Below are 287,485 nucleotides of genomic sequence, written 5' to 3' on the forward strand. Positions count from 1 at the left end.
TGACCCACCCTGGATTATGTTCATGGTGCAGAGATCCCACAGCTAACACCACATGTGACAAGATGGCCTATGTAGACTAGTGGGTCCTGCACTTTTCTTGGTGGGGGGCTAACATACCACCCCTTGCCCCTGCTCTTGGGGCACCAAGGGCCCCACTAGTGGCCCAGAAAGGTGGTAAAAGAGGGAAACGGGTTTGCTCCTTACTCTGAGCCCCAGCCCCTCTCAACCCCTGCAGGTTCTTACCCTCTTCCCCCTTAGGTGGGGTACCTTCAGTCCTTAAACACTGGGGCATGGTCTCCCTTATTCCAGTTTTCTGATCTTCCAAGTCTCACAACACACCTCCAAACTCCAGTCCTCTTTCCTTCCTCCTTCTCCCCTGACTGCCTGAAGCAGGGGGGTTTTATTAGGTTGCTAACAGGGCCTTAATTGACTACAAGTGCTCCAATTAGCCTGTAGCAACTCTCCCTAGTCTACAGGGAACCACACCTTAATTAGCCTAGGGCTTATATACTTCCCCTCTACCACTCTCCCACTGCTTCCTGGCCCTCCTGTATCACAGGGGTGAGAGGCCAGCACTGGGGTACAGGAGTGAGATGCCAGTTTTCCCTTTTAAATTTTCCTTTCACCTAAGAGATCTGGGGAAAAGAGAATAGGTAACTCAGGGGGCTGGGGCTAAGATGTGAAGCCCTTTGTGGCCATGTCAGCAGATCCAACCTAGGCCCAGGTCCTGGGGGTTGGATGGCATCTGTGGGCACACACAGAGCCCCACATTCTTTACACACATTCCTCTGACTCAATATCACTTCCCTCCCTTTCACACTTTTCTTTCTGACACACAGTCATACGTTCTCTAGGACACACGCACAATCTCTTGAACACATCCACACAGAATTGATGTGGAGAGAACGAGGAGTTCTCTGCTTGCTCATGTCCCATAGAGCAATGGTTGCCTAGTAACTGTCTCCAGCTGACACTTTCGCCCCAGATTCTGACAATGCTATATTTCATTCCTTGCGCTGCAGTAATAGTAAATTCACAGGTCTTATTTCCCCCTTTAGTCTGTGCTAAAGACATTAACTCTTAAGTGCATCCGTGTTCTGGGCTCATATGAGCAGAGCTTTCCAGCTAAATGTCTGACTTCAAAGTCCTGCTTATCTAGCCAGGCAGCAGGGAATGGATAATGCTGAGGGACTGGGGAAGGGCTACAGAGCCTTTCACAGGGCGATCACTGGTTCCAAGCTGGCCCTGGCCTGGGGGAACAAATATGCTCAAAGGGATTGTCAATGGAATACAGACCATTAGGTCCCTGCTTCCCAAAAGTTTTTACCATCTGGTTGCTATTCAGTGGCTTATGTCAAATGAGTTGGTCCCTGCTCTGTGCATGGGGACCCCCACAATTGAGCAGTGGAGTTATCATCTCCTATGTCATAGGGCCAAATCTGAGCTGGGTCGGTGTGTAGGGTCCCCACACCTCCCCAGGTCACAGAGGTGGGTTTGAGGTCAGTCTGTGTGTGGGGATCCCATACCCAACTTGTGGGCTCATCATCATCACTGTATGTGTGGGAGCCTGCCCGTTAACAGAGATCCCAGGCTTACATTAGAAGTGTTCAAAATCCTCATCCCTTGTGACAGCAGTGAGTTAGTGTCACAGTGGACGCGACGCTTGCAACCCTCAGGCTCTGCATCACTTCAATGCCAGCATTAAATATTAACCGAAAGATTTTTCATGGAGTCAGGTCTGAGCCTGCAGCGAAACGAGAGCTGGAGAGCTTCAAAGCCAACACTTCTCATCTGGCTATGTAGCAGTGCATCTTGTTGCCATGACATCATTGCAGGAAAGTGTTCAGATTCCTGCCTCCCATCTCCTGCCTGCTAGAGTTGAGTCTCCCTTTGGGCAAGGAGTCCATGATGGCCACTCTCTCTGCGACCTTTCCAGTGCTTTCATGGACTCAGGACTCCCCACCATGCAGTCCAATAGCAGAATGTTATGGAGCCCTGCTCCCCTCCGCAGTAAAGTACATCACAAATGAGGCACTGCTTATAATTGGATTTTGGAGGATCATGGCCCTTCCCAGCTGGCAGATAGGAAGGGTCATGCTGGTTGGTGCTGACACATGCCACCCTGCAGTTTTCCACCTCCCTCCCCACCTGTGACTCAAGCACTCTACGATGGTAGGATGATGGTAACAGCACATGGACTGGGTGCAAGAAAAGTCACACTAGGACAAACCTCTCTTCTCCTCTCCCCACCCCTTAGCACAGAGAAACACACTTGCTGCCAGCCCAGTAGGCTTCTCCTTGAAACTCCACTGCTGATGCACTCATGGAACAAGTTGGTAAGGTGTGCACTCCAGCCAATAGGGAAAATGACTGTGGCTACTCCCATTCCAGAACGGCCAAGATTGCTGGCTGCAGAGGGAAATGCTTGTCAGGAAAGGCTTAGGAGAACATGGGAACCTGCCAGATGCCCCAGTTGCACTTGCTTTAGGAAACTGAGGAGTTTTATCTTCCAGACGTGGGGTCTTAATTTCTGGGGACCAGCCAACTTCAGCAGAATGTGCTTGTTTTGTGCAGGTCACAGAGACATGGCTGCAGCCACATGACCAGATAACAGGTGGCTGTGGGGCCAAGAGATTGTTTGCTGAGGTAACCCCCCTCCCTCTCTCTGATCTCTGCAGGTCAGCCTGACCCTAGCATGGGCACCCATGACCAGGAGGCATGCACGTGTGTGCGCATGCACGGCTATTAACTATTCATTAGCATGAAAGAATATTAACTACTATCTGTTCATTAGACAAGAACTGGCATGGACTGTAGCACTGCTTGGGCTCTCTTCTGAGAATGCCAACAATCCAATGAGCCACGGAGACTCAAATCCTCTTTAGAGGTTGCCCCTTTAGATCAGGGCCGAGGCAGATTGGCAGAAGGTGGGGAGTGTGAGTAGCCTGCTCTGCTGCTGCTCATGTTGAATCTGCTCCAGAGATAAACAGAAGACTTTGCTCTCCAGCATTGTTGATCTGGCAACCTTCCCTCAGCACTGAATCCTTCCACCAGCACAAAACCCAAATTAAAGAGGATAGACCTCCTTCTTCCCACTGGTACAAGTCACCCAGCCAACAGGAGAGTGAGTGAAGACATGTCCCAAGCACGATGCCTGAACCGAGTCACAGTTGGCTGCCTTCCCTTTGTGCCCCCACCTCGATGGGTTCTAAAGAGAAAACCTCAAACACAAAAGCCACCGTTGTAATAAACTTTTTATTGTTAAAAAAATCCCCATATTCATATAAATAAGCCATATATGTAAAATACAAGTAGGCTCATTCTCTCTCTTAACACCTTCCCACAGCTTTAAAAAGATAAAACAGACTAAAGAACAAATGTATATTAATCTCTGATGACTAACAAACTGGCAGCTCACATGGAGCTCCCCCATTACCACCAGCCTCTAAGCAAGATGTGGAGTGTGCACAATCCTGGCACCCATGGTGTGCAGAGAGCTTTTGCCTCCCCTAAGGATGCATTCAAATGCTGTATTGAGTTTTCACCCACTCCCTCATGTGCCAGAAACTGCAAACATTTTAGAGCTATGCCACTGCTCAGTGGGTGTGAAAAGGAGGGGTCAGTTTGCATAGCAACCACCCACTGGGTTTGGATTTCTAAGTTGTCACTTTCTTCTCACACCCAGGCAGCTCAGCTGTCATGTTCTTGTCCCAGAGAGTGGGAGAGAGGTGCAGGAAAGCAGACTTAGCCCCTAGTACTGTTTGGGACAGTGGGGGAAGATCCTTCACATGACCTGTTCCAAAAGGTCATCCTAGATGGGGACAGAAAGAAAATGAGAGGGGAGAAATACTGTCAACATTGATCGTTGGGGCGGGGCAGACATTGGTCACCAGAACCTTTCCATGGTGTAGGAGGGACTTCAGAGAAGAGAGAAAATAGTGTGGAAAGATAGGAGAAGATGGCATGGCTGGGTTAGCACCCTTTTCCCTTTCACACACACTCCTAGATCTGATGTATGGCTTCATAAACAGCATCCCACAGGATTACCTACCCACCAGATCCCTTCCTGCCTAATCTTATCATTTAAGCAAAGAGAGACACAAGATCAAAGTGAGCTACCCCTTGAACTTGGATTAGATAACTCAGCAGATTTACACACGCACACACACACACAGCGTATCCCAGGGAACTAGTACATAAGTATGAAAAAAAATCTCCACATTTTCCTATTAAAAATAAAGCCCTGCCTCAAGATTTTACAAAAACCTGTGAAAGGAATGAAGAAATCCCTTGTATGTGGTGAGCCTTGGACATAAGGAGATGTGTCAGGAGCACTTCCAGACACAAACAGCCAGGCTGCCGCCAAAGAACATGTACAGCAGGTTCTTCACCTCATGGGTGATCTCAAAGCCAAAGCCCTCACCAATCACTACATGCCACGAGGAGCCAAACTTCTTGTCCATTGTCTCTTTGATCATCTTAGCGGCACTCTGAGGAATAAAGAGAGAGAGTCCAGGAGTATGCAGAGGGAGCAGCAGGTCAGAGAGATAGGAGGGGTGTATTTGTGCATACAAATTCCCCACGGTTGCCCTCCCTTTAACATGACTCTCAGGAGGAGGGTGAGAACTAGGATGAGGTTACAGTACAGCAGAGCTCCACTGATGAGCACCCAGACTCCTTTGCTGCAGACTTCTGAAAACCCAGTAGGAGATATTAGAGGTCTGTATCTAGAGCCTGATTCTCCTCTCACTCACACTGGTCTGAATCAGGATTTAAGTCACACAAGAATGAGTTTGACAGGAGAATCAGAACACTATTCTTTATTGTTTTTTTAGGGAATCCCTTTTTCCTTGCAGCGAAATCAGCAAGACAACTTTTGGGACTGGGGCACGGGAGCAAATGGAAGGTATGAAAAACGCCCCCACTCTCCCTTCTAGTTCTTACTCATTCCTAGCACTGAACATCCATTGTAACAAGCAGACTGTCTCGTTGCTCAGCCAGAAAGCATCTTGAGAACCAGGGATAAAGAGATGTACTAGGCCAAGTATGTTAATTCAGGAAGGAGCATAACCCCTTTGCCTGTGCAGTGCCCCTAAGTGATCCTTGGATCAGAAACCTCCTCCCACTTCACTCAGAATACAGAAAGCTCGCTTACAAGAGGCCATGGGAAGCAGACTAAGTTAGAACAGGCCTGAGGCTTCTCTGATCAATGCTGAGAGCCTAGTCTGGGATTCCAGTCACCTTTCCTCCCTCTTCCCTTTTCTCCTTGTGCTCAATGCAGGAACAAAGCAACAGAAAATTGGGACCAGAGTGTCTGACCTCCCTTCTGCCACCCCCTCTACTCTTGCTCCAGAAGATTCCCCAGGTATGGAGACAGAGTGACTGCAACCAGCATGTCCAGACAAAATAACCTTCTTAGCACTGACTGTTACCTCATTGTTGGTGGCGTATTTCTCACAGGCGGTGACACACAGCTCCATGGCCTCCACTCGCATCTCCTCTGGCATGTCTGTGTGCTGGGAAAAACAAGCAAACAAGGGAGCTCAGCAACCCAAAGAGCTGGGCACAAGACAGAAGAGCAGATAAGCTGGTGTCACCTGCTCCCTCTATCATGGCACGGCTGTGCCCTACATTCTTGGATACAAGCAGAAAAAAAATAATCACACATGCTAGCTCCTCTGATCTGTACCGCAGAGGACGCAAGAGCATCACCCATAGGAGAGCTCAAATGCCAAGGGCTTGAGATCAGAAATAGCTCTGCCTTTGGAGAAATGTAAATGCTCAAGATGGAAGAGGCTTATGATGTCACCTCTTGTTCCTCCCTCCCTCCCAGTCAATGCAGAATTGTTCCCTGCTTATATTCCAGCGATTCAGTGATTTAAGTTACAAGTGATGAAGTTTCTGCTTTTTCCATTAGGAGAGTATTCCACAGCCTAACAGACTGAGGCTTTCCCTTTGCTCAGTTTCATCTTTCACTCCTAGCTGTACCTCTGGGATCCCCCTAAACCATTCCCCTTTCCCTTCCTGGTGTGCTTCGTTGCCACATAGCCAAGTTAGACTATTTAGGGCCGAATTCAGGAGTGTTGTGAGCAGTGGGGAGAGCTGGAGAAGAAAATGGGTGTAAGTGACACAGCAACAAGACTTGTCCCAATTTGGCATTCCTTGTGTTTCCAAGACAAGCATGACACATGCAGCGAGTCAAGGTCTGCTCTCAATTGCATCAGTGTAGTCAATGGGAGACCAGAGTGAGGGCAGAATAAAGGGGTGAGAAGAGGGAGGTACAAGAGAAAAAATTAACTAATGGGGGAGTTAAGATAAAGGGAAGGTGTGTTAGTTGCTCTCCTCATTTCTTTTTCCTATACATCCCACCCTCTCCTGTACAGCCTCAACATGTCAGCTGCACTCATTCCTGCACAACCACTCAATGCCAAGTAGGTAAAAGTTATGCTCCGTTACTACCTTCTGAACAATTTATACCACTATTTACAACACTGCTGATTATAGTCCTGACACGCCCATGGAACTGCAACTGCTTATTCCAAGCTGAATTTAAGATTTATTTAACTTTTCCTCATAGATCATATATTTTGTGCTAATATTGTGGTAAGAGTAGGTAGGCAGCCCTTAGATATTATTGCAATAAGCCCTACAGGGAAATCTAAGTTACGCATCATTCTCCCCTGTTCTATTATCTCATTGACTAGAGAAGTCTCTTATCCAAACTCCTCTAAAAAAAACAACAACAAAAAAAACCAAAACCCCCAAGCTGCACAGAGTACCCTGAATGTGGTGGGAGTGCTGTAAAGGCAGCATGCTCAGCGCTGAAGGAGTAGGGTCAGAAAGGGATTGCCTGAGCTCGCTGTGGCTGACTGAGTGGCAACATTAATAAATTTTGGAGCAGGCTGCCTCTAAGTTGCCTCACAGTAGAGTGGAACATGGGGAAATGGTAGGAGGGTGCAGCCCTCAGATAGAATTGGTATGATATGATCATATTCTTGTAGCTACTCAGAAGTTGAGGACAAACTGGTTTGGAGGGTAAGTACGAATGAAATACATTTATCTCCCATCCTTGTACCTTGAAATTCTCATGATCATACATGCCCACCCTTGTTCTTACCCTGATCAGCGGGAAGCTGTGAAGTCTTTTATAATCTGCTTCCTCCTTTTTCCCCTCCCCGGTGTCTGCCATGGTCCTTCCACTGTGACCTTGAAAGGGGGCAGAGGTGCCTACTTAGGACCAGCCAGATGCTGCAGTGCAGGTGGGCCAGAGGGATGGAACTCTTGAGAATCAGGCAGAACAGTTTCAGCAGAAGCAGGAGGTTCTCTGCCCAAAGAACCCTGCTAAAAAGAGGGGGAGGGGGGATAAGAAAGTTGAATTTAAAAAAGGTCCAGTTTGATCACTATGAGGAGCAAGATGTGACTCCTGCCATCTCCTCCATTGCTTACTGCTTCTCCACAGTATATAATTAACCTGGAGAGCTCTGTTACAATTTATTACAGAGATAAAGTGCTTACAAAAAGTTGTCACTTTCTATAGTCAAGATTTCAAATGTGCTGCACGTCTCAGGGGCACAACTCCATAAAGAGACATAGGGCTCTGACTTGATGGCAGCTTGGTTACTAGTGAGGGGTCAGGACACAGTGAAATTACAGCACTGCTTTCCAATAGCCAGAGAGCATGGCATCAACCATCTTCTGCCTTAGGCTGTTGTCCTGTTCTTTTCAGGACACAATACTGTTCACAATGGGGCCAAAGTGTGCGTGCAACAGGAACAGATTCTGTGTGCGTTTCAGGATGAAAATAGTTAATGGGCTGTTTTGGTTTGTTTTTCAACTGCTGTTTTCAACTCCAGCGTTTGCCAATCACAGGAGTGCCACAACAGACTCTGCTGCACCACTTCTCTGGGCCTATGCCTGGCCAGTCGCTCAGAAGGTGACGCGGTCCTACAGCACTCTCTGATGGGCAAATTCAGAACATTTCACCTTGGTCTCTTCTTTGGTTCTCCTGTCTGGCATAAGACACTCCCCTACTGCCTCAAAGAAAGCAGAAGCATCATAAATGTATTTTGAAAAGAGGTCCTGACAAGCTAATGTTCCATCACTGGGCAATAAAACACCCAATACCTCTCTGAGGCCATAGTAAGTCCAGTCTGCAGACATACTAACTAAAGTAACAAGTACTAGGGCTATGGGTTCTCCCAGAAGGGATTGTGGGAGTTTTACACATCCCTCTGAAGTACTCAGCAGTAATCACAGATGGTGGAAGACAGGATAGCAAACTAGATGGTTGGAATGAGGCAATTCCTTTGAGTTGTTGTGGTGTTTCAGGTTTATCTCCCAAACGTCTCACCCACAACTCCAGGCCCCATGACACATACAATCCATCTCAGACTCCTTCATATACAGCAGACAGTTTAAACACACAACCAGGTTGGGAAGAAATGCTGTTGAGAGACATTTCATCCATAAAAGTCTTTTAATTTTAAACAGAGCTGGTTTATAACAACCCCACAGAAACTTCCTTGGAGACCCATTCCTGTTTGGCGGCATCAGACCCACTTCTGAGCATTGTGCCTCCTTCACAGGCCCCCTGCTCCAGGCATCAGACCCACCTGACATGGGGACGGAGGGGGGGATATGGCCTGGAGGGAGCAAAAATAATCTCTCTCTCTCTCTCTCTCTCTCTCTCTCTCACTCACACACACACACACATATAGAGCACAGTGGAGACTCCACTGGGGTGGCTGCGGCCATCAAGCCATATGAGGACAGGAGCCCCCCCTCCCCCATCATGGAGGGGCCCTGCAGATCGCACAGGCCGGGGGAGGGAGGGGCTATAACCAGAACCTAGAAGGGACTGGGGGGGGGGGGGGACGGCGCTATCCCGGGCGGGAGCTGGACCCTGGCTGCGGCGGGAGCCCCGGCTGGGTGGGGTCCCTGGCTGGGGGGCGGGGGCCTGTCCGCTGGCAGGAGAGGGGGCGGGCCCGGGAGGGAGAAGGCGGGGGAAGGACTCGGTCTCACCTGCGCCTCCTCGGCTCTGAACCCAAAATATCAGCTTCGCTTGGTTGTTAAGGAGAGAAACGCGCTTGTCTTAGCAACCAGCGCCGGAAGTCCCGCCTCCCCTTTCTCATTGGTTGGTTTGCAAAGTTCGAAACATCTTACTGGTTCCAAAGTTGGTCGATGTCGTGAAAGGGTCCTTCCTCCTCCTCGGGGCTGGGGTGGTAGGTGTCTGTTAGCTGCCTGATCACATGTGAGCCCAATTATTGGGAGGGAGACCTTGGGTCAGTGGTTCAGGTTCTTGAGGTGTTGTGCTCAGAGGTTACAGCAGGTACTAGCCCCTCGGCATCACGGGATATAGATCTCATGGCACCCTGACAGCACAGTGACACCTACATAGCATAACGCTGCCCGTGACAGCATGGCACTAAGGCTGCATGCCATGCTACTGGTGTGCACAGCACCACCCACACTGCGATACCAGGGTGCTGTGAGACTGCCACACCATGCACTTCCACACCATGGCACCAGGGTGCTGTGAGACTGCCGCACCATGCACTTCCATGCCACGGCACCATGCACTTCCACACCATGGTAGCAGGGTGCTGCGAGACCGCCACACCATGCACTTCCATGCCACGGCACCAGGGTGCTGCGAGACCACCACACTATGCACTTCCATTGCACAGCACCAGGGTGCTGCGAGACCGCCGCACCATGCACTTCCACGGCACGGCACCGCACCAGGGTGCTGCGAGATCGCCACTCCATGCACTTCCACGCCACGGCACCAGGGTGCTGCGAGACCGCCGCTCCATGCACTTCCATGCCACGGCACCAGGGTGCTGCGAGACCGCCGCTCCATACACTTCCACGCCATGGCACCAGGGTGCTGCGAGACCGCTGCTCCATGCACTTCCATGCCACGGCACCAGGGTGCAGTGAAACTGCTGCACCATGCTCTTCCATGCCATGGCACCACCCATGCCATGACAGTATGGCACCAGAGGCCGCTCAACAAAATCTACAGCCCTAGGCAACACTTCCATGTGCCACCAGCCCATACCACTCAAATTGGCCCGGCTGCTGATCTGTCATGACAAGGGGGTGGCCAGGTCAAATGTGATGTGCTAGGCAGTTGCGAGTGGCATTGCAACCTGGAGTGCAGCGTTGCAGTATCACTCAAATTGTCCCAGCTGCCTCTCTGTCATGATGGAGGGGCCAGCTGGATCAAATCTTCCACCCTTGGTAGCTGCCCAGGAATCTGCTACCCTAGGCAAATGCCTAGCTGGTATATAGCTAGAGCAGCCTCTGCATGGCACTTTGAGACCTGCACACCATCACATTGCCATGCCATGGCATAATCCATGCTGTGACACTATGGCACTATTGTTGCCGGCACAGATAGTACCTGAGGCCAAGCAACAGCGGAGGGGTCTGTCGCCCGGTGTGCCGCGCCAATAAACACACCAGGGTGGAGAAGCAAACAAAACTTATTTGAGATTTTAAAGCGGTGCAAGGAGACGAATGCCTCAAATCATGCACACCTAACACAAGCAGTTTCCTCCTTTTATATCCCAGTTGCTTTCTGAGAACTTTTTCTTGCTGACTAGCTGATCTCTCACTCCCCCCTCCCTTCCCATCCAACTGCAGTATTTTTTCTCACTCAATCTTTTGTCTTCCTCCTTCCTCCCCCCTCTCCGCTTCTGAGACATGTATACTGTATCTTGAAATGGCCTTGAGCGTGCTTTAGGCTAGCTTCAGTGTATTACAGCAGAGAACTGGCTGTTACAACTGAAAACTAACTGCTAACACTACATTTTTGCAGCTATTAGTACATTAGGTTACACTAGGTTACACAAAGTGTTTAACATGGAGGAACATTGGTTCATTGAGGCCTGAGCAGGAGGGCTTCATCGGCACTCATGATCTTCCACCCTCCTGAGTTACCTAGGGTTATGCCTAGTGACACCAACACTATGACACCTCTATGCCACAATGCTATCCATGCCCCGGTGCCACTGAGACTGGCAATTCATAAAACTGCCATACTGCCACAACACTGTGAGGACATCACGCCAGGGCACCACTATGCTGCAGCACTACCCACTCCACAATGCCTTCATGCTGTCATAATATGCAGACCTGCCATGCTGTGATGTCATGACTCTTCTATGTCACCCTGACACCTTGTCTTCTCATGCTGACATTACCTCGAGGTTCCCTGTTCATTAATCCTTTGCAACAAGATAATTGCATTAGCAGCAGTGCTGCAATGCCACCTCCTTCCCCTTTGGAGGTGGGGAAAGTAATATTTTCAAGAGACAATTCTTCAAATAGACCAGGGCAGTTCTGGGGCCACTTGAGGGCTTTATGAACTATTTACAGCATTGCCACAGGCCATCAAGGTTTACAAATGGATCCTTAGCCCAAAAAGGTTTTAAACCAGTACTTTATGGCTTGTCTACACTTGAAAGTTAATTAAGATGAAGGCAAGATGTGAATTTAAAGACCAATAGCTGTTCCTGAATAACTCTCTTAGGCCTGGTCTACACTTCGAGTTTATACCGAATTTAGCAGCATTAAACCGATTTAACCCTGCACCCATCCACATAACGAAGCCATTTATATCGATATAAAGGTCTCTTAATACCGGTATCTGTAATCCTCCCAGAAGAGGAGAATAGCGCTGAAATCTGTATTGCCATGTCGGATTAGGGTTAGTGTGGCTACAATTTGACGTTATTGGCCTCCGGGCGCTATCCCACAGTGCACCATTGTGACCATTCTGGACAGCACGGATGCACTGGCCAGGTAGACAGGAAAAGCTCCGTGAACTTTTGAATTTCATTTCCTGTTTGCCCAGCCTGAGAGCTGATGAGCACAGGTGACCATGCAGAGCTCACCAGCACAGGTAAGCATGCAGTCTGAGAATCGAAAAAGAGCTCCAGCATGGACCGTATGGGAGGTACTGGATCTGATTGCTATATGGGGTGAGGATTCCATGCTAACAGAACTCCGTTCCAAAAGATAAAATGAAAAAACATTTGAAAAAATCTCCAAGGCCATGATGGAGACAGGCCACACCAGGAACTCAGTACAATGCCGTGTGAAAGTTAAAGAGCTCAGACAAGTCTACCAGAAAACCAAAGAAGCAAACGGAAGGTCTGGGGCAGGGCCGCAAACATGCCGCTTCTACGCTAAGCTGCATGCAGTTCTAGGGGGGTCCGGCACCACTACCCCACCCCTGACCGTGGATTCCGAGGCAGAGGTAATCTCAGCAATGCCTGAGGATTCTGTGGACAGGGAAGATGAGGAGGGGGAAGATGAGAACGAACTTGCAGAGAACACACAGCACACCGTTCTCCCCAACAGTCAGGATCTTTTTCTGAGCCTGACAGAATTACCCTCACAGCCCTCCCAAGCTAGTATCCCAGACAATGAAGCCATGGAAGGGACTTCTGGTGAGTGTACCTTTGTAAATATAAAACATGGTTTAAAATCAAATGTTTTTTAAAGATTAATTTGCCCTGAGGACTTGGGATGCATTCACAGCCAGTACAGTTACTGGAAAAGTCTGTTAACATGTCTGGGGATGGAGCAGAAATCCTCCAAGAACATCTCCATGAAGCTCTCCTGGAGGTACTCCAAAAGCCTTTGCAGAAGGTTTCTGGGCAGCACAGCCTTATTCCGTCCTCCATGGTAGGACACTTGACCACGCCATGCATGTAGCAAGTAATCTGGTATCATTGCATGACAAAGCCAAGCAGCATGTGGTCCCGGTGTTTGCTGGCATTCAGGCAACATCCTTCTTTATCTTGCTGTGTTATCCTCAGGAAAGTGATATCGTTCATGGTAACCTGGTTGAAATACAGGAATTTAATTAAGGGGACAGAGGTGGACATTCCTACTGGGCTGTTTGCCTGTGGCTGACAAAAAATCCTTCCCTGCAATTAGCCAAGCAGGGGGACAAGGGAGGGGTGATTGGCGCTGAGCATTTTCGTGTTTGGCTAGCAGGGTTCTTCCCTGATACCAGCCACGTGGTGGAGGGAAGGGTAAAGCGACCATCCCGAAGAATTGGATGTGGGGGGAGTTTGATTTCTGCTGCTGCACGTTTACAGGAAAGATGCAGCACTCAACGGGCTTTGCTTGATATTTGGGAAAGGAGGGTGCTGGTTATATGAAGGCTGCAGAAACTGAAAGACAATGGCTTACCATGGCCGCATGCAAGCTGAATTCTGTTGCCCGGACCTGCGTCTGTGATCTCTAACACCAAAGCTGCAGGCACTCAATATTAAGGCCTGGTCTACACTACGTGTTTAAACCGATTTTAGCAGCATTAAACCGATATAACGCTGCACCCGTCCACACAATGAGGCCCTTTATATCGATATAAAGGGCTCTTTAAACCGGTTTCTATAATCCTCCCCGACGAGAGGAGTAGCGCTGAAATCGGTATTAGGGTTAGTGTGGCCGCAAATCAACGGTATTGGCCTCCGGGTGGTATCCCACAGTGCACCGTTGTAACCGCTCTGGACAGCAATGCACTGGATGCACTGGCCAGGTAGACAGGAAAAGCCCCTCAAACTTTTGAATTTCATTTCCTGTTTGCCCAGAATGGAGCTCTGATCAGCACGGGTGGCGATGCAGTCCCAAATTCAAAAGGAGCTCCAGCATGGACCGTATGGGAGATACTGGATCTGACCGCTGTATGGGGAGACAAATCTGTTCTATCAGAGCTCCATTACAGAAGATGAAATGCCAAAGCATTTGAAAAAAATCTCCAGGCTATGGTACAGAGTCCACAGCACAGTGCTGCGTGACAAGTGTAACGGAAAGCCAGGCTGAGCTCCCAATGCCTGTAGGGTCATACACATTGTCCGGGGTGGTTCAGGGTATAGCTCGTTAATTTATCCCCCTCCCTCCCTCGTGAAAGAAAAGGGGAAAAAATTGTTTCTTGACTTTTTTCAATGTCACCCTATGTCTACTGCATGCTGCTGGTAGATGCGACGCTGTGGCAATGAACAGAAGTATCTTCTCCCCTCCCCTTCTCAGTGGCAGATGGTACAATATGACTGCTATGTGTCATCATCATCAGCCCGTGAGTGCTCTTGGCTGGCCTCAGGTGAGGTTGGCTGGGGGCGCCTGGGTAAAAATAGGAATGACTCCTGGTCATTCCCATTAGATGGTACAGAATGGCTGTTAACTGTCTTCATCATAGCAACTGGGGGTTGATCTCCATCAGCCCCCTCCCTTTCATGTCTCAAGAAAAGATTCTGTACTGCCTGCACTATCATAGCAGCGGGATGCTGCCTCCCCCTCATTTTATCTCACTAACAAGTCAGTGTTTCTTATTCCTGCATTCTTTATTACTTCATCACACAAATGGGGAGACACTGCCACCGTAGCCCAGGAGGGGTGTGGGAGGAGGGAAGCAACAAGTGGGGTTGTTGCAGTGGCACCCCCTAGAATAGCATGTAGCTCATCATTTCTGCGGGATCTGACACAGCAGCTGTGCTCTCTGGTACAGGGGTTCTCTAGTACACTTGCACCATATTCTAGGCAGGACTGACTCTATTTACAGATACCATAAAGAAGGGATTGACCTGGGGAGTCATTCCCATTTTTGTCTTTGCGCCCCTAGCTGACCTCAGCTACGAGCACCCATGACAGCAGCAGATGGTACAGAACAACTGATAACCATCATCTCATCACCAATTTATAATAGCATGGCAGACAGTACAGAATGACTGGTAACCATCTCTGCTATCTTGCAAAGGAAAATGAATGCTGCTATGTAGCGCTGCAGTACTGAATCTGTTAGCAACATCCAGTAGACATACGGTGACAGTAAAAAAAAGCTGAACAGGCTCAATGGTTGCCATGCTATGGCATCTGTCAGGGCAATCCAGAGAAAAAGGGGCTTGAAATGATTGTTTGCAGTTGCTTTCATGGAGGAAGGAATGAGTGATGACATTTACCCAGAATCACCCGCGACACTGTTTTTGACCATCATGCATTGGGGTCTCAACCCAGATTTCCAGTGGGCAGGGGAGACTGCGGGAACTATGGGATAGCTATGGGATAGCTACCCACAGTGCAATGCTCCGGAAATCAATGCTAACCTCGGACCATGGACGCACACCACCGAATTAATGTGCTTAGTGTGGCCGCATGCACTCAACTTTATACAATCTGTTTTAGAAAACCAGTTTATGTAAAATAGGAATAATCCCATAGTGTAGACATACCCTAAGATGCAAAATGCGACCTTGTAGTGAAATCACATGTGCTATGTAAGGTGAATAGTGTTGTTCACTGTGAAAGACTATAACCATTGTTCTGTAAAATGTATCTTTTAAAATACTTCTCTCCCTTTTTTCCCTCCCTCCTGCAGCTGCAAATTTTTCAAGCCTCCCTCCTCCGTCCTGAAGGCTATCTCAGAAAAAAAAGGACGTGAGACAAAATGTTCTCGGAAATCATAGAAGTGACCCGCAATGAAAGAGCTCATCTGAATGAGTGGAAGGACATGGTATCAAAGTACAGGAAAGATGCCAGTGACTGTGAGAACAGGGGGGACAAACGTGAGAAGAGGAGAGACGCTGGAGATGAGAGGTGGCTGCAGGAAGATCAAAGGAGGCATGATGCAATGCTGGGGCTGCTGCTTGATCAAACTGACATGCTCCAGTGTCTGGTGGAGCTTCAGGAACGGCAGCAGGATCTTAGGGTATGTCTACACTACGGGATTATTCCAATTTTACATAAACTGGTTTTCTAAAACAGATTGTATAAAGTTGAGTGCACGCGGCCACACTAAGCACATTAATTCGGTGGTGTGCGTCCATGTACCGAGGCTAACGTTGATTTCCGGAGCGTTGCATTGTGGGTAGCTATCCCATAGCTATCCCATAGTTCCTGCAGTCTCCCCCGCCCATTGGAATTCTGGGTTGAGATCACAATGCATGATGGAGCAAAAACAGTGTCGCGAGTGATTCTGGGTAAATGTCGTCACTCAATCCTTCCTCCATGAAAGCAACGGCAGACAATCATTTTGCGCCCTTTTTCTCTGGATTGCCCTGGCAGACGCCATAGCATGGCAGCCATGGAGCCCGTTTAGCCTTTTGTCACTGTCACCGTATGTGTACTGGATGCTGATGACAGACGTGGTACTGCAGTGCTACACAGCAGCATTCATTTGCCTTTCCAAGGTAGCAGAGACAGTTACCAGCGCTATTGCACCGTCTGCTGCTTTGGAAATTGGTGATGACAGTTGTCAGTCATATTGTGCCATCTGCTGCTGTCATGGGTGCTCCTGGCTGGCCTCACTGAGGTCAGCCAGGGGCACATGGACAAAAATGGGAATGACTTCCCAGGTCATTCCCTTCTTTATGTTTTGTCTAAAAATAGAGTCAGTCCTGCCTAGAATATGGGGCAAGTCTACTAGAGAACCAGAGAGAACATCCCTCAGAAATGATGAGCTGCAGGCCATTCTAGGGGGTGCCCCTGCAACAACCCCACTTGTTGCTTCCCTCCTCCCACACCCCTCCTGGGCTACGGTGGCAATGTCTCCCCATTTGTGTGATGAAGTAATAAAGAATACAGGAATAAGAAACACTGACTTTTTAGTGAGATAAAATGAGAGGGAGGCAGCCTCTAGCTGCTATGATATTCCAGGCAGGACATATCCATTACTCATTAAAGGGTGGTGGGGGAGAGGAGCACAGCCTCCCGCTGCTATGATAGTCCAGAATCTCCATTAGACATGAAAGTGGTGGGGGAGAGGAGCTCAGGCTCCAGCTGCTATGATGAGGACGGTTACCAGCCCTATTGCACCATCTGCCAGGACTGAATCTCCAGGACACAAAGCTTAAAGAAGGGAATGACCGGGAGTCATTCTCATTTTTGCCCAGGCGCCCCCGGCCGACATCACCAAGACCAGCCAGGAGCACTCACAAGATGATGACAAGGACAGCTATCGGTCATTTTGTACCATACCATCTGCCACTGGGGAGGGGAGGAGAGAGGATGCTGCTGTTTAGCGCTGCCGCACCCCGTCTAACAGCAGCATCCAGTAGACATATGGTGACATTGAAAAGAGGTGAGAAATTATTTTTTTCCCATTTCTTTGAGGGAGGGGAGGGGAGTAAATTGACGACATATTCCCTGAACCACTGGCGACAATGTTTTTGACCCTTCAGGCATTGGGAGCTCAGCCAAGAATGCAAATGCTTTTCGGAGACTGCTGGGGACCGTGGGAGAGCTCGAGTCCTCAGTCCCACCTCCCTACCTCCATGAGCGTCCATTTGATTCTTTGGCTTTCTGTTACGCTTGTCACACAGCACTGTGTTGAGTCCCTGCTGTGGCCTCTGTCTATCATAGCCTGGAGATTTTTTTCAAGTGCTTTGGCATTTCGTCTTCTGTAATGGAGCTCTGATAGAACAGATTTGTCTCCCCATACAGCGATCTGATCTAGTATCTCCCGTACGGTCCATGCTGGAGCTCTTTTTGGATTTGGGACTGCATCGCCACCCGTGCTGATCAGCGCTCCAAGCTGAGCAAGCAGGAAATGAAATTCAAAAGTTTGCGAGGCTTTTCCTGTCTACCTGCCCAGTGCATCCAAGTTCAGATTGCTTTCCAGAGCGGTCACATTGGTGCACTGTGGGATACCGCCCGGAGGCCAATACCGTCGAATTGCGGCCACACTAACCCTAATCTGACATGGCAATGCTGATTTCAGCTCTACTCCCCTTGTCGGGGAGGAGCAAAGAAATCGGTTTTAAGAGCCCTTTATATCGATATAAAGGGCTTCGTTGTGTGGACGGGTGCAGGGTTAAATCGGTTTAACTCTGCTAAATTCAGTATAAATGTGTAGTGTAGACCAGGCCACAGAGTGCCGCTGTAGCCCCTGTATAACCACCCTCCCCCCTCGCCATGTTCCTTAGCCTCCTCACCCACCAGACGTGTAAGAATGCGTGGGGCAAGGCTCCGTGCACCCGCCCACTCCACCCCAGTGGACAGCCCAACCAAAAGGCTGTAATTATTTTGAAAAATTTTTAGTGGCCTTTTCCTTCCCTCCTATCCTCCTCCCAAACCTCACCTGGGCTACCTTGTCAGTTCTTTCCCTCTTTTTATAATCAATTAATAAAGAATACATGATTTTTAAACAATAATGACTTTATTTCCTTAGAAAGCAAGCTGTAATCGAAGGGGGAGGGTGGGTTGCTTACAGGGAATTAGTCAATCAAGGGGGCGGGGTTTCATCAAGGAGAAACAAACTCAACAGTCACACCGTACCCTGGTCACTGATGAAACTGGTTTTCAAAGCTTCTCTGATGCGTACCACTTCCTGATGTGCTCTTCTAATCGTCCTGGTGTCTGGCTGAATGTAATCAGCAGCCAGGTGATTTGCCTCAGTCTCCCACCCTGCCATAAAGGTGTCCCCTTACTCTCACAGAGATTGTGGAGCACACAGAAGCAGCAATAACAATGGGGATACTGGTTTGGCTGAGGTCTGAGCGAGTCAGTAATGTGCGCCAGCATCCCTTTAAACGTCCAAATGCACATTTTACCACCATTCTGCACTTGCTCAGCCTGTAGTTGAACAGCTCCTGCCTAATGTCCAGGCTGCCTGTGTATGGCTTCATGAGCCATGGCATCAAGGGGTAGGCTGAGTCCCCCAGGATAACTACAGGCATTTCAACATCCCCAACTGTTATTTTCTGGTCTGGGAAGTAATTCCCTTGCTGCAGCCATTTAAACAGAGTCGTGTTCCTGAAGACACAAGCATCATGAAAGTTCCCGGCCATCCCATGTGGGTGTTGGTGAAATGTCCCTTGTGATCCACCAGTGCTTGCAGCACCATGGAAAAGTACCCCTTGCGGTTTATGTACTGGGTGCCCTGGTACTCTCGTGCCAAGATAGGGATATGGGTTCCATCTATCGCCCCCCCCCACAGTTAGGGAATCCCAGTGCAGCAAAGCCATCCACTATGACCTGCACATTTCCCAGAGTCACAACCTGTCGTAGCAGCAGCTTAGTGATTGCTTTGGCTACTTGCATCATAGCAGTCCCCACAGTAGATTTGCCCACTCCAAATTGATTCCCGACTGACTGGTAGCTGTCTGGCATTGCAAACTTCCAGAGGGCTATTGCCCCTGGCTTTTCAACTGTGAGGGCTGCTCTCATCTTGGTATTCTGGTGTTTCAGGGCAGGGTAAAACAAGTCACAAAGTTCCATGAAAGTGCCCTTAGCATGCGAAAGTTTCGCAGCCACTGGGAATCATCCTACACCTGCAACACTGTGCTGTCCCTCCAATCTGTGCTTGTTTCCCGGGCCCAAAATTGGTGTTAAATGGTTAGAACCTGCCCCATTACCAGCATGATCTCCAATGTGCCGGGGCCCATGGTTTGAGAGAATTCTGTGTCCATGTCCTCATCACTCTCGTCACCGCTCTGCCGTAGCCTCCTCCTCCTCACCTGTTTTTTCAGGTCTTGCTTCAGCATAGACGGCACAAGAATGCGTGAGGTGTTTACAACGTCCATGATTGCTGTCTTGATCTGAGCAGGGTCCATGCTTGCCATGGTATGGTGTCTGCACAGTTCACCCAGGAAAAAAGGCGTGAAACAGTTGTCTTCTGCTGCTTTCACAGAGGGAGGGGGTGAGACTGTACCCAGAACCAGCCACGACTTTTTTTTTTCCCCATCAGGCACTGGGATCTCAACCCAGAATTCCAATGGGCGGGGGAGACTGCGGGAACTATGGGATAGCTATGGCACAGCTACCCACAGTGCAACGCTCTGGAAATCGACGCTAGCCTCAGTACATGAACAAACACCACCAAATTAATGTGCTTAGTGTGGCTGCATGCACTCGACTTTATAGAATCAGTTTTAAAAAAACAGTTTCTGTAAAATCGGAATAATCTCGTAGTGTAGACACACCCTTAGTCTGGAATAAGAGTGCTCCTTTGTTCCTGTTTAGCTTTAACCCACTTTCACCCATGGCTATGCCACTTCCTTAGCATGATTAAAGACAGTTGTGGCTGGGAGAGAGATGACCCTGTAGGGGATGGGCCATTGCTACCTAACCTCAGGCTTTTGGCTTGAGAAGGAGACTTTTCTAATCAGTCATCAAAACCTAAAGACCCTCAACTGTGCATTCTGATCAGACAGACTGCAAAGACAATAGACCTTGAGCTCTACCATTATCTGAAACCCCTTAAACTTTGGAGCTAATGTATTTTGGGTTTAAAAACATTTTTTATATTAATTCCCCTCCCCCCCCCCCATCCCCACACACACTTTTAAATAGCAGAGAGTGAGGCTAGGAAGGGTCTGGAAAATCACAAGCTTTTGAGTTTCTCATTGTAAACTCATTTGGGAGAAGCTTAAGTCTTTCATGTTGATGCCTTGGGAGGGGAGGAGAAAAATGCCTGCATGAACCTAGGGTGTGAGGAGGGGCAGGGGAAGGGTGTTATGTTTCAATAAGAAGATGGTGACACTAAGCACTTCCCCCTCACCCCAGGAAAGACTTCTATAAATTTAATTTTTGCTTGCTTTGAGGGTTTTCTATACCTGTAGTTGGCTATGAAATCCTCTGCGTCACCAAAGTGATGCATCTCTCACTATAGAGTAGGTCTGGTAAAAAAAAAAATAACCCAGAATTTCTGTCCTGTTGGAAATTCTGAGATTTTGAAATTTCATTTAGTCCTGAATTGGGATGAATAGTTGAAAGCTCAGCATTTTTTTTGCAAAATGAAATAGTCTGAAAATATTTTGTTGCCACCTTATGAAAATGTTTCATTTCAATAAAGTTGAAACATTTCATTTTTACTAAAATATAATATAATCAAACAGGTTTAATGCTTTCCCATTGAAAATTTGGACAAAATCAATATGTTTCTGTGAAATGTTTCGATTATGTGGAATCAGCATTTTCAGATGGAAAACTATTCCTTCAGAAAATCATGGAATATTAGGGTTGGAAGGGACCTCAAGAGATCATCTAGTCCAGCCCCCTGCTCAAAGCAGGACCAATCCCCAAATGGCCCACTTGAGGATTGAACTCACAACTTTGGGTTTAGTAAGCTAATCCTCAAACCACTGAGCTCTCTCTCCTCCCCATCTTGATCATCTCTACTGTCCAGTTAGCCAAGCACTGACTCCCTTCTAAACTAGAGGTTGAACAATTTAATGGGGCCTTTGGGCTAGATTAGCCTAAAGTCAATACATGAATGGTGTCCCCACCAGCAAGCTCCAACAGCAACACCCTGGGGAGAAATTTAGCTCCCCAGGTCCAACTGCTAGGCAGGGTACAGGCCTTTCTATTGGGATGCTGTCCTTGCACTCTGCTTGCAGGCTCCATCTTTCATATCAGCTTTTGACTAGCATGCATTTGAAGGTTCCCCCACCCCTGTCTAGCAGCTCTCTCCCCACAGAGATAAGTGGAAAGGTGTAGTCAGATGCCCCTATCCCTAGCCGCCACATGGGTCTTCTTCCCCTCTGAATAACTTCAGTGCTCATCTAGGCTGCTGCTTATGCCTTTCCCAAGCAATAGTAGAGTGCCCTGATTCTTGACAATTTAACTGCTGGCCACAGGTTTCTAAATAGCAGCAATGAAACTGATCAAAGCTTTGTTAATATCATTTTCCTCTTTCCTGACAAAGCAGCAGAGGCACTGGAGCTGTCTGTCTGCAGACTCGGGAAGATGAAACTGCATTGGGCTCATTTGATTCACATTAGGAAACATTTTCTGCCACCATAAAGGATAGAAACTTAATGCTGCCTCTAGTCCTTCACTCGTTTACAATCACTTCAGTTGCTTTCGCCACTTGATGTTTTACTCATCTCTTCCCCTTTTTTAAAGTCACTGTTCTCTTGGAATGAGGCAGTAGCAGCACCCAGGCCTTCCAGAGATGGATAAAAGCTGGAGATCATCTCTTTTGCAATGGATAGATAATTAGGAGCAGGATCTCTGGGAGGAAGAAGATCTTTCTATTGCGATTTTGTTTCTAGGCAGCTGCTGTAAACTCTCCAGAGATGCAACAAACTCTAGAGTCAAATTGTTGTTTTTTAAATGCTCTAATCCCTGTGTAGTTCACCCACCCCTGTCATTAAGCAGCAAGTTAGAGAGGATTTTTTCTTTTTTTTTTCTCAATCTTTGATGCTGCTAAGTGACTAGATCCCACTGTATGAAGGTTCAGGATATGACAGATGGGACTAGGCTTCTTCGGACATTCAAAGAAAGTGGCCAGAGAGAATGCTTTTCAGGGTATCCGTTCCTGAGACCTACTTGCAAGGGTTAGTCATTGACAGCCACAAAATGTAGGTGCTTCTTTGAGAACATGTCTACTCAAATGTGTATGTTTCCTAGTGGAGTGGGTGGAGTGGCCACATATGGAGGGAGACTCCTTTTCTGAAATGTTATTTTTTTGGGGGGGAAGTTGGGGTCTTTCTGGAGCTCAGGGCCTAGCTCAGCTGCTTCGTTCCAACCAGTCTTCGTTCAGACCAAAGTCTTTTACCTCCTTGTTTTGGCTGTATAGTGATGTTCAATAAAGAAAAAAAATATTCTGCAGCATGGGAAGTGACTGTACCATGGTGTTTGTGGCATTTTTTTTCTTGAATGGGAAATTTAACCATTAATTGCAGTAAATGTCGATTTTTTAAAAAAAGGCCCCTGTTGAAAAATAGTCACTGCCTTTTGGCACTGCCTACTTGTCAGCTCCTAAATTATTAAGCCCACAGAGGATGAGTTCTGGATCCTCCAGCTAATGGGAGTTTTCTTTAAACGTTCATGATATCCTCCTGATTAATGGCCGTAAGCAAAGGATAGATTTCTGTGGGTGTTTCTGCTCCAGTGTGGAGGGAAATCCTAAAGTTCTCTCCTCTTCCTGAACTTGGCCTCTACTATAGCCTGTGCTGTGCAGGAGGCCAGATTAGATGATTGCAGAGGTCCCTTCTGAGCTTATAATCTTTGACTCTATAAACTCCACAAGAGCTTCTCTAACTGTGTTAACTGGGGGCAATGGAAACCCTGGCTGGCTCTCTTCTCACTTAGGGTGCCTCAGCTCTTAGAGGTGTACTCTCTGTGCTAGAAACACATTTTGCATGGAGCAGTGGGAGCTCTCGAGCCAGTCAGGATAGGGCACCGTGATCTAGTGTTTCCCACGCCACGCGCTCTCTGCTTGGCAGGAGGTGATGTGATTCAGTCATGCATAGGGCAGCAAGATCTCTCCAGCCAGTTCATAGCAGGAGCTGTGATCTCAGTTCACTTGGGGCAGCAGGAATTCTTTGGCTAGCTGACAAGAATGCCATAGTTGAGTTTCACTTGGAGCAGAGGCAGCTCTGAAGTGGGTGGATAGGGAAGTACTGTGTGAGTCCTCCAGAGCAGGACACTGGGAGCTCCCTGCCTAGATAAATTGGCTGGTGGGATCTTGTCTCACAGAAGGCCTGGGAACACAGCGTAAGGCTTGCCCTACTCTGCTCCCAAGTGGAAAGTTGTCTGCTCCCGGTGCTGAGTGCTCCTGCTCTGCCTCTAACAAGCGCCACAGAGATAAAACTGACATCACACCAGAGCAGAGAGGCTACTGGAACCTCAATTCATATCAGATGACTGGTTATCTAGTCCTGTATCCTGTCAACAGTAGCGGTAAGTAGCAGGTGCTCCCCAGGAAAGTCCAAGAAAGTCTATAATGAATAGCCAGCCCATCAGTTCTTCAGGGCACGGGCAGCCTACTACATGCATGTGCAGAGCCTAGCACAATGGGCTCCTAGGCACAGCTGGGGGCCTCTATGGGCTGCTGCAATACGAATAATAAATAGGAGATGTTTCTTCTACCCCCCTGCCAGTTAGTGGTTGGCTTATGCCCTGCAGCATGAGGGTTTATAGCCCTTGTATTTGTAAATGTAGAGCAGCATTGGGCAAACTTTTTGTCCCAAGGGCCACATCGGGGTTGTGAAACTATATGGAGGGCTGGGTAGGGAAGGCTGTGCCTCCCCAAACACCCTGGTCCCCACCCCCTATCTGACTGCCCCCTCAGAACCCCTGACTCATCCAACCCCCCCCTGCTTCTTGTTCTCTAACTGCCCCTAACTGCCCCCCTGGAACTCCACCCCTTATTCAAGCCCCCCTGCTCCCTGTCCCCTGACTGTCCCAACCCCTATCCACACCCCCAACCCCAACAGGCCCTCTGGGACTCCCATGCCTAGCCAACCCCCCTATTCCCTGTCCCCTGACCTCCTTCCCCAAACCTTCACCCCATCCAACCCCCCCCTGCTTCCTGTCCCCTGACTGCCTCAATCCCTATCTACACCCCCGACTCCCGACAGCCCCCCTGGGATTCCCATGCCTATCCAACCCCCCATTCCCCATCCCCTGACCGCCCCCTCAAACCTCCACCCCATCCATCACCACCCCGCTCCTTATCCCCAGATTGCCCCAACCCCTATCCATACTCCCGCCCCCTGACAGGCCCCCTGGGACCTCCTGCCCCTTATCCAATCCCCCTGCTCCCGCCCCCTTACCGGCCAGAGCCAGGCATGCCACCACACTGCTTGGCAGGAGCTCGCAGCTCCACCGCCTAGAGCACTGGTGGCGCGGTGAGCTGAGGCAGTGGGGGGACAGCAGGGGAGGGGCCACGGTCTACCCTCCCCAGCCAGGAGCTTAGGGGCCGGGCAGGACGGTCCTGCGAGTCGTAGTTTGCCCACATCTGATGTAGTCTCTTTATCAGAGCTTATAAAGTCAACAAGGATGATTGTCATCATCTAATTTGTCCTCCTGTATAACACAGGGCCACAGAACTTCCCAAAATTAAATCCTCTTTGAACTAGAGCAGATCTTTTAGAAAAACATCCAGTCTTGATTGAAAAATTGCCGATGACAGAGAATCCACCATGACCTTCCGTAAATTGTCCCAGTGGTTCATTTCCCTCACTTAAACATGTTAGTCTGAAATCGTCTAGCTTCAACTTCCAGCCATTGGCTTTTGTTGTACCTTGTGTGCTAGACTGGAGAGCCCATTATCAAATTTTTGTTCCTCCTGTAGGTCCCCATATGGACTGTGATCAAGTCTAATTCTTTGTTTGATCTAATCCTTCTAAGCTCTTGGCTTCAGTGATATTTGTGGTGATGAGTTAGCTATGTGCCAGTGTACAAAAATATTTCTTTTGATCACTTTTAATGGTGTTGCCTCTCATGTTCATTGAATGACTCTTGCTGAGAGAGGGTAAAAAAGAGAGTTCACTTTATCTTCTCGACACCATTCCTTGTTCTCTCTTTCTCTGTCATGTCCTCTTTTAATCACCTCTTCTCTAAGTTAAACAGCACCAATCTTTTCAACTCTCTTCATATACAAGTCTTTCCGCCAGCTCTCTGAGCATTCTCTCTCTCTCTCTCTCTCTCTCTCTCTCTCTCTCTCTCTCTATATAGGCCACATTTAATTTAGAACACAGCAATGTGTATAAGTAGCTCGAGTTATGCCTTCCAGTATGTGTTAACTCGCACTTGTTATCTGTCACCATGCTGCCCAATCAACTAACTTTTTTGGTCCCTCTGGAATTTCTGTTTTCAATAACCAGCAAAATGTTGTATCATCTGCACATTTTGCCACTTCACCCTTCATCTCCTTTCTTGATCACTCATAAATAAACTAACAACACTGATTCTAGCACAGCACTTTGGGGCACCTCATATTAACATTTTGCCATGTTGAAAATTGACCATTTGTCCCTACTGTTTATTTTCTGTCTCTCAACCAGTTTCTAATCCATTGTAGTATTTTATCTCTCATGCCATGACTATTTATTTCCCTCATTAGCTGCATATAGAGGACTTTGACAAAGGCTTTTTGAATAGCTAGATAAATTATATCAACCAGGTTGTCTTTATTCACCATTTTGTTGACATCCCTAAAGAATTCTAAAAAATTAGAGCCATGCGGCTTTCCTTTACACAATCTGTGCTGGTTTGTCCCTAGCATAGCATGCTCATCTAAGTTATATTAAAACTCTACCTGGTAGCGATGTGAGTGTAATTTTCCCAGGATCACTCATAGCACCTTTTTCAAGAGAAGTACATGTGCAAACCCCCAGTCCTCTTGTACAAAAGTTGATTTTAATGAGATGACATATTTTTGTTAGCAGCTCAACTTCACTCCTCCATTCCTTCAGAATTCCTTGATGAAATATCATTGGGTGTTAGTGACTTGCTCTTTTTTGGTGGATCAGTTTGCTCCAGCATGTCCTTTTTTGACACCTCAGTCTGATTGCATCTCATCTTGGTTACCTGAATAAAGAAGGTCTGGGTGAAATCTCTCTCCAGCACTGTATGCAGTGAAGGATGATGGCAAAGAAATCAAGGCTGCTCTGTCTTATCCTCCTTAATTGCTTTCCTTACTCTCTGGTAATACAACAGATGCTCCTGATCTTTTGCAGGTTTCTTGTTCCTAATATTCTTAAGGAATTTCTTATTGATTTCTATGTCTTTGGCTATTTTGCTGTTCCATCTGGTTCTAACCCTTCTAATTTCCACCTCACATTTTATTTGTGGCAGTCTGTGTTCCTTTCTATGGTTGTCCCTTAGGTTGGATTTCCAGGTCTGAAGGGATAACTATTTGGCTCCAATAACCCCTACAACCTTGCCAGTTAACCAGACTGCTTTGCTCCTTGCTTTCCACCATCCTTTTTTTGTCTAGGAGCTGTGAAGGGGTCCACTCATTACAGGGGCAACTCCTTGTGACTGGGTCTAGGAATTAGCTCTCTCCCTGTCTGGTGCCCCCATTTGTCAATTGCTTATGCTGTGGCCCCTCTCCATGACTTGGGGTGCTCCAGATGCTGCCTCAGCCAGTCTTCCAGTTCACATCTCCTGGCCCTAGATCCCTTTGCCAGTGGCTGGTAGGGGAACCTGGGGCTGCCTGCTATTCCGGTTCCAACCCAGAGACCCTATGACTAGCAGACTCAAACCCTATTGCTGTTTGCTGGGCATCTCCCTACCCCACTTCTCTATCTCCTAGCCTATCCTTGGTTTATCACCAGAGATGTCTTTGTTCTCCATGGCTACTCCGCCCTTCTCAGCCCCTTGCCAGACTTTCCAGTCCAGGGCAGGACTCTGGGTCTTACTCTCCTGATGGATCTCCTTCTTGTCCCTGATTAACACCTTTTCCCCACCAGGGAGTGACTGCAGTTCTCCTCCTTGCAGCCTCTTCCTGCGCTCACTTCCAGGCTTATCCTGCTAGCCCAGCTCCTCCCCCAGCTGGGCTTCTTCAGCCATTAGGCCCAGTCAGTCTCTGGTTCCCCTCCAGTTGCAGCATCTAAGGTTAATTGACCTCTCCTTGCCCACATTAACCTGCTCAGGGCTTGTGTGGGGCAGATATCCCAGCACAAGGGCATGCATGCCTTCTGTAACTTTGATGAGCAGCTTGCCATTGACTTCAGTGGAGCCAGGATATCACCCCAGAAGCCTCCAGGATGAGTCTAAGGATTGTAGTATCCTGGATTTTGACTTTAGTGTCTTTTTGACTGTTTTCCTCTTTATTTCTTTAAATCCCTTTTTCTAACGTTTAGGACCACAGTGGTCACTTTTGGATGATGTCTCCTCAGAAGATGTTGGAGATCCCTATTTCTTAGTGGCTCCATTATGGCTATGTCTTGAACCAGCTCCTGTGGATTGCTGAGGAGTAAGACTCCAATTCAGCAAAGCACCTAAGCACATGCTTACAGGCCAGATCCTCAAAGGCATTTAGGCACCTAGCGCCCATTGATTTCAATGGGAATTAGGTGCCTAAATCCCTTTGAGCATCTGGGCTTAAGTGCTTCGCTGACTCAGGGCATAAGCTCAGAATAGCCTCTTCTTGGCTGTGGCTGCCACAGACATAACCTTAAAATTTCCCACCCGAGTTAGCACCAGACACAGCTCCACTAGCAGAAGCAGCAGTGGGAGAACTTGTGCAGACTGGCTGCCAGTATTTGAACCACCATCTCATCTAGCCCTGCTCAGAGCAGGTTTGGATGATACTATGGGTAAAACTCTAGCAGATGCCAGTGCCTCGTCTCTGCTAGCACCCTCACTATAGCTACCCCTGGAGGAGCTGTGTCAGTGACAGCAATGGTGAGAAATATTAAGGAAAAAAGTTTTGCGTAGGCCCAGCCAACATTTGCTTTCGAACTAGCTGTTCTAAGAAGTTTCCCCTGTAAACCATGTCCCAGTATGACCAGTTTATGTGTGGGTAGCTAAAAACACCCGTTATCACTGTTGTATTAGATTTCTTGCTCAGCTTATCTCCCTCAGCATGGGCGCACATGAGCACAACACATACACACGTACTCAATGCTATTTTCTGATCGAGAGGCTGGTAGCACCACCCTCGTCACAGATTTGTGTTCTAGCATTTGTATTCCTACTGCTTTCATCGGATAGCCCTCTCTGTGCAGAAGGGTTCTCTTTAGAGTCTATAGAATTTTCTAATCTTCCACTTGGGCCCCTAGTTGGTTCTTCCTGTATAGTTCATACCAAAGCACGACAGTATCCCATTTGATTTTGTGTGTTTCAGAAATGTCTGTTATAACAAGCGCCTGTCCCATGGCCAGGCATTCTAGTTCACGTCTGTTTGTCTTTATGCTTCCCACATTGGTCTATGAATAGTTATAGCTGTTATTTATGACAGGGCACCTATTTTAATTAGCCTCTTTATCTGACACCCCTGTTACTTTTCTAGAAAGTCCCTCCTTGATCCAGCTCTGCCCTTCCTCCGTGGCAGCTGAAATTTCTGTCCTATTATCAAATAGAGAGTCAACTTTGTAGGCCTGACATCCCCATCAGACACCGTGCTCCAACCTGAATGTGCCTTGACAACTGTCAGCTTTCTCTCTGCTTGTAGGCTAAATAAATCTTTGCACTTTGCTGCACCAGCAGCCTGGTTCCACTTTAGTTAAGGTGGGGCCCGTTACTTCTATAGCAGCTCTCTCCTTTCTCAAAAGTGCCTTGGTGTCTTGCATTTAGACTGTGAGCTCTTTGGGCAGGGATCCTCTCTTTGTGCTGTGTTTGTACAGTATCTAGCACAACAGGTCCTGGTCCAGGCCTAGGGCTCCTAGGTGCTACCCCAATACAAATAATAGATACATACTACAAACAATGTACATTAGCTCCTGCTTCTTTATGTTTTCTCATCCATGTGCTGAGCCGCCCGGATGGTCCTTCTGTCTAGCTTGCCCTTTGTGAGGAACTGGAAGCATTACAGAGAAAGCAACCATAAAAGCCCTAGATTTAAGCCTTCATCCCAATAATCTAAGTTTAGCTTCCAGGAACTCTCTCTCATACCAGGAACGCAGCACTCACTAGCCATGGTCTAGGTGTCTTGGCGGCTCCATCACCTTTGCCCCAAGTTGGCAAGTCAGTGGATGATTCTTAAGCCCCCAGAAGGAATGAAACATAAACATCACATTTATTGTTCACAATCAGCTTTACAAAAGAAAAATATATATGATACATATACACACGCGCGCACGTGGAATCTCATGCCACGGATGTACAAAAGAGAGCGAGAGAGAGCGAACGGCTTGGTTTTTTCCCCCTCAGTCATGGTGCACTAAGGTCACGGTGTTTTACAATTTGAACATGATTGTGTCTGAGCCCCTCCCCCCCAATACATCCCTCCCTCCAGCAGGGGCTAGCTGCATCTTAGTGTGAGCATAGGGCAGCTAGAGGAGAGGCAGGGGATCCAGTAAGAACAGATACTAGAATAATCCAGGAAACAACAATGCATTTGTCTGTCTCCCCTGCACCCCTACTTCCCCATGCTGTATAGTTGAGAGAGAACAGGGAAGAGATCCAGCAGGTTCAACCACCAGACAAGGAAAGTGGAAGGTTTTGAGGAGGGGGAAGAAAAACACGACACGAGCAATCACAAAACCCCAAAATACCACTTCCCCCCGCCACACACAATTGTGTATGCAGACATCAGTGGCTTCATGCACTTTGGAAACACTGAATGATCAGGCACTCCAAAGGAAAATGAACTCTCCCGCCCGCAGCTTCAAGTTCAGCACCTTTCCATCCCATCCCCACCCCCAAGCCTCTTCCCCTCTAAGGCTGCTGGCTCTTTCCCTGTGCTCTGGTGAAAGTCCATCACCAACTCCCCTTTCCACCCACACCTGCTGTGGTATGCTGAGCACCTAAGAAGCACAGGCAGGCTACCTCCACATGTGATTAGCAGGTAAAGGGGCTATGGAGCAGGTATAACTACTCAGGACTGGACTATCTATCCCTTGGGCTATTGTTTTCCCTTCATTACTGTACTGTGGCCCCAGGGAATTCATCTTGGATTCCACCTACTCTCCTTCTTGCTCTCTAATGTTGTCTCCCCACAAGCTGTTGACCATGATCTGGGAAACATGCCCAAGGGAGCACCTCTTCCCCCTTTCCTTTGGTTTGCTCACTACAGAGGTGGCACCCACTTGGTGGCAGGAGCGGCTCTAGACATTTCGCCGCCCCAAGCACGGAGTCATGCCGCGGGGGGCGCTCTGCCACTCGCCAGTCCCAGTGGACCTTCCGCAGGCATGCTGCCGAAGGCACCCTGCCTGCTGCCCTCTCAGCGACCGGCAGAGCACCCCCCCGCGGCATAACGCCCAAAGCACACGCTTGGCGTGCTGGGGCCTGGAGCCGCCCCTGCTTGGTGAGCAGCACGGGAAAGCAGTGCCCTCGCTAATACAGCCTTGCTAGCCCTTGCCCTAGTTCCAACTGCCTTTGAACTTGATATGCAGACCCTTCTCTGTCTCGAAGATCCTCCACCAGAGGTCAGCACAGAGTCTAGCAAAGCTGGTGCAACAGCCAACCATGAGCACTCCCACCAAGGAAAATACCCTCTGCCCCCAGCCTGCCAAGGGGAGTCAGTGAAGAGGGGAAATGCAGGTTGTCGGCCAAATGGAAAGAGGAACCATATTGGCTCGATTTCAGAAGAGACTCCAGTTGCAACCCTGAGACCAGGGTGTAATGGCTTGCTTCGCTTTTTCCCACCGAGGGCTGTAACTGAGGCCTTTCCAGCAGCAGAGAGGGGAACAGCTGGTTACTGACTCAGCATCTAAGTGTTCAGGGTCAGATAAAATACAAGAAGAAGCCTTCACACCCCAAAGGGTCTGATTCATCTCTCACTATACCAGTGACAATCTAAAGCAACTTCAGTCAAGTCAGTGGAGTTACATCAGGCTGGTGCCAGAGAGAGAAGAATCAGGCCCTGAACTTGTTTTAGGGGGAAAGATTTGTGATCATTGTTTGTTTTTTGTCTGCATGCTTTCCAGTCCTGGCTGCAAGTGAGACATGCCCACCCCAAATCCCTGCATGGGGAAAGAAGGCTGAGCAAAGGAACACACCACCTAGTGGCAATCCCAGCTTTGAAAAACTGCATTCTGATTGGCTCAGAGAGAACACACCAGTTTCTATGCTACAGCCAATCAGATTTGGACCTGGTGCAAATGAAACTCAGTTGACTACAATGGAGCTGCTTTAACATAAACCAGTTTAATCTGGCTCAATCTCTCCATACACACAGTAGATGAAATATATAGCACAGAAAGAGAATGCATGCTGGTGTGGTAGAAAGGCTGGAGCAGCATGGGATGACCATATTATTCCTGGGTGGCATGGCTCTGAGCGAGTTATTCAGGTCATCCTAATTCAGTACCAACAGAACACTCAGATCACCCCACCTCATCAGAGAGTCTGTTTAGGCCACAGAAAAATGCTTTAAGAAATGGTGGAGAGGTTTTAACAACATTATTGGAACTACTTTGTGTCCCTCTTCCCTGCATACCAGGAGTCTAACTGTACACGTCTCAAAGGCGGGGTGAAAGTAAAGGACAGAGCACAGTTCCATCCCCCCTGCTAAAAGCAGAGGGAGCACTCCCCTTCCTCTCCCTGCTTTGAGCAAACGGTGCAGCCTCCCAGCTCCCCTGTCCCTCTACCCCAATGCAGAGAAAGCTCCTATGCTGTTTCTATCTCCTTTTTTACCGCCCAGAGGGAAAGGTCAACTTGTGCTTTTTTAAAACCTCTAAAAGGCCTTTCTAATCCACCGTCACATCATGATTTTGAGGCCAAGCTACCTCCTGATCTATTAGAGCTGGAAACAAACACTCCTTGTCAGTGGTAAAAGCATCTGATTTTAACTTTGGTGTGTCCCAAGATATTGGCCCTTGTCCATGGGTGGGCATCCTGAGCCTCCAGCTTTGTAATTTTGGTGAGGGGAACATTCTAGAGCAGGGAGACTTAGGAAACATTTCTTGGCAGGTTGGCTGTTTTTTAAAGGCAGCTGTTTAAATCACTTCAGAGGTATGGAATGTTAGAAGTATTTCTAATGGAGATGGCTTATTGGACAGAGTGCAGGGGGGAAACCCAACAGTGCCTGATAAATGCATCTTTCATGTTGCTATCACCACTCCCTATATAGTATAAATGTGTGTATGTGTTTGCATTTACTGTATTCTTTGGAATAAAAAGGGTTTGCTGATGAGAGTTTGGGTCATATTATATAAATATAGCTATACATAAAAAAAGTATCAGTAAAGTTGGCATTAGCTTTGCCACCCATCCAATTGGTTGTAACTACCTGCTTTCCGAGAGGATGTAAGACATATTTGATTATCTGGGATTGGAGGGGGTTGATGGGTAGGGACAGAAATAGGGTGAAGGCAATGCTTTCAAGTAGCTTTAGGCCCTGCATTTAAGTGTGGTAAAAGCATGGCCTAACAAAATCTACTATGACAAATGTCAGGGCATTGGGGGAAAAAACAATGCTTTTCAAGGAGAATTGGCCTATTGAAAATCCAAACACAACAGCATCAGGCTAGGGTGTGGGAATTAGGAAGTGAAACTAACTAAAGCAGAAAGTGAAACTGACTAGGTTTGTTTTGTGGTCCCAGCTCAGTGACATGCAAAAAGCAAACAAATTGCATCAATAAGGATAAGGCAATCAGGCTGGGATTTGCAGAAGAGCCTAAAGGAGTTATGTGCCCAAATCCCATTGAATTTCAAGGAGAGCTGAGTGTCTGGCTCCCTTAGGCTCCTTTGGAAATCCCAGTCAAAGGCCTGGTCTACATTTAAAAGTTTTACAGGATATCAATGTTGCATGGGGATGTGTGTGATTTCTTTTAACTAAAATAGTTATATTTGTACCAGTATAAAGTGCCTTATATAAGCATAACTTATTCTGCTTCCTGAACCAGAATAAGCCAAACCAGTATAAGTATTTTGATACCAGTATAACTGCATCCACACTACAGTCGGGGTTAGTTTGTTTTGTTTGCTGCTTTAACTATACCAGTACAGTTAAACCAGCAAAACTTTCTGGAGTATGCAAGCCCTTCGCAAGTTCTAACTCTGTAGGCTTCAGTACTAGGAGGGGCTAGCAGGCTTAACACAGTCAGGGCTTTTGTTTTAAGTTTGTGGGACAGATTTACCCCTTGCTTCCGCCGGCAGTTGCAAATTGTTCCAGGCTGAGGGGAGAGCGCACCTCCAGGAGAAGGCAATTAGTGCCCCCACTGCGTGCTCCATGGCGGGGTGTGGGTGCAGGGGTCCACACAGTCTGCCCGCAGCTCCTACACACTGAGGCTGCACCAGCTGTTACCCAGTCTTGCTTTCACCCTTCCCCTATACAGCATCATTGACTTCTGAGACTGGATTGATCCCAGGCAAGGAGTTCCTTGCATCACCCTCCCCCCTGTTTTAGGCTGACTTCCTCCCACTGTGAGCTCTCCACCAGGGCCTGGGACAGTGGAATGAATCTGGCCCTGTGAGTTTTGCATTGACAGTCTCCCTTTCAGGTGATTTAAAGGGAACGTGGGAGGAGTGGAGGGAATGAACAATCCTATTTTAAGAAAGGAAACAGAAATGGGACAGCTTTTGAGAATCAATCAGGGGCTTGTTCTTGTCCCCCATTGTTCAGAGGCTACAAGACTTTTTCATGTAGTGAATATTAAGTCTGAGTTTCTCAAATCTGTCTACAGGATGTCGAAGCTCAAACTAAATGGGATTTGAGCAGGGGTTCTCAAACTGGGGGTCGGGACCCTTCAGGGGGTCGTGAGGTTATTACGGGGGGCGGGGGCTGCGAGCTGTCAGCCTCCACCCTAAACCCTGCTTTGCCTCCAGAATTTATAATGGTGTTAAATATATAAAAAAGTGTTTTTAATTTATAAGGGGGGGTTGCACTCAGATGCTTGCTGTATGAAAGGGGTCACCAGTACAAAAGTTTGAGAACCACTGGATTTGAGCATCCAAATGCCCCTAGGCAGCTGTGGGAAACTCAGCCTTAAAGCATTAAGTTCTACCCAGGATGAGTTTGGCCCACTTGTGGCAAGAGGAAATGAACAAAACCTGTTAAGTCCTCTGTGGAACTCAGGTGTTGGTAGCTATAGGAGACGGGGGGAATCCAAGGGGAATCCCAGCTGGCAGGACCATGGAGCTAATATTTGGAGGAGGGTTTATCACTGTGACACTCCCAGTGGAACATGGAGTGACTAGAGAAATATTAGCTTGGGTATTCCCAATCAGCCAATGGTTTTCCCAGGACCAGTGCCCCCCAAGCTAGGCTCTACGGCCTTTGCAGTTCCACCCAGTACCCACGCCAGACTGGCGATGCTAGCAACAGGATGTGAGGAGAGGAGAAATGTTGGCTCGGTAGTTCCCAGTGTACCTGTGGCTCCCCCATCCCCACACCAGAGTGGCCCCCTGGTGGTGCCATTGTATGGATGGTTGGTGGAGAACCTTGCCACTCACTTGTTACCCCTCAAATAGGCCTTAACTGGCACAATAAAACAAACAGCGTCAAATTTCTTTGAGTTCAGATGGTTTTCTTGCCCCTCTCACCTCCCTCCCCGAGTGGATTCAGAACTCAAGATGTTTCTATCTGGGAAAAAGGGGATCCCTGACGCCTCGTTCCTTAGGTGGCGTGGAGGCAGGGGAAGTTGCTGTCAAGCTCCTTTCTATGGGTGGGGGTGGGGGGGCTTCTCATGCCTTCATCCTCTCCTCACATATCTCGAAGCTCCACTTGGTGGCGCCCCCAAGGACCTCCACTAGTTCGTCGTCCCACTGGATCACGTTGCCTTGCAGGTGGAAGGTGCAGTTGGCCAGGCCCAGGATCTCGGTGGGTGTCAGGATATGGTCCCACATGTTGAACTGAGCTATCTCGCCGACGAAGGCCTGGGTTGCGTCAAATCGCCCGCCCAGCGTATCCTGCACCAGCACATTGAGGGGAGGGGTATCAGCCCATTAACAGGGAAAAGGTAGAAAGTGAGAGGGAGAGACAGTGAATGAGAGACAGACAAAGTAAACGCGGGGGAGGGATAGAGAGAAGAAGAGAAAGGAAAAGTGAGAGGAGAGAAAAGGTGAAATAGAGAGGGAAAAAGAAGAAACAGACAGAAACGGAGAAAAAACAAAGGAGATTAAATGGCAAGAGTGCACAAATGAAAGAGAGAAACATGGAGAGAAAGTGAGAGAGAGATAGACAAGGGTAGAACGAATACAATGAATGAATATGGCCACTGCACTATTCCTGACTACCTCAGATTTCTCTTCTGGGGGATCCCTTTTCCCAGGCTGTGTGTGTGATCCGTAGAGGTGCTGTTACTGTAAAACACACCCAGCCGACAATGGCTGCAGGCTGAATACGGCATTGCCAAGCGAACTCCCACCGAAACTCCCAGATGCTCTACAACCATCTGGGGGCTATAACTGAGTTTTGGCCTGGAAGCAATCAGGGAGGGGATTCCAAAGAGAACCCAGGCTCTTGCTGTGTAGGGCTGACACAGGCAGTATGCTCATCCATCACCCCACCACCATCCCTGAGGAGAGCCTGTGGGAGGCAGACACTGTATCAGTCAACAATGGTCCCTCTGATCAGCTGAGGAGCTGTTCTGACCAGCTCCAGACAGGGTAGTAGCTGCAGTCCAGGGAGAGTGCTAGAGGAGAAACTAGTTTTCTGCTTTTGAGGCTTACAAATACCCCAATTGTTAATTGTTCCCAAGAAGATGCAGCAACTGCAACCCACCTGCTCCTGGCCCAGGATTATCACCCCGTGGGGTTTGATGGGATGCCAGGCGGCCAGGTTCTCACTGGACCCACGCTGCTCACCGTCCTCATACGCCCACCATACGCCATCCCGGGTGGTCCAAGCGATGCAGATGTGGTGCCATGTCCCATCCTTCAGATTCAGGGGCAGCTGGGCAACCTTAAAAAAAAAACCCAAAACCAAACCAGGCATGTCATGGGGCTGCCTTAAAACCCACAGTGCACCCTTGGGATGTTGTGGGACAATCTCTCCGAGCAGACACGTGCAGCAGCAGGTCAGGAGTCCTGCACAGACCTTCTCCCACTGGCTCTGACATGCAGCAGCCTGACGTTCAGGGATAGTGCAGAGGGGAATGGGAGATGTTAGGTGGAGGGGATAGATCCTCAGGACTGTGCCTGGAAAGATGAGGATCCCCTCAGGAGGAAGGAGGTGGAGAGAGGAGAAAAAGAAAGGAGGCAAATAAGAGAGGAAGGGAGAGGTAGGAAAGGGGAGGGGGAGGGAGCAGGGAGAAGGGAAGAGCAGGGGTAGGTAGATAAGGTGTCTGAGTTAGAAACAACAGGGTCTGGTAGACTCGCCTCTCCCCTCTCCAGGACAAAGGGAAGCATGGAGGTAATCCCCATCACTGGGAGGAGGGTGGGAGGCTGCTCCCAACACACACACACAGGAAAGAGTGGCATACATGCCTATGCTCCCAGCTCAGAGGCTCTAACCCCTCCTGACCTTATCATTGATGAGCAGCTCCATGGGGCTGTGTCCCCACTCCATCAGCACAATCTCATTGGCTTGCCCGGGGGCAGAATAGGAGAAAGGAGTGCCCAGCCCTGAGGAGGCCTTGGACTTCAGCCACATACAGACTGTGAAGGCGAAAAGCTCCGGCAGGCTCTTCTTCATGCGCGCGTACATGTAGTTGGTCCGTACGGGGATGGTCACCTTGTAGGCATTTGGAGGGTTAAAGTGTGGTGCTCCTGGGTGCTCTTGAGTGAACAAAGGAGAGGGGGGAAAGAAACAGGGCTACAGGTGAGTAACAGTGGGAGCTGCAGAGGGATTGTCCCACATAGAAACACTAAGAATTAAACCAATGCAACACTAAAATCAACCCTACAGCATAGAATCCTTGCTGACAAGGGCCACTGGCAGCACCTGCAGCTCAGCACTTGTCATAGTATCTTTCCCCAATCTGAACCTTAGAGTCCAAAAGTTGGGGTACTAGCATGAATTCCTCTAAGCTTAATTACCTGCTTAGATCTGATAAGCTGCCACCAATCAGGAATTCCAGTGCCTGATACACCCTGGTCCCCCCAAAACCTTCCCTGGGGACCTCCAAGACCCAGACCCCTTGGATCTTAACACAAGGAAAGTAAACTCTTTCCCTCACCCGTGCCTCTCCGAGGATTTCCCTCCCCGGGTACCCTGGAAGATTACCGTGATTCAAACTCCTTGAATCTTAAAACAGGGAGGAATGTCCCTTCCCCCCCTCCTCTTTCTCCCTCACCCAAAGGCAATACAGATTCAAGCTCCGGGAATCTAAAACAAAGGGATTCCCCCTTCTCCCCTCCCTTCCCTTTCCCTGTTAAGTACAGACTCAATTCCCTTGAGCCTCAACAAGGGGAAAAATCAAACAGGTCTTAAAAACAAAACTTTTAATAAAAAAAGAAAGAAAAAGGTAAAAGTTATTTCTGTAATTTAGATGGTAAAAGTTACAGGGTCTGTCAGCTTATAGAAACTGGAAAAAAAGCCTCCTCCACCAGAAATACAATTTAAAATACTTCCAGCCAAATACACATTAGACCTCTACCAGCCAGATACACATTTGCAAATAAAGAAAACCAATTAAAAAGACTAAACCGCCTTTCTACTTGCACTTACTACTTGAATAGAAAATTAGAGCCTGTAGTACGTCCAGTCACTCTCAGATCCCAGAGAGAACTAAGCCAAACCCAAAAAACACAAACAAAGGCTTCCCTCCACCGAGATTTGAAAGTATCTTGTCTCCTGATTGGTCCCCTGGTCAGGTGTTTGATTCTCTGTTTGTTAACCTTTTACAGGTAAAAGAGACATTAACCCTTAACTATCTGTTTATGACACGCCCCCCAAATCGCAGACAGTGGGGAACCTCACTGGCGGTGATTTCTTCCTAGAACTTTAGAATAAACAGATTAAGACAACACCTGCACTTTACATATACTACTAAGTATGTAAACTACAAGACTTTCTACATTTGAAGGACCTATTTTAACCAGTGGATTCTGGGAAACTTTCACGAGAGAGTGCATCAGCTACTTTGTTAGAAGCTCCTGAAATGTGTTGAATTTCAAAATCAAAATCTTGGAGAGCTAAACTCCATCAAAGCAGTTTTTTGTTGTTCCCCTTGGCAGTATGAAGCCACTTTAGCGCAGCATGGTCGGTTGTAGCTGGAACCACCATCCCCAAATGTATGGGCGTAGCTTTTCCAGGGCGTACACAATGGCGTAGCATTCCTTTTCACTGACTGACCAGTGACTTTCCCTCTTACACAGTTTCTTGCTGAGAAACATGACAGGATGGAAGTTGTGATCTGGTCCTTCCTGCATGAGAACTGCTCCTATACCGCACTCAGATGCATCTGTGGTTACTAGGAATGGTTTGTCAAAGTCTGGGGCCCTTAGCACAGGGTGAGACATGAGCGCCACCTTAAGCTGGGTAAAGGCCTTTTGACACTCATCAGTCCACTTAACTGCATTTGGCTGGGTCTTTTTGGTCAGGTCGGTCAGTGGGGCAGCAATTTGGCTATAGTGTGGTACAAATCGCCTGTAATACCCGGCTAAGCCTAAGAAGGATTGGACCTGTTTCTTTGACTTTGGGACAGGCCACTTTTGGATAGCATCCACCTTGGCCTGTAGGGGGTTTATGGTTCCTCGACCCACCTGGTGCCCCAGGTAAGTCACTCTGTTTTGGCCTATTTGACACTTCTTGGCCTTAACAGTTAGTCCTGCCTGCCTGATGCACTCAAAGACTTTTACAGGTGTTCTAGGTGTTGGGGCCATGAATCAGAAAAAATGGCCACATCATCGAGGTAGGCAGCTGCATATTCGTCCAGTCCTGCTAGTAGACCATCTAGCAGCCTTTGGAAGGTGGTGGGTGCATTTCGCAGCCCGAACGGAAGCACACTAAATACATACACCCCCGCATGGGTGATGAATGCTGACCTCTCTTTGGCAGATTCATCTAGCGGTACTTGCCAGTACCCCTTGGTTAAGTCTATTGAAGACATGAACTGGGCACCTCCCAACTTTTCCAATAGCTCATTGGCACATGGCATTAGATAGTTGTCTGGATGAGTTACTGCATTTAGCTTAAGGTAGTCCACGCAAAAGCGTATATCCCCATATCCCCATCTGGTTTGGGTACCAGAACCACTGGAGATGCCCGTGCACTGGTAGATGAGCGGATTATACCCATCTGTAGCATGTTCTGGATCTCCCGTTCTATAGCAGCTTGGGCATGAGGAGACACCCGGTAAGGTGGGGTTCTAATTGGGTGAGCATTACCTGTGTCAAGGGAGTGGTATGCCCGTTCAGTCTGTCCTGGGGTGGCTGAGAACAATGGGGTGAAGCTAGTGCACAGCTCCTTGATTTGTTGCCGCTGCAGACGTTCCAGGGTGGTGGAGAGGTTCACCTCTTCCACGCAACCATCACTTTTTCCTTCGTAGTAGACACCTTCAGGCCACTCAGCGTCATCTCCTCCATGGACTGTAAACTGACAAACCTGTAAGTCTCTGGAATAAAAGGGCTTGAGAGAATTAACATGGTACACTCTGGGCTTTAGGGAGGAATTGGGAAATGCTATGAGGTAGTTAACAGCTTCCAGGCGCTCTTGGACCGTGAATGGCCCTTCCCATGATGCTTCCATCTTATGGGCCTATTGCGCCTTCAAGATCATAACCTGGTCTCCTACCTTGAAGGAACGTTCTCTGGTATGTCTGTCACACCAGGCCTTTTGCACTTTTTGAGCATCCTTTAGGTTTTCTTTAGCAAGGGCTAAAGAGTGTCGGAGGGTGCTTTGTAGGTTGCTTACAAAGTCCAGAATGTGAGTTCCTGGAGAGGGTGTAAACCCCTCCCATTGCTGCTTCACCAACTGTAATGGCCCCTTAACCTCGTGGCCATACACAAGCTCAAACGGTGAAAACTCTAAACTGCGATGTGGTACAGTCCTGTAGGCAAAGAGCAACTGCTGCAACACTAGGTCCCAGTCATTGGAGTGTTCATTCACGAATGTACATATCATGGCCTCCAAAGTTACATTAAACCTTTCGACCAGGCCATTGGTTTGATGGTGGCAAGGGGTGGCAACCAAGTGATTCACCCCATGAGTTTCCCACAGTTCTTTCATGGTCCCTGCCAGGAAATTAGATCCTGAATCTGTAAGGATGTCAGAGGGCCAACCTACCCTGGCAAAAATGTCTGTTAGGGCCTGGCACACAGCTTTAGCCCTAGTGTTGCCTAGCTCTACTGCTTCCGGCCATCGGGTAGCAAAGTCCATGAAAGTCAGTATGTACTGCTTTCCTCTGGGTGTCTTTTTGGGAAAGGACCCAGAATATCCACAGCTACTCGCTGAAATGGGACCTCAATTATGCGGAGTGGCTAGAGAGGGGCCTTGACCTGGTCTTGGGGCTTTCCTACTCTTTGGGACACCTCACAAGACCGGACATACTTGGCAACGTCCTTGCCCATCCCCTCCCAGTGGAAGGACTTCTCCAACCTGTCTTTGGTTCTGTTCACCCCAGCATGGCTACTGGGATGATCATGGGCTAAGCTTAAGAGCTTTTCCCGGTACTTAGTTGGAACCACCAACTGTTTTTGCAGATGCCAGTCTTCCTGGTGTCCACCAGAAAGAGTTTCCTTGTATAAAAGTCCTTGTTCTACAACAAACCAGGATTGATAAGAAGAGCTGAGAGGCGGTGGGGTGCTCCGTGCCGCCGCCCAAGCTTTCTGAAGGCTGTCATCTGCTTCCTGCTCAGTCTGGAACTGATCCCTTGAAGCTGGGGACACCAGTTCTTCCTTAGACTGTGGACTTGGGCTTGATCCCTCTGGAAGCGATGTAGGTGATGGGGTTGTTCTCGTAGCTGGTGAACCGCTCCCCGCTGGTGCACCAGGTGGTATTTCAGGCTCTGGCTGAGCCTCTTGGGTGTGGTTGTCTGCTGCTTTTGCCAATTCAGGCTCGCTGGCGCCCTCCAGAGTTGGGGTTGAAAATGGGTTCGCAAGCGCTGGCGTCAGTGCTGCCAACGGTTCTGGTGCTGGCTGCTTTTCCAGTTCCTGGTCTGGGACTGGAGGCACTGTGGCTGTTTCAGTCATTGGTAGGGGATCCGAGTTCCCTACTTCTGTCTGGGTCTCTGGTAACACAGACGGGGCCTCTGTGGACGGCTCAGGAACAGGAATGGGTCTGGAATCTTGCCTGGTTTGTCTACGTGTAACCATTCCCACTCTCTTGGCCCGCTTCACCTGGTTGGCCAAGTCTTCCCCCAATAGCATGGGGATGGGATAATTGTCATAGACTGCAAAAGTCCACATTCCTGACCAGCCTTTGTACTGGACAGGCAGTTTAGCTGTAGGCAAGTCTACAGCTTGTGACATGAAGGGGTAAATTGTCACTTGGGCCTTTGGGTTTATGAATTTGGGGTCCACCAAGGATTGGTGGACAGCTGACACTTGTGCCTCCATGTCTCTCCATGCGGTAACCTTCTTTCCGCCCACTCTCAAAATTTCCCTTCGCTCCGAGGGTATTTGAGAGGTATCTGGGCCTAGGGATCGTTGGTGTGATGGTGGTGTAATGAACTGCACTCGGTTGGGGTTCTTGGGGCAGTTGGCCTTTATATGTCCCAGTTCATTACATTTAAAGCATCGTCCAGCTGACTGGACACTGGGCCGAGGTGTGTTACTGGAGACTGATGAGGTGGGAGAATAGGGCATCTGTGGCTTTCCTTGGGTTGTAGGTGGGGTCTTGGGCTGCCCTCGGCTATACGGTTTATTGTCGGTGTGCCCCCTGGGGTATTCGCTCCCCTTGACAGTAGCTTTTTTCTTTTCTGCCACTTCCATCCATTTGGCTCCAGTCTCCCCTGCCTCGGTTATCGTTTGGGTTTCCCATCTAGGAAGTACCTCTCTATTTCCTACAACCCAAGGAAAGCCACAGATGCCCTATTCTCCCACCTCACCAGTCTCCAGTAACCCACCTCGGCCCAGTGTCCAGTCAGCTGGACGATGCTTTAAGAACTGCTCCATTTGTATCAGGAGGTGCAGCTCGTCCATATCGTTAACCTTTGTTCCTGATATCCAGGCTTCATAATTCTTTGCAATGTGGTAGGCGTGTTGGGGGAATGACACATCTGGGTTCCATTTTAGGGTTCTGAACCGCCAACAGGCATGTTCAGGTGTTATCCCCATTCTGTATCTGGCCTTGGTTTGAAAAAGTTTATAATCATTCATGTTCTCCTTAGGCATTTCAGCCCCCACCTCTGCTAAGGGTCCACTGAGCAGTGGCCTCAGCTCTATCATGTACTGGTTTTCAGACATGCTGTATCCATGGCAGGTCCTTTCAACATTTTCTAAGAAGGCTTCTGTGTCATCACCTGCCTTGTAGGTGGGAAATTTTTTGGGATGTGGAACAACAACTTGTGAAGGATTGGCTGTGTTCTGTTGCTTAGCCTGTTCTAATGCCAGGGCCTGCTGGTGGGCCTCCCTCTGGAGTTCCATCTGTCTTCGGTGGTCTGCCTCTTTTGCTGCTTGTTCTCTTTTGCAGACTACCTCTTCCTTGGCTATTTCTGCATTAATTAGTTCTATCCGTCTCCTATGTTCATTTTCTTTTTCTATGGCTTGTTGCCTTGCCCATTCCTGTTTCAGGGTGTCCTTGGTACTCATGGTTTCTGGTGTCTTGCGTTGGGGCGCCCTCTGGTGTTTATTACCCGAAATGCTGTTCCTCTGCTACCTTCTCTGTTGCTAAGCAACAGTCTTTTTTAACTTTTTCCACTAGCTACTCACGGTAAAGTAAAAAGAATAAAAAAACCCTTTTCATTTGCAAATATGTTCTGCTGGAGTCTGCTGCTGACCACTTAAGCCTGCTTTGTTTAACAAAAGACCCTTGTCAAACCTTAATGTGTGTGCCCTGAGGCAATCTCTCTGCATAACCAGAAGGGAACAAGGAAAAAAATTTCTCTGGCTGTAGTTTTAAAACCTTCTCTTCTCTGCTTACAAGCAGCTAGCAGATAAAAAGAAAAATAATATTCCTACTGACTTTTGGATTCCATCTTTCCCACACACTGCCACCATATCATAGTATCTTTCCCCAATCTGAACTTTAGAGTCCAAAAGTTGGGGTACTAGCATGAATTCCTCTAAGCTTAATTACCTGCTTAGATCTGATAAGCTGCCACCAATCAGGAATTCCAGTGCCTGATACACCCTGGTCCCCCCAAAACCTTCCCTGGGGACCTCCAAGACCCAGACCCCTTGGATCTTAACACAAGGAAAGTAAACTCTTTCCCTCACCTGTGCCTCTCCTAGGATTTCCCTCCCTGGGTACCCTGGAAGATTACCGTGATTCAAACTCCTCGAATCTTAAAACAGGGAGGAATGTCCCTTCCCCCCCTCCTCTTTCTCCCTCACCCAGAGGCAATACAGATTCAAGCTCCGGGAAACTAAAACAAAGGGATACTCCCCTCCCTTCCCTTTCCCTGTTAAGTACAGACTCAATTCCTTGAGCCTCAACAAGGGGAAAAAATCAAACCGGTCTTAAAAACAAAACTTTTAATAAAAAAAGAAAGAAAAAGGTAAAAGTTATTTCTGTAATTTAGATGGTAAAAGTTACAGGGTCTGTCAGCTTACAGAAACTGGAGAAAAAGCCTCCTCCACCAGAAATACAATTTAAAATACTTCCAGCCAAATACACATTAGACCTCTACCAGCCAGATACACATTTGCAAATAAAGAAAACCAATTAAAAAGACTAAACCGCCTTTCTACTTGCACTTACTACCTGAATAGAAAATTAGAGCCTGTAGTACGTCCAGTCACTCTCAGATCCCAGAGAGAACTAAGCCAAACCCAAAAAACACAAACAAAGGCTTCCCTCCACCGAGATTTGAAAGTATCTTGTCTCCTGAGTGGTCCCCTAGTCAGGTGTTTGGTTCCCTGTTTGTTAACCCTTTACAGGTAAAAGAGACATTAACCATTAACTATCTGTTTATGACAGCACTATCCTGTCTCCATATACAGCACCAACTCGGTTGCAACTCTTAACAACCACTGCCAGCGGCAGTTCTGTTTCGTGGGATAGACAAGGCAGCGTTGAAAGGGACTGGTGCAATCAGACAGGCCCAGCAGCAATAGCCCAGTGAGCACCGTGCATAGGAGAGATTTGAAAGAACACCCTCAGGGCTCCATGTCTGGCTCTTCAGACTCTGTGCCCTACATTTGAACCTGGCCCGAGTCCAGGTTAGATTGTAATCTCCTTAGGCCACAGGCTGTGTTTCCACTTATTTGTACACTGATAAATAATCATTAGAGTGACACAGTACTTCATCTCTAGCCCAAAGCGTCTACCCTTCCTCCTGATTAAGAACAGTGAGGCACCCACATGTGCATAGATGGCAGATGTGGGGGGTAGAATTTTTTGAATCATCCAGGAGCAGATCATGGTTTAATCAGACTCTCCCCTACCAGTACTGACCCTGTTCCAACTCAGAAACCCGGCTCTGGAGAACACTCAGCTCCTTCTCCACCTCTTGTTGCTGCTGGTCATTGTTGCTGGTAACGGAGGAGCGTTCTTTCTCCAGAGATAGTATCTTGGAGAGAAGCTGCTCCTCTAGCTCCTCCATCTTGGTGTGGAGCACATCTCGGGTCAGCACAGGGGAGGAGGAGGTGGAGATGTTGGCTCGTGGTGGGAGCTCCTGCTGCACTCAGGAAGAGAGGTGGAGAACGGGGAGGGGAGAGGGAAAGGAAGAGAGACAAAAATCAGGGATAAACATAACCACAAGGATGAAAGCAAATTACCCTGCACCATCACTTCAGAGACACCTGGGGATAAAGCATTGGACTTCCAAGTCAAAGTGGTTGGTCTTTAACGCCCTCAGTCTTCATGTGAGCCTCCACCTAAATTTGAACCTCACCTTTAAGAGACTCCATTAGTTTCATTACAAACATCTCCGACATTAAGCATGTCAACTGGTTACACTTTATGATCCTTCCCTGTTACTTTGGGGTTGAATAGAGAAAGGGACTTCCATGGACATCCGTTCTCTCCCTGGACAAACTTTCTCAGGAGACCATGGGGCTGTGACTGGAAATTTTGTGAGCATTTTCCCAATGGCCAGTCATTGGACACTAGATGGGAAGGGCTCTGAATTACTTCAGAGAATTCTTTCCTAGGTCTCTGGCTGATGGGTCTTGCCCACATGCTCAGGGTCCAACAAATCACCATATTTGGGGTCAGGAAGGAATTTTCTCCGGGGTCAGATTGGCAGAGGCTCTGGGGGGTTTTTCACCTTCCTCTTCAGTGTGGGGCATGGGTCACTTGCTGGTTTAAACTGGTATAATCGGTGAATTCGCTGTAACTTTAAGTCTTTAAATCATGATTTGAGGACTCCAGTAACTCAGCCAGAGGTTAGGGGGTCTATCACAGGAGTGAGTCGGCGATATTCTGTGGCCTGCGATGTGCAGGTGGTCTGACTAGCAGTGGTCCCTTCTGACCTTGAAGGCTCTGAGTCTATAACGATGGCTGGGGCTGAGCAACAAACAGACGTCCCCTCCCTGCCGCTCTCATCTCCGACTTTCAGGCGACTGTCATTGTAACATCACAAAGTGGTGCTGTAATCCTCTTAGCTCAGCTCAGTCGCTGCTCTCTCTCTGTGTTTGTGTGTGAGGTCACAGCAGGTAGTACATGGCAAAGTGGGGGGAGGACCTGTGACAGGAGAAAAGGCCCCAGCTGGTAAAGCTCCCCACCAGGGTGTGTATTAACTTGTATAACAGAAACTTGGGGTGTAATGGCCACACCTACAGTGTCTCTCTGGTTACTGGGAGTTTAAATCCCAGCACTGAGATTTACAGATTATGCCTGTGCTGCACAGGTGTCCACACTCCAAACTCCCAAAGTCCTACCTCCCCACGGACCATGCGCAGAGTATAACCTGCACAGGACTCATTGAGGCAGGCTCTGCTTTGGCTATTGCAAAATCCTGGTCAGGAACACTGAGTGGTATTCCAAGACATTACAGCACTTTCAAAAGACCCAACCATCATCCTGAAGGCTCCTTGAAGACACCAGGCCAGCTGGGAGAAGGGTATGGTATTACCCAGTGGTGGTGGAAGCTGGGGTGAGAGGGGAGAGCTGAATGAAAAGGTGTTGCCCTTTGGAGGCCCTGCTGCACAGCATTTGTCTATGACCCTGCCCATTCTGGCAGAAGGGGTCAGCTACACCAGAGAAACCCTCCTATTCAAACCCATCTCCAGGTGATGTTGTTTGCGAAGGAAGGGTATTTGTCTTAGCCTAAAATGTGCTGCCTCCTCTATGTAATCAGTTTGGTGATGGCAGATGGTGCTGTGGGAGTCAGTGCTCGACACCATCCCACACGTCTCCTGCTCTTAACACCAGTGTGGGGAAGGTGAGGTGGCTGCTGCCAGGATGTGTTCCTCCTCAAATATCAGCTCTTTCCTGGACTAGCTTACACTCTCTGCCTCCCTTTGTGCTGGGCTTCACAAATCCTCTCAAGGCTACTTATTCCAGGACCGGGGCGTCTGTATGTGTGTGTGGCTAACTGTGGGTCACCTTCCACCCTCTTTCCGTTCCAGTCCTCCTCCTGCCCATGTGGAATTGAGGAGCTGCCTCATGCTATCTCCATTTCTCTTCCCCCAGAGAAACAACCTTCTTTCATTTCCCCCATGTACCCCTCCTGCTATGTTAAGCTTAGGCTCTCCTAAGATGCGGGGTCGGGTGGGAAAGAACAGCTGTGATGCTCAGGCTTTGCCCCCCAGAGCTGGCCTGAGATGAGGTCATGGCACTCAAGGCTTCTGGATAATCACTGCTTAGTTAATGACTTGGGGAGAGGGCATTTGGGAGCACAACCAGCTCAGGTGAGCGCGGATATCGGCTCAAAGTGGCAGGCGAGGAAAGAAAACGTGCCAGGGGAACTGACCTGAAAGATCAAACACTGTCTCTCTCTCCTGCTCTCTTTCCAGGTGTCTGGAGCACAGTTTCCTCACCCACCTAGTTTGTCTGTTTACATGTAACCATCTCCATCTCGGCCTGCCTGCCCTGCCCCTGCCTATGGCGTATTGGTCTGTTTTTATACACATGTACCTCTGTCCTGCTTTTCTATCAAAGCCTCCTGCCTCTTTTAGAGTTGGATTTGCAAGAAGTATTGATGGTTGGGAAAACCTTCCTTACTGAGACATCCCTCAATTGATAATTCCTGATACAGACCTGGGCTAGAGAGAGGAAGGACACAAAACACCATTAACTGACCAGCTGGAATATTAACTTGAGTGCTTTCCACCCACCTCCAATGAAGCATTACATGAAAGTCCCTTCCACCTGTCTCTAGTGAGATGTTACAGCAATGTCGCTTCTGCCCCTCTCCAGTGGCTTGTCCAGCTGAGGATTCTTTGGCACTTTTGGAAAAACTTGGGGGATAATTCTAATGCCCAAGCAAATCTTTTCCTCACAATAAAACAGGCTCCATTATCCCAGGCCATGTGCTAGCTCTTGTTGCGGTGCTCAGAGGTCTGACCGGGGATAGGTTACGGCAGAGGGAGTGGTGAAGCCCTTACCCATGCCCCACCAAAAATCCCCAACTCCACCCACAATCTCAGAGTAGCTAGAGGTCTGATAAAAGGACCAGATATGACAGAGTTCATAACTGAAACTGACATCTTAAGGGTTAGAATTAACCCTGCAGTGACCGGAACAGGAGCTCTTAATGCCACTCTCAAGACCAAAAGTCTGCTTTGTGTATTGGATCAATGAGCAGAAGGGAATGGAAAAGGAATCTCTGTACACACTATGTGGTGGGTTGGGCCAAAGCTGCTCCTCTGCAGGGCTGTGATAGAGGATGAGACCCCTGGGCATGCAGTGGTGAATCTATGGGGTTCCTGCACCTTCCTCTGAAGCATCTGCTGCTGCTGGTGGTCAGAGATAAGATGCTGGGGTAGATGGTCTGACACTTCCTATGCATCTGCAGGCCACTTCACTGCACCTCTATCTTGACATAGGGTCACGATACATGCCTGCCTTCCACCCACCTGACACACAGCATGACAGCAGAACCCACAGCAATTAGTTCCAATGTACTTAAGACCATCAATGTCGACAGGATTGGGGCAGCATTTGCAACATAGCAGCAGCAATGTCTAACACTCTTCATCAGTAGATCTCAAAGCACTTTACATAACTGTCTCCATTTTACAGATGGGGAAATGGAGGCACAGAGACTTACCCAAGTCACCGAGCAGACCAACAGCAGAGCTGGGAATAGAACCCAGATCTCCTGAGTACCTGTCCAGTGCTCTAACCACTAGTCCACACCACCTCCCTATACATAGTATTATTATTATTTCACTCCAGACTGCACTGGGTCTGTGTTCTGAAGGTCTCTTCCACAGCCCTGAAGTCTAGAAGTTGAATGTTAATGTTCAGTGGGAGTTTCAGTGTAGAGCTGGTTGAAAAAAAAGGGATTTATTTTCCATACATATTTTAAATGAAATGAATTTGTTTTAATTTGTGTGCGTGTGCGGAATTTTCAACTTCATCAACCAAATGACTCAGAATGATTTTTTTCCTTTAAATTCTTTAGTGGGAAAACTGGAACCATTTCAAACACATTTTTCACACTGTTCAAAAATCCATTTGCCATCAACAGAAAAAAACTTTTAAACAAGCTATTTTCCTTCCACCCTGCTTAGATGTTAAGGAAACTGATGAGCCTTCAGGCTGTTCTACTGCAAACTGGCTTGATCTGAGCCCAGACTGCACTGCCAACAGGCACCGGTCCTCACTACTATGTGGGCTAAGAAAGGGATCCAGAGAAAATTCTCCATTTCCTGCTTTGCTTCATTAGAAACTATGACAGGGTGGTGACTTCCTGTATTTTCACAGCCTAGAAGCATCTGCAAAGGCCAGCAAAAGTAGATTTCTGACTTATTCCTATTATTACTGCCAGCAGCACTTCCTGTTTGCTAGCTGGGAACAACTGGTATTGTCTGTTTTGTAACTGGAAAGCAGAATCTGAGGGAATCCTCTGGGTTCTAAATCTTTTTATTTACCCTGTAAAGTTATCTTCCATCCTGATTTTGCAGGTGTGATGCTTTTACTTTTTTTTTCTAAATAAAATTCTTCTTTTAAGAACCTGATTGATTTTCAGTGTCCTAAACACCAGGGATTTGGTCTGTGCTCACTTGTTAATCTAACTGTTTGTATATTATTCTCAAGCCTTCCCAGGAAAGGTAGTGAAGGGGGTATATTTTGGGGGGGATAGGGCTTCAAGTCGCCCCTCCCTGAACGTTTATTTAAATCATTTGGTGGTGGCAGCAATACTGTCCAAGGACAAGGAAAGGAATTTGTGCCTTAGGGAAGTTTTAACCTAAGCTGGTGGAATATAAGGTTAGGGGGCTTTCATGTGGGTCCCCACATCTGTACCCCAGAGTTCAGAGTGGGGAGGGAACCCTGAGAGGCCCCCTGTCTGGGAGTCTAACTAGAAGGTTTAAACTGGTAGGAGACCCTATCTGGGAATGTCTTGCATGCAGCCTTCCCACTGCTGGCAACAAAAGTAACTACCAAGGGAATCACAGACTTGGAATAGGAGCTATTCAAGCTAAGCAGCAACAAAAGAACTCTTTAGCACGCCCAGAAATTTAAAACAAAGCAGCTCTGTGTAATTTGATTGAAATGAGCAAACAGGCTGTAGGGTTAAAGTGGACCCCATTCAAGCAAACCTATACAAATGGAACAGCGCCTCCACCTCCTTCTCCTCCTACCAGCTCTTCCCTGAGCTCTCACTAGTGTTCTCAGGTACATATTACATTTCCTCACTCCTGTTCTCTTCAGTTTAGTGGTGCCTAGAACAGTCCCTTCCTGTAGTTAATCCACACAGGGGCATTTTCCCCCTCAAAGGGAGATCAGTGTTTGGCATTCTCTGCCCCCCTTCCAGGCTTTGGTGCAGGAGCTCTTGCGGGTCTCAGATCATGTATGTTGTGAGCTCTCAGACCTTGACTGAAGTGTTGGGTGGTGTTGAAGCTTTAACAAGGATTTTCCTTCCTCAAAATCTTCATTAGTCATAGGAGTGATGTAGGTGTCCAGATAAACTAAAATTATAGAGCCAGCTCTTCAGCTGATGGTCTGGTCTAAAGGATTTTTAAACAGTCTTACTAAAATCTCCTTCTCCTCTCTGTGGGCTATGTGAAGTCACTAGTTCAAGAGTTTTCCAGGGCAGACAAGACCTGAATTTTTGATGTAAACAAACAAGCAGAAACCTCTCTCACACACACTTTCAGGCCTTCTTTATTCATTATCAACAGAGCTGGGTGAAGAAAGGGAATCTCCTTTCACACAGGATTTCGATACTTTGAAAACTGGTTTCATTCCAATTAGGAATGAAAAGCCAACATTTTGAAATTCTTTGCAAATGAAGCCTCTACCCCGGGGCAGTCTGCCTTGTGTAATGCCATGGAGCCATGGGCCCTGGAAGCCCCGGCCTTCCCAGCCTCAAGGCAGTCTGGTGATGTCAAGGTATGAACCCCCACTCTGAACCTTAGCGTCCAAAAGACGGGGTACCTGCATGAACTTCTCTAAGCTTAATTACTAGCTTAGAAATGACAGAGCTGCCAACACCCAAAAATATCGTGTTTCTGTAAAATCAAGATGGAAAATGTTACAGGGTCTTTCCGCTTATAGACACTAGTGAGAATCCTCCCCCCAGCACAAATACAGGTTGCAGAAAACAGAGATACAATCCTTCCAGCAAAATACACATTTGCAAATAAAGAAAACAATCAAAAGACTAAACCGTCTTTCTAATTGGTACTTACTAAATTGAACAGAAGAGGCTGTTTCAGAAAATTAGAGAGTCGATATACATGTCTGGTCCCTCTCAGAACCAAGAGAGAACAAAGAAAAACCCAAAAAGCACAAACAAATGCTTCCTTCCACTGAAATTTGAAAGTATCTTGTCTCCTGATTGGTCCTCTGGTCAGGTGTTCCAGGTTTACTGAGCTAGTTAACCCTTTACAGGTAAAAAGACATGAACCCTTAACCATCTGTTTATGACATGCCCCCCATATCGCAGACAGTGGGGAACCTCACTGGCGGTGATTTCTTCCTAGAACTTTAGAATAAACAGATTAAGACAACACATGTACCTTTACATATACTACTAAGTATGTAAACTACAAGACTTTCTACATTTGAAGGACCTATTTTAACCAGTGGATTCTGGGAAACTTTCACGAGAGAGTGCATCAGCTACTTTGTTAGAAGCTCCGGAAATGTGTTGAATTTCAAAATCAAAATCTTGGAGAGCTAAACTCCATCGAAGCAGTTTTTTGTTGTTTGCCTTGGCAGTATGAAGCCATTTTAGCGCAGCATGGTCGGTTTGTAGCTGGAACCGGCGTCCCCAAACGTATGGGCGTAGCTTTTCCAGGGCGTACACAATGGCATAGCATTCCTTTTCACTGATTGACCAGTGACTTTCCCTCTCAGACAGTTTTTTGCTGAGAAACATGACAGGATGGAAGTTGTGATCTGGTCCTTCCTGCATTAGAACTGCTCCTACACCACGCTCAGATGCATCTGTGGTTACTAGGAATGGTTTGTTAAAATCCGGGGCCCTTAGCACAGGGTCAGACATGAGCGTCGCCTTAAGCTGGGTAAAGGCCTTTTGACACTCATCAGTCCACTTAACTGCATTTGGCTGGGTCTTTTTGGTCAGGTCGGTCAGTGGGGCAGCAATTTGGCTGTAGTGTGGTACAAATTGCCTGTAATACCCGGCCAAGCCTAAGAAGGATTGGACCTGTTTCTTTGACTTTGGGACAGGCCACTTTTGGATAGCATCCACCTTGGCCTGTAGGGGGTTTACGGTTCCTCGACCCACCTGGTGTCCCAGGTAAGTCACTCTGTTTTGGCCTATTTGACACTTCTTGGCCTTAATAGGTTAGTCCTGCCTGCCTGATGCACTCAAAGACTTCTTGCAGGTGTTCTAGTTGTTGGGGCCATGAATCAGAAAAAAAGGCCACATCATCAAGGTAGGCGACTGCATATTCGCCCAGTCCTGCTAGTAGACCATCTACCAGGCTTTGGAAGGTGGTGGGTGCATTTCGCAACCCGAACGGAAGCACACTAAATACATACACCCCCGCATGGGTGACGAATGCTGACCTCTCCTTGGCAGGTTCATCTAGCGGTACCTGCCAGTACCCCTTGGTTAAATCTATTGTAGAGATGAACTGGGTACGTGCCAACTTCTACAATAGCTCATCAGTGCGTAGCATTGGATAGTTGTCTGGACGAGTTACCGCATTTAGCTTATGGTAGTCGACGCAAAAGCGTATTTCCCCATCTGGTTTGGGTACCAGAACCACTGGAGGTGCCCATGCACTGGTAGATGAGCGGATTATACCCATCTGTAGCATGTTCTGGATCTCCCGTTCTATAGCAGCTTGGGCATGAGGAGACACCCGGTAGGGTGGGGTTCTAATTGGGTGAGCATTACCTGTGTCATGGGAGTGGTATGCCCGTTCAGTCTGTCCTGGGGTGGCTGAGAACAATGGGGCGAATATGTGCACAGCTCCTTGATCTGTTGCTGCTGCAGACGTTCCCGGGTTGTGGAGAGGTTCACCTCTTCCACGCCACCGTCACTTATTCCTTTGTAGTAGACACCATCAGGCCACTCAGTGTCATCTCCTCCATGGAATGTAAACTGACAAACCTGTAAGTCTCTGGAATAAAAGGGCTTGAGAGAATTAACATGGTACACTCTGGGCTTTAGGGAGGAATTGGGAAATGCTATGAGGTAGTTAACAGCTTCCAGGCGCTCTTGGACCGTGAATGGCCCTTTCCATGATGCTTCCATCTTATGGGCCTGTTGCGCCTTCAAGACCATAACCTGGTCTCCTACCTTGAAGGAACGCTCTCTGGTACGTCTATTATACCAGGCCTTTTGCTCTTTCTGAGCATACTTCAGGTTTTCTTTAGCAAGGGCTAAAGAGTATCGGAGAGTGCTTTGTAGGTTGCTTACAAGGTTTAGAATGTTAGTTCCTGGAGAAGGCGTAAACCCCTCCCATTGCTGCTTCATCAACTGTAATGGCCCCTTAAGCTCGTGGCCATACACAAGTTCAAACGGTGAAAACCCTAAACTGGGATGTGGTACAGCCCTGTAGGCAAAGAGCAACTGCTGCAACACTAGGTCCCAGTTATTGGAGTGTTCATTCATGAATCTACGTATCATGGCCCCCAAAGTTACATTAAACCTTTCGACCAGGCCATTGGTTTCATGGTGGTAAGGGGTGGCAACCAAGTGATTCACCCCATGAGTTTACCACAGATCGTTCATGGTTCCTGCCAGGAAATTAGATCCTGAATCTGTAAGGATGTCGGAGGACCAAACTACCCTGGCAAAAATGTCTGTTAGGGCCCGGGACACAGTATTAGCGCTGGTGTTGCGTAGAGCTACTGCTTCTGGCCATCGGGTAGCAAAGTCCATGAAAGTCAGTATGTACTGCTTTCCTTTGGGGGTCTTTTTCGGGAAAGGACCCAGAATATCCACAGCTACTCGCTGAAATGGGACCTCCATTATGGGGAGTGGCTGGAGAGGGGCCTTGACCTGGTCTTGGGGCTTTCCTACTCTTTGGGACACCTCACAAGACCGGACATACTTGGCAACGTCCTTGCCCATCCCCTCCCAGTGGAAGGACTTCTCCAACCTGTCTTTGGTTCTGTTCACCCCAGCATGGCCACTGGGGTGATCATGGCCTAAGTTTAAGAGCTTCCCCCGGTACTTAGTTGGAACCACCAAGTATTTTTGCGGATGCCAGTCTTCCTGGTGTCCACCAGAAAGAGTCTCCTTGTATAAAAGTCCTTGTTCTACAACAAACTGGCATCGATTAGAAGAGCTGAGAGGTGGTGGGTGGGGTGCTCTGTGCAGCCGCCCAAGCTTTCTGAAGGCTGTCATCTGCTTCCTGCTCAGTCTGGAACTGTTCCCTTGAGGCTGGAGATACCAGGTCCTCCTTAGACTGTGGACTTGGGCTTGGTCCCTCTGGAAGCGATGTAGGTGACGGGGTTGTTTTCGTTGCTGGTGAACCGCTCTCCGCTTGTGCACCAGGTGGTATTTCAGGCTCTGCCTGAGCCTCTTGGGTATGGTTGTTGGCTGCTTTTGCGAGTTCAGGCCTGCTGGCGCCCTCTGGCGTTGGGGTTGAAGATGGGTTTGCAAGTGCTGGCGTCAGTGCTGGCAATGGTTCTGGTGCTGGTTGCTTTTCCAGTTCCAGGTCTGGGACTGGAGGCATTGTGGCTGTTGCCATCATTGGCAGGGGATTCGGGTCCACCACCTCTGTCTGGGTCTTTGGTAACACAGACAGCGCCCTTGTGGACGGTTCAGGAACAGGAATGGGTTTGGAAGCTTGCCTGGCTTGGCTGCGTGTAACCATTCCCACTCTCTTGGCCCGCTTTACCTGGCTGGCCAAGTCTTCCCCCAGTAGCATGGGGATGGGATAATTGTCATAGACTGCAAAAGTCCACATTCCTGACCAGTCTTTGTACTGGACAGGCAGTTCAGCTGTAGGCAAGTCTACAGCTTGTGTCATGAAGGGGTAAATTGTCACTTGGGCCTTTGGGTTGATGAATTTGGGGTCCACTAAGGATTGGTGGATAGCTGACACGTGTGCCTCCGTGTCTTTTCACGCGATAACCTTTTTTTCGCCCACTTTTAAAATTTCCCTTCGCTCCGAGGGTATTTGAGAGGTATCTGGGCCTGGGGATTTTTGGTGTGATAGTGGTGTAATAAACTGCACTTGGATGGGGTTCTTGGGGCGGTTGGCCTTTATATGTCCCAGTTCATTACATTTAAAGCATCACCCAGCTGACTGGTCACTGGGCCAAGGTGCGTTACCGGAGACTGGTGAGGTGGGAGAATAGTGAGTCTGGGGCTTTCCTTGGGTTGTAGGTGGGGTCTTGGGTTGCCCTCGGGTATAGGGTTTATTGTCGATGTGCTCCCTGTGATATTCGCTCCCCTTGACAGTAGCTTTTTTCTTCTCTGCCACTTCCACCCATCTGGCTCCGATCTCCCCTGCCTCAGTTACCGTTTTGGGCTTCCCATCTAGGATGTACCTTTCTATTTTCTCAGGAACACCCTCTAAGAACTGCTCCAATTGTATTAGGAGGTGCATCTCGTCCAGAGATTTAACATTGGCTCCTGATATCCAGGCATCATAATTCTTTCCAATGTGGTAGGCGTGTCGGGTGAATGACACAACTGGTTTCCGCCTTAGGGCTCTGAACCACCGACGGGCATGCTCAGATGTTAGCCCCATTCTGATTCTGGCCTTGGTTTGAAAAAGTTTATAATTGTTCATGTGTTCCTTAGGCATTTCAGCCGCCACCTCTGCTAAGGGTCCAATGAGCAGTGGCCTCAGCTCTATCATGTACTGGTCTTCAGAGATGCTGTACCCATGGCAGGTCCTTTCAAAATTATCTAAGAATGCCTCAGTGTCATCACCTGCCTTGTAGGTGGGAAACTTCTTGGGATGGGGAACAATAACTGGAGAAGGGTTGTTAGGGTTGCCTGTGTTCTTCTCCTTAGCCTGTTCTAATTCCAGGGTCTGCCAGTGGGCTTCCCTCTGGAGTTCTAATGTCCTCTAGTGGTCAGCCTGTTTTTCTCTTTCTCTCAGCTCCATCTCTTTTTCTCTCAGTTCTATATCTTTTTGTTTCCTCTCCATGTCTTGCTTGTGATCTGCTTCTTTGATTTGTTCCTCTGCACCCAGTTTTGCCCGTTCCTGTTTCAGGGTGTCCTTGGAACTCATGGTTCCTGCTTTCTTATGCTGGTTGCCCCCTCTGCTGTTCACTGCCTGAAATGCTGCTTTTCTGCTGCCTCCTTCGGGTTGCTTAGCAACAGAGTTCCTCTAACCCCTTTTAACTAGCCTTTGCCCGACGAGTTAAAAAAAAACAAAAAAACTTTCATTTGCAAATGTGTTTCGTTGGTGTTTGCTGACTCACAGCTGGAGTCCCTTTGTTTAACAAAAGACCCTCATTAAACCTAATGCTTCTGCCTTCAGAGTACTCAGAAGGAAGAGAGAAAAGGGGGAAAAAAACTGCAGATTTTTGCTTTTAAACTCTATCCCACCGCTCCCACCATGTCAAGGTATGAACCCCCACTCTGAACCTTAGCATCCAAAAGATGGGGTACCTGCATGAACTTCTCTAAGCTTAATTACTAGCTTAGAAATGATAGAGCTGCCAACACCCAAAAATATTGTGTTTCTGTAAAATCAAGATGGAAAATGTTACAGGGTCTTTCCGCTTATAGACACTAGCGAGAATCCTTCCCCCAGCACAAATACAAGTTGCAGCAAACAGAGATACAATCCTTCCAGCAAAATACACATTTGCAAATAAAGAAAACAATCAAAAGACTAAACCACCTTTCTAACTGGCACTTACTAAATTGAACAGAAGAGGCTGTTTCAGAAAATTGGAGAGCCTGTATACATGTCTAGTTCCTCAGAACCCAGAGAGAACAAAGAAAAAACCCAAAAAGCACAAACAAAGGCTTCCCTCCACCGAGATTTGAAAGTATCTTGTCTCCTGATTGGTCCTCTGGTCAGGTGTTCCAGGTTTACTGAGCTAGTTAACCCTTTACAGGTAAAAGAGACATGATCCCTTAACCATCTGTTTATGACAGGTGGACTACCCTGAAACTGCAGACCCAGGAAGTACTGGGGTCTCCAGCCCTGGGCAATCCAGCAGGCAGGCTGCTGAGGAGCCAGGAGGGGGCAATCTGACGGTAAACGAAGCAGTTTTGAAACCTACCTGGCAAAACATTTTGACTCAGTGAATCAGCAAATTCTGATGAAAAAATGTTTGGTCAGAAATTTGCCAACCAGCTTTGATCCAAAAGAAGCAAAAAGAGGGCACACACTCTTTTTAATATTAAGTTTTCCAGGTCACCTTAGTCAATCATTAGATTCATTGAGTTTAAGGCCAGGAGGAACCTTCATGGTCAAATAGCATGACCTCCTGCAAAACACAAGCCAGAGAACCTCACCCAGTAATTCCTGAATCAAGCTCATAACTTCCGTTTGAGAGAGATATCCAGTGTTGATTTAAAGACTTCAAGTGATGGAGAATCCATCACATTCTTCGGTAATTTATTCACTGGTTAATTATCCTCACTGTTAAAAATGTGGACCTTATTTCTAGTCTAAATTTGTCTGACTTCATTCTCCAACCACTGGGTCTTTGCTATGCCTTGTCCTGCTCGGTCAAAGATCTGTCTCCTCTCAGATCAGAAATCAGGATGGAATCCTGCCCTTCAGTGTGTTGGGTGTGTCTCCTTTCTTTGGAATGGTGAACTGGGATGGTCTAGGATCAGGAAGACATATTCCACACAATCTATTTCCTGAGAAAAAGCAGTGAGGGCTACTGGTGAACATGTCTTTCTCATCTTCTTTGCATTAATAATAAAAATAGAATTAATAACAGAGCAACAATTCCAGGACTGTCAGGCAAAGACTCATGCAGAGAGATGGACTTCCTAGCAACCTGGTAGGTGGGAGAAGATCAGCTGCTTCTGCTAGGCTTTTTTAGCTAAGCCAGTGATAATGGAACCTCTTTTTGAATAATAATCATTTTAAAAAACATCACAAACTACATCACTTCTCGTGTTATTCTATCAAGGGAAAAAACATCCCCACTGTGAGTAAAATGAGGCATAGAACATACTTTTAGAATACAGATGAATTAACAAGAAAATGCTCCATCAGCAAAGAGGTGATGGTTAGAGGGGGGTAAATTCTCTCTTTAGTCAACTGCCTGCTGAGTACTTCTCTATCCTGGCCTCCTTCAGGGCAAAAGACGCTTTAATTGCAATTACAGTCATAGAATTGTAAGCATTAAAGATGAAAGAGATCTATTATGCTATCTAGTTCCACCCCCTGCCACCAGCCAATGCAGGATTGTCTTCTAAAATCTATTCCCTGGTGGTATTTCCATTCTAGCTTTAATTGTCCCAAACAACAGGGCTCCCACCACTTTCCTTGGGAGATTATTCTACAGGCTTTGAAGTTCTCACTGTTAGGAACACATTTCCTGATCTCCATTCACATTTTCCCTTTGCTCAATTTTGTGCCATTACTTCTAGATACTCCCTATTGGGCACATGGTGCTTTTTGTGGGGGCAAAATAACACATTGATAAAGACACAGAAAGGAGAAGAGAAAGCTGAGGAAAGGAACAGCAGGGAAGGGGGATGGATGGAAAGGAGGGAAAGCTGAATGAGTCATTTACATGTCCATGAGAGCAATAATTTATGATCAAGTGGGTGTGTGGGGTGCCCTACTTTGTTTGGTGGGGTTATTTACTTGTGCTCCCTGTTGGTTTTAGCTCTTATTTATTTATTTATTTATTTACTATTACTATTGCTGTGGATTTTGAGGGCTTTTCTAATCCATTTAGGATGCTTGGATATTACAAAGGCTGCAGAGATACTGTCTGCTACACCCTTTGATTGTTCTAGCTCTGGATTTAAATGCCATGTCCCTGTTTTCATGTTCAGCTCCATCTGTTAATAGAAAAGAGAACTAGCTCTTATCACTGTTATTATCATGACAATCTGCCCTACACTGATCAATAAAGATCTCTTTTTTTTTCCTCGTTCCCTCTGACTGCCTTTTTTTCCTTTTCCTTCTTTCTCTGTAACACCTTTTCTTTCTTCTGGCAGCTTCCTCCATTTCTCTCTGAAACTTTTCTCTCTTTCCCTAGCTCCCTTCATACCACATTCTCTAATTATTTTTGTCTCTCTCCCCTACCTTTTCTCTCTCTTTCTGTATTGATCTCTCTGTCTCAGTTTATCTGTTCCTCTCCCTCCCTCCCCTAACTCCACTGATTCCTGGATGGGCCACAAAGATGCTCTTGTATTCGCTATGAGGAGAACAAGATTGCAGTGTTGGCTCTGGCACTGTCAGCATATGGGACGATGAGCCAGCATAACCTGCGTGCACACAGAGCATTCACTTGTCATCACTTTCCCTGTGTGCTGACTGAAAGGGACAGTAGGAATGTCATCCCATTTCCCTAGCAGAGAACATCAACCAACCTAGCAGGGGCCGGTGCAAAATTAGACCTGCGGAGCCCCAGACAATTTCAGAAAGCAACAGAAATCGGGGTGGGTGGGAAGGGCATGGCAACTGGGCAGGAGACAGTGGAAACTGTCACTGTGGAGCAGAGAGTAAGGTTTTGGGCAGCTGGGAGAGGGTTTGTCTCTGGAGGATGGGGAGGGAAGATTTCAGAAGCTGTGAGAGGGTCAGTTTGGCACTGCAAGGAGAGAGGGCTTCAGAAGCTGGTCGGGGTTTTGGATGAAAGTGCTTGTCCCTGGGAGTGTTAGAGAGGGTTCTGCTCTAGATCACCTTTCATGTAGAGTTGGTGGGGTCAGGCAGATGGGAAGGTTTGTGCTAGGTTGGAAGGTGCCAGCAAGGGCCCCTGCACCTCAAAACTTGGCTTATGCCTGGGGTTGTCAGCAAGGAGCATGATTTTTGGACAGGCTCCTCAGGATTAGCTCATCTCCTAGAAGAGAGTAAGGAGCAGCTGGGATTGACTAGTGGGATCTGTCTGGCCATTCCTATAAGGACTCTGCTTGACCCAGGTGGGATGTAAGTCAGGACGTTTCTGGAGTACGAGGACATAATTTACAGCTCCCCCTGGAATGATCATATTAGCCTCACTCTTTGTGGGAAGAGACAAAAATGTATTGCCAAACGATTTGATGGTGAATGGTTCATGCAGCCTTTCACTTCCAGGTCAGCAGTTCCAGTCTGGTCCCAGGCCAGTGGACCAGGAAATAAATACCTCCTGACATGTGTTCAGTGGCTTGCGCAGAATTAGCTGAAGGGTGTTTCAATCCCGTTCCTAGTGGGACAGATTTTCACAGCACAAAGCCATCATCCCATCATGGGCTAATTGCCTAGCTCGCCAGAGAGGCCCAGGATTGACAGGGCCATAGAGACTGAACTCCCCACATCAAAACCTAAAGGCTTCCCCTAGAGCCAGCATTGAGATACATCAGTGAGCTGGAAAATTTCACTGCCGCTGGCTGAGTTGTGCCTGTGATGGGGATTTCAGTTTCCAGACCTGCCAATCTAGCACCTTTCCTCTCAAACCAAATTACTTCAAAGCTGTAACTGCTGCACTGCTGTTATTTACCCCTGACCTTTTGGGAGGAGGGAATGTACGGAACGAATTCTGAAAAGCTGTTCATTGAGCTCAGCGCTTCCCATCTGCCATAGTGAAGGCAGCAAGGGGGTGGGCAGCAGGGGCTTTGCTATGCTTTTGTGCTGCCAAACCAACAAAAAGATTGAAATTTGCCAGTTAATATTAGTCACGTTAAATGTCAACGTCTGGAGTGGGGGTGGGGGAGAAGCCAACACCTTGGCAATCTGTGAGTCTGTGAATCTGGGACTTGATTGGTTTTTATTCATTGTTAAGCAAATGCACTTTCATTTATATAAGGAGATCATTTAGCTAATGCATTACAAAATCTGTTGTCACTGCTTTTGTTACAATCTCCCCTCTCCTATCTCCTCCCTCCAATATGTTCACCTTAACTGCTAAGATAAAGAGGACAAGACCAAGGACGAATGCCCCATATGCTCATGGAAAACCTCTCAATCTAGATTGCATCAGTTTGGAAGCTATGGGACCAGTCCTTCTTCTGTCTTTGCAAAGACTCCTCTGGAATCAACACCACTGTGGTTCCACTGTGCAAAGGGTGTAGCAGAGGTCCATAAAGGAAGCTCAGCTTTGTCGGGACCCATGCACACTGGCATGCAGGGGGCAGGTGGGATTGAAGTGGTTTGCGGAAAAAATGGGGCTGGAGAATTCTTGTTATTACAGTAGGACCTAGAGGCTCCAGCTGAGACGAGGGCTCCATTTTGCTAGGCACTGTACGTTCACATAGCAAAAGAGATTCTGCTCCTACATGGAATCCCCCCCGCAACCTCACTTCCTCCTCTCCCCCATGGAGATGGCCACAGATACTAATGCAGCTTTAGGACTGCATTAGCCTGAGCACAGCCTTTCTACAGCCACTCTGCAGCCTGGGGCTGGGCACTGCCTCAGTACACTCGCTCCATATGAATGACAAGAAACCATTCCTATCAGAGAGGCTTGTTAGACTGCGCACCAGTCTCCCAGGGGAAGAGGTAGAAAGCCCTGCTGCTGAAGTCACTAAAAACTCACCAAGACAAAGCCACAAGGGACATACTGTAGAGAACCACCTTACAGTGGAGGTGGGGGCGGAAAGTGGACCAGATGTGACATAATAGGTTTTTTCCACTTAGGATCTTTTTTTCCTGATAAGAGGTCCAATGTCTCTGGTTTGCCATGAACTGAAATGGTATGGACAATCCTGTTTCTCTCCATAGCAGATTCCTTTAGACAAAGGTACGCTAGTAATTTATGTAATGGGCCAAAACATCACAGTTTAAAAACAATGACATGGCAGTTACTGGGTGATTAGTGTAGAATAGTATTGTGGTTTAATAAGGATTAGTTCCCTTATAAAACTCTGGATTGGCTTGTCCGTTTCCCTTCCTCCTTTACCCATCTCAGATGGGTGTAGGAGTGGAGAAGGCTCCACAGACTGAAAGCAGCAAATTGGGTTAAGGTCAATTGTTCTCTCTTAAGTTTGGGGCTGAAATTAAAACAAATTAACTAGTGCCTCTGGCATCACTGGCTTTGCAAGCCAAAAATATATGTCCATGCATAAGTGTGTGTGTGCGTCTACAGAGACATGGAGAGAACGTGAGAAAATGAGAAAAACATACTGCCCAGGAAGAAGAAAGGAAGAGTCGCTTGGGAGACTGAACGGCTAGAGGGATTAAGGAATTGGTTATAGAAGCTTTTATCTCTAGGAATCAGTCTGACTTTAGTCTGAGGTTGGTAGTGCTGGAAGAGTTGTTCTCATCTGACGATTGCTGTCTGATGGCCTATGTGAAATGAGTTAGATAACCCATTCCATTCCCTAGTGGACAGGTGTCCACATTCCACAAACAAATCCAACACAACTGATGCTGTTCTCCCCTTCTCCATCCGCCGTCTCAGCAGGAGGGCTGGGGACTGAAAGGCCCAAGGATACCCTCAGCTGGTAGGGGTCTCTCCAGAGCGAGCGGGGTGCACAGTTGCTGAGGGTGGTGTGCCTGGGAAGTGTTACTGCTTCTGTCAGTTGTGCCCCTGTTCTTTGGGGATAGGGGATTCCAGCCTCCAGGATTATCAAGCCAGCTTGTCTAACCACAGCTAAATCATGTAAAAAAAAAATTAAGAATGAAACTACTTAATAGGGGTTTTTTGAAGCGCCAATAAATCCTGTTATGACTGACAGCCACACTAACAGCATTCAGATTATATTAATAATCTTCTTTCAAATCCCTCCCAAAACTCACTTCTCTTGCAAAACCTGCAAATGTTAACCCATATCAATAAAAAGACTGTCACTTAATGTTCTTGTTACCAGATAGATGCTCTAAGACAGAACCTTCGTATGAGTCTATCGGTGCGTTTGGTTTTGTCTGTCTATGAAGGCAGGGAACAGCTCTTTTTCTATGCCTTATTCAGTGCCAAGAGCACTGTCAGTCCCAAAGAAAGACTTCTGCCATGACATATCCCCACCAATTGACCCTTTCCCCCCACTTTATCCCCCCCCACAGAATTTTTATCTTTAAAAAAATCCTTAGCAGAAAGCAAATAAAACTGGAAGCTGAGGTGCAGAGACACAACCCAGATGAAAACACACAGAAATCACTATTAGAAGAGATATATTAGGCCAACCCCCCTCATCTCCAATTACTGCAGAATATTCCCCATACAGTTTGTTTTCTAGTGCTTTGTCCAATCCTATCTAAAAGTGCCAACTTGCTAGGGCTTCCACTACTTCCCTTGGGAGACTGTTCCACAGGCTAAGAAATCTTGCTCTTAGAATGTTCTTAAGATTCAGGTGACGTTTACCCTTTGCTCAATTCTATCCTATTGCTCCTAGTGACACTCACACTGAACAATTCCTCCCCCTCCTTAAAAGCAACACCTTTCAAATACTTGTGGTCTGTTATGTACTCAACATTTTTAATCTTCCTTCTTTGGTCAATTATTCCCATCACCAATAATTTTAGTTGCTTCCACCAAGTTGCTGACATCTTCCTCTTCCTCTGCCCTCTTCTTGGCATCAGGTGCCAAAAACTGAATGCAGTATTTTAGAGGCTGACTAATCAAGCTGTGTCAAGAGAGACTATCATTTTTCTACTTCATAATGGGATGTTTTGTCTTGTATTAGGTGTAGGGTGATCATATGTCCCTGTGCTGAATACAGGACACCTGGTAAAATTACTTGTATTCAAGAGAGTTCAATGGCAATCAATTGTACAAATGTTCAAATTAACATCAAGTTGACTGAGTCCCTGTTAAAAAGAAATACTGCGTAGTTGGATTATTTTTATTTATCTTTTTATCTTTAAGACTTTAGGGTTCACATGGGGAGGGGTGACATACGTAACCCTACCCCCTTACCCCTCCACACACATGGGGGTGACCTACACTCACTCCCACAAATAGAGGGAGGGGGTGACCAACTGACCCAACCCTCCCTGCCTGGTGTTCTCCACCCTCCATGCCTGGCTGGGCCCGCAGGTTGAACCTGCCTGTCCTGGTACCTGGCATCACGTCTTCCCGAGGCAACAGATGGGGTAGGGACATGCAGGATCACCTGCCTCCCTCCCCAGATTTCTGCCAGGGTTCACACCAGAATGTGGCCAGCAGCAGCCTTTCCACACTGTGCAGGAAGGCAGTGATGGGAGCTGCTTCCAGCCGCAGGCGGGGTGAGGAGTGGGGAAGGGGTGATCTGGCCTGTGTCTCTGCAGAGCTCTTCTCTCCCCTCACCCGCTCCCATGTAGCTGGAAGCAGCTTGTCCCTTCCTGCATGCACAGTGTCAAGGCAGCTAACACCTCCAGGCTGCTGCTGGCCATCGACATAACCCAGCTGCCTCTTGTCCCCCGACTACAGTGCGGGCAGGAAGGAGTTAAGCCCTAAGGATGCATTGTGCACCAGGACCCAGGGAACCTGACTGCAGGGGCTTCAGTGAACCCCGCCAGAGAGAGATGGCTCAGCAGAGGAGGGTGCCTGGGGGGACAGAACAGTTCCGCGCTCCTTGGGGTGTGGGGGCATGGGGAGGGGGTGAAGAGGATGCTAAGCCCCTTCCCTGGGGGGCTGCTGTGGAGCCTGCAGGGTCGGGGCATGAATGGGCTGGATATTGCTTTTCCACTCCCCCTGCCGCCAATCCAGAGTTTAGCTGAGGGGCGGAGAGGCTTCCCAGTTCCAGAGCTGTGCAGGGCTTTGGCACATGCAGGGCTTGGCTCCTCTTGGGGCCGGTGTCCTGGGCCAGAGGGTCTTGGGCTTTCTTAGGGTGTCGGCCCAGCCAGATGCAGTGAGGGAAGGAAGGAGCCTGCTTGCCAGGCTGCTGGTGAGCTGAACGCTCTGATCAGGGGCTGGTTCGCCACACAGCCCTGAGAGTGGGATGCGTCCTGCTGGGAAGGAAATGGAGGAGCAGCGGGGTTGGGAGGGTGAAGGGGCAAAGCAGGTAGAGGACAGTGAGAGGGGAAGCATGTCAAGGGCCGATGGGTTGGCAGTAGAGGTGACATGTAACTAGTCACCGCATGGCGCCCGCCTGCACTTACTAGCCACTGCAGCTCACAGCACAGCCAGTGCCTGCCAGAAACAGGACGGACAGTAGGCCCTGCTGGCCAAGAGCAGGCATGCAGCAGGGGCTGCGCTGATGGACCGGCAGGGGGAGCAGCCGGCCCCACGAGCTGCATCTTTGCCCCGCCACTAGCTTTGCATACCCACCTCCATCGTTAGCCACTGGACCCCAATACACACTGCTGGTAGGTGGGCGGCTGACAAACAGGGATCCAGCCAGCAACAGGACCTGCCAGTACTGATGGGGGAGGGGGGAGACAGAAAATACAGGACAATTTGCCCATTTTTAAGAAAAAGCTGGGACACCTGCAGGAGGGCTTAAATACAGGACTGTCCCTTTTTAAAACAGGACGTCTGGTTACCCTAATTAGGTGTGACCAAGTGCAAGCCTATTGTGTGGGCTCTCTAGGAACAGTGAAATCTCAGAATGTGGAATAGCCTCTCCAAGGGAAAGTGGAGAAGCTCAATAGCTGCTGACATTTTGTACTGCACCAGACAAACAACTGGATAGTACGCTACAGGCGACAGCCTTGCAGCACGGAGATTAGATGTAATCTAATAGACTGTCTCCACCTCGGACTTCTAGGGTTTAATATTATGTTGGACCATCACATACAGTAAGTTCTAACTGACATGTTTTTCAGACTAGAACCAAAGAAGCCTTATCCCAACCTGTCTGTGACATACTATCCTATCTACTCAATTGCTTGATCCCTTGGCCTGGGTCTGTGAGGTGCTGAGAATTTATTGCAAAGTATAAACAGTCTTGACTCCCAGAAGATACAATACAGAGCACACTCTTGGTCCACTTGCCACCATCCTTTGATGCACTGATATTAACCTCATATCATCAAGTGGATACTTTTACATGTTTGTGTCTCTCTGCCAAATGCTGCTTTCATTTGTAAACTCACTGAAGCTATCCAAGTTTCACTGGTACAACTGAGAGCAGAATTTGGCCCTCTGTGTACATATCTGTCTCCCTCTCTTTACTATGTCAGTGCAAATAGAAATAAAGAAACAGAAGAAGGAAGGTCCCCCAATGACAGTACCTCCCCTCACCTTGCCCCTCTTAGATTCATAGATTCTAGGACTGGAAGGGACCTCGAGAGGCCATCAAGTCCAGTACCCTGCCCTCATGGCAAGACCAAATATTGTCTAGACCATCCCTTGCAACTGCCATTTGAATTCACAGAAAACAGGTCAAAATAGCTCATATATTATACAACACCCCACCATCTCCTGAAATGGAGTGCTGCTTTTTGGAGGCAAAGAATTATGACTTATGTTATGGCACATAATGGTAAAACTAACAGGCATCACATTATCCACTTTGTCATCTCATGATGCTCAATGAGATGAAATGTAATGTACACCCATCATCTGGGGTTCTGTGTGTTGTACTGTCCGTCTCTATGGGTTTCTGTGTGTGTTTGTGTGTGTGTGTGTGTGTGTGTGAGAGAGAGAGAGAGAGAGACTTTTCCTCTCTACCCCTGTGTGTGTGTGTCTAGTTGTGTTTGTGTTTCTCTCTCTCAGTCTTTGCATTTTTCTGACCCTCTGCCCATGTGTCCCTCCATTCTGGGGAGTTTCTATGGGTATGGTGTGTCTGGCTCTCTCTCTAGAGGGATCTTTGTCTCCTTGCATGTGTGTCTCTGTCCCTTGGTGTGTCTGTCTCGCACCGTGTATGTGACAGTCTTTCCTCTGTTCCTATATGTGCCTCTTTCTCTCCTCTGTGTGCGTGTTGCTCTCTGGGAGCTCACTAGTTCTCCTCACTCTGCATATCTGTGTGGATCTGTAATTCCATGCGTGTTTCATAGTCTCTTCCTATGTGTGTGCACTTGCCTCTCTCTTTGTCTCACCAGCCATCTTCCTGCATATCTGTCTCTCCCCGGGTCTTTGTTTGTCTCTGTCTCTTCTTGTGTTTTTCTGCCCATCTGTTGCATGGATAATCTGAGTGGCTACATGTGTTATGTTAGCTCTTTCTCTCTGTTTGTGTATCAGACTCTCTCTCACACTGTATGTGCCTAAGTATGTTTCTCTTCTTTTCTGGTTTTTTTGCATGCAAAAAGTTATCCCTGATGATGGTGTTTCTGGGAGAGAGATCATCCCTGTCCACCCATCTCTAGATTCTATGCTCATAGGATTCCCCCGACATATACCTCTCCTCCTTCCCGTGTGGAAGACGATGAGCTGTCTTCATGGCACACTCTTCCCCTGCCCCCCCCCAATCCACTAAGAGCCCTCCAGGGGTTGAGAGACCTTGGAGTGGAGAGGTGAGTTTGGACAGGCATTGGTATCGGCTTGGGTTAAATTTTCATTCTCCCCACATCACTCTCCCATGCTGAGAGCTCCCTTTTCATTCATAGATAGAAATGAGTGGGGAATCCCTTGCCAGGAATCCAGATGGGGGATCAGTCGGCCCTGGAGTCAGTCACAACATCCAGGTTTCTATACAGATGTCCCTGGCCTTTGGCAGATCTTCTGAGATCCGTACAGATCTTGGGAGATCCTTGGGTTGAGTGGCAAACCCATGCTCATTCCACAGGGAAGTGGCAACCCTTTACTTGCTATAAGAAACATGTCTCCTCATAATGTACCCAGATGACATGCTACACAGATTGGTAAAATCCTCACCTCACCAAAGTCATGGACTTCAGTGGGGCCAGGATTTCAGCTCTTGAAGATACACAAATCCATCAGTATCTCTCAGCTCGAGATCTAGCCAGAGGGCATCCCAGAAAGAAAAGAGACATTTAACTCACTTTGCAAAGGTGTATATCATCTCTGAGATTGCCATCTGCCACTAACAAAATGAGAATTCAGTTTGCACACACAGACCCTCCCACACCTACCCACCAAAGGGAACAGCTGTTGTAAGTCTTTAAGTAAGGCTCGCTTTCATCCACTTGTAACCAGACCGGAGACTGAAACCTGGGCAGTGACCCCAAAGGAGGGACAGATAGAGTAATAGCACTGCAGGCAAGCAGAAAATGACCCAGGGCCATTTCTTGAGTGTAAACAAAAATGTTCATGGCCTCACTTTCATAATTCATTATTTCTTATGTAAGCAATATTCATTATTGTTATTAATGTAATAATTTGTAGCATATTCTACCACCTTGCTCCCAGTGAGTAATACACGGCTTACTCTGCAAGCAGTCTCATTGCAATCAGTGACATAACTTGATAAGTAAGGAACTACTCATCATGTGCGAAGGCAGCAGAATCTAGCCTGACTAACTCCATGCTACTACCCTCACCCACACCAATAGGACTATGGGCAGGGTGAGATGCTACTCTGTGGGAGCGCTGGTGGCCTGCTCTAGCCCTGAGTAATTAATAGTATTGATATGTGGGGAATGGAGACATGGATTCAAAACAAACTTGAGGGTGGAGTTGAAAGAGATACACATCTCCATTTATGGAGAAGAGATGTCTACAAAATGTTTCAATGGATACCTATAAAATGTCCTCAGGTCTTTTACATAAGAGTCTTTGAAGGGAAGTGATGAAAGCCCCATCTCCTGAGAGTCAATTAAAATTAGGCTGTGAATATTCTGTGGGGAACAATCTGACATTGGTGGGGCATCTGGAAGTGTGAGAGGAGGGCATGAAATAGCCATTTCTTCTCTCTCTCTGTATATATATATAATTTCCATCTGTGGATTCTATGAGAGCTACTTATTTTATTTCAGTGAAAGCTATTTACCATAGGAAATCTCACATCAAAGAGTAGGGAGAGACTAGAGAAAAGGTGGCAAGGAATCAAACACACACACACACACATATATTCAATCCATTATACTGTGTCCCCATTTCACCACCACCACCCTACACACACACACACACACTTCCCAGAGCCAACAGTCAGGGCTTGCCAGACCGGGTCTGATTTACCAGAGTACATTACATTTCTGATTTAATTACATGAAGTATTCAAATACACTAACCGCCCCCCGCCCCGCCACTGGCAATCTAGGAAAACCCTGGAGAGGGCCGTGCAAAGCGGGGAAGGAGAGGCTCAGGGGTAGGAGCTGAAAGGCCGAGGGGCACAGAGTGGGGAGGAAGAGGAGAAGTGGGAAGATCGGCAGGGGAGATCGCCGGGCTGCTGGGGGATGGGAGGGGAGGGGGTTCACGCCTTGCCTCTATCTTGTCGATCCTGTCTTTCAGCGACCGGACAGCATCCTCCAGCTCCTGGACCATGGCAGGCGAGTCCCAGGGCAGGTCGCCCATGGTGTCTTTGCGGGGCCCGCCCCAGAGAGCGGCGCTGTCCTGGAAGCTCAGCTCCAGCCCGTTCTCGCACTGGCTCAGCTTGCCCGTCAGCTCGCGGATGGTCTCCTGGTCGCTCAGGATCTGGTCCCTCTGCTGCAGCGCCGTCTGCCTGAGCTGCTCGGCCGCGGCGTGCAGGAAGAAGAGGTCCTCGGCGGGCGCGGGGCCGTCCCCCGGCGCGGGGCTGTCGGAGGGGCACTCGGCCGGCAGCGGCGTGCAGAGGAAGCGGCTGAAGAGCGGCTGGTGCTGCTGCTGCTGCTGCTGCTGCTGGCGGGGCCGGGCGCTGGCGGAGAGCAGCTCCAGCAGGGAGTCCTGCGGGCCGCCCGAGAAGCTCTGCCCAGCACCGTGGAGAGCGCCGGGCCCCTTGGCGGCGGCGGCGCTGGAGTCATTGTCAGCACCCCGGAGAGCTCCGGCGGGGCTGGCCGCAGGGTGGACGCTCGCGATGATGCAGATGATTGCACCGAGGAACGCGAGCATCCCTGCGGCCAGGAGCACGGCCAGAAACTTCAGGGTGGCAGCTGCGAGGGGGGCCCCGCCCCGGCCAGCAGAGAACAAGGCGGGATGGCGGGCGGAGGGAGAGCGCCGGGCGGAGCGGGCGCTGCCTGAGGAGCCCCCGGCTGCCTTGTGCCGCCGGAACCAGCGCTGCGCCGAGTGTCTCCGGCTGGTGGGCACGTCACCGACTCTGCCCCCGCGGGTCCCTCCTCGCCCTTCCCCGCACCCTGTCGGCGCCGGGCGGGGAGCGCAGCCTGCTGCCGGGGCTGGCTGCCGTGCGCGCGCTGCCTCTCCCGCCCAGGGGCGTGAGGAGAACCCGCCCTAGAGCTGCTGCTGCCGCCGAGCAGGGGAGCAAAACGCCTCTCAGACCCGGCCCCTGCCCAGCTGGGAGCTGGCACAGCCCCCTCCCTGGGCAACAGGGGCTGCCACTTCACGGATTGCGGCCCCACTCCCAGAATCCACCACACGACCCCCTGCAGCCCACCTAGCCTGGGCTGTTAAACACATTTCTTTAAGCGAGGGGGGAGGGTTGCCAATTTTGGTTGGTTTCATCACAGGGCATAATCTTTAATTAAAGACTAATCTTTAATTCCTGGAGACTCTGGGACAGTCCTGGAGGGTTGGCAACCCTACAAGGGGGTGGAGTTGGGGAATCATACAATAAGAATAATTTTAAAGCAACAGCTAAGAGCTGCCAACAAAAACCCATAAGAGGTTTGTTCTAGTCCCTCTTATTTTCTTTATTGCCATATCAAATAGGAAAAGGTTTCATCTTCTGGGAGGTGTTGAGCTGTTTCAAAATATTAGAGACAGTGCGGTTGTTGTGTGTCTCTGAGGCTAAAACGAATAACTTTCTTCTATAAAGCAGAAGTACACATGTTCCTACTCTCGCCAACATTACAATGCACACCAGTAACCTAAAAACAATGAAATAAAATCATATCAGCCCCCAGGAAGCCTTCTCAGCATAACATGTATTCAGGAGTCTGGAGGGATGTCCATGGGTAGGATTGGAAGGATTAGATTTTTATTGGTAAATGTTGATTTCACTGTACCTGCATAAATCAATGAGAACATGTTTCCATCAAATAATAATTAAAATGTATAGACGGGCAAAGTAAGAAAATGCTGCTTGAGACCTTATTAAATGATTTAGACTTTTGAATTGGGCTTTCTATAAAGGAACTAGCAAACTGACAGTAAAAACAGGTCAGATCTGTTGATTCAAGGATATTTATTTTGTGTATTTGGGGACACGATGTTGACAAATTGTGTTTTCACAGTTTATAAAGCTTTAACTTTTTGAATTGCAGCATCAGCTGTCATTAAATAATGATCTGACCCCACTCCCAATTTCCTGCATTGGTGAACATTTAAATTGATGAAAATTAAAAATGCTTTAAAATAAACCTTGATCTTTTCAGTCAAAATTATATGGCCAAAAATCAAAATCTGCCAAGGTTGTTTATGTGCCTGACCCAGAGCCCAGTGATGTCAGTGGAAAGACTCCCATTGGCTTCAATGGGCTGTGGATCCAGCCCCATCTGGTGGGTGCCTGAGGGTCTGCGTGTCCTTTTGGTGGGTGGGTGCCAGCATGAGTGTAGATGTGCCATGTGAGGAGCCATCCATGTGGTATCTTGTCATCACATGGATGCAGGAGAGGGGTATCCCTGTGTGTGTTGGTATGCTTGAGTGTTGGAACCTGTATAGGAGTGTGATCGGGTCTAGCTTTTGGATGTCAGCAGCTGGATGGCTTTCCTTGCTTTATTTTAATGTAAACTGTTGGCCTATCTCCCCAGCCCAGGAAGGAATCAGCACCATGTCCAGATCTCTTTCAGGCCCTTCCCTCAGGGCATGGTTTATTAATTCAAGCAAAAAATCACAAAGAAACACAAGACAAAGTTATTTTGCTAATCAACAGTTATCCAGAGAGGCCTAATGGCCTTTCATTCTGCCTGCCTCTCTCTGCTCCAGGGCCACTCACAGGAGCTAACCCCATCCCACATCTCTCCTGAGCTCTCTTAGCCTTTTATAGGGATCCCCTGCCCCCTTCCCAGCTGGGTGTGATAATAGAACAAGGCTGGCTGGCCCCAGGCCCCCTGACCCTTAAAGGGGCAGACCATCTTGTTACACCTACACTGTCCTGCTCCTTGCTTTTCTTTCTACACCCTTTCTTTCTGCCCTATTGGAGTGTAAATTCATCCACTTCAACCAGTTTGCGCTGACTTACCAACATGTAACCTGCTACACCATTTGTCACCTTTGAATCTGGCCCATTAGGATGATGAGGGTTTTCAGGTATAAAAGCCACACTCAATATTAACAGAGACAAAAGGAGAGCAAGAAGCCACAATTCCCATGGAGAAGCAGCCTCCAATGGGATGTTCTAAATATGCATTTCTCTATATTCTTCTCAAATTGGTCACTAGTTACCAAGGAATTAAATTCTTAAGTAGATCAAATATAAATGAAATACCCAAATTAGAACCTCCGGGAATATAAGTTATCAGAATTCTCAGTGAAAACTTGCGATACCAATTATCCTTAACTTAAAAGTAAATACACTCTCAGTCTCTTCCTTTAGCACATGAACCATTTCCCTGGTCTGGGCAGTAGTAAAACAAACCATCAGATATTGCTTCAGCTTTGAGCTTAATTAGAGGATAGGTAAAAGGTTTTAAAAAGGTAACAAAGCAGATTTTATTTGTGTGTTTGGTTTTGGAGGAATTTGACTTATGAGAAAAGACTAAACTATCTAAATATGTCTAGATTTGCCAAAGTTTAGTGCTTTCCTGAAGCAGGATCCTAATGAAGATATGACAATTCTCTTCAAGAATATGAAAGGAGTAAACACCAAGGAGGGGAAGGAATTGTTCAGAGTGTTGTTCTTTGGTCCAAAAATGAAAGGGGCTGGAGATCTTGTGAGATGCATGTTTTCCCCTGCCTGCAAGAGTGCTTGTTCTTCCTGATTTCAGCTGACACAGAAAGCCTGAGTTAGAGGTCTAAACTCCTATACAATGAATAAGGAGATATAGGCACCTTCGTTCATGACCCATAAAAGCCAACATGCTAGGTAGGGAGCCACCTAAGCTAGCCAATGGGGGATGCTGAGGAGAAGGGTGTGTGCTCAGGAGGTGCCTGTCTCTGCTTACTATCCACAAATGCGGGGACACTGCCTGGAGTCAGGCAGCTCAGGCATCTAAGGGCTTGGCTACACTCGAAACTTCAAAGCACTGCCGCAGGAGTGCTGCCGCGGCAGCGCTTTGAAGTGTGAGGCCTTGGCTACACTTGGAGATCTGCAGTGCTGGGAGTTACAGCTGTCTTCGTACAGCTGTGTAGGGAAAGCGCTGGAGCGTGGCCACACTGACAGCTACCAGCGCTGCAGTGTGGCCACATTTGCAGCATTTGCAGCTCTGTTGGGAGTGGTGCATTATGGGCAGCTATCCCACAGAGCACCTCATCCCATTTTGGCGCCGTGTGTTGTGGGAAGGGGATGGAAGGGTGCGGGTCATCTGCTTCCTGTCCCAACGCCCCGTGATGCATCGCTTTGCATCCCAGCACTCCCTGTTTTTCCGTCCATGTTTGGCACCATTGTGACTCTCCCAACGGTTTCTGTGCAGCGCTATTTCTGTGGGAAATGGAACCCGAACTGCTGAGGACTTTGCTGATGAGTGTCGCCAGCACATCACGTTTAACAGTTGAGCTATTCCTTAAGCTCCAAAGTGATGAGGAGTCCGATGATGATTGCGAGTTGTCTGACGCGTACGACACGACATTGCTTGTGGCTTTCACAGAAATGCTCAGCACCGTGGAACGCCGCTTTTGGGCTCAGGAAACAAGCACTGAGTGGTGGGATCACATCGTCATGGAAGTCTGGGATGACAAGCAGTGGCTGCAGCACTTTCGGATGAGAAAAGCCACTTTCATGGGACTGTGTGAGGAGCTCGCCCCCACCCTGCGGTGCAAGGACATACGATTGAGAGCTGCCATGACGGTGGAGAAGCGGGTGGCTATTGCAATCTGGAAGCTGGCAACTCCAGACAGCTACCGATCAGTCAGGAACCAGTTTGGCATGGGAAAGTCAATCGTTGGAGTCGTTTTGATGCAAGTTTCCAGGGCCATTAATTGCATCCTGCTAAGAAGAACCGTGACTCTGAGGAACATGCAGGACATTGTGGATGGCTTTGCACAAATGGGTTTCCCTAACTGTGGAGGGGCGATAGATAGGACGCATATTCCTATTCTGGCACCACCCCACCTAGCATCCGAGTATGTTAATCAGAAGGAGTATTTCTCTATGTTTCTCCAGGCGCTTGTGGATCACCATGGGCGTTTCATTGACATTAACACAGGCTGGCCCGGAAAGGTGCATGATGCAGGCATCTTTTGGAACACTGGCCTCTTCAGGAAACTGCAGGCCAGAACTTTTTTCCCAGACCGGATGATCACAGTAGGGGACGTCAAAATGCCCATTCTGATCCTTGGAGATCCCGCTTACCCCTTAATGCCTTGGCTTATGAAACGGTATACAGGGAAGCTTGACAGGAGCAAGGACCAGTTCAACTACAGGCTGAGCCGATGCTGAATGACTGTGGAGTGTGCTTTTGGCCGTTTAAAAGGGCGCTGGTGATCTCTGTATGGGAAGCTAGACTTGGGGGAAAGGAGCATCCCTGTGGTTATATCCGAGTGCTGTACCCTCCATAATATTTGTGAAGGGAAGGGTGAAACATTCAGTCAGGGATGGACCTCCGAGTTTCAACGGCCTGGAGGCTGAATTTGCACAGCCAGAGAGCAGGGCTACTAGAGAGGCCCAGCACAGGGCTTCAAGGATCAGGGATGCCTTGAGGGAGGAATTTGAGGCTGAAAACCAACAGTAATGTTTGGTGCCTTACACGGGAGTGAAGTGCAGTGGTTACAATGGTAGTAGGAATCTGTGTTTCCTAAGCTGATTTGCAGTGCCTGTTAGTCTTTCCTGGGCTAAGGTATCTTTGACTTTCTGCATTAATAAAGACTGTTTTCAAAGCCAAGAATTCGTTTATTGCAAAGATAATAACTTTATTGACAGACACACAACATTTTGGGAACCTAAAAGGGCAGGGGGGTGGGGTGGGGAACTGTACAGTCACAGGTTTGAATATGTCCTGTCTGGAGTGCTGTGCAATGACTGCTGCACTTCAGGATGCCTATACTGCATGGTGATGGGGGTTGAGTGCAGAGGGTAAGGGCCGTAGTTCTCAGGGCTGGTTGGTGAACGTACAGGTGCTGGAGGTAGCTGGTGGTGGTAAGAACCTGGATGCTGGGGAAGGGGGTTTGGGGCACAAGGGAAAAAGCTTTGAGATGGGGTAGGGGCAGTGCGGTAGTGCTCTGCCTGCATGGCTACGACCGCCTGGATAGAGTCTGTTTGGCACACCAGGATACTTATCAGCTGCCTTGTGCTTTTCTTCCTGGCCACTGCGTTTCTCTGGTGGATCCTGCTTTCCCTTTCCCTCCAGTCCTGCAGTTTTTTATTCTCTCTGGCAGAGTGATCCATAACTGTTTGCAGCAGGGCGTCTTTGCTTTTTCGCGGCTTCTTCTGCAGATTTTGCAGTCTTTGAGCTGTTGATAACACGGGCAGCTGAGAACTCAAGGTCACTTGTGGAAAGGGAAAAAAGGCAACAGTTAACAGAGGCAGCATTGTTTATATCTCAGATAGTTATTCCCAGACAGTGAAGGAATTTACAGTCTTCACTTTAGCATAATTTTCCCATACCAAAGAGAGCACACATAACCCACAGGAGCCCCGAAATGGTGAGTAAGGGGGACTGATTGCTTCAGGGCTGTGCAGGGGGTTCTGTGCATTGGGGAAAGCAAACTGCTGCAGGGGGCACCTACAGTGAACATTCTCCCAACATTTCCACAGGAGTTAATCCTGCAAGCTATCTTGCTGCTGCGGGTCACCTGGGAAGGGGGAATGATTGCTTCAGGGCTGTGCTGGGGTTTGTGTGTGTTAAGGAAAGCAAACTGCTGCAGGGAGCACCTACAGTGAACACTCTCCCAACATTTTCCACTGGAGTTGATCCTGGAAGATATCTCGCTGCTGCAGGTCCCCTGGGAAGCACGGGAGGGTCTTCTACAGCAATGCGGATTCCGCCCTGGCCCCTGTGCAGCTTGCCTGTGTGCAGCAATGGTGCCCTCACCCCTCATGGCACAGTGGTGCGGACGCGTTAGCCTGACTGGGACAAGGACCACAGTGGCTCTCCCTATAAACTTGAGCAAGCGCATTGCCCACGCTCTGGCTGAAACTTTTGAAGAGATTACCGAGGCTGATTACCGCGACGTGATAGACCACATCAATGGGCTATTCCACATCTAGGCATGCATGCAGCCCTAACCCTCCCTCCTCTCCCGAAACATTTCCATCCTGAAAATAAAAGTCGCTTACCGAGAACCCGCTCCTCTGTTTGTCCTTCACCAAGTACCGGCTGCTGCGACTGGCTGCCTTCCTCCTGGCTTGGGAAGAGCTCCTGGCTGCATGCCTCCTGGGACTCCGGGTTGTCTCCCCCCACCCCAGTACCCTCACTCTCGGTTTCCTCCTCCCCCACCTCCTCCTCCGCCTCCACCTCCCGCCCCGCTCTGAAGTGTTCATCGTGGTTCTTGGATTGGCGGTGGGTTCACCCCCGAGTATCACGTCCAGCTCTTTGTAAAAACGGCAGGTCATGGGGGCAGAACCATAGCGGCAGTTTCCCTCACGGGCTTTGCAATAGGCATTCTGGAGCTCCTTCACTTTAATCCTGCACTGCACTGTGTCCCGGTCATGGCTCCTTTCCAGCATGGCCCTTGATATCTGCCCATAGGTATCGTAATTCCTATGGCTGGAGCGCAGCTGGGACTGCACAGCTTCCTACCCCAAAACACTGATGAGGTCCAGCAACTCGCCATTGCTCCATGCTGGGGCTCGTTTGCCACGTGGAGGCATGGTCACCTGGAAAGATTCACTGACTGCACTCCACACCTGGCTGAGCAAACAGGAAGGGGATTTTTAAAATTCCGGGGGCATTTAAAGGGTGGGTCACCTGAGGCCAGGGCAGTAGAGTTTGAACTGATGAGCAGAGTGGCTGAGCAGGCATTCTGGGATACCTCCGAATACCTCTGGAGGCCAATAACAGCGCTTTTCGTGGCCACACTGGCGGAGCAGCGCTGCATCACCAGCGCTGCAGTCGTTATTCCCCAGGCAGAGGAGGAGTACAGCCAGAGCTGTATCCAGGGAGATACGGCGCTGGATGTGCCTTGCAAGTGTGGACGGTGAGTAAGCTGCAGCGCTGTAAAGCCACCACCAGCACTGCAACTCTCCAGTGTAGCCAAGGCCTGAGTGTGGTCGCAGCACCAGCGCAGCGAGAGAGCTCTCCCAGCGCTGCACGTACTCCACCTCCTCATGGGGATTAGCTTGCAGTGCTGGGAGCCATGCTCCCAGCGCTGTGGCACTGTTTACACTGGCGCTTTACAGCGCTGTATCTTGCAGTGCTCAGTGGGGTGTTTTTTTCACACCCCTGAGAGAGAAAGTTGCAGTGCTGTAAAGCGCCAGTGTAGCCAAGGCCTAAGGCATTTCTTGTGGCAATGAGTTAGGTGCCTGCCTTGTGCCACACAGTATGTCTGGAGGAGGAGGTAGCACTATCCAGCCTAAAACTTTAGCCCAGTGGTTAGCCCACTTGCTTGGGATGTGGGAGACCCAGGTTCAATTTCCCCCTCTTTGACAGTGGAGGAGAAGGGAGCCCCCCCATTCAAATCCTAACTCTGACCACTGAGCCATGGGGTAGGCCAATATGAGGCTCCCTCAGCCTCTCCTGTCAAAACTTATTCACAGTGGAACAACTAATAATGACTGGAGCAGGAAGACTGGCTGCCCCTGGGTCTCCTACTTCCCAGGTGGGTGGGCTAACCATTGGACTACAGAGCCATTCTCTATCTCTGGCCCATTGACTGTTCCACTGGGGATAAATATTTAAATAGTCACTGGACCAGAGAGAGAGAGAATGGCTCTGTAGTCTGGTGATCAGGGCCCCTGGTTGGAGACCCAGGGTCCAATCCCCCTTGCTCCAATCTCTCTTTCACTATTTATCCAGAGCTGAATGACTTCAACAGGAGAGACTGAGGGAACCCTGCATCAGAATGTCCCCTAGCCTCATGGTTAGAGGCACTCTATGATGAGAGACAGGATTTGAACAAGGTCTCTCATCTCCTTCTCTGGCAGACAGGGGGAATTGAACTTGGGTCTTCCATATCCCAGGTGAGTGCTCTAATCACTGGGCTAAACTATTAAGTGGGCAGCACTTACTCCTCATCTTGAATGGGACTGGATCTGGTAAGCAGCACACCTACTGGATTGAGCCCTGTGCAACTTAGGTGGCTGAATGCCTGTCTTCCCTCAGTATGTGAATCGCTCTGGGGCCTAGGGAGGACATAGGCACCCAGACAGCTAGTGTGAGGCAGCAGTGCACATATCCAGAGGCAGAAACTTAAGTGCCTAGGGAACTTTTACCCTGCAAATGAAGGTGCAGAGTGAGTTTAGGTGCCTACGGTGTTTGGCAGGATTTTGTGGACATAGCAGAGAGTAAAACTGTGACTTAGGCATCAATATCCCAGACACAGGCACTTAAGTAACTTTGTGGATCCTGCCCTAGTGACTTGACTCATTTAAAAATGGATTGAACCGAGCACTGGAGAATATACTACAGAGAATAGACCTGTATTAGCCAGAGGTCGGGGAAGTACAGACAAGACCTACATTAATAAGTATTTTCTCTAACCCCTGTGAAAGAGAAAGCATAGTGAGCAGAGCTCTCTTCCTTGGAGGAAAGATGTCAGGGCAACTTAACAGAGAATATCAGAGTGACAAGTTTTTATTCGGAAGTACAAGGAAATCTGCTGCTATCTTGAGAGTAATAACCCTGTGTTAATGTTCCCCTCATAAGTGTCCTTTACATTAAGTATGACTTTAAAGTGCTTTGCACTGTAGTGTTTGACTTATGCAAAGCTACACACACTTTTCCAGTCCCCGTACTGCCTATTTCCATTCTCCCTCTCTGCAAGCACAATAGAAGCAGTAGGTACAAAGCTTTCAGGCAATTTATCCAAGTGATTTTTTTCATCAAAAGAGCCTATTCAGAGATTGGTAGCCATCAAACCGGCAGAAGGAGGCACTTTGCTCTTGTGCTTAAGACTTAAGCCACCCAGAGAAGGAGTGAGATGTTTTTTCTGTATAAGAAATAAAAAACAACCATCACTTTACAGAGGATCTAAACAACATGCTCAGTACCCATGGTTTCTTTCTCCTTGATAGCGTTTCTTGTAGCAGTTACTGTTAATAACCAAGCCTGTTATGGGCCATGAACACACACACTTCCCCTCCTTGACAGGCTGATATCATCACTATTCCGGTATACAAATGAAGAACTAAAGCAGAGAGAAGAGATGGATGGAAACCAAATGAAACTGATTTTAAGTGCCACTCAATAACAGCAGGAAATATTCTTCCAGTTGGCAGAGGTGGTGAAAACAGCTCTAACAGTGGACATGAAATATCAAAGTCTACATTTTCTAGTACCACAATCAGTAAGTGCCCAGGCTTGTTTTATTGGTTATAAGCAGAATGAGGAGGCATAAATCCTCCCCAGGGCCAGCATGACACAGAGTCAGTGTTCATAGAATCAAAAGAGATGGAAACAGAGTATCGAACTTGGCTAGTGCAGAATTGTTCCCTACAGAACAAGTAAATTCTTTCCAGCTACTGTAAGCAACCCACTCTATCACTATGATTGCTTCTTGCATTGTACTATACCAGGGGTCTCAAACACACGGCCCGTGGAGTTATTTCCTGTTGCCCACCATAGGCTCCGACTCTGTGGGTGCTCCCGGGCTGGAGCACCCACAGGGAAAAATTTGTGGGTGCTCTGCACCCATCGGCAGCCAAGGTCCCCTTCCCTTCCCACCCTAGCCTGCTGCATTCCCACTCCTTCGCCTATCTCCCAGTGCTTCTGGCCTGCTTAAGACTTTCCAGGAGGGAGCAGGGAGGAGTGGGGACGCGGTGCGCTCAGGGGAGGAGGACGAGAAGATGCAGGGCCGGGGTGGGGATTTGGGGAAGGGGTTGGAATAGGGGCAGGGAGGAGTGGAGTTGGGGCAGGAACTTTGGGGAAGGGGTTGGAATGGGGGCGGGGAAGGGGTGGGAAGAAGTGGGGGGTTTGCAGTCTGCTACCAACCAGTTTTGAAGTTCTCAGCTATTTTGACTTGACAATTGGTGCACAACTACAGAAAGGTGTGTATCTGTGCTGTGCCAAGAGTACTAGACCATTGTGATATCAGAGATAGCTCAACCAATCACCACCCTTACTCAATAGCTAATTTTCATGCTACAGTTTCATTGGTTGTATGAAGGAGACTTCATAGATGGTAGATTACTTGGCCTGACTGCCACACCCCTGTGCCTAGCTGTCGCCTCACATATTAGCACAACCACCAACACAACACAACCAGCAAGTCCAAATACAGATAGCCTCTCACCTCAGCACACACCCCTTATTTGTTGCCAACACAAATCAACCAAAATCTCCCAGCATAACACAACCCAGGCACAAATCAACACAGCTTCCCATCACAACACACATTTGCCTACCCTCACTCTTACTTACCATAAACTTGAGTGGCTAAGTGGCAAGTCCTTTGCTAGTAAGCATATATTGGGCAACTGTGACAACGCAATAAAAGTCAGTAGAAAAATCACTATAAGATGCTACAATTTAAGGGTGTAGAAAAAAAGGTATATATTATATGAGAAACAGGATGTGACCCTGTAATAAAAGATTACATTATAACACATAGTCTCAAAGGGGCAGAGAAAAAGTTGTGTGTGCAACCCTGATTCTGGCATGTGTGCTTAACTGTGCCATCTTAACATTCTCTTAGTGTAGTTTTTTGTATGGAATGTGGTACCATTTGCAAGCAACACTGAGGTTGGTTTAGTCTCAGGATATCAAACCTAATATTCCTCTACCTCTGTCCTCAGGAGCCAAAAAATCTTACCGCGTTATAGGTGAAACCGCATTATACTGAACTTGCTTTGATCCACCAGAGTGCGCAGCCCTGCCCCCCCGAGCGCTGCTTTACCGTGTTATATCCGAATTCGTGTTACATCGGGTCGCATTATATTGGGGTAGAGGTGTATTGTTGCTCTGGTTGATGCAAAACGCTGCCAGCTAAGTGGCCAAAAATGAAATGACTGTCAAAATTAGCACTGACTTTACGCATTACAGTTTTTAGAAAGTAAATACATTGACTTTTAATAGCAGACTCTATTACTCTTCATTTTTTTTTAATTTTTGACTATACTTTTGTATCATTGTATGAAAAGTTTTCAGTGATGCGGCCCTTGGGCCAATGTACTAGTCCTCATGAGGCCCTCATGGTGATTTGAGTTTGAGATCCCTGTACTATACCCATAGGAACTGCCAGACCAGTTCAAAACAGATGTCTGTCTAGGCCAATACCACTTCTCAGACAGCAGCCAGGACCATATGCTCCAGAGGCAAGAACTCCTACAGTGGACAATTATGGACTCATGGATTTTAAGGCCAGAAGGGCCATTGTGATCATCTAGTCTGACCTCCTGCATATTGCAGGCCACAGAACTTCACCCACCCACTCCTGTAACAGACATCTAAACTCTGTCTGAATTACTGAAGTCCTCAAATCATGGTTTAAAGACGTCAAGTTACAGAGAATCCACCATTTACTCTAATTTAAACCTGCAAGTGGCCCATGTCCCATGCTATAGAGGAAGGTGAAACTCCCTCTTTGCCCAGGGACTTTGTCAATCTGACCTGTGAAAAATTCCTTCCCAAATCCCATTTCATATGGCAGTCCATATGAAAAGTTCCTTTCTAACCTTAGCAGTCAGCAACTGGCTTATGCTCTGATGCATGAAGGTTTATGCCCATGAGAGCCATCAAGCAGGGATTCTGTTTGCCCGTGGTGAGTCAAGGATGTATTCACAGATCCTAACCCAGGCCCTGGTTTACCAAAATGCAGGATGAACTCTCACTATCAAGAGCTATTTCCTGCTATTCTTTATAATCCCATTTGTTCTGTTCCATTACTACCAGATCTCCTTTGGCCCTGCCATACTGAATCTCTGAATCATACCTTAGGATTCACACCCTTCAGATATATTTGCAGAGAGTTAGTCATAGTTATCCAAGGTTTTTGGCACACTCTCTGCTTCTGGAAATCCATACTCCCTAGAAGAATGCCTCCTGGGAGATGCACTCATGGGATGGAACAAGCAAAAACTGCAGCCCTCCATTATCATAGAAGAGATGAAGTTGTTGTGATTCCAAGGGGAAGGGTAGAGAAATGAAGTTGTCAAGTGAAGAGACTGGCAGGAGAAAGGATTGGGAGAATGGAACCATGGAGAAGTAGACAAAACAAGGGAGAGAGCAATACGCACAACCGCAGAGTGGAGGAGCAGGGAAGCAGGATGGAAAAGGGAAAGTCTGGTGAGCGAACAGGAGCTGCTAACAGGGAGTTTCGCAAGGGAGTTCTCCAGGTGAAGGAGGAGCACATACAGCATCTGTGGGGTAAGTGACTGTCTGCAGTGTGTGTGTTTGGGGGTTACTTGCTGTGTGCTGAGCTTGTGTTTGTCAGTCTGTTTGGTTTGTTTGTTTGAAGGACCGTGTGCTGTAGCTGGCAGTTGGAGGCGGAGCTACCAAGGAAGGTTTGAAAACTAGAAGCCTCTGGTAATTGGCTGAGCCTTAACCAGTGGGCGGGGCATTCACTCAGGCCAGGGCTGTATAAAGCTGCGCACAAGTGACCAGGGAGCTTAGCGAACAGGAGCTGCTAACAGGGAGTTTCGCAAGGGAGTTTGGAAGGGGAGTAGGAAGGGAGTGGGGGTCCCTTGTCGGTCTCATCCGTGACCCATTTGTCCTCTGAACCTATAAACTAAGCCCCATCCTAAACCTTTCTGTTTAAAGCAGAGCAGAGCGGACCGGGAGCTGCAGACGGGAATTTGAGAGAGTTTGACAGAGGGAGGCTTACAACGGTGAGGAGGACCCGCAACACCTGTGCCAGCACTGCTTCTGTCTCCTCCACCTGCGCCTGTAGTCAGACAGAGCACCAAAGCATGGATGCTTTTATCCAGATTCTGGTGTGGGCTTGCAAAGACTGTAATTTGCAATTTCCACTTACTGATATCCAGGCTGGGGGTGGCATCCAATGTGAAAGGTGCCTACTGGTGGAATCTCTCAGGCAGCAGGTGGGAGAGCTATAGGAGGAGGGGGCTAGGCTGAGGAACATCCGTATCCATGAGCAATTCCTGGACAGTATCCATGTGGAGACAGCTGACGTAGCTGTCCCAGATCACAGGACTACTGACACACCAGTGGAGGAGGAGATGGCTCAGGGTGTATCTGACACACCAGTGGAGGAGGAGATGGCTCAGGGTGGACACAGCCAGCTGGTTACTTCTGGCAGCAGGCAGTGCTCCACCCCTGCTGCGAACCCTCCTGCTGTGGTAATAGATAACCGTTATGCTCTTCTTGATACAGGAGAGAAGGAATCACCCCCAACAGTTAAGGAGGCAAAGCCTCATACCCCTAAGGCTGGGAGGTCTGCTGCCACCACTGATAATAAGAAACGTAGGGTAGTGGTAGTTGGAGACTCTCTGCTGAGGGGGACGGAGACACCCATCTGTCGCCCTGACCGTTCATCCCGGGAGGTAAGCTGCCTGCCAGGGGCCCGTATCCGAGATGTTACAGAGGCATTGTCGAAGATTATCCGGCCTTCTGACTACTACCCCATGCTACTCATCCATGTAGGCACAAATGATACTGTGAGGTGTGACACTGAGCAGATCAAGAGTGACTACAGGGCTCTGGGAGTACGGGTTAAGGAGTTTGGAGCGCAGGTGGTATTCTCTTCGATTCTTCCTGCGAAGGTAGGGGCCCGGGCAGAGACAGATGCATTGTGGAGGTGAATGCCTGGCTGCGAAGATGGTGTCGCCAGGAGGGCTTTGGCTTCCTCGACCACGGGATGCTATTCGAGGAAGGACTGCTAGGCACAGATGGTGTTCACCTTTCGAGGAGGGGAAAGGCCTTATTTGCGCACAGACTGGCTAACCTAGTAAGGAGGGCTTTAAACTAGGTTCGATGGGGACAGGTGAGCAAAGCCCACAGGTAAGTGGGGAACAAGACCTGGGAGATGGGTTGGAAACAGGAGGGAGCACGGGCTATAATGGCAGAGAGAAAGGAGGGTCAGGGCAAAGCTGGGAGGCAAGATCAAACCAGTATCTTAGATGCCTATATACAAATGCAAGAAGTATGGGTAATAAGCAGGAAGAACTGGAAGTGCTAATAAATAAATACAGCTATGACATTGTTGGCATTTCTGAAACTTGGTGGGATAATACACACGACTGGAATGTTGGTGTGGATGGGTATAGTTTGCTCAGGAAGGATAGACAGGGGAAAAAGGGAGGAGGTGTTGCCTTATATATTAAAAATGTACACACTTGGACTGAGGTAGAGATGGACATAGGAGATGGGAGTGTTGAGAGTCTCTGGGTTAGGCTAAAAGGGGTAAAAAACACAGGTGATGTCATGCTGGGAGTCTACTACAGGCCACCTAATCAGGTGGAAGAGGTGGATGAGGCTTTTTTCAAACAACTAACAAAATCATCCAAAGCCCAAGATTTGGTGGTGATGGGGGACTTCAACTATCCAGATATATTTTGGGAAAATAACACTGCGAGGCACAGACTATCCAATAAGTTCCTGGACTGCATTGCAGACAACTTTTTATTTCAGAAAGTTGAAAAAGCTACTAGGGGGGAAGCTGTTCTAGACTTAATTTTAACAAATAGGGAAGAACTCGTTGAGAATTTGAAAGTAGAAGGAAGCTTGGGTGAAAGTGATCATGAAATAATAGAGTTTGCAATTCTAAGGAAAGGTAGAAGGGAGTACAGCAAAATAGAGACAATGGATTTCAGGAAGGCGGATTTTGGTAAGCTCAGAGAGTTGATAGGTAAGGTCCTATGGGAATCAAGACTGAGGGAAAAAACAACTGAGGAGAGTTGGCAGTTTTTCAAAGGGACGCTCTTAAGGGCCCAAAAGCAAGCTATTCCGATGGTTAGGAAAGATAGAAAATGTGGCAAAAGACAACCTTGGCTTAACCACGAGATCTTGTGTGACCTACAAAATAAAAAGGCGTCATATAAAAAATGGAAACTAGGTCAGATTACAAAGGACGAATATAGGCAAATAACACAGGAATGCAGAGGCAAGATTAGAAAGGCAAAGGCACAAAATGAGCTCAAACTAGCTATGGGAATAAAGGGAAACAAGAAGACTTTTTATCAATACATTAGAAGCAAGAGGAAGACCAAGGACAGGGTAGGCCCACTGGTCAGTGAGGAGGGGGAAACAGTAACGGGAGACTTGGAAATGGCAGAGATGCTTAATGACTTCTTTGTTTCGGTCTTCTTTGAGAAGTCTGAAGGAATGTCTAATATAGTGAATGCTTATGGGAAGAGAGTAGGTTTAGAAGATAAAATTAAAAAAGAGCAAGTAAAAAATCACTTAGAAAAGTTAGATGCCTGCAAGTCACCAGGGCCTGATGAAATGCATCCTAGAATACTCAAGGAGTTAATAGAGGAGGTATCTGAGCCTCTAGCTATTATCTTTGGGAAATCATGGGAGACGGGGGAGATTCCAGAAGACTGGAAGGGGGCAAATATAGTGCCCATCTATAAAAAGGGAAATAAAAACAACCCAGGAAACTACAGACCAGTTAGTTTAACTTCTGTGCCAGGGAAGATAATGGAGCAGATAATTAAAGAAATCATCTGCAAACACTTGGAAGGTGGTAAGGTGATAGGGAATAGCCAGCATGGATTTGTAAAGAACAAATCGTGTCAAACTAATCTGATAGCATTCTTTGATAGGATAACGAGCCTTGTGGATAAGGGAGAAGCAGTGGATGTGATATACCTAGACTTTAGTAAGGCATTTGATACGGTCTCACATGATATTCTTATAGATAAACTAGGAAAGTACAATTTAGATGGGGCTACTATAAGGTGGGTGCATAACTGGCTGGATAACCGTACTCAGAAAGTAGTTATTAATGGCTCCCAATCCTGCTGGAAAGGTATAACAAGTGGGGTTCCGCAGGGGTCTGTTTTGGGACCGGCTCTGTTCAATATCTTCATCAACGATTTAGATGTTGGCATAGAAAGTACGCTTATTAAGTTTGCGGACGATACCAAACTGGGAGGGATTGCAACTGCTTTGGAGGACAGGGTCAAAATTCAAAACGATCTGGACAAATTGGAGAAATGGTCTGAGGTAAACAGGATGAAGTTCAATAAAGATAAATGCAAAGTGCTCCACTTAGGAAGGAACAATCAGTTTCACACATACAGAATGGGAGGAGACTGTCTAGGAAGGAGTATGGCAGAAAGAGATCTAGGGGTCATAGTGGACCACAAGCTTAATATGAGTCAACAGTGTGATACTGTTGCAAAAAAAGCAAATGTGATTCTGGGATGCATTAACAGGTGTGTTGTAAACAAGACACGAGAAGTCATTCTTCCACTTTACTCTGCGCTGGTTAGGCCTCCACTGGAGTATTGTGTCCAGTTCTGGGCACCGCATTTCAAGAAAGATGTGGAGAAACTAGAGAGGGTCCAGAGAAGAGCAACGAGAATGATTAAAGGTCTTGAGAACATGACCTATGAAGGAAGACTGAAGGAATTGGGTTTGTTTAGTCTGGAAAAGAGAAGACTGAGAGGGGACATGATAGCAGTTTTCAGGTATCTAAAAGGGTGTCATCAGGAGGAGGGAGAAAACTTGTTCATCTTAGCCTCCAATGATAGAACAAGAAGCAATGGGCTTAAACTGCAGCAAGGGAGATTTAGGTTGGACATTAGGAAAAAGTTCCTAACTGTCAGGGTAGTTAAACACTGGAATAGATTGCCTAGGGAAGTTGTGGAATCTCCATCTCTGGAGATATTTAAGAGTAGGTTAGATAAATGTCTATCAGGGATGGTCTAGACAGTATTTGGTCCTGCCATGAGGGCAGGGGACTGGACTCGATGACCTCTCGAGGTCCCTTCCAGTCCTAGAGTCTATGAGTCTATGAGTGAGTAAAAGAGAAGAGGGGGAAAGATGTTAGGGGGGAAGGGTTAAAGCCAGAAAGGGGAGAGAGACATGGATATAAAGAGACAGGATGAAAGGAGCTTAGACTGTAGAAATAGGAGGAGAAAGGCAGAGTGAAGATGCCCCCAAATGAAAGATTCTATACACTCATTGAGTATTAAAACTCATTGCAATGAAAGGTGCATCCTTAGCAGAAAAGGGAAGCTGAGAAGCATGAGGTGCACTGGTTGCAGCTGCTGCAAGGTGCGGGTGGAACATCTATCTACAGCCCAGGGATGTAGTAGGGGAAATGTAACAGAGTGCTAGCAGCCGCATTCAGATTGCTGACATTGCTGCAGCATGAGGTTGGCTTCAGTCTCAGCTGTGAGCAATTAAACACTCTGTTGGGAGATTTTCAGCACCTGAGTGGTAACTACTGGGCTAATGATGTCATTGGGAGGATGTAAGTAGAAGGAACAGGAAGCAAGGGGTAGCTCAGAAGCTGAGCTGTGCTAGGAAGGGAGGCTGGCTATGTGGAAAGTGTCATTTACATGGTCGAGGTGTTTGGTTAACAAAAAAAAGACAGAGGAATAAAAGATGCACATGGTGCAAGGAAAACAGCCTAGGTGTGCTTGACTGTGAGCTGACAGAACTGGGCTATACTGCAGCGTAGAGCACACTGGGTAGTTGAGAGAGCACCCTGTGACAGAAAGGATGCCCGCATCTTAACATTTTTCATTTTCAAATGCTGATAGGTAATTTTATCCTGACTTCAGCTGATGATCAGAGTGTGATGCCCTGAAGCAAGAGGGTTAATAACCCTTGTCATGAGATCCTAGCTAATGTTACTGCAGATGCTCAGGGGGACCATATGTCCTGGTTTGGCCAGTACAGTCTCTTTTTAAAGCCCTGTTCAGTTTGTCCTGACTCTTTTGGCAAAAGTGGGCATTTGTCCTATTTGCTTTGGCTGATTTGATCAGTGTGGGGGAGGGGCAATGCCAGCCCTGTGCAGGGGGGAGGCATGGCTCTAGCGTGCAGCAACCACCTCACAGGGCAGGGCATGCAGGGCTTGGGTCAGTGGCCTCGGGTAAGCCCCGCATGGGGTGGAGATGGAAGGGCTCAGGCAGCCAGGTGCAGTATCCTGTTTTCCTTCTAGAAAATATGATCACCCTACAAATGCTGCTTTTTGTCTTAGAGATGTCTGATCTTTTTGAAATTTTAATTAACCAATTTCCTTGGTTTCCTGTAGCAGTGAGTGCCACATGCTAATTCTAAGGCACATGTTAAAAATAATAAAATCTTTGTTTTAATGCAGTCACCTTTTAATTTAATCAAGTGTCTCTACTATTTTTGTATAAACAAGAAAGAACATGCTTGTTTTGGAAGGGGAAAAAACATATTTATAGTCAGGGGAGACCTGATTTAAAACAAACTTGAGACTATACTTTAAAATCACTAGGCCAGCTCCTCAGCTGGTATGGATCACTAAAGCACCAGTGCAGCTTTGCTGATATACAACAGCCTATGACCTGGCCCATTATTTTAAAGTTAGAGCTGAGCAAACATGACAGGAAGGAGCAAAGAATCCAGTGGAGCATTCTTCTCTCAAGCCTGCTCCGCACTTAAATGTTTTACCAGTATAACTCTGTTAGGGATGTGATGTGTTTATTTATTTTGCTAAGATAGTTATGCAAGTATGAGCCCCTGGTATAAATACAGTTACTGTTATAAAGATATCTGAGTGGTTCCTGAACTGGAATGAGCTAGACTGGTCTAAGGGCTCTTATATTGGTAGAATTGTCTGCACTAGGCTTTTATTTGTCACTTTAACTATACTGGTACAGTTAAAGCAGCCAGTCTGTTAAGTGTAGACAAGCCCTCATTCCCAGCAGCTTTGAGAATGGAAGAGAAAGGAGAAATGCCCTGCTGTGTCTCATCAGCCATGGCAAGGGCGAATACAACGCTAACAAGACACATGCTGCAATTATTGCATGGCTAGAGCTTTGCTGATCTACTCGCTGTAAACAAGTTATGCTCTGAATCTGGCCCTCCTTTCTATTTACAAAGTGATCCTGGTTTCTGTGAGTGTATTTGGTGTCCATAGGTATTTACTGAATAGCTTTCAGTCCAGGGATTGTTGATGTACCGGTCACTTTTACTGGCTGCTCATGATATCTGCTTAGCCAGCTAAATCTTCATGGTATTGTTTCTGCCCACTGACTGGATGGCACTTTTTAAACAGAAAATACTTGTTTATGCACAAATACTCTTCTTTGCTCATATGAACAAACCTCAGTTCCCAAGTCACCATCCCCTAGACCGAAACCCCTTGAATAAGCATTCAATAAGAAGGGGCATATGCAATCCCCACAAGCATTCAAATGCTCTTTTTGCTCTGATCACGACAGTGCATGTTGCATACAAAGGTGTGGCTAACTGCAGGGGGAGAGCAGCACAATCTAATTTCTAGGTCTGGGGCCTGAGAGTCAGGTGACTTGGCGTCTGCCACTAACTCTCACTCACCCAGGGCAAGTTACTTCATGTCTTGGTGCCTCAGTTTTCCTATCAGTAAAATGGGGATGAAACATCTCACCTACCTTTGGAAAGCAGTGGGAGGCCTTTTGATGAAAGGTGCTGTAACGGGACTGTATTGTCGTTGTTTCAATGCTGAATAACACTGAATTGTTTCACCAGAACATCATTGCAGATTAATGCAACATCACTTGGGGAGGGCAGAGACCACCTTGTTATGCTATTGACATGAACTGTTACTGTGTAGATCATTGTTGCAACCAAGGTTCTATAGTGGCACTAAATCTTGTACAAAGGAGGTCAAGTAAGATGTCTACGAAAAGTTTATGATTTGCTGGTTATGATTATGTTATCTGTATGCATGTATCATTTTTGTATTTAAAGTTATAAGCATTAGCTCTATACTGTCTGTATTTCAAACTTGTGCTATGCTTCTGGGTGACACCCCAGACAGTTTGGCATCAGCCCATTAAGGACCATCAGCTATACAACTGACCCATTGAGAGAAGGCAGATATGCCATATAACTCAGCAAGGCATGCAGGGACATGCCTATGGAAAGAACTCTAAGACTTTCAAGCCATGTGCTGAGAAGCTTGTGTTTGAAACAAAGGAAGCACAAGCAGCATGGCAAGAGGCTATAAAAGGCAGCTGCATCTTCTCCATTTTGTCTTCAATCCCGCTTCTTACCTCTGGAGGGACTTTGCTACACTGAAGCTCTGAAACAAAGGACTGAATGACCCATCCAAACTGTGGATGTACTTCAGAGACTTAACTTAAGCCAGGAGTTTATTCCATCACTGCTACAAGCTTGAAGCAAGAACTTTGCCATTACTGTATGTAATTAATTCCATTTAACCAATTTTAACTCTCATCTATATTTCTTTCTTTTATGGATAAACCTTTAGATTTTAGATTCTAAAGGATTTGCAGCAGCATGCTTTGTGGGTAAGATCTAACAGGTATATTGACCTGGGTCTGGGGCTTGGTCTTTTGGACTGTGAGAACCTTTTTTCTTTTACTAGGGTATTGGTTTTCATAACCATTCATCCCCATAAGGAGTGGTGCTGTTGGTGATACTGGGAAACTGGAGCATCTGAGGGAATTGCTTATATGACTTCTGGTTAGCCAGTGGGGTAAAACTGAAGTCCTCTCTGTTTGGCTGGTTTGGTTTGTCTTAACAGTGAAGGAACCCCAACCTCAGGCTGTGACTGCCCTGCTCTAAGCAATTTGTTCTGAACTGATACTCTTGGTTGTGTCCCACCAAGGAACGCATCGTTACACACCTCTCTCTGTTTTTGTACAGAACCCAGCACCAATGGGGTTCTGGTCCATGGCTGGGGTTCCAAGGCACTATAGTAATTAATAATTATAAAATAATAAAAGGCACTGCAACACCAGGCTATTAAGATGAGTGTGTTTCCTGTCTTTTTGTAAGGCTATTGAATCATGAAGTGCATCTCCAACCACTAAAGGCTTGTGCCAGTATCTGAGTGCCTTTCCTTCTGAAGGAACCAGAAATGTTTTACATATATCCGTACAAATGTGTGTGTGTGTGTGTTACATAAATCTGTAGATAGGTGCATCTCCTTCTCCCTCCCAGTGATGCTATGCAAGTATCAAGTAGGAGGAAAATGAGGAATAGCTCAATAGAGAGAAAGGATGGTCTCATGATTGAGACAGTGGATGGGACCGTAGGCGCTGACTCCATGGGTGGTCCAGGGCTTCAGTCCTCCCTCTCTCCCTCCTTCCCCAGTGCCTCCTGCCCACCCACCAGCAGACCCAGTGATCAGCGCCTCCGCCTCCCTCCCTATGCCTCCTGAATGTTGTGATCAGCTGTTTCGCAGTGTGCAAGAGGCTCTGGGGAGAGGAAAGAAGATGCAGTGTGCTCAGGGGGAGGGGGTGGAATGGGGTGGGGTGGGAAGAGCAGGATGGGGACTTGGGGGAAGGGGTGGAGTGGGGATGGGGCCTGGGGCAGAGCCAGAGGTTGAGCACCCCTTTGTAGATTGGAAAGGTGGCACCTATGGATGGGACACTGAGATTTAGGTTCAATTTCTGGGTCAGACACAGACTCCCTGTGTCACCTTGTCCTATCCTCAAAGGTATTCAGGCTCTTAATGTCCATTGAAATCAGCGGGAATTAGGAGCTTAAATACCTTTACCTGAGCTTTCATCTCTCTGAGCTTCTGTTATACACACACTCAAAACAGAGATACTTCTGTTGTCATCCATTTTGTCTATTCAGATTATAAGGCTCCCCAAGGCAGCAGAATGAGGACAACAGACTTCAAAAAAGCAGACTTCAACAAATTCAAAAAACTGTCAGGTAAGGTCTTATGGGAAGAAAATCTAAAGGGAAAAGGAGTTCAGGAGAGCTGGCAGTTTCTCAAGGAGATAATATTAAAGGCACAACTGCAAACTATCCCCATGCAAAGGAAAGATAGGAAGAATAGTTAAGAGGTCACTATGGCTCCATCAGGAGCTCTTTAATGACCTGATAATCAAAAAGGAATCCTACAAAAAGTGGAAACATGGACAAATTGCTGAAGAGGAGTACAAAAGAACAGCACAAGTATGTGGAGACAAAATCAGAAAGGCTAAGATCATGTCTACACATACAGCGCTGCACTGATGCAGCTGCGCCGTTGCAGCATGTATGGTGAAGACATTCTGTGCTGATAGGAGAGAGCTCTCTGGTCAGCATAATAAAACCACCTCTGCAAGCAGCAGTAGCTATGTTGATAGGAGAAGCTCTCCTGCCGCCATAGTGCTGTTCACACTGGCACTTATGTCAGTGTAACTTATGTCACTCACGGGGGGTTAATTAACATCAATTCACAGCGACGTAAGTTCCGCTGACTCATAGCCTAAGACAGAAAATGAGTAACAGCTAGTAAGGGACATAACAGGTAATAAGAAGAGGTTCTTAAATACATTAGAAGCAAGAGATAGACATGATTATTTTGCTTCAACAACAGGAGTACTTGTGGCACCTTAGAGACTAACAAATGTATTAGAGCATAAGCTTTCATGGGCTACAGCCCACTTCTTCGGATGCATAGAATGGAACACACAGAAGATATTTATACATACAGAGAACATGAAAAGGTGGAAGTAGCCATGCCAACTATAAGAGGCCAATCAATTGAGACGAGGAAAAAAAAACACTTTTGAAATTATAATCGAGATGACCCATAGAAGGTGTGAGGAGAACTTAACATGGGGAAATAGATTCAATTAGTATAATGACCCAACCATTCCCAGTCTCTGTTTAAACCTAAGTTAATTGTATCTAATTTGCAAATTAATTCAAGTTCAGTAGTCTCTCTTTGGAGTCTGTTTTTGAAGTTTTTTTGTTGCAAAATTGCCACGTTCAAGTCTGTCACTGAGGGATTAGAGAGGTTGAAGTGTTCTCTCACTGGTTTTTGGCTCGTTCACCTGCACATCTACCAATGTGATATGTGCCAGCAATGCCCCTCTGCCATATACATTGGCCAAACTGGACTATCTCTATGCAAAAGAATAAATGGACACAAATCTAACATCAGGAATCATAACATTCAAAAACCAGAACAGGTTACCAAGGGAAGTTGTGGAATCCCCAGCCTTGGAGATTTTTACGAACAAGTTAAACACCTGTCAGGGATGGTCTAGGTTTCCTTGGTCCTGCCTCAGTGCAGGGGGTTGGACTTGATGTCTCTCACGGTTCCTTCCAGCCCTACACTTCAGTGATTCTATAAGGCAGGGACAATCCTTCTCTGAGTGTACAGCACAGTTGATATGGGGCCCTGATCTCAGCTAGAGCCTCTAGGTGCTACTATAATACATACAACAACTTTTCCATTGAAACTGCAAGGCAATAATGGAGCTTGGCAGATAATACAGGTTGGAATTTAGCCAGCCTGTCAGGGCTGGCCTCCTAGCCTTGTGAATAATGCTGTAAGATCTTCATTAGCAATAAGCTCCACAGGTAGACCCTTGTGTTTAGTCTCAGCCCTTCTGGCCTTTCTGTTGGGGTGGAGTGGGATGAAAACAGCAGGAGACAGCCCCTGTTTAGAAGGGAAGGAGCAGTGACAAGCACGATTGGTGACAGAAGCCTGTTTTAATACCAGCTTTTAGGTTCAATCTAGAGGGGGAGATTAAGGGATTTCTTTCTGAAGCCCATCTGTAATTAATGGTCAATCAGTGTCTCCAACTGGCAGCTCTTCTGGAGGAGCTAAATCCGACAGGGCAAAATTTTCAAGCGTGCCAGCTCCACTGAGGCCTTTGTATTAGGAGAGGCAGATGAGGGAAACTGGGCTCAGGACCATTGGCACAAGGGGAAAAAAATCAACAAAGCTGCCCCTCCTGCCAGGCAGACCCACTGACCGTGTGCGATGAAACGATCCCCCCAGAGGAGCAGACAGCTCGTGAGCTGGCCAAACAGAATGGAGGGGGACTTGGGGGAGCTATGGGGAAGGGAGGAAAAATTAAATTGGGGGAGGAGGGGTAGTTGATGAGATGTTTGTGATGCCCTGAAGCATGAAGGTTCATAGCATGGGGGTTTCTGCCACCCTCCCCCGCCCCCAGTATTTAAATTGTGAGACGCTGGGTCGTGTGCGATTTCCCACAATCTGGAGCCTTTCAAAACAAACACGCATGCATCTAAGCACATCCACCCAGTGCTCATAAAGAATGTTTTACTACAGTAACTTGAAAGGGCCACATCATGCTCTCAACTTGTCAGCAAACAGTGCACACCTGAACTACGGGGGCCCAAGTGCCCTTGCCCCTGGGCAGCACTCTAACAAATATTCCCTCTCCTCTTCCATCCCCACTGCTCCCATTTCCTTTGTGAGATTCCACCCTCCCTCTCATCCCTCCTGCTCCTCCTGAGTGGCCATTCAGACAAATGCTGCCAAACCTGCAGCCACAAAGAGCCCATGGGGCCTCCTTCCCACCAAGGCCGGGCTATAGTACTAGTGTGATGCGCTCATGTTCCAGTGCCGTGTGCAGTAAGGAGAAAGAATTGCTATGCGCTAACTGAAAGCCCTCCAGCAGGAGTCCCTGGGGAAGAGGAATGTCTTCCCATTATTGCAGCCCTAACTAGGGCCCAAAGCAGTCTTCCCGCCTCCCTCTGTTTGACAGGAAGCCTCCGTCTGTTTTTCCAGTAACACCCTCTACAAACAGCCTCCCCCCCCCCCCCGGCGCAGGTCTGGACATGTTTCTTATTCTCCCTGCCCTGGTGGGGTTGGATCCAGCTGGCAGGGCAGACAAGATTGCTGCACACTCAGTGCAGGGCTGCATGTTCAATCCTGGGACTTGCAGCTGAAGACCTAATCATGTGAATTCACAGAGGCTCCCCAGACTGGCTTGAATGGGCCCTGCCCCCACCCACCTGATCTCTCTTCCTCTCCATCCTCCTGCAGTCCAGTCACCATTTCCCCCAATTGCACTCCTGCGGTCTTCCCCTATTTTCCTACCCAATCTGGTCTTTTGTCCTCATTTTCCTTCCTCACACACTAAACTGTTTCCCACCGAAAATCCCCTCTCCTATTCACCCCTTCCATCAATTCTGGGTCCCTTCCCAGTCTATTCAGTAGACACACACACCCTCACACACACATCCGTTCTTCTATAGTATTCAATTCAAACCCCTCAAAATAATTCAGCTGTGGTCTGTCTCCTCCTCCCGCTCACCCACTGCTGGCTACAACTGCAGCCCTTCAGTTTTGTTACTATCCAGCCCACAGTCAGGGAGCCTGATTAGCTCAGGGACTTGGGGGATGAGAAACGGAGCATGTCACTGCTGGATCACTCTCTGCCAACTGATGATAATGAATTCTATGAAAGGAGCATTGAGGAGGGCGAAGCTAGTCTTTGAGCTGCCCTGAAGACAAGAAAGCAATTTTTACTTCCCCTCTCTGTGGCACACTGACAGGAGACAAGGAAAAAGGGGGCAACCAGGGGTGGGGTGTTCTGGCAGGGCCGGTGCAACCATTTAGGTGATCTAGGTGGTCGCCTAGGACGCTACGATTTGGGGGGGCACCATTTTCTTTGGCAGCGACCATGGCAGCCGGATCTTCAGCTGCCCCAGTCACCGCCGGCATTTAGGCGGAGGGAGCTGGGGCAGGGGAGTGCGAGGAGGGCCGCCTGAAGCAAGTAAGGGGGGGCACAGCACACAGGGGAACTCCCTGTCCCAGCTCACCCCTGCCCTACCTCCTCCCTGAGCACGCCGTGGCTGCTTCACTTCTCCCAGGAGCAGTGCCAGAGTTTTTGGTGCCCTAGGCAGGGGTCCTTCCACGCTCCCGGTCTTCGGGGCACTTCAGCGGCAGGTCCTGGACTGAGTGAAGGACCCACCGCAGAATTGCCGCTGCTGACCCAGAGCGCGGAAGGAACCCCTGCCGCTGAATTGCTGCCGAGGGCATCAAAATGCCACCCTCCCAAATCCTGGCGCCCTAGGTGACCACCTCGGTCACCTAAATGGAAGCGCCGGCCCTGATTTCTCCCACCTCCCAGGCTTGCGGTGCCAATCAGCTTAGGGATGAGCTGGGGTGTGGGGAGGATGCCTCAGGGTGGAGAGCTGCAGTGGGGGAGCACGCCTCAGGGCAGAGGTGCGGGGGGGGGGAGGCGTACGGTGACGAGATCATCCAAGTCAAATATCGGGACGCGGGAAGGCGGGCGGGGCGGTGGCAAAGGGGAAAAAACATGGCGGCAGAGCAAAACAAACAAAAAAAACCCACCCCCCGATTCCTCCTCCCTCCGCAAGTGCTGGAGGGAGGCCCGGGAGACTCAGGGGAGCGGGGGGCTGGGGTGAGTGTGAGTCCTGCCTGGCCCCGAGCAGGCAGGACTCAGGCGCGGTACCTGGAGGGACAGTAGGAGGTGGCCCGCTGGCGGCTGTTCTCCCCACCTGGGCAGCAGGACTCGGGAGCAGCCGCTGCTGCAGCTCCCACTGCCGCGGGGAGTGGAAGCGGCCGCTGGCCAAGCCCGGTGGCTGCGGCTCTGGCACCCATGAACCCCCCAAGCCCAGGCCTGCTGCGGGGACCTAGCACGCGCCCAGCCCCTGGCTAGTCGCATCTGGGCTGCCCGCCCAGCTGGTGCAATCCCATGGGCGGCCCCGGAGTGGGGGAAGCAGGCCCCAGCCCCCCCATCCCGCTCGGGTCCCGCAGGGGAATGAACGGGGCTGGGCTGCCGATGCCTCCGCCGCGGGATTGCACCAGCTGGGCAGCCAGCCCAGACGTGGCTGGCCAGGGGCTGGGCGCAACGTGCGCACTGCTGGGTCCCCGCAGCAGGCCCCGGTTCGGGCCCGGGCGCCAGGTGCTTGGCTGCTTCCTCCCCCCATGGCAGTGGGAGCTGCAGAAGCGGCTGCTCTCGAGTCCCGCTGCCCAGGTGGGGAGAACAGCCGCCGCCTGGCCCCGCGGGCCTCCCCCTACTGCCCCTCCAGGTACCGCGCCTGAGTCCTGCCAGCTCGGGGCCAGACCAGACTCGGACTCGGACTCACACTCACCCCAGCCCCGCGTCTCCTGGGCCTGGCGTGCTTGGCAAGAGGCGCAGATTTGGGGAGGGAGCCAATGGGGCAGTGAGGGGGCGGGAATTTGGGGAGGGATCCAATGGGGGAAGGAATGGGGGTGGGGAGGGTGCTAGCCCTTCCGGGCTCCGGAGTCATTGCCTGTTTGTCCAGAGTTACCACCTAACATGAGTGGGGAGGCGGGACAAACAAGCAAATGTCAGGACAGTCCCGATAAAATCGGGACATCTGGTTATCCTAGGAGGGTGCAAGGTGGAAATTTCGCCTAGGGTGTGAAACATCCTTGCACCAGCCCTTAGTGCTGGTCACATCTGCAGCTCACCTCATGGCAAGCCTCATAGCAAAGTCTGTATCAGAGGGGAAGGTAATGAGGGCTTTGGTGCCCTCTATGGGAAGGAACTTACCAGCGACTAAATATTACACAGAGAAGGGGCACTGCCAGAACCAGGCAAAAGAAGAGAAAGAATGAGAGAAGGGAAGAGCGGAGTCTTCAGTACATCTCTCCAAAGCCTCAAACCTACTTAACTGTACAAAGTAGAGGCAGCAGGCTCTCCAGCTCTGGACTGAGGTTAGACTCGTGCTGCCAGGCCTGCAGTCTGGCTGTAGAATATGTCACCAAACTACCAGCTACAGCCATCTTCAGAATTAGAACGTTACCAAAGACACCAGGAACAAGAGACCCCACTACATCTCTTGTCACAGCACAGGCCTCCCTTTGGCTCCCCAGAGCTCCTCTGAGTCCAGAACACAGTGACCTGAGAGAGTCTAACTCCTGGCTCCTGCTCACTTGAGTACCTCATTGGCTCTGAGTGGAAAACAGCAAAAGAGAGGGGAGTGGGTGGGAAGTAAACAAGTGTTTAAAGTTAATTATGTGGATATTTTCCACCACATCGTGGTGGTGCTGTAGTTTTGAGCTTGTTGAGTGTCTGCAATATGGTGGATCTAATTGTGCCATTGGCTTGAATTCTCCAGCATTCGCTATCTCTCATTCCAGGTGACTTATTCCTAAGCAGTTCACCTTCACTGGTGGGCCAAAGTATTTCGTTTCTGGATCACAGGTGCCAGCTTCCTCTGGGCCCCGGGAGTGCTCAACCCCCTTCTCCAACCCTGGTCCTGCCCCCTTCTCCCAAACCCCCACCCTGCCTCTTCCCACCCCCACTCTGCCCCACTCCACCTCTTTCCTACTTCTTTCCACACAGGTCCGCCCCCTCCTCCGAGCATGCCCCATCCCCGCTCCTCCCTTTCCCTACCAGCCTCTCCTGCACTCCGCAGAACAGCTGATCATGGCGGGCAGGAGGTGCTGGGAGGGAAGGGGAGGAGTTGATCAGCGTGGCTGCCGGCGGACGAGGGTGCTGGGGGGAAAGGGTAGTGAGGGAGCTGGCTGCCGGTGGGTGATAAGCACCCACTAATTTTTTTCCAGGGCTGCACCTATGTTTTGGACCTTGTGATCCCATGACTTCTGCAATCTCACAGTCTGGTAAAGTATTCTAACATTCTAAACTGTTCCCAACGAAAAATCCTTCTCCTCTTCACTCCCTCCCACCAATTCCATGCCCCTCTTTTCACCTTCGTGGACAAAATGGTGATATTTCTTTGGACAGTGGACCAGTGAAGCCACTTTGCTTCTTTCCCCTCCTTAGAGCAAAAGCTGATAGCCATCATTTCTACATGCTTCCACACACTAGAGACCCATGCAACAAGCCTGGAGCTTTGATTGTTCAGACTGATTCAATCATATGAGTGCAGGGGACTGGACTAGATGACCTCTTCAGTTCCCTTCCAGTCCCATGATTCTATGATATATAATCTCTTCTATTGCATTTGTTAGATTAGCATTGGTCATAAAACACATTTTGCTTTTCCTGAGCCTGTGAAAGATGGATCTTCAATCTCCTATTTCACCCCCTGGAGATTAAGCTCTAGATGGGTATATCCAAAATTTAAATTTGATATTGAGGAAGTTTTAAAGGTTAAAAATTAGGGACATGAGTTAGTCACAATCCTATGAGGCTATGAACACAAAAGAACTTTAAAAAGTATGTAAGGTAAGAAAATAGCCCTTACAGGGAACATCTCAGATCAGGAGATGAGAGATCTGCTCATGGAATGTGATCAAATAGCAGCAGAAGAAGCAATCTGAATGCAGATGATAGCAGACAAGTAGTGTCTTGAACATGAAGAAAAAATGGCAGACCTTCGACTGAGGGAGAAGCTAGCAAGTGAGGAGATGGAGGGAAAAAGCTCATAAGAGGCAAATGGAACAGCCGCAAGTTGAGAAAGAAGCACATCAAAACCAGATGGAAGCTGCCACACTCTAAATTCAAGTCCTGGGAGTGCAACAGAGGCTGCCACCACCGGGAATTTCATCCCCTGTTAACAGCAGAGACTGGGATAAAGTCTGTCCAATTTATAAAGATTCTGAAGAATTTTTATCCACCTTTGAGCCTCTGTGTGATGTCTAGAAAATTCCAGATGAAAAAATGATGGCGTTTCTCCTAACTAAACTGACTGGTAAGCAAAGCAAGTGTTCAGTGAAATGGGGGCAGAGGAGGCTTTGCATTACAGAAAGTTAAAAGAAACTGTGTTGAAATGGTTTAAGATTACTCCTGAGTTTTATAGATTGAAATTTATAAATCTCAGAATGTCTGATAATGCTACTTATGTGGAATGTATTTATAAATTCTTTGGTTTTGTTAAAAAGTGGAATACAGGAGCAGGATCTTATGGTGACTGATAAACTGCTAATGACACTAGAGAAGTTGCTAAAGATGGCTCTTGAAGAAATCAGAGTAGCAGTCTGTGATAAAAGAACAGGACTACTTGTGGCACCTTAGAGACTAACAAATTTATTTGAGCATAAGCTTTCATGGGCTACAGGGCTGCCACTCTGAAACCAGTCTGTGATAAGAAACCTGATTCAGTCTTACAGGCAGAAATAATTGCTGATGAATACATAGAAAACGGGGTTCATGATGGGCATAAACCCTGGAAAAGATAATCTCTATGCACCCCAATTTAAAAGGGATAAAGGGTTTTAGAGTGTACCAAAAAGACAGTTACCTTTTTTGTAACTGGCGTTCTTTGAGATATGTTGCTCATGTCTATTCCACAATAGGTGTGGGCAGGGGCGGCTCTAGACATTTCGCCGCCCCAAGCATGGCGGTGTGCCGCAGGGGGCACTCTGCCGGTCACCGGTCCCGCGGCTCTGGTGGACCTTCCACAGGCGTGCCTGCGGAGGGTCCGCTGGTCCTGCAGTTCCACCGAAGCTGCGGGGCCAGCAGGCACTCTGCAGGCACACCTCCGGGAGGTCCACCGGAGCCGTAGGACCAGCAGACCCTCTGCAGGCATGCCGCCGAAGGCTGCCTGCCTGCTGCCCTCCCGGCGACCGGCAGAACGCCCCCTGCGGCATGCCGCTCCAAGCACGCGCTTGGCGTGCTGGAGCCTGGAGCTGCCTCTGGGTGTGGGTGCTCGCCACGTGCACCGGTGCCAGAAGTTTTTCCCCTAACAGTACCCGTAGGGGAGCGCCCTAGCTACCCCTGCAGTGGTGCCTCCATAGCGAGGTAGAAGGGGCACTGCGTGCTCCCCTCACCCTCAGTTCCTTCTTGCCAGACAACTCCAACAGAGGGGAAGGAGGACAGGATGTGAAATAGGCATGAGCAACACATCTTGAAGAAAACCAGTTATGGAAAAGGTAACTGTCTTTTCTTGTTCGAGTGATTACTCATGTGTATTCCACAATAGGTGATTCCAAGCTATATCTGTTGGAGGTGGGTAGGAGTTCACAAGTTCTCGGGACGGAGCACAGCCCTGTCGAACCTGGTGTCATCCTTGGTTTGGGAGACGATCTCATAATGTGAGGTGAACGTGTGAACTGAAGACCATGTGGTGGCCCTACAAATGTCCTGAATGAGGACATGGGCCTAAAAGGCAGCTGACGAGGCCTATGCCTGAGTCGAGTGCGCCTTCACAATTGGTGGCGGGGGAATACGCGCCAGAGCAGAACAGGTACGGATGCACTAGGTGATCCAGTTGGAGAGCCGCTGAGTGGTGATCTGCCGACCTTTCATGCACTCGGCTGAGGCAATGAACAGTTGCGAGGACTTTCTAAACAGCTTAGTCTGCTCCAGGTAGAAAGCCAGAGCCCATCTCACATCCAGCGTGTGGAGGTGGCGCTCCTCACTGGACTCATGGGGCTTGGGGCAAAGGACCGGCAGAAAAATGTCCTGACCATGTGGTAGGTGGAGACCACCTTTGGGAGGAATGACAGGTGTGGGCAGAGCTGGACCTTATCTTTATGAAATGCCATGTACAGGGGCTTGGAGGTCAGGGCCCTGAGTGCCAAGATCCGCCTAGCTGATGTGATCACAAGCAGGAAGGCCACCTTCCACGAGAGGTGTGACCAGGAGCACATGGCTAGCGGCTCAAACGGGGGCCCCATGAGACAGGCCAACACCAGGTTCAGGTCCCACTGCAAGACAGGGGCCCTAACATACGGGAAGAGGCGATCTAACTCTTAAAGAATTGGCCAGACATAGCATGGGAGAATGGAAGGCCGATATGGCCGCTAGGTGCACCTTGACTGACGAGGGCGCCAGGCCCTGGGCTCTAAGGTGAAGGAGGTAGTCCAGAATAAGATGGATCAGGGTGGCCACCGGGGAAACGCCCCGCTCGTCTGCCCATCTAGAAAACCGAGACCACTTTGCCAAGTAGGCTCAGCGTGTGGAGGGCAGCCTGCTTTCTAAGAGGATGCGCTGAACCCCTTCTGAGCATGTCTTTTCCTACCAACCTAACCATTGAACAGCCATGCCGTGAGGTGGAGTGCCGCCAGGTTGGGGTGGAGGAGGCAGCCCTGGTCCTGGGAGAGCAGGTCCAGACAGGATGACAATGGCCACGGTGGAGCAACTGCAAGGCCCATGAGGGTCCCATACCAATGCTGCTGGGCCATGCTGGGGCAATCAGAAGGACCCGGGTCTTGTCCATCTTTATCTTTTCCAGGACCTTGCCGATCAATGGGAATGGGGGAAAGGAATAGAGAAACTGGCCTGACCAGGACAGGAGGAAGGCATCAGAGATTGAACCACATCCCAGAGCCCCCCCGGAGCAGAACCGAGGGCAGCAACTGTTCTGCTGAGTTGCAGGCTCCTGGGGAGTTCCCCACACTTGGAAAAGTCTGTGCACCACCTCTGGGTGGAGAGACCATTTGTGCTGAGAGGAGAAGTCCTGCTCAAGTGATCAGCCTGCACGTTCCGGGTGCCCGGCAGATGGAAGGCCTTTAGGCAGATGTCGTGGGCTATACCAAAATCCCACAGCCTGAGGGCTTTGCACCAGAAGATCGGGCCCTACCTTGCCTGTTGATGTAGAACATCGAGACCGTGTTGTCCGTGAGGATCCTGACCACCCGGCCCTCCAGGTGCGAGAGGAAGGCCATGCACACCAGCCGTACCACCCTGAGCTCGACATTTATTTGGAGAGTCAGATCCTGAGCCGACCACAGACTTGGGTTTGAACGTTCCCCACTTGGGTCCCCCATCCCAGGTCTGAGGCATCAGACACCAGCTCCAGCGACGGGGCCCTGTCCCTGAATGGGACCCCTTGGAGCATGTTTCTCGGGGAGGACCATCACCATAGGGAGGTGATCACTGGCTCAGGTACCGTGAGGACTTTGTCCATCCTGTCCCTGGCCTGGGAGAACATCGAGGCCAACCAGAGCTGGAGGGGCCTCATCCTGAGTCTGGCATGATGGACCACATACGTGCACACCAACATGTGACCCAAGAGCTGGAGGCATGCTCTGGCTATTGTCACTGGAAACCTTGTGACCCTATTGATGAACCCCTTCAGAGTCTCAAACTTGTCCAGTGGGAGGGAGGCTTTGGCTGACAAGGTGTCCAGGGCTGACCTGATAAACTCTATGCATTGAACTAGGGCTAGCGTGGACTTGGTGTTATTTACCAACAGGCCCAGGGTGACGCACGTGGACAGAAGGAGTGCCACGTGATCCTACACCTGCGACCGGGAGCTGCCCTTGACCAACCAGTCGTCCAGATAGGGGAAGATCTGGACCCCACAGCACCTGAGGTAGGCCACCACCACCGACATACATTTCAGGGCAGTAGACAGGCCAAATGGGAGGACCGTAAATTAGTAGTGTTCCTGCCCCACCATGAAACGGAGGAAGTGCTCGTGCCCCTCGAATATATGTGGAAGTATGTGTCCTGCAGATCGAGGGTAGCATACCAGTCCCTGGGATCCAGGGAGGGGATGATGGAGGCCAGGGAGACCATGAGGAACTTGAGCTTCACCACATATTGGTTCAGGCGTCACAGGTCCAAGATGGGCCTAAGCCCCCCTTTGGCCTTCGGGATAAGGAAATATCGGGAGTAATATCCCTTGCCTTTGAACTCTCCGGGTACCGCTTCCACCGCTCCTAGGCCCAGGAGCAACCCCATCTCCTGCTCAAGCAGAGCCTCATGCGAGAGGTCCCCCAGGAGGGACAGGGGTGGGGGGGGTTGGGTGGGAAGGAAGTAAACTGGAGGGTGTAGCCCCAGAAGATGGTGCTGAGGATCCATCAGTCTGAGATCAGCTGCAACCACTCTGGGAGGAAAGCACACAACCGATTGGAGAAGGGAAGCTTTATTGAGGGTGGATCCCTGATAAGAACTGGCAGAGCGCCCTCAGACGTTCCATCAAAACCACCTTTTCCCTGCTTGCTTGCCCAGTCTCTGGGGCAGGCCAAGACTGCCTCTATGGGCGCCTCTTATAGTCTTGCGACTTCTTATAAGGGGTCTTGTATTTTGGGTGGGTGGCCTGAGTGGGAGTCTGCTGCGGTTTGAACTTAGGTTTAGCTGGAGCTGGAATGTAGAGACCCAGAGTCTAGAGAGTCGTGCGGGAGTCTTTCAGGCCATGCAGCTTTGTAACCGTTTGTTCTGGAAACAGAGCTTTGCCATCAAAGGGGAGGTCCTGCAGAGAGGTCTACGCCTCGTTGTGCAGCCTAGAGAGCAGGCGCCATGACGCCCTTCTCCTGGACACTGCAGAGGCCATGGACTGCTCGGCCATGTCCGCTGCATCCGAAGCTGCCTGTGGGGTTGCCCTGGCAGCCGCTGTGTCCTCTTCCACCAGTGCCTAGAACTCCTTCCTGTTGTGCTCCTGGAGAGAGTCCTCGAACTTGGGAAGGGAGCCCCACAGATTGGTTTGCCACCCATCACTGGAAGCTCAAGGACGAAGACATTTTCCTTCCAAAAGAGCCCAGCCTCCTTGAATCTTTATTTTTCAGGATAGGGGTTGGCTGGCCCTGCCATTCCCTGTGGTTAACCTACTTGACCACCAGGGAGTTAGGAGCAGGGTGGGTGTGTAAGTATTCATGCCCCTTGGTGAGTACAAAATACTTGCGTTCTGCTCTCTTAGAGATGGGTGCCAATGAGGCTGGGGTTTGCCACAGGGCATTTGAAATTTTTGCCACCTCTTCATGGAGAGGCAAGGCCACCCTGCCCCGTGCTGAGGAGGACAGCACATTAAACAGGGAGTCCGAGGGCTCCTCCATCTCCTCTGCTTGGAGGTGGAGGCTTGATGCCGCCCTTTGTAAGAGTTCTTGGTGGGCCCTAAAGTCCTCCTGCAGGACAGAGGGAGGAGGGGCCATAATCACCTCATCTGGGGAGGGTGAGGAGGCCGGTGCGGTACTTTGGGTGTCCACCAGTACTGGAGGGTCCACCACCTGGTCGGTCTCCAGGTACAGTGCTGAGGATCTACGTCCGACTGACTACTTCTTCGGAGGTCTGGAGAGGGAGGCCGATGGTCCTCTTAAGATTCCGGCCACTGAGTGAGCCCCCACTGGAGGCTGAGTCAGGGGCCATGGTGCTCACTGGTACCATTGGACGTCCACAGGGCCTGATGCCTCTGCACCTGCTGTGGCACCAGTGGAGCCAGCTGTTCGGCCTGGCTGGCCTGACCCATTGATGGACAACTATGAAGGGAGGTTGGGCTGACATACGACCTGCCGCTGTCCCTGGACCGGGAGGAGTGGCGGCGCCAGGAGCAATGCCAACCACAATCCCGACGTGGAGGACTGGTACTGTCGGTAACAGCTGCTTCGCAATCAGCTCCGACAGGTGGACCCATGATGGCGAGATGCTGGCGATCGATGCCTGGGGCTGTGGAGGGGGTGCTGTGGTGGGGTCCTGGAGCGGGACGCTTAATGGGAACGACATCGACATTCGTGCCATGATCAGCTGCGATAGCCCCTCCAAGATGGCAACGCCTGCCTCGGTCCTGTCAGTGTTTGCTCCTCAAGGTGGAGCGGTGCCGAGAGTCTCAGTCAGACAGAACCCAACCAGACAGCCTGGCGGGCGTGAAAGGCGAGCCACATGGACTTTGCTCTGAATGGTTGCTGGGTGGTGAATGGCGTCGGGAACATTCCCTTGACCGAGACTGGTATCAAGCCGGGGGCGACTGCAGACATCTTAGCGGTGGCTTGCCTCTGGAGCATGGGGCCGACATCAGCAGTGCTCCTGGTACCTGCATGGACATAACATCCTGGGCCACCTGCAGGGTCTCTGGGGAGGCCTACTCCACTTGAGTTGGAGGCCTAGAGGCTGGTGGGGATTGAGGACTGCCTGACGTGGGTCTAGCCTCTGTCCCAGGTTTACTCTGGTGCCGCGGTGAAGAAGGCTTCTTCCTAGCTTTCTTGGCATGCCCCATGGATGGGGAGTGGTGCCGACTAGTCGATGATGCTGGAGGGTTGCCACACACCTACACCACGGTGCCTGGTGCCGACTTGGAGCGGTGCACCGGAGCCTGGGTCAGCGCTGACTCCATCAGGATGGCCTGGAGCCTAATGTCCCTTTCTCTCTTGGTCCGAGGCTTAAACGACTTGCAAATCGTGCAGCAATCGCTGAGATGGGTTTCCCCCAAACAGCATAGACAGTCTGCATGCGGATCACTCAATGGCATAGATCGCCTACAAGTGTTGCACAACTTAAAACCTGGGGCATGCCCCGGCCCGGGTGCTCTAGCTAAACTGAACTAACTAAACAACTAACTAACTACAGGCACCATACACTGAACAAACAAGCAGTTTCGGAGATGAGCTACAGCGAAGCTGGAGCAGAGCAGTTCCAAAGCACCTTCACTGGCGGCAAGAAGGAACTGAGAGTGGGGGGAGTGCGCAGCGCCCCTTCTACTGTGCCATGGAGGTGCCACTCCAGGGGTTGTTGGGGCACTCCCCTACGGGTACTGATAGGAGAAAAACTTCCGGCACTGGTGCACGTGGCGAGCACACACATATTGTGGAATACACATGCGCAATCACTCAAAGAAGAACTCCAACTTTATTAGAAAGACTACTGGGAATCCAGAACATAAAACCTCTCACCCTAAGGGGAAACAGGTTATCTGACACCAATGTGGGACCCCTGGTCATATAAAACCGAATTGTCCAAATCTTAAAAACACCCCACAATCTGCACCCATAATGAATTCCAATGCTGTTACTCTGAATACAGAGGCTAACCATATAAGCACCAACACTGCCACTTTGAGTACAAACACCAACCTTGCAGGTGTTAATGCTCGCACTTTAATTCCAAATGAGGTAGTGGAAGAGGAAAATAGCCTCAAATTATATTAGGACTGAGATGTGGAGGGGTAATGAGGAATTCATAAAGTGCGCAAAGGTCAGTGGAATTATGTGTACAGGATAGTGAGACACTGCATCTGATATTTCTTTAGTTAAAGGGGAATTGGTCAGAGAGGAACTGCTTTGTTGCAAGATAAGAGTGTGAACGTATTGTCTCTCTCTGAGGTTTCTGTAAAAGTGCCTTTGGCCAGAATCTAGGGAAAGTTTTGAAGGTGATATGTTGGTTCATATTAGAGAGTTGTTACCTGCTGATATCTTGATTGGTAATGATCTTTCAACTATGTTTAATCAGGTTAACATCGTGACCAGGTCACAGGGAACGTATGACTCTGATGCAGATACTCTGTGTGATGTCAGTGAGGGAAACTGTGAACAGGCAGAGAATGTGTCTCAGCTTGTGCCGACTAAGAATTTGTCTGATATGTCAGAGATGGCTCTGAACTTGAATGGAATACAGAAGGAGTTTATTATGGTGCAGAAAAATGATGTTTCATTAGAGAGGGCCAGAATTGATGCTCAGAATCAAGCCCTAGCTGGGGAAGAGAAAGGCAGATTTTTCATACAAGATGATTTGTTATAGTAAATCTCTCCAGGGAAAAAGCATCCTTGTGGTAGTATTTGCAAACCGCTTGTGATACCAGAGAGATATAGAAAAGTTAGCTCATGATGGTCCATTTGCAGGGCACCTCGGAGTGGACAGAACACGTGACAGGCTAAAGCAAAATTTCTACTGGCCTTATCTTTTTGAAACAGTAAGGGATTATTGCAGAAGCTGTGATTCACGTTAGAAATGCAAAGGAACCTAGTAAGGTACCCCTGCAGCCGTTATCCATTATCAGGGAGGCATTTGCAAAAGTGTCTATGGATATTGTGGAACCACTCTCTAAATCTTCCAATAATGGAAAGAGAGATATTCTTATCTTGGTAGATTTTGCTACCAGATAACCCTGAGGCTGCAGCATTGTCTAATATTGAGGCAAAGACAGTGGCTACAGCACTGCTTACTATTTTTAGCAGAATGCATTTTCCAAGATAAAATTTGCACCACAGTCTGACAAAATTTATGTCTGTTGTTTTTAAGCAGTTATGGGAGATGTGTGAAGTTAAACACAGAAAAGCTGCTCCTTACATAGGTGCTGACTTCCCCTCTGCCCAGTCGGTGCTCAACTGCTCCCCGCCCCTGGCCCCGCCCTTGCCCCCCTATTCCACCCCTTTCTCAAAGTGCCCACCCCTGCCCCATCTCTTCTCCACCTCCTCCCCTGAGCATGCCACGTCCCCGTTCCTCCCCCTCCCTCCCATAAAGTCCTAAGCCCCGCCAAACAGCTGTTAGGTGGGGGCAGGGGGGAAGTGCTGGGAGGGAGGGGGAGGAGAAGGGATGCAGTGCCCTTGGAAGGGGAGGAGGCGAGGTGGGGGTGGTGTGAGCTTGGCTGCCGGTGGGTGCAGAGCACCCACAAATTTTTCACCAGGCGTGCTCCAGCCCTAGAGGACCCACGGAGTTGGTGCCTATGGCTCCTTACCACCCAGAGACCAATAGTATGGTGGAAAGAGTCAATGGAACATTGAAAGTTATGCTGAAAATGCATGTGAGTAGGCCCCAGAATGACTGGGACATTTTGCTTCCATATTTCCTGTATGTGCACAGGAGTGTATCCCAAGAATCTACAGGGTTTGCTCCCTTTGAGCTACTGCATGGAAGGCAGATCAGGGGATGCCTTGATATGATTCCTGATTCTTGGGAAGGCAATCCTGAGGAGACAGAGCAGCCAGTGGTGGAGTATGTGTCTCAGTTTAAACAGAATTTACAAGCCATGATGGATTTGGTTCAGCGGAATCTTAGGAAAAGCCAGCAAGTTCAGAAGGCTTGGTATGATAGGCATACTTAGGAAAGGGTGTTTGAAATTGGAGATATATTGCCTGTGCTAGATTGCATGAGAAAGAATAAAATGCAAGATATTTGAAATGGACCCTAGGAGGTAGTGGAAAGAGTTAATGATGTTACCTATAATGTGAGGAAGCCCCATTGGCAGAGGAGTTGTGCAAACAGCGTATGTCAGTAGATAGAGTTGTGAATATGATTTGCTGAGCAGAGGAAGAGACTTCGTCTGCTTTGTCTGTCTCTTTAATTGATATGGTTACAGAGAGCAAAGCGGAGACACAGCTTGAAAGTATTGAGTTGGAGGAGGGTTTAACTCCAGTTCAAAAGGAGGAAATATTAGCTCTGTTGAAACATCATAGGCAGACATACTCAAATCGGCCATGGTTAACTAGCAAGAAGATGCACTCCATTCAAACCACAGGTCCCCACCCAGCTCCCAGCAGGGTTTACTGAGCCAAGGGAGAAATGCAGAAACAGATTCAGGAAGAGGTGGAGAGCATGTTAGCAATGAGAATAGTTACTAGGTCCAAATGCCCAGGGGCATCTCCTATTGTGATGGTACCCCAAAAAGACAAAACCTTGAGGATTTGTGTGGATTATAGGAAGCTGAATGCTATCACTCAACTTGATTTTTACCCCATGTCCAGAATAGAGGAGCTGCTAGATATACTTGGAGAAGCAAAATTCATAAGCACACTGGATTTAACTCAAGGGTACTGGCAAATTCTCTTAAATGCTGATACTCGAGAAAAATCTGCTTTCATAGTGGAATCTGGTCTATATGAATTCAAAGTTTTTACTGGTTGGATTGCGGAATTCAGGAGCCATATTCATGATAAGTTGATAAGTTTATGGAGGGGATGGTATGATGGGATAGCCTAATTTTGGCAATTAATTGATCTTTGACTATTAGCAGTAAATATGCCCAATGGCCTGTGATGGCCTGGCTCATAAGTGAAGTCCTACAGGGATTGGAATCTTTTGTAAGGGCTTACCTAGATGATCTAGCCATTTTCAGCAGCTCTTGGTGAGATCACATAAATCACACAGGGACTGTTACGAAAGCTCAGGGAAGACAACGTGACTGTTAAAAGTTTCTAAATGCAAAATGGGAGCCTCAGAGGTATCAAACCAGAGACACAGAGTGGGCAGTGGGCTGGTTCGCCCCAAACTGTTGGAAGCAGAAGCCATTAAAAGCTGGCCTGCCCCTAAAACAAAGAAGCAGGTCCAATCCTTTATTGGTCTGGCCAACTACTACAGGAGGTTTGTAAAGGGGTTCAGGGACATTGTTGCTCCCACAACAGACCTTACAAAGTAAGGAAAACCAGACAAGGTGATGTGGACAGAGGACTGTGAACAGGGCTTCCAGAGCATAAATGAAGCTTTATCTACAGAATCTGTCCTAGCCAGCCCTGATTTTGAGAAACCATTCCTTCAGAGCTTGGATGCTTCCAGTACTGGATTTGGGGCAGTGCTCATGTAAGAAGGGGAGGATGGTAAGAAACACCTCATTGCATATGTGACGTTATTGACAGAATCTGTAACCGTATAGATTGTTGATGCAACCACTGTTATATATTTGCAGCAAATATTGTACAAATTTTGTCATATAAGGTGTCTATGGAAAGGTTATGATTTGCTGGTTATGATTATGCTATACGTATTTGTGTACCATTTTTGTATTTAAAGTTATGAATATTGGCTATGTACTTGTATCTCAATGTGTTTTGATTCCAAGAAGCCTTAGGGCTTGGCTACACTGGAGAGTTGCAGTGCTGGTAGTGGCTTTACAGCACTGCAACTCACTCACTGTCCACACTTGCAAGGCACATACAGCGCTGTATCTCCCTGGCTACAGCGCTGGTTGTACTCCACCTTGGCCTGGGGAATAACGACTATAGCGCTGCTGATGCAGCACTACTCCGGCAGTGTGGCCACCAAAAGCGCTGTTATTGGCCTCCAGAGGTATTCGGAGGTATCCCAGAATGCCTGTTCAGCTACTCTGCTCATCAGTTCAAACTCTACTGCCCTGGCCTCAGGTGACCCGCCCTTTAAATGCCCCAGGAATTTTAAAAATCCCCTTCCTGTTTGCTCAGCCAGGTGTGGAGTGCAATCAGTGAATCTTTCCAGGTGACCATGGCTCCACGTGGCAAACGAGCCCCAGCATGGAGCAATGGCGAGTTGCTGGACTTCTTCAGTGTTTGGGGGGAGAAAGCTGTGTAGTCCCAGCTGCACTCCAGCTGTAGGAATTACGATACCTATGGGCAAATATCAAGGGCCATGCTGGAAAGGGGCCATGACCAGGACATGCTGCAGTGCAGGGTTAAAGTGAAGGAGCTGCGGAGTGCCTATTGCAAAGCCCATGAGGGAAACCGCCGCTCAGGCGCTGCCATCACGACCTGCCATTTTTACAAAAAGCTGGACGCGATACTTGGGGTTGACCCCACCACCAATCCGAGGACCATGATGGACACTTCAGAGCGGGGGAAGAAGGAGGAAAGCGAGAGTGAGGGTACTGGGGTGGGGGGAGACACCCTGGAGTCCCTGGAGGCATGCAGCCAGGAGCGCTTCTCAAGCCAGAAGGAAGGTAGCCAGTCGCAGCAGCCGGTACTTGGTGGAGGACAGAGGAGCGAGTTCCTGGTAAGTAGCTTTTATTTTCATGATGGAAATTTTTCGGGAGAGGAGGGAGGGTTAGGGCTGCATACATGCATGCTTAGATGCAGAATAGTGCATTGATGTGGTCTATCACGTCGCGGTAATCAGCCTCGGTAATCTCTTCAAAAGTTTCAGCCAAAGCGTGGGCAATGCGTTTGCGCAAGTTTATTGGGAGAGCCACTGTGGTCCTTGTCCCAGTCAGGCTAACACGTCCGCGCCACTGTGCCACGAGGGGTGGGGGCACCATTGCTGCACACAGGCAAGCTGCACAGGGGCCAGGGCAGAATCCGCATTGCTGTAGAAGACCCTCCCGTGATTCCCAGGTGACCCGCAGCAGCGAGATATCTTCCAGGATCAACTCCTGTGGAAAATGTAGGGATAGTGTTCAGTGTAGGTGCCCCCTGCAGCTGTTTGCTTTGCCCAACGCACAGAAACCCAGAGGACAGTAGAGCCCTGAAGCAATCAGTCCCCCTTCCTCACCATTTCGGGGCTCCTGTGGGTTATGTGCACTCTCTTTGGGATAGGAAAATTATGCTATTGTGAAGACTGTTACACTCCTTAAGCACTCTGTCACAGAGAATCAAAAAGTGCAGGACTGGAGGGAAGGGGAAAGCAGAATCCGCCAGAAAAACGCAGCGGATAGGAAGAAGAGCACAAAGCAGCTGATAAGCATCCTGGCGCGCCAAGTGGACTCTATCCGGGCGCTTGTAGCCATGCAGGCAGAGCTCTACCGCACCCGTGGCCCCCCCCGTCCCAAAGCTCTTTCCCTTGTGCCCCAATGTCAGCTCAAAACCCCCTTCCCCAGCATCCAGGTCCTTACCACCATCAGCTGCCTCCAACACCTGTACGTTCACCAACCAGTCCTGAGAACTACGACCCTTACCCTCTGCACTCAACCCCCATCACCATGCAGTATAGCCATCCTGAAGTGCAGTAGTCATTGCACAGCACTCCAGACAGGACATATTCAAACCTGTGACTGTGCAGTTCCCCACCCCACCCCCCTGCCCTTTTAGGTTCCCAAAAAGTTGTGTGTCTGTCAATAAAGATATTTTCTTTTCAATAAATGAATTCTTGGCTTTGAAAACAGTCTTTATTATTGCAGAAAGTCAAAGATACTTTAGCCCAGGAAAGAAACAGGCACTGCAAATCAGCTTAGGAAACAGAGATTCCTACTAACATTGTAATCACTGCACTTCACTCCCGTGCAAGGCACCAAACATTACTGTTGGTCTTCAGCCTCAAATTCCTCCCTCAAGGCATCCCTAATCCTTGCAGCCCTGTGCTGGGCCTCTCTAGTAGCCCTGCTCTCTGGCTGTGCAAATTCAGCCTCCAGGCGTTGAACCTTGGAGGTCCATGCCTGACTGAATATTTCACCCTTCCCTTCACAAATATTATGGAGGGTACAGCACGCGGATATAACCGCGGGTATGCTGCTTTCCCCCAAGTCTAGCTTCCCATACAGAGATTGCCAGCACCCCTTTAAACGGCCAAAAGCACACTCCACAGTCATTCAGCACCGGCTCAGCCTGTAGTTGAACCGGTCCTTGCTCCTGTCAAAGTTCCCTGTATATGGTTTCATGAGCCACGGCATTAACGGGTAAGCGGGGTCTCCAAGGATCAGAATGGGCATTTTGACGTCCCCTACTGTGATCATCCGGTTTGGGAAAAAAGTCCTGGCCTGCAGCTTCCTCAACAGGCCAGTGTTCCGAAAGATGCGTGCATCATGCACCTTTCCGGGCCAGCCTGTGTTAATGTCAATGAAACGCCCACGGTGATCCACAAGCACCAGGAGAACCATGGAGAAATACCCCTTCCGATTAACATACTTGGATGCTAGGTGGGGTGGTGCCAGAATAGGAATATGTGTCCCATCTATCACGCCTCCACAGTTAGGGAAACCCATTTGTGCAAAGCCATCCACAATGTCCTGCACATTCCCCAGAGTCATGGTTCTTCTTAGCAGGATGTGATTAATGGCCCTGCAAACTTGCATCAACACGATTCCAACGGTCAACTTTCCCACTCCAAACTGGTTCCTGACTGATCGGTAGCTGTCTGGAGTTGCCAGCTTCCAAATTACAATAGCCACCCACTTCTCCACCAGCAGGGCAGCTCTCAATCTCATGTTCTTGCGCCGCAGGGCGGGGGAGAGCTCAGCACACAGTCCCATGAATGTGGCTTTTCTCATCCGAAAGCTCTGCTGCCGCTGCTCGTCATCCCAGACTTCCATGACGATGTGATCCCACCACTCAGTGCTTGTTTCCCGAGCCCAAAAGCGGCGTTCCACGGTGCTGAGCATTTCCGTGAATGCCACAAGCAATTTCATGTCATACGCATCACGCGACTAGCTATCATCGTCGGACTCCTCATCACTTTGGATCTTAAGGAATAGCACAACTGCCAAACGTGACGTGCTGGCGAGACTTGTCAGCATATTCCTCAGCAGTTCGGGCTCCATTTCCCACAGAAATCACACTGCACAGAAACCGTTGAGAGAGTCAAGATGGCGCCAAACGTGGACGGAAAAACCATGATTGCTGGGATGTGAAGTGATGCATCACAGGGCATTGGGACAGGAAGCAGAATGACCAGCACCCTCCGCCGCCTTCCCACAACCCACGGCACCAGAATGGGAAGAGGTGCTCTGTGGGATAGCTGCCTACAATGCACCACTCCCAACATGGCTGCAAATGTGGCCACACTGCAGCGCTTTCCCTACACAGCTGTACGAAGACAGCTTTAACTCTCAGCGCTGCACACCTGCAAGTGTAGCCAAACCCTTAGTAGAGCATTTGGTCAGCTTCTTGAGAAAGGAATTTGCAAGTTAAGTGCCCAGTCAAAAACACTTAATGGACAATGGATCTTGGAAGACTCCAATCCACATAAGAAGTCTACCTGGGGTGACGTTCAAGACAGCATGTGAGCAATGGCTGCTGCCTGTAAAGAACTAAGTCATGCATGGACATGTGACTTGCCCATGTGACTCCAAACTCTATTTTGCTGTAATTTTCCACAGTAAGAAAAAAGAGGTGTTCTTAAACCTGGAGAATATAAAAGGCAGCTGTCTCATCTCCATCTTGTCTTCAATCCTGCTTCTTGCCTCTGGAGGGACTTTGCTACAAACTGAAGCTCTGAACAAAGGACTGAATGACCCATCCCAGCTGTGGATGTACTCTAGAGACTTGATTTGAACCTGCAGCTTATTCCATCACTGCTACAAGCTCAAAACAAGAACGTTGTCATTACTGTATGTAATTGATTCCATTTAACCAATTCTTGCTCTCATCTATATCTTTTTCCTTTTATGAATAAACCTTTAGATTCTAAAGGATTGGCAACAGCGTGATTTGTAGGTAGGACCTGATTTGTATATTGACCTGGGTCAGAGGCTTGGTCCTTTGGGATCAGGAGAACCTTTTTTTCTTTTACTGGGGTATTAGTTTTCATAACCTTTCATCCCCATAAGGAGTGGTGCTGGTGGTGATACAAGGGAATTGGAGTAGCTGAGGGAATTGCTTGTATGACTTCTAGTTAGTCAGTGGGGTGAAACTGAAGTCCTCTCTGTTTGGCTGGTTTGATGTGCCTTAGTAATTAAAAGAACCCCAGCTTTGGGCTGTAACTGCTCTAAGCAATTTGTCCTGAATTGGCACTCTCAGAAGTGTCCCACCAAAGCCAGCATCAGTACAGCATACTTAAGCAAAAAGCTAACATCAGCTGAGCAAAATTACGCAACAATAGATAAAGAATGCTATGCAACTGTGTGGGCTGTTAAGCAACTTATACCCTTATATTTGTACAACAGAAGGTTCACCATATTAAGAGATCACGCACCTCTCATATGGCTGCATAGAGCTAAGGGAACCAATTCCCGGTTGCTTCGCTGGAACATAATTCATATTAAAGGGAACAAAAATGTAGTGCAGATGCATCGTCAAGAAAGGGGAAGATGCACCCAGCAGTGTCTGGGACACCCCTTTCTGCATCAATTTTGTGTTGGGGCTGTGATGTTGGCAAACCAGGTCAGGTTGAAAACAGCAGACCAAATAACCTATGTATGAACCTTAAAAGCATCTCAGGAGACATTGCAATATAGTCAGGCCAATTGTCTTATTGTGTATAAGTAACAAAGGGATCTCAAATGGGCTGGTAAACATAGGCCCATTCACTTGCGTTGATAATCAAGAGTAAATGCTAATTGTATTTGTCTGTATTTACCTACATCTTGTTAGAAGTGTATCGATGTAACCAAATTAGCTTGTAGTTACTAAATCCTTTTCATGTCTTGTAATGCTACATTACTGTACTCAATTGTTTCTAGATCAAAAAGGATGTGTTGGCATTTAGATGAAACTAGTGAAATAGAAATTTTATTCTTTTTATCTCTCTTTGAAACTTGTGAATCTACATTGTGGACCACCTGCAAACCATCTTTGTAGTTTGAATGGCTATTACTAAGTGGATTATCTTTGAATGGCTCATTGGATAAGGATCACAGCCTGTGGGCATTTGCTTTTCATCAAAGCCCATATGGTGAGGATGACTGTCAGCTTGTTAACCTGTTTCAACTATAAAAGAGAAACCTTGGGCATGATCCTGCAGCTCTGATCTTTCTGGGTGCTATCAGAGGGCTATTCCAGATGCACGACAGAACTCCCCAAATCCATTTAGGAAAAACCCTGAGGAACCTATGAAAGAACACTACAAGACTTATGCAGAATTAGCAGACATTATTTCTCTGCTAACCACAGACACTGACTTTCCATTGTGCTGGGGAGGTGCTCGACCCCCGGCTCTGCCCCATATGCCACCCCCACTCCACCCCTTCCCTTAAGGACACACCACACCTCGCCCCCCACCCCACCTCTGAGGGGTCCTGACTCCACCAGTTTGAGAACCCCTAGCTTATAGCAAATAGGGAGTGTCTACACCGCAAGATTCTTTTGGTGTCAGATACTGTGCATACACACACAGCCCCCCAGCACAGGTATACACAGCACTAGCAGCACAGACAGTAAGGCATGGATTAAGCTAGTAAAGACATACCTGAAGGGCATAGATACATACCTGGAGTACATACTCTACACTTTCTCTACTGGCCAAGCAGTGCCTCCCATCTGCACTGCTATTTTTAGCAGCATAATGTCCTGCTGCCTTCTACTATTGGAGTCCTTCACCTCCTCAGGAAGAGACTCCGACAACAGGGAAAGGTTCCAGTAGCAGGGAAAGCTCTAGCAGAGGCGGCACTGAAGGAAAAGGCTCAGATTTTCCCCTGCCAGAGCCTTTCCTTGCGTGAACAATGTGCTTTTTACTGTGGTGTTGCCTGCACAGTACACCCTGCTGAAAGTAGGGTGTAGTGTAGATGGAGTGTTAGATTACATAACACTTAATTCCCAAAGTAAGTGTTACTCCTGGGTAGCAATCAGTACTTAAATTCCACCAAGGCACAGAGAGCCCAGGTCAGGAATACTGATTCAAGTACCCCTCCAAGGGGATGGGGCAAGTCCACTTTGAAGAGGATTGGCTGAGCTGTGGCACCAGGCAACAACCAACCAGAGGGTGATACTCTCCCTTGAGTCCCTCTAGTGTTTTTATGTTTTGTAACCTCAAACAGGACTGATACCTACGTCCAAGAGCAAGGATGAAGCCTGGGACATGGATCAAACTCTGCCTCCACAACTGGGAAACTGAAAGAGGCAATGCTATTATCAGTACCACCAAAGCTACCACCTGCTATGCAAGCTGACATCTCCCAGTGTTATCTCACTCCTGAGTGGTGCTACAAAAATCTAGATGGCTGGCAAGCAGCTCTATGACATAAATCTTGCATCTAGTCATCCAGGATGATTTGCCGAACCAGGACCTATCCTCTTACATCTGGTTGTGCAAGGTAATCTTTGAAAAGACACAGACTTAAGGGCATGTCTGCACTACAAAATTATGTCTACCTAAATTACATTGGAATACAGCTGCTGCAGTTATTACATTGCATCCATACAAGGAGCACTGTGCACATGCACAAGCAGAGTGCAGTGCACCATGGGTAGGTACCTTACTGTGCAACTCATCGCCATCCAAGGCAGGGTGTTTGGGAAGTTTTGCAATGCCTCATGGGGCCAAAATGAATCATGCCGGGGTGACTGGGAGCATGGGTTCAACTTCCCATAAGGCAGTGTTCTCCATCTCGTAATATTTCACACCTCTTTTCAAAATCTTCACAAACCTGTGTCCCCCTCCTCACTGGCCACCATCTCTGACAGAAGCATGGAGCCTGCACAGCTCTGCACTACTGTCATGAGTGTTGTGAGCATAGGGCACCTGATCCTGCAGTATTTGCAGAGCTGCCAGAGGGTCTGCAGGAAACATGATGGCTGTGGGACATAGAAAGAAACCATTCAAGGTTGTTGGCAGCATTCACAGAGCAGCTACAAATGGTAAAGTGATGGTTCTGGACCCAAAAAACAAGCATTGACAGATGGGATCACATTGTCAAGAAAGTTTGGGATGACAAGCAGTGGTTGCGGAACTTTTGGATGTGCAAGGCCACATTCCTAGATCTGTGTGCCAACCTCACCCCAATCTTCCAGCACAGAGACACCAGAATGAGAGCCATGCTGTCAGTTGAGAAGCAAGTGGTGATTGGACTGTGTTAAGTTGCAATAACAATTACTATAGGTCAGTCAGGAAATCCATCACAGGGGCAGATGTCATGCAAGTGTGCAGGGCCATTAATTGCCTCCTACTACACAGTGAATGGTTTTGCAGCAATGGGCTTCCTGAACTATGGTGGGGCAACAGATGGCGCACATATCTCTATTTTAGCACCAACCACAGAGTACATTGAGAGAGAGGGCTATTTTTCTATGGTAATGCAAGCACTGGTGGATCACTAGAGATGTTTTCTTGGTATCACTGGGAGCTGGTCAGGGAACGTGCAGGTGCATGATGCGCATATCTTTAAAAACACAAGACTGTTCAGAAAGCTACAATCAGGGACTCTTTTTTCCAACTGGTGGATTATAATCAGGAATGTTGAAATACTATAGTGATGCTGGGAGACCCAGTCTACCCCTTGCTCCCATGGCTCATAAGGCTGTACACCAGGTACCTCAACAGCACCAAGGACCGTTTGCACTACAGGCTCGGTAGGTGCAGAACAGTTGAATGTGCCTTTGGTCATCTGAAGGGTTGCTGGCATTGTCTATTTATGAGACTGGACCTCAATGAAAAAAATCCCAAAGATTATAGCTGCCAGCTATGTGCTGCATAATATCTGTGAAGCGAAGGGGGAAAAGTTTCCACCAGGCTAGAGGGCAAGTGAATGGCTATCTGCTGAATATGAACAGCCAGATACAAAGACTATAAGAAGAGCTCAGCATGGAGCTGTATGGCCCAGGGAAGCTTTGAAAGACCATTTTATGAGGGGCCAGAGTAGTGTGCTCTAGCTGGCCTTGCTCTTTTGCAGCCCAGTATGAATCTCGTAATGAGTGCTGTGTGTGCAGTAATACAACACTGCCAATGCACCTTGTAATACTGTCTGAGAATGATGTGGGTTCTGAGACAGGAAACTGATGAGTGTCAGACAAGCTCAGCACCAGCCCGCATATGTTGTGAACAAATAAAGATGAATTATGTTTCAAAAAATAGAATTTTATTCTGTAACATGAACCAGGCAAAGTATTAAACATTTAGAACTTTATAAAACTTGATAAATTAAAGGAACAATTTACAAAGGGGAAAGAACCGTCATTTTATATTTCAGGTGCGCACACACCAACCGTGTCTTTCACAGGTCAGTGAATGTGCAGCTGTGATTGTCTTTAACGTCCCCCGGATTGGATTGGTAGGGGCAGTGCAGTGGTCCTTGATGCCATGTGGAATGTAGAGGGGCGGTGTAAGGAGGTCTCAACATTGAGTTGTTTATGGGCTGCAGAGAGGTAAGCTTGGGATTCTTAGATCCTGCAGACTCTGGTAGACCTGCAGGTCCGTTTGCTGCCTCAGAAGCACCATTATGCTCTGGTGCATCTCCCTCTCCTCTCCATTCCTTCCTTCCCCAAGCTGTTTGCAAGGGTCATCCTCGGATGCAGCATAGACTTACATCTCCTAGAACATATGATCCTGAGTCCTCTCCTTTCTCCTCCTTATCTGGCTCAGGCGTTGTGGGTGTGGAGGGGGAGACCGTAAAGGCCACACCAACAGCAGCTGCAAACACACAGGGGTGCCATTGTCAGTGTATTCACAACAGAAATCAAACCTTAGGATACTGGACTCACTCCTCTTGATCCCCAAAAGTTGTGAGCACTGCATTCTCACTTCTCCTTGGGCTTGATACAACATTGCGTCTGTTACAGCACCAGCTATGGTGAGTATATGGCCTGTGGGGATGATTGGGGAAATGAAGGTGGATAGCTCACAGCTATTAATATAGTTGTATAGGGTAATAGAACTGAATAGTGGCACTGTTGTCCACTGGCAGGGGTGATTTTAGCAAGTATCTCACTTCTGAGGGTAAAAGAAGCAGAGAGAACAGCTACTGCTGGCATCCTGATGCCACCTGGGCACATATGCTATTAGCCTAGGTACTGCAATGGTGCCTGTTGCAGTTATCACTGAGTGGTGTGGAAGTGTTCTACGGTGGCGGAAGAAATAAGGCAGCACTCCCCAGAAACCTTCGGCAGAGGATTGCAGAGTGCCTCCATCAGAGTTTCATCACAAGCTCTGTGGAGGATTCACAAGACATCTTGAAGAGTATAAACAAACTGCTCTGCATGGTCCCTTCTGCCTAATTCTAGAGGGGGATGAGAAGTGGATAGCAACTCTACGTCTCTTGATTGTTTCATTATCTCTTTGAGCATAAATAAAAGAGTAAATCAACAGATGTGTCCTGCTAGTTTGGGGGTTCCATCTCTGTAATTTCAAAACAAACTGCATCCTTACCAGAGGTTCCTGCCCCTGCACCAGGCTCACTCTTTGACTGTGAGAACTGGCTGGACTGTGCTGGAGTCAAAAACATATCCTGGCTCACTGTGCAGCTGGATCCCCTGGTTGCTTGTCCCCCATACTCCTCTTCGCTGTTCATGGCAGGGGCCTGTGACCTGGGTCCTCCAAAGTATTCACAGGGCTCTCGGGTGTGGGGTCTCTCCCAAGGATGCACCTCCGCACCAGACTGATGGCCTCCCTTGCCTTCTGGTACGCCTGCCACAGCTCCTTGGCTTTCATGCAGCATTGCTGCTGGTCCCTCTTCTAGCCCTTCTCCTGCATGGCCCAATCTGCTCATAGATGTCAACATTTCTACAGCTGGATCGGAGCTGTGCCTGCACTGCCTCTTCTCCCCACAAACCCAGGAAGTACAAAACCTTCTGTCTCCTGTCTATGGGCAGTTGCACATAACAATGGAGTGTTGCTAGGTGTCTGCCAAGCCGGGCAACCGAGAAAAGAAATTTCAAAAATTTGTGGGGCTTTAAAAAGGAGCAACAGTTTCCTGTCCACCTAGCCCCTGGGAAGCAGAGTTCACAACGGTGACAAGAGTGATCACTGTGGGGTATTGTCGGCCAGTTCCTGGAGGCCAGTAACAGTTGACATAAGTAACACAGTATCTACACTGACACTGCGTCAACCTAATTACATCAACCTTGACTATCCACTACTCAGGGAGGTGGTGGTGTTAAGTTGCTGTACCAGGGCATTTATATCAGCGGGAACAAAATTTAAAAGTGTAGACACATCCACAACTAAGTTGATGTAAGCTGCCTTGTGCTGACCCAACCATGTAATGTAGACCAGGCCTTAGTGGTCAGATCTGGTGCTCACAGGCTCTTCTAGGCCAAATTGCAGCGAGCACTGAAGACAAAGGGAGGGGAAACATGATAATAGACTTGCCTTGCCCCACATCCAGATGGGTTTTCAATATGCCTCTCATTAAGCATTTTAAATAGGAGGCAGGAGTTGGGCATTTCCACATCATAATGCTGGGATTGTTGTTTTGCTTTTAGTAGAAAAAGGACACGAGGCTTCCAACTCCTCTTCTTCTAGTTACAATAGATTTTGAAGTCCAAGAACTATGTATGAACCAGTATCAAGAACAGCCGTCAGGTTTGTCCAGGTAGTTAGCATGTCACTTGTTGCCACAGTCATATTGGGATTCCAGGTGAATGGATGGCTCCAGAGGAGAACATCAGTGTGTCTGTCCGTGTCCCCTGCCTCTGAGAGCAGCAGTCCAGTTTCTTGTGTTTTTGGGCAGAGGCTTGGCTCTATCTTTGTTCTTCGTTTGTATTTGCTGCTGTTTTGTTTTTAAACGTGGAAATTACCTAAAGAGTCAAGTTAACAGCTCTGCTAGTCTGTCCCCAATTACTTAAAAATTAAAGCACAAAAGACCTGTTAAGACCTCTAGTCCATTTTCCAACACTCCTCACTGTTATCTGCAGTATATTCTCTGGTGCTTTGGCCAAGCTAGTTGTAAGTAACTTTGTGATGGGGTGAACACTGCTTCCCTTGGCAGGTTAAAACATCACCACTCACCTCTCAAAATCACAGTGAGTCACATACACACAAGGCAGGCAACAGGCTTTGGAATGTAACAATTTATTGGGGTTAATATTTTTCTTTAACTCCCCATTTCTGGCATCGATACAATACTCAAGAGCAGCAGAAAGAACAAAATGTACAAGAATACAAGAGTAATTAGCACAAACCGCCCCCAAACCCAGAGCAAACCATTTTTCTGCTGGAAATGCCAATGGGAGGGGGATCCTATCCCCCCACCCCGCATCCCATCCATCCACTCTAGACAGAGTTTAGCCAGCTGGGAACTGGATTAAAATAAGCAAACGCAAACACTATATTTAAAAATGAAAATTACAAGACAAAAAATATAGATATACAATTCATTCGTGCATGATTCTTTAATTAAATGCATTTTTCAAAATAAAAAAGTTACAAGATATTTAGGTTTATTTTAAATTAAAAAGAGTCACCACCTCCCCTCTCTGGGTATGTCTCCAGTTGGCTGCGAGTGTGTGATTCCCAGCTTGAGGGGACATACTTACCCCAGCTCTCACTGACCTTGCATACTAAAAACAGGATGCAGCCATAGTGGCACAAGCCGCAGGTAGGGCTAGTTGCCCCAAGTACATGCCCGTCTGAGACCCCAGAGTGGCTAACTTGTCCTACAGTTCGCACGGCCACAGTTACACTGTTTTTAGTGTGTAGCTCAATAAGAAGTAGTGTGAATGTCTCCTCGAGCTGGGATCACACAACCAGCTTAGAGGGTAGCCATACCCTGTATGCCAAGTGTGGGGTGGGGTAGGGAGGGTACATGGGTTGCATCAGGACCATCACCATTATAGAAATTACATCAAAATCTCTCTCTGGGATAAAGAGAAAAGCCCTTATCCTGCAAAGACTTATGCACATGCTTAGCTTGAAGCACCCAAGTACTTTTAGACCTCAAGGGAACTACTCGCCTGCTTAAAGTTAAGTACTTGAAAAAGTTTGCAGGATCTGGGCCTCAGCTTGGCACCTGGGGAGGTGGAGAGAAGAGGCAGATGGGCAAGCCCAGATTTCCCACGACCACCTTGCAATTTTCCATCAAACATTTTTTTTTTTTAAATTAGAATCCTGAACTGTTAAGAAGGGAAGAGGGACATGGCAAGTAGTTTAGCTCCAAAATTTAGATTTTAAAAAATATAATGGTAAATTTATTTATTTATTTTCAGAACTTGAATGAAGTTTCCTTCCCCCTCCCCAACAAGGAAACCCATCTGCCCCTGCTGCACTGAAAGAGTCAGGGCTACTCCTGGGAAACCAGGATGTGATACTGACCAAGCTATTTTCACTGTCCTAGCAGAAGTGCAAAGAAGAAAACTGCAATAATGGGGAAAATGTACTTGGATTTAAACAGATACGTTTCCTGTAGGAGGCCCCAATTCAGAAAACTACTTAGATCCATAACCATCCGCTTTAAAGTTTTGTGCATGCTTTAAGTGCTTTCCTGAACAGGGATGGATTTAAGCATGTGCTTCAATGCTTTGCTGAATCAGGGCATCATGGGGTTTTAGTTAATATAGGGATTAATGTTTACATTACTTAACCTGCCATTGCCACCCCATCAAATTAATTTCTTTTGAATCACCCACCACTGCCAATATTTAAGATCACATCGGATTTCTCTTACTGATGCTTTCCTTTGGGGTATCACCCTGTCTCTTTCCTCTGCCTTTTTCACACTATTTCCCCTGTTGCAGTCATATCTCAATACCCTCTTCCCCATACCAGTTTTAGATTGGCCAGAGAGGGCAAAGTGGGGCACTCCACTCCCCCTAGACTGAACATGATGTCTCCGCAGAAAATCCCAGACAGCACCCCCTTGAGGGACATGCGTGGAACATCCCTAACGGATGGAGGTGTCCTGTTAGGGTGGAAAGCATGTCTTGGATGCAGTTCTGCATCTAAGACAGAACTTTGGATGGCCCTGTAGGGTTTCATCCAGTGCTAGGCAGCAGAAGGTGGGAAGGACAGAAGAACTGCTAGAGGTACAACCCTGGAAAAACTGGTATCTTCCTTTGTTACCTGACTGAGATGTTGAGTGGGGAGAGGAGGGGGGAAAAGGAACCAGCAAGTCCCCACTACTTCCAAACCAATGAGGGCCATCTCAACCCTGGAAGTGTATAGCATGTTATAGTGAGCATATATGACCACATAGTGTCAACACAACTGCCTCACTGTGGGGGAGGGGCGACTAGGAGCAGCAGGGATGCCCAGATCTGATGTTGGATAACTGACCTGGGGAGGTTACGTGGCAAATGGAAAAATAACGATTGGGACAAGGAGATGAGAGATTCTGCTCCTCAGAAATGTACACATTGGACTTTTGGAGGAGGGCCAAAACGGTCTCTCGTTCAAAGCCAGAGTGACAATGAAAGGAATTTATAAAATATCTGGGAAGAAATGAGTTGGTTCTGAAGCAATACTCAGCCCTTCTATAGCTCTATACGCACATTACTAAATTTAGCCTCCCAGCATCCTCTGGGCATTGTCCCCATGGTACAGACAGGGGAACGGAGGCAAAGGACAGAGAAGCAACTTGCACAAGGCCACAGGAAATCAAAAGAACCCAGGAATGCCTAGCTCCCAGCCCCAAGAGAAACCCTCTGAACTATGACACGTTTGATATAAGGATTGGGACGGATTACGTGGGGGATTATTTTATATATATATATATATTCATATAAAAAGTAAATAAGATCCCAGCTCTTGCATGATTATTGGGCAATCCAAAAAGCAGCAAAGCAAGCAACACTGCAGCAAAGGATACACCAGGCCAAACAGTGCAAGGCCTCAGAGTTAGAGGTGTGGGGATGGGGGACGGACAAGAACTCCTCCAAAGGGACATGGAGCACTTAGCCAGACACCCATTCCTGGTGGCGAGAAGGGCCACCCCAGTTGGCTACAATACCCTCTCCTCTCCCCGTCATACCACATCCACAGATACCACTGTTGATGTGGTGTAGAGGGCGGGGGAATGACTCCCTGCCAGCACTGTTGCTCCCCACCCCAACCTGCGCTTTAGCTTGGATATCCACAGGGAGTTCCCACTCTCCATCCCCAGTACTGTCAGGTCCATGAAGGAAGTTAGACTGACTGTTGGGAATATTGCAAAGCGCCTGAAACTTCCCTTAACAGCAGAGGCGATGAAAGGGATTTAACTCCCCAGGAAGACTCAGCTCAGACAGTACCCATTTGGTAAAGGATGGAGAGTACCTTACCTCCATCCCAGCTGGGGTGGGAGGAGAAGGGTGACTGAAGTACAGGAGATGCGGAGACACTCCCCCACTCCCTGAAAATACACAGCAAGTTAGTGGCTCACCTAAAATTAGAAGGCAGAACTCCCCACTGGGCCTACATACATCCTCCCATCCTGCAAAGGCTTTGTATCCTTGTCAGCTCCATGCCCATATGCTAGCTTCATTGAGAAAGACCAGAACGGCGTGTTGGGCAAAGGCGGAAGATTAGTATATATGCTCAGTTCAGAACTGAAGCTGTAGGTCAGGACAGAGGAGCACTGGCAGAGCTTAGGGGTGAAGAGTGGAGAAAATGAGTTCCCAAGAACAGCACAGAAGAGATAGTTTTGTTTTGTTTTTACCCAAAATGTGCAGAAGAGACCCTGACAATACAGACATTTTAGAGTCCCATATCTAGTAACTTATTACATTCAGACACCAATGTCTGGTTCCCATCCTCTTTCCTACAGTCACCCCAACACAGCAGATGAACAATATGCAGCAAAGAGACACAGTGCAGCCTTGGCTGGGAAAGCTCCCTCCACCATTATGGGACATTCACACACACACACACACACACACACACACACACACACACACACACACACACACACACACACACACACACACACACACACACACACACACACACACACACACACACACACCCCCCAGTCCAGAAGAAAACAATCCTGCTCTAGTAAAAACCCACCAATGCCACCCTGGCTCTTACCCCAACATGCACTCAATACACCCCAGCCTTCCCAAGGAGAGGGTGCTCCCCACTTGTCCAAAGCTTCAGGTACACTTCGGGGTTTCTGCCTTCCTCTGAAGTTCTGGTAGTGGCCATTGCCAGACTAGACTGGGCTACATCGGGTTCTGCTGTGGGAAATTCTATATTTAAAATGTCATTTCCACTAAGCACTGAAATCAGTGAGCTGATAGACAAGGAAGGGAGCACTGCCTTGTTCTAAGTGAGCATTTATTCTGCTCTTGGGGTGGTTATCTGGCAAGAAAGGTGAAAGCCAATCTGAGATCTCAGCAGCTCCACTCACGTGCCATTTCCATTTTACCAGCCTGGCCCAGACCCCATCAGGTCAGGATTTACCATTCTGCAACAATTTTGGCACCACTGTACCTGTGAAGGGGAGAAAAATACAGAGCCTCCATCTAATTTCTGGAGAGGGGGTGGGGAAGGGGAATGGTAGTGCTGTTGGATGGAACTCACTCCAACTTTTGGGGAAGTGGGGAAGAGAAGGGTAAATTATATGGGTTTTCTCCAAAACAGGACTTGCCTCTTCAAATCAGAAATTGTTGGTTACCCCAAGGACACCCTCCTCCAGTTCAAGTGAGCCAAATACCATCCCAGACACATAATTCAACACTACAAAATACTCCTTTCTCTAAGAACCATCTAATATCACTACAGTTTGTGCAATCACTGCATTTATTATTCATTTTTAAACTCTCTCCCCCATAGAAATTTCATTTTTTAAAAACTTTTTTCTTTTTTCTTTTCTTTTTTTTTTTTGCAAAACTATTCATTTCACTTTTTCCACTTTCCATCATAAAATCTCCTCTAAAAACAACAACAAGAGAATAAACATGGCACAGACAAAGACTGTTTCCCTGGTTTGGGGGGAATGCTTTTGAATACTCCCTCCAACCCTATGCCCTCTCTGAAAGCATGGATGGGACCTCCCCTTTATCTTCCAGTAGAGAGGGAGGAAAAATAAATCGGAAATGGAAGGTGAGCGTCCCCACATTCATACCAGTGTGGGGTTTTGCCAGCCTCTAGTGGCTGGACCACACAAATATTTATGAGACTACTACTGCCTGGTCTTTAGCTCAAGCAAGAGAGACTCATGCTTTTAGATCCAGAGGTTCAGGGTTCAATCCCCACAGGTGACCCACCCAGGAGGGTGGTGACGCAAACAGTCAAGCTACTTCCCCTGACTGGATTGCACTTCCTTCCTACAGAGAGATGATCTACGATACAAGTTCCTCCAAAGCCCAGTGCCCCTCTCTCCTCTTTATAATTCCAGGAAGAAGGGTCACCAAGCCCCCATGCAATCCTCCTGTCAATGCTCCAGAGGAAGGTGAAAACCCCTCATTATGAAAAAAAATCCAGGAACATCAGACAGACATCAAGAGAGGGGGAAAAAAAAACCACCACCTCTGCCAAGTGAACATTTCTTGGCTAAAACATGTCAAGAGTTTCCTATTAAAGTTCCCTTTTTTCCCCGCTTAAACTTTTCAAATATTTCTGAACTTTATTACCACGAAACAAGAACGCCATCACATACACGCCAAGAGTAACCAAGCAACCTAAAAATAAAAAAGTGACTGGTTGGCATGCATCTACTTGGTAAAATAGTTCCTCTTATCTTGCAGCCTCATAAATTAATTCCTTTTAAAAATCATCTCTCTAACACAAGTCTCCTTGTTATTCTCCCAACATAGATCTCCCACATCTCCCCAGCCTGCTTTCTTCTGAAGCTGCAGCCACTGGAATAAGTTACCATGAAATAAGAGAACCCTGCATGTGCAAGGTGAAGGAAAGATGCAAAACAAAGACCACAGGCAGGTATTAATTCACATACACACGTACATATCCAACAAATTACAGGAAGCCTTGGACTGATAAATGAATGGGGAAGTCTCCCCCACCCTGTAACTGGTTTTGAAATATTCTGCTGGATTTTAAGTTTTGTTTAAAAAACCCACAAAGGATGGGCAGTTTTATGTGTGTGTGTGTGTGGGGGGGGTGTTGTTGTGGTTGTGTGGGAATACAACTAACCACAAGTAGGATCATCTCTCAGATTGGCTACACACAAACTGGAATTTTGAATTCGCACCTTTTTAATATTTTGATGCAAGTCTCTGTGTGGACATTTATTTTGCAATAGGTGAGTTTTAAGGCTGGTCTACATCTAAAAATTAGATCGAACTAGCCACACATTGCTTAAGGCTGTGAAAAATGTTGTTCCCCGTGCAATGTACTTAGGTCAATCTAACCTCCACTGTAGGCGCAGCCAGGTCAGTGAAAGAATTCTTTCAACCAAGCACCGCCCCTTGAAGAGGTGGTTTTACATCGACAGAAAAACCCCTTCTATCACTATAGCAAGTGTCTACGCTACAGTGGCAACAGCCGTAGTGCTTGTAGTGTAGACATACCCTTCAAATCCAGGGTGTTTGCAGGCAAAACAAAAAAAGGGGTGAAGTCCACCCAATTTAGTTATTTTGGTGGCTGTGTGTGTGTGTGTTAGAGAGAAGTCCTTAGAGCTGAGTTCGTCTCTACTCCACCCAGTACACGCACACCTGTAGGCATATTTATTATGGATCCCACAACAGGCAACACCCCTCCCGCCCCCACCCATTTTCCCCCATAGTCATGGAATCAAGGCAGACACTCACTGCAACACTAATTTAGACTGAATGTAACAGCCTCTCTTCCCCACACCTCATTGTTTCACAGATTCAGCAACAGTGGAGTGGGTAAATGAGGGAGGGATATCTAGCCACAAAGCTCAGCACTGACATAGAATCAAACAAGCCATGGAATGGCAAAGAAGAGCGCTTTTGCACTTTGGACATTAAGAGCATGTCTGAAGGAAATGGAGAAAGCCATACCTTCGCCTGCTTCCAATTACAGAGGGTGGGGGCCATTCCAGATCCAATTTCACACTGAACATGTAAAACCAAGGAGTTGGGGGTAGGGTGGGGTGGGGGGGCAGGGGAAGGAGAGGCAGGCAGGCGCGCACACACACACATACACACACTAAATGTAAGACACGGTAATTCTTACAACAGGTTCTTAGCACCTTTGGTTGACAATTGTAGAGGCAATTTCAGATCCTGGAAATGGTTGTGGTGAACTCTCTCCAACCCACCCACCAGAAAGAGATGAAACCGAGCAGGAAGAGTAGCAGATCTTCCTTCGCACACACAAGGCCTGTGAAGCGATTCAGTGGAGACAAGGAGGCTTATATCTTCCCTGGGAGGTACGACTTGCCGACCTCATCTGACTGGGGTAATGTCATGCAAGCCATGCCATTGCTCCTCCTGAATTGATGGACGGGTGTGTGGCTTTCCCACTTCCATTAGAAAAGGCTTAGGAAGGGTACGGCATGTCTCAGACCCGAGCGAGTGCAAATGATGAACACGAGAAGAAAAATCCAGGCTGGAAGTGACAGGCCCAAGAAAGCTGAGCAGACTGGAAGATCTGGAAGGGAAGGAGCAGATGGGAGGAGGAAGGGCCCAGGTGGTCTCAAAGTGCCCATACAACTGCCAAGTTAGCACCACTAGTAAAAGCAAGAAGGAAGTGAGCCGGGGGCACGTGCTGTAGGGGTGCAACCCCCTACTCGGGCTCTGCTGCAATCTCGTTCTAGCCCTGATGCTTGACCTTCTGGTCCCGCCCCCCACCCCCCCACGATAGTGTCCCTCTCCCAGAGATCAGTAGCTCTGGCTGTAAGCTGGATCATAAGAGACAGCAAACCCATGCCACAGAGAAAGAGGGTCAGAGCTGCCCTGGGAGAAGGCAGGGTGAAGAACTGGAGAAGTGGAGGAGTGTGTACACAGTGCAGGGCAGAGGGGGAAGGTGGGGGGCGCACAGCCCCTTTCAAGTGCCTTATCCATCTCTCCAGTAGCAGGAGCTCCCCCATTTCTTCAGAAAAGATGGGGGGATCCTTCCCCACCCAGCCCCAACACACACACACACACTCCATTGTCGCCCAGGCTCCATACTACTTTGACAACATGTTCTTTGAAGACAAATGATCATTCCCCAGCCCAACCCCTCGCAGCTGACACATCTGGGAACTTCAGACACCTCGGCCCTCCAACTCCTACCCCAGTCTCTGAGCAGAAAGAAAAAGAACCAGGGAAGGGGAGGGGGAGAGTAGGAGAAAACTAACCACAGCCATTCACACCAGGACTTCTTCCAGCAGAGCCTCCCCTTCCCCCCCCAAAGCAGGAAGCCAACTTCTCACTTGCTGCCTCCTCCACCCGCTGCAACCTTCTCGAAATCCTCTGCGTTGCAGAACTCCTTGATGGTGACGGTCAGGAGATTGCTGGTGACATCCGTGACCACCACGTTGGAGCAGGGGGACATCTCGGGGCGCCAGTCGCCAGCCTCCTGCTCTGGGTCAGAAGAGGAAAGGGATGATGAGGGTGTCTGGCCCCCAGCACATCCCCCAGGGGGAGAGCGCTTGCTGGTGGCCGCTGATTCTGGTGGGATCGAAAGGTCCAGGACCTCCGACTCTCGCCAGTCAGGGATGGCAGGGCTCAGGGTCTCGGGAAGCAGCTTTGGGGGAGAATCGTCTGGGTCGGAGGAAGAATGAGGAGTAGGAGAGGGGCAGCCTGATGAGCTGGAGCTGCGGGCATCGTAAGGGGTAGAGCCTATGATCAGCCCGCAGGAGGCACCTTGTGAGCCCCCTGCCTCCATCTTGCCCTCCAGGGATGTGGCTGGTGCAGCGGACGGCTTGTTGTACAGTGAGAAGGTGCCGAACTTCATGTGGCGGATCTGGGTGCGGAGGATGCTCTCGCTGAACTTCTTACTCTTGCCAATGACACGGTTTCGTGAGGGGATCTTTGGCCGGGCCAAGCCCCCTCCTCCACTCGCGGCCTTTCCACCCTTGTCAATAACCTTGAGGTTGAGGATGATGCGGCTGCGTTTGGGCTCACGAGGCTTCACCTTGCGGTTGATGATACGGACAGTCTCAGAGAAGGGCGAGACTGGAGGACGTATGCCAGCCCCCCCACCCACACCCCCGCTGTTCTGGGGGTCTGGGCGGGGCAAGGGGCGCCGGGACATGCGATGGCATCGCCGGATGTCTTTCTTGAGCCGGTGTACTGCGGCGCTGGAGTGCAGCTTGGGCGATGAGGTGCTAGAGCCAGGCTTGACAGAAAAGTGTACATCCCCAATGTGAAGGGCCTCCGCCTGGGCCCGAGCCTGCGGTGGGGGAGGAGAGAGAAGAATAGAGTCAGAGATGACCTGAGATATGCCAGGCCTTGAATCGGGGGCACCTCAGCTTGGGGTGACAAGACCACATTAGAAGCACCCTGTCAGGAACCAGAGAGCTACACCTCGTTTGTATACAAAATAATATTTAAATGAAGAAATAAACGCACAGGACCCTAGTACTAAGGCAGTGGTCCCCAATTTTTTTGGCTGGTGGGCGCCAGCCGAAGGACCATTGCGGCAGTGGAGCACCCGCCGAAATGCCACCTCTCAATGACGCCGCTTGCCGTCAACAAGCAACGTCACCGAGAGGTGTCCCCGCCAAAATTTGGGAGCGACGTCTCTCGATGACGTCACTTGTCAGCGACTAGCAGCGTCAGCGAGAGGCGTCCCCGCCGAAATGCCGCTGAAATTCGGCGGCATTTCAGCGGGTGCTCTTCCGGGGGCCAGGACGTGGGTGGATTAAGATGCCCCCGCGGGCGCCGCGGCGCCCACAGGCACCGCATTGGGGACCACTGTACTAAGATAACCCAGTGGTGAATGTCTGCCAGAAGTCCCTCTCAGTGCCTGTTACAGCCCCTAGCTATGGAGCCTTGGCTCTTTAGTTCAAGCGGTAGCAGCTCCTGCTTTAGCTCCAGAAGTTCTCTGTTCAATCCCCAATGCATCAGCCAAGATGGCAGCTCTGACACTTGCATCATCTTTGACAAATGAGAAAAACGACCTGCTGGTGTGTGTTCAGCAGCAATGAAAACCACCAATCAAGAAACTCAGAGCCATGGGAAAGGAACAGCAGATGTCGTCTGCAGACTGTTACTATCAATCACCACGAATGGCTCCTCCACAAACAAGGGAAGTTTGCGCAGGTGAGCCAGTCAGGTTCTAGGGCTTACCAAGGACTGCACTTTGAGGGAGTCTGAGACTAGGTCTACACTACGGATTTACGTCAGCAGAACTACGTCGCTCAGGGGTGTGGAAAATCCTCACCTGAGTGATGCAGTTATACCGACCTTACCCCATGTGTAGACAGTGCTACGTCTATGGGAGGGCTTCGCCTGTAGACAAAGCCACCATCTCTTGAGGAGGTGGAGTACCTACGCTGACAGGAGAAGCACTCCTGTCGTCATAAGTAGCACCCTCACGAAGCGCTACAGCGGAACTGCATGGACAAGCATTTCCTTGACCTCCCGCTTTTTACATGATCCCCTGAAAGAGAAGCACAAAGGAATGTGCCCAGGGAGCCTAGTGCCAGAGAATCTAAAGCTACACTCAATTGTTGCTATACCCTGTCACCAGGAGAAGGGGCGAATCATCCTAATAAGCATATGGTGGTTGTTGGTGGGGCTGAGCACCAAAAAGTTTATTTAGGGTGAGTAAAAACCCCAAAGCATGCTAGGCACTGTCTGAATGCAGGGAACAGGGACTGTGTCCATGATCTCCCAATCTAGAAGAAACAAGACAAAGGATAGGGGAGAGGAATAAAGCAAACAAACAAAGTCCCATACAGACAATTAGTTGGTTAATTTCTTGCAGATGTCATGGGAGAAATGGATCTTTAGGAAGGGTTGATGGAGAAGGTTGTGGTCTGATGGATACTGTGAGAGGAAAGTCTCAAATTCAAGGTACAAAAAGATACTGGACATAGAATCATGGGAGTGGAAGGGACCACGAGAGGTCTTGTAGTCTATTCCCCTGTACTCAAGGCAGAACTAAGTATAGACCATCTCTGACAGTTTTTTGTCTAACCTGTTCTGTCACTGGAGATTTTTAAGAGATTCCACAACTTCCCTAGGCAATTTACTCCAGTGCTTAACCACCCTGACAGTCAGGAAGTTTTTCCTAATGTCCAACCTAAACCACTCTTGCTGCAATTTAAGTTAATTGCTTCTTGTCCTATCCTCAGACGTAAATGAGAACAATTTACCTGCCTTCTCCTTGTAACAACCTTTTATATACTTGAAAACTAATGTCCCCCCCCCTCAGTCTTCTCCAAACTAAACAAACCCATGTTTTTCAATCTTCCCTCATAGGTCATGCTTTTTAGATCTTTATTCATTTTTGTTCCTCTTCTCTGGACTTTCTCCAGTTTGTCCACATCTTTCCTGAAATGTGGCCCCCAGAACTGGACATAGTACTCCAGTTAAGGCCTATTCAGAGCACAGCAGAGCGGAAGAATTACTTCTCATGTCTTGCTTGCAACACTCCTGCTAATACAACCCAGAATGTTTGCTTGTTTTGCAACAGTGTTTCACTGTTGACTCATATTTAACTTGTGATCCACTATGACTCTGGACCCCTTTCCACAGTACTTCTTTCTAGGCAGTAATTTCCCATTTTGTATGTGTACAACTGATTGTTCCTTCCTAAGTGGAGTACTTTGCATTTGTCCTTATTGAATTTCATCCTATTTACTTCAGACCATTTCTCCAGTTTGTCCAGATGATTTTGACTTTTAATCTTTTTCTCCAAAGCACTTACAACCCCTCCAAGCTTCGTATCATCTGCAAACTTTATAAGTGTACTCTCTATGCCATTATCGAAATCATTAATATATTGAACAGAACCGGACCCAGGACCGATCCCTGCGGGACCCCACTTGATCTGCCATTCCAGCTTGACTGTGAACCACTGATAACTACTCTCTGGGAACAGTTGTCCAATCAGTTATGCATCCACCTTATAGTAGCTCCATCTAGGTTGTATTTCCCATCAGATGCTTTTGAAGAGACTGCAAAAATCTTTTTACTTACTTATCATCATTATTGTTACTGTGGTGTGAAAAATTCCCTCTGGAGTCTGGACCTTGACAAAAAAATAATTAACTACCCCTGACCTAGGGTCTATATTAGTTCCCGATGCAATTCTTATGTTCTTATTCCACCCCCAGGTTCCGATGCAATTCCTCTGTTCTTATTCTCCCCCTAAAAACGTGTCCAGACTTGTCCTGCTCCTTCAGATGAGATATTTGTTCAACGTGACGGATTAAATAGTGAAAGTGTAGAAGAAGCACCTGCTTTTCTCAGAGAAAAGAGAGAGCTGCTTTCCCCACTCCTCCGCAATAAATGTATCAGGAGTCACATCTGCTAACGTTTGGGACAAACGTTTTTAGTTCTTCTTAGTCCTGTAGAGCCACAACATCTCTGGGAGAGTGAGCTAGAACTTACGCTGGCTCGTGCATCAGCAACAGGATTGTCTGCAGGGAGCTAATTACATTTTCATTTGTAAATTGAGATAGTCTGAGCTCGAGATAACAAACACGGAACCCTACAGGGTAATTTTACACTTGCTTTTCAGAGCAGAGTCACGCTTTAAATGGCGCCCTGCAAGGATAAGATGCCCCTACCCCATTGAAACAGAATCTCCCTCATCTCAAACAGAGTCACTCTATAATTCCCTTGTCCCCAAAACGCAGCCCTGGCCAGAAGTAACCAGACCATTTGGCCCCACACTCATTATTGCCTTGCCAACTTAGAATCAAATGATTCTTGTACCATCTAGTGACCACAGTGAGAACTGCAGTCCCTAGGATACAACATCCACTATCTCACCTCGTCCTCCTGACTCTCACTCTCACAGAGTGAGCTCAGGACAGGTTCTGGGGAGCTAAGGTTTTAAGCTGCACTATTATTTCCTCTGCGATCACGCAGCTTGTACTAGACCTATAGCTCTCATCATGGGAATGGGGAGAAAACACTCAGAAACTTAAGAGCAGCACTTTAAAAGTCATCGAAGCGAGGAACCAAGATGGGGCCTATGAACTCACTCCAACTCCTTATATCTGATCCCAAAAGATTCCACTCCTGCTAACTGCCCTCACCCTGCCCACTTCAATCCCAAGTTATGACAAGAGCGCAAGCTGCAGGAAGCCCCAAACCTCTCAAGCAGCCCTGCCACACAATGGGAGAAGTTGGGACTGGAGACTTGAGGCCACGTAGCTCATCTCTGGATAATACAAGGCTATTCCCTACAGTAAGATCTCCAGTGCTTTGTCTAGTCTAGATGTAAACAGCTCCAGTGATGGATGGGGGCTCCTACTGCTTCATCTGGAAATCATTTCACAGTCTAAAGGCTCATCTACGCTAGACGTTTTATATCTGGAGTTAAATGATTGTCAAATAACTCAAGGTGGTTAATGTGTTTGTAAGGCCAGTGTGGACACTCCCCAAATGTTTATTCCAGGCCACACGCGTGTTTATCCTCAGCAAAAGTTAAAAATCTCTAGCACAGACAAATCCTAACGGATTTCACTGTCAAGCATGACGTCCTAATACGCATCCAGAGTTTCTTTTTGGCTCAGATTCATCCATTATCCCATGCCCTATGTGCCTTACAGCACAGATATTCAGATTCCTAACCCAAAGAGCCTACAGTCTAGTACAGGAGTAAGCAACCTATGGCACGTGTGCCGAAGACGGCACTTGAGCTGATTTTCAGTGGCCCTCACATTGCCCGGGTCCTGGCCACTGGTCCGGAGGACTCTGCATTTTAATTTAATTTTAAATGAAGCTTCTTAAATATTTTAAAAACCTTATTTACTTTACATACAACAATAGTTTAGTTATATATTATAGACTTATAGGAAGAGACCTTGTAAAAATGTTAAAATGTATTAATGGCACAGGAAACCTTAAATTAGAGTGAATAAATAAAGACTCAGCACACCACGTCTGAAAGGTTGCCGACCCGTTTCAATCGCTTTTTGAACCCGAATAAATCCTCGCTCTTTTCCTCACCATTTAAATACATACAGATGGTTGTGGTTCTCTTCAGACATCTTTTAATCAAATTATTCTGGTCGATATTTTACTTTGAATCCGTGTCCTGTCTCACACATCATTATCACAGCCCCTCAAACATTTTTATTGCTCTTCTCTGAACTTCCTCCAGTTTGGGATTATCTAGTTGTGTGGTGTGGTGCAGTGAATGATATATCTTATTCCAAGTGAACTGAAACCGTACAATGAGGGATTATTAACTCCATGATAGCTGGCATGACTCACTCTGCACAGAAAATTCATAAAACCCCTTGTCTTTTCTGCCACTACATCATACTAATCTGATGTGTGATTTGCTTTTCACTATCACACCACGGTATGTGTGTCTCTCTCTTTTAAAAGTATTGCTGCTCTCAAAGTTTCTTTTGCTCACTGAATACTTGTGTCCCAGATTACTTCCTATCCCCGAAGCACTTGTCTGCATTTTCCCTGGTTGAATCCATTTCTTATTTCCTGCCCATATTTTATTTCCCTTCCCTCACGACACCTTGTATTTTACTATCCTATGAATGGAATAAACATGCTGGTTTTCTCCTCTAATAGATTTACAACAAACAGACTAAAATGGAACCTAACACTCCCTCCAACTCAACATGATGCTGTTAATCATTGCTTACATTCTTTGCAATGCTTAGCAATTCATGTTAGAGTACACGTACCCAAGTCAGCTTGAATTCATTTTTCAAGTAAAGTTTCAAGAAACAATATCAAATGCTTTAGCAAACATCCGGATGTCCCAACTACTGTGTTCCCTCCAGCCACTAGTCCAGTAATTCTACCAAATACATGATCAAGTTTGTCAGATATCATTTACAAATGCTCCTCTCTTCCCCCTGAAAGTTGATAGTTTTGCTGACCCATTCATTTTCTCTTTCCACTCCTGGCCATGTGCCTGCTTCCCTCTATACCTGGAACTACCTGCCAATCCCAGTTTACAAAGTCTTCTTTCCACTCAAATCTCAGCAAGAAACACACTTCTCCCCGCTAAAGGTTTAATTCTTCTATGGTGCACATGAATTGTAAGGGTTCATAGTTTAAGACAATAAAAGTCGATCCTTTCTCTGAACTTCACAAATGCATCTTAAATGCCTCCTTCAGATGGTAAATTCCTTGGAGCAGGAACTGTCTGTACCTTTGTGACTTTAATGTGGAAGATGTGCTCAGTGCTGTACATAGAATACCCTGTTTACTGATCATGGTTCAGTTTTCACCAAGATGAAACAGTCTGCAAACATCTAGAGATTTTGTTCTCGTTTAACAGAGAATGAAGGTTGGCTTACAGCACAGTAATTGCTAGGATCACTTTTTTCCCTTCTTTTGGAAATCTGTATCACATTTGCTCAGCCCCCTAATGAATTCTCATCCCCTAGCACCTCCCTATTTCTGTTCTATTTTAAATAATTATTGCTAGTGACCTAACAAATAATGTCATCAGTTCCTTTCCTTCACACTCTAGGACACACATACTGAAGACAGGGTGATAAGTATATATTCGAGTTCCCTACAAATCTTACTTTAACTAATTTATGTCAATAACTACAAATAGGAAGTAATAAAGACCTTGGATGCAATTCTTTTCTTGCTTTGATTCAAACTAAAACATTTCAGTAGCTCTGATGTATTTACATGATTCCCTCCTTGTTTATTAGTGCATCTGCTTTGTCTTGTACTCCCCCCTCAAATAATATATTTTAAGAGCCCTTATTTCCACTTTCACCTCTTGGCCTAGCATTCTGCCTTGTTTTACTGCCTGTCTGTTCTGCAACCTTCAGCTGACAGAGCAACAGCAAGCTGTGCTCCTAAGCAACCCTACCATAAACTGTGTTTTCCCATTGGAGGAGAATGAATGCTATGAGGGAACAGATTTCAATTTCAACCTGCTGAGGGGTAATTTATGAACAGGGAGATCAAATGCGGAGTTTGAGGGGGAAAGTTGCTTAACACCATGTTGCGCCTCCCTCCACTTCAGTTTACAGACTAAATTAGGTCTTGCAAGCAGCAAGAGGGAAATCCCTTATTGTGCAGGGCAAGTGCAGTCTATTACTGCACACTCTCGATTACTACTTCTTCCTACATTAACACCCTCCAATCTTCACCTTATTATTTAGAGTGACTGAGAAGAGAGATCTCTGCAAGCTGAGCAGGAGGGTCAGGGGCATGTCCTCCAATAGCACATGCCTGACCTTAAGGAGTTGCATGTGACCCCTGAATTTCCCAAGCCAACAAAGCTGTGAGGAAAGAAGTATCCCAGGGAGGTGGGAAAGGAAGACAAAAGTTGCATGTGAAGTGTGTGTGGGGGACAGTTAATGTGTCTCTATTACCCTGCAAAAGCTTCCATTTTTCCCCAGACTGAATCTTATTGTTATTTCTTATCTATACATTTCTAAACCCTCAAGGAACCTGCTACAGACAAGGTTCATCACAGATGTCACATTAATATAGGTTGGAAAGGATTGTCCTACATCAGCCACTCCAAATTCCCCTCCCAAAGCAACAACTTATGTTTTCCATAAGTTAGTCTCACAGGCTATTGCATACCATGATCCCCCTTGCAAATGAACTCGTCCTCTGGGATTGAGCTCTTCATCCATGGGAAAGTTTGACTCAAAAATCCAGGGAATACAACCAAACCTCCTCCCCAAAATACTGCAGCTGAAGCCCACACTTTCAGTCCTGCCATCCAGGATGCAAGAGCTTGTTAGTGATATCACAAACACAAGTGTGATATCCCTTAGTGATCCAATAGAAAAGCCAAGCATTGGAAGCCTGACTAGTGGGATTTTTAGAAGTGCCCAAACAGATTAGGCACATAACTCAAATCAAAGAGTAATTCCTTTGTAAATCTGGCTCAAAATCAGTATTAAGGTAACTAAATAAATAAGCAAACGGAATTTCAAATCAGGCCACTTATTTAGATGCTGTAATATGGATTTACAAGCCTAACTTTAAACACCACATTTGAAAATCTTGGTCAGAAACATTATATATGAAACCATTCATTACGAGTGCACGCTAGCCTTTTAAAACCAGTCATGGTTTGGTTCTGTATTTAATCTCCATACCTTCCAGTTCTAATCGGTTGAGTTTGCAAGTCAAAAAGAATATTGTTCTAACTGCCAGCTCTGCAAACTTCCCCGAGGACCCAAGAGTCAAGTTTCTCCCACATGCTTCAGAAGTCCTCATCGGCAAGAGATTCTGCAGTCAAAAGAACTGACAACACGTTTAATGTGTGAGACAGAACAGAACCCTACTTCTCCTCCTGTAGTGGCATCAGTTCTGCAGGATTAACAGGAGTCAAAACCTTGGCTTTGGCAGACACAAAGATAGGACTTCAGCGAAAAGTGGCTCTTCAGTCCTTTGTATTGATTTTCTAACTGAAATCACATTGCAAAGTTTCCTCAAAAAGTTTGGACAAGTTCAGATGGTACTAAACCAAAAGAGAGTTATTTCTTGCTGTCTAGTCTGGAGTGTTATTTTTAGGGCTGAATTAGACGTCAAAGAAACCAGCAACACCTCATCTCGCCAGATCCCCTCCCCAGAGGGAGACACCAGCAGCTACTGCCCTACTCAGTGCTCCCCACAGCGAGGCATCAACCTACCAGTGGTGATTTTTTGTTCCACACTTCACCCTCTTCTCCAGTGTGTCAAGCTAGCTATAAGCACAAGTCGGAGGTTTTCAGTAACAGTCAAGTAGATTTCAAGAGTTGGGGAGGAAAAGAATTAAGGCAAGTCAAGACACTAGTGAAGGAATATTGTTAGTGGTGGTGGTGTTTAAGAAATTATAGGAATGCTTACCTCTTGAAGAGTCAATGATTTGTGTCCCCCACCCCCAATATTTTTTTAAAATAGAAAACAATTAACTAGAAATCTAATCAATGTAGTCAGTAAGTTAGAAGTAAGGTAGATTCATAATCTGTACCCGTTTCTGATATGCCCTGCCAGCTTTTTGTGACTTTACAATCACATTTTGCTATATATAATATTACACATTTAATTTTTTTAATGAAATGTTTCCCTTCCATGTTGCTGTGTCCCATACAGACAGAAGAGGAAACCAACTGACCATTCAAGGAAACTGATTATTTACATTGAGTATTTGACTAAAGCAGCAAAATTTAGAATGTTTCTTTTCAGATTTCAAGTGCTACATGTAATAGGAGGTTAAAAAAATTCAAGCAGAAGTGTTATCTTTAAGTCAGTGGTGTCACCTTAAGCTTTCCTCTGCATTATTGGACTCCCAAATGCAAGAAGATCTAAAGCATAAGCATCAGAGATAAAAACTGACTATAGAGTGAAACTGACTAGTTCAGTTTCACTGAGTGAAGAGTAAAAAGAAAGACCCATTAGTGGGGAAAGCAAACAGATTTTTATCATTTTCAGTTTTTAATTAAGGCAAGACAATGTAGGCAAGGGGTACGTGTGTGTGTGTGTGTGTGTGGGGAGGAAGGATGTTCCAATCACCACCAGTGCTTCCTAAAAATTTCCAAAGAGCTCCCCAATTTTTACCAGGGCATCCAGAAAACCCCAGGAAGATTCTCCCCACAATTTTAAAACTATTTCTGCAGTTCTCCCATATGCTGCATCTTTCCAAAGCAGATAACAGGGGGCATCCTATTGCAGTGGTTCTCAACTTTCCAGAATACTGTACACGTTGTAGGAGTCTGATTTGTCTTGTGTACCCCCAAGTTTCACCTCACTTAAAAACTACTTCCTTACAAAATCAGACATAAAAATACAAGAGTGTCACAGCCACTATTACTGAAAAATTGCTTACATTCTCATTTTTACCACACAATTATAAAATAAATCAATTGGAATATATCCTACTTACATTTCAGTGTATAGTAGATAGACAATGACTTGTTTATACTGCTCTGTATGAAATTTTAGTTTGTACTGACTTCACTAGTGCTTTTCATGTAGCCCGTTGTAAAACTAGACAAATATTTAGAGGAGTTGATGTACTCCCTGGAAGACCTCTGAGAACCCCCAGGAATGCGCATACCCCCGTTTGAGAACCACTGTCCTACTGCACAGAACTTTGAGTGCTGCCACTTAGCGCTTCACTGATGTTTCAACAGAGCTTTGAAGATGTGAAGCCTCTCAACACCTCTGTCAGGCAGGAGAGCAAAGTATTAACCCCATTTTACAGATGGGGAAAGCAGACAAAAACGTAAAGTCACTTGCCCAAACCCACAGAATGAGTCAATGCTTGAGACAGGAGTATTAGATACATTACTAAACCACCCATCTCCATAGCATCTGGGTATCGGATTAGACCAGAACTGAGAAATTCCTGACTCCTCACACAAATTTGTCTTAAATATACTGGATGTATTTATTTATGTATCCATTCATTATCATCCAGGACTGAGATTGTTAGGGAAGCAATAATGCAATAAATTTGTCTGCAGAGTGTCAGTCAGAGAGCAGAATATGGCAGAATATAACTCTTACAGGAAAAAACTTAACTTCTGCTACAAAGGTCACCATCACCAGATTTTAAAAGGAGAAAACTGGGGACTCCGCCCTTTTTTCTTTTTTAAGGTCTTCCCTGTGAGACAAAACATGACTATGCATGAAGAAACAAATATGAACACAACACTGTCATTGGGGACGAAGTGGAGTCTTTAACTATGCTATGAAGAGGTAGAGTTGTTCTAAAAATTCCAGAACAAGCAGCAAGCCTCAAAGGACCGCCAATATAGCTAGCACCTGGGGGCATCTAGCATACTGATGTGTGAAGAGGAGGGGAGGCAGCAGCAGGACCCTTGTCATATCTTTAAAAAAGTACTACAAAACCTTTTCATAGCCACTAAGCATGCTGCTATATTATCACATACAGACCAAAGGGCAGGGGGGGAAATGAATGAAATACCACTGTGGTGGGGAGAGAGAGCAGGTAGGTGGGGACAAACATCTGGGAGTGGATGGGAGGTGAGGAGAGAAGAAGACTGACAAAAAGAGAACATCTCCACAAATACGTGCAAATACACCTCAGCTTTTATTATCCCATTGGTGATAACCCCTCCCTACTCCAAGCAGCATCTCACGCACTTACTACTAGTCCCCCCCTTTTATTTAGTTGCACCAGATCCCCAGACTAATGGAGGCCCAAGTCATTTGAGAGTTAAGTACGTCCAATGGTTGACAGGCAGCGGGATTTTGGGTACATCTAACAGGGCCTAAGTTATTTAAATAAGAGTTACCTTCAGGAGGAAAGTTTTAGGCTTGGGTCCTCTCTTCTTGGGCCCATACAGCTCACGCTCTCGTTCCCTTTTGGGAGTTAAATTTTAGAAAGTTAAACTTTTTCTTTAAAAAAAAAATACACACACACACACACATACACATTATTATTATGATGTTTGCTAGCTCGGATGTCAAATAAACAAATGTGCTTTCCCTTATTAAACTCACTTCTGCTCAAAGGCTGCAATAAGACGAGAGTCCAGGATGTTCTCTTCAGGTTCCCAAGTGCTGTACCTGCCAAGGCACAACAAAATAACCAAAACAGGAATACCCGCATAAAAGAGGAGAATGGGGGAGGGAGGGGGGGAGAGGAGGCAACCCCAGAGTACAGTTTGCGTGCATGGAAAAGGGATGCATAATATCTCTGAGCAGACTTGGGGACGAACCCTTTATACACACACACACACACACACGGAAAAATACTCAAACAACTCACTTGATGGCCCAGCCTTTCCACTTCACCAGGTACTCGATGCGCCCCTGCAAAACACAGATGAGGAGGGGAGAGGAGAGGGAGAGAGGGAGGATTAGCGAAATGGCCATTGCAACAGACCCAAGCAGCGGGGGGCCGGGGCCAGGCTGGGCCGCTGCTCACCTTTCGGATCCGCCGCTTGATGATGGACTCGGCCGCGAACACTCGCTCCCCCACTGCAGACAGCTCCATCTTGCTCAGCAGCAGCACCCACAGCCCATAATAATCCCGCCCGCTTCTCCCTCCTTCCCTCCCCCTTCTCAAGCTGCCGCCGCCGCTACTAGGGCTACACCGGCTCGCGCACGCTCGCGCCCGCTCTCCGGCCGCGCGGCAGCACGTGACCTCCCTCCTCTCTTTCTCCCCTTTCCCCGTGCACCGTTACCAGGGTCTCCCCAGCGGCGGTTGCTAGGAAAAAGGAGGAGGTGGAGGGCGCAGGCGCGCGGGCTCTTAAAGGCACTGTGCGCGCGCGCGGGCTGCAGGGAGCGAGGCGGCTGCTTGGGCTGCAAAGCGCAGGGCCGGGGAAGAGGCCCCGGGGGTGCAAAGAGCAGGGCAAAGCACAGGGTCTTGGACTGTAAACGCGCTGAGAGGAGGGACAGTTTAGATATACAGCCCCCCGTCCTTCTGTTCCTGGTACCGTGACCAGACAGCAAATATGAAAAATGGGGATGGGGGTAATAGGAGCCTATATAAGAAAAAGACCCAAAAATTAGGACATCTTGTCACCGTAGCTCCTGGCTGCTGTGAACTGGTTGCTAATGAGGCTGCCCTCCCACCAAGAGATCCCAGCTCCCGGGGGGCAGGTGCATGGACAGTCCCTGTCCATCCCATCAGTGCAGTTAGAGGGACCTGCTGGCAGCACATTGGTCAGGAAAGGTCTGTATCCCGCTCCAGATAACAAGACTAGCCCAAGTTGTAAGTAAGGCATCAAAGAACCAAAACACAGTTGGGAAGGGATAGAAACCCCCATGTTTCAGGACATAAGCTGCCCTCTGAAGAATGGGGGTTAGGAAGAAAGTTTCCCTGAGATCAGGTTATCTTATAACACCCACCGCAGGATTTCTTGCCCTTTCTCCTGAAGCAGCAGCTAGTGCTGGCCACTGCCAGGGCCAGAATGCTACACTACATGGACCACTGGTCTGACCCAGTCCCTTTCTCATTGTCCTTTTCTCATAGTTAAAGACCATTTTACTACTGCACACACAGCAGGTGAGACCTAACCATGTTCCCATGAACTAGCCAAGGTTCCAGTTTGATTCTCGAAGCACAATTAGGTCCCATCTGCTCTTTACACTCACTATTCTGTTTGAAATCAATAGAGTGCTCAGAATTAGGGCTTATCTACACCCAGTTGTACTGCTATAACTATACCACTATTGGTAAAGCAGTAACAGCCACTAATGTGGATGTAGTTATAGCTGCTGAGCGTGCTATACTCCTATAGCTTATTCCCATATGGGAAGGCGAATAAACTTTGCCATATACGTATCTTTATGCGAGTATAATTGCATTCATGCTCAGAGTTGTACCATATAATTTAACACAGATTCACACACTTAAGTGACATAATTATATTGGTACAAAAACTGTAGACCAGTACAGTAGGTGAGTGCGTTTCACCTCAATGTACAAAGAAGCAGAGATAGTCCTAGCCTCAAACAATGCAAATGACCTCTCGAGGTCCTGCATTTTTAGAGAGCCCCCTCGCCAGCAGCTTCCACTGATTAAGCAGTTTTAAGGCCACTTCAGGCTTTTCTCCAGAAACAGCTAGAGAGGGGGAAGAAAAATCACAATCTCCCTCTCTATCCTAGCAATCTGGAATCCAGTCAATCCTAAAGTAGTGTGTGCACAGAACATTTGGAAGCAAAGACTATGGATTTACTTTTGGGTGCCCAGCAGGTGCATTCTGTGTTGTATAGAATAACAGCAATATAGGACTGAAAGGGATCTTGAGAGGTCAGCTAAAACTCACTTTCCATTTTTAAAATTAATTTAAAAAACCTAACCTGCTTGAGATGGTCCATTAAGAGGTGGGGTCAGAGAATGCCCTTACTAAACATGATCCCTCTGCCCTGTTCATCATACACATGATTTCCATCTCTCCTAAGCCAATAGCACTACTGCACATTCATCCCATATGCCAAGAGGTCAGCAAAAATAGAAAGAATGGAACTGCAGGATTAAGGGGGAAAATGACAACACAGAAACAAGCCATTAGTTAAATGTCAGTTCTCATATTTAATTTTAATAACTTTGCAACATTTACCACATAAATCATCTAAATAAATAGATGCTGTACAGTCTCTTATCCATATCAGTACAAAAATAAAACCACACTTTGCATCAAATTGTAACTAGACTTGTCCTCCCATTTGTATTACAATCTCCATTTACAACAAGCACTCACTCTGAAAAGGCATTATACTTAGGGGTCGTTTGTTTGTTTGTTTGGAATTGATTCGTTCCCTCAGCCCCCTCTGCCCAAATACATTCAGTTAGTCTGTACAAAAGCTAGCTCATTCTGTGCAAAGGAAGCTTTCTTGTGCAAAGACTCAGGTGCTCTATCATGCCAAGAATAAAAATAAAGTAACCTTCCCCAACCCCATCCTTCGTGGAAAACAAGCATATAAAATAGGCAGTAAAGTCACACAACAGTCTTAGAAGAACCTAGATCAAGCAGTGCAGAAGCATGGGAAAGAAGGTCAGTGCTGAAAAGCTGGGAGGATTGGGGTTTCTCCAAACTCAGGTGCCTGCTACTAAGTAAAACGCTCTACATAGCCAGCTAAAATGTTCAATATAGATTTTTTTTTTTAGCCTAAACTTTGTGATTTTTTTAAAGCAAGTTCCTTTGCACCTGTTCTGTTGGATGTGAGGTGAGACAATAACCCACTGGAAGAGTCCAGCCACTGAAAACAGCTGTTGGGTTATCCCTACGCCAAAGAGGTACACATGCCTCCCATCCCCAATAAGCTCCTAAAGTGCAATTTGTCCAAAAAAGGGAACTAAAAAGATGTCTCCAAAACTAGAGATGGAAGAAACCTATTGGATCACATCTCAGCCATCTCTGAAAACTGAGACTACTGAACATGGGAACAGAACCTAATAATTCCCCTGTATACAGCAAGTGGTGGGGGAAAATGTGTTCTGAAGGTGGATGTGGAGTTTTAAAGTCTCCTCCCCTCCTTCATTGTACCCTTCTTCACCTGGGATGCCTGAAATGGCAAACCCACCCTACAACCATAGAAGGGAAGCCAAGGGCTGGATGGCAGCTGTGGAAAGGAGATAAGGAATAGCCACTGGTCTGAAATGGATACATCTTTCCCTTTCCAAATGGAACTTTTAAAAAGAGGCAATAAGAGTACTCAGCGCTCCTATTGCTTTGCATCTTCAAAGTGCTTCAAACATACTTAGGCCTTGACTTAAGAAAAGCCAAAAAGCAGACTAAGATTTTTAGATTTCAGAGAATTTTTGGTGCTACCTCTACATTTCTGGTTAACACCTGCCCAACCCCCTCCAAAACCCTAATCCCTAAACCCTCCCCCACCACTGGCACTAAAATGAGACAGAACAGATTCTAAAAGGTCAGGTTTCTGACTATCACTCAGTGCCTTCCCCCCCACCCCCATGTGTCAATCAGGTACCTCCAGTACCCACACAGTTGTGGGAGGTGAGCGTGCCTCTTCTCTAAAAAGAGGGGCAGGGTAACAAGTGGCCCACAATTAATGAAAGCAGCAAATCCTCTCTCTGAGCCCGAGCTTTCTACCCATCCCATATGGCAAGTACAGTAATTCGGTCTCCCATTCAAATGCCAAGCCACTGCCAGCTTCCATTATTGGTCTCAGTCGCTCTGTGCTACTTCTGATCACAGATTTCTGAATGGGCAATGGTTTCTGGATGAAGTGGCCAAATCCCCAGGAAACATTCCTTATCCTAAGGAAGAGTCCTAAATAGATGTTAGAAGAAGATATGAGATTCTGAACGAATGCTATGTCTGCCCTTCCCCACCAGTGACTGTTCTGATGAGGTTGGTAACCTACCTCCTGCTTTACAAATGCTAATCTCTGGGTTAGGTCCCACAACCACTTCCACCTATCTAATATCTTAGGTTTCAGCTGAGCAGTTAAATAATTTGGGACAGCCATTCTCCTTTTGTGTGAAGGCTATAGCTCTGGCTTATGGGCATTTGAGCTCGGCGGGGCAGAGGACAACACGAACCTTTTGACAGGAGAGAGAACTGATTTTAGACCACTGTGCTCTAGCCTCTGGCAGATATTGGCTTGAGAACATGTACAATGCAACAATCTGTCACTATCACCTGCATGTGCCAAGAGTTCATTTTCCTTTCTAATAACTGCTCTGATCTGAACTGTCATTCTCCTGCTTGGCTCCCTCCCCCAAAGATAAATCTGTGCTTTCCTTCTCCCTGAAAGACCCAAGCTACTTAACACAGAAGCAAACAACTCTCTCCACACATGCTCACTTAGTCCATACCCATTCAGATCACACAGAGAAGTGCCGGTTAATCCTTCTAAAATGCTGATGCAGGGCAGTGACGTCCTAAGGGGGAGAAGGAAGTGAATAAATAGGAAAATTGTGCATTTGAATACACTTGGCTACACTGAACAGACATACTCCATTTCCTATATACTTCCCTCCCCATGCACACCCCTGCCCCATACACATCCCCATCTAATATTCTCATCTTTTCACTCAGATGAAAAAAAGTGAACAAATCTGTGGCAAAACCAATAGCTGTGACAGGCCGCTGTGGAGTGCACAGAAGGAACTGGCCATTGAATGAAGCCATTAACTACTGTCGGAATTGGGACTTAAAAGGATGGGAGCACAAGTCTCCAACAACAAGAAAGGTTTTCAAGTTCTCACTTTGGCATCTGATTTTATTAATGGGAAGTATCTGCATGATGCAGACCCTGGGCGGGCCTTGGGAGTTAATGAATGCTCCCTGCATTGCAATGCACTCTCTTCCTTACTAACAGGCACTCTACCCAACAGTGTGTCCTGAACAATCTAGCAAGGGCATTATTGACAGTGGTGATACGGTACACAGATCCCGCACAACTCTGGAGTCCAAGGAATGCCAGACCCTACAAGTTAGGGGCCCCATTCATCAAGCGGCCCCCAAACTGTCCCAGGAAGCTACACTGCCCTCCTTCCTAGGCTGCAGGAAGAGTACATGGAATAGGAACAGAAGAGAAGGAAAAAAAATCACAATTTTTAGAAAAGGTTTGCTTCTTTCCTGTTTCAAAAGCATGAAATTAATGTTCAGCAAAGGGACCCCGCTTTAACCATCAACCCTGGGCTGCTGCCCACAGCCATCAGCACTGTATTTCCTCACCCCAATCTTTGCTGTGGTGGTTGCATTAAGTATCTCCTATTAGCAGCCTGCCTATTTTTCAGCCTACATGAGGCCAGTTTATTCCAGTTAAACCATCAAACACAATACTAAGTGTGGGGCTGGGTAGAGCAGGAAGCAGTACTGGGGCCCAGGGCCCCATGAGGTCAAAACCAAGTTCACATATTCAATCAAACACACCAGAAGAATCTTACAGGACAGTTTCACAACACTAACAACAACAACAAAACAACCACCCTGTTCTGCTTTGTTAATCACATGTTCGTTTCTGTCTCAGGCTCTGACTTAGTCAGGGTCACTTCACTGGCAGACTTGGGTTTATTTTGGCAAAAGGAACTGCATTTGGGTGTTCCCACAATATCCTGTCTGCCGCTGAAAACAAGGATCAGACTTGACACATCCAAGGGCCCAAGTCATTACAGGAGAATAAGGGGTGTGCTGGAGACACAGGGCTACTAAGGACAGGACTACACTGTAATAAAAGACCTGGGGCAGCAAGTCTCAGAGCCCAGGTCAACTGACTTGGGCTCACGCTGAAGGGCTAAAAATAGCTGTCTAGATGTTCCTGCTTGGCTGGGCATGGGAACATCTACACTAGTATGTTTAGCCCCTATAGCGGGAGCCTGAGTCAGCTGGCCTGGGATCCGAGACTTGGTTCTGGGGAGTTGTTTTTTTGCAGCGTAGACGTACCTTAAGATACCGCTAATCTTTTGTGGTTGGTGCTCTGAGGAATCAATAAAAATACTGGGTCTGGGGATGAAAGGAATTGAGGGGAAAAAAGCGGTCTTCAACAAATGTTTGTACAGTGCCTAGCACAATGGAGTCCCGACGTGACTGGGGCCCCTAAGTGTGGCCACGATACAAACAATACATAAAATACCACTATGAACAGATGCATGAAACAAGCATCGCCTACCCAAAGAACTGCCGGCAAGTTTTTACAGTGCAGTTCTGTTCTGAAGACTGACTCTATAAGAAAAGTCCCTTCTTACTCAAGGGACATGCTTTTTGTGCAATTCTGCTGGCTGAAGTCAGTCTGCATTGCTTCAGCCTTGCAGTTAGCAAAGCTATAGGGGAGTCAGTTGGATTCTATTTCAAACAGAACCGTTAAAGTAAGTTCCAGCTGGACTCTATTTTGTCTCTTGCATCAACCATAATACCTAGGGAAGCACCAATCACACAATCTTGGATTTTTATGATAGCAGGCAACAAGGCCTCCGTATGACTTTCAGATTCCAGGCTTAGTCTGCAGTTAAGAATCTTTGCGCTTGTAAACTGAGCACATTTGATTTGAAAATCACTGACATTCCACCACCCTGGAGCCCACACCACCATTTCTCCAGTCACTTTTCAGAAGACAACCACACTTTACAGAGACTAAAAACAATAAAACCATTCTGTTAAGAGAGCAAGACTGATTGTTACAATAGACAAACCTGGCTAAGGATGTGTCAAAAAAAAAAAAAAAAAAGATACGTTTAGTTTCCTACCACAAAACATCCTCTCCCCTCTTGTTCTCTCCACACCACCAAAAAAGCCAACCCACACATCAGCAAGGTTCTGCATCTCAACCGGAAATGGATTAAACCCTCCCAGTGGATTGGGCATAAGGTAGTACAGCTACCACTATATCTCCTTAATCATTTTAGGTCAGAAAAGGATATTAGTCATCAGAAGCAATACAAGTAAACATCTAGAAGAGTTAAAAATGAAGCAGTGGGTGAATCCTGTTTGCAAGGGCTCCAGAACTTCCACTTACAGTCAAGTTTGCAAAAACAGTGTTCTTCAAAGAAAATGAATGTCAAGACAGAATTCTTTGGTCTGGAAAATCTCAATGGGTGCATAGAAGGTGACACCAAGGAGAGAGAAAAGCAGAGCGGAAGTCTGGTGAGATACGAAGCCTTTTTCTTGCCCTTTACAGGATTTCTGTTGCTTCCCAGATTTTGGCCAGGGCTGGAAACATCCACAGACACAAGAGTTTTTCTTGCAGTATTTCTGGACTAAACTGGGAAAAGTGCATAGAAGGCCATATACCCACATATAAAAAAAATAGAAGTTAAAACCACTCTTCCAGATCCTACAAAGGTTTGCAACGACAAGTTGGGGAGTAAGTTCTTCAAACTCAGGTGCCTAGGATTAATCTTCTAAATCTACAGTCTCCTGGATCAAAGTCACCCTGATTTTCAGATATGCTGGGGACTTGCAACTCTCAGGGAAGTCAGCAGGAGATGCAGGTGCTCAGGACACTTTTTTTGAGGGAAGGGATGGGGAAAGAGGACACTTCTATGTAGGTGACTATATATGCATTTAGAAGTCTAACTCTAAGCAACCACGTTTGACAAACTTTGTCCCGAGCCTATGTTTATCCCACAGGTTGCACTGTTTCTATTTTTTTAGGATTCAGCACTCTCTCTTCTTCTCTGACACCTACTCCCACCATTAAAAAAAAAAAATCAACGCAGGTTCCCCCCGCCCCCCACCCTCTCAGAATTCACCACTAATAAAAACTTGGAGCTGGGGCAGTCTCCTGCATCCACCTTGTGTTTATTTTGAGGGACAAAAATATTTGCACTGAGACACCTGAAATATAGGGCGTATCAATCTGTCCCGCAAGTACCATGACCTGGTGGAAGGCAGTCTAGTCCAGACAATGGAGGGTGAATCTTAGTATCCTATGAGCAGCTAGAGCCTATTAGAGGTAAAATGTGCTTTTAAAAAAAGCTTAGAGGCAGTCCAAAACCTTTGTAAAAAGCAAGTGTTTGCAGGACCCAAAGCATCAGTGTTGCAGAACTAAGTTCTGCAGGCCTGAAGCTAAGCCCTCCAGGGGACGAGCTGAACAGAAACAGCATTTAGGATTTACACCAATACTTAGTTTCAGCTCTGTATGAAAGTAGCTTCAGATAGCACAAAACCAGCAGATGAAGTCATTTTTTTTTGGAGGGAATTAAAGGAGGGCAGTAAATGAAGAAAGAGTCAAGGCTGCACTGTATTACACTACCCCACAATTCCCCCCAAGGCCCTAGCTTACCCTTCTTGCTTTCCATAGGGAGAAAGAGATTTTTAAGTTTAAAGAAGGACGAGTGAGCGAGCGTGCAAGAACAGATGCTAAACTATCAACTTTGAAGATTCAGCAATTCTTAGAAACCCCAAAATGTCACAGGTAGAATCCAGTACAAATCTCCAGGCGTTTTTAAGTGCAAGACCAGGCAGGCTCTATAGAACTGCAGGTGGCTTTCCTTGGCAAAGCTTTTTAAACCCTCAAAAGGGGAGGGGGGGAAATATAAATAGGACACTCAATCCAAGAGTCCTTATCACTTTAGAGGACAAATTGAAAGATAAAAAAAATGTTAGAAGTCTAGTAGACTCCTCCCAGCCCTTATGCTATTCACTTTTGGCCTTTACATTTGATCAGAGAGCAAAAAACTACCTAAAAGTGGAAACTGACCAGCTAAAGTCCAGTATCACTGCCTAGTTCTCATGCACTAGGCCTCTGCCATTATCTGTGGATTTCCAGCACTGCCGGGCAATGTTTCAATCCCTCCGTGAGCCCTTCTTCCCAAGAAAAGAGCCACCCTTTTCACTGACTTATTAAAGCATTTTCAGGACAATATTTATATCCAATCTGGGTTTGGTAAATCTTTTAGTACAGGGGTTCTCAGCCTGGGGGGGAATCCTCATCCCTCAGTGTGTGTGTGGGGGGGCGGTTACACACAAACATCTTTCCTTTCCCATATTTCTAGATCAGAGAAGGGTTCTAGTCAGAGAGAAGAGTTCTGGGAAGGTCTCTGGATAGAGAAAAATGAGTACCACTGTGTTAATATATACAGTTATCCTCCTAAAGGGCCTTTATTAAAGGCTCAGAAATCCTAAGTGAGTATGTGTAGCCAATATACCACAGCTAGGAGGTTACAAAGATATGTGTTACAGCAGTGGTCCTCAAACTTTTGTACTGGTGACCCCTTTCACATAGCAATCCTCTGAGTGTGACCCTCCCCCCTTTACCAATTAAAAACACTTTTTTATCTATTTAACACCATTATAAATGCTGGAGGTGAAGAGGGGTTTGGAGTGGAGGCTGACAGCATGCGACCCCCCATATAATAACCTCGCAACCCCCTGCAGGGTCCCACCTCCCGTTTGAAAACCCCTATGTTACAAGATCAATGGATCACGCAGAGAGGGAAGACATCCCTTCATTCTTCATGGAATCACACTGCAACCATCAGCCCCATTCATTACTTGCAATGGAGTTTCCTACCTTCCCAGGCAAACAGATTACCTGCAATACTGACACAGATAAAACATTAGGAAGGGAGGAAGTTTATAACAGACTTGAGCTACCTAAAGTGATCGGGTCCATTACATCTCACTGTAGTAGCTGGGTGGGAGGAGGAAGATAGGGAGGGTGTTGTCCAGAGGAAGCATCTTTACCCAAGGGACAACAACTGCAAATCAGGGAAGCAAGCAATAGGTCCAACCCCTTCCATCTCCGTGTCCTCTCTCACCCTAAATACAGCTGCCAGAACTAATAGAGCAAAGGGACTACATGGAGAAAAAAAAAATTCTCAAGATGCCCTACCAGGGGAGTCTTTGCCAAGGAAAGGGGTATCAGTTTCTCAGACGGCCAAAGCAATAACAGACAAGTATAACAAACAAAAACACATTGCCCGTACATTGCCTTTTGTTTTTGCGTATCTGAAGGGGAAAAGAAAAATCAATGAGACTTCAGTAAAAAAAAAAATTCCTCTGTAAACATTTTAAAAAGAAACATTTTGGATTTTTTTTTTTTAAAAGAGTGAAATAATCACCCCACTCCCAAAAGAATCTGACTAGGAACATTAAAAATGGAGATTCAGAACTGCACACTTCGGTCTCGGAAGAAGCCCTCAGCCACTTGTGCTTCTCTGAAGGTCACGGTAATGGAGTTCGCCGTGATGTCTGTCACTGTCACTTCGCTGGGGGACAAGGTGGGGATCCAGGGGAGGCTGCCATCAACTGCATCCACACCTACTGCAGAGGGGGAGGTGGATAAGAGCACGTTAGAAAAAGAATGAGGGGCTAACAGAAGAGGGGCTAACAGAAGAGGAGCATCCTTGCTGGCTATGTGTGGGTGACATCAACTTGTGCCAAGTCTGCACATGCTCCAAGGCACTGTAGGTGTCTAACCCCCTCCCCCCCCCGAAAGTAAGGGGCAGAGGGAAGAGGTGGGAAGATAATAATGGGACAGTGAAGGGTGAGGGGAAGAAGGGGGAGCAGCAAGAACGACAGACAGACACACAATCAGCTGTGCAGGCTGATATTACAACAGCCCCCAACACCACCACCATGCTTACAGGTCCATCAGCATGTTCATTATACATTTCCCACCCTCTTTCCAAACGGGTGTCAAAATATCCCACTTTAGGGGGGAGTATCTGGCAACTGGATCTCAGCCCACTAGGTCTCCTGGTTAGTGCAAGTGTTCACTATAGTGTAAACTCAACCCCCACCCCAATCAAAACTAGTATTTTTCAAGCTCATTCCAGATACGGCATGTTCCCTGGGCCTAAGGGGGCCCTAACAAACTGAGGATTTTCCTCCATTGACCTCCAAATCCAGCCAAGGGAAGGGCTGGATGTGACTCTCTCCAAAGCCCATCAATGCCACTCCTTTGGGGTCCAAAGGGTACATGAGTCTCCCTCGTTACTCCCTCCTCACCAAGGGGAGGAAGCTAAAAACCATCTACTCTCTCCTGGAGCTCCTAACCTCTACCACTCAAAGTGAGGGACCCAAACACCCCCCCCACTTCCACTTTCCCACAGTATAAAAAACTCAAGAAAAGATTGAACAAACCCCGCACCCAAAGAGAGCCACAAAAACATATGGAGAGGGGAGGGAAACATCCCCTCTCTATTACTTTACCTGTACTGCACCCTGTTGTCCCACCTGGGTATGGAATGTGGACCCCTTAACTGGGCATTTCCTGGCTTCTGTCTCAGATATCTGAGGTGTGTCTACTCTCACCTCGGAAAGAGTCCATTCACCCAGACACTAACCGGAATTCCGAACGTGCACACATCGAGGGGAGAATAGAAAAATAGTTTTACATTTCTCTAGCACCTTTCATCCTTCAGATCCCAAACTGCTTTACAGACTGTACAGCTAGGGGTCACATCACCCAACATCAATATGCAGCACGACAGACATTCTGCATTAGTGGTGCTACAGGGCAGTCGTGGAGGGGGAAGTTGAGTACTTTCTCCAATTGAAACTAGAAGGGAAAGTTTGGATCACCAGAATCTAATTAGCCCCATGGCCCAACCTAATTCTAACTTGGGTAACACCTTGCTCCTACCAGAAGTGCCATGACATTGATTTTACATCTCATCAGGAAAACCACACCTTCAGAAGCTCAAACTATGCAGGAGTAGTGGTTTGCTACTGACTCTGAAGGATATGACTCCCGAGATGGCCCCCTGCAGCTCCCAGGGTTTGCCTGGAGGTCTGCCATCCACTTATTGCCCTACTTAGCTTGTGACATTTGATGAAGTTCCAGTGACCTTTGCACCCCACCCTCAAAACAGGTGATTTAGCATAATATTAACGTAAAGGGATTTTGGGTGGAAGAGAGGGAGGGAAGGGTTCCCATTGATATTTGCACACATGCCTCAAAGTGACACTGCTAGAGGATTACAAGTATGTGAATTTATCTTTTAAGGTTCCCTTTATCAGGGTGAGGGGAAGAACTATATGCTGGAACATGACAAGACACAGTTTCTCACGGCAACAGACAGCCATGTCATCTCTCTGGAAAAGCAGAGGGGAGGAGAAGCAGCACTAGCTTTCACATGGACTCTGATACTATGATGATGGTCACCAATATAAGAACACATAGGTGGCAACACCACAGAAACAGACTGATAGATTAATCGAGTTATTCATCCAGACAACTTGCAAAAGTGTTTGGGGACAACCTTGCCAATTATAGCCTTTGCACACATTGTAAAGAGCTGACCCAAAACCACACTCCCAGGATGCAGTAGGCAAGGAGGAAGAGTGTGTGTGACCAGTAAACAAAAATCAGAGAGCATCACGCTCATGCCCCTCAATTCACAGTCAAATGGGGTCCCTGGCCTTACCTTCTTTGCTAGCATGCTGCGTCGCATCCCAGTCATTGGGAGTCTGCCTAGTCTCTAGTGCCACTGATTCCTTCAAGAAGAACTCACGCCTGTGGTTACGGCTCTCCAGGCTTGACATGCGTGGAAACTTCTTCCGCGACAGCCGGAGATATTTCTGGTTCTTGCGCTGCTTCCGGAGCGGGAATGGTAGGACACCTCCCCCACTCTTCTCTGATAGCTCTGTCTGTCCTGGCTTGGCCCCTGCCAGATTGCTTCCTCCTCCTCCTCCAAATTGCCGTGATAGAGAGAAACAGAGCTTCTCCTTTCCCTTGTGGGCACTCCTCAGATCCATACCGTAAAGCCTCTGTGAATGGGAATGGAACAGAAAGGCCAGTCATCCCAGAGCAACAGAACTAAAGCATTTCTGTGTTTCAATGCCCTTGCAGGGACAGAACCATCCTAAGAGGAAGGGGGATAACTGTCTACAGGTGCATAAACGCCTAGGGAGGAGAGAGTTGTGCAGCGAGATCACTGAGCAGAGGGAAAGCTTGAGATGAATGCATCAAGTCAACCATCCCAACAGCAAGAGCTATTACTGTACAGCAAAGGTTCTCAAACTCTAGGTCGGGACCCTAAAGTGCGTCACGACCCCATTTTAATGGCATCGCCCAGGCTAATGTTGGCTTCAGACTTGCTGGGGCACAGGGCCAAGACCCACTGCCCAGGACCAAGGTTACATGCCCCCTGACCAAGGCAGAGGCCCTTGGGCTTCAGCTTTGGCACCCGCACCCAGGGCGACAGGGCTCGGTCTTCGGTACCCCCTCCTAGGGTCATGTAGTAATTTTTCTTGTCAGAAAGGAGTCAAGGTCCGATGAAGTTTGAGAACCGCTGCTGTACAGAATAGTCTCCTGAGACAGCCTTGTCAATACCCGGGCATTGGTCTAGGAATCAGGAGACTTGAGTTCTAGTCTTGTATCTGCCACGGATCTTCGAAATGACCATGGATAAGTCACTTCACCCCCTGTGCCACCATTTCCCTTCTCATCTTTTGTCTGTCCTCTAAAGTCTCCAGGGAAAGGGTGGTCTCTTGCTGTGTGGAGCCTCTTGGCCCTATCATAATAAAAACTAATACGAGTTGGAAGCGTACTTGCTTGAGATGTTTAAAATGGCAAAAACACCCTGGAGAAGAATACCATGGAGAGGTCTGCAAAAAAGGATAAACTAGCTGAGCCAGTAAGTCTTTCCTCATTCTCTCTACCTCCTAGGATCACGTCCATGGCACAACAGTGGGCAGAGACATTATGGTTACTTGTGTAGGTTGCCAGAACTTTGCTTCCATGTGACTAACGGCTCTGAAATTCCACAGGGCCAGGGCCCAGTCTGAATCCAGTGAGCACAAAAACAGGTAGCATCTCTTTTAGGGCAGAAAACTAATTGTTTAGGTACTTACATGGCTCTGATTGCCCTGCGGGGCACCTACAGCCATCCCTTCTGCACAGTGGAACCCACTTGCCCTAATATGATGCCTCCACTGCCACAACGACCCTCTACAGGCCAGCTCCATCTGGGCCTGAGCATGGTTTAAGTTTTGCTGAAAATAAACATTAACACGGAGGCACAAGTTTCACCAGAGAGCTGTTTACAAGGCAGAATATCTGAGTGCTGCCCAAACCTCCTCCATCCCTCATGCAGGGATAATCTCCAGCAGAGGGATGCTCTCAGTGCCCTCTCAGAGCCTGAAGTAGCAAAGAAAGGGGGTTTGTGCACATTAGAACCAGAGGTGTTTAACATGCTAGCTGACACACTGTAAAATCCTTGCGTACACAGAGCACATTCTAGTTTTAACACGTGCTAGCCAATTGTGCTCGGGTGCTAGCCAGCTTCTGCCACTGCTGCAATGTCCACACTGTTACTTTTAGTGTGCTAGCATGAGCCCTGCCAACACAAGTTTGCGTACTCAGCCTGGGAGTGTACGCACACCCTCAATGGAAACACCTTGGGTTCATCTCAATCCCCTAAGTGGGTTAAAACTGCAGCTTGCCTTGTCTATACTAGGATTTTAAAATGTATTAGCTATTATGTTTAAAACCCACCACCTTTCTTCCTGGTACGGACAAAGTCCAAAGATATACTATTGCAAACAGAAAGTCAGCTCCACCCTGGAAGATCCATAGATGCAGTAACAAAGGGGCTAAGGATGGGAGAGGATACGCCAGGAACAGTGAAAGGTTACCTGTAATAAGAGACGTTTCGGTTTAGGGCCTCTCTTCCTGTATCCTGATGCACGATCTCTCTCTTCCCTGCAAGGAAAACACATGAGACAAAATGACAAACTGCAATACAGAACAACACAGCACAAGGCCCAGCTAGGGCTTTCACTCTCTGCATCTAGCTCGTTCCCTTAATTCCTTCACCAAACCCCACTGGCCAGCATCACAAGTAAGAAGGAAACCCCAGAGCTGCTTCTCATGGAGTAAAAACCTTGTTAGAAAGGAAACGGCATAGTTCAGTTCATCTAGGTTGGGATATGGTGCCTCTAAGTCACCTGTTTATATCCAGCCCAGGTGGCAGTGACTGGAAGTTATTCACAATAGCTCTCCAGCAGCATTTGGGCAATGAGAGGACAAGTGTCCTTCTCACAAAGCCACCATGACTGGCACTGACTTCTTTCCTGCCAGTCTCAGCAGAGTCCCAGGGCTGAATGGGCCATGGAGAATGAACCAGACATTCCTAGAGGTGGCCACCCTTAATGGCAATTGAGGCGTATTGGCAGGACAGCAGAGCTGCTTATGACGTTGCTGCCCATGCTATTCCCATTCTATGCATACAAGACTTTTTTATTTTAAGTTTTCCTTTGGTGGGGGCGAGAAGAGGGGGAACGACACTGAGCCCTCTTACTTCTCTTCATAAGCCACTACCAGGCGAGGATCCAGGATGTGATCCTCCGGCTCCCATGTGCTGTATCTGAAGAAATAAAAATGAATATATTTTTAAAAGACTTCAATGAAACATCTTCTCTGCAAGGGTTACTACTGGCATTGCTGAGGCCCTGGAACCTGCCTCCCATACATAGATCACTACTCAGTGGGAGGTCAGGGACCAGCCATAGCACTTTTAGAGCTCTGGGAACTTCCCATCACCTCTTTTCACCTGTACATACACCCCCCCAGCCCCCGAATCAGTCTAAACCCTACATCATCCACTCTTTGTAAGAGAACAGAGAGGGCTTTCCACCACAGGTCCCCTCAAAACCTTTCTTAAAGTCAGCAGGAGCATCATAAACTACTCCCGCCACTGAGGGCTGAGCAAATCTGCTCTGCAGTGCTGCTCCCAACATGGGGAGCAAATCCAGCTCTGCCCCACGGCAGAGCACTAACCACTATGACAGTGGGCCTGGCTGGGTGGGATTTTCAAGAAAACAGGACCCTCAAGATTAATAGATTCCTAAGCAGAAATATGTTTCTTCACCTGTGTTAACAACATATCTTGAATTATTGAAGCTGAAAGGATTAAAAACAGCTGAATGGATTTTTCACCACAGATGGTATTTAATTAAAAAAAAAAAAAAAGACACCTAGATTTGGGGCATAAAGTAAGTTGACTGTGAGCCTTCAGACCCTTTTGCTATTTCTTATCCTCCTAACTCCTCCTATATCGGTGACAAGATGCTGATGGACTAGGTTTGATACACCAGTTCTAGGTTTGGATAAGAAAAAAAGGGATGCATGCATATTGTTTTCAGCAGCACAGAAGCTATCTAATGTAAGCCAGGTGTTGGAGGGGTGGGGGAGGACTAGAAATAATACTTCTGAACTTGGCACCCAGAAAACAGAAGCTAACCTTGCAGAGCAGAAAGGTCATCAGCCCATCTTCCTCCCTGACTCTTATGCAGCTGAGACAGGAACCAGGGGTTAGGTGAGGTATGTGTGGTATCAGTGAAACATTCTGACTATGGGGAAGTCTTTAAAAACTGCTTTCTGAGAAGAGCTAGAACATGGAAGAGCTAAATGCAAAACAATTCTGGAAGGGTTACTACTCACAAAGGTCATGTTTGACAGGGCCTGGGATGTGTTATTCATCTGGAATGCCTATCCCAGCAGGGAGGAGAATATAGCTCTAGAATAAAATGTTCCAGAGTGATTTATTTTCTGGACTAAAAAGGTCTATGACCCATGCAGTGGAGCACACACTCATACATTCCTGAATGGGGGAGAAAAAAGTTGTACCAAAAACCACATGCAGGGCAGAGGTGTTTGTATAAACATCTCTGCAGCAGAGCAGCAAGCCAAATTATTACAGAACAGTCTGGTTTTTGGATAAAGAGGTGTACATTGTGCGTGTGGTTCTGGAACATTCACTCCTGATGTGGAAGAGAGCATCAAGATAGGGTTTCTAGAATCATCCTCAGGAATCTCCCCTAATGTAGATTCCTCAACAAGGGAGAAGGACAGGCATGAAACCCAGAAATTCCAAGATGTATTTTATTCTAGAAGGTTATGGACAGGGCACAGGGTTAAGAACAGACAGGCCTTCACCATTCCCTGTTAACTGACCCTCCCTGCCCTTCTCACTCCACCCTCACCAGTTCTTCCCCATCTTTTCACCCAAGCCTCCTGCAGCAGTCTCAGTATCTGCAGGCTGCCAAAGTCAAGATGTTATTTGTGCAGAGGAAGGTTTCTTTTTCTCCCTTCCAGAGATTTTGGCATTCGTTTTTTACAGAAGAGGGAGGGGAAAATCAGGCAGCGGATTCCTTTTCTGGTGGCAGAGGAGGAGGGGGATTTGTTACAAAAAACCTGATGGGTGTTTCCTTTCCTCTGCAGCTCAGCTCCCTGCTCACTGCAGTGGCAAAACACTGCATATATTAAAAAACAAAACAAAAAAAAAAAACACAAACGGTGCTATTTGCACCACACACACATACACAGTCCAGGCTGCAGCAGCAGAACTGCAGAGAGAGCACACACTCTGGAAAACAGATCACATGATCTTCCTTCCCTCCTCCCCCTACCTCAAACACAAGTTGTAAACAAGCTTGCGGCTAAGTCAGATCTGTAACCCTTCCAGTCCCTGCCTGCAGCAGCACAACCCAGAGATTTGATAGGTGTGGCAAATTAATGAGGGAAATTTGAGAAGCGTATGTGGAATACACAGGAAAGAAGCAAATGCACTACTTGTACCTGACTCTTTTCCCCTTTCCATCAACATTACAGTGGGAGTAAAAGAATAATAGGTAAGGAGATCAGAAACAGCAAAAAACACACACACATAGAGGAAGAGAAAACCAAGATGAGTATAGGTAGAAGTGATGTGCTGGAAGGCTAGGATGTAAACACCTAAGTATGTGCACACCTCTGCACCTGCAGAGCATTCAGAGATCAAAGACAGAGACTGGTAAAAGGAAGGAAGAGCAACAACAACTGAAGCATTTAGGTTTCAAGCAATGCTAGCCCTGGAAAGAACAGGTTTCAAAAATGAGATACCGATCAACAGGGTTTGATATTTTTATGTTTTGAGGTGTCATGTCAGCAAAACAAGGAATCCTCTCCCCTCTGAGCCAGGAGGCTGTGAGGCCATGTCTACATCTAAAATTTTGCAGCGCTGGTTGTTACAGCTGTATTAGTACAGCTGTATAGGGCCAGCGCTGCAGAGTGGCCACACTTACAGCAACCAGCGCTGCAAGTGGTGTTAGATGTGGCCACACTGCAGCGCTGTTGGGCGGCTTCAAGGGGGGTTCCGGGACCGAGAGAGCAAACCGGGAAAGGAAACCAGCTTCGCCGCGGTTTGCTCTCTCGGTCCCGGAGCCAGCCAGCAAACCGCAGGGAAGGAGACCTGCTTGCTCGGGGTTCCGGGACCGAGAGAGCAAACCGGGAACGCCGCGGTTTGCTCTCTCGGTCCCGGAGCCAGCCAGCAAACCGCGGGGAAGGAGACCTGCTTGCTCGGGGTTCCGGGACCGAGAGAGCAAACCGCGGCGTTCCCGGTTTGCTCTCTCGGTCCCGGAACCCTGAGCAAGCAGGTCTCCTTCCCCGCGGTTTGCTGGCTGGCTCCGGGACCGAGAGAGCAAACCGCGGCGTTCCCGGTTTGCTCTCTCGGTCCCGGAACCCCGAGCAAGCAGGTCTCCTTCCCTGCGGTTTGCTGGCTGGCTCCGGGACCGAGAGAGCAAACCGGGAAAGGAAACCAGCTTGATTACCAGAGGCTTCCTCCTTCCACGGAGGTCAAGAAAAGCGCTGGTGAGTGTCTACATTGCATTACCAGCGCTGGATCACCAGCGCTGGATCCTCTACACCCGAGACAAAACGGGAGTACGGCCAGCGCTGCAAACAGGGAGTTGCAGCGCTGGTGATGCCCTGCAGATGTGGACACTCTCAAAGTTGCAGCGCTGTAACTCCCTCACCAGCGCTGCAACTTTCTGATGTAGACAAGCCCTGAGAGTTCAAATGCCCATACTAGGATTTTGTTTTGCTGTGGATCTCAAGGTCTGGGGGAAAAGAAAGGAAGGAAGAAAGAAGGCGGCAAAAGGAGGCAAGTGCTGCATTGCCCTTCAGAAGAGATATTAGACCAAACTCAGTCCACCATTCCTGCTGGCTAATAATCAAGCAGAAGTGAAATAGGCACCACTGCAGTGACTGCACTTGTGGAAAGTAATGGGACAAACACCAATGTTCTGTGCTCCTAGCAGTGCAGACATGCTCCAAACCTGAATGCCTGAAATACACAAAGCTGAAGTTAACTCTAAAGTCAGCAGGCCCACAGAAAATGCCCTTGGTCCTAAACTGTACTATACATATTGGTACTCAAGTGCACAGGGTTAAATTGATCACAGAATTTATAGCCAGGAAGAAAATGTTTCCCTTCCCACACCAACCAGAGAGACAGGGACTGTATACACTTGTGTGTGTGTGCACACACACCTGGGAGGTGGGGGTGTGAGACAGGGCATTTGGAAATGTTTCAACTTCTTTTTAGAAGAGTGAAGACAGACGTCCATATGGACTGAGGAGGAACTAGTCCGTTTAAGCAGGCAGTTCATATAGTAATAACTGTACATAATCCCTTTCATCTCACAGCATTTTACAGATTGTTCCCTGCTGCAAAAGTCACTCCCAATTGAAATGCAGCCACTTTTGGGGAAGACTAAAATAACCACTAAAATAATTTAGGACAGGAACAGAAATATACCCTAACCAATGGAAAATAGTGGGAATCCTCAAAAGGCAACACAGATTCCCTGTGTTGGACTGAGACCAGTAAATCTGAGTCAGTGCCTCCTCTCTTGTGAAGGGAAATCTTTAATGATAAGAGGTAATGCTCACAATTTGTGTCTTATCCAAAAGGAAGCACTTCTAGAGGCAACCCACCCTCTAATAATATGCTGGGGAGTCTTCTCAGTACTGACCTGGAAGGAAGAACACCTCCTACTGAATTTAACACTTATAACCCTAGCACCTGGGTTTCCCTTGGAGTTTTTCTATGTAAAATGGATGGATTGGAAGTAGTCAGCAAGTGGACAGTTTCAGAGGGGAGAGGACAATGGAAAGAAAAGAGAGAGATTACTGAAGGATATGGGCCCATGCTTCAGCCTCACCAGTCATTAAATCAGTCAGGAATATGGGTACATAGAGCGTGTTTGGGGCTGGCTGTCTTTTTTGGAGCAAGGCACAAGAGAACATATGTTAATAACATGGAGAGCAGAAATACAGCCAAAGCCATTACTGGCAAGCAGTGGGGGGTAGGGTGGAGAGGGGGGAAAGATACTTACTTTGGGGGCCATCCTTTCCACTTCACCAGATATTCTACTTTACCCTAGAGAGAGGAGGGGGAAAAAAAAGTTAAGCCCTGCAACCCAATATGAGTACTACAGGAAGAGGAGAAACTGTGACAAGATAATACCCTTTGGTCTGCACTGGCAACAGCGCACGCTGAAGAGCTTGTTCCCCACCACTACCTTTAAAAAAAAAATTAAGCCTTTTCTTCGTTAAACTGAATAATCCATAGGTTTCTCAAACAAATGCGTGCGTAGTCCTAGTACTCTCAGATGACCCTATTATCAACCAGGGAGCACAGCTCTGCAGGTGCTTCAAAAGTGACTAGTACCAGAAGGCGGAGCCCCAGCAACCCTCCAACAAGCAGCCCACATGTGCACAGCTTCACAACTCATGAGCAACCCTACAAGAAGTCCGCATGCATAAATATGAGAGGAAGACTCATGCCAGGAATGAAACAAGTGTCTGAGGGGCAAGTTATAAGAAGCCAGAAGAAATACAAAATTTTAGAAGCTATGAAATGCCTCTTGGGCATGTCCCCTTCCAGTTGCTACATGCTTTGCACAAACACTGTCTCCTCCATCCAAACCACTCAACCTTCTGACCTGGACAAACAGCAATTCAAAGCTGAATTTAAAGGTATCCACTTACTTGTTCACTATATAGGGGGGAGAAGGAAGAAATGGGAGAGTATGGAAATCAATTCAAGAGCCCTGAGCAGCATGTGTACAACTGATATGATCTTTGAGAAATAATAACTAACAGCATGATTTTGCCATTATAACTTTTCCTGAAGTGTGGTGTGTACACACATACTTATGGAGGCAGGGCATGGAAAATGTACAAATTAAGATACACTTAACATACACAATGGGTTGTAGAGGGAAGGGAGATCATGCAGTTGGTTTCATTTTCTTGAAGGTGAGGTGTTTAGCTTTCAAATATGTGAAAAAAATACTGCCTTATAAGGTGCCTTCCATTGAAGGTTCTCAAGACATTTCACAGATGTTTATGGTTAATCCTCATAATAGCCCATGAGGTGGTTAATACCCTCTCCATCCCCATTTTACAGCTGTGTAAAGTGAGTCACTAAATTCAAGACCAACATTTTCAGGTGTGTCCATTGATTTTGGGTGCCCGATTTGACACATCTTGGCATGAATTTCAGAAGTGCTGAGCACCAATAATTCCAATTCAAGTCAATAGGACCTCAGCACCCCTGAAAAAAGTCAGAGCCCCACAGCATCCAAAAACAGTACACAAAATTAGTACAATTAAAAAAAAATGGGACCAAAATAACTTGCCCAAGGTTACCAAAAGAGGCAGTGTCAGAAGTAGAAACCTAGCTCCTTCAATTCCCGCTTCTATCATTTAAGCACAGTGCCATGCTTTCTTATACAATGATCTCGCCCAGAGTCCCACATCAACATTTCAACATTCATTGCACTATGCCTTATTCAATCACCCCATCATCTACAGAAGTGCCCGTTCAAACCCCAAGTACAGCTCAGCACCCAAGGATCAAGATGGTGCAAAAATGACTTGTTTAAGGTAGCAGAGGTGATAGGATAAACATGCAGGCATCTCTCCCATTTCCATCAGTGCTTCTCTCCCCACACCCACATTTTTCCAAAAAGAAATGAACCCTTACTACAAATTAAGAAATTCAGTCCTCAAGGAATTGAAGATATATGCCACACTTAAGAAGACTTGCATCCACAGGCATGAAGGATCAGGAAGGGGAGGTCAGCAAATTTGGCAAGGTGGCCTATTCTTGAACAGGCCACTACTCATTTAAGGGGAGGTAGTAAAAGGAAAAGATGACCTAGTTGTAGGAGATGGAAAAGAGGAAGAACAACAGGCAGGGATCCTCTTTCCCCTACAAGCCTTGCAGCTAGCTCTTCTTTCTCTCCATTCCTGCAGGGAACAGCATGCAGAGATGCATGTATGGAAATGGTACCTGTCCTCTCTTGGGACAGTAGGTGATAGTGATGGTGATAGGTAGGAGCAGTAGGTGATAGTGATGGTGACCGACACCATACTGCTCTACTTGTAACATGGTGACAGAAAAACATACCCATGACCTGCAGCACTGGGGCTTGACGATGATCCCCCTCACACCCCCTGCGCGCATCATGGTGCTAGTCCCCATCACCACGCCTCCCCTCCTGCATGCACCATGGGTTGGGGGACATACTAATGCCCCCATACCCGATGCCTGCAGCATGGGACGGGGGGTAGATACCCGTGTCCGTCACACCCCCTACAGCACAGAATATGTACAAGATGGCACGACAGGGGAGCAGGGCCTCCTGTGCCCCTTCCCTGCAGCGCGGTGCTCTGAACCCCCCCCCCCCCGTATGGGAGGGCAAGGTGGGAAATAGATGCTGGTGCCTCACCTTCCTTATGCGCTTCTTCCTGATACTCTCCACCGCAAACACCTGCTCCCCGATAGCAGAGAGCTCCATGCAGAGGGAAGGAGGAGACGGCTGCTCCCCGTACCGCTGCGGGGGGACCGGCTGCAAGAAGGTGGCGGGTGCGGTAGTGGCTCCTACTGCTTCTGCTGCCGCTGGTCCTTGTCTTACTCACGCTCACACACCCCCTCGCGCTCATTCACGCCACCGACAACGTTCCATTTTAGAATCTGCGCAACATTTTCCCAGGCGCGCGCGAGCCACCCTCCCCCCTTTCCCGGGCGCGCGGGCGCGCGCCGGGCCAGGTCCCTCCTCCCGCCAAGCGGATCGTGAGCGTGAGATATATCCCCGGCCTTCGCTTGCTGTTCCCGACGAGTCTCTATTTGGCGCTGACTAGACGGCTGAGGCCTAGACCAGTTTTCTCTGGGCAGCGCGCTGAGTCCGGAGCTCCTTTACTTCCAACCTCTCTAGGAGGCGCTGGGGGTGCGAGAGGCATGGGGCTCCTGACCCTCGCTGCTGTAGGTACCCAGCGGTACCCCTTTCTAGGAGACAAACAGCCCTTGCCTGTAGCAGCCTGAGGGCCGCTGCAGTGTTTTCCTTTCATAGCTGGAAGATGATGGGGGGGAGGTGGCCTGGCCGCACCCCTGCCTTTCCCCTCCAGCAGTTCTCATTCCCTCTGAAAGCCCAGGAGCAGCATTACTGAGCTCTGGGGGGTTTAGAGCAGGGTAGGATTTTTTGCTATTTAAGAACAGACCTTAAATGAGGAAATGCAGTGCAGTCCATGGATAGTGCACTGGCCTGGGAGCCAGGAGACCTAGGCTCTGTTCCCAGCTCTGCCCCTGATGAGCATGTGGAAGTAATGCTTTCTACCATCTCCAATGGACTAACAGACTCATTCCGTCCTGGCGCACAATGATCTGACCTCAGCTGTTCTGGCTTTTGTCACCTCTCAGCTGGGCTACAATAATGTGATGTAGCTGAGCATGAAGCCTTCAGTTCCCAGGAAACTCCAACTAGTATAGAAGATTGCAGTGCATCACCTCAGCAACACAGGCAACTGTGAGCCCGTCAGAACTGTCTCCTGCTCTCTACCCTGGCTTCTCAAAGAATATCAAGTTGAAGGTCTCAGAACTTATCTTCAAAGTGTTCCATGGCCTGTGTCCAGGATATCTAAAAGACAATCTAAAGTTACAGGATGAAGACCACGGTTGATAACTTTGCTTCTCTGGCACAATGGAATTTCTACCACAAGGGTAAAGTTTGTGTGTGCATGAGACAGAGCTTTCTCAGGGGTCAGTCCAAGAATGTGGAATGAACTCTAAGGTCCATCACAAACCTCATTGCCTTCTGCTCAAAGGGCAAGGTGCATTTCTTTGACCTTACCTTCTCTAATACAAACACATAGTTGTGTGCATGCGTGCACTGGCAGCCTCCCTATCAGCTCCCCCCACTGCCCCCAGCACCTCCTGACCACTGGTGGGCCCTGCAGATCAGCGTCGCTCCCTCCCTCCCAGTGCCTCCTGCCCACTGTGAACAGCTGTTTGGAGGCTGGGAGTGGAGGAGCAAGGACGAGCGCTCTCGGGGGAGGGGGTGGAACTGGGCAGGAAGAGGAATGGTGGGGGTAGAGCAGGGGTGAGGCCTTGGGGGAAGCGGTGGATTGGGACAGGGCCTGGGGCAGAGCCAGGGGTTGAGCACACCCCACCACCCCTCGGCACTCTGAAAAGTCGGCACCTGCCGTATGTTACTATTTAAAAAACCCTTCCAAAACATTCCACGGACACACTTCTCCCCCCAGGGAAAGGATGAGAGAACAACCACCATATGACAAATGTTAGTAATGTGCTATTGGAAGGCACTCAGATACATTTTTATCTGCGCTCATCACTGTAGTATGTAGAATAGAATAGACCTGCTGTGTGATTTTAGGCAAGTCACTTCATCTTTTTGTGGTGCTATTTCTGTAGAAGGAGGATATAAACATAGTGAGCCATGGTTTAAGCAGCAAATGGAGAATTCCCTAATTGGGAAGTTCCCCCACTTATTAAGATTCCTGCTTCTACACATCCTGGTCCCCTCTGGTAACTGTGGAGGACCAGGAACTCTGTAAGATTAAAACTTAAATTATAAACCAATGTGTATACACACAGCAGTCCAAAAGAAACTTCAATTCCTTAAAACTGTTTACACTTCTATATTCCCCTTATCAATTGTATTTAAATAGTCTTGAACAGTATTCTGAAGATCAGGTCTTTGAGGGGGTTTTGATCAGTCTTCCAGATGTGTTCTCACTTCTGTTGAGTTTGTGCATGGAGTTCCCTGTGGAGGGGGCTCACTTCCTGACAAAGCACCAGCAGGCATAGGCACAGACTCTGTGGGTGCTCTGGGGCTGGAGCACCCACAGGTAAAAAATGGTGGTTGCTGGGGGGGGGGGAGCAGGGGCAGGAAGAGGTGGGGTGGGGGTGGGGCCTTGGGGAAAGGGGCGGAGTGGGGGCAGGACCTGGGGCAGAGCAAGGGGTCAAGCACCCCCTAGCACTTTGGAAAGTTGGCGCCTGTGCCAGCAGGTCCCAGAACCTCTCTTCATTGGGTTGCGAAATACTAAAAATGAACCAACTTCCTCCAGAGAAATCCTTTTGGAGTTTTCACTAGTTAGAATGTGGGAGACTGAGGAGTTCAGAATAGTTCCAGATGTCTGAGAGCTTTCGAGCCAAACTTTGTTCTCTGGCTCAAAAGGTAGTGCTTTTGTTTTGTAGTGCTTTTGTTCCGTGCTGAACACTGATGTTTTGTTGCTGCCGAATTTTTATTCTGGCATCCTATTTTCAAAATTCCTGCCGGTTGGTCTACTTAGGTTTAAATTGTATTTGTGCCACAGATACAGGCATCCTTAGTCATCTTCCCATGAGAAATTCTGCTGGAGATAGTCTTGATGCAAGTGGTGTTGACGGATATGCCAGGAATGCTTTATATGGGTCCACTGATTTTGCAGAACAATTTGTAGTCTGCATTCAGTGGTGGATTATCCAGTGGGCCACGAGGCCTGTGCCCAGGGCCCCTGGCCAATTGGGGGGTCCTGCAAAAATGGGCACCCCAGGAGAAATCTGCTGTGGAGCACCAGAAGCCCAGAGTCCTGGTAGAAGCTGTGTAGCATGCAGGAAAACCCCAGTTCCCCAACCTGGGTTCCTGGCAGAAGTTCAGGACAGGTGGGGTGGGGGAAGCCCGAGCACTCAGACCCTAGTCCCCAGCAGAAGCATGGGGTGACGGGGGAAGCTCCATCGCCCAGGCCTGGGGACTGGAGGAGTCGCTCCCTACCGTGGCCTCAGGACTGGAGGAGCACTCACTCCCCACTGTGATGCTGGGGCTGTGGCTGGGGGACAGAGCTTCTCCAGTGTTGGGGCCAGAGTGAGTGAGGCGGGGCAGAAATCAGAGAACATGGGGTGGGGCTGCAGTGGGGGGGGTGAATGGGATAGGACTGTGGGAAAAACGGGCAGGGCTGCAGGGGAAGGGGCAGAATGGGATGGGGCTGTGGGCAGGGCCGCAGGTGGAAGGGGTGAGGCAGGGCCACAATTCCGGCACTGAGGCCACCCCACTTGCTTTGGCCCAGGTCCCAGGAGACCTTAATTTGCCTCTGTCTACACTGCTCCTTCCACCTCCTCTGTTGGCTCTGAGGCTAATGTGGATTACTAGTATCATGTTCAAAATCAAAGTCTTGTGAAACTCTGGGAATGTTTCAGAGGTAAATTGAGGGTCATTATCAGATATGAGGATATAGTCCCTAGAAGTATGGACTCATTGTCATCTGATGATAACACTCCCTCCTGGATTGTTCCACTGCTCCTGATGACCTGCATGCCACTGCAAAATGTTCCATTTTATGGCATTTCCTACATTCTGCTTCTTTACACTGTTGCCATCTGTGGCTTGGTGTCTTGCCACATCTTCCACAGCTTTTCCAATCTTCCCTCCTATTAAGATTTTTTGGTTTCCCACTCTCTAATTGTGTACTGTTCTTATGTTTTAATTTGCTGTGATTGCTACTTTCACATTTGTGCCTTTTCTCTTTATTGTGTTAATGTTGTCTGATGCAGTCTCCCTTGTGCTGCTAGCATATAAGTCACTTTGCTGTTGCTTTATGGTTTCTTGTATTCTCATTTTTCCTATATGTAAGTGAGGGAATAGTCCTGCTATTGCGGGGAACTTTCTAGGCTTATAAATTACCCCAGTGAAATGGGCTAACGAAAGGATCAGAGTCCTCGCCCCCACTTCCTTTACCCAGAGGCCTGCCTGACCTCAAGGGCTCCCCTTCCACTTTCCTGTGCGGCACAGTCCTTGTAACCCCAAGGCTGGTCCCAGGAGTCCTAGAGGGCTCAACCCCCAACCCTGTCATGGTTACTTAGGACAGGGGCTAGGGTATCCCCACCCTGGGACAGTGCTCCCTCTAATTTTTCTCACCCATGTGTGGAATGAATTTTGTTATGTGCACCAATATGGATATGTGGTGGGGCCGGGGATGAGTGGCTCAGGGCTGGGGCCAGAGGGTTGAGGTCCTAGGTGCTGGAACTAGCAATGTGGGGGATGCTGCAGCACCCCCTGGCTTGAAGTAGTTTCCACTATATACAGGGTTTACAGTTTGGTTACAATGGCTGTCAGCAGCTCCACTATAAAAATTGTTCCAGTGCCCCTGGTTAGGGGTGTGTGTGTGGGTGGGTGGATGATGGCTCCAGCTGGGGATGTGCAGGCTCTGGAGTGGGGATGAGGGGCTCAGGACTGGGACAGAGGGTTGGGGTGTTGGGGAGGGCTCCAGCTTGGAGTGCATGCTGGGGATGAGGAGTTTGGTGTGCAGGCTGCCCCAAGGCTGCAACGAGGAGAGAGGACTCGCCCCCCAGCAGCACCTGGGCTCGGGGAGAGGGGTGCCTCTCCCATGGCCCCAGTACAGCCTGGCACCAACCTACTGCAGCTGTGGGAGAGGCGTCCCTCTCCTGACCCCAGTGCAGCCTGGCTCAGAGCTGCCAGGCTGGGGCTGCAGGAGAGATGCCTCTCCTCTGGCCGCAGCAGGTCCATAGCTGGGCTGGGTTGGGTTGGGGCTGGAGCTGGGGGAGAGGAATCTCTCCCCATCGCAGCCCTGAGTGTGCGGCGCTTAATAGGCTGCTGGGGTCAGGGGCAGAGCCAGGGGTTGGGCAGTGAGCACCTGTAGCATATTGGAAAGTTGACGCCTGTAGCTCCAGCCCCAGAGTTGGTGCCTATGCAAGGAGCTCCATATTAACCGCTGAAAAGCCACATATGGCTCCAGAGCCACAGGTTGGCCACCCCTGGCTTAGAGGGAATTTAGCTCGGGGTGCTCTCTCTGCTTTGGACACTTTCCTGACCCACTGACCATTGCAAATAGTTCAAACAAATACAATTATTAAAGAGCAATCCATTTTTTAAAAATAAGGAAGAAATGGGAAAAGTTAAAGTAGAACATGTCACCCTGCTCTGTGGCACGGGGACATCACAACCAGCCATCTCTGGAATGTCAGGGCAGTTCACAGTCTGTTCCTCGCACGTCCCAGACCTCCTCCTCAGGCCCTGGCTGTGCTGCAGGGATGCTGTGAGTTGGACACTTGCTCTGGTGCTGGCCACATGCAGTCAGGCTCTAGACAGCAGGACCCTTCTTCCCAGCATCAGCCCTCCTTGTCGGAGATATGATCCCCCTCCAGGTCTGGCCTGCAAGGCCTCATGGCTAGAGGTGTCTCCCTGCCCTGGGTCTGCTGCCCAGAGTCCCCCCTTGCCCTCCCCAGCTGCTCACCACACCTAGCTTTGGTCTGTTCCAGCCCCAGCCCCAGCACTGCTACTGCTCTGCCTCCACCTCCTGGGCTGCTTTTCTGGCCCCTCTGGCTGTGGTAGCTGCAGCTCTGCTCCCAGCACAGGTCTGTTCTGTGGGCTGCTTCTGTGGCTCTGCTCCCAGCACTGACCTGCCTCCTGGGCTGCTTCTTTGGTTCTTTGTGGCTGGCATGGCTCTGCTCCCCAGTTCAGGCTCCTGCTCTCTCCTAGGTTGGCCCCACTCTACTCCGGGCAATTCCATCTCACACAGAGGACAGGACCCTCATGACTCCCTCATTAGCCTGTCCACCCTGTCAATCAGGCTGACCTGGAACATCGGCCTCTCCCTATTGCTCCTCGGGACTGTCAGTCCCAGGGTCCTGATTTCCCATCAATCCTTCTCCTTTCTTTTGGTTCTGGGAGCTAGTCAACCCAACCCAACCCCCACACACTGAGTTTTAGTAAGGGGCCAACAGTCCCCTTACGTATAGCCTTTGCTAGTGTGAGATATGGCTCTAACTGAAGTGGTGATGATAAACTGGTGTTTCCTATACCAAGAACTAGCCTGTCTCTTATTAGTTCTACTTCTAACATTGCCTATTTGCGATGTTGAACAAGCGGTAATAAAAGTCTCAGCTATTTCCCCTTGTTCCTAGCATCTCCTTTTAAACTGTCCCTTTCATACATAATATTCTGTCTGCCTATGAAATGGGTGTCAACAACCTCTTTCATTTTGAAGTATTTTTTCTTTTCCTCATCAATGAGGGGTAGGGCCTATCGGATAGCATCAGCATCCAGGGCAAATATCAGGGCATTTATATGGTATTCTTGTGCTTTCTCCATTAAACCAGAAGCCATACAGAATTGCTTATATCTATGGATCCAGTAAGGCCAGCTGCCTGAGTTATTTCCAAAATCAAATTTCTCTAACAGATTCATTTGTGCTTTGGGCTTCATTGCTACTCTGAGACAGGGCTCTGCCTTCTTCCCGCTGCAGCTTTCATAGGTCTCCTCCCTGATTTTCCACCTTGCCCACACACTCACCACTCTGGCAGTCGGGGTGGGTGAGTGGGGGGCTCTTTCTTTCACTCCTTTAAAGAAAGGGATTCACAAGCTTCTGACACCATGGAGTGTGAGGACATGAACACAGAAAGCCATGCTTTAAGCAGCAAATACAGAACTCCGAGCCCTAACCAAGAAATTCCCCCATTTATTAAGATCCCAACTGCAACACATCCTGGTCCTCTCTAGTAACAGTGGAGGACCAGGAACTCTATAATCACTCCACAGTTTCCTCATCTGTAAAATGGGGATAATGATACACCTCTACCCTGCTATAATGTGACCTGATATAACATGGGTTCGCATATAGTGCAGTAGCAGCGGGACTCTGGAGACAATTTAAAGGGCCTGGACTCCCCACAGCCCCGGGGCTGTGGCAGCGGGGCTTGCCAGCGATTTAAAGGGCCCGGGGCTCCGGCTGCTATGGGGAGCCCCGGGCCCTTTAAATCACCACTGGAGCCCTGCCGCCACTACCCCAGGGCTATGGCAGCGGGGCTCCACCGGCAATTTAAAGGGCCTGGGGCTCCCTGCAGCAGCTGGAGCCCGGAGCTCTTTAAATCACCGCCAGAGCCCTGCCGCCCCTACCCTGATATAACGGGGTTTCAGCTATAATGCGGTAGGGATTTTTGGCTCCCCACAACTGCGTTATAGCAGGGTAGCGGTGTACTTTGATACTTACCTCCTCTGTAAAGAGTTTCAAGAAGGATGAAAAGCATTATATAATACCGTAACCTAGGTCTTGAGAACCTGTTCCAGGTGGATGTCACAGGTCACATTTTCAAGAGGTAGAGACCTTCTTGTGCAACATGCACGAAGATGGGAGCACAATTACCACACCAGTTGAGTATTTAGATGTTTGCATCCATTTGCACATACATTTGCAGTACACAAAGGTATGTGCATTTTTATTTGCAGGCCAATGCATTGAAAATCTGCTCTTTAAGTCTTGTGAGCCATTTTTCATAAGACTAAGCACTTATGCCACCATCTTTAGTCCCCTTTACTCCCACTGTTGTGCAGCGCACTTCTTGATTGCTTCCTAGCTGTAGCTTCACTTTTTTGATGCTGTATGTATGTAATATTTTAGAGGACTTTGGTATGAATTCTGCTATATAAATTTAAATTTTAGAGAAAAGGACACCAATGTGAAGAGCAGATTAATATACAGAGTGGGGTAATTTCTAGGTATAGCTGAACTCAAAAAGTGGGGGAGGGAAGTTTTATTTAATTATCTGCTTTAAATATGTTGCATTTGGTCTATTTCATTTGAACTTCCAGCTAGTTTTTATATTTACTGCAGCTACTTGCTCGTTCAAAAACTTTGCACAAACAGCATGGTGTCTAGAGGTTGTATTCTTTTTGCTGAATATTAAGTAGACACTGTCAATTTAGAAGTCATTTTAAAAAGTTTCTTACCACCATGTAACAACTTATATTGTTAAAATTAGAACAAAAGTTCTTTCACCAACATTAGATTTTTTTTTTTGAAGTGCATGGTTAAATCAGACTTTGCAATTTCACATTTATTTTGAGTTCGTTTCACTTTCTCATGCACTTGCACAAACTCTAATATTTTTGGGTTTCAGATTCTACAGAGAATGTTTTAAAGGGCAGGAGCAACTTAAATTTGACATAAAGTTTAAGTTTGAGGTAAACAAGCTTTCAGAAAACAAAAGATGAACAAATTGGAAACATTTCTCTGAACTGCAACAAATCCATCCCATTTTTAAACAATTTTGTTTGTAGTGCTAGAAACCAGAACATTGCAGCACTATGATCCTGAGAATGAAAACAAGAAAATTGACATAGTTCAGTCTGAGATAGAAGCAGAAAAACAAGCAGCATGTGAATAGCAAGAACAAAACTGAATTTTTAAAATGTCAATGTTTAGTAATCTAAGCCATTAACATAAAAGATTTACAATTTGAGTTTTAGCAGATGATATTCCTTGAATTTAGAGCACACACTGTTTTCATTGACATTTAAAAAATATTTTGTGAACATTTTTAATACCAAGTTTCCTAACTTTTTTTTTAAACAACCTGCATTTGGCGCCTGACCAACCTGGCAGTGTCACTATAAATTAGGGTAATCCAATAGAAATGGTCACATTTGACCTCATTAATATCATTTATTTATCCACAATCACAAACCTCCCAAATTAATAGTTGCCTAAAAATTTAAGTTTAATGAATGTCACTTATTATATCACTGGTATTACAGGTATTGAAATGGCACCCGTATCTCTCACCTGGAATGACTGCAAATTAATTCTTGGCACCAGATGACATCAGTGTAGCAGTGAAGTTCCAGTTTGATTCCAAGACAGCACAAAATGTGTAAGTTGGCTGTTTTCTGTGTGATGCTTATGATGGTGAAGAGCCTGATCCTACAACCCTTGCTCAGACAAGTAGTCTTTATTCACGTGAGTAGTTCCACCGCTTTCAGTTAGACCAGTGGTTTTCAACCTGTGGTCCATGGATCCCTGGGGAGCCACAGACTATATCTAAGGAATCCACAAAAGGTGACTATGAAAATAAAGTTAGAGCCCAGAAATGTCATTCCATTTTTCTGATCAATCAAAAGTATGTGAATACTCCCACCTACAGGTCAAAACCCAGAAGTGTTACCGTAGAAGCCCACAGTTTAGCACCTTCTCACATTGCATCAAATGCCATGCCAAGCACCTGCAACGTTTATAGTTTAATTCTGTTTGGTTAGTTTTCAGTCTAAGACTTCTATGGTAGTGGACCACAGGTTGAATTTCTAAAAGAGTATGCACCTCTGTTTGAAACTTTTTAGGGATTCACAAATGAAAAAAGATTGAAAACCACTGGCTATTTCCAAAGGGAAAGGATTGCTGATAGGGTTCATAATCCCTATTTGAGACATCTAATAGATGTCATTTGTGACACATCTTTTTGAACTGTAGAGATAAACCATCTAAAGAATTTTGTTGTCAAAAATCAGAGGGTAGCCGTGTTAGTCTGGATCTGTAAAAGCAGCAAAGAATCCTGTGGCACCTTATAGACTAACAGACGTTTTGGAGCATGAGCTTTCGTGGGTGAATACCCACTTCCTCAGATGCATGTAATGGAAATATCCAGGGGCAGGTATATATATGTGTGCTAGCAAGCAAGCTAGAGATAACGAGGTCAGTTCAGTTCAGTTCAGTTGAACTGACCTCGTTATCTCTAGCTTGCTTGCTAGCACACATATATATACCTGCCCCTGGATATTTCCATTACATGCATCTGAGGAAGTGGGTATTCACCCACGAAAGCTCATGCTCCAAAACGTCTGTTAGTCTATAAGGTGCCACAGGATTCTTTGTTGTCAAAAATGTTCACTCAATTTTATCTCATACTTCAGAGAAAATAATGTACATTAGGTTTACATTTAATGTCACTGGAGTTGCTATTCACCGTAGTGTAGTAAAGGTTTGAAGTAGGATTCCACTTTTTCTACCTCTGGTCATCTATCCAAAGGAAAATTAAACAGCAAGGGGAAGGAAAATAATGGTTTTTACAACTTGAATATCAGGTAATGGCTAGTAAGATTCAGTTAATAGTGTCTAGGAATAATTAAGACAGATAACCAAGGTGTTCAGATCCTGAAGTCTATTTTGGAAGTGCTTGAAAAGCAATTTTATGATAAAATATTATTTCATAGCATATCTAGGACAGGTAGATTTGAGAACTTTTTTTTTTTTAAACATACCTGTTATGACTTTAAGTGTGCCATAATAGCACATGATTTAAAGTGCTGTTACACTAAAATACTTGGTGGTGTAGGGTCCCACTAGGCAGGTGGTTTTAAGCTGTTAAATACAAGAACAATTAAAAGCAAATATTATCATAGAATCATAGAAATGTAGGGCGGGAGGGCAACCCTGAGAAGTCATCAAGTCCAGCCCTCTATGCTGTGGCAGCACCAAGTAAACCTAGACCACTCCTGACAGATGTTTGTCTAAACTATTTTTTAAAACTTCTAATGATGGAGATTCCACAGCCTCCCTTGGAAGCCTGTTCCAGAGCTTAACTACCCTTATAGTTGGAAAGTTTTCCCTAATATCTAAATATCTAAATCTTCCTTGCTGCAGATTAAATCTATTACTTTGTCCTACCTTCAGTGGACGTGGAGAACAATTAATCACAATCTTCTTTATAAGATCCCTTAACCTATTTGAGGACTGTTATAAGAATCGCCTCCCCTTTGTGCCCAGTTTTTGTAACCCTTCCTTGTAGGACAGATTTTCTAAATTTTTATCTTTTTTCTTGCTCTCTTCTGGACTCTCCAATTTATCTACGTCTTTACTGAAGTGTGGCTCCCAGAATTGGATACATTACTCCAGCTGAGGCCTCACCAGTGCTGAGTAGAGCAGAAGAAATCTTATGCATCTTATGTACAACACATTGTTGACTTGTATGCAATTTGTGATCCATTATAACCCCCAAATCCTTTTTAGCAGTAGTACCAGCTAGCCAGTTATTCCTCATTTTGTAGTTGTGTATTTGACTTTTCCCGCCTAAGTGTAGTACTTTGCACTTGTCTTTATTCAGTTTCATCTTGTTGAATCCAGACAAATTCTTCAATTTGTCAAGATTGTTTTGAATTCTAATTCTGCCCTCCAAAGTGCTTGTAACCCCTCCCTGCTCAGTTTCATCCACAAATTTTGTAAACATACTCTTCACTTCATTATCCAAGTCATTCATGGAAATGTTGAACAGTACTGGACCTGGGACTGATCCTGCGGAACCCAACTAGATACACCCTTTCCATTTGGCAACAAACCATTGATAACTACTCTTTGAGTTACAAAGAGTCCTGTGGTACCTTATAGACTAACAGATGTATTGGAGCATAAGCTTTCATGAGTGAATACCCACTTCATCAGACGCATGCCACAGGTGCCTCAGGACTCTTTGCTCAAATAAATGTGTTAGTCTTTCAGGTGCCACAAGTACTCCTGTTCTTTTTGCAGATACAGACTAACACAGCTGCTACTCTGAAACAGGACTCTTTATCGCTTTTTACAGATCCAGACTAACACGGCTACCCGTCTGATACTTGACTACTCTTTGAGTATGGTCTGTCTATCCACCAGTGGTTCACCAACCTTATAGTGATTTCATGTAGACCACATTTCCCTCATTTGCTTATGAGAATGTGGGACTGTTTAAAAAGCCTTACTAAATATCAAGATATTTCACACCTACTGCTTCCCCCCATCCACTAGGCCAGTAACCCCATCAAAGAGGGAAATTAGGCTGATCTGGCATGATTTGTTCTTGAAAAGTCCATGCTGGCTTTTCCTTATAACCTTATTAATCTCTAAGTGCTTACAAACTGATTGTTTAATAATTTGTTGCAGCTATGCAGTATCTTTCCAGGTATTGAAGTTAGGCTGACTGGTTTGTAATGCCCTGGGTCCTTCTTGTTCCCCTTTTGAAAGATAGGTACTATGTTTGCCCTTCTCCAATCTGCTGGGACCTTATCTGTCCTCGAGGAGTTCTCAAAAATAATTGCTAACAGTTCCAATATTTCTTCAGCTGGCTTCTCAAGTACTCTGCCAGCTTGAATACATCTAACCTATCTAAATAGTCTTTAACCTGTTATTTTCCTATTTTGGCTTACTTTCCTTCCCCCTTATTGTTAATAGTAATTATTCATTAATAATAAATAATAATAATTATTTAATATTAATTAGTACATTCATGAAGGTTAAGTCCATTAATGGCTATTTGCCAGGATGGGTAAGGAATGGTGTCCCTAGCTTCTGTTTTTCAGAGGTTGGATATGGATGGCAGGAGAGAGATCACTTGATCATTACCTGTTAGGTTCACTCCCTCTGGGGCACCTGGCATTGGTCACTGTCTGCAGACAGGATACTGGGCTGGATGGACCTTAGGTCTGACCCTGTATGGCCATTCTTATGTTCTTAATTGTGTTGAGTATCTGGTCACCTTTTTAGTTAAGACTGAAGAGAATAGGCATTAAACACCTCAGCTTTCTTGATATCATCAGTTATTAGCTCTCCTTCCCCGCTAAGTAGAAGACCTAGACTTTCCTTCATCTGTCTATTGCTTCTAATAAATTTAAAGAACCTTTTCTTAATGCCTTTTATGTCCCTCGCTAAGTGTAAATCATTTTATGCCTTAGCCTTTCCAAATTTTTCCTACATGCTTGTGCTATTCTTTTGTACTCCTAGTTAGCAATTTGCCAATGTTTCCACTTTTTGTAGGGTTCCTTTTTGATTTTCAGGTCATTAAAGAGCTCTTGATGGAGTCATATTGATCACTTACTATTCTTCGTACCTTTCCTTTCCATGTGGATAGTTTGCAGTTGTACCTTTAATATTATCTCCTTGAGAAACTGCCAGCTCTCCTGAACTCCTTTATCCCTTAGATTTTTTTCCCCATGACACCTTACCTACCAATTCTCTTAATCTGTTAAAGTTTGCTTTTTTTGAAGTCCACTGTCCTTATTCTGCTGCTCTCTCACTCCTTCCTTTCTGTAGAATCATTATCTCATTCAAATTCATAAACCTAGATCCAGAATCTCTTAATCAAAATCCCAGCTAACTGTTGTGAGAGTTTTGCATGAGTAAGGTAAGAGTAAGGACTACAGGCAGGATTTAGCTCAAAGTAATTACCGTATTAAATGGCTACTATTCTTTGAAGATGTGATTTAACTTGCAGTTGATGCAGACACTGATATTAATAACTAACATCTATTCGTGGTCAGTCGCACTCTACAAAAGCTAATCTGGGAGAAGGCGTCTGCAGCAATGATCAGCATAGGTAACCTCATCAGAAGTGAGTAGCCTCCCTGAAGGAATGCTGTTTGGCAGAGCTCCAAGTAGTGACCTTGCAACAGAATTAAGGTTCGGAACCTGATAGCACTGTGCTGCCATTGCCTTGTAATGTCACAAGAGCTGGGAACCATTAAGAGCTGCACTCAGGAAGCCATTTACAATGCATATAAGCAACTTTACTGAACTTACGTAGTTATGACCAGTGTTATATTCTTATCAGTAGGTGGCACTATTTATATATATCTGTCCAAACAGGTGTATTTTGTATGGAACTCTCCTAACAGCAGTTCAGGGAGATACATGTCCTCACATTGCTGGAGGGACCACATAGTAAAATATCCTGTGGCACCTTATAGACTGACAGACGTTTTGGAGCATGAGCTTTCATGCGTGAATACCCACTTCCTCAGATGCATGTATTCACCCACAAAAGCTCATGCTCCAAAACGTCTGTTAGTCTATAAGGTGCCACAGGATTCTTTGCTGCTTTTAGAGATCCAGACTAACACGGCTACCCCCTGATACTTGACAGTAAAATAGTTAACTGACATGAAAGCTTGCCTTCTGAATGCCACAAATAAGGTTAATACCACTTTGGCCTAGGAAGCCAAGCTCCTAGACAGATTAGCTAGCACCACCTACTGGAATAAGGATATATAGGTCTTGTGGCACTCCATGGAGGGTAACCCCAAAGCCCTGCCATATTTCATGCCAATACTGTCCCTTGGAGAGGACCCAGATGAGCAAGTCACAGCTTGGAGTTTCAGGAATTAGTTCCCAGCCAGGGTTCACAGGCTCAACAGCTTAAAAGAAAAGGAAGAGGCCAACAGGGGCTGTGTTGACTAGAAGCCAAGTCAGGGAGCTGTGGGGAATCAGAGAAACTACTTGGTATGGTGTGGACTTTTTGTTTTGTATTTTTAATTTTATTGCTTGTAAAAGCACATGGAAAGAATGCAGTAGGAGATGCCTGCCAAACTGGTGTCCATTTAGACTAACCTAGAACCCTTGCAATACACAAGCATACCCAGAGAGTGATTTTGTATTCAAATCTGAGCCTTCAGTGAACTCTCTTATTATTCTGGCACAGTATCTGCAGTGAGGTTTCACACCAGTAGAGTGTCAGCTAGCCACAACGATGGCCAAAAAGAATGAAATACTTGTAAGTAGTATTGGAAAAAACAACTGTCTTTACTCAAAACCAACAAGCAAAACAACCATACAAGTACCATAGCCCAAGTTGGGAATGGACTGAAGTCAGATCCAGAAGAAAGAAGAAAAATATCTAGTCCAAATGTAGGTGTTCCCTTTCTTCACGGAGATCTGGTCAGTATTTCCAGGGGGTCAAACATTCTGTTGGCTGTACATTACCTAGTTTAGGGAAGGCTGCTTGTGGATTCTAATCCCTAGGCCCATCTCGTTCTGGGGATGTGTGTTCCCACTATTAGCATAGCTAACTCTAGGTTATACCTCCTCCCCTTTACATCATCTTCCCTCCTGATTATCAACTACAGCTGGAAGATCTTTGTGTCAGGCTTGACGTTTTTGGCAGGTGCTGTGGCGAATGAACTGATTTAAGTCTCAGTTACGAGGATAGACCATTAACCCCTTTCTGTCGAGATCCAGAATGGGGTTTGTGCATCCACCACAAGGAGTATATATCCTTGTTCCAATTCAATATTTTATCCCACTCTGATCACAGAGTTCATTATTTCTGTTTTATAGTATTTATGCCTCAGAATGGAACATACACTTTCAAAGTGCACACTGCAGAATGCACAACAGAGAAGCAGTTTTAGCCAGCACTAATTTCTCTTGTTAGTTCTTGAAATGGCTGGAATATATAAATTCTCAGTTCCTCCATTGCAAAGGGGTCAGTGATGTGACCTTCAGGTATTCTGTGCAGACAATGCTCAATGAAGTGTATTGTGAGGACTGGGTGGCGTAGGGGGATTGTTACTGGGCTGTAGCATCTTTTACATGTAGATTGATGGTTCAAAGTCTGCCCAGGTCTGGAGTGATTGAAAGTTGCTATTGTCGGATTGCTGTTAGGCGTTGTAGCATTAGCTGACATAAATTTGGTGGTCTCAGTCCAGCTCCTAGTCTAGCGGATATGTGCTCAGATCATAAGAAACACCACCGTTGAGCATCTCTGAAGTCCAAGGACTGAATGAGCATGCAAGTGAATTACCCTCTCATCTGTATAATGGTCTCTCCAGCTTGAGACATGTTGATGGGGCAGTTTGCTGAAACATGCCTTGCCCATGCTGTCCCTATTCTGTGGATAAACTGAGGATTTTGATCACTGGGTGTGTCAAATCAGCAATTTCCACAAGCACCAAATTCACACCAACATGCAAAGTCTGTTCATTTTCTGTTAGATATTTCATCATATAAAATGCTGGGTTCCATCTGGTAATTACATACCAGTTAAATGAAAGATGCTATAGCCCAGTAACAATCCCCCTACGCCACCCAGTCCTCACAATACACTTTCTTTATGGATGTTATCAATATTATCTTACTACTAATATTGCAACTGCTCTGCTTGACTCCTAATCAACTGGGAACCAATCTAAATTCCATGCCTGCACTGCTCAGCTGATGAGAAGGAGCTGCTGAGGCCAACAGGATGGTAAACGGTAGAGTGTGGGAATCTGTCCAGTGAGTACCACTCAAGCTGAGCCGATGACACAGATGAGTACTTCAGTGCTCCCATACGGTGGCAGGTTTCCTTACTGTTCCTTGGAAAACAGTGAAATCTGGTGGTTAGAGTAGAGGAAGGAGCTGTTCTAGTCCTAGCTCCTCCATTGATTAGCTATGTGATCTTGGGCAAGTGAATTAACCTCTTTGTTCTGTAGTTTCAAGAATAATATTATCTCCATGGCTTACAGGCATGTTGCGAGGGTTATTTAAGTAATGTTTGTGAAGCACTTTGAGATATGTGGTTGGAAGACACTAGGAAGTGTGAAGGGCTGTTATACAGTTAGGTAGCTGAAAGCCCATGCTGTTGCATGGAGGTAATTTGTCATCTGTGTAAAAAAGCTGAAAATGGCTGAGAACTTAAAAATTGGACAGTAACAAACTGCGACTCCCAGTGATGATTGAACCTAGTGATATTCTAAACAACAAGAGTTCTCAGCCCGTGCTTGTAGCTGTTTCCTTTGCTTCACAGTGACTCAGCAGACATTCTAGGCCTCAAGATGATGTTTGGGGCTATTTTTTATGGGGGTTGTGTTGTTGTGTGAATGGTTGCACTGAGGGGTGTATGCTGGGAGATTAGTGTTGATTTGTGAGAGGAGAAGTTGGATGCATCAGTGTGGCAGTTGGGCCTGATCCACCATCTCTGCAGTCTTCCTCATACAATCGTGAGAAAACAGAATATTTATTAGGAACTGACAATGTAACTGTGATCCAGGCGGTTGTCCAGTTTGCACGGTCAGCCGCTAAAATAAGGGAAAGGCAAGTGGCACGATGATTATACATGGTTTAATTAGTTTTATATTATTTTTCATCTGTATTTACATATATTTTGGTAGTTTAATTTTTTGAATTTAGTTTTTATTTTATTGTAATATATTTTGGTTTTGTGACTTTGGCCTACGGCTAAATTGCTATTTATAAACTTGACATGATGATGGTTGAGGCATACTTTGAAGCAGGACTCAGACTTGGAGTGGGAAGAACAGGCTCCGCTGGCAACCCTCCAGTTCCCATGTGTCTCGATATTTTCTTCCTCTCATCTGGTCACCTTAGTCTGCATTGGTGGCCCGTGGCCTTCCATGATGGCTCTGAAACTGTCAACAAAGAAAAGGAGAGGAGAACTATGAGCCTGCACCTCAACCTCACCCTGTCTCTGATTGGTCCACTGACTTGAGTGCAGAGCTGTGGAGAGAAGAGGACGCAGGCCCAGATTCGCCATTGCTTTGCACCTTGTGTAGTCATTTATACCAGTGCATAGAGGATATAAAATGCTACCATTCTGATTTGGTTTACATTCACTTTGTGCTTCGTTCAAGTCTGAATGATAATTGCTCATTAGGTGGTGCTCTATGCCTATAGTTTCAGGGAGAGTGCACTCTCTTGAGGCTCCTTTTGATCTGAACTGGGATTTGTAATCTCTGTAACTCCACCCGGCCTCCCTTTCACCCTATCTCTCTTTTTTGAGTAGGCGAACAGAGTGCTGTTGAAAGGTGAGGTCTTGACAGCATTGGAGACTAAGGGCTTGTCTACACTTACAGCACTGCTGCGGTGCAGTTTTGTAGTGCTTAGTGAAGACGCTACCTATGCTGACGGGAGAGCTTCTCCCATCAACACATAGGTACTCCACCTCCCCAAGAGGCGGTAGCTGTGTCGATGGGGAGAAGCCCACTCATCAACATAATGCTGTCTACCCCAGAAGTTTGGTCGGTATGTCTGCATTACTCAGGGGTGAGGATTTTCCACACCCCTGAGCAATATAGTTCTACCAACAGAAGTTTGTAGTGTAGACCAGGGCTGGGGTCCTCTGTTTTGCCACAAAACATGTATTGCACATGCAGCAGCAGTCAAGTTTCCCCACACAGTGCCTCCAGTTCTCCCCATGTAAATCAGGAGCGATAGCACTGAAGGCAGTGCAGTCACACCAATGTAAAATTGTTATAAATGAGTGAAGTACCAGGCTCATATCCATGAGCCTCAGCTGCATCAGAGCTCTGCTCAGTGCTGACGAAGAAAGTGAGGGCTGGGGGGCAAAGGTGTTATTGAGCTATCTTGGCACTCCCCCAAACCCTGGGGTGCGGTCCCTAGCATAATTTAGAGTAGCCTCAGACCTTCTCTCAGATTCTGTAATGGATCCCTAGAGGCTCTTAAGCCTACTGGGGATCTCCAGAGCTGATCACACTTCTCTCATGCCCCCTCTTTGTCCCTTCCAGTATATGAAGGGAACTAAAAGGATGTGGTATAGGATTCTCCCGCTCCTGAGGATTTCTCAGCTGACACATTAGAGCAACTTTGCATTGCTGGAACTGCACAAAAGGCCAGGGAAAGGGCCAGCATATGGCCTACTCTGTAAATCATGTACCTTCTCAGTCTTCTCTTCTCCAGACTAAACAAACCCACTTGTTTCAATCTTCCCGCATAGGTCATGTTTTCTAGACCTTTAATCATTTTTGTTGCTCTTCTCTGGACTTTCTCCAATTTGTCTGCATCTTTCCTGAAATGTGGTGCCCAGAACTGGACACAATACTCCGGTTGAGGCCTAATCAGCGTGGAGTAGAGCAGAAGAATTACTTCTCGTGTCTTGCTTATAATACTCCTTATAATATTAGATGTATTCTAATACATCTCAGAATGATGTTTTCTTTTTTTGCAACAGAGTTACTCATATTGAGCTTGTGATCCACTATGACCCCCAGATCCCTTTCCGTAGTACTCCTTCGTAGGCAGTCATTTCCCATTTTGTATGTGTGCAACTGATTGTTCCTTCCTAAGTGGAGTACTTTGCATTTTCCTTATTCAATTTCACCCTATTTACTTCAGACCCTTTCTCCAGTTTGTCCAGATTCTGTTTCAAAACAACTCCTCTTGATGCTAGCTCTGGCTCATCTCTCACAAACAGACATGTATTTACTGTTGTACTAAGGCACACTTGTCTTGATTGGCAGCATCCCCTGCCATTTCTCTCCTGACACACCTCTACATGCTGTTGTGCCAGTGCATTTCAATCCAGACTGGTAACTCAGCCATTTTCCTGCTATTCTACTCCAGGGTCATCAATCCACAGTTTTGCCAAAACATCAAATGTCCTTGAAATCCTCTGTAACTACAATAATTATATTTTGAGAAGGAAAATGAGCTATTTTCCCCTTGTCTAATTGATTGAGGTGTCAGATATTCCTTTTTGTGCACCATACATGCTTCTTATTTATGTAGGAAGCAGCTGGTCTAGAGACTTAGCCAAGTTCTTTTTTTTTCAAACCACGAAATTGGAACTTTTTTGGTTTTATCACCATATTTTATCACGAGTTGACAAGTAGAATCCATCTCTCTGCTCTTCCCTCTGCGTCCCAACATGTCTCTGGGATACAGCTCATTGCAGCTCTTCTCCTTCAAACAATCACTGCAGTTGTCTGGAGTAGAGGGGATGAGGTGGGGGCTATGGGGAAGAGTCAGAGTTAGGACATGAGCAGGGTGGGGGAATTCTCACAGCATAAGGAACTCTTTGTGCCAAATGGTGCTTTGCAGCAGACTCTCATACCAAAATTGGGGTGATTCCTTTTCCCCTCTTGGTTTAACTAGAATTATGAGCTATGCTAGATACTGTAATTAAAATCTGCAGAATGTTATGGAGATGCTTGTTCATGACTCGACAGTTGAGGTTGCTTTTTAAAATGGGCTAAAAATAGGGTACAGGCGAGTCTCATCTTACACGGGGGTTCCGTTCCGCGGTTAGTGCGTAAAGCGAAAACCGCTTATAGTCAAAATTACATTGAGTTGAATGGCAGGCGGAATCACCCGCACTACAGTTACAGTATTAAAATTGTTATTTTTTTCTTTTTTGGATTTTTTGTTTTTGTTTTTGCCGACTGCGTAAAGCTGAAACCGTGCATGTTAAATGTGTGTAAGATGCAACAGACCTGTATACATTCCTGTTTTTCTTTACATGTAAGAGGCCTTTCCATGTAGTGTTAGCTTTTGTGCCCTTTGAATGTTCTTTGTGGGTTTTGTTTGATTTATTTTCATAAAGTTTAAATAGGACATGTTTGAAATAGGGCTGTGGTTCACATTTGTCCATTGGAATCTGACTTTTAAAAAATGTCTGCCTACACAAAGTTTGGCAGAGAGATGACTCGTAAGTGGATCTGATGAAATAGAGAGTTCAATAAAAATTAGGATTTAGGGTCATTTTTTGCCCTAATTTGTTATAACTGAAAGTCTGCACAACAATGTAACCCATGGATTAATGTTCTGTGTTGAATGGATAAAACGTCATCACTTAAATGTTAGAAAATCTAGGAAATTAATACACAAAAATGTCCTTAAGCAGCTAAGGTTGCTACACATATAACATGCCTGACACAAAACCACAAAAGCAAAGAAATGGAAAGTTAAGCCACATAATAGTACATACCCTCTTAACTTCCACCCCCAAGCATGCATTGTACCACTACCACAACTACTTTACACCACACACCACACACTTAATTCTACTAACCTAGGGATGTTAACCTTTCATCACCTCCTTTACCAAACAACTTCCTTCCAAAATAACTGACTACTACACCAAATATCCACACCTAGTACTATTTGGAGTGGGTAGTTTGATAAGGGAAGTATGCAGAAGAGAAGTTTGAGAGGAGTATCGAATAAGGCCTGGGGTTGTTACTGAACGCGGAGGGTAAAAAGAAATACTCAATAACTGCCCATTCACTGAATGAGCCAGTAGTCCTGTGGAATAAATAATATGTGACCATATTTTAAAGACTGTATTATAGTGCTTACTCACAATAGGGCTGAATTAAGGTTGCACAGGCAACCTTAATTCTGGTGTTCCCTAACTTTGTAATGCTTGATTTTGCAACCTTTTTGTCATTCTTTTAACACAGTTTTCTAACATAATTCCCTAATTAAAAAAAATAATTAAAAAACCAGGAATTCTGTCACAGGGAACCATACAGACCACCACCCTGGCTTATCAGCAGGGTTTGAACCTTTAGATCTACAGAACAGATCTCCACCACTGGAACTAATGATAAGGAGTAGCAGCAGTAGGTGTCATCCTATGAATGGACTAGGCACTAGAGGAGGATGAGACATACACTTTGCCAATGGGTTTCACACTAGACGAATGGTGAGACAAAGTACTTCTGGATTCAATTCCAGGTTCTGTAGGGAAGTGTTCTGCAGTAGTTATGGATCCTTCTGTCCCTAGCCTGTTTCTGTTCCTCTCTGCTCCTGTCTGCAGCACTCCAGCTCCTGCCCCCTTCCCTCTCTGCACCTATTCACTCTCCCTCTGGTTCCTTCTTCTGCTCCTACCCACTCCCCATGCCCTGTTTCCACTCTCTCTTTCTGTCTCTATTCTTCTCCACGCTCTACCCCACAGCTCTTCCTTACCTCCCACTTTGCTCCTGTCCACTCCCCAAAACCCTGGCTCCTTCCTCCCTCCCATTCTGTTGTTGCTCCTAACCAAACCATCCATCCTCCAGCTCCTGCCCTGTCCCCTTCTGCACCTATTCAGTTCACCCACCCTGGCTCCTGCCACCATCCTGCTCTGTCCTCCCCATCCCCCCTCTATGCTCTGGCTCCTGCCTCCCTGCTCCCACCTATACCTCTCTTGGCTCCTACCCACAATCTCTGGATCTCGCAACCCTTCTTCCCCAGTTCCTCACACACACCACTCCTCCCCCATGTCTCACCTTGTTCCTCACTTCTGTGCCTTCGAGTCAGTTTGAGTCCTCCTCGTCCATGCAGCCGGAATGCCAACAGGAGGAGCATTGACAGCACAGGAGAGACAGCCCCCCACCCTCAGTTCCCGTGGCTGGCATCAAAGCAGCTACAAGCAGCCAGGAGCATTACTTGCAAGGAAAGTTCTACTCAGTCCCTGCAATCCTGGGAAGTTGCATGCTCAGCACAGGTAGAATCTTTGGGGAATTTAGCTGCCAAGCTCCAGCAAATCTCTATTGCCCACGTGAGAACTGAGATTTTTCAAAGTTATAATTGTGCCCAATTTGAGCACAGCTTCACAGAAATGGCAAAAGGCACATCCCTAACACCAAGGTGATGGCCCTGCCAGACTTTAAGCTCCTTCTCCAAAGGCTGGAGTTACAAGAGCTTCTAAACAAAACAGTTGTAAGAATATTTTTAAATGGGTAAAACGTCATATTTTCCTCTAGTCTCATTCTCACCACTTTAGCCCAAGCATTCCAAAAAATTTCAGCCTGAGACAGACACTCAGCATGCGAAATTTCATCCTAAACAGTTAAAGTCTGGCAAAGTAAAAGCAACTGAAAACAGTTTTATCATAGAAAGTGTCAGGCAGCCTTGGTCTTAGGTGGCTCTAGCAACACCATCTGTACATATGTAGTAGCCCCCAGCAAATGAGGCCAGTGATGGACACAGGACTTGGCTAACCAGTGTCACAGTCTTGCTGAGCCACAGTGACCAAGCGTGGTGAGGTTCTGGGACCTACTCCTCAGTAGGATGGATAATTGCAGTGAGGAAGAGATCTTTGCCTGGGAGTGGTGATGTGGTTGGCAGATTCAGAGAGAAGTACCTAGTTATGACTGCAGTAGCATATTGGAAGTGCATAGGTGGATCAGTGTGAAAAGCACTGCAGTGAGGTGAGAACTACCGATATTGCTGGATGGAGAGGAGCAGCACCAAGGAGGCTTAGTCCACATTGCTCCTAGGCATAGATAGTCTCCCTAGCTCCTATGGTTGGATAGTAGCTATGCTGAACAGATCTTGGCTCTGCAGTGGGGCTGACATAGTTGAGATGGATGGATGGACAAGAGAAGGGCTGAAGAACCCTTTACTCCACAGAAGGGCTGAGGGTGACAGATGGGCAGAAGCAATTCTAAAGACCACTGTGTTGCAACAGGGCTGGAAAGGGCTGGAGGTCAGATAGAAAAAGCCTTTGCTCCCGAGTGGCACTGAGAATAACTGATATGCTTGGTGCTGAGGAGCAGTGCTGAAGAGACCTTCATCCTGACCTCATGGTCTGGCTGAGAATGACTGATATGGATGGACTCCCTTCCAGTAATGAAGAAAAACAAAACAAAGCAAAAACACAGCCCCACAAGGGCCTTCTTGCAAGAAGGAAGTATTATTTAATGTGCATTGTGTTGTGAAATGAAAACACTGGGTCCTTGGCCTTTCTCCAGTTTAGTTGGCCTTTTTTCTTTTCTTTTCTTTTGGTAATTGTTCTCGTGAAGTCTTTTTGTTTTGTTTTTGTGTTGTGGTTTTGGAGTTGACAATGCTAGTGGTTAATTTTTCAGCACGCTTCCTGTGTTGTGGCACAGAGAATGCCTGGTCACTAGGCCTCACTTCCTTCTGCAGAGACAATTGCCACAGAAATAACAAGGGCAGTCACTGCTGTGCTGACAGAGAGCACGTTACATCATCGGGATAGCAGGGGGTTCTTGTTTGGCCTTGACTCTCTGTTGCAGGACAGTGAGCTGGGGGAGTATAATAGGAATGACTCAGTATGGAACGGCCAGCACATTTCTAAGAGGTGACTCACCAGCTCCTAGGAAAAATTCCAATGAGTTTTTTTCAGGGAGGTAAACAAGGTCAGCCAGTGCAGCAAAATCCTGTTTACCTGAGACAGGACATATTTGCAGAGGCTGTGCTGGAAATGAGAGATGTTTATGTGGATCAGGGAGATGGGAGAGGGCACTGGCAGGTACTGCCATGTAGTCTAGTGCAGGCTTGGCCAAATGGTGGCTTTTGAGCCATATACTGCTCTTTTACAGTTAAAGTGTGGCTTGTGGAGTCCACTTATGCCCACCCCGCATTCTCTGCCTACCAGACTAGGAGTAGGGAGGAGCTTGGGGCTTCTGCCCTGTGGTGGGAAGGTGTGGCTAGGGGCTTCTGCCCTGTGGGGAGGGAGGTCTCTGGGCTTTAGCCCCACGCCCTGGCAGGTGCCGCCCCACGGCATGTCTTGTGGCTCTCAAACTTCTGAAGATTATCGCATGGGGCTCAGAGGGTCAGTTAGGGTATGGCTACACTTGCAGCTGTACAGCGCTGCCGCGGGAGCGCTCCCGCGACAGCGGTTTGAAGTGCAAGTGTGGTCGCGGCAGCAGCGCTGGGAGAGAGCTCTCCCAGCGCTGCAGGTACTCCATCTCCCTGTGGGGATTAGCTTACAGTATGGGAGCTGCGCTCCCAGTCCTGGGGTAGTGTTTACACTGGCGCTTCACAGCACTGTAACTTGCTGTGCTCAGGGGAGTGTTTTTTCACACCCCTGAGCGGGATAGTTGCAACGCAGTAAAGCACCAGTGTAGCCAAGGCCTCAGTTTGGCCCATCACTGCAGCTCTCTGCCTAAAATCATTCACTCCTGAGCCAAGATGTTGGGGGTTCAAATCCCCTACAGGTTTATACCTAGCTTCAGTTCTGCAGTGCATTCATTACTGGGCATTAAAGGTGCTGTTTCCAATGAATACTTACACTAACGTCCCAGCCATCTGTTTGTCTCTGGTGAAGTGTTGCAAGGAGGTTCCCATCCATCTGTTTCTAGTGGGATGCTACATCAAGAGGACAAGAAGCAGCCAGTGGGGAGAAGATTCATGGATAGCTATGATATTAATGACCAACTCCTCAAATTGTTCCTATATTAAGGATGCAGTTCCATCTTAGGGGTGGATAATGGAGAGACTTAGCTGGCTCAAGTTCCACTCTTGTCGTTTGTTGTTTCCCTGGACCCCTTTGATGGGACTTTTCCCCTGTGTCTCAGTGCATCACGTCTGCTGTTCTCTCTGTAACTCTATAATCTCTGCTCAGCTGGCTCTGGAGGATTCTGATATAAATAAAACTTCTTGCTGATATTACGGTTTGGCAAGGGGTTACCCTTATTCCTTGTATTCGTTTCCAGTGCTACATGGATAATCTCAGTGCCCGCTGAGCAAATTTCTGTAGGCCACTGCCTCCCTGATGCCCTTTTCCCCAAGCTAATGTGCTCTGGCTTCCTGATGATGAAGCCCTGGTGGCCATATGGTTAATCAGAGTATATCGCAGACGCTGACTGAGTGTTTTTTCCTGATAACAAGACGTGTGTCTCTTTCTCTATGGTGAATATCCTGTTCTTGCCGACAGACTGGAGCAGGAGGGGAAAGCACACGGTGACTTCACATTCCTGGAATTCCTGGGCAGTTGTCAGGGACACAATCGCTACAAAATGGCTCTGCAGGAGACAGAATGGGCACACTGTAACATTAACCAAATGCATGTGGAATGCTCATTTGCCCTTTTCCTTGATCTGTCTCACGCTGCTGAAAGTTACCACCATCTGCTGGCTCTTTAGTGGCCTCTCTGGGAAACAAATAGGCAGTCTCAGCCCAGTTCTTAGTGAGGAGCCCATATCGCAAAAATCATCACCATAATAAATAGCACTGTTTGTTAACCTCGGTGACAGTCTTAGCAGAGAGGCCAAGGATTGAATGGGACAAAGAAAATGAGTTCTTCTCTTGTCCGTACAGGTGACTTATCCAGGGCAAGGTTTAAGGCACATTGGCGGAGTTAGGGGGCGTCTTGCGTTGCCACTGTCCTGGTTGTACCTACTATGAGGATAAGTAAAAGACATCTGTCTCCAGGATTGGTTGATCTGACACACTTCATTTGCACCAAATTCATTTAAAACGACTCTCAAATCTGCCACCTCAAAAGTCTACTGTCCCTTATGAGGAACAGCGCCCTCCCTCCCACCTTTAATTTTTTTAAATTAAATTTTCATACCTGGTTTCGTCCCTGTTCCTTCAGCTGCACTCTACAGTCACCTGCCCCTAAATTCACAGTATATTCCTAACTTTCCATGAAGTGTCCTATGAGCCTATGGTTTTGCATGACAATTAAAGATCCACACATTTATTTCAGACCTTGCTCCGCTGCATTGTGACACAAATTTATGTGACAGAGACATCCATCATTGGTGGGAAACCATTTTTTAAAACACTTTATATCCTCTTGAAAAGAGAACCATGATTTACTTTTGGTTGTTGCTAAGTAACAAATTTGTGTGATGTTACAATGTTAGATCTTGTGGTCTTGAGTTTCATTGGTTGAGAATGTCATCACTTTCTATCCTGCTGGGGTAGTTGTGTGGACTGAGCACCAGAAAAAAACGAGAATACCATTTGCGTGTATGTGTGTGTGTGACTGAGTTTAGCTCTCATAATAAACACACTTTCTTCCCCCACTTTGTCTCTGAAGTCACAGGCCCTGATCTTCAAGTCAAGCTGTGCTTAATGTAGGATATCCTAAAGGAACAAAAGTGACTATATCATCTTTGTACTCCCCTAGTCCTGAGCCATTTCACTTTCCAATGCAAGTTGGAGTAACCAGAGCTGCTCTAACTTGCACTAGTTGGTAACAACGCCCATGGGGATGTTTCAGCAGCCAGGGTGGCTAGAGTGCAGGAATGCTCTGGCCACACCACGAATTTTATCCTCTGTGCGAAGGGCTACAAGGGTGTGGGTGAGGTATGTCTCACCGAGATTCCCCCAGGGCAGGGAAATTCTCAGCTGGCTGATTAGGTCACTCAAGTTTACACAGTGGAGTGGTGCAGGTGAGCCAGAGCAGGGGACCAGGATCCAGCACTTAATTTAAAACTTAGCAATTGCGGCATCTTTTTCCACACTGATAAAACAGCATGATATGAAGAAGCCAACATCTCAACATAGCCCACCAGCCTTATGATATAATCACTTTGTCTTTCATGGTGAATGCAAGTGATGGGGATCCCTACAGTCTTGCTAAGCAGTGTACTTGGTGAAGGAGATACTGTAAAACATTTGTTTAAATGTCCCCTTTGTTCCGCACATATTCCGGATCTCGGCTTTCCCCTTTCACAATCTCCTGTGGTTTGGTAACTTTCTCAATGAAGCATGCACATATCATATTCTTATCCTTTTTATAAAGAAAAAGACATAGGCTCTCTCCTTCTGAACACCATTCGCACATGTGTGTGTACTTAGGAGGAAAGAGATAGGGAGGAAAACGGGGGATGCTTTTAGTCATGGGGATACTTTTAGTCATGTGGAGAACATTGTGTTTGAGGAATTGAAAGTGTGTTGTAGCTGCAAGATTTCAGCAAACAAAATGTTCTTATTTCCACGTTTTACGGAATAAAGGTATCAATACATCAGTGTTGGCTGGCCAGGAATGTCTTGATTTGAGGTTCTTGAGGGAACTTTATCAATAGCCTTGTGACAACTGACAAGCAATGCTAAAAGCTTTGATCCGGATCCTGCCAAGTGCTGTGAATGATCCCAACTCACATCGATTTAAGTGGGAATTGAGAAGGACATGGTTGGAAGTGCCCAGCCCATCCAAACAGCAAAAGAACCATGTGCCTTACCCCTGATAGGAACGAAGCCATGTACCACTTTAGGCCACTGGCAAGGATGACGCATGGTTAAGATTCACTGATCAGTAATAAACTACTGACCATGTGCACAATGAGCACAAACTATATTTTCAGCCAGTGGTGCCTTTAGCTTGTTAGTGACACAGTGGAAAGCTGTGGTTTAGATGGGGACTTAGCATTAAATCTGCACTTTTCTGTTAAACACTTTAGAGCAGGGGGAGTCCATTATTTTTTATCAAGATCCAAATTTCTTGGTCAAGGAATAGTCAAGGACGAGACTCTAGAGAAAATAATAAAAACAATAATAATGATAATAAGTAAATAAAAAGATTTCAGGGTCCATTCAAAAGCATCTGGTGGTCTGGATTTGGTCAGCGGTCTGCCTATTGACTACCCCTGTTTTAGGGTCATATTTCCAATATATAAGCGCCTTGGTAACCTAGGGTCAGTGTATTTGGAAGACCAGCTCTTACCCTGTGTCCCACCAAGATAATTAAGACCAGATGTAGTGTCCCTGCCCGTTGTCCCAAGCTCCAGTCTTCACTGAGCTGAAGGAAAGTCTTCTCAGGTTGGAGTTGTCCCTGTTTGAGTTATTTTACTCACAGCTACTTAACTTTGGCTGTTACCAAATACTCTTTCACACAGTGAGGTGGAAAGAGTGTTATGCGAGGGGAGGGGTCTCTGTAGCTGAACCATCAAACCTCATTTTAAAAAATGCTATATAAATAAATATAATGATCTGGGGTTCAAGGAGGGAACTTTATCAATATGCAGCTGCTCACTGGCGGAGATTGTCCCAGTCTAGGATTCCTTTAGAAGAGGGAAATATGACTCCTGCACACCATGGAGCAAAGGCCTAAAGACCAGGAATCAAGCCTGGGATTCGTGGCTGGCAGCACAGAGCTCATCACCTGGATCACTGGAAACATCCTTCACAGGACTTCCAGACCCTACCAGGTCCTGGGAAGTGAGAGAGCAGGAGCAGGAATCTAACTGGATCTCCCACCCAACAGAACACAAACCTATAGGGTCATTGAACTGATCTGTTTCCTTTTATGGTAAAAACATAGTCTCCTCAGTATCACAGGTTTCCTCTTTCATCTGAACTGGGTTTTCTCTGAATTGCATATCCATCTCATGCTGCTCAAATTAAATGTTGAAAGGCACATGTCACAATGCAGTGTTGCAATCCTCTAGATTTACATATTTGTCTCTGTAAGGAATGGGTTGAGTAACAAACAATAGAGGATGGAAATAGTCTGGATAGAGATTTCCTCTTTCAGTTGCACAATTGTTTCCTCGACTGGTGCATGCTAAAGCCAGATGTCAAGTATGCTAGTACCTAGGGCAGTCAAATTATTAAAGAAATTAATTGCAATTAATCATGAGATTTTAAAAAATCTCATGATTAATTGCAGTTTTAATTGCACTGTTAAATAATAATAGAATACCATTTATTTAAATATTTTTGGGTGTTTTCTACATTTTCAAATATATTGATTTCAATTACAATATAGAATACAAAGTATACAGTTCTCACTTTATATTATTTTTATTACAAATATTTGTGCTGCAAAAAAGATAAAAGAAATAGTATTTTTCAATTCACCTCTTACAAGTACAGTAGTGCAAACTCTTTATTGTGAAAGTGCAACTTACAAATGTAGAATTATTTTTTTACATAACTGGACTAAAAAATAAAACAGGGTAAAACTTTAGCGCCTACAAGTCCACTCAGTCCTACTTCTTGTTCAGCCAATCGCCAAGACAAACAAGTTTGTTTGCATTTGCGGGAGATACTGCTGCCCGCTTCTTATTTACAATGTTACCTAAAAATGAGAACAGGCATTTGCATGGCACTGTTGTAGCCAGTGCTGCAAGGTATTTTACATGCCAGACATGCTAAGCATTTGTATGCCTCTTCATGCTTTGACTACCATTCCATAGGACATGTTTCCATACTGATGATGGGTTCTGACTGATAACGATCCAAAGCAGTGCGTACTGCCGCAAGTTCATTTTCACCATCTGAGTCAGATGCCACCAACAGAAGGTAGATTTTCTTTTTCGGTGGTTCGGGTTCTGTAGTTTCCAATTCAGAGTGTGGCTCTTTTAAGACTTCTGGAAGTATATTCCACACCTTGTCCCTCTCAGATTTGGAAGGCACTTCAGATTCTTAAACTTTGGGCCAAGTGCTGTAGCTATCCTTAGAAATCTCACATTGGTACTGTCATGGTATAATTCCCCACTCTGAACCTTAGCGTCCAAAAGATGGGTACCAGCATGAATTCCTCTAAGCTCAATTACCAGCTTAGTATTTGTAGCGCTGCCACCAACCAGGAATTCCAGTGGCTGGTACACTCTGGTCCCCCCAACACCTTGCCCGGGGACCCCCAAGACCCAGACCCTCTGGATCTTAACACAAGGAAAGTAAACCCTTTCCCTCACCGTTGCCTTTCCCAGGCTTCCCCTCCCTGGGCTACCCTGGAAGATCACTGTGATTCAAACTCCATGAATCTCAAAACACAGAGGAAAATTCACCTTCCCCCCTCCTTCTCTCTCCCCCTCCCCAGACTCTCCCTGAGAGAGAAAGTAATCCTAACACAGAGAGAAAATTAACCTTTCTCTCCCCCTTCCCTCCTTTCTCCCCACCAATTCCCTGGTGGATCCAGACCCAGTCCCCTGGGGTCTAACCAGAATAAAAAAACAATCAGGTTCTTAAACAAGAAAAGCTTTTAATTAAAGAAAGAAAAAAAACGTAAAAATTATCTTTGTAAATTTAAGATGGAATATGTTACAGGGTCTTTCAGCTATAGACACTGGGAATACCCTCCCAGCCTAAGTATACAAGTACAAATTAAAATCGTTTCAGCAAAATACAAATTTGAACTCCCTCCAGCCAAATACAGATTTGAACTCCTTCCAGCCAAATACACATTTGCAAATAAAGAAAACAACCTTAAGCCTAACTCGCCTTATCTACCTAGTACTCACTATTTTGAACTTATAAGAGCCTGTATCGGAGAGATTGGAGAGAAACCTGGTTACACGTCTGGTCCCTCTGAGCCCCCTGAGTGAACAACCACCAAAAACTAACAGCACACACAAAACTTCCCTCCCTCAAGATTTGAAAGTATCCTGTCCCCTGATTGGTCCTCTGGTCAGGTGACAGCCAGGCTCACTGATTTTGTTAACTCTTTACAGGCAAAAGAGATATAAAGTACTTCTGTTCTATTAACTCTTACTTATCTGTTTATGACAGGTACTTTCTTTGTGTTTTGTCAAATCTGCCCTGAAAGTGTTCTTAAATCAAACATGTGCTGGATCATCATCCGAGATGGTCATAACACAAAATATCTGGCAGAATGCGGGTAAAACCACAGAGCAGGAGACATACAATTCTCCCACAATTTGTTCAGTTACAAATTTAATTAACACATTTTTTAACAAGCGTCATCAGCATGGAAGCATGTCCTCTGGAATGGTGGCCAAAGCATGAAGGGGCATACAAATGTTTAGCATATCTGGCTTGTACAATACCCTGCAATGCCGGCTACAAAAATGCATGAGAACTCCTGTTCTCACTCTCAAGTGACATTTTAAATAAGAAGCAGGCAGCATTATCTTCCTAAAATGTAAACAAACTTGTTGGTCTTAGCGATTGGCTGAACAAGAAGTAGGACTGAGTGGACTTGTAGGCTCTAAAGTTTACATGGTTTTATTTTTGAGTGCAGTTATGTAAAAAATAATAATTCTGCATTTGTAAGTTGCACTTTCATGATAAAAAGATTGCACTACAGTACTTGTATGAGGTGAATTGCAAAATACTTTTTCTTTTGTTTATCTTTTTAGTGTAAATATTTGTAATAAAAATAATATAAAGTGAGCACTATACACTTTGTATTCTGTTGTAATTGAAATCAATGTATTTTAAAATGTAGAAAAACATCCAAAAATATTTACAATGAATTTAAATTGGTATTCTTTTATTGTTTAAAAGTGCAATTAAACTGCGATTAATCACGATTAATTGTTTTAATCGAGTTAATTTGTTTTGAGTTAATTGTTTGAGTTAACTGTGATTAATTTACAGCCCTACTTGTACTGCATTGTTTTTCTTGTGAACAGGAAGGCACCCTGAATTTGTAAGAAGGTCAGACAGGACTGGGTGACAGGCCCTGCCAGGCACACCTTTGCTGTCACTGTTTGCGAAATAACTTCCCTCCATTAACAAATCAAATCTATTTCACTATGGTACTGCCATGGCCCCCATCTCTATAGTATCTGAGCCCCTCACAGTCTTTAATGGATTTATCTCCACATCCATAGGCTAGCAAAGTATTATCACCCCCATTTTACAGATGGGGATCTTAGAGACATGTCCTAGGTCACACAGGCTGTGGGGGACATATGCAATTTCTGTCTGCATGGACAGTCTGGCAGTACCTGGCATTTTTCAATACACAGTCTTCTGATTCTGAGGTTTTAGGAGTGGAGGATCATTTGGAATTATGCCTTCAACAACACTACTTTAGCATCCCCCTAATACCCTGTAACTATCATCTACTACATAATCATCCACTCAGTCTCTTAAAATTACTGTGTCTCAGACCAGAGGGTGGGGTATATTACAGCATTTCCCTTTTACCTTTGGAAACGTAGGTTCAGCTTTTGATTAGAGTCCATATAAAATGATTTCCTTAGGTCTTATTCAAACCCCTGTTTCTGCACATCACAAAACCATCACTCATGACTGCCGTCTTCTTCATGTTAAACATGATTGGCTGTCCCTGCCAGAGACCCAGGACTGGAATGTGATGAGGGGCTTGCAGATCAGGTTTGTAGTGTACAGTATTGGATTTGCTCTTGATACTAGGACTTGAACTGGATGGCCTGCTGCAGATAAAGACTGAGGTGGATTGGTCAAACAGTGGGTAAAGGTGGAAGGCTAATAGCTTATTTCCTCCAGCTGTTTATACTAAGTTGGTCAGACAGCAAATCTTCAGAGTTTTTATCAAGCACATTAATAACTGGGCCAGTGTCCTATTGTCTTCTGTCTGCATGCTCCCACTTCCCCTACAGATGTTCACATACAGATTTTTTAAAATCTACATTCATAAATAAATCTGCTTTCTAGAGTGCAGGTAATCACATATTTTAAGGCAAATCCTTTACTGAGGACAGGGGTACATGCCATGTGCTCCTCCTCTGATAGAAAGTGTTTGTTTAGCACAGACCTCTTCAGGAAGTATTTCCTTGCTGAAAACGTTTGTACTGCACTACAGTAAAGTATTTCTTCGTTTCTTAAATTTTGAATGTGATGCTAGTGGAGGGACTGCAGATCAGAACTGAGCTACTGTACTGGGATAGAGTTGAGAGGAGGAAGGAACAGGAATAGCAACAAGTGCTGTAGGTCAAGAATGAGGTACATTGACATACCTTTCCGAGTGTGTATGCTTGGAGGTAGGGTTGCCAGCCCTCCAGGATTGTTATGGAGTCTCTGGGAATTAAAGATTCATCTTTAACTAAATATTATGTCATGTGATGAAACCTCCAGGAATAAGTCCAACCAAAACTGGCAACCCTACTTGGAGGGGGAAGCTTGCCTGGTACCTGCTTGCACTATAACTGTCTCCAATGTATCCTTCACTGTCACAAACTTTGAATTTATGTACAAAACCTAAAGAAATAGACAAAACAATATGCTGCATCCCACCCAATGGAATTATCCATGGAAAGGGGAAAATACTTATTGGGAAAATTGTAGATCCTGTTCAGCTGCTCCCTTCTATTTCATCTAATACAATTAAAGGCAGCTTAACTGAGAAAATGCTTTATTTGATTACTGTGCAGCTCATACTAGCCCTTGCAGAGTCAGGAGAGAAGCATTCTTTGCCAAAACTGAATGGGGAGAATTATTTCTAATTTCAGCCTCAGTATACAATTTATCTGTAACTTGCTCCCATGTGAAAAGGACTAATTAAGTCTGCAGTATGGTCAGACAGCTACAGCCCTCCAGAAGGGGAGGAAGAAGCTTCACTGGATTCCTGGGCTCCTTGAAATGGACTGTGGTGCAGCCCTTGAATGGAGAAGAATCAAACTGGATTTTTATTCCCCTCTGGAATAGACTCAGGAAGCAGCTCCCATAAGGGGAAGACTGCACAGGATTTTTCTGCCCATTAGCATACACTCTAGAACAGAGGTGGGCAAACTACGGCCCGTGGGCCATATCCGGCCTGCAGGACTCTCCTGCCCGGCCCCTGAGCTCCTGCCCTGGGAAGCTAGTCCCCCGCCCCTTCCTCACTGCTCCCCCTCCTCCACAGCCTCAGCACACCATGCCGCTGGCACAATGCTATGGGTGACCGGGCAGTGCAGCTGCAGAGCCCGGCCTGACCCGGTGCTCTGTGCTGCGCTGTGGTGTGGCAGGCTCCAGCCGGGCAGCATGGCTGTAGTGCCGCCAGCCGCCAGTGCTCCAGGCAGTGCGGTAAGTGGGCAGGGAGCAGGGGGGGTTGGATAGAGGGCAGGGGCAGGGAGCAGGGCAGGGAGCAGGGGGGTTGGATAGAGGGCAGGGGAATTCAGGGTGTGGATAAGGATCGGGGTGGTCATAGGGCAGGGAACAGGGGGGTTGAATGAGGGCAGGATCCTGGGGGGCAGTCAAGAAGGGGACGGTTGGATGGGGCAGCAGAGGGCAGTCAGGGGTGGGTGTTCTGGGGGCAGTCGGGACAGGGAGCGGGGAGTGGATGGGGCAGGGGTCTCAGGGGGGCTATCAGGGAACAGGGGGTTGGATGGGGCTGGAGTCCCAGGGAGGGCCATCAGGGGGTGAGAAGCAGGGGAATGGATAGGGGGCAGGGGCCATGCCTGGCTGTTTGGGGAGGCACAGCCTCCCCTAACTGGCCCTCCATACAATTTCCAAAACCCAATGTGGCTCTCAGGCCAAAAAGTTTGCCTGCCCCTGCTCTAGAACCAGGGCTGACTCCAGGCACCAGCTCAGCAAGCAGGTGTTTGGGGTGGCCAAGGGGAAGGGGCAGCACATCAGGCTTTTTGGCAGCAATTCAGCAGCGGGTCCCTCAGTCCCTCTCAGAGAGAAGGACCTGCTGCCGAAGAAGAAGGTGGCACCGTGGAGCTGCTGCCAATCACAATCACGGCTTTTTTTTTTTCCCCGCCGCTTGAGGCGGCAAAAACCCTGGAGCCGGCCCTGTCTAGAACAGTGGTCCCCAAACTGTGGGATGTGGAGGAACATTTTGTGGGGACATGGTGGAGCCCAGGCAGCCCCCATGTGGGGGTGGGGAGGAAGCACCACCCAGTCCTGCTCTGTCCCCAGCTCTGCTCCTGCCCCTCCTGCAGATGAAACTCGGGCCTGGCCTTGGCCTCCAGCTCTGCTCCCGGCCGCTGTGCCAGTCGCAGCCCCAGCTGTGGCTCTGCTGTTGGCCACGGCCCAAGCTGCAACTCAAGTCTTGGATGCTGCCCTGGCTGCAACTCCGCTCCTGGCCCTGGCTCCTGACCGCAGCTGTGGCCCCTCTCTCTGCCCCAACTGCAGCTCCAACCGCAGCTCCCCACCACAATTCCTAGGGGGAGGGTGGTAGTATCCAGACAGATTCCATTATATGTAAGTGGGGGTGCGATGGAAAAAGTTTGGGGGCCACTGCTCTAGAATAACTTCCCCCACTCTGAGTCTATTGCCCCTGCCCTCTGCATTTGGAAGGAAGAAGGCACAGTTTGTTGGCAGCAGGTATAGTAGTGCCAGGGTAGTCATTGCTATCGAGAGGCACGCTCCTAATTTGTAGCTTTCACCAGTGCTGCCTCAGACTTTCCAGTGCAGGGTCTGCTTAGATTGAAATGTTTTGTCCATGACCGTCAGTGTTATGGGACACCTGGGAATCCCCCCTCTTCCTATTCTCCCGCTCATAGCACAGCTTTTTGTTTTCCTTCTTGATTAGCGGAAAAATTCCTGAATCTGTCATGGGGGAGGAAGGTCTTTTCGCTCTCTCTTTTGCCTCAATCAATTAGTGAAACACAAACACATTCTATCGCAACCATGAAACACTTTTTCCACTTAAATAATACCTCCACAGCCTTTAAAGGGGCAGCACACTTTTCCACCTCTCCTTCTGCACACCCCCTGCCCCCAAAAAGAAATCTTTCCAGAATTACTTCTCAACTGGGGTGACTAGAGAGAATGGAAGGGTGCATAGGCAGATGTACCCTGTTCACTCTTGTCCATACAGCCTTAGGAGAGGGAGAACAGATACACTGGTGATACGCAATTTCATTACCAGGGACATTACAAAACTGTTTAGTGTTACGGTTGGCTTTCATCTAGGCTGACCAGATAGTAAGTGTGAAAAATCAGAACAAGGGATAGAGAGTAATAGATGCCTGTATAAGACAAATCCCTGAATATCTGGACTGTCCCTATAAAATTGGAACATCTGGTCACCCTATTTTCATCACACACTACATTTTCACTTTTATTAACATTTGCACACTTTGCATAGTGGCAGCTGAGCTGCCTGTATTTGTTTTGAATAAAGAATGTTTGATGAAGTATGGTAGTTGTACAGTACACCAATGTGTGAGTGCTTGGGAAAAAAGGAGGGAGCAGGAAGTTTTATCCAAAACTTTTAATAAAATCTCATAAATGCACAGAAAATTACATAAAAGCAATGGCAAATGAACACACACACACAAACTACAAGACTACACAACATCACATTCCCCTATCATAATATCTCATTTCCCCACCCATCTCCCCATGTGATGCAAGTATATGGGCACACAGGGTTTCCTTGGTCTCCTGGACCCAGCCCCAGTGATCAGAGGTGCCCTTTCTCATTACCGGTGTGGGCCTGTATCTTAGAAGTGTCTTGAACCCGCTCCGGGGGAAAGCTGCCCTCCTCATCTCTGTATATGTAGTGTAGTATGCAGCACATCCTAACAACACAAGTGGTGTTGGGCACACTAGAATCCAAACAGTTTGGAGGCAGCACTATCTTGGTCTCAAATAAGCTGCCTTCTGCCAAGTGCTCTGATGTTAGGGCAGGGCTTCATGAGCCAGGGCGATGGAGGATAGATAGGCTGAGTTCCCTAAAATATCAGTGGGCACAGAACCCCCTTGATATCCATATTACTGGGAGGGAATAAAGTCCCGTCTTGTCCAAACAGATAAACACTAAGCCTTCTGAGCCCCCTGACCTCATGCACCCTGCCAATGCATTCAACATAGGTGATCATGAACCTCCCTTTTTGGTAGGCCAAGCCCTGAGTAAGGAGCTGACAATATCCGTTCTGGTTGGCATGTTCACGTGCACTTTGTGGCAGGCAAACAGTGGGCACATCTGTGCTGTTGATGGCCCCAGCACAGATCTAGAACCCCAGTCTCTCAAAGCCAGCTCTTGATTTGGAGGTATTCACAATGTCCACCACCTCCCAGTAAACTACAGCAATAATTGCCTCACACACCTCCACCACCAAAGCACCAGTTGACTTGCCAACACCAGAGTGGTTAGCCACAAACTTATCGCCGGCCACCAATAGCCAGCTCCCAGATGGAAATAGCAACCCACTTCTAGTTATTATGAAGCCCTGCCTTGAGTGCAGGGGACTGGCCTAGATGACCTCTCAAGGCCCCTTCCAGTCCTACACGTCTATGATTCTAGACTAGTATGGCCTCCCTCGTCTGCATGTCCTGGCACTGGAGGGTTGAGGCAAGCTCATCACACAGGTCTATGAAGGTCTGCTTCCCAATATGAAAGTTCTGGAGCGAATGTTGGTTATCCCAGGTCTGCGTGAGGATGTAATCCCACCGCACTGTGCTTGTGGTCCTGCTCCAGTCTCTTCCAGTCTGCACAGGAGGAATCCACAGTGATTACAATCTACATCAGCCATCTCCACTCTGCCATGTTAGCATGCAGCCTGCCTGATATCCTCACCAGGACCCATTGCCACTGCCTGAGGGCCACGACCTGCTGCCACAATGCCCTCCACTGAGTCTCATGCCCCCTGTCTGCATTCTGCTGCATTAACAATGCCAAAATCAGGAACAGGTAATCGTCCTGAGCTAGAGCCATGCCTTGGCACCATCTGGAATGGACAGAAGTGAGGAGCAGGCAGAGCCATGTGTTTTAGTTTACCAAGTTGATGGGTTACAAACATTCTGCGCAGGGGCCTAGCGCAGGACAGGCAAGTTCTCCTACAACATACCACGAAACAATTCCTAGAGCAGCTCAGCTTACTGCAGTGCTAAGAACCATGGGATATGCCCCCTGAAATGCTCGAGCCTAACCCAGGTTCCTGTGGCAGCAGTGTGGACGCAGCTACATGGGTATGATCTGAGCATGGCTCAGCAATGCTTTGCTGGTGGGCTTGTCTAACCTGGATGCCTGGACCTAGGTAACCTTTGCAGTGAAGACACCCTTAAAAGATGACTTTCATACAGGAGCAAACAACAAGAATATATATATATGATCTCTATATCTCCTTGGCTGGTTGTGCCCTTTGCTGTGATTGTAGATACATGTCTGAGTAAGAGCTTTTCTTGCCAAGCACATTCCAGTTCACCACTTCCCCACTTGATCCTGTGCTGATCTCATCATCCTGCGTTTGGGACATCACAGCTTGCAGCCAGAGGTGATAAGTGTACAGTCACTAATTCAGCACTGTGATTTTGCTGCAGGATTAAAGGGGAAAAGATGCACTGGCAGAGCTGTGCGGATACATCTGTGCTAGGAAATTTCATACCTGCATTTCAGCAATGATGCAGTTGCACCAGTGCTGCCAGTGGTGTAAACTGCAGGGCAAACCAGGTGCAGGCATTTTTACCACCATGTCATTCAATCCTACTCTGCGCTGACATCTGCACCATTGGTATATTAGTACAGCTGCACCACTGCTGAAAAATGGGTAAGAAGTGTCCTAATGCAGAAAAGACCTGTGTGAGGCCCAGGCCTGGAAAAGCACAAGGTGCTGCAGCCAGTCAGGGTAGAGATGCATTGGCAGACCTCCCCACAGATTCAAGGACGGGAATAGCAGGGACTGCTTCAACAGCTGAGGTGACTGGCAGAGCTGGATTAGACAGGCTCACCCAGGACCTCCACAGATACACACTATCCAGCTTCTGCCTATCGCTATTGACCCTTCATTTTCACAAGCGTTCAAAAAAATCTCAACAAACATTTTAAAGTAAGTGTTGACTGTCAAACCTGAAATCTATGTGCTGCCAGGTTCCCCACAACATTTTGATTTAGGCTTAATTGCTTCCAGACTGTTTCTTTAACTCAGTTTGTAATGAGAATTTTTTTTTTCTGGTTGTTGTTGATGCTGTTCTTCTCTGGGCACTGTTGTTCTCCTGCATGTGAAACCAAGGCTGTGGAGTCTCTGGAGAATTTAGTTTGGTATCTGTTCTGATAGTGAAGGAAAGGGTTCCTAAAGGTAGCACATTTTGGGAGGCAATGTGAACTAGTGGATCACACATTGGATTGGGACTCAGAAGACCTGGGTTCTGACCAGGGTCTGCCAGTGACCTTGAGCAAGTTACTACCCCCTCTGTGTCTCAGTTTCCCCATCCCCATAAATTGGGGATAATGATACTGACCTTCTTTGCAAATCCCTTTGAGACCTACAGGTGAAAAGAACTATGTATTATTATTACTTATTTTGAGACACAAGCCTTAGTTCATTCCCCTCTGCACCTCTGTAAGCCATTATCAGTGCTGCTGTGGTGACAGCTGGGAACTCCAAAGCCTCATCCTGTGGTCCCCACACTTAAGTAAATTCTGCAGCTGCCAATGAGAGAGGCCCAAGCTAGGCTCCAACACACCACTTTACTCTGTGTGTGTGTGTGTGTGTGTGTGTGTGTGTGTGTGTGTGTGTGTGTGTGTGTGTGTGTGTGTGTGTGTGTGTGTGTGTGTGTGTGTGTGTGTGTGTGTGTGACAAGTCTGTAACAATTGATGTAAAGCTTTTTAAGTTGAGAAATGTCCAGGGCCTTGCTATGCTCACTTGGTCATGGGGAGATTACAGCAGTCAAGCGAGCAGTAGAATGCGGTCATGGGTTGTGTGAAATTAAGTGATGAACAGCTGTGTGGTTGGGGTTTTGGCATTTTCAGTTTTTTCTCATATTTTCCTCCTTTTCATTCTGTTTTTCACTTGTTCTTTCTCTCCCTTCCTCCCACACACTTTCACACAGAGAGACGTGGGCATATTTTCAGACCTATATAAACATACGTAGAATTCAGAGTCAGAAGTTGTTTCTATACTAAGAGCTAGTGTCCTTGAAGCTGGATTGTGACCCCTTACCAACCCTGGAGAACACCTACAGAACTAGCCCCACTGATGTAAATGAGCCCACTCGTGAGTAACTGCTCACCAGTGTTAGCGAAGAGGGTCACAGTCTGGCTCTGAGGTCCCGAATCGGGAAAGCATCCCTACTCAGGGCAGCATGTAAGCATGTGCCTAACTCAGCAGTTCTCAAACTGTGAGTCGAGATCCCAAAGTGGGTCGGGGACCCCATTTTAATGGGGTTGCCAGCGCCAGCGTTAGATTTGCTGGGGCCTGGGGCTGAAGCCCATGGGATTCGGGCTCTACCCCAACCCTGCCCTGGGTCATGTAGTAATTTTTGTTGTCAGAAGGAGATCATGATGCAAAACTGCTGCTTTTAAGCATGTGTTTAAGGCCCATTTCTAAAGAGGGATAGATTTAAGCATGTAATTAAGTGCTTTCCTGAACTGGGGCCTGGGTGAGGAAACTGTTGCGGGAAGAGTGATTGGGTGTAATAATTAGTTGCGTCCCTTGTCCTTGCAACGATTTCAGTATTACTAACCCTGAACATTGAAAAATCATCAGAGTGACTGAAAAATCATGATTTTTAAAAAATAATGAATTTGGCAGTCTTTTTATTTGCCTTATAGGTTTTGAGCCTTTGGGGTGCATGTATGTCAAAATGTCAAGCTTTTTTCCACAACCACAAGGGCTAGAAACTAAGGAAAGATTATTAGGATTATTATTATTATTAATCTATATTCACGTGTAATCACACTTTGCCAGGAGTTGAGGCATTAAGTAAAACATCAGCTGTCATAAGACTCTTGATAAAATCATGAGAGCTGGCAACACTCTTTTTATGTGTCCATGCAGCAACTCCACCAGAGTTATTTTGGCACATCCCTATACAGCACTCCTTACAACTTGTACCAGTAAATCCTAGGACTTTTGAATTGCCCATCGTGCCCAGCATAATTGCTGGGAGCTCATTTCCACTTTCTGGGATGGCATTTGGAGGCCTGACTATGCTAGTGCAGCGGCAGTGCTGTGGTTTCCTCTCCTCATTGGAGAGAAAACATCATATGCTGCATCAGTTCAATTAGTCCTGAAGTAAAGACTTATCCAAGATCCTGCACCCAAACATTATAATCAGTTCTAGCATAGCTGTTATATATGGATGCCAGGCATTGAACAAGTGTTGTAATGTCAAAAGCGTTCTGAGCAATGGTGTCATGCAGCACCTATTCATTTAGGAGTAGCTAGAGCTATACATAAATGTTTGCTTGTTATCAGTCTTCCAGATGATTTTGTACCTGTCTGTTTGAACTGCTGTAGCATGGCATGTGTGTGTAGAGGACAAAGAGGGAACATGTCCCATACTGGGCTCATGGACTGGGAACACAACCTCCCCTTTTTCTCCCACAAGTAAGGGTACAATCTGCATGGTTCTGACCTGAATATGCCTGATTCTTCATTGCCTTACACGCAGTTCCCCTCAACCCAAAGCTGCTTGAAGTATCTCATTGTAAGACTAGTCTGGAGAAGTCTCATGAGAAAGTGCCTCTTCTTACAGGAATTCCAGTTCTGATTTCTAGACCAAAGCACTTTGCATCAGCATCATCTCTTAGATTTCTCTAGCACTTTCCATTCTGCTAATCCCAATGTGCTGTAGAGAATGCAGATAGAGGCCATTCAGCTACCACTGAAGTACAGTTTCCTATAGGAGACGTGTAGTAATTGTCCTGCACCTTTCATGAACAGTGCTCGAATAAGAGACGATCCTTGGAACACTGGAATCCAGGCCCTGTATGTGGAGGTAGCCTCTGGATTGGGGACTATATAGAACATTGAGCTCTTTGGATCTGCCACCGAGGACGTGGAACGAGGAGCTCCCAATTGGATCTGTATACCTCAGTGCTGAATATATTGGTTGTTGCTTGGCTCCCTCTACCAGAGCAGTGGTTTTCAAACTGCGGGTCACGACATGTCAGGCACTGGGTTGCAGCGGCTCTGGTCAGCACCACCAACCAGGCCGTTAAAAGTCCTATCAGCAGTGCTACCCGGCGAAGGCAGGCTATTCCCTACCTGTTCTGACACCGCGCTGCGCCCCAGAAGCGGCCAGCAGCAGGTCCGGCTCCTAGGCAAGGGGACCACAGGGCTCTGTGTGCTGCCCCTGCCCCAAGCACTGGCTCTGCACTCCCATTGGCCAGTTCCCAGCCAGTGGGAGCTGGGGGAGGGTGGTGCCTGCGGGCGAGAGCCACGCAGAGCTGCTTGTGCGTCTCTGCCTAGGAGCCGGACCTGCTGCTGGCTGCTTCCAGAGCGCAGCGCGGTTTGTGGTGCCAGGATAGGCAAGAAGACTGCCTTAGCATCACCAGGAGCTGCCCGAGATAAGCTTGCACCCCAATCCCCTTCACCAGTTCTGAGCCTCCCCTCAAAACTGGAGCCCCTTTCTGCATCCCAAACCCCTCATCCCTGGCCCCAGCCCAGAGCCTGCACCCCCAGCCCAGAGCCCTGACCCCCTCCTGCACCCCAACCCTCTGCCCCAGCTGTGAGCTCCCACAAACCCAGAGCCCCCTTGCACTCTAAGCCCCTCATCCCCACCCCGCAGCCCTCACCCCCACACCCCAACCCTCTGCCCCAGCCCTGAGCCCCTCCCACACCCCAAACCTCACATCCCCAGTTCCATTGGGTTGCAGGCATCAACAATTTTCTTCAACTGGGTTTGAAAACCACTGTACCAAGGGGCAGGTAAAGGGAACTGAGTATTAATGAGTGAACCCAGCTCAATGAGCTGGTGGAGTTTCAGAGCTGTCAGGCCTTTTCCTGTACATGTGATTAGACTGTAAGAAGAGGGCCATTAAATTGTGGTGTTCCTGTGCTACGTTTAGTCAGAAACCACAACAGGCAACACGAGAATATTTTAGGAAGGAAAGGGAAGGATGACTTCTCTAAACTGCCAGGGAGATTGTAGGGTAGCAGGGTGCAATTGTACACAAGTTGTTACAAGAGAATTTTGAATGCTGCATCTCCAAGACTCTGAATTACTCTTTTAGTTAGGTATCAGAGGGGTAGCCGTGTTAGTCTGGATCTGTAAAAGCAGCAAAGAATCCTGTGGCACCTTATAGACTAACGGACGTTTTGGAGCATATTCACCCACGAAAGCTCATGCTCCAAAACGTCTGTTAGTCTATAAGGTGCCACAGGATTCTTTACTTCTTTTAGTTAGTAAAACAATGTGGAACAATTGTTTCACTAACTAAAACAGAGCAGGGGACTCAGAGAATGGAGAACTGGGGGGTGATTCACCAGTTCAGAGAGCCATTCCAAGAGTTCTCTGTGGAACAGCACAGATTGAGGCGGCTGTTTGTACCGACGTGTGTTAACTGCAGGACTGGCACCAGTGTTTTTGGCGCCCTAGGCGCACGGCCATTTCGCCACCCCGCGCGCTGCTCCCGTGGCTCCGGTGGACCTGCCACAGGCGTTCCTATGGAGGGTCCGCTGGTCCCACGGCTCCGGTGGAGCTGCCACAGGCATTCCCGCGGCTCCGGTGGACCTGCCGCAGGTGTTCCTATGGAGGGTCCGCTGGTCCCACAGCTCCAGTGGACCTGCCGCAGGCGTTCCTGCAGAGGGTCCGCTGCTCCCGCGGCTCCGGTGGAGCTACCATAGGCATGCCTGTGGGAGGTCCACCGGAGCTGCCCGCCGCCCCCCCAGCAAAATGCTGCCCCCCAATAATCCTGGCGCCCTAGGCGATTGCCTAGGTCGCCTAAATGGAAGCGGCAGCCCTGGTTAACTGCACTGTAGCATGGGGCAGCACTATGACACATGGGTGCCAGAATGTACAACCCCTCCCTTACTCAGTGAAAGGGGAAACACATTGGCCTTCTGAACCCTTATGAGAGAAGAGCTGTAGATGTCTAGACGATGACTAAGGCAGGGAATATGTCAACTGTTTAGGAGCCTATGAAGAATGTAAACAGCAGAGAGGAAGAAGAATTGTTTTGAGCTGTTCAAAGGAGTAGAACCTGGAATAATGGGATGAAAGTGAGCAATGGGAAAGTCTGGCTGGGCATCAGAAAACATTGCTAAAGGTGAGACCTATTAGAATGAGAAATCCCAAGTGCTTGAGTCATTGAAAACTAGACTGGACAAAGTACAGAGGAATACACAGTAGGGAAAAATCTAGCCTTGGCTGGCGGCTGGGGTGGACTAGAAAAGCTAATGTGAATGTTCAGTCTTTAGTTGCTGCTTTTATAATCTCAGTTAAAGTGTCCCAGAAATGAAAGTGCAGGAGCTGGGATTCTCTATCTGACCTCTGATCATTTTTTGTTTTTTCAGTTTGCATACAGAAGAAGCTTAACACTTTATTGAGAGTTTTGGGTTTTGTTTGTTTGTTTTGTATTGTTTTTTTACAACTTTAAATACAGTACTGAGTATAAATTAATCTTACATTAAAATAAAAAAAGCAAAAAACCTCACCAACTTTACAAACCACAGGAAGGAGATTTTGGAGCAGGAAAGCAAAGTGTCTTAAGACTTGAGAAGTCATGGGGTGGAGTGAATGGAGCAGAGTGCAAGAGGCAGAGAAGGATGTTGGCAGCAGGCAGCCAGCGAGAAGCTCTGAGTTTGAGGTGAGGGGAGATGTAAGCCCCTGTCTGATGAACAACACTCCCCATCCCGCTGCATCATCACCTTTCTCCTGCTGCTAGTTTCCTCATGGAACTTCTGCCTGCACTGAGACCTGAATTTGGTGGATGAGACCTTTGCCAACAGGGCACAAATATGAAGGCGAAATTACCTCCAGCCTACTCCTTGTTTCCTCTGTCCCAATGTGTATGCTGTACTGAGTGACCATGAGAGGGGTTATTACCCTTGGAGAGAACACTGCATACTTTCCCCTTCTTCTGCCTCATTCTCGCAGGAGAGGGAGCTATCTCAGTAAAGGAAAAGAAATAAGGAGAGGCAGCTGGGAAAGGAAAGTTGTAACTCTAACTTACATTGTAAGCTCTTTGGGGCAGGGACAGGTTTTTTGTTGTGTATTTATACAGTGCTCAGCACAGTGGGTCCATGACTGGGTCTCCTCCTGCAATTCACATGATAAATAACAATATCCTTAATAATTGCATGTGGGGGTGTGTACAGGTGGTCCCTATCTGAAGAGTCATTTGTCCTCCGCCACCTAGACTTCTAAGGCTCTCTAAGATGTCCGTGAAGGTCGGGACACCAGTCAGCAATGCTCTTTCACCACAGGGGATTGTTTCTGTTTTTAATCACTGTTGTGAAGTAGAGGTTCACTTTCTCCCCTCGCCCTCACCCCAGACCCCTTCAACCGCCCAAGAAGTTCCTTGGATCTATAGCTTTTGAAACTGAAAAAGGCTTTAATGTAAGTTAAGGACATCCTCGTGTGTGTGTGTTTGAGAGAGAAAAATGGGGGAGAAAAATGGGAGAGCCAGGGAAGCAGAGATGGGGAGAGCAACTGAGAGTGTGATATGAGAAACATCCATGAAAGGGTTATTCTGCTCTCAGATATTCCTGTGTCATATTATTCTGCCCTCAGGATCACTGGTCAGCCAATTACAGTTTCTTCTGATGAAGTAATGTTTCTAAGCCTGTATTTTGTTGGTTGTGTTGTCTCTCTGTATCCTGCAAGGGAGTTGTGAGCAGGGGGGAAGAGTGTGAGGGACATTGCTCCGTGCACCCCATTCTGCACCCCACACACACTGGGGAAAGCCATGGAAAATTTGCTTTTCTTCTAGTCCACCTGAGCTGATGCACAAACATGCCTGCAGATTCCTCCCACCAGGGAACAAATCCATTTTAAAACCATATATATATACATACAAGTGAATTAAACAATAACCCAAATCCTAGACTGGAAAGTCGAACCCTCTACAGCCATGTGCAAAGACAGCATCCTTTGTCAGGGGGCCGGGAGAAGGGAGAATGATTCTGCCAGCTGTCCACTCCTTCCCACTGCTCCAAAAGTCTTCCAGTCTGCACCAGGGGTGGATGGGATAAATGCATTTTGCTTTCATTTTTTCTGTTCCCCGAGATGTTGTACATTTTAGTGGTTTTTAAAATAATATATACACACACACAAAAAAAAAAGTCTGTCCAGACGGAACAATAAAAATCCTTAGTGCATTTTCCGTCATTGGTTTCCTCTCTTAATCTGAGGTCTGCCTGCTTTAAAACATGTCCATCACAATCATTGATCTCAGCCAGGGTCCCGCACCCTCATCAAGAGAAAGAGGGGAAAGGAAGAAAATTGCTCCCATTCCCCCCCATTTTTCCCCCTCAAAGGAAAATTGACCCATTTTTCTTTTCCCCATTTGCCGTTCTAGTCTCTGCAGTAGGAAAGGCACCATCCTGTTCCAGTGACGTGGTTTTTTGTTTTTCTTTTTTTTTTGAAAACTTTAAAATGTTGTTAATAAATGAAGAGAGGGAAATCAAGGGAGAAGGTCCGGTCATGGAAAGGGAAGCACCATTTGCCGTCCGACTCGGGCATCGAGACAGTCCGACAGAGAGGAAGAGTTATCACTCTGAGGACCCCATGGGGGCAATACAGCAAATACAGTAAAACCTGCCAAGAGCAACCACTTATGGAAGTTAGCAAAAGTGGTCACTTGTAAGAGGTGGTCTCTCTTCCGAGGTTGGCACATCAGAGAGTGGTTGTGTTCTGTGGCCTCTGCAAGTAGTTGCTCGTAACAGGTGGTTTCTCTTCAGACGTGATCTCTAAGGCAGGTTTTACTGTATATTAAATAAACCTAAAAATGAAACAAACACAGATACTGAATTAGAATAAGAATAAGAACCCATCTTGCTCTACTATTCCTACTCCACATTAATAGCCCTGGAGACCAAGCCACTGAAGTCTTCTATTTATCTCCAGGACAGACCAAGCTAAGCTTGGCACAGGAGCAAAAATAGCAGTACATCACCTTTGCATTTGGATTCTTGGGCTCGTCAGGGACCAGAGGAGTAGTTTTTGGTTAAAATGGCAGAAGAACAAAAAACCCAGAGCAGCCCTAGTGCTAAAGATGCAATTGGAAGACTCCTGGCTCCAAGTTTCTGTGCTCAGACCACAGTTCTCTCTCTGTCTCAAAAGGCCTAGCCTATTGAGAACCCAAGGCCCGATTCTCCTTTAACTCACACTGACTTTACACCAGTGAAATTCCATTGAAGTCCATGGAGTTACTCCTGATTTACATCACTGTAAGTGAGAGAAGAGTCAGGTCCCTAGAACTGAAAGGCTCCAGATTTAATTCTGAGACTCCAGTTCTCCTTTTGCTTTTTTTAACCTTTGTTATGTTCTCAGACTTCCTGTTAGGTCAGTGAGACTCATCAAAGTGCTGCTCCTTTTGTGTCCTTCCACCATTTTAACCAAAAAACTAAAAAAAAACAATCCCGCAATAAAGAATACAAAATGGACATTAATTCTCCATTTCCAATGGAAACTCAATTCGTCAAAGAAGATCAGCGCGAACTCCACATAATAGACAAATAATATGGTCTCCAGTGGTTTTTAGATATAGAGGGGATGGGCTTGTTGTTCAGCTTCAAGGGAGGTAGTAGAGTGGGGCTCAGTGGCAAAGTGGGAATAATGCATAAACTTTTCACTTCTGCAAGAATGAGTTCAAGTGTGATAAATCATAAGTGGGATGAATTTTGTGAGTACCAACCTAATCCTGTTACTTCATTAGATCACACAATTTGGCACTATTGAACATCTTGGCCCTACATTGGAATAACAAGAGCTGCAGAACTGAGCTGCCTGGGCAGAACTGTGTATGAGGCCCAGGGCTGAAGTAGCAGGTGCAGTGGGTAGCCGTTGAGGTGCATAGGCAGCGCTTGTGTGTGGGAAGGAGATTTCTCATGACTAGAAGAGCAGACTGGCTCACTTCCCAAAGAGTCCCCCCTCCTGTGGCAGTTGTTGCTATTACCTGCCTTGCACTCTGTCCCCAACCAACACCTCTATGCTGTGAGGATTTCTTTCAGCACTTTCTTATCGTGGACATGCTTGAACTTCCGATGTTTTCTCTTTCGCGCTGGCAGCTGGCGCACTCGTTGTCTCACCGAAACAGGGGCTGCAGTGATCGATGCTGACTTACCTGCCAAAACAGAGATGGGAGTGTATGATGCCATGAGCAGCAGCTGAGACAGCTGGAAATACCACTCCCTGCCCACCATCTCTACAGCAAGAGAGCCGAAGACCCTCTTCTTCCTTCCCCTCCGTTCTTCCTCACTTCATCTATTCTCCTCATTTCTCCACTCTCCTTTTCCTCTCTGCTCTTTCCCTCTTCCCCATTCTTTTCTCTTTCTCACCCTCTTCCCTTCCTCTATTTTCCCCTATTTTTGCCTCTCTCACAAGCAATACTCTAGGCAAAATCTTCAGCCACTGGAAATCAGCAAAGCTCCCTGGACTTCACCAGTGCTGTGCTGATTCACAGCAGCTGAGGCTCTGGCCCTCTGTCTCATCTTGCAGCATTTCCCTCTCTCTTTCCCTAGTACCAGCAGCCTTACCTCTGTGCTCACGTGAACCTGGCCGACCGCGACCAGAGGGCTGAGATGACAGTGCCTCACATCGACATTCCAGGTGATCCTCTAAGGGCACAATGGCTTTTTTAAAGTTTGGCTTCTTCTGGACAAATTCTATCTTGTTTACCTATTGGGCGAGAATAAAAACAAACCCATCTAAAATATAAATACAGCTACAACTACCACTGCATCAACATGAATACTACCTTTATTTCTCTATTGCCCTTCTTCCCAAAGGGTCCGAATGCACTTTAAAATCCACGGATCAAACCCAGGCCTGGTACAGTTTGGTGCAACTTTCAGTGATTTCAATGGAGTAGCATATAGCCAGGCAGGTCTGACTTTGACTTTGTACATAGAGAATCACTTCACCCAATCCTGACTTACAGCTGCTTCTTGCATGAAACATGAACAGTGCCCAAAAACATTACACAACTGGGAAAAGAAATACAGAACAATGCTGGGTCTGATAGATTTGACAGAGGAAGTTTTGGGGTAGGCAGAATGTAATTAACTGGATTGAGATATTGGAGTTAAAACCCTTACTGTGCAAAAAACAACATGGCAGAGAGGAGAAATTCAGACCTAATGCAAACAAGCACGACTCTACTAACTTCAGTGGAGCCATGTCTGAATTTGTCTCATGATTTTTAATGACTAACAGTGGCACGGGGCTCTCGTCTCATGTGAAAGGCAGCATGTCCGGCAACACAATGCTCCCGAGAACCATTCTGCAGCCCTTGCATCACTGATTCAGCTGAAGCAGATGTACACATGCTAGCTCTGATGGAGCTTGTGCGCTAAAAAGAGCCAGAGTACGTACCTAGGATTTTGGATGAGATTGTACTTAAGCAGCTAGCCCGAGCTGCTGCAGCCGGGCTATTATTTTTAGATCACTAGTTCAATCAGAGCTAGGGACTGTATGTCTATCTACACTGGGACTTACACCTCCCAGCTGCAGTGTAGCCGTACCCTCAGAGGGAAGAGCACCTCTTACTAGATCTCCAGCAGCATATCCTACAGTCTCTGAGTTTTCGTTGGTGGTTTCCCATTCAAATACTGACCAGGCCTGACCTAGTTTAGCTTATCTAACAAAACCACATTCCCTGCAGAGGTCTGCAGGCTATTAATGCTATCACTGCTTTGAGTCTGGAACTGAAATGCTCCCAATGCACTGGCCCTGGCAACATCACTCAACCACTGATCAAACCTACTGGCTATTTATCTTTCCTTGAAAGCACCACTCCACACGCTTCAGACCACACGCTGCTCACTAGACAAACATTTCCAACCACACAATACAGAGACCTCAGAGAAGCCATTTCCGGGTCACTTTTCCTGGCTGACTTTTGCCCTGACCTTTGCTTTTTCCACAAAAACAACTCCTATTTCTCTCACTCTCTCTTATTTCTCCCTCATTCAGAGTGGCTTTTCTGAAAAAGGAATTTCCTGATAAAGCAGACTGTGTGAGTGTGCACACACACACACCCCGGCCTGCCCAAGGCCTGAGGGAATCTCTCACAGGTCAGGCAGAAGGTTTGCGGGGGAGGATTATATTTTTAAATGAGCTGTCTGGGAGGAAGCACGGAGATCACTATTAACTGACGAGCTAGCATGATCTGAGCAAGAGGTCAGCTATCAGGTGTCTGTTTACAGCAGGGCTAAGCAGGAAGATCACAGAGGGGCAAGGAGAGGAGGAGGGGATGCTGTCTCAGTTCGCGTGTTTGGGCTGAGGTGCATTGTCAGGGCGGTGATGGAGAGGCCAGCACAGTTAGCCCCTCACTTGTATGACCACAGGCAGTCCCCCTAGTATGTTTGTGTTTTTAGTGGAGGGGCCATGAGAGAAGGAAGCAAGGGGGAGGGAGAGGATAGAGGATTCTTGTGTACCTGGACATGCCGCACACGGACCAGCGTGGGGCGACACTGCACGTTGCGGTTGTTGCAGCACCCAGAGCACCGCTGCACCTCCACACACGGCGGCCACACCACAAAATTGGCATTGGTGGAATCTACCATGCTCCGGGAGATTTCAAAGACCTCCGTCCGTGTCTTGCACTCTGCGAGTACTGCTGGCTCAGCATCTACCACTGCAAATAGAGGGACCCAAGAGAAAAATAGTGAAATAGGCATCACAGGCTACTCCCAGAAACCTGATGCAACCCCACTATGTTATCTGACAAAGGGTCACACTCTCCTGCAGCTACAGATATATATTCTTTCCCCATCCTACACCCACTCAATGCCACTCACTGTCTCCTTCAAAGGACCAAGCATCCTGATGGTACATAATAAATAATGATAACTTCAGCTAACATCTCTGGCCAGAAAGGACAGGGGCTAGTCAGTGCCGCTGCGTAACGAGACAGAGTGATTTGCTGCAGAATGATGTCTCCTGCTTCCGAACACCAGCTCCTCCACTTCAGGTGCTAAATGCTTGGCCTCTGCAACACTTTCAGGCCCTGTGGAGCTCGAGGATGGGACTGGGAATCAAAAAGTGCAAATAACAATTGCTAGGGCACCAGGCCTGGTCCATTATCATTTTGCTCTGTTGAATTATTTCAGCTAATTTCAATACTTAACAATTAATAGCAGTCTCTGCGTTTGCTTAGGGCAGTATCACACTTGGCAGAAACACAGTGTTAGTCACTGACTGACACAAGACGTGTCTACAATAGCATATCTAGCGCTTGTTTTCCAGCACTGGTACGAGCTATGAAATGAATGCTAATGCAGACAGGGCTCAGACATTGCCAGCACCAAGTCCGAAGCCCCAGCCAGAGGAGGGCCTCAGGACACAGTGCTGGAAATGCCTGCACCCTGCTGTCTGCACTGCCCCTGGTGCTGGGGCAGTTACAGCAATGCTGAAAGAAGGAGACTACATTTGGTAGCACAGAGGCAGAGCCAGACTCCCTAACAGAAACACACTTACATGGCTAAATGCACACGCTCATAGTGACACACACTTAACCATGCACGGGCACATTCAGACACTCGTGGTGGACACAGATGCAGTCTGTACAGATCCATGTATCTGTATACCTAATCTCCCACTTACACTGAAGCTCCTGCACAGAAGTTAGGTCTGAGTCTACCACTCACCTAGACTTCGTCTCCCTCGAGGCAAGTTTTGACCAGGATGGGCTCGGGTTGAGTTCAGGTCCAAATTGGAGCCATCCTCTTCTGCAAGAGAAGGGCAGAGCCAAATAAGACAATGAGGTAAAAAAGTGGGGCAATGGTGTGGGAATCAAGTGACAGAGGAGGCAGTAAATATTTGGGTGATTCATCAGTCTCGTTACTGCACTAGCATGTCCCGTCCAGAGTTTTAGGTTGAAGTCCCAGCTCAAGTCACAAGTGCAAGGAGTGGGAGGAGACTCTGCGTCTGTTCACCTCCTCATACTGCTCCAGTCACAGTAACCAGCATATCTTGTGAAAGAGAGGCCCAGGACTGAGTTTGCAGAAGATACTCTAGGGCAAGAGTGAGATGCACTTTAGCGGAGCTATTTGGAATGTACATGGTATAGCAGAGGGAATTGCAAGTCAAAATGCAGGTGAATCAGCGGAGCAGGAGTGGAGGGGGAGGAGCAAGGCTGGATTAGCAGGAGCTGCTGTGGGTGAAAACTGAGGTGTAGTGCTAGAGTTGTGTTTGTCCTAGGACTGGAATAAAAAAGGGTGCTATGGAGCAGGACTGAGGGGGCAATGGCAGAGCAGAGTGGAGGACCCAGGACAGAATGGCAGGGGGGCAGGAGGTCAGGATGCAGGGGTATTAGATGACGTGGCAGTGGGGTACTTGCGTTCTCTCTCCTAACCCACTGCGTTCATTGGAAGTAGTCAACTTTTTTGGCAGGAGATAGAAAAATGAGTTCAAAATAACTCTTCCCCTCTACTACTCTCAGTTAAAACTCAGGTGCTGGGGATGGTTGGAGGGGAAGGGAGGAGGACTGGTAGCAGTCAGCCCAGTTCCCAGTGTTCCCATCCCACCGCTTTCCCATAGGAACTGCTGAACAGAGAAATTCTCATAGTCTTTATGAGTTTCTCTAGTAAGTGGCCCCTCCTGAGCCCCAGACTAGAGCAGTGTTCAGAGATAGCTCCCACCCAGTGGCAGCTCTCTCCTTCAGTGTCCTGGTGTAGCTGCAATGGGAGGCAGAATAGACATCAGCCTCCAGGGAGTTACTGTATTAAAGTGAATTCAGGACTGGGACAGGGCACTGGACTGAAGATCTCTGTTTATCAGGCACAACAGCAGAGCAAGCTTCCCACACCTATCACTCCCCATAATGCACTTCACCCCTGCCCTGGGAAGGCCACTTTTTAGGGGTGAGAGGAGCATTTGGTCTCTGTTCAGTCCACACATTAACAAGTCAGCATCCATGGATATTGTGAACACCTGGCTGCCAGCCTGCGGTGACAGCACCAAGCTGATTTCACATAGGCCAGCGAACAGGAATGATATGCAGTCACTAACTACTTGAGGACAGATTGGAATCTGTAACTTGGGTATGAAAGCTTTCAATCCCATATGTGATCCCCTGTGTCATCCAGTCTTCCCTAATCTGGGTTTAGCGTGGAACCAATGACCTGGGCTTGAAAGGCTCCATAGCCTATTCCCAAACCCCTGGTCTCCCAAGAGATTCCTGTTTCATTTCTTAAGTATATGAGTAGGGTAGTCACTGGAACAGAAATGTATCCCTTACGTAAGCTATAGGATACGACAGACTGCACACATCTTCTCTGTCTCTCCCTCTCCCCTCCTCCGTCTTGCATTCTCTGGAATTTTATCAGGCCAGGGTGGGGGTTGCCTTTTGCATAAAGGTTGAGTTGATGAGAAAAAAATAGCAACACTGTTGACTTGAAACAAATCTTCTATTGAAAACTGAGGCCCCCCTCCTCCTCCCCTTCTTCTTGATAGGCCATTGCTGCTGCTGCTGCTAATGGGTGGGGACCCAAGCTTGCAAAAGGCAGTGCTGCTAATTTTGGAAGCTGCCCCATTGTGTGGCTCATGGACTCAGATGAAGAACTGGGGGAGGAGGACCTCGTCGCCTCTTTTTAAGGAAAACAATAGCAGCCCACAGCTGGTTCTCTCCCCCCTTCCCCGTCCCCTCCCAGGCCATTTTGAAAGGGAGCGGGAATGCTTTTGAGAACGTGCCAGTGGTCCGACTGGCATAGGAAACAAAAGCAGGAAATTCTGTTCCCCCATAGATAGTGTCTCGGCAAGGATTACAAAGCTACAAACAGACAAAACACAAGAGAGAAGGCGAGGGGGGTGGAGGGGGACGGGTGGGAGCAGAGGTTAGAATAGAATGGAATTCACTCTGAAGAGACCGTTTATAAATAAATTCCTGATCCAGCCTGGCGACCGTGACACGTGGTCCCATTCCCACACGTGCCAATCTCTCCACACTTTGCTCCTTGGGCTGCTGCTGCTGCTGCTCTGTGACTTCAGTCCTGGCCAGGGGTTCCCATGCACTGCAAACTCTGAGCTATTACCCACAGAAAATGACAAAGCAATTCCAACCCCACCACCAGCTTAGTCAGCCTGACACAATCCTATGTCCTTCTTCACTTTTCTATCATCTCATAGAAGGGTCTACCTGGGAAGCAGTCCACACACCTGCCTGTGCCACTCCCTATACTCTCATCCCCCCTCTCCCTGCACATATTCCCACCTCCTCCTAGATGAGTGCTAACAGCTCACCTGGCCCACTCCCAACCGCCCGCTAGTCTGTCTTTTTGTCTTCCCATGGATCAGTCTATTCATCCACTTGTGCATCTCCTCAAAGCCCACTTCATTCAGTCACCTGTGTGTCTTTGCATCAGCCCATGAGCTAGTTCACTCACCCGCTTGTGCGCCTCTTAATCTACTCATGTTCCACTCCAACCACCTCTCTGGGCATCTCCTAGCTCAGAAGCTTGCTTGGGTTTTTCTCATGCTCCTCATTCCATGCACCAGGCTATTTAAATCTCCCCAGCACCCAGCCCTATTGTAACTGAGTTTTGCAGTATAGCTTGATAGACTGGCACCTAGAGACTAACATGTTTCTATATTTAGAGTGAATATGCCTTGCCAGAGTACCTGCTGGAAAAAAAAAGGTACTCCCACCATGAGATTTAGGGAAGGAAGAGGAGTGTTTGGTGTAGAGGAGATTTACCTACGGAGTCTATCTGCAGGGCACGCTGGAGGTCACTCCTGGAGCGCACCGAGCTGTCACTCATTATCTTGTAAATGTCTTCTGGGATGGGGTCCCCCTACCAGACAATAACAAAGTAGGAAACAAGTGTTACACTGGTATTGAATGCCAATCCTGCACAAACAGCTCTAATTACGGTGAGGAAGGGGAAGGTGGCAGTGGAAGGGAGAGGTAGGGAACCAGCCAAATGGAGAGAGAAAAGCTGCCATGAAAGTATGGGATGGGAAATCTGAGAGGAGGGAAGTGAGAGAAACTCTGCCTCTTGCAAAGTGGTCTGCGGAATGAAGTCTGCAATAACATTACACACTGAAGAACCCTAAATACTTTGCCAACAGTCAGGGAAGTTTCATTATAAAGGGATAGATTGTGTGACATCACCAGGTGGCTGGCAGTCCTGGTGCATACAGTACCAGAGTAGTTTTAAAAATATCAGAGAAAACCTTCCCAATATTTCCTTCTGTTATGAAACTCACTCACATGATCTATCAGATGTTCTGCAGGTTTTGTGTGTTTTTAAATCCCATTGGCCAATTATGTGCACATCTGGGCACTGTTAAAAAAAGAGGAGTGGAAAGGGAGACTGACTCCTCTTCCACAGACCAATTTGCTACTCCTGTTTGATCCAGCAGTAAAGTCACAAACTCTGCAGTACGACATCACAGTTATTTCCATGGTGTTGGGCTGTGATGTCATAACCATTGGATTTCAGTGTCATAAACCTTGAATGCTGACATTACAAACACCAGGTTACAGGTCAAATTCAGAGCTGGTGTAAGCGAGTGCAAATCTCAGCCACCTACACCAGCTCTGAATTGGTCCCTGTGATTGCCCTGCAGGACTACAGAGTAGAGGCATGGGAAAGCAAGTACTTACTAAAACACATTTCCAAAATAATAGGAACAGAAACAGAGAAAAGTATTACCCAACTGTTTGGTTTGCTCCATGCTTTCTTTATTCTGGAGTACTCATGTGTGAAAAGTTGGCCTTTCAGCAGCTTGCCTAATTGGGTTGTTGTGCAGTGGGTGGTAGCTGAGCCCCTGCCCGGTGTCCCTCAGTGGGCTGCCCCGTTGTAACTGAGAGGAGAATTTGGCCCCATGTGTTTATGAAATGTAGGTTTTTTTAATGTTTTGTGATTATTAGTGAGATGCATGTACCTGGGCTCTGGTGAATGCTCTCTTACCGAGGTTATTCTTTGCTCAATTGCTTTCAGGGTATAACATTTCATTTCAGTTTAGTGCTGGGGAAAAGTGCCAGATTGATGACTCTAGAGACAGTGACTCCTCTGTTTATCCACAGAGCAGGTACCACACAGGCAATGGCAATGCACGTTTCACCCCACATGACTGTTCCCCCTTCCCTGTTACCAATGGGCTTCAGATCTGACCTTTAGGGACCATTTTTAAGGATGAGAAGAGAAGTGCAATTTCCCAGTCCAGTAAATCCTTGGACTCCCTGCTGAGGCTGCCAATAAGGGAGCCAGCTAATGCCAGTTTTTGTGGTGTTTTTTGTGATGTAGGCATCTTCCCACAGGATACACAGCTGAGAGGCCATAAACCCATGTCATTCAGGGGCCACCAAACAGCTGTCATATGATGATGACTTCTGATAATTACCAAGCTGGATCTGGGTTGGAACTAGGGTGACCATCTTTTCAAAAGGCAAAAGCAGGACACATGCAGGATCTCTGCCCCCCTCTTTGGCCCTGCCCCGTCCCTCCTCTTTCCCTGAGCTCCCACCCCCTGATCCTCCTCTTCTCCCCTCCTGAGGCCCTGCCCCCTGGCCAGGCAGGTCAGAAGCTGGAACTGGGCAGTGGTAAGAGCTGCCCAAGGAGCCCGGGACACTGTGAGGCGCCCCAGACCCTGCACATGCCCTCGGCGGGGTACGAGGGTGCCCGAGAACAGTCTCCAGCCCATGCCCCTGTCCCCTGGGGCACGCCACCCCAGGCAGGTGGAGGGTCTGGGTATTCCCCACAGTGGCTGGGGGTCCCTGAGCAGCTCTTACCATGGCCCGATTCCAGCTTCTGGCCTGGCCAGGGGGCAAGGCCTCAGGGGGAAGAGGAGGAGCAGGGGGAGGGATCTTGTGGTGAGGGAGGGCCAAGGCCCACCTCAGCCCCCTCTCCCTCCCACACACATCATGAAGAGGCTGGTGCTGCCTCCGAGCCTTGGGCACGTGCAGAGTGGCGCTGCAGGGAATCCAGGACAATGCTGTCCTGGAGTCATTCAACCCACAACCAGGACTTGAACTGTGCATTTCAGGACAGCAATTCGGGACAGATGGTCACCCTAGTTGGAACCAGTGACCTGGACGTGAAAGGCTCTGTATTCCTCCTGTATGATACTATTTCTGTATCACATACACTGGGGTTTATAGTAGAAAATGGATTGTTTGTGAGTCCAAGTATTTGTAACCTGAGATCAGAACTGATTTTTAATGTTTTCACCTGTCAAGAAATGCATCTGTGGATGAATGTTGCACTGTACAGATGACTCTGGTCCTTCCTGATACTTAATACATGTAGGCAATTAGACTTTATTTTAAACTCTCTGGCACTTGCTGGGGTCAGCAGGCAGGTGCTACACGACTGCACGACTTTGGTGGAATTAGTGGGAAAAGGAGAGATGCGACCTTGCTAACTAGGGAGGAGGAGGAGGAGAGAAAACTGGAGGAGCATTTATGGATCAGTGCTCTGCAGAGGGATTGCAAAAGCAGGCCCACTCACTGGGGACTGGATTACAGGAATTAGCTCCACTCCCTGATCACAGAAGGAATTTTAGGTGCCAAGTTTTTCCTGTTGCAGATGCTATCAGTTTGACTAAAGCATGTCAGCACGCCCAGGCTGTAGGCCTCATTATTCTCTACCTGTATCTCTGAAGCACCTCTGGCAGTGGGGACTGCATGTCTGGGCTGTGAAGTTTCTTACTTTCTTCCCTGTCACAAAGCCAAGTCTGAGAGGGACCTGTGAGAGACTATGCCTGGTTGTGAGGCTTGTTATGCTCTCCCCACCTCTCTGAGTTGGTTCTGTGCGAGGGGAATGCTCACCTAAGGTGCCCTAGCATCCCCATATCACAGAGCTCGGGCTGAGGAAGTTCTGCCAGTAGGATACTGCACACCCGGATTATGGAGGGACCCTTGGGGTGACGGGCATGAGTGAGTGTTAGAAGCTAAGAAGGGAAGGCACACAATGCAGCAATTACCAGCAAACACCGCCACCTGATTCTGTGATATGGCTGGGAGGAGGGTGGAATGGCAGTGGGGGGTGGAGTCTCCCCACGGGCCAACCAGAGCAGCCAGGGATTTTCCTGCAATTGCAGCAAGGGGAGGAGGTTGGGGGCGTTATTAGTCTAGAGCAGGTTAATAATCTCCTTTTAGCTTTGTGGTAGATCAAAGAACTCTCTTGTCTTGATAGAGTCCTGGCTGGCTGTCAAGTGCCTGAGGCCTGGCCTTGTGCTGCTGCAAGGCCCTGGAATTCCTACCCCAATGATTTTGTTCCTCTCTCTGCTCCCACCCTGAGTTCCTCCCTTCCCCAGGTTCTGTACTTGCATGCAGAGCCATCACGCTGGAGACTTGCAGACAGACACACACTGACGGATGCATACATGCAAGCATGCTTCTTTGATGGTTTAACATTGTCACATGATTTTGGTGCTCATGAAAGCAAGAGATGTACAGTGCTGGGCAAGCCAGTGGGGTCTCCTCAGTGGCAGCTTTGCCTGCCCTGTGTTGAGGCAGAACAGTGTGATCTTTATGTGCTGGTAAGTTCTAAGCACGTCTCTATTATGTGTCAGATTTTCCTCCCTACTTTCAGATGTCAGCAGCCTTGGCTGATGCAAAACGAATCCACGTGCAGCTCTGCTAATGTTCTACGTATAGCTCAGTCCTGGCCTACAGTCACCTCTGTTATTTCAGTCTGAGACCCCCTAACAGCTCTGCCCATGCCCCTCAGTCCTGACCGGGAGCCCAGATCTATTTCAGTCCTTGGCCCTCTGCTATGGTAAGATTTGAACCCTAAGATGCCAAGGGGAAAACCCAAATGCATTAACTCACTGTAAAAAAAACAAAAAAAACAAGAGGAGTCCTTGTGGCACCTTAGAGACTAACAAATTTATTTGGGCATAAGCTTTCGTGACTTTTTGTGACTCTCCCCATCCCCTGCACTTGTGGACATGTACACTGAGTAGGGCAATCTAGCATGGAGCCAACCCGTCTTGGGGTGGGGAGGGAAGAGGGAGTGCTGCAGAGGCCAGTTCACTGCTCTGGGGTTAGAAATATGTACGCCGGGCTATGTGGAAAACTCAGGTTAGTTTCCAGGTCCTATTCCCTGGGCCGTCAGGAGCTGGGAGTGCTGAAAAGTGTGATCAGTCTCTGCAAGGGCAGTGAATGAAGCATGCGCTGCCATTCTGCAGTGATCCCTATGGCTATTCATGGATTCCAACAGATTGCAGCTCATTCCTCCTCATTTAATAGCACAGCAAATGCATGGCCCCGAGGGAGCAAAGATTATGAAACTGAGAGGAAGGGATTGAGAAAGACCCTTGGGGCTTGGAGAAGGAAATTCCTCCCCTCCTTTTTAGGCTGTGATTCTGTATATCCGGGTAGTACCACATAAATGGCACAGGAGAGAGGATGGAAGGGGAGATCCTCCAATTTGCAGGAGGAAAATGCAGAAAGGCGCTGAGCTCTCTGCCCTTCTCCCTGGGAAAGGGGGTAGGTTATGAAACTCCCCAGCCACCTCATTGCTGATCAGAACAGAGGGGTCACAGTGCCAGGGATGGGTTGATAGCCACTGTGTCATTATACCATGGTGGGTGCAAGAAGGATGAAGAGAGCAAGCTACGAAAAGAAGAAGTTTCTCTTTACCTCAAACTCAGATTGGGGATGGAGAGGGGAAACACTGTGACATTCCTCAGCGTGGTGTAAGATGGGCGAGTCCCAGCAGAGCCTGGCAAAAGACTCATACTGACTTAACCCCAGGGGCTGTTGGTTCCTTGGCTGGGCAGATGCATTTAACCCTTCCAGTGCCACGCCCAGCTATGGGTAACTTCTTAGGAATCCTTCCACTCATCCCCCAGGAACCAATTCTGCTCTCTCACAAGTCAGGGAAAATCCCTTCATCTCTCCCAGAATCCATTCCACGTGGGCACAAAAATATTGTTTAGGTTCTGCTCCCTAAAACATCCCATTCAGTCTTTGCTAATTTGATTCCAGTGACACAGTCTCGCCCTCTATGTTCTAACCATCTACTAGCACCAATCTCACCCACCCATCTCCTGACATGAAGAGGAGGCATACAGTTCCCAGCCCCCAAGTAACAGCAGCCTCTGGGCAAAGTAATGGAAACATTTGCCCATCAGCACAACATGTATAAATAGTGTCGGAAATACCGTAAGAGACAGTCATTCTCTCCCGGCCTACACATCAGCTGATGGGGAGAGATAGACCCACGCTGATCACCTTGTCATTTCCACGGGCTTACCCCAGACACGTGACCCATCCTGAAATTCACTGCCATGGCTGCACCATTTCACTCCCGCAAGAGCCTCACATGTGCAGGACAGTATAAGAGGCTTACACCTTCACACCATGAAGATGTAAATTAGAGATGGGCCGAAACTAGGACTGTTTAACAGCCCCACCCCATTCTTTGGGAGATGGACTCCAAAATGCGCAGGCCCAGCCAATGGAAATTTACAAAAACCAAAGCCACACTTGGTTTAGCCCATCTCTGCAAAGGTTGCATGGCAATTATGATGACCCACACAGAAAATGCATATAGGTTAGCATCCTTGCTTCCCAACTGGCAAATACCTTCCCACTTCCACACTCCCCTTGGAAGGGCTCCCAGGCCTTAAAGATGGGTGTGATTGCAGAAGTGGAGGGACCAAAAGGACTGCACTTTACAGCTCAGATCTTTCCGAATCAGATGCAAAGCCAGTGTTTCTAGTGACCTTTCCCCTGACATTGTTGAGAAAGATAGGAGTTCAGGATCAAGTAGTTCCTCCCTTTACAGGCAGTGAGGAATCATCATGCATGCTGCTCTTACAGTGCCTGCCATTAAGCAGTCACTTAAGAGTTTCAGGAGCTTCTGCAGGTTGGTGGAGAGGGGGACAGTGACAGGGCTGTGAATGTGGGTTTGGGTAGGGAAACTCCATCAGGGCGCTGAATGGAGGCAGGAGTGTGTCCTCTGAGGCAGGCGCCATCTTCAGCCTGGTGAGGGAGGTGAGAAATGCCATCACAGTCCCTCCAAAAAAACCTACTGCTGGGGGCCAGCATTTCTGAGTTCTGACATCACCAGACAGTATTAAAGCAGTGCCCAAACACTGTGTGTGTGTGCGAACGCACGCGTGTTGGTGTGCATGTGCATGAATACACTTCTCACAATGCATAGAAATGGGCACATTTCTTTTTTTCCCTCTCTGCCAACATAGATGATATTTCATGTTTAGTGCGTGAGGTGGAAATATACTCACTTGCTCAAACACAACCGCTGAGCAGCCCACAGCACCAACTGCTTCCCTTTTGTGGTCTGGGTAAGAGAAGAAAGAGCCACGAGGCGTAAAGGATACCTCATACCCTGCTTTATGTCCATCCCCTCCCCCGTGCCCACACAGGGAGAGACCAAAATGAGGAAGAGAGAAATGATGCAAAGCAGGAGATGATGTTTTGGGGTGGAGGATTCAAACCGCTTGTTTGTCACCCTCCCACTGGGTATGTTCTGGTGCAGTTGCAGTTATGTGCGGGGGAATATTAGGGGCCTTTTGCCTCCCTCACTCCTTTGTGGAGTCAGATACTGATAAATGACAGTGCAGAGGCCCAAGGATCAGGGAGAATTCCTTTCCCTCGACCACATCTCCCCTGGCAGGAAAAACAGCTCCAGGGTTGGAATGGAAAAGAGAGCTTGGTTTCCATTTGGGGAAATACAAAAGTTGCCTTCATCACATGGGTTCAATGGATCAAACTTGTCACCTGACCCCAGTTCCCATGGCGTGTTTTCTCCTAAGCAATCTGTGTGTGGGGGGGAGGGTGATAGTTGAGGGGGTAATTGCATGGTGTATATATGTGTGGATGTATGTATGCTCCAGGAATAAGATGACATGTTTGCATTAAGATGTCTCTCTGGTGCACAGATGGATATCTCTAACCTAATTTAATAGAACCAGCAAGATGTGCATATGCCTTAACTTGTTGTGTCAGGTCTGAATTCAGACTGTAGGCTTCTCAGGGCAGGGTCTGTGCCTTTACTTGTTTCTGCAAAGTGCCTTGCATACTTTGGGAGTGCTCAGAAATATTATAATAATGTATGTATGATACATGCATGTGTGTATTTACATGCAGATTTGCACAGGTGTGTATTTGTATGATGAATGCTTTGTTGGGGAGGGACTTGCATAGAGGATGGGGTGTTTAATGTATCCATGGATGTGTGTCTTTGCATGAGGCTGTGGGGGAAGGGGAGGCACAATTTGGAGGGCTTCTTAGTTCCCAAGGCATTCTAGCACAGTAATGGGTAACCTCTGCCTTTTCAACCAAGACAGCTTTAGCCAGGCCTCTGCTTCCCTTAGAGCTGCCCGTTGATTCCAGTTCAGAGCTTTTGTGAGTTCAGACAGGGGAGAAAAGAACTACAATGTTTGCCCGTCCACAGCCCAAAGATGCAGCCTCTTTGTGACTTTCCAGGGAAATGAGGGTTCTCCTGACTCTAATGCTCCATTTTCACTGATAAAATATGTCTCCTTTCTTTCCCATTCCCATTCCTGTCAGGCAGTGCTGTAGACAGAGGTGTTGCGTAGTGATCTGAGCATATAATTTCTGTTCCTTACTTTGACCACCTGTAGCCTTAGGTAAATTATTTAGGCCAAAAATTTCAAGCCAGGGTTCCTGAAGTTAGGCACCTAAAATCTTACATAAAATGAGGTGTGGATTTCAGAGGTGTAGCACACCCACATTGATGTCTCTGGTTGTTGTGGCTGAATATCAGACCACTTCTATTTCAATGTCCAAAAGGGTGCTTCATTTTGAGCATCCAAGAGTCTGTCCTTTCCATGCCGCAGTTTCCCCTCTCTAAAATGAGGAACATAAGAATGGCCATACTGAATCAGATCAAAGGTCCATCTATCCCAGTATCTTGTCTTCCAGCAGTGGCTGATCCCTTATGCTTCAGAGGAAATGAACAGAGCAGAGCAATTTATCAAATGATCGATCCTGTTGTCCAGTCCCAGCATCTAGCAGTTAGAGGTTTAGGGACACCGAGAGCATGGAGTTGCATTCCTGATGATCTTGGCTAATAGCCATTGATGGACTTATCCTCCATGAATTTATCTAATTCTTTTTTGAATCCAGTTATACTTTTGACATTAACAGCATCCCCTGGCAATGAGTTCCACAGGTTGACTGTGTGTTGTGTGAAGTAGTTCTTCCTTTTGTTTGTTTTAAACCTGCTGCCTATTAATTTCATTGTGTGCCTCCTGGTTCTTGTGTTATGTGAAGAGATAAATAACACTTTCTTGATCACTTTCTCCACACTGTTCATGATTTTATAGACCTCTATCATATTCCCCTTTAGTCATCCGTTTTTTACTATGAATAGTTCAAATCTTTTTAATCTCTCCTTATATGGAAGCTGTTCCATACCCCTAAGAATTTTTGTTGCCCTTCTCTGTACTTTTCCCAATTCTAATATATCTTTTTTGAGATGGAGTGACCAGAGCGGTGCACAGTATTCAAGGTGTGGGCATACCATGAATTGATATAGGGGCATTTTGATTCTTTCTATCTTATTATCTATCCCTTTCCTAATGGTTCCCAATATTGTTAGCTTTTTTTGACTGCTGCTGCACATTGAGTGGATATTTTCAGAGAACTATCCATGACTCCAAAATCTCTTCTTTGGGTGGTAATTGCTAATTTAGACCCCATCATTTTTATGTATAGTTGGGATTAGGGTTTCCAGTGTGCATTATTTTGCATTTATCAACACAGAATTTCATCTGCCATTTTGTTGCCCAGTCACCCAGTTTTGTGAGACCTCTTTGTAACTCTTTGCAGTCTGCTTTGGACTTAACTATCTTGAGTAATTTTGTATCATCTTAAATTTTGCCACCTCACTGTTTACCCCTTTTCTCAGATAATTTATGAATATGTTGAACAGCACTGGTCCCAGTACAGATCCTTGGGGGACCTCACTATACCTCTCTCCACTGTGAAAGCTGACCATTTATTCCTACCCTTTGTTTCCTATCTTTTAACCAGTTATTGATCCATGAGAGACCTTTCCCTCTTACCGCCTACTTTGCTTAAGAGCCTTTGGTTAGGGACCTTATCAAAGGCTTTCTGAAAGTCCAAGTACTATATCCACTGGATCACCTTTGTTCACATGTTTGTTGATCCCCTCAAAGAATTCTAATAAATTGGTGAGACATGATTTCCCTTTTACAAAAGCCAAGTTGACTCTTCCCCAACATATTGTGTTCATCTATGCATCTAATAATTCTTTTCCTTACTATAGTTTTGACCAATTTGCCTGGAAGTGAAGTTAGGTTTATAGACCTATAATTGCCAGGATCACCTCTGGAGCCTTTTTAAAAATTGGTGAGACCTTAAATATCTGCCAGTCATCTGTTACAGAGGCTAATTTAAGCAACAGGTTACTACATACCACTATTAGTAGCTCTTCAATTTCATATTTTAGTTCCTTCAGAATTCTTGGGTGAATACCATCTGGTCCTGGTGACCTATTAGTGTTTAATGTATCAGCTTATTCCAAAACCTCCTCTATTTACACCTCAATCTGGGACCATTCCTCAGATTCGTGACCTACAAAAATGGCTCAGGTGTGGGAATCTCCCTCACATTCTCTGCAGTGAGGACTGATGCAAAGAATTAATTTAGCTTCTCTGCAAGGGCCTTGTCATCTCTGAATGCTCCTTTAGCACCTATATTGTCCAGTAAACCCCCCACCCCCCCAATTGTTTGGCAGGCTTTCTGCTTCTGGTGTACTTTAAAAAATTTATCTCTCAGTTTGTTTTTTACTAGTTACTCCTCAAATTCTTTTTTGCCTGCCTATACTCTCACACTTGACTTGCCAGAGTTAATGTTCCTGTTTTTCTCAGTGGGATTTCACTTTAAATTATGTCTTTTGGTCTCTTAACGGCCTCGTTTACTCTGGCGTTGAGTCATGGTGACATTTTCTTGGTCCTCTTACTGTTGTTGCTTTAACCTGCACTTAGAGTACCTGACAGAGGGGCTACGGGGGATTAATAGGTTAAGGCTTGCCCCATTCTTTAAAAAAATGTAAAGTGCTATCTAGCTGCTAAGTAAGATGGTTATTACTTTCCCCCGGAGCTGTCCCAGACAGAGCTGTGGCAGCCTGTGGAGGAGTTAGTAGGAGCGTGATATTGATTTACCCTCATTAAAAGGAAAGAAACGGGTGTGGCGAGAACTCCTGCAGTTTGGGAGGGAGAGAAGGCGGACAGAGTTTTGGGCCTAAATCCTGGAATGAATCTGTGCTGGTTTTTCTCAGGCTGATTATCACCCGTGCTGGGGAAGCCCTTCCTCCCTCCCGCTTGGTTGTATTTGGGTTGGCTCCGAGCAATGAGACTGGCACTGTGAGTGACTGCAGCTGTAGAAAGGGTGGGGCCCGAAGTGCCCCCGCCCCTCCCCCCGATAGGTGAGGCACGGGGGTGGGGGGCGTCCCCCGCTGGCACCGCAAGGCAGGAGCGAGCGGAGGTGGGTGAAATCTGCGTGACGACTCACAGGAGCACGGAGAACAAAAGGAGAATTCTTTCCGCGAGCTGGTGGTCAAAACAACCTGCCTTGGCTGCGTCCCAGGTCCCAGCTTTCCAACTCTGCGAGGCTCACCTCCACGTTAACCCTCTCCTGCCTCGCTCCCTTTGCCACTCGCGCCGCCCCTTGGGAATTTTCGGGGGGCTGTGGTTTTTTCACGTTGTGCCTCTTTATACTGGGCTGGGTCCTGCCCTGGGCTCTCTATGGATAACTCTGTTGCTGAAGTACGAGTCCTCTTTACTCGTGCTGTTCCTGTCGCTCCCAGACTAAATTCTTTGCTGTTGCCAGCTCGCTGCAAGGAGGAGCAAACTCATCCAACTTGATTTCTTCAGCCGTTTTTATTTGTAATTACCCCCCTGCAGCTCTGCATTTCCAGCCAACCTGCTGCGGCTCTCCCGCCCTATGTCCTGACCCTCTGGAGACGCACTTTTACTCGTAGGGACACACACCTTGCAGCATGCTGAGGGTCGGACCCAATTCAGTACACTGGTATAAGACAGGTCAGAGTCCCGACAGACAGGCACAATGTGTTTGAAGAAATATCTTGGGGGAGGGAAATAAAACCAGGAAAGCAAAAGAGACGATGTGGGTTCCTTTAAGAACCTTCCCTCCCGCACAAACCTCTTTCTAGTCTGCAAATCGATGCAATCTTCCCTTCCTCTTGGGTGTTTGTTCAGAACTGATAGGAGGATCCCTGCTGCAGCTCCCGGCCCAGAACAGCTGGGGAACACGCTGCTGCAGCCAAGCAACCAAGGCTAGAATTCAGCTGCAAGAACTCAGGGAGCTCCCCACTTCCACTCCGCCTGACCTCCCAGCCTGAGAGAGACATAAATCTTGAACGACACCGGAGCTCTTTCATTCTATCTTTCTCCACCAGCATCCGCCATTGCAGCAGGTACCCCAGGCTGCTTCTTGAACTGCCAGACAGGCTCTTCCCTGTTTAATTCCAGCAGAACCCATCTTGAAGATCCCCACCCGAAGGTTTAAGATGCCATTGGATTACATGCTTTCTCTGGGGAGTGGTGGGAGAAGGTGTTTCCCCCTACAAACAGCTAGCCAGCAGGGCAAGGGCAGCCATGGTGTGCTGCAGAAAGAGTTGCCTAAATAAGGTTTGTTAGTTTTAAAGACCAAAACTCATAAATGCATGAGAAATTGAGAAGCTGCAACTGCTACATTTGGCCAGGATGAATGGCCATCTATGAATCCAGAGTCAAAACTGACCCCTTCTCCACAACTCCCTTTTACCTGTCAGTTCTGCAGCTTAAATGTTGCTTGTTTAACAGTATTTATTTTCCTTTTATTCATTTTCTTGCCTTTTAAAAACTAAAATAAAGAACAATGATAATAACTCACAAATGTACAACTGTTCCCACAGATACGATGAAACTTGACAGAGAAACACCTATAAGGAGTTCTTTCTCACTCTGCTTTGTATACTTTATCCTGGGTCTAAAGTTCACCAGATATTGATTCTCAGTTGTAAAGTAAAATGGTTTGACACTCACCTCAGTGCTGATGAGAGGCAGGTACCAGAGAGACATGAAGATCAATCTGAAATCCATACTGACTCTGAGCCCCAAAAGTTCCAGACACATTGAAGGACAGATTTTAAAAGAAATAATAAATTCCCACGCTTAGGCAAAGAGGTGAGAGAGGCAGGCTCTGCTTACAGTTTGGCTCCAGCCTTGCCTTCTGCACAGAGGGCTCTGCACTTCTTCATTTTCCTCTCCAAGTTATTTTCTCTCATTTCCCACAATCATGGGATGGGGAAGAAAGGGTTAAAAAACAGAGACTTTATTTTTTAAAAAGTAAGTCTTGGTTACTTGTCTGCTCCTTTCTCTGCCTCATCAGCCAGCAGGAATATAGGAGAGGAGTATAAATAAACTAAAAAGGCAGTCCCCTCAAAAATGTGTGCATCCAAAGTCTGTCTGTCTTCCCCCTCTCCACAAGAAATCGTTCAGTATTTCCTTTTATCGGATGGTCCACACACGTATCTTTTTCCTTCTTAATTTTTGTTCTTTAAAAAACAAAAAAGACCCCCACAAAAAGGTAAAAATTATTTGCAATGTTTTCCAAAAAAACCCAGGTCTGAAACAAAGTTTTCCTAAATGTTTATAAATCCGAAAATAAATCTTCTTTCTAAATTTTTTTTGTTGGTTTAATTTTTTTTAATAATGTTTTTCTTCCTCTGGCATATTTTTTTTAAAAAGTTGTTTTAAGTTCAATTGTTTTCTCCTAAATTATCTTCTGGTTTTAGTGTCTTTTCTTTCAAAATGTTGCTGGTAGTTTGGTTGTATGTGAGGTCTGATTTGTTTGGTTTGGTTTTGCAGACAGCTGAGCAAATGTCTTGGCTGGATTCTGTGTGTGTGCTGAGTCGTGATAAGTCTCAGCGGTGCTGCTGCTGCCGCTTCTTATGCTCTGTTGCAACAAGAAAAAAGGTAAAATCAAGTGGGAGGAAAGAGAGTAGCAGGGAGAGAGCTGGTGGGTCTCTATTTTAGTCTGCAAGAAAGAGAATAAAGTGGCACCCTTTCAGCTGTTCTTTTAAAGGAGAAGAGAGAGGGGTGGAGACAGCTAGCAGCAACTCCTTTCTTGGCTGTATATCAAAGACAGAGAAAAAAAATCTAATAAGGTACTGACAATTCAGTACTCGCCAAAATAAAAAAGACCCTCAATAATAAACATAATTTATATTGGTGATGTCCTTATACTCACATAGAAGTGGGGAGAGAAATTCCTTCAGGAGTGAGAGAGATAAGGAGAAAGGCATTCCCAGCAGAGCAGTTGAATTTTTTGGCCCAAGACTAAGACTTTCACTGTTGCAACTCACAGGAGTTTTCCCCTGCCCTGTCATCCTACTTGTTCTGGAGGGAGATATCATTTTAATATATTCAATCTCTTTGTGTGAAGAAGAAAGCCAAAAAAATTCAAACATCGTTACAACAGAATTTGTGTTGCTCTTGGCACTAAAAGGAATTTTGCCGCATGATTATCTCTACATGTAATAAACATCTGAAGGGAAATTAGGCAAGGAGGTATTTGCTGGGGGATGCAAGAGGGTTAGTTAACAGATGAATTCAAGATAAAGCCATATCATGACCTCATAAACTCATGCCTTCTTGTAAGCTCACATGTTCTCTTCATGAACAAAATGACAGACAACACACACACATACAAATCACACGTGCTTTCTCACACACTTATGTACTCTTTCAAAGACATACCCACCCATGCTCTCTCCTACACACAGCCTTATACACTCACACACACAAACTGCATGCTCTTTAACACTCTCACTCTTGACATATGCACAACCATATGCATACTCTGTCAGACTAATGCAGTCAGAGATACTCACAGGCACTCTCTCATGCTATCAACACAATTAGACACCCATAATCACATACTCATGCATTCTGACAGACACATCCACATGCTCTCCTCTCTCACATGCACAAACACACACATTTGGAGCTAAGGTGCTTGCTCTTGTGATTTCTCTGATAGAGAATTTCAGCTTCATACCCCAGGGGGTCCCAAGGCACTGTGCACAGCAGAGAGAGAGATCCTGATGGCACAGCGACAGCCTAGGCAAAGACCCCAACCATTCTCTGGTCAGCAATGGTATGAATGTAGCAGCAGCTATTAAAACCCCATTCACTGAGGGAAAGGATGCTGGTTAAGATGCTGGAGTTACTCTTCTAGAAGTGCCCTTTGATCTTTAACTTCTCCATGATCAGCAACCATAAGAGATGGGCAGAAGGGTGTCCAGTGTAATGTCTCCTCTGCAATGTGAGGCCCTGGACATCACAACTCTTCCCAGCTTAGCTATTCATACCTAAAGGGCCTGACTTTCAGCTCATATTCTCTGGTGTAAATCAGGAACCTGTGGAGTACCTGATTGCAGAATCAGATTCTCCGTATCTATGTCTCCTATAACAATACAGCAATCCCCTCTGCTCCCTACTTCCAAGAGAAATGTAACCTAACTCACAAAAGCTTAATATGCACATAGAAAGGCTGGGCAAAGCTAAGTGCTGTGACTTAGCAAGGTACATGGGCCGCCTTCATCCTAAACTAGGAAGCAAGAGGCCAGATTCTGTGCTGGTGTAAAGTCATCAGAGCTATGACAGTTTACACCAGCTGAGGATCCAACCCATGGCACACAGGTGCAGGAGGAAAGGCTTGGGATGGAAGGGTGTTGAATCAGACCCGAGCCTAACTCCAGAACTGAAGCATGGGAAGGCAGTCTCACATATACCCCTCTGGCATAGTGCCACCTCCCCAATATATCACAGATCTTAAGGTAGCTTTCTCTTAGATCTTCTAGTCACACTCCCCACTAACACCATTAGTGTTACTGCTCCCTTCATTCTTTAGGCCAGTGTTCTCCAAAGTGGGGTGCGGAAGAGGATCCTTGGGGGGCATGGCAGGAGGAGTGCCTTTTTTTTTTTTTGCTTTGGCAAAAATGGTAGAGCTGAGGCAGCACGGGGTGCATGCTCAAAATGTTTTACTGATAGGGGTGCAAGATCAAAAAAGTTTGGAGACCACTGCTCTAGGCATGGTCCACTGACCATCCTAGCTGGGTCCACATCACATCAATCATCACACATATGAACATACAGGGTCAGATCCTCAGCTAGTGTAAATGGGCATACCTGAACTGATTTCAGTAGAGCTACTATGATTTATTTCAGCCAAGATTATGGCCCATAGACCCCACTCTCTGTGTCGTCTCACCCAGGACTGGACCAGTGTGGGCGTGGGAGCTGAGCACTTTACGTACATCAGTCAAAGCGAGTGGGGCTAAGGATTAAGCTAGCAGGAAGTGCTGCATCTTTTCTTTGAGACATAAGACATTAGGAAATGTTGTATGACTCTAGGGTCTGCCTTTGGGGTCCTGATTTTTCTACAACCAGCTACATTACGTGTAAGGTTGGATGGAAATAAAGTTATTTATTTTGATGTGGATGATGCTGGGGAATTTTTAGAAGCTCAGCAGCAGTGAAAAGCTAAATCCCAATTGAATCTTTAAACGACAAGGAAGAGGATGTTTGGAAGTTGACTAATCATCCACCTGTACCCTGGCTGAAAATAGAACTAAATAATATTCAGAGTTGCTTGGATTTCAGAGGCTATTTATTTGTCTTTTCTGTTTTTAACACAGGGACAGATTTTTCTCTTGTGAAAAAATCTTAAAGGTACTGGGCCAAATTCAGATTTAGGCAGATGCAACTCCACTGAGCCCAGTACCAATTCACTGGGGCTGCCCCTGCTTACCCCAGCTCAACTTGGCTAGTTCTCTGTTCTCTTTATTTCAGTGCTTTTACGAAATAGGATTGCTGCTCACCTCATTATTTCCAGAATCGTCACCTTTCTAAGGAGGCGATCGCACCTTCTATAAGGACTGCCATGAGACATTCATTGGACTCCAAAGCACTTTGGAGGCCAGTGTCAATGTCATTATGTTGTTATGTCACATCACAACAGTTAGACACTGCATTGTCATTTGCATATTGCAGTGGGATGAGGTTTAGATGCAATGGGATGATGTTGAGCCAAAATGTCATTATATGTCATCATGACTTGACGAGGCAATGTCACAACCTAGTGATGGCTGAGCAGATCCCATCAAACAAGCCACAAACATGACAGCCCTACACAATCCCTCCATGTTCGATAGCCTGGAGTATTAATTATGAAGTTTTTTTATTAGAAATTTCCTCCCCTCTTTGAACAATGAAGAATTGCGTTCATCGTGCCCCAATCATTTATTTGTTATTGGGAATTGGTTTAACATACACGTAAAAGTCCTAAAACAATGTAGATTCCCTAGCATATAAACAGCTTCTGTCCCATCAGCTCAAATGTTGGCAAAAAAATCTCGGCTGGCCACAGATCACATATGCAACATGTGAGTGTTAACAACCTTTTTTTGAGGATTTTGTAGGGATAGGAAACAAAACTGAGTTTATAGTGGGAAGCAAGACGCAGACTGAATTTTGGACACATCTCAGCCTCTCCATGATGAATGCTATTTAAAATTAATCAATAGAAAAAAATAGGAGGTCTGAAAGTCAGGGTCTAAAGTGTCTCAGTATAGCTGAGTGGATCTCTTCGGACTGGAATAGCAGGTGATACTGCAGAGCAGGACTGAGATACATTGGCTAAATTGTATGGGAGCCCGGAACAGGAAAACAGAGGGTGCTGCTGCTGCTGAGGATTAGGGTGTATTAGCAGCAGAGGGTGCTGCAGGGTAGTGCATTGGCAGAACTGTGGGAGGAGGGCAGACTCGGGGGTGGAAGAGCATAAATGGTATAAGTAAGATTGAGATCCATTAGCAAAGCTTCGGTGGGGTTCCCAGGGACAGAAATAGCAGGAGATAATTTACCATTATTGCACCCAGATAAATTCATCCCTTGTGTAACTCCATACTTCAGTGAAGTCACAGCTAAAGATGAATTCAGCCACTTAAATCTTGCTCTCTGACTAGCACGCACCAGGGGGCAGTTCTGATTTCACATCAGTGGTACTCTGTTAGCTTCAGTGGACTTACTCCAGGTTTACCCAGTATAAGTATGATCAGAAAAAGACTACAGTTGTGTCACCTACACAGCCATTTGTCATTTGCCCCAGAACATTCCATGGGAGTTGCACCCACTTCTTGAAGGTCAAACTTAGCCCTAAAGGAGTCAGAAAGGAGGCAAGGGAAAGAGGGAAGGAAGGAAGGAGGCAGAGACGGGGTGGGGAACATTGCTTAGAGCAGGTGTCGGCAACCTTTCAGAAGTGCTATGCCGAATCTTCATTCATTCACTCTAATTTAAGGTTTTGCGTGCCAATAATACATTTTAACGTTTTTAGAAGGTCTCTTTCTATAAGTCTATAATATATAACTAAACTACTGTTGTATGTAAAGTAAATATGTTTTTTTAAAATGTTTAAAAAGCTTCATTTAAAATTAAATTAAAATGCAGAGCCCCCCGGACTGGTGGCCAGGACCCAGACAGCGTGAGTGCCACTGAAAATCAGCTTGTGTGCCGCCTTCGGCACCCATGCCATAGATTGCCTACCCCTGGCTTAGAGAAAGAAAAAGTTACAGCTGTTTAGGGTTTGCATATTCTGTCTCTGTGTTGAACTGGAAGGATTACAGGGCCTCTAGGCTCTAACTGCTTTTCAGGTGTTAAATAAAACCTTGGCAGAACAACTACATGACAGAGAGATGCCACCTGGGGAGTTAGTGTTTGGTGTGAGCTGCCAGGACCTCCCAGGGAGTCCCCACTTCCACTGTCACTCACCTGAGCCAGGATTTCCTCTGCCCCTCATGGTGAGCTAGTAAATCTCTCTCACTCTCCTTAAGGGATCCCTGGTAGTGACTGAATGAAAGAAGAGGTTGGGGAAGGGGACACCATAGGCTAGACCCATGGGACCTTACACAGTTGTTGATACAGAAGGGTTGGGAAAGGGGCTGTTATAATGGTGACTGGCAGTACTCACCCACACACACACCTGGGGGGTGAGGGAAGGATGGGCAACCTCTTTGTCTCTCTGTGGGTGTATGAATGAGAGAGAGAGATACAAAGAGAGGATAAGATACAGCAGAGTGGGAGGATTGATGTATACCTCAAACCTACCTGTATGCATGTATTTTAATGTGCGAGAGTGAGAGAATGCACCTCTCTCAGTGCGTACATACCCTGCTCTCCCCCACAAGTTTAGAGCAAAGGGTAGCTATCTCCTTACTCTGGCAAAATTTTACTATGTGTATGTATCTCCTCCCAACCCCACTCCCCATCTCTTTCCTGTTTTGATGGAAGGAAAAAATGTTCTGCTTTCCTTCTTTATTTTTCCAGACTGGTGACTAGCATTGGAAAGGAATTTCTCTCCCCCAATATAATAAATAGTAATAATATATATATATATATGACATACATCAGAGCTCATCCTGTTGTTTTTGGATATTAATATATTGCTTTTGTTTCCTAATTGGGTGGGGCTCACCCCCCCCTCCAAACAGCCATCCCCTCAGTTCCCCTCCACTCACCGTCCTCATGTCCTTCGTCCATCCAGCAGCAGAGGCAGAGAAAAGGAAGCCTGCTGAACAAGAGCAAGGGTAAAAATAGCCCCGGCAGTTACTCAGCTCCTGAGAACATGATAACATGACTCATGATGTGAAGTAAAAATGAGGAGCGAAAAACAAAAGTGATCATTTCTTCTCCCCCTCCCCCCCCGCATTATTATTTTTCATGACTAAAGAGAAAACTAAATATCAATTGTATCCCTTTTATGCCAGTGGAGTCTCTTTTATGCCTGGTTAATAGTCCTGGAGGCTGAGGGCCAAAATCATCTATAGTGTAACTCCAGTGAAGCCACTCACGTTACACCTGAGATGAATGTGACCCAGAGGGTGAGTTCCTGCTCTCATTCAGATTTTACACTGCCGTAACTAACTCCACTGACATCAGTTCTGGTTTCTACCTGTGTGAGGGAGGTTGGAATCAGTCCTTCCAGGCCTGACCTTGTTTGCGTCCATTTCAATCTGCAGTAACTCCACTGACTCCAAAGGAGCTAGGGTCAAATCTTGATCCCATTTAAAATAATGAAAGAAGCTCCCTGGGACTTTACTGGGACCAGGATTTGGCCCTGCCTTCAGCTTTACAGTGGTGTAGCTGAGCTCAGTATGCCACACTGAAGTCCTGTTTACCAGCAGCAGAAGTGACAGTGCTAGCTGTGCCCATGCTCTGTTCCCTGCCTGTGTGACTTGAACCCACTCTCAAGGAAACACCTCTAGCCCCTGAGAGGGCAGTGGGTTAATTTCCACAGCCCATTCAATACTTGGCCCCTCTGCTGAGTCTGCTGACAAGAGGCCCAGTTAGCATCAGCTGGGTTGGCAGTAGTTTTGTGCCTGCTGCCCTCTGTTCCCACAGAGTGCTTTATTCTGCCTGAGTTTTGTACACTCTGCTTCCTTCCCAAGCCTGAAGAAGAGCTCTGTGTCGCTTGAAAGCTTGTACCTTCTGCCAACAGAAGCTGGTCCTGTAATAGATATTACCTCACTTTCCTTGTCTCTCTCATATCCCGGGATCAACGGGGATGCTTCAAACAACATAAATTCTGTACACACATAACCTGGACTGAGATCCCCAAGGGTAAAGTGTGTGATACAGCAAGATATGGCACAATGCAGGATAGTGGGGGCACTTGATATCTATCTTGCAGGGTATGTAATGAGGAGAGAGTTTAAAAATAGACTCAGAGCTGAAATGCAGGAAAGAGAGAGATGGTTATGTTGAGAAATTGGTATATGTGTCCTACATACCTATGGTCTGATTCTCCAGCGTCTTGCACTTTGTATAATTATTTGCATCTGATCAGATTTCTCCACTCACTTGTACCAGGCAAAGTGCAAGGCATTGGAGAAGCAGGCCCACGGTGAACAGAATCTCACCAGCTTGATACTATCAGTTAGTTTACCTCAGGAGCATGATAAGAGGGAAGAATGTCAATGAAATAGCAAGCTTTACACAGCAGCATATCTGGGGCTGCACCCAGTGTCCATTCCAGGGACACAGGAATCCAGCTCAGATTCCCTTCCCATCCCCCAAGGGCTGCACCCAGAATCTGTTCCAGGGGTACAGGAATCCAGCTCAGGTTCTTCCCCACTTCCTAAGGGGGCTGCACCTAGAGTCCCTTGTAGGATGAATATATTATTTTCGTTACAGTTCTGTCCCACTCTTAGGAGCAGGAATAAATGGGCAGCCCCAGATTTCTCTGCCCCCGCCCATCCCCACTCTGGTAACGTCCACACACCATTCTGCATACGTTCCTACATTGAATCCCTGACTGCGTTTATCCCCTGCCCCTAGAAGGTAACAATAATCCGTGCACACACCCCACACACACACCTACAACTGACTTTGTCTGGTATGAGTCACTGTCCAAGGACAAAGTACAGAAGTGTTCCAGGTCCAAACCTCCCCCCGCAATGGTTACCCTAATACCCTGTGACAGCATCACTAATACAAAGCCTCCCACCTACCCAACCCAGGACTCTTTGACTGACAAACCCCCAGAAAGCACATTTGACTGGCCTAATATGCCCCTCCTCCACCCCTGGTGTGCCCAGACAAAGTGGCATCTCTTAGGACAAAGCTTTTTGAATAGATTGCCTGCCCTCTGCCCTCTCCCAAACAATGAGAAATCAAGGAATATTGTCCTCAGCTGAATAAAAAGATCTAAATATAGAGTGTCTGATGTATTCTTGGTTTCCTGCCCATGACTCCCCTCCCGTCCCCTCCTCCCCCGCTTCCCTCCTCACTGCTTCTCGCTCACTCATGCTAATCACACACCAGGACAGAGGGTTTCAGACTGGGTGAGATCACCACAAAGACCCCCTTTCCCCAGTGATGAGACAGAGGGGATTTCCAAGGTTGATTATGTCCCCTCCTGTTTCTGTGGCATGCGGGGAAATGTCAGGAGCCACCACTATTGGCCATCAGGAGGTACATAGCTCTGTTAGGTATGTATTGGAGAGAGAGAACCTTTCTCTTCAAGGTTGCCATTTCCTCCTCCACTCACTACTGCTCTGGTCCTGGGCCACCCCCACAGCTCTGCCAGGGTTCCTCATCCTGTATACAGCAATCTCTTGTACTCCAGACCCCGGCGCCTCTGCATGCTTACCTGCAGCAACCCCTGCTATTCTAAGACTAGGAGCCCTATACTTAGCTGCACTCACATCACATCAGTTTTAGTTCTCCCACTCCTTCTAGTCTTTGAAAAAGAAGTGGCTGATATGAGAAGAACATACAGTATCTCAGAACAAGCAAGCAAGTGGTCGCAGAAGAACTGGGGAAGGGTACCAAGTGATTTGCTGCCCATGTTTTAACCAGAGACTCCCACCAACATTTTCTCCTTTAGCTTGTGATAACCGGGGTGTATGTCAGTGTCTGGAGGATCTATTCATTTGTTTCCTATTTAAACAAAAATGCTTTCCCATAACCACAACCAAGGAGGAGCCAACACCTCTGCAAACAAACTTGTCTGAAGTGCACATGCAAGAAATGTTAATCTTTGGTTCTGAAAAAACAGAGGCAGTGCATTGATAGTATTGCTTGGTGTCATTTGAAACGAGGGTGCAGGAGAATCAGCTATATCTTTCCTAGGAGATGTTTTTGAACATACCTGATGCTTGGAGCAGTCTGGGGCATGCCAGTGCGTTTGTTCTGCAGAAATATTTGTGTAAGCCCCTGGGACAAAGTCCAGCTCTGGCAGTGGCAGCAGTATCCAGGGAGCGGGTAAGCTCCATTAGATGCAGGGTGATCTCTTCAACTCCCCCTTTGCTTTGGCCAAATTTAACAAGAGCCCCCTCTAGCATATCACTGGTTTCTGTCCCCTTTTCCGATTTCCTTTCTAGTGTGGTAAGCAGGTGCAGAATGGCTTTGAATCCAGTTAGACCCTCCTACGCCTCGTGCTCTTTCTGTGGCTGTATAATCTGGCAGGGGGTGTTCTTGTTTTTTCTTTTTGCCAAGAATCCGGGGGCAGGCTCTTTAGAATGTTGCTTTTGTTTGCAAAGGCTGGTGTGCCATATGCAGCAGAGGCATTGGGGGAAAGCACGGGATCCCCAAAAGGAGCTGCAGAAGAGGGAGCAGGATAGTAGCAACTATAGTCTGAGACACAGGGGGAAAAGAACCTAACTAGGTTGTGCAGGGGGTTGGGAATGATAAATGGGACATGGGGGACTGGATGCTTAGCGGATCAGAGTGGGAACCTGGCACTTTTTACTCCTAGATTATGAGTTCAATTCCCATCCCAGGCTGGGAGGATTGGATGACTCAGGGAATCAGAGATAGCAAATGGAAATGTTCACCTCTGAGTCTCCAAATCTGTGCATAGCTGCTAGAAGGCATCAGATCACTGAGTGTACGGTGGAGGGGGGAAACTAGCAACCAGGGCTACCAGAGACAAAGCCTCCTAAAATAAATTAAATTGACATCATTAGCTATTTGCATGGCAGGACATCCCCAATTCTCTAGAGTGTAGGACCTACCATCTCACACCAGCAGGGTGCACCATCTGGGTCTCGGATATTCACTCATTGAGCAGCCAGAGGGGGGAGATTTGAAAGCCAAGCCACACCTGAGCAACAAACAGTTGGATTAGCTAACGTTTCCCAATCTCATCTACCTCTCCCTAGAAGGAGAGAGGGAGAGAGAGAGAGAGGCTGCCTCCACCCCTGCAGCCTATGCCAAGTAATCTTTATTTTTAAATTCACAAACAATGACCTAGCAGCTGCTCCAAGACTGGCTTTTCTATAACTGGGTGGAAATTATATATATATATATTAATTAGCTCATTTGAGCTAAATTTCCCATCCCACCATTCAACATTAAGGACAGATGCCAAAATTACCCCAATCCCTTTTCCCCATCACCAGCCAGCAATTAGAAGATTTCAGAGGTCCAATTTTCCCATTCCTTCACCTTGTTCTGTCCCCTCCTCATTATTTGCATAATGTATATTTGGTTGTCAATTTAAAACACTATTGTTTATTATTACGCATATGGTGCCAGTGTGCTTGGCAACTCACAGGCAAAATGAAAAGACAAGGGGCCAAGTGCTGTTATAATTGAAGCCTGTGGTAAAGATCGTGTTGTTTTCAATTTAGCCAGTCAAAATTTGCAGGGAAAAACAAATCACAAAAAAAATTAAATTCTTTTTGCAAAAGTTTTGAATTAAAAAAACAATCAACCATTCTATTTGCTAGTAAAAAGCTGCCACAAACTTTCACAACAAAATCTCCAAAAAGTTTGCCAAGAATTTTCAACCAGATCAGGCCTTCACCAGGACCAGAATTTGGCACATAGTCCCTTCCTTGAGTAGCTAACAGACAATTTCCAGAAACTAGAGCTTCCCTACATACTGGATCAAATGCATCTCTGATGTAACTCTTGATGCCATCACCAAGCGTTTTGTGGCCCAGGACCATACAGGATATATCGACGCTACTGAGAAAAACCCACGACAGTGAGTCAGTCTCAGGGCCTGCATCAGTTGACTTGGGCTCATGGGCTAAACTAGCAGTCTAGATGTCCCCACATAGTCCAAGGCCTGTGCTCCAAGACCTTCCTCCCTCATTGGGTTTCAAAGCCTAGGCTCCATCCCGAGCAGGAACATCTACATTGCTATTTTTAGCCCTGCAGCCGAAGCCCTGTGAGCCAGAGTCAATTGACTCAGGGCCACAGCTTTTTACTTTGCCTTGTAGACATACCCACAGCTACCTAAAACGAGCAGATTGCTTGTGGGATACATCCTGTATTCTTGATGGTTTGATTAAAATTGGTAAATAAAAGGCTCTGCAATTGCAATGTCTTTTGCTTTTGCTATTTTGTTTCATTGTGATGACTCCTTAGAAGCATTAGCTTGCTTTTCCTAGCCCATTATTTTTAACTCTAAGTGAACTAGATGTGGCTGAAAGGTGACTGACTGACCGTCCTCGGCCCTAAGGATGGGATGCTCAAAAGTGATTAAAGGAACACAAGTCCCTCTTCTGTTCCTAGAGCACTTTGGCACTTTTGAAAATCCTGCCTTCCAGCTTCTTGTGTATCCCAAAGCAATTACAGCACAGGCAGCAGTAGAGAAAGCTTGTCACATTTTGCCTCCTCTATGACCTGGAGGGACCACCTGTAAGTGACAGATGTGAGAGGAAGAAAGGCATCAGAACAACCTTTTCACCATTTTTTCTTGGTCTTCCTTCCTGGTTTCTGAGTCTCACTCGACTGGACATGTTTTCTGCCTGAAAATAATGATCATTCTTCATAGACTCATTTACCTTTGGAGTCTGAACTTCACTCCAAGCAAGGCTAAGGGTTCCCTGCATTGCCCCAGTCTCATTCTGTGTGTGTGTGTGTGTGTGTGTGTGTGTGTGTGTGTGTGTGTGTGTGTGTGTGTGTGTGTGTGTGTGTGTGTGTGTTTTGGAGGTGGTGTGGTCATTTGGGAATTGTTTGATTACCTTGTTTATCTTCTCTAATGTTTGGTAGCCACAATAGAAGGTCAAATTGTACGTAAAGCCCCAGCTCCTGCCTCAGCTACAGGACAAGTGTGAATAGGTCACACTTATCTCAAGAAAACACAGTTCCAGTCACAGCAAGACCCCTGAATCCTGTTGTCAACCTGTCCAGCCTTCCTTTCTCCTTCACCCCCGCTCAAGTCTCTCTTAGGTCATTCTGCCCTGCGGTAGTACCAGCCACACTGTCAAGGCTGTTGGAATGTCAGCAATGCCAGCAGGGCAAATAACTTTCTGGTGACAATAGACCCCCCCTCCTTCACTTCTGCTGTTTTCACTGAGTGTGGGACCTGCCACTCAGGGACTGTGGTTAGGTTTGGTTCCAAAATGCCCTGAGCAAAATTCCTCTTTCACCCCCCCAGGTAGCTTCTTGGCACAAGATCTGTTGAGTGGCTGGTCAGGTGAGGTGTGTGTGTGTGTGCGCACGCGCATGCACACCAATTATTGTTTATGTCTGTCTGTGATTGAGTCTTTCTGTTTTCATGCATGTTAGTAAGAATTTGAGTATCCTGACATATATGTGAGGCTATGTCTTTATATGAGTCCACACATGAATGCAAGTGAGTCTGTGTACATGTGTGTGTGATTATATAAGCATGTCTGTGTGCATGTGAGATTCTAGAGACAAAATGGGTAAAGTAATATCTTTTAATGGACCAACTTCTCGTGGTGAGAGAGACAAAGTCTCGAGCTTACACAGAGCTCTTCGTCAGGTCTGGAAAATGTACTGAGAGATTCTAGACACAGGTATGTCTAGGTATATGAATATATATATATATATATATATATATATATATATATATATATATATATGCATGTTTATGTGTCTGCATGTACAGTGTGTGTGTCTATGCATGTATTTATGTGTATGTGTGTCTATACATATGTATCTGAGTTCGTGTGTGTTTCTGCATGTATGCATATACATAGGTGCCTGTGCACCAGTGTACAGTTTTGCCACTAATCTTGTCCTCAGGGAATTGATGCTTCACAAGTCACTGAGTCACATGGTCCTCTTCTTTCCAGCTCAGAGCTGAGAAACTAAAAGCATAATCATTTTTCTTCTTCGGCACGTGAATTGAAAGGAGAGACATTAAAAGAAGCTGCAGCTTTACAGATAACCTCCTGCCTTTCCTCATCTTTGGCCCAGGTCCCACCACAAATTCTTGTATTGAAGAATGGACAGCTTTCTGTTGTAATCAGCTGCCAGCCAAGCCCCTGGATAAAACTCCCCCTACTTCCCAGCGGACAGACTAAGTTCTGTGTATCTCTTCTTCACTGTAAGGGAGGGCTCAGTCCCAAGGTCATGTGTGGGAGCATGAACTGTAGTACATGTAAGGAGAGAGTATGGTGATCAAGGATCTTTGAACCTCACCAAGGTGTGAGCATACATGCACATGGGCGCTCTCTCTCTCACATACACGCATGCACAAGTGTGCACACTCTCTCACACACACACACACACATTTCCTGAGCCATTGGGAAGGGACAGGTGGAGGTTTGCTTAACAGGTATTTCTCTTACCCAGCGTGTAGCAATGGACCCCTCAGGGACAGAGCAGATAAGAGTCAGGGCAATGACTTGTTAATCGGTGACAAGTTTTGCACATTACATCAAAAATGCATTCCCAGCATTCCAAGGCTTTGTGACCTCAGACTGTCCATGCTTTATGGTTCACTAAAGTTCTGTGGGGTGGTCTCTCTCTGTCTGTCTCCGTGTCTCTCTCTGGAGAAGCCCTTGAATTCTGGAGGGAGGTTTTTCCTTCTCTCTAAGCAAAGTAAAAAAATAATTTAGAGATGTTGTAACCCTAGGATTAACCATGACAATTGAAGATGTTTTAAGACACGACTGTCTTTGTCCACAGTAAGGGCAAACACATGTTTAATACTGTGTTAGTTTACATGTGCTAGTTAACACATTTTCCAACACCATGCGTTTTCTCAGTATAGACAAGCTCTGAAATCCCTGCATGAACTTAGAGTCACAAGAAACATTTCAGTCCTACCACCGCTCTTTCACTCTGAAGGCTGAAGGGAATTACTGATCTAAAGAACTACATCAATGCCATTTATTTGTTTTGCTGATTGTGTTTTTTAGCTAAGGGTTTTCAACCTGGCTTTCAATGGAATCGGAGTCTTTTCCTATCTACCTGCTGTTCTCTCACAAGTATTCTAAATAAGTGGGTTTCATCAGAAGCATTAAAAAGTGGCACCTTAACACCCCCATCCTCTGCGAAGCATCTAAAACCTGAAGCTTTGCTGGCATCATTCTCCATGGGCATTGCATTTCAAGAGACTGGAGGTGGCATACAGAATCTTTCATCTCTGCATTTCTAATCCTGACTATGTTTGGTCACAATCAAATGAGAGTTAGAGGGTGGGCTGGAGCGATGGATTAGAGTCACAAAGTGCTTTCCCCAAAGGTGGGGCAAGTCAGAGCTGTGATTTTGGCTCATCTCATTATAGAAATAAGCCCGGATGGAAAGTTTATATCCCAAAATTCAGGAATATTCAGATTTGGGGAGATTTATTTAGACTGTGCTATAATAAAATGATCTTGTGGTCTCATTCTAAGACCAGTAATAATAATAATAATTTATATAGCATTTTCCATCTTCAAAATTCTGTACATAGATTGACTAACTCATCTTCACCGGATTAGGTAGGGAAGTATCATTATCCCCATTTTATACATAGAGGCCTGACATGACACAGATTTGATGTCAGAACCTAGATTATAAATCAGGGGTTTCTGCCTCCTAGTGCCATGTTCAGACAACTCATCTCTGCTGCTTTCCTCATTCCAAGTAAGCCAGGTGTCTGCATAAAAGAAAAATACTGTCACAGTCGCCAAGCGCTAATTTGCTGCTTGTTGGCAGTCTCGGTAAAGGGATCAAGTACTCAGTGAGCCATGGAGACTGAACTCCCTGGTGAACTCTAGAGGTGGTCCCTCTCTGGCAGGGCTGAGGTACATTGGTGGTGTGTGTTGTAGATGAGAAGCTTGCTACCCATGCAGTCCGCTCTTACAGGTCATGCAGTGGATAAACATAGGACTTCAATCTCCGGAGTGGTTGATCTGGCACCTTGCACTGGTACTAATGTTGCAAAGAGCATAGCTAAGCACAGAAGCATCTGTGTGACCCCAGAGAGTTGACACCATAGGGGAAAGCATGAGAAATCAGGTGCAAATGAAAGGCAGGCTCATGGTTTAAATCTTTTTCCAGGCCAGCCTCCCCCGCACCCAGCTGTGCTGATGCTAAGCGGAACCCTCTTTATATGGATGAGACTGAGAGCAATGCCTTTGCTGTTGCAAGTCATGAATGGCATTCCTGACTGATTTCAATAGAGCCATTGTCCTGGGGAAAGGTCACCAAAACCAGATTCTCTGCTAGGCTCTGATCTGCAGCAGCAGTGAATATGGAATATATTATTAAAAAGAGTAAACAGGATGACCCAGGAGATTATCAGACTGTCAGTCTAACATCGATCCTGAGCAAGATAATGGAGCAGTTGATACGGAACTCAATTAATAAAGAATTAAAGGAGGGTAATATAATTAATGTTAGTTAGCATGATTTTATGGAAAATAGATCCTGTCAAATTAACTTGATATGTTTTTTAATGAGATTACAAATTTGGTTGATAAAAATAATGTTGATGTAATATACTTGGACTTTTGTAAGGCTTTTGACTTGGTACCATATGGCATTTTGATTAAAAAACTAGAAAAATATAAAATTAACATGAAACATATTAAATGGATTAAAAACTGCCTAACTGATAGAGCTCAAAATGCAACTGTAAATGGGATGTGTTTCTAGTAGTATCCCACAGAGATTGGTTCTTGACCCTATGCTATTTAACATTTTTATTAATGATCTGGAAGAAAATATAAAATCATCACTGATAAAGTTTGCAGATGACACAAAAATTGGGGAGTGGTAAATAATGAAGAAGACAGATTACTGAAACAGCATGATCTGGGTTGCTTGGTCAGTTGGGTACAAGCAAACAATGTATGTTTTAATTCAGCTAAATGTAAATGTGTATATCTAGGAACAAAGAATACAGGCCATGCTCCTATGATGGGGGACTCTATCCTGGGAAGCAGTGACTCTGAAAAAGATGTGGAGGTCATGGTGGATAATCAGTGAACACAAGTTCCCAGTGCGATGCTGTGGCCAAAAGAGCTAATGTGATCCTTGGATGAATAAGCAATGGAATCTCAAGTAGGAGTAAAGAGGTTATTTTATTATCCACCATGACCTCCAAATCTTTTTTGGAGTCACTGCTTCCCAGGACAGAGTCCACCATCATGTAAGTATGGCCTATATTCTTTATTCCTAGGTATATACATTTACCCATTCGGTATTTGGCACTTGTGTGACTGCTGGAATCCTGTGGCTAGTTCTGGTGTCTATAATTCAAGAAGGATATTGATAACTTGATGTGTCTAACACAGGGGTGGGCAAACTTTTTGGCCCGAGGGCCACATTAGGGTTGCAAAACTGGATGGAGGGCCAGGTAGGGAAGGCTGTGCCTCCCCAAACAGCCTGGCCCCCGCCTCCTATCTGACCCCTCCCACTTCCCACTCCCTGACTTCGCCCCCTCAGAACCCTCGACCCATCCAACCTCCCCTGTTCCTTGTCCCCTAACTGCCTCCTCCTGGGACCCCCCACCCGTAACCGCCCCCTGGGACCCCACCCCCTATCCAACTCCCCTGCTCCCAGCCCCTGAGTGCCCTGACCCCATCCACACCCCTGCCCCCTGACAGACCCCTTGGTACCCTATGCCTATCCAACCCTCCCGTTCCCCACCCCCTGACCGCCCCCCTGAACCTCTGTCCCATCCAACGGCCCCCTGTTCCCTGTCCCCTGACTGCTCCCCAGGGTCCCCGCCCCTTTTACAACCCTCCCCGGCCCTGGCCCACTTACCACGCCAAGCAGAGGATGCAGAGCAGCTGGCTGCCACGCCAGCTGGAGCCAGACATGATGCTGCTCTGCTTGGCAGGAGCGCGCAGCTCTGCTGCCCAGAGTGCTGCCCGCACAGCAGCGTGGCTCTGCGCGGCAGGGGGGAACAGGGGGGGAGGGGCTGCGGGCTAGCCTCCCTGGCCGGGAGCTCAAGGGCTGGGCAGGATGGTCTTGCGGGTTGGACGTGGCCTGCGGGCCGTACTTTGCCCACCTATGGTCTAAAAGCAAAGATATAACATGGTCCAAATGGCTGGAGGTTAAAGCTAGATACATTTAGACTGGAAATAAGGTTTACATTTTCAACAGTGAGGGTAATTAACTATTGGAACAATTTACCAAGGGTCATGGTGGATTCTCCATCCCTGGCAATTTTTAAAGGAACATTGGATGTTTTTCTAAAACATATGCTCTAGGATTTATTTTGGGAAAGTTCTGTGGCTTGTGTTATACACAGGCTTGGAAGAATTCGATTATCAGTAAAGGTCAGTAGACACCAATTTCACCCTACGCACACAAACCAATGAAAATAATATTTCCATCAATAATATTTGAAATTCACAGATAGGAAAAGCAAGAAAAATGCTCCTTGAGGACCTCTTAGAGTCAAAATCCAGTAATTTAGATTTTTACCTGGGCTTGTTACAAATGGGCTAGTGAAAAAATAGTAAAAACAGGTAAAATTTGTTGATTTAAGGATATTTACTTTGTATATTTTGATGTGATGTTGACAACTTGTGTTTTAACAGTTTATAAAGCTTTAACTTTTTTAATCTCAACATCTAGTCATTAAATAATTGTCTGGCCCCCTATAATTTCATGCAACCATCAAAATTTAAATCAACACAAATCTACAAAAGTACTGAAAATAAACATGAATATTGCCCATTTAAATTATAAAAAACTAAAAATTGAATTCTGCCAAGCCTAGTTACACAAGAGATCACACTAGGTGATCACAATGGTCCCTCCTGGCCTTGAAATATATTAATATATGAATCTATTGGAATAATTCAACATAGGGAAATTTAGTAGGGGGGAGGGCAAAGACAACTGAGGTGATGGAATAGATGAGAGATGATGGAAGATTCAGCGGGCCTTTGGCTTCCCCTTTCATACAGGAACCTTGCAAAAGAGTCTGCTATCAGTGTGGACCTCAGTGATGACTCAGCTTAGTTCAGTGGAGTTATGCTTGATTTACAGTGGTATAACTCAGCAAATATGGCCCTCACTGGAAAAATTCTTACCGCATGAAGTTGGAGACTGGCAGCAAATCAGCTATCTTTGTGAGTCTGTTTTCCCCATAACTGTTTTTCCTTCTATCATCTGTCCCCTGCAGAGTACTAGGGGGCCTTAATGGTATTTGTATCACAACTAATGGGTAGACTAGGACATCTCTGGTTCAGTTCATACATTTCTCTATACCCAGGTGAGCACTGTGATTTACGCTTGGTATTTCTGACCTCATGCTGGGTGGTGTTATGATAGAATGCCCTTTGCACAGAACCCTGTTCTATGCAACAATTTAATCTGTCTAGTCCCACTAAGGGTTTATGCTTAGCAATGTCTGGGATATTTATGTTGAACATCCATCTAAAATGACTATCCTCAGTTTCTTAAGGTTGAGTACATTTTGTGTTCTGCATCTGAACTCATCACGTTTTGCTTCAGAAAGAGGTCATGTCTGAGTCATATTTACATCAAACTCCACTTCCTGCATCTCCTTCCTTTTGTTGTCTGGAGGTGCTCTTGAAAGCATGCCTCCTATAAGAGGCTGTTTACTGGGCCTGAATTTCATATTTAACTAATAGTTTTGCAGTTTCATGATCATTTTCTGAGGTCTAGGCCATGTTTTGTACAACATTTTGTGTAATATGTCTTGCAACAGCTTATAGTCCACTTCTACCTCCACTAATTTCTGGCCATAAATATATCCATGAAACCACTCATAAACTAAAACAATTGCCAGCATTTTTTCCCAATCTTATCATGGTTCTGTTGTGTTTTAGTCAGTGCTCTGGATGCATATGCCACTGTGTGATCACCTTGCGTTTAAACAGCTGCTAATCTCTGCAAATTTGCATCCGATGAGATTTTAGACTTTTTGTTAATCTCAGTATTTCAGTATTGGTGCTTCTATAACAAGTATTTTCAATTTCCAAAAGATTTCCTCATGCCAGTCATCCCAGTGCCATTCTGTACTGGCTGCAAGACACATTCTGATTGGACAATTTAATTGTGACAAATTAGGGATGCATTTTTTTAGCTAGGTTAACATGTCTATGCATCTGCATAAGGACACCTTGTTTCGGGATCTTTCCATTTGTATTATTGTCTCCAACTTTCTTCAGACTGGTCAAATTTCTTTGTCCCTGAACAGTCTCCAACATAAGCAGAATTTAAACTGGGTGGGAGGCAGGGAGAAGTGCAGAGCTACTCTGCCAAATTCCACCCACAAAATAAACTCCACCCACACCAGCTGCCAAAATGAGACGCCCTCTCACAGTAGATTGTGCAGTTGTTCAGAATCAGGACAGTTCTCACTAGCCTTGCTAGTTCCCACTGGACTTTGCCAAATCAAATCCTTTTCTTGAGATAATGTTGCTTTGATCTGGTTATCAGTTATACCATGTAAAATTTTTTCTCTACTCGGACCAGCCTTTCGTTAACTGTTCAGATTCATCTTGCTTTTTATTTTATAGGCCTGTAACATAGCAATTCATAGTCTTAGCTGGCTGGCAGCTGATATTTAATAAAGAAGATGTCTTTCCCAAATACTGTTCTTACATCGATCAAAGTCACCTTGAAATTTTGCAATGACTTTGTCTAGCTGTTTCCAGTCCCTTTCTTGCTCCTGTTGGAATGTACTGTAGATCCCCAGTGTCTCTGGGTCTGCCGCATGTAGCAGTGTAGACAATTTCACCTTCTGATTGCTTTTCAATACCACCTGCCTCCAGGAGAATATCTATATCGCTGCAACAGCTTCCTCCAGTTCTCTGCCTGGGAGTTCATTTGCTGAATTTCCCACAAAGATTTAGTTTACTTCTGTTAACTTGTAATCAAGTGGTGACTGGCAGAAGTACTGATAAGAGACTGATCTTTATATCTTGGCCCTAGTCACATGGCATGGGTCAAGATTACAAAGGGTCATTGTCACATGTCAGGGGTCAATATGCACTGACTCTATTGGCTACTGTTACAGGGCTGTGCTCTAATTGGTGCATATATTGAAATGAACAAGGAGTCAAGAGTTGAGGCTAGGCCATTTGTTCAGAAAGGGGTGCTTTGGCCACTCTTTGGTATCCAGTAATAAATTTCACACACCCCCTTCCTCCTCCTCTCTCCTCCCCACCAAGCTCTGATTTTTGTAATTTCCTACCTATTGTAAAGTGCTAGAGCCCCACATTTGATCCTCTGTCACTGGATAAAGAGAGAATTGCCATTTGACCTCTCATGATCCCATCATAGATCCTAAGAACCTAACACAGAAAAACTGTAGGGTTTGCTACCTTTCCGCACATTTGGCCTGTCAAACACAAGGCTCATGTTGCCAGGCCATGATGCTACATCACAACGTTTAGAAACTCGTGTGATGATAACATTGTACCATGACATCTGAAATAAATACAACAACCTTTTGTGTCCCTGCAAATGGTCATCTTTCAGGACAGAGCTGGGAAATTCAGTTGTGTCCTGTGAATTTTGAGGTGGGCACAAGCCTTAAGGGAGGAGGATCCCCCAATGCTGGGATAGTGGTGTGTGCTGCAAGACAGGACAGAGGTACATTGGCAGTGTCTCTGTGTGTGCATGGTGTGTTGTGTGGAACAGAGGAGCTGTGTGTGCTGTGGGTCAGAACCCAATACCACATAGCCAGAGTCGCTTGCAGGTGACAGGGGAGAGAAGGGAGGAGGGAGGGCCCTCTAGGAAACAACAGTGTATTGAGTCCGCCATATCTCTCTGGGGCAAGGGAAACGGAAGAGAGATAAGGGCCCTTTTGGATCAGGAATTTCTTCGCTTTCCCCTTTCTGTTTGTCTTTCGCCAGAGATAACGCCAGGCCTCACACAATCTACCTGCTTCCAGAGCTGCCAACAAGTGACAGAGCAGCTGTGATTGTTTCTTCCCCCTCACTGTGTCTTCTGCCAACCAGGGACTAGCACTGATGGGGTCTTGAGGGAGTTCTGGCAAGAATCCCCTCCCCATGTCCCCTTGTTCCCTGCATGATGCCTGTCTGATTATTGTAAGAGGCTGTGTAACTCGAGGGGCGCTTCGGAAAAGAGAAACAAGATTTCAGGTAATGAAGTGGGGAGGATGTTAAAGCCAAAACTGATAAAGATAAGAGAACATTTGTATAGCGTTTCATCACCACCCCTGGCGGGGGCGGAGGGGGCGGGCATGGGGATGGATACGTCTGAAGTACTCTCTAACGTCCTATGGCCTGTGTTGTGCAGGAGGTGGGTCTAGATTAGAATGGTTCTTTCTGGCCTCAGAATCTACAGTTCCTTAGGAAGGTCCCATATGCACATCACAGTGACTGTCTTTCTGACGACATGCCTCTCCCTTCCGACCTTGCCATCGCCACTCTCAAAACCAGCCAGAGGGGGCACTGCAGTGTGGCCATATTTGTGTCTCCATAGTGACACATCCACACTGTGTGGTGGGTGTGCTGCTGCTGCTGACTGGAGCGGCCTGCACACACTTCTGAAAGGTGAATGGTTTCTGCCTAATGAGGATGGGGTCACAGTGGGGTAGGCCTGGGCCTTTCCAATTAGGTGCCAAATTATAAATATATCTCCTGCTTCCATAGGTGGGGTTTTTGAAGGGGTAGAAGTCTGGAAAGAAAAGCCTGGAGAAAAACCTACCAAAATCACAAGACAGTTCTGAGGCCATCAGATTTACCTCAGGAATAGGGAGGTGATTCCCAGCATGCCTTTCCTAGATTTAAGACCAGAAGGAACTATTGCGATCACCTAGTCAGAATCTCCCACATAACACAGGCAAGAGAATTTCACTCAGTAATTCTTGCATCAAGCTCTTATCTTGTGGTTGAGCTAGTTAATGCATCCTTGCTGATGGACCCCTCAGCCGATGTGACCAACATACAGGAGCATGAATTTGAATTGCGTCCTACCCTGCTGTACAGCAGACAGGAAATTGACTCCTCTCCAAACTGAGGCTGTTCAGACCCATTTTGGAATTCTAAGAGGGGTCATTACCTTTGCCAGCTCTGGAGAGTGTTATGAAATCTCTTTTAGGTAGGCAAAGAAATCCAGACCAGGAGTTACTTGTGATTGCTTCAAGTGAAAAAACTGATAGCACAGGGGTGGCCAACCTGTGGCTCCAGAGCCATGTGCGCCTTTCAGAAGTTAATATGCGGCTCTTTGTATAGACACTGACTCTGGGGCTGGAGCTACAGGTACCAACTTTCCAATGTGCTGGGGGGTGCTCACTGCTCAATCCCTGGCTCTGCCACAGGCCCTGCTCCCACTCCACCCCTTCCTGCTCCCTCCCCTGAGCCTGTCATGCCTCGCTCCTCCTCTCACCCCTGGGGCTTCCTGCATGCCACGAAACAGCTGATGGAGAGGAAAGGGGAGACGCTGATTGGCAGGGCTGCTGGTGGGTGGGAGGCGCTGGGAGCAGGGGGGCAGGGCCAGCTTTAGCAAGCGCGGGGCTCAGTTCTGGGGGGTGGGGGCGGCTTGTACTCACCGGGCGGTGCTCCCAATCTTTAGCAGCACTTCGGATTGCCGGCTGGGAGAGTGGGCCTGCGGGGCTTGCCGCGCTCCGGACGGGAGAGCGGGGTTGCAGGGCTGCCGCGCTCTGGCTGAAGCACCAGCCGGGGTTGCGGGGCCGTGGGGCTGCTGTGCTCCGGCCGAAGCTCCAGCCGGGGTCACGGGGCCGCAGGGCTTCCACGCTCTGGCCAGGGCCACGGGGCTGCCGCACTCCAGCCGAAGCTCCAGCCGGGGTCACGGGGCTGTGAAGCTTCCGCGCCCTGGCCGGGGTCACAGGGCCATGGGGCTGCCGCGCTCCAGCTGAAGCTCCAGCCGGGGTCACGGGGCTGCAGGGCTGCCGCACTCCGGCCAAAGCTCCAGCTGGGAGAGCGGGGTCGCGGGGCTTGCCGCACTCCAGCCAGCGCTCTGGCCTGGGGAGCGGGCCTGCTGAAGACCCTAGCAGAGCAGACTGCCGCCAGGGTGAGTAAAAAGAAATTTAAAAGGTGCCTAAGGCACGGGGCCCTCTTAGGCGTGGGGCCCAATTCCAGGGAATCGGGCGAATCTGCCTAAAGCAGCCCTGCGGGGAGGAAGCTGATGGGGGGCTGCTGACCTATTACTGTGGCTCTTTGACAATGTACATTGGTAAATTCTGGCTCCTTCTCAGGCTCAGGTTGGCCACCCCTGTCAGGGGCGGCTCCAGGCACCAGCACGCCAAGCAGGTGCTTGGGGCGGCAAGCCACGGGGGGGTGCTCTGCCGGTCACTGTGAGGGCGGCAGGCAGGCTGCCTTTGGCGGCTTGCCTGCGGAGGGTCCACTGGTCCCGCGGCTTCGGTAGACCTCCCGCAGGCTGCTGCCGAATTTGTGGGACCGGGGACCTCCCACAGGCAAGCCGCCAAAGGCAGCCTGCCTGCCGTGCTTGGGACGGCAAAATGCCTATAGCCGCCCCGACCCCTGTGTTAGCAGATGAAATAACAAGACCAAAAAATGGAGTTGGTGTTCTGACTCTAACTGCAGTAGTAGGCTCTAGGTGTAGCCCTCTAGAGATGGGGAGAACCTGAACTGGAGTTCTATTCAGCCAGGAATGGGTTCTGGGCACAGCTCTTTGTAGGTAGGGAAGACCTGAACTGGAGCCCTGTTCTTGGAAAGGACTTGGAGCGCTAGCTGTGATAGGAGAACTATTACTAGAAGTGGATTTCTGTATGCCCTGGAATGAACACTGGGTACAGACCCTGGGAAAAGGAGTACCTGAACTAGATTTGTTTCCATCCTGAGTGAACTCAAGTGTGTATAAGCTGCAAAGAGTCCTGTGGGACCTTATTGACTAACAGACGTATTGGAGCATAAGCTTTCATGGGTGAATACCCACTTCGTTGGATGTGTGTATTGTGTTTAGTACGGAAAGCTAGGCTCAAACAGCTGTGGGTGGTGGTGACACTGGAATATACATGCCAACCCATCTAGACCTTAGATGGGCTAGAAGCGTCCTGTCTTTTAGCCAAGGTCCCTTTGATTTCCATAGGTGTGTGATTCATTTTTTGTTGTTTGTTGCAACTCCACTTGACATGGGGAATCTGGGAGGAAGAGGGGATGATTCAGTCCTAGAGACCAGGTGGCTGTTCTAGCTGAGGGACATCTGAGCAGCTCTGGAGTAGTAGGAAATCGATAGGAAGGGTAAATAAACCCAGGGGAGTAGGGTTGGAACTTCAGAATAACAAGGGTTTCCTTGCCTTATTGTGTGCCTGTACATTTGGGAATGTAATCAAGAAAATGCGTGTGAGTGAGCTCATAGACAGGGAGGGAGGACAGATTCAGAGGACTTGTCTCTACTGAGGATTTACTGAAATTCTCCAGCTGTTCCTCTAATGCTAGTGCAGCTCCAGTGCTGCTCTGAAAGATGGTGGCTCTAAGGTAGACCAGCCGCAGGTGCTCTCTACTACCGTGTTATCTACACCTGCTGTAAGCACAGTTAGATGGCACAATACCAGTACACTGCCTACACTGGTATTCCTGCCATTGTTCCCACGCTGTGAGCTACATCCATGCATGAGCAACAGAAATGTCAGCAACCAGAGAGAAGCAGGACTGAATGACTGGAGAAGAAGGTAGAGAAGGGAGGAGAGGTGGAGAGAGAAATTGAGGAAAGCAGAGAGAGGGCAGGAAGACAGAAATGGGAGTAGATAGGGGGAGAGAAGGAGGGAGAGGATGCAGAAAAGGACAAGAGAACAAGAAACAAGAGAGCAAAAGCTGAGGAGGTTTGAGGGGAAGCTGGCACAATGCCAGTGGAAGATTGGGGAATTGGGTGTGGTGGTTGTGGCAGATGTGGAGCTGCTATGCAATAATGTTATGAATATTGAATATGATCTTGTTGTTGAGATAGACTGTATAACTAGATTAGAGTTAGTGGAATGTTCATTATACTTTAATTCAAGGGGGCTGTTAGAAGAATAACAAGCAGGAAAGCAACACAATGTCTCCCCAGATGAGAACATCTAAGCACACACTTGAAAGACAATGGGAAAAGCTGTTAGCTTCAAGGATCCTGTCTCCTGTCTCCAACAAAATATCCTGTCTCCAATGACGATACAAGCCTTGTTTTGCCAGGCTGAGCACTTAGGCCATGTCTGCACTACAAACTTTGATCAACGCAAGCTATGTCAGCATAAAGCTGCTGCAGTTAGTACATCACTTGTCCATGTTCATACTTGGCTTCTTGCGTCTGCGTTGCACATATTCACCAAGGAGTGCTTGTATCGATGCACAGTTTGGTGCACCATGGGTAGGTATCCCAATGTGCAACCTATCACCATTCAGCTCACTGTCTTTTGGGAAGTTTTGGCAATACATAGTGGGGCAGAAATGTGTCTTGCCAGGGTGACTGGGAGCAAGGAGCCAAAAAGCGTGCAGTGGTCTCCATCCCATAATGTAATCTATATCCCATAATTTTCGTGCTTTTTTTCCAAATCCAACAAACCCTTGTGGCTCTACTTGCTGTCCGCCATCTCTGACAGAAGTGTGGAGCCTGCACAGCTTTGCACTGTTTTTGTAAGCACCCAGGGCACGTGATCCTCTGCTGCTTGAAGAACTGCAAGAAGAACACAGTCAGTGTGGAACACAGGGCTGGCACCAGCCTCTTCCTAGTGGTGGGGGGCTGAGGTGAGCCTTAGCCCTTCTCTCTCACCACAAGGCCCCACCCTCTTCATGGCCCTGCCCTCTGCTTCTCTTCTGTCCCCCCTGAGGCCTCAACCTCTGGCCATGTTGGAAGCTGGAGCTGGGCAGTGAAAGGCTCTGGCTGCTTATGCAGCCGGTAAGAGTTGCCCAAGTGGGGATACCTGGCTCTGGGGTCAGTAGGGGCCTCAGGGAGCAGTGACCATGGGGGGAAAGGTCCAAGAGCCTGGGCTGGAGTGGGTCAGTTTGGGCCACTGTGGGGAGCCCCAGACCCTGCACCTGCCCTGGGCAGTGCACCCTGGCAGGGACATGGGCCAGGGGTTGCTCTCAGGCACCCCGACCCCCTGCCTTGGCCACATCACTGCTGGACCTGGGTGCCCAGCCAGCAGCCACCACTCTTTCCTCTCTGCCTTCAGAGCTAGGCAGCTGGAGAGCAGCTGCTGCTATGGGGTGGCTATATGGGGTGGCCAAGGCAAATTTAGGGGTGGCTATCACTCCTGCAAGCTTTCCCCAGCACTGCCCTGGTGGAACATGACAGTTTCTTGGGGGATAGATGGCTGTGGCACATAACAAGAACCAATTCAAAGTTGGTGGTGGTGTTCACAGAGGAACTGCACATTGTGAAGCACCGCATCTGGGTCCGAGAAACAAGCACTGACTGGTGGGATCGCATCGTAATGCAGGACTGGGATGATGAATCGTGGCTGCAGGACTTTCGGATGCACAAGGCCACATTCCTGGATCTGTGTGCAGAACTCGCCCCAGCCCTCCAGCATTAGAGCACCAAAGCGAGAGCTGTGCTGACAGTGGAGAAGTGAGTGGTGATTGCACTGTGGAAACTTCAGTAGCAATCCGCTGTCGCGTCAGTGGGAAATCATTCTGGACTTGGGAAATCCTCTGTGGGGGCCGTTGTCATATAAGTGTGCATATTGTGAAACATCTGATTGCAGCGGGCAAAAGGTGCTGGGAGGGAGAGGGAGAAGTTGATCATCAAGGCTGCTGGCAGATGGGAGGCGCCTGCTTACGGTGGGTTCTCAGCATCCACTAATTTTTTTCCATGGGTGCTCTAGCCTTGAAGCACCCACAGAGTCAGTGCCTATGGCGGAGCAATAGATGGCATTCGTATCCCTATTTTGGCACCAGGCCACCTTGCCACAAAGTACATGCAAGCACTGGTGGATCACTGGAGATGCTTCACTGACATCAGCGTTGGCTGGTCGGGGAAAGTGCATGACACTCACATCTTTAAGAACACAGGACTGGTGAGAAAGTGACAAGCAGGGAGTTTCTTTCCCAACTAATGGATTACCATTAGTGATGTTGATATCCCAGTAGTGATCCTGGGGGATCCAGCCGATCCCTTGCTCTCCTGGTTCATGAAACTGTACATCAACCACCTTGACAGCATCAATGAAAGATTCAACTACCAGCTCAGCAGGTGCAGAACAACAGTTGAACATGCTTTTGGTAGATTGAAGGGATGCTGGAGTTGTTTACTCACAAGATTGGATCTCAGTGAAAAAAATCCCAATGGCTATAGCTGCCTGCTGGGCAGAGCCGTATCTAGGGATTTTTGCGCCCGAGGCAAGGGATGGGGCAGCACATTTGGCTCTTCAGCGGCGGGTTCCTCTCGGAGGGAAGGAGCTGCGGCCAAATTGCCGCCATTCTTCGGTGGCAATTTGGCGGCAGGTCCTTCCCTCCGAGAGGGACTAGGGGACCCGCTGCCGAATTTCTGCCGAAGAGCTGGATGTGCAGCCCTTCTCCCTAGCTGACGACCAGTGGCAATTTGGCAGCAGGTCGCTCAGTCCCTCAGCCCCTCACCTTCCGCGCCCAAGGCAAGTGCCTCACTCGCCTTGCCCTTGTTACGGCACTGCTGTTGTGTCCTGCATAAATATCTGTGAAGCAAAGGGGGAAGAGTTGCCGCTGATGTGGAGGTGGAGCAGCTATCTGCTGAGTTTGAATAGCCACAGGGGCTATTAGAAGAGCTCGGTGGCCCAGGGAGGCTTTGAAAGAGCACTTAAATAGTGAGAAGTCACATTGAAATAAGGTGGTATTGGACTGTTAGGAAAACAATCCTGTCCTGATAGTGCCCATCACCACCAGATAAAGAAACAGATCTTAAGATGGTTAAAGAACACTTAGTTTGATAGCATCCTGTCTGACAAGAAATCACTTATCAGTGGGTGTTGTTGTGAAATCCTCGTTTCTGTAGTGTTTTATCTTTATGGCCTCCACTTTTCTACTGTTAATCTGTCTGGTTCTCTAATTGTTTCTGTCTGCTGTATAGTTAATATTGCTTGGTGTAAGTTAATTAGGGTAGTGGGATATAATTCGTTAGAGAATTATGTTACAATATGTTAGGATTGGTTGGTTAAATTTCAGTAAAATGATTGGTTAAGGTATAGTTGAGAATATTACTGTATAAACTGGGGTCAAACAGGAAGTGGAAGGGGCAATTGGAATCATCCTTGCTAAGGTGGGGAGACAAGAATAGGGAGTGAGGAACAGGGACACAGGCAAGGCTCTGCGGCATCAGAGCTGGGAAGGGGGATAAAGGTAAATGCTCTGCAGTGTCAGAGTTGGGAAGGGAATACTGGGGAACAGCCTCTATTGGCGTACAGAGATGTCCGACTGGTGTGAAAGACTTCGGAATATGTTTGCTTGGAAATTAACCCCAATAAACATTGCATTGTCTGCACTTCTGACTTCTGGTTTTTTGCTGCTTGCTGTCTGCGTGACAAGAATCAGGGGAGAGGGAGGGTTGAGGGAAACCTTCTAACGCTGCATCTCCCTCTCCTCTTCCTGCTGGGACTCCTGGGCCTTTCTCCTGTGTGCTCTGTCCTTGTCCAGGTTGTCTGCAATGTTCACCCTCCGGGCCCTTTGCTGATGGCCTGATGCAGCACTGGTTTGCAGGATCTCAGTGAACATGTCATCCTGGCAGGGGCGGTTCTAGGCACCAGCAAAGCAAGCACCTGCTTGGGGCAGTCCATTTGCAAGGGTGGCAGGGAAGCATGGGAGCTGAGAACCAACAGGGGGCTCTGGGAGCTGTAGTTCCTTGGTTAGCTCCCTGCCTATAGAGCCAGCCCTGGAGCAGAGAAAGAACTACATTTCCCAGCATTCCTTTGGCCACTACCAACTGGAAAGGAAGGAGGGGGACCTCATGCGGCAGCATGCTGTGAATGGTAGGGAGACCATATTTTAACATTCAAAAAACAGGACACTCCATGGGGAAGGAAGCCCCACCCTGCCACCATCCACTCCCTCCAACTGCCCCCCACAGAAACCCCAACCCATCCAACACTACCCCCCCACTCCCTGTCCCCTGATTGCCCCATCCCGGGATCCCTGCCCCTAACTGCCCCCCCCAGGACCCCACCCCTATCTAAGCCTCCCTTCTCCTTGTCCCCAACTGCCCCCTCCTGAGACCACCCCCAACTTCCCCCTAGGACCCCACCGCCTACCTGTCCCCTGACAAACCCCTGGGACTCCCATGCGTATCCAACCGCTTCCTGTCCCCTGACTGCCCCCCCAGAACCCCTGACCCATCCATCCCCCCGCTCCCTGTCCCTTGACCCCCCCAGAACCCCTTACCCCTTCGCCACTTACCCTGCCACTCAGACCAGCATGTCTGGCTCCACACAGCGCCAGACACGCTGCTGCATACATACTGCCATGCTTCCCTGCGGAACCTACAGCCCCCCACACCCCCCCACACACGCCTAGCACCTGCCTTCCAGATTTGAACACCTCAAAATTCAGGAGTGCTCAAGCTCAGTTTGGGCAGCTGTTACTTCATTTCTCCCAGATCAAATATACTGATCCACTGTAACTTGCTGTAGAAAAAGTAGGATAAAATTGAGCAAGAAATGCTTCCCAGTGGTTATTAGGACTGGGATTGCTATTTTCAACAGCCATTGCCTTTTTCTTTGTTTGTTTGTTTAAAAGGAAGACAGTGATATTGCTTTGGCAAATTCCCCATAGAAAGAAAGAGTGGAACAAAATAATAATAAAAGCACCTCAACTTTTCCTTATTTATGGACGACAGTCTTATAAAATGCATCCAGATATCCTCCAATCACACAAGCTGAAAATTGTTCCACTTTACTGCAGCTCTGTAACCATATGGGAACCAATCCTGTGTATGTTCTGTGCACATCTAAAATTCCTGCTGAATGACCTGCCCGGGGAGCGAGTTACCAGTGACCCAGGGCTGCGGAAGAAGGAGGGTGCAGGTGGGGGGGGGACGGGGAAAGCTCAGGGCTGGGGTGGCAGGAAGTGGGGGGGGCATTGGTGGGGGGAAAGGGGGAAGCCCAAAGCAGGGGCGGAAAGGGGGGTGGGTGGGTGGATGGGGGAGAGCCCAGGGGTGGGGCAGCAGGGGGGTGCAGGGGGGAGACCAGGGGTGGGATGAGGGGCAGCCAAAATTTTTTTTGCTTGGGGCAGCAAAAAACCTAGAGCTGGCCCTGCATTCTGAGTCCTCTTCTTTTTCCTCCTTATTTAACTCAGGCATTCCATGTGTGTGGAGGAGGGAAAGGCTGCAATGGCAGCACCTGCAGATCACACACAGAGATACCATTGTCAGTATAGTCACAATGGAAAGTGAAAGTTAAGATTCAGAACTCGCTTCTCTTGCACCCCTAAAATTTCAAACAAAACATCATTATTGACACTTAAGGCTGGGAGCGCTTGTGCACAGCTCTACTCACAGCGCTGGCCATGGTGAATATGGCCTGCCAGGAGTGTGGGAAATGAGGAGGGAATTGCTTCATTGCATGAAACTAAGAGTATAGGGCCCTGGCACTGAATACTGGCATCATTTTCCACAAGTGGTGGTGATTTGAGCTGATATCTCACCCCTGAGGGGAACAAAAGGCAGAGCGAGAACAGCTGCTACTGGTATCCCAAGTCCTCTCTGGCCCTTATGCTGCTAGCCTGTGTAATGCAATGGTGCCTGCCAAAGTTATCGTTGAGTGGTGTCGGAAAGTGTCCTGCTGTGGAGGGAGAAATAAGGTTGCCATCCCTAGAAACCTTTGGAAGAGGATTGCAGAGTAGCTCCATGGAAGTTTAATTGAGATCTGGCTCCTCGGAGGTATCCATGCTAGTCTGTGGAGTTGTGATGGGGTCTCTGGCAAGCAGCTCTTTGTAAAAGTGGCTGGCTTGGCATTGGATTGACTGTTGACCCCCCTGGCATTCTGGTATGCTTGCCACAGTCCCTTCACTTTCACATGGCACTGCTGCTGGTCCCTATTATACCCCTTCTTCTGTATCCCCCATACAATCTGCTTGTAGATGTCCATGTTTCTCCAGCTGGTCCATAGCTGTGCTTGCACAGCCTCTTCTCCCCAAAGGCTCAGGAGATCCATTATCTCCTATCATCTGCTCCAAGCCAGAGCACATCTGGAGCATGTAACTGGCGTTGTGAGCTGGGCAATTGCATGCAGCAGTGAAGAGCTGCTAGGCAATCAGGACAAGGCATTTCAAAAATTTGCGGGGCTTTAAAGGGATGGAATTGCTGCCTCCATGATCCCTGGGCAGTGAAGTTCACAATTGTGATGAGAATGATCACAGTCAGGCATTGTGGGACAGCAGCTGAAGAACTGTTAAGTAATGCCGAGTCTACACTGCGTCGATCTCTGTACATCAACCATGGCCCAACATTGCTTGGGAGGTGGTGTCCCTGCATCACGGCAGTGAGGCGCTTGTGTCAGTGGGAGACAAATTGAAGTGTTGACACATGCAAAGCTAGGTCAACTCAAGACATCTTACATCGACCTAACTGTGTTGCGTAGATCAGGCCTAAATAGTTAAAAAGCAGTCTCAAGAGGGGGAGGGGGGGAATTAGCAGGGGATGTCTGAGGGACAGGCTGACACAGAGAGAGGCTCTGCAGGGGGAGACTGAAGAAATTGGATCTTCCCCAGAGCCTGGAAATGGTGAGCCTTAGGGAGAAGCTGGCGTGTGTAGAGACTGGTTTATTGTTTTAAGATCTGTTTTGTCTTAAAAGCTTTGCTTCTAAATAAATAACACTCTGCTTTAGGAAGTGTGCTTGGTGACTGGATAGCACCGTCACTGGTCACAGAAGGGACAGAACAGCAGGCACTGAAGACACTTCAGCCTGCCAAGGTTATCAGGGCTGATCACAGGGGACTGCAGCCAGGGTCTGGTCTGAGAGTGGGAGAATCGTGGGTTTGCACCTGGAGAGAGAGGTCATGTGCTCAGGCCCAAGGCTGGAGGGAGGTGCACGCCAAGAGACCAGGATGGGTGGGAGAAGCATTTAGCCTGGTAACTGTGCCCATGAGGCTCTAGGGGTGGCAGGTGGGGTCAGAGGTGAGAGTTGGGTTCAGTGAAGAGGAACTGGGTAAGAGTGGCCTGGTGCCAGGTGATGAGGTGAGCATTGGGGTTGAATGAAGGGGGGATTGGGAGAGAGAGAACGATGCTGGTGTCTCATCTGTGTTCATGTCTCCCCTGCATTTCTGTAAAACCATCACTGTTACTCAACCCTATCTGGCCTCTGTCATTCTCCAGTAGGAGCCGAGAATAATTCAGAGGGTAAGACACTCAGGAATGAACTCATCCATCCCCCTTGGTGAGACAAGAGCAACCCTCCACTCCAAGCTTAGTTATGGAGATCTCCACTATTAAACACCTCTCTCACAGTCTAAGGGACCCCATGGGCCTCGTTTTCAAAAGTGCTGAACGTCCACAACTCGAAATGACATTGCACGGTGGGCAATCAGGAGCTCTGAAAAGCCGGCCCTGGGGGTGTGTTCCCAGCTCTGGATGGAGCTGGGAGGAGAGGGAGCAGTGATCAGGCACTGGAGGCAGGGAGATGGCTGGGGAGACTTGACACATCTGTTACAGCTGTATAATTTTATCTTGTGTCCCACGCAGGTCCTGACACGTAGAGCTATGTAAAGAGAGAGGCGGGGTGAGAAGAGCTGGGAAGTCATACAACAAGGGCTCATGTTGGAGTCACAGGTTTCCTTAGGGGCATGATTCAAGACTTGCCACATGTCCTGTGTAAATACGTGGCAAATTGCTGTCCCTTTTCCACTGATGTGCCCTGGGGGTGGGTGACCAGCCAGCATACCTCTCATCCCTCCCTCCTGGTCTGGGAATGCTGATACAAGTCCCCATTTTCCCCTCGAGGCCCAGGGCCAGTGCAACCACTAGGCAAACTAGGTAACTGCCTAGGGCACCAAGATTTGGGGGCGCCACTGCCAATCAAGACACTGGCTTCAGATCGCAGACTGTAAGGAGGACGTTTGTGATAAGAACCACCCTCCCAATGAATTGCTCTCCTGCCATTTAGAAAGCCAGTGAAGTCCTTGATTGTGAATCAATAATTGTACAGATATTGCTGTGTTGATAGGTACATTACAGTATTAGCTCTTCTGTCTTGTAGATTGCACAGCAGCAGCCAGAAGAAGAGTGGAGCAGCTTGCGGCAGGAGGTGTAAGACTCCCGCTGGGGCTGAGCTGTGCTGTCTGTGCGGTGCTGGCTGGGGCCAGCTTGCACGTGGCATGCTCGGAGAGTGGGCTGCAGGATTTCCAGGCAGAGGCTCTGCTGTCTGAGGAGAGAAGGGAGGGACGCTGCGGCTGGCAGCTCTGCAGGCTCTTTCACGTGGAGAGGCGGCTAAGCTGTTTTAACCACCTCCCTGCGCCTCAGCTTTCTACCCTCCCGACCCTGCTTTGGCGTGAGGACCGCACACTCTCTGCCTCACAGTCCTGCCTGCCCCATGCCCCCCTGCCGGAGCGAGAGCACAGGACAGACTTTTGAAGGCAAAGCAGGCGACACGCTCCCATTGCCCTGTTGCAATTGCACTTGGCCCCCGGCTGCATGCCAGGGACTGGAGAAGAGAGTGCCCATTTCACCGTGCAGCTCTTTGAATCTACCCCACCCGCTGCTCCCTGGCCAACCCCAGATTACACCCTCTCCCCCCTCCACACCCAAACCCGATCTGCTCCCCTTGCACTCCCCGGCCAAACCTGAACCCCCACTGACTGAACCCACTCTTCTTCCCTTCCCTACCAAACCTAATTCCTTCTCTAATGGAACCCAGTCTGCTTCCCTTCCCCACCTAACCCGATACCCCACTGACTCAACCCGGTCTGCTTCCCTTCCCCTCCCCAGCCAAACCCAATCCCCCACTGACCCGAACCCATTTTGCTTCCTTCTCCTCCTGGCCAAACTCGAACCGTCACTGACCAAATCCGGTCTGCTTCCTTTCCCCTCCCCAGCCAAACCTCTCAGTGACTGAACCTGGTCTGCTCCCCTTGCACTCCCCAGCCAAACCCGAACCCCCACTGATCAAACCCAGTCTGCTTCCCTTCCCCACCAAACCCCATCCCCCAGAATGACGGAGTGTCCATCATTCTAATTTTGTAAAAACAACAAGGAGTCCGGTGGCACCTTGAAGACTAACAGATTTATTTAGTCATAAGATTTCATGGGTAAAAAACCTCATTTCTTCAGATGCATGGAGTGAAAGTTACAGCTGCAGCATTATCTAATGACACATGAAGAGAAGGGAGTTACCTCACAAGTGGAGAACCAGTGTTGACAGGGCCAATTCGATCAGGGTGGATGTGGTCCACTCCCAATAATAGATGAGGAGATGTCAATTCCAGGAGAGTCAAAGCTACTTCTGTAGTGAGCCAGCCACTCCCGGTCCCTATTCAAGCCCAAATTAATGGTGTTACATTTGCAAATGAATTTTAGTTCTGCTGTTTCTCTTTGAAGTCTGTTTCTGAAGATTTTTGGTCAAGAATAGTGACTTTTAAATCTATTATAGAATGTCCAGGGAGATTGAAGTGTTCTACTGCTGGTTTTTGTATGTTACCATTCCTGATGTCCGATTTGTGTACATTTATTCTTTTACGTAGGGATTGTCCGGTTTGGCCGATGTACATGACAGAGGGGCATTGCTGGCACATGATGGCATATATCACATTAGTAGACGTGCAGGTGAATGAGCCCTTGATGGTGTGTCTGATGTGGTTGGGTCCTCTGATGGTGTCACCAGAGTAGATATGGGGTCCAATAACGTGTATTAATTCTAATGAACAATGCCATATTATGCAGTATTCATTTTTGAAAGTTTATGATAAGCGATGCTCCAGGGGGAGAGGAGAGAGAAGGGGAGGGGGGCACAAGGTGGAAGTTTTGCCTAGGGCACAAAATATCCTTGCATCGGCCCTGTGGAGGCCCCTGCTGCAAACACACATCCAGATGCCTTTGAGATGCACATACAACTTGGCTGGGATTTCAGCATTTGAAACAGAGGCATGAAGAGCCAGATAGCGGCTAAGCCAGCTTCCCCTGCACAGCTTGGCCAATATACTTCAGCCTTGAGCTGTGCCACTCCTGAGAGAAAACAGTGGGGTCCAGTGGTCTGAGCCTGGGCCCAGGCGCTCTAGAGTGCTACCTGTGACAGTGACAGTGACTCACTCGATCACCTTGGGCAAGTCATTTAACCTGTTTCCCCCGTGGGTGCTAACCTTTCTTACAGGGACAGAGAGGGAATTGTTTGATTAATGTTTATAAAGTCCTTTGAAGATGAGCTGACCAGTATTTTCTCATTGTTTCCTTATACTCCGCCATCTATCTGTATGCATCTGCTGTCTCTTGTCTTATACGCTGTCAGCTCTTTGGGGGGTGTGGACTATCTCTGTTCTGTGATTGTATAGCACCAAGCACCAGGAGGTCCTGGCCCAGGAGAAGCGCTCCTGGGGACTGCAGTAATATAAATAAATAATGATCTATAACGTTTATTAATACTGACCTACTGTATCCCCAGCCATTCCAGTCCTGGCCCCAACACAGCTTTGCCAAGGCTCCTCCACCCTGTCCTGCGGCACCTTTCTGCTCTCGTTCTGTCCCTCTGCCCATGCATGCCAGGCTGCCCTGCAGCATCTCCTGCTGCATCAGTCTTGCCACAACTTGCCAGCCCCTCTCAGTCCTGACCTAACAGCAGGCCCCCGTTTGATTTGGGTGGGTTCATATCTTTTCTATCTCTATTTTCCATTTCTAATGTGAACTAGAAAAAAATGCAAAGCCAAGTGAAGAGATGGAACCTGGGAGAAGCAGTGGGAGCTAGTGGAGTGGTGGGTGAGGTGGGGAGGAATTCATGGCTCCCCCTCCTTGGAACACCTGCTGTGACTTCCCCTGCTGCTCCAGTGGCCCAGGGAGGAATCCTTACATCTTGGCTCAGGAGGAGGAGGAGAGGGGATATCCTTAACATCACTTCTTTAAGCATTCCGGCCTGGCATCCGTCCCCCCTTCCTCCTCCCCCAGTTCCTATCCTCTGGAATGTGAGTGATGATATAACCTCTCTCAATGACTTCGTGAGCTTGATGATCTCAGACCTCCCCAGGCTCCCTCTGGGCCATCAGGCCACTTGCTTCATTTCCTAGTCTAGAAATAACCTGTTACTTCAGCTGATCCTTCCCGTTCATGAGGTTATTCTCTTTTAGGGCTCTCTGGTTTGAATTAAGTCCCTTTCGAGATGGTGTCGTTTCATATGCTTTTAGACTGTACCTACTGTAACAGAGCCCCAATCCTGACTAGGGTGTCTACAGCTAACACAATACAAAATACAAACACCCCCTAGCAGAGCAGTTGACAAAGTATCACAGCTGTAGTGGCTCTAAGATCAGCATCTCACCACACACCATTCCCTACTCTTGCTGTATCCCTGCTGCACTCCTGGTTCATCTTGCCAGTGCATTCCATCCCACATTTCCCTTCGGGTACATCCCCACTTCCCATTTCAGTTTCCACTCAGGGCTCCCTCCCTTGCTCCAAGTTCCCATTTCTGGTATGACCCAACTCCTGTTCAGGTTCTCAGTATCCCAGCACCATTCCTGAAAAAAAATCTCACCTTCCTTCTCCCATTCCCCATGTATGTCCTGGCTCCAATTTCCAGCTAGCGCACTCAGTCCCTGATGTCCACCCCTGGAGCTTCTCATTCCAGGTCCCAATTTCCAGTGCCTCTCGGCCCCACTCCTTTGTCCAGTTTCAAGGGAATCCCAGCCTCCCAAGTCCTGCTCCTCAGCTAAGTCTCACTCTTCCTCATCTCCAAGTCCTGAATCTGAGCTCAGGAGAATCACAACACCTCCTATTCCTATGTACACCCAGCCTGATCGCGCGCTCCCATTGCCAATGACTCTCCTCTCTCATTTCCCATGGACACCCCAGTCCCACTCTCTATCTCTTAGTGAATGCTGTTCTGTATGAACATCCTTACTGCTGTCTCCACTTTCTACACAGTGCAACCCAGATCTTCCTCTTAGCTCCATTCCCCATTTATCCCAACACTCACTCCTCGGGCATCCCAGCTGCCTCTCAGATTCTGTAGCTCTATCTTGGCCTCAAGTATCAGAAGGGTAGCCGTGTTAGTCTGGATCTGTAAAAGCAGCAAAGAATCTGTTAGTCTATAAGGTGCCACAGGATTCTTTGCTGCTTATCTTGGCCTAGCTCTCTCTGGGAGCCGGGCAATAAAGAAGGCCATAGCATATAAAGACATTTGTGTTTCAGAGTTTGGTCCCAATAATAATGCATAGAACTTCTCAAACATGAGTGAATTAAACCCCAGAATGCCCTGTGAGATAGACACTGCATTATTATCTTCACAGACGGGGAGCTGAGGAACATGGCACTAAAGGGCCTTGTCCAAGGTCATAGAGAGTGTGTGTGTCAGAGATGGAATTAGAACTCAGAATTTCCTACTTCCATAGGCCAGGATCAAACCTCTTGACCACGTGGCTCTGCAGGAGAGTAGCTATTCTAGCTCTCCATAAGGTGGGGGAGAGTGGGAGCTCCAGGAGCAGCAGCAGGTGCAGAAAAGCTGGAGTTTAAGGAGCAGGAAGTGGATCACAGCCTAGAGGAAACCATCTGCTGCTAACTGCTAGCTTGGAGTAAGAGGCAGTGCAGGAGAAGAGATTTCTTGAAGGAAGTGGAGCATCCCATCGGCCAAAAGAAAATTTTCTAATGGAGTGGAACGAGGTTAGGTCAGTGTAGAACATCCAGAGCTGTTCTTGAGGCCAGGTGATTCCTCATATGGCAATTCCTGCTCTTTCCTGGGAACGGATAAACAAGGGCTTTCCTGCCCCCATCTTCCTCCTCCACTGCTCACTCCTTTTTGGGAGAGGGAGAAAGTGGCATGCAGTGACAAACAGGTCCGCCCACATTGTCCATTACATCTGGACAATGACTCACTGTTTCTGAATGCCCGTTTTCACACTTCCCCACGAGCGCTGGAGCCGGATGCGGCACTGTAGATCAGCATGTAGGTGCAGAGGCTGAACTGTGTGCTGCTGAGCTGAGGTGCAGATCTAAGAAGCAGGGCTTGTGGCAGGAGTGCAGCAACTCACTGTGGCAGGGCTGTGTCTAGGCCGCAAAGACAGGAATATCAGATGTTGCTACTGCGCTGGAATGAGGTGCACTGGCAGAACCCTGCTGCGTGTCCATGGGAGGGTGTCACAGCCTCTACTTGTACATTGGTCTCATGGACAGTAAAGTCACCACTGTGTTTGTGGTAATTGCATTGTGTGTAAATGCAAACAATAATAGAGCAGAATCTCATCACAGAGCCACAATGAGAATCTTTCCCAGTATCAACTGCAGCGCTGACTGATCCAGCGTCAACTCTATTTTGGTGATACATTCTTTGCTGTGCTGTGTCTATTTTTAGAGGCTGAATTGGTATTAACAGGACTCGGATATTTTCATACCAATGTTCCGCTATGGACATATTCACAGACAAAGAGACACCGAGAATTAATTCAATCAGAACTTCCCAGGAGCTTCCCCACAGCAGTGGCCTGTCAGTGCTAGCTGAGATGCAGGAACCATGAGCTTCTTCACAGCTGTGCCTGGTCAGTGCATGATGAGGCTTAACCCCCATCACCTGCAAGGCTAGCGAAGGCTCCCGATTAGTCATGCTTTTAGCCTGGAGAGCTAATTGGCTCCTGGCCAGAGGGGCAGACCTAAGTGGTAAAAAGTAAGCTCAAGGAGCTCAGCTAGGTGAGAGCTGGTAGAGGAGACAAGTATCTCAGGGTTGGGATACACAGGCAGAGGCAATGGGAGCAGTGCACTAGAGGGGCAACAATATAGGGAAGCCCTGACATACAGTTCTTAAGTAGACAGGAAAAGATTTCAGTAGCCCAAGAGGATCAGAGAATTATTCAGTCTCACTGTACTTGTTTTTGATAACCCAGAAAGGGTCTGAATTTAGGGACTTGGCTGAGCCACATTCCTGTGTATTTTTTGAAAGAGTAGCAACCTCAGTAGGGTGGGCTAAATCCTGTTGGGCAACTTGAGTGGCCCTGTTCCTCTCGGGAGAAACTCAAACGGCCTACCAAGCTTAGTCCGAGGAGCAGGCGTGGTCCTGCGCAAGCGTAGAAGAAGCCATTCTGGATAGACTGTGACTGATCCTGGAAGTACCCCGACACCAGTTTAGGATAGAGCCTTTCCCCCAGAGCTGCGCCCTAGAGTGGCAGCACACCATTTACAGGACTTAGCCACACAATGGGTACAGCCCAACATGTTCTCCTTAGACAAGCTGGCGGACCTTGTAATAATAGAACAATTCTTAGAGGCTTGCCTGCCAGAGCCCAGAGTTGGGCCAGCAATTCTGTCTGACACGTACTGATGAGGCTGTGGAGAGAGCAGAGGCCTACAGGGAAGCAGATAATATTGAGTGTGGTCATCCTATTTGTATAAATGTATCATTCTTGTATCTAAAATTAGAAATATGAAATACAACTCTAAAGTCCTATTGTAATTGTGCAAAGTGTGGGCCACTAATGGTGGTTTGGAATCTTGATGGCTCCCATTAACTAGGACAATTGGCTGTAAATGTCTCTGTTTACTTGCAAGTCTTCTTGTGAGTCAGGCCAGGAAGAATGAAGGCTTGGGGTCTCACAGGACATGTGACCATGTCACCTGGTACTGGAATCCATCTTAAACCTGGTGCTTTTCCATTGGCGGGGCAGAGAGGCAAAAGATTCCCACTTTGTGCCAAAGCTATATAAGAGGTTGGAACAGAACAAAGAAGGTTCCAGTCATGAGAAATCCCCTAGTTACCACCTGAGCTGGAACTAACAAGGACTGTACCAGGGGAAAGGATTGGGCCCAGACTAGGAAGGAGTCCAGTCTGTGAAAGAAGCCTATTGGAACATCTCTGATGGTGAGATTTTATCTGTAATCAGTTTCTTTATGTATTAGGTTTAGATTGCATGTTTTGTTTCATTTTGCTTGGTAACTTACTTTGTTCTGTCTGTTATTACTTGGAACCACTTAAATCCTACTTTTTATACTTAATAAAATCACTTTTGCTTATTAATTAACCCAGAGTAAGTAATTAATACCTGGGGGAGCAAACAGCTGTGCATATCTCTCTATCAGTGTTATAGAGGGTAGACAATTTATGAGTTTACCCTGTATAAGCTTTATACAGAGTAAAACGGATTCATTTGGGGTTTGGATGCCGTTGGGAGCTGGTGTCTGGGTGCAAGAGACAGGAGCACTTCTTAAGCTGTTTTCAGTTAAGTCTGTAGCTTTGGGGCGTGTGGTTCAGACCCTGGGTCTGTGTTGGACTAGACTGGCATGTCTGACTCAACAAGGCTGGGTTCTGGAGACCCAAACTGGCAGAGAAAACAGGCTCAGAGATAGTCTCAGCACCTCAGGTGACAGTCACAAGGGGGTTTCTGTGATCGTATCCGCCACAGGGGGCATACTACAGCCCTACCAAATAACTGTTAATGTGGCTGAACATGTAATGAGAGGACTAAATGATTCCAGGTTCAGGTACTGGTTTAAGGGGGTAGAACATCTTGGGTAGACTTGTGTCTTTCCATGCACACACACAGTGGAGGTGAAGAGAGAAATGCAAGGTAAGAACAAGCTGAGGGTTGGTATAGTCAGAGATCTTCCCATGCCAGTAATTTTAGGCAGTGACTGGCCTGATTTCCCAGTCCTGTTACAGGAAAGAGGATCACGTAAATGAGTTATCTGTAAGGTGACCCTCACCTGGACATGGGCTGTTGGGCTGGGCAGCCCAGAGTTGGGGACGAGGTGCGGGGACTCAGTGGAGTGGGGGAAGTTAGCTGAGAGAGCCCAACAAGAGATGCCAAGTCAACTACAGGCCCTACAGTTACACAAGGCAAACCAAGAGCTGGAGGAGGTGAAAGCCGCACAACAGAAAATAATAGAGGAGGCCACAAAACAACAGCAAGAACTGCTTTGGACAAGAGTAGATCTGGTGTATGAAAAGAATTGTCAGCAGCAACCTCGAATGGGAGCTGGCTGCACTTCAAACCAGGGAAACGTGACAAGATGCCCCAGCTTCTAGAAGCCAAGAATAAATGCCTGCAGACAGGGAAATGGATTCGGTGAGTTCATGGGAAATGGAAGTCCTGTATGAGGAAATGGGAGAAGCTACCTTGATCATGGACCCTGACTTACCACCCACCCCAAGGGCAACCACAGGAAGCCAGATCATCCATGGAGAGTACACTTGTCCGGGAACTTCCAGAGCAATTCACTGCTGCTGAGGAGGCCCTGCAGATACACGTCCGAGATGGAGAACACAGGAAGTTATGAAGACGTGTCAGATGATAAAAATCACTTGTCTACTACCTGAGTACATGACATAGAGGAAAAGCTGGAGCAACTACAGGGAAGGGGAGAGAGTGCCCTGATGAGTACTACCTTGGGGGTGGGGTGTGTGAAATAGGGCTTACCTTCCATCACCCGCAAGGCTAGCAAAGGCACCCAATTACTCATGCTTTGCACCTGGAGAGTGGAGAAGCTAACTGGCTTCTGGCCAGAGTGGGTGGAGCTAAGTCATAAGTAGTCTGAAGGAGCTCCAATGAGGGGGAGACGGCTAAGAAGACAGGTTAGTCTGGCTGAGAGAAGTCCAGGGTTACGGTAACACAGACAGAGACAATGCAGGGGGAAGTGCAGGCTCCTGCAAGGGAAGCCCTGAGAGATACACCTTGTAAGTGGAGAGGAAAAGACTTTGGTAGCCCAAGAGGGTCGGAGAACTGTTCAGTCTCGCTGGACTTTTGTGTGGACTTGTTTCTGATACCCTGGAAGGGGTCTGAACATAGGGGTCTTGGACGGAGGGCTGAGCCACAGAGGACCTGGGACCAGAGGCAGGCAGCTGGCAGGAGATGCTGGAGCCAAAGATAGTGGCAACATGCAGTACTGACACAAGGAGGTGCTCTGAGTGTGGGTGAGCCCTGGCACATAGTGCCAGCTGGGGTACAGGCTCCATGAGCTTCCTCACAGCCGTGCCCCATCAGTGCCAGCCAGAGTGCAGGCTCTGTGAGCTTCCTCACAGTGGTGCCCCATCAGTGCCAGCCGGGGTGCAGGCATCGTGAGCTTCCTAATACTTGTGCTCTCTCAGGCCTTCCACAATGTGAGCTTCCTCAGCGTAATGCCAGGCAGGAGCTCAGCTGGTGCCCAAGCCAGTGCCCATCCGGCATTCTTCCTCCCATGTCCATGGTAAATTCATCAATGTTAGGGTTGCCACCCGTATGGGTTTTACCTGAACAGTCCGGTTTTAGGCTTCTGTGCCATTTAGGGTTGCCAGGTGCCCAGTTTTTGACTGGAAAGTCCAGTTCTCGCAACCCTAAATGACACCCAAACCCAAAGTCCAGTTATCGGGGAACAGGGGGAGGCTTAACCTGGGCCAGCCCTTTGCTCAGCCAGGGCTACCTCCAACCTGCAGGCAGGCTCCTTGCGATGATCCAGCAAGTGAACAATGAGGAGAGAAGAAGGAGGGAGATGAGTGGGAGCAGAACCTTGGGGGAAGAGGCAGAACAGGGGCAGGGTCTTGGGGGGAGAGTCAGAGCTGTGGGCAGAGCCTCGGGGCCTGGTTACTAGCAATTAGAAAGGTGGCAACCCTAATCAGTCTGCCAGCACTTGAGACAGTCCCTGGCCTGAGGGACGGGCATGTGCCTTCCTAGTTCTGAGGCTGCGGGTGCGAGTTTGGCCTTTGTTGCAGTTTAGGGCAGCCCTGAGGCCAAAGAACAATCTATCCCTGAGACTTTACCATTATCCCCTTTCATTTGGAAGGGTTGAGAGGTCAGAACAGTTCCCACCATCCTGACAGGCAGCTGTTTTTTATTGCCAGATTCTTGGAATTTTGGATGCCAAGGCTGGTTTCTTGGAACTTGCTTGGTGTCCAGGGGTGGTTTTGATTGGGGAGGGGTTTGATGCTGGTCATTGTTAAATCCGGCACTCAGATATCAGAACCAGACTTGACCAGTCAGTGCAGCTCTTCCCCAGACCCTCTGCTCAAGACTTATTGGGGATGCCAAGATGCCACATGGCTAGGGATGTTTAGGCATTGGGTCTGCAAAGTGGTTTCCCTGCACTGAGCCACGCCCACCGAATCTGTGAGGAGGTGGAGGAGAGAGGGGTAAAAAAAGAGTAACTGGCATACAGGAAGTAACATCACTGGTGGCAGGAAGTGCTATTCTGTGTAATCTGTCAGTGGAAGGTGCCAAGGACTGGCAGGGTGATCAGATTTAGAGGGGGCTACATTGTCTATCATCCCCCGCCATCAAACTTTCTCTGACTAGAGCTGTCTGTAGCTCTGAAAGAGACGGGCCCACAGAGTGACATGCTGACGTTTTCCTCTGGACTTTGTGTGAAAAAGTCAGACGGGCCTGGGGGCCTTCTTGCTTAAAATTTCCTTCTGTGCATTAGGGACAGAGGGTCCGTTGTGTGTGAGAAGCAGAGAGACAGCTGCCCTGGCATTTTGGAGTGGAAAGTGAACCGTCTGAAATGGCAGAGAGACCTGCGCCCACGCCGCAGAGACACATTACTGTAATCACACTCCCCACCCCCTTTGACATGCCAGCCAGAGCTTTCAGAGCAGCTGGATCCAGGTTAGAAGGAAGTCCCAGGGCTTTCCCCTTCCCCCATGTCCTGTCCAGAGCTGAGTCCATTCCAAAAATGTCAGTATTATTCCCTTTCTTTCCCACCCCCAAGAAATTGTTGAGTTCTTATGAAGTCTCCAAGTTCTCCTCTCTGCCTTTGGGATACAGAAAATAGATCCACGGTGGTACTGAAACTGTACCTCTAGGCACTCTGGGTGAATTCCGGACCCATTGAAGTCAGTGGCAAAACTCCCATTCACTTCAGTAGGGTCTTGATTTCACCCCTCTGAGTTCAAAGACTGTGCATGGGGAGCCCTGGCCTGGAATAGCAGGGGCACTACAGGTCAGGACAAAGGTGCACAGGTAGAGGTGTATACGTGGGGAACCCAAGACTAGATTTCCAGGGAGTGCGCTGCATGGCAGAGCTGTCTGTAGTTCCAGCCCATGAAAGTGGCCTTTCTGAATCTCTTTCTTTGTTTCTCAGACAGGTGTCAGCAGCTTTTCATTCTGTTTGGGAGGCGACTCTGCTTCTGTCGCTGCAGTTTCCTATGTTTCTCTCTCTCTCTCTCTTATTCTTAGAACTCAGGCAATATTAGCACAAAAACAGGATCTGAGTTTCTTGAGAGTTCACCAGCTGTTAATTTCCCTGCCTAAGATCACTTTTATCGCTGACATCCCAATTATCTCCATGTCAGCCAGTCAATATGGATGACACATTCAGAAGGTGAGAATTTCAGGCAGGAGAATGAGTAGCTGAATTCTCAAGAGATGCAGATGTTATCTGCACATAAATATATTCTTTAAGCCCTGGCTACACTAGTGTAACGTTTCCCTGGTGTTATCTGGACCAGTGATCTGCTAGGTCACTCCAATCCTCAACTCTGGGAGACAGCCTTACCCTGCTCTTCTGTGAGAACCCCCACTCCCAGGTTGTTCCTGTACAGCCTCTAGCACAGGGGTGAGAAAACTTCAGCCCAGGGGCTGCATCCGACCTGTCAGATGTTTTAATATGACCGTCAAGCTCCTGCCGGGGGGTGGGGTCAGAAGCTTGCTCCGCACGGCTCCTGGAAGCAGCAGCACATTGCTCTCCGGCTCCTACACATAGGAGCTGCCAAGGGGCTCTTCACACTGCCCCCACCCTCCGCTGCCACCGCAGCTCCCATTGGCCAGCAAACGTGGCAGGAAGGGCAGCACACAGAGCTGCCTGGCCAAGCCTCTGCATAGGAGCCAGAGGGGGGACATACTGCTGCTTCCAGGAGCAGTTTGAGGTAAGCACTGCCCGGAGCCTGCACCCCGACCCCCTCCTGTGCCCAATCCCTTGCCCCAGCCCTGATCCCCCTCCTGCCCTCCCTGATCCCCCTCCTGCCCTCTGAACCCCTTAGTCCCACCCACCTGCACCCAGAGGTGAAAGTAAGTTGGTACAGTACAGTTCAGTGTACTGGCAAGAGCTGTTACACCGCTAACTGTACCAGTAGGGGACAGCTTCCCCAGGCTGGGGATTCAAAGGGCTGTGGCTGGAGCCCTGGGCTCTTTAAATTGCCATCAGAGCCCTGCTGCTGGAGCCCTGGGGTAGCGGCGGCGGCCCGGGGTTCCCGGCAGGGATTTAAAGGGCCCAGGGCTCCTGGCCACCACTATGGCGGAGCCCTGGGCTCTTTAAATTGCTGTCAGAGCCCCGCTGCTGGAGCCCTGGGGTAGCGACGGTGTCCGGGAGCCCCAGGCCCTTTAAATCGCCACCCAAGCCCTGGGACTCTCGGCCGCCTTCACACCTAATGCTACCATGGGGCTCTGGTGGCGATTTAAAGGGCCCAGGGCTCCCAGCCACCACTACTGCAGCCGGAGTCCCGGGAGGGCCCAGGGATTTAAAGGCCCCCCCTCTTCCAGTTGAGGCCCTGCCCCCCTGCTCAGGACTCCAGCCTACTGGTAAGTTCTTTAAGTTACTTTCACCCCTGCCTGCACCCCAGAGCCTGCACCCCTCACTGGAGCCCTCATCCTCCCACCTGCACCCCAACCCCCTGTCCCAGCCGAGAGCCCCCTCCTGCACCCTGAACTCCTCATTTCTGGCCCCACCCCCTGAGCCTGCACCTCCTCCCACACCCCAACCCCCAATTTCATGAGCATTCATGGCCCACCGTGCAATTTCCATACCCAGATGTAGTCCTCAGGCCAAAAAGTTTGCCTACCCCTGCTCTAGCATGCAAGCTGCTCCTTGGATTGTGCAGCCGAACGACACTAGTGAATATCTCCGGTCCCAGACAAAACCCTAGGAACCTCTGTCTTGCAGTGTCCAGTTACGCGAGCTGGATACTGCAAGCTTATATGAGTTTGTCAATTTAACAATGAAATTGATATGTACCAGGCTTGTTATCCCAAGGGGAGTCTCTGACACACTTCAAACCAAATGCATTGCTTCAAGTAGAATAAACAAACAAATTTATTAACTACAAAGATAGATTTAAGTGATATTAAGTGATAGGCAAAAAGTCAGAGTGGTTATCGAAATAAAAGATAAGCATGCAGTCTAACTTCTCAAACCTAATAGACTGGGCAACATTGAGATGAAGCAGTCTTTCTCACCCCACTGGATATTGCAGTCCTCAATATACAGGCATGTTCCTTAAACCTGGGCCAGTCTCCTCTGTTGGAGTCATCTTCTCAGAGTCTTAGTTGCTTGCAGCGAAGGTGGGGGCAGGAGAAGGCCCCAGTATGTGTCCCCTCTGTCTGTTTTATACCCTCAGTCCATGTGCTTGGGGAGCACAAGTCCAGGAATGTCTGGGGAGCATTGCTGAGTCTCTCCCAGCAGTGGCGGCTCTAGGTATTTTGCTGCCCCAAGCACAGCAGGTAGGCTGCCTTTGGCAGCTTGCCTGCAGGAGGTCCCCGGTCCCGCGGATTCGGCGGCACGCCTGCAGGAGGTCCGCCGAAGCCACGGAACCGGCGGACCCTCCACAGACAAGCCACCGAAGGCAACCTGGCTGCCGCCTTTGCGGTGACCAGCAGAGCGTCCCCCCGGCTTGCCGCCCCAAGCATGCGCTTGGCGTGCTGGTGCCTGGAGCCGCCCCTGTCTCCTAGCAAGGTTGAGCAATTCCCCTGGTGTAGCTCCTTTGCTGGACAATGGCTGTTGATGAGTTGTTTGACACCCCACCCAGACGCTGATTACTTTCCTTGCTGTTGCCTCTGGGGAGCTAATATCTGGCTGATTCCCCAACTTACAGCATGTTTTAGTGACCACCATACAACACAATTCTCATAACTTCATATGTATGAATGATACACATATATGGATAGAGAAATGACTTTTTCAGCAAATCATAACCTTTCCCCTGATACCTCACAAGGCACGCTTTATACGTAAGATCACGAGTATATGACAATGAGAAATATGGGGGTTACAATACACTCCCCCAAGGTACAGAATGTCACAACAAGAAAATGAAGCTATAGTGGAAAAACATTTCAAAAAATGGCTTCCTCTCCACCACAGTCTGACACGAAAAGTCAATAAACCAGCTTGTAAAGACAGCACCAAATTATGATCCTCAGACATACTTTGTCTCATTCAAACGCAGCTCCATTTCCTAGGATAGATAGGGTCTTAGTGATCCAGGGCATGTGGAAAAGAAGACCCCCTACTGGCTGCCCCATGAAAACAATTGCATCTTCCCTGTTAAGCATATGAATTCCTATAACATGATCTTGTGACATCCCCAGAACTCCTGATGTGAAATGCACCTATAACCCTCCCTTAGCATACATGCAGGAGGGAGAGTCAGAAAAATGTTGCACTCCAGGTGGCGTTTGAACTTCTGTGGCCCTTAGACTCTCAGGTCTGGCTTCTCTAACAAGGAGCCCATATGACACACTCTGGCTTAGTGTGTGTGTTTAGGTCTCCTTCTAGTGCCTGACCCCAGAAACTATAGCAACCTACTACTTTTTCACAGGTAAAAGTTCTCATTTGGCACAAGTAATAGAGACCTGTGTTTTGGGAGCTGAACATCCCAGTGCTGAGCTTTGATTAAGATTGTGTTGCCTCTGTGTGCCAGCAGACATGGATTTGTCACACACTAACCCACGGGGAGCCAGTTTTATACAGTTCTGATTTGGTGACACTAAAAAAACAAAACTATCAAAACAAATCAGACATAGCCCACAACCTGCAGTATTGGGGTCCCAAGTACATCACCAGGCCCTTTAAAACCATCATCTGAGTGAGCTCTGTATCAATGGTCTTTATAGTCTAGAGATGGTCCCCATCATGCCTCACTTTTAAAGGGCACTCACGTGATTTCCTAATGGAGCTCATCCAACCTACCTCTAACCTCTGAGAAAGAATAGCAGGGAGAGAGAAGCGGACCAATGTGTTGATTTAAGAAAGTGGAGGAACATAAAAGAAACAGAGGCTGCTGCAATTTGCAGGACAAAGGAGGTCTATCAGAGAAAAGCCTGGAAGGGTAACAAAACGGAGCCCAGCCTTATCCCTGAAATAATTCTGTCCCATAACTGGAATCGGGGAGGGTCCCAATCATAGGTCTTTGGCTGTATGGGCGAGTGAGTGCGGGTCATATCATCAATCAGTAGACCTAGTCCTGTAAGCTACTCTGTGCAGGCAGACTCCTGAGCCCCAATGAATACAGCTACAGACCAGTGCATGGGTCCAAGCTAGTGGAGCAGCTTGCAGGACTGGGGCCAATAGTGGGAGATGTCAGGCCTGTCTTGTAAGGGCGTGTAGGTGACTGGGGGTCTCTGGCCAACAGGTTCAAAATGGATGTGGAAAAGTTGACCTCTGGCTTTTATCTGAAGTGTGGGATCTCTGACCAACACTGAGAGGTAACAGTTACAATGTTCTAATACATTGGTTGTAAATAAGTGGTGTATTTACATGCTTAATTCTGCCCTAAATGGTCTTGTTAGGGACTACCTTTGTTTTTTAAAACAGCTTTTTATATGAATATGAAAATGATTTCAATAAAGTCTCTACCACTTTCTGCTGGGAAAACCACCACTGAGCCTTCTGCCAGGCTTAGAAACATCAAAGGAGTCCTTGAGCATCTTATAAACATTTCAGGAATCCCATTATGTTGGTAACGTCTGCAGGAAATCCCCGAGTTGCTTTGAAATTCTTGGGGAATTACCTGCTGGTTCATATATGGCCCTTACATTTATCTCACCTTAGTGCACCTGAAATTATTCAGCAGCATGTTAACTCAAATTCTGTATGGGTTAAAGTTTTCTTTAATCCATTCCTATGGGAGAAGTTTGTGAAGTCCATCATACCTCTGACAAACTTCACAAAGTCCACCAGAACTCTTCTGTCCTTTCCCCCATCCAGTTTTCTCTTTCTTTCTGCCAGGGGTTCTCAAACTGGGGGTCGGGACCTCTCAGGGGGTTGTGAGGCTATTACACGGGGGTCGCAAGCTGTCAGCCTCCACCCCAAATCCTGCTTTGCCTCCAGCATTTATAATGGTGTTAAATATATTAAAAAGTGTTTTTAATTTATAAGGGGGGGGGTCTCGCACTCAGAGGCTTGCTATTTTAAAGGGTCACCAGAACAAAAATTTGAGAATCACTCCTTTCTGCCTTTCTCTTTTCCTCTCTCTATCCCTTTATCTGTTTTTCTCCTGCCTCTGTTTTCATCCCTCCCACTTTTCACTGGCAGAGTTGCTTTGGGAAAATTTCGTCTCCCTGCAGCAGCTGCTTTGCCAAGCCCCTGGCAGCCAGCACCCCCTACGGGTCATGTAGGTCAGATTTTGGAGTAGGGAGGATGAGGGAGGGTGTCTGCAAGAAAACACCATTGTTGGCTGGATGAAAGATTGAAAAATCTGCTGACATTTAAACAATGGGACTGAGGCTCAGACCGCTGGACAGTGAGGTGATGGGGAGGTCGTGTCAGGGCCCGTGCTACGGCTGCAGGATCCAGTTCTTTGCAACTGGCCTCACTGTCTCTGCTCTGCCTGTGCTGGCCAGGTTCATTTATTTCTCCATTGGGTGTGTGCGTGCGTGCATACCTCAGGCCTAAACCACCTCCACAGCTCTGCCAATGCACCTGTAGCTTGGCCTGCAATACCTCCTTCTCTTCAATCACAAGTTTGAAGCAGCATCAAACCCACCTAGGTTTCTGCTACTGCCTAAGGACTTTTCTGCTGAAAAATACAGAGCATAGCATCCTGGCATGGCTCCACCAGCAGGGTCAGCAGGCCTGGCAGCTACAGGTCAGTTGAATGAGCATTCAGAGATGCAGGTAGTGATGAGCTGAATGGAAAAGCCCAGTTGTGGGGAAGATTCACCTCCCTTGGCAAGTGACCTTCAAGATAGTTCTAGATCTTGGCCTTGTGTGTCAAAGAGGCACTTCCATGTCTGTGGGTGGGAGGTCAGATGTCAAGCCTCAGAGAGGGCAAGTTGTTCAGCCAATGCTTTGGTCTGTAGATGGAATGGGAGGAATGAGGTGATGTCCCATGCTTAAAGAGACAGACTATTTCTCAACTCTCATACCCTTCCCTACAGTGCCTCCTACTGTGAGGCTGTAGCTGAATCAGGAGCTTCCCCACAGTCAGGGCTCCTACAACACCATTTCCTACACTGCTCCCTGCAGGGAAAGGCTTGGGTTGAAGTAGCTGCACACTTCACCATCTGGAGCCTCCATTTGCCATTACTCACTGTCTGTCTTTCTGTGGTTGTTCTTTCTCTTTCATTGGAGACCTCACGGCTAGTCCATGGACAGTTTGTGATGTGAGGAGAACTAATCCTGCCCACCGGTGACACATGCATCAGGTGTTCAGAGGTGATAACAAAACCTGCTTGAAGTCATCAATATTGAATTAGCTATGGAGCTCGTTTAAACATTAACCTGGGAAGCTGGGGGGAGGGGAGGTGCTAGAGCACAGTGAGGTGTTAACTCTTTGTGGGAAAGGGGAAAGAAGGAAAAAAAGATTCTCCATCACTCTCTGCCCACCACCTCTTACACATGGAAAGAGAGGGAGGGGTCAAAATTTCCCACCTGCCGAGGAACCTAGACATTCATGTATCAGAACAGCGCCGTGAGCCGTCTGATCAGGAGTCCCAAAGGCAGTCAGTGCTGAATGCTCACTGAATACCCACCCATCTCACTGTAGAGAATTATAACAGTTGTGAATTAGGGTGCATGTATTTCTTCCTGGCCCCAACTGGTGATCAGATTATGCCTTGAAGCATGAGGAGCAATAGCCCTTGTCACTGGTACTTTAGCTAGCATTGCTGCCAAAGCTGTCCTGGATTGTGGCAAGAGGTGTGCTGTGTGTTTGTGTTGCTTACTGATTGATCCCTCCCAGGCTGCAGTGTCTGAGACATACCGTACTTTCTCCATCAGATGAGTCAGGTCTCCTTTACCTGGGCTGACTTGCACCTGGACAGCAGCGAGGGAGACAGGCTCAAACAGACACTTTGAACCATAAACTGTCTCTTTCACTTCCTTTTGTGGCTTAGTCAAGCCTGTTTTATTCCCTCATCCCTACATCCAGTATTCCCCATAGAGTGACTAGAGGGACACTTATGAGTGAGCCACGGTACCTCAGGCTGCTCTCACAAACTAAGCAGGGCTGGGTTTAGTTAGTTCTTACAATGGATACCCCCAAGGAAATCTCAGGGACTGCAGGAAGTAGTGCTGGTGATTCGGAAGGGGGCGCTCGGCCCTCTGAATCTGTGTTGAACTCAGGCCCCAGCATGGTGCTAGAGCAGGGGTTCTCAAACTGGGGGTCTGGCCCCCTCAGGGAGTCACAAGATTATTACATGGGGGGTCGTGAGCTGTCAGCCTCCACCCCAACCCCACTTTGCCTCCAGCATTTATAATGGTGTTAAATATATTAAACAGTGTTTTTAATTTATAAGGAGGGGGAGTTGCATTCAGATGCTGGCTGTGTGAAAGAGGTCACCAGTACAAAAGTTTGAGAACCACTGTGCTAGAGGGTGTTCTGCTGACAGATGAGACCTAAAACCAAGGCCATGACCATTTATGGTCCCTGAAGCTCCCAGAGCCCTTTTCACAAGACCGGGGGTGCCACTTTCCATAGCTTGGCCAAATTCCTACATGTGGGTGTCTTAGTGTCAACCTGTCGGGACTGAGTGCACTTTAGCCACTTGGCCGTCTGTGTATTTAGCTCTATGTGTATTTTTAGGAGTGCGGGAGGGAGCCCAGACTGCCCCCCTCCAGGAGAGTGTGTGTATTTTTAGTAGCGTGGGATTGGGTCCAGGCTTGTCTGCTCTATGTGTGAATGCGGAACAGCTGCAGACGGCAGAGTAGATTGGACTGTAGCAATGATGTCACTCAGCGAGTCCCACACTGTCAGTGGAGAGCATGAAGGCAAGAGAGGGAGATGAGCAGGGAGGTGTACAGGCCAGCACGATATTCATCAGTCTCAGACCAGCCCCCATTGTCCTTGAACCAGCTACTCCTGCTAACAGCCACTCCTGCCCCTTTCAAGAAGAAACACAGTAGATAGGAAGTGATTCTGGAGCACTGCCTTTGGGGAACTGCCATTCCCAGTCTCGCCCAGCAGAGGGCACATGGGAGAATGGTGCAGGAGTGCTGGCTATTGAGTGCCAGGGCTGCCCCGGGTGGGGGGGGCGGCAGCAAGTGGGGCAATTTGCCCCAGGCCCCCACGAGAATATAGTATTCTATAATATTGCAACTTTTTTTTTTTATGGAAGGAGCCTCCGAAATTGCTTTGCCCCAGGCCCCTGAATCCTCTGGGCAGCCCTGTTGAATGCGCACTTGCTCCTCCATTCTCAGCCTCTGCCAGCCAGAGGCTCTAGAGGGGACAGTCAAAGGACACATCCGGGCATTAGTGAATCCTGAATCATATCAGCCTCCATGGATGGGAGAGAGAGAGAGAGAGAGTGTGTGTGTGTATTCTGAAACCAGAATCCGCAGCCAGCCATGGGGGCGGGGGGGGGGGGGGAAACGGGACGGAAAACGTTGAGTCAGACTACAATGGGATCTGTGTGAATGGGTACCAGGGCAACTAACACCTGTGAGGGAGGAAGGGAACTTCCCCTTCTATTGTTAGCTATGCCCCCTGCCACTCATCCAGAGGAATGTACAGAGACGTCGAGGAATGTGAGTCCTCTCCTTCTGGGCATGTCTCCTCTCTTCTTCAGGACAGTTGCTCCTTAACCCACATTGGGAGCTTTGAAAGGAGGAGGATTTCTGCCCTTCACATTCCCAGAGGTGTTCCTCAGACCCTTCAGACCTCCCACATGCACATCCTCTAGGCCCAAGAATGTAGCGCTCTTCCGTCCACCTGGGCACAGCAGAGCTCCCAGATTGCCAAGCAGGGGACATTGCACCGTGAGAGATGTGAGAGACATGCAGCTCAGAGGGCTGAGCACACTGAAGGGAACTTCTCCCTGCACAAGTGCTGATCCTGGCACAGGGACTGCTAATGAGGGGGAAAGCAGCTTGAACCCACACCCTGAGCATTGATTGGAGCAGCCCTCAGGACTGCCCTATCTTGCATCCCGGCTGCAGCCCCTGTGGACTATTGCAGTACCAGAGACAAGCTGGGGCATAGGAACACTCTGCACAACCTTCTCCTGTCCCCAGCACACAGCTGTGCCAGGAGCTGCTGTGGAAGTAGGTGGCCCAGAGCCAGCTATGCTGACTGTGCGCCTGCCAGGGAGACCCCTTTTCAGATGCCGCTGTAAAGTGAGCACCACACAACTATGAATTTCCCTCATTGTCTCTGCAGGGCCCACAAGCCCACTGGCCAGCAGGGGAGCAAGAGGGATTTCCTCCCTGTGTGTCTCTCTCACTCACACACATAGGGTACATCTACACTACAGGATAAATTCGAATTAGCTTAAACCTATTTTATAAAACAGATATTATAAAGTCGATTGTGCGCGTCCACACTAGGCACATTAATTCGGTGGTGTGCATCCGTGGTCCGAGGCTAGCGTCGATTTCTGGAGCGGTGCACTGTGGGCAGCTACTGTAAAAGAATGAGGCCAGTAATGTCCATTTGCATCCACACTAACCCTAAATCGATATAGTAATATCGATTTTAGCGTTACTCCTCTCATTTTGTAGGAGTACAGAAATCGATTTAAAGAGCCCTTTAAATCGATATAAAGAGCAGTGTAGTGTGGATGGGTGCAGCATTAAATCGATTTAAAGCTGTTAAAATCGGTTTAACAGCGTATTGTGTACCAGGCCATAGTGCGTTACCATGAGGCCAACTGGCCTCCCTCCTTCTCTGGGATGAGCCTCAGAGCTGGAGATCTTCCCTGCCCTGCGATTTGGAGCATTAAAGGAGGTTTGCTATCAAATTCACAGCAGGTGGTAGCCATAGTCTCCCTCCAGATTAGTTGCCTAGTGTCATGGTTCCCCTTTGCACTCCAAATTGGATGCAGCGTTCTAAGAGATCAGGTCATGTGTGCACCATAGTGAGCTGTGGAGTCCACTTTGGATGGGGGGCAGGAGAGAATGAACATCGGCTCTCAGGAAAGTGGCATGCTCAGAGATACACACACAGCGTCATTCAGAAAATGGGGGCACCTACAGAGTTCATTGCTGAGGGTCCCTTCCTCCTGCATTCCATGACTGACTACGCACACGCACGTGCACACGCACACATGACATCACCCGCACACCACTTCAAACACCCCCCACAACCTCACGCACACACGCTGCACATACACACCCACAAATACACACAACCTCACTCACACACACCCCGCATGCACATACGCACACAACCTCACACCCAACACAAACACACACACACACCATACAACACAGCCTCGCACGCACACACACATTACTCTGGTCTGGAGTGAGACTGTATAATAAAAATGTCCTCAGGGCCTTTCTGCCTCAGCTTTCTACCCCATCAAACCCTTCCTCCACTAGGCGCCTCCTATCCTCATGCATATCCCTTCCACCCAGAGCTGTTCCTTCAGACTCTCTCCCTGTGGGGTCCCTCCTTCCTCATGGCCCCACTCCCCAGACCTCTTACCCAGTGAGGCCCTACCCCCCTCCCGCAATCCCCTGCCTTGTTTAAAATCAAGTCCCCTCTTGGCTACCCCAAACCTGACACCGTCAATTACCCAGTGACATCATGGCAACCCGGTGAAAGAGCAAGTGTGAGTGAGAGGGAGACATGAAAAGAAACCGCCAACTCCTCCTTGGGGTGCGTTCACTGGGCTCCTCATCTGCTCCAGCAGGCTCCCATGGCGACAAGGACTCCTGGGCAAAGCATCCATC

The 287,485-nt window shown here is 47.5% G+C and overlaps 5 protein-coding genes across 15 annotated transcripts; all 5 read right to left on the reverse strand.

Moving 5' to 3' along the window:
- Positions 1–3,240: 3,240 nt before the first annotated feature.
- DNAL4 (dynein axonemal light chain 4) lies at positions 3,241–9,124 on the reverse strand. Of its 3 annotated transcripts, XM_030546484.1 has the most exons (5): positions 9,022–9,113; positions 7,118–7,341; positions 5,433–5,516; positions 4,424–4,490; positions 3,241–3,811 (listed from the first exon to the last, which is right to left on the reverse strand). In XM_030546484.1, the coding sequence occupies exons 2-5, from the start codon at positions 7,187–7,189 to the stop codon at positions 3,807–3,809; spliced, it is 228 nt and encodes a 75-aa protein (XP_030402344.1). In that variant the 5' UTR covers positions 7,190–7,341; positions 9,022–9,113; the 3' UTR covers positions 3,241–3,806. The 3 variants fall into 3 exon arrangements, with proteins under 3 accessions (XP_030402344.1, XP_030402336.1, XP_030402331.1); XM_030546476.1 differs by having other exon boundaries at positions 3,241–4,490; positions 7,118–7,338; positions 9,022–9,124; XM_030546471.1 differs by having other exon boundaries at positions 3,241–4,490.
- Positions 9,125–34,166: 25,042 nt separating this feature from the next.
- NPTXR (neuronal pentraxin receptor) lies at positions 34,167–70,837 on the reverse strand. The gene is made up of 6 exons (XM_030549321.1): positions 70,816–70,837; positions 69,143–69,987; positions 44,741–44,963; positions 36,764–37,017; positions 36,023–36,202; positions 34,167–35,208 (listed from the first exon to the last, which is right to left on the reverse strand). Exons 1-6 carry the CDS (start codon positions 70,835–70,837, stop codon positions 34,984–34,986), a joined length of 1,749 nt encoding a protein of 582 aa, XP_030405181.1. The 3' UTR covers positions 34,167–34,983.
- Positions 70,838–78,677: 7,840 nt separating this feature from the next.
- CBX6 (chromobox 6) lies at positions 78,678–143,681 on the reverse strand. Of its 4 annotated transcripts, none has more exons than XM_030546508.1 (6): positions 142,476–143,681; positions 142,317–142,360; positions 142,049–142,114; positions 141,841–141,907; positions 129,889–130,796; positions 78,678–78,991 (listed from the first exon to the last, which is right to left on the reverse strand). In XM_030546508.1, the coding sequence occupies exons 1-6, from the start codon at positions 142,542–142,544 to the stop codon at positions 78,958–78,960; spliced, it is 1,188 nt and encodes a 395-aa protein (XP_030402368.1). In that variant the 5' UTR covers positions 142,545–143,681; the 3' UTR covers positions 78,678–78,957. The 4 variants fall into 4 exon arrangements, with proteins under 4 accessions (XP_030402368.1, XP_030402353.1, XP_030402357.1 ...); XM_030546493.1 differs by having other exon boundaries at positions 78,679–78,991; positions 129,889–130,850; positions 142,476–143,680; XM_030546497.1 differs by lacking the exon at positions 78,678–78,991 and adding an exon at positions 111,444–111,480 and having other exon boundaries at positions 129,889–130,850; positions 142,476–143,679.
- An 8,701-nt stretch (positions 143,682–152,382) lies between these two features.
- On the reverse strand, positions 152,383–165,252 carry CBX7 (chromobox 7). 6 transcript variants are annotated; one of them, XM_030546521.1, is made up of 7 exons: positions 164,980–165,252; positions 162,577–162,620; positions 157,719–157,784; positions 157,054–157,120; positions 156,271–156,411; positions 154,842–155,184; positions 152,383–152,730 (listed from the first exon to the last, which is right to left on the reverse strand). In XM_030546521.1, exons 1-7 carry the CDS (start codon positions 165,046–165,048, stop codon positions 152,576–152,578), a joined length of 885 nt encoding a protein of 294 aa, XP_030402381.1. In that variant the 5' UTR covers positions 165,049–165,252; the 3' UTR covers positions 152,383–152,575. The 6 variants fall into 6 exon arrangements, with proteins under 6 accessions (XP_030402381.1, XP_030402375.1, XP_030402387.1 ...); XM_030546515.1 differs by having other exon boundaries at positions 152,383–152,733; positions 164,980–165,249; XM_030546527.1 differs by lacking the exon at positions 157,719–157,784 and having other exon boundaries at positions 152,383–152,733.
- A 44,077-nt stretch (positions 165,253–209,329) lies between these two features.
- On the reverse strand, positions 209,330–238,585 carry PDGFB (platelet derived growth factor subunit B). Its single transcript, XM_030546545.1, has 8 exons — positions 238,516–238,585; positions 231,983–232,895; positions 219,663–219,759; positions 216,616–216,696; positions 215,404–215,603; positions 213,502–213,643; positions 212,922–213,089; positions 209,330–211,745 (listed from the first exon to the last, which is right to left on the reverse strand). Exons 2-7 carry the CDS (start codon positions 232,070–232,072, stop codon positions 212,953–212,955), a joined length of 747 nt encoding a protein of 248 aa, XP_030402405.1. The 5' UTR covers positions 232,073–232,895; positions 238,516–238,585; the 3' UTR covers positions 209,330–211,745; positions 212,922–212,952.
- Between the last annotated feature and the right edge of the window lie 48,900 nt (positions 238,586–287,485).

Source organism: Gopherus evgoodei, chromosome 1 (genome assembly GCF_007399415.2).
Source record: "Gopherus evgoodei ecotype Sinaloan lineage chromosome 1, rGopEvg1_v1.p, whole genome shotgun sequence".
NCBI lineage: Eukaryota > Metazoa > Chordata > Testudines > Testudinidae > Gopherus > Gopherus evgoodei.

What these genes read in the sequence shown, in the direction of transcription:
- DNAL4 (XM_030546476.1), bottom strand. Translation starts at nt 7,189, where the DNA reads ATGGCAGACACCGGGGAGGGGAAAAAGGAGGAAGCAGATTATAAAAGA. An exon ending in ACAGCTTCCCGCTGATCAGG is followed by an intron (nt 5,517 to 7,117) that starts GTAAGAACAAGG and finishes TGTTTTTCCCAG; the next exon opens with CACACAGACATGCCAGAGGA. An exon ending in AATACGCCACCAACAATGAG is followed by an intron (nt 4,491 to 5,432) that starts GTAACAGTCAGT and finishes TTTATTCCTCAG; the next exon opens with AGTGCCGCTAAGATGATCAA.
- NPTXR (XM_030549321.1), bottom strand. Translation starts at nt 70,837, where the DNA reads ATGTTCTCATTGATTTATGCAG. An exon ending in GTTCTCATTGATTTATGCAG is followed by an intron (nt 69,988 to 70,815) that starts GTACAGTGAAAT and finishes CGGCGCCGACAG; the next exon opens with GGTGCGGGGAAGGGCGAGGA. An exon ending in AGCTGCTCATCAATGATAAG is followed by an intron (nt 36,203 to 36,763) that starts GTCAGGAGGGGT and finishes TTTTTTTTTAAG; the next exon opens with GTTGCCCAGCTGCCCCTGAA.
- CBX6 (XM_030546493.1), bottom strand. Translation starts at nt 142,544, where the DNA reads ATGGAGCTGTCTGCAGTGGGGGAGCGAGTGTTCGCGGCCGAGTCCATC. An exon ending in TCAAGCGGCGGATCCGAAAG is followed by an intron (nt 142,361 to 142,475) that starts GTGAGCAGCGGC and finishes TGTGTTTTGCAG; the next exon opens with GGGCGCATCGAGTACCTGGT. An exon ending in GCGGGTGGAGGAGGCAGCAA is followed by an intron (nt 78,992 to 129,888) that starts GTGAGAAGTTGG and finishes TTTCTTATACAG; the next exon opens with AAAAAACATCTCACTCCTTC.
- CBX7 (XM_030546515.1), bottom strand. Translation starts at nt 165,048, where the DNA reads ATGGAGCTCTCTGCTATCGGGGAGCAGGTGTTTGCGGTGGAGAGTATC. An exon ending in CGAAACGTCTCTTATTACAG is followed by an intron (nt 156,412 to 157,053) that starts GTAACCTTTCAC and finishes GTTTATTTTCAG; the next exon opens with CAAAACTTAAACCATGCTCA. An exon ending in GCAGCATGCTAGCAAAGAAG is followed by an intron (nt 152,734 to 154,841) that starts GTAAGGCCAGGG and finishes CCCCCTCTGCAG; the next exon opens with TAGGTGTGGATGCAGTTGAT.
- PDGFB (XM_030546545.1), bottom strand. Translation starts at nt 232,072, where the DNA reads ATGTGTCTGGAACTTTTGGGGCTCAGAGTCAGTATGGATTTCAGATTG. An exon ending in CCTGCAGATAGACTCCGTAG is followed by an intron (nt 216,697 to 219,662) that starts GTAAATCTCCTC and finishes CTTCTCTTGCAG; the next exon opens with AAGAGGATGGCTCCAATTTG. An exon ending in AGGTTCACGTGAGCACAGAG is followed by an intron (nt 213,090 to 213,501) that starts GTAAGGCTGCTG and finishes CTGTTTTGGCAG; the next exon opens with GTAAGTCAGCATCGATCACT.